Source organism: Mytilus trossulus, chromosome 8 (genome assembly GCF_036588685.1).
Source record: "Mytilus trossulus isolate FHL-02 chromosome 8, PNRI_Mtr1.1.1.hap1, whole genome shotgun sequence".
Classification (NCBI taxonomy): Eukaryota; Metazoa; Mollusca; class Bivalvia; order Mytilida; family Mytilidae; genus Mytilus; species Mytilus trossulus.
The window spans coordinates 65,787,437-66,039,413 of record NC_086380.1 but is presented as its reverse complement, the minus strand read 5'-3'; the positions used below and the strand labels follow the sequence as shown (position 1 = coordinate 66,039,413).

Below are 251,977 nucleotides of genomic sequence, written 5' to 3'. Positions count from 1 at the left end.
TTATGAATGACTTGCACTAACTTAACAAAGAGGAATCCAATGCTTATAAAAACTTCCTAATAGTGGACACTGACAGGCAAAGATGTCACATGTTTCCCCAAAATGGTAAGAGGTTAAAGGATGTTTTTTAAATCGATCTGTAAAATACTCTTTTCTGACTACATTATGATAGTACAAGTACGTTCATTTTAATGTTTGGTGTTACTTATTGATACTTTACTTTAGAAGATTATGATATATTCATAAGTTGTAATTGACTTTACACTAGCTTTCAATTAATTCGCGTACTCTTACACCGATGCTTTGTGTTTATTATTTTTCTAGGTTAGTTATTGTTTTGTGCGTGGTACCAATTTTTTAAATAAGCCAATTACAACTGATTTCCACTGTTTGTGCTTATGTTCTGTTCTTGACCAAAAGAGATCAGAAACATATCAAAACTGTCACATATATTTCTCAACTTTTAATGAAGACGAACAAATTGTGTTTATCTTTTGCGATTTAACTTGCCAGGCCAGGACGATTTTCCACATTTTAGTTATAATTTACAAAATGTAACCCTTTATCATTTTATTTTGAATGATAAAAAAAATCTTTCCGATAATCACCTCCTTTTCCATTTTGAATTGAGGTGTTTCAATAAAACGAAATTTTTTTTGCGGATTTTTACAAACGATCACTGATTCATTGTTCATAATCACACAACTTGAGATTTGAAAAATATTGCTGTGTTTGTTTAAAGTGCTTTAATGACCAAATAGAGACATCTCAAGTCCTGCTTTCAATCAAAGAGTGGGTATATAGTTCGGAGAAAAAAAAATATATACCCTTATTTTCCAGAGGCAGATCTCTTACCTGAAATTGTATTCCTATCGGCTGACTTTGCATAAATTCTCGTTGGTTGCTGTCTGTCATATTTAATGTTCGTTTATTGATTAATCAAATATCAACCTGTTTGTTTTTAACTAATTGTACAAAAAGATATACTTGGTTTTGCTTTTTATCAAAGGTCGCACTGTAGTTTATGATGCTAATGTCCTTGTCTTGTATTTTTTTTGCTAAAAAATTATAAGCAGCAAAATATATTACAAACACTATCATAATGAAAGTTACCTAGTATAAACACTCAACTAGATACCTTTAATCAGCTTTCTTTTGTTTTTTTTTGTAGACAAACAACGCCCACAATTACTTTTGAATAAAGTCTACAGACATATTTAATTCCAACAATTGCATCGTGCAATTTATCAACCTTACACCACTCAATAATAAAGAAAACAATTTAGTGCACGGTTCCATGTGAATGACACAAATGAGACAGCAATGAAAAAAAGCAAATGAAAAATGAAAGAGCAAAACAATATGTGTTTACCAGGGCCGGATATGCTCTGGAAACATATTGGAAATATCGTGCGTCGTTGACTGATGATATACACCAAACGCATGTTTTTATTTGGAGACATTGGTAATAATGGCAGATCTATGATAAAAAAAAATATAATTTATCCTTTCATGGACTCTGTACCATTTAATGCGTGACATAATGTATAGACTTGTATATAATGTTGACAGAATATTGCCTATTGATGCATTTTGTGTTTTTCGTAGATTGGTTGTGTAAATTCACATTGCGATAAGACGTGTCATGGTACTTGTCTATCCCAAATTCATGTATTTGGTTTTGATGTTATATTTGTTATTCTCGTGGGATTTTGTCTGATGCTTGGTCCGTTTCTGTGTGTGTTACATTTTAGTGTTGTGTCGTTGTTCTCCTCTTATATTTAATGCGTTTCCCTCGGTTTTAGTTTGTTGCCCCGACTTTGATTTTGTCCATGGATATATGAGTTTGAACAGCGGTATACAACTGTTGCCTTTATTAATGTCTTATCAAACACAAATTAATTAAAATAAATGGATTTTCTACCCCTAAAAAATAATTACAAAAATATAAAACAATAAACGATAAAAACGAAACAAAAATAAAAAAAAAAGATCAAAGAAAACAAAACTAGATAAATCAAGAACCAAAGACAATAATGTAACAAGAAAGAATCATAAAACAATTAATAACAATAATTACAAAAACGTTTATATGATAACTTTTTAGCTTTCAAACATTTCGGTCTAAAAATTTAAGTCTGTATATATTAACATTTTATGATAAACGTTTTAAAATAACATTCTATGTGGAATACTTTAAAAATGAATTATATTGTGCCGTGTATCTTAAGCCTCACATTCTTTATTGATATTCCGTTTGCCTGTGCTCCTCATTAGCAGAAGGAAGATACGTAAAGAAGAACAAAACCTGTGAAAATTAAAGAAAAAGGAAAAGCCGTATTTGAATTAAAGGCTTAAATGGAAGTTTAAAATTATTTTACAAATATAAAAACTGTTGCCGAAGAAAATGCCTGATGATAGATTCAGGATCTCATTACCATTCCGCAGCAGCTTACATAAACTTTAGTTTCTGGTGGGTTTCTTTGTTCGGTCTTCATAGGAATGAGACGAGGTGGTATAATTGGCAATACAACAACCCTTGCAATAGAGCAAATGATAAGGAAGTAAGCCCCTATCGATCGCCGATGTATGTTTTAATGATCCTTTGGTATTGTCCATCAATAATCTTTTAGATAAAGAATAGTACATATATAAAGGTAAAAGTAGTATACCGCTGTTCAATAGTCAAAAATCGATTTCATTATAACAAATCCGGTCACAAAACAAAACAGAGGGAAACACATCAACTATAAGAATAAAACAACGGAACAACAGAAACACTGAAACTATACAAAAACAAACGACAACATACATAGAAACGAACTATTTGATAACAACTGCCATATTCATGACTTGGTACAGGACATTTTTAGAAAAAATATGATGTGTTTAACTTGGCTTTATTTTAATACTGACGATAAAGTAAATATCTTGGTAATTAATCTAAAAAAAATAAGCATGTTTAATCAATATATAATACATTTGCCCTTCCTTCCAAGCGTTACTTGACCTGCCTTTGATCGTGACCTTTAACAACCTGTCGTCAGATATTATCAAGATGCTTGATTTCTTGATTGACAACATATTTGTTACGTTCGGAGGACGTGTTTTTCAACAGACTGTCGGCATCCCAATGGGAACAAACTGTGCCCCTCTACTTGCTGACTTGTTTCTTTATTATTATGAGGCTGACTTCATGCAGGAACTTCTTAGGAAGAAAGATAAGAAGTTAGCAATATCCTTTAACTCTACTTTCCGCTATATAGATGACGTTCTTTCACTAAACAATTCAAAATTTGGTGACTATGTGGATCGCATCTATCCCATCGAATTGGAGATAAAGGATACTACAGATACAGTTAAGTCGGCTTCATATCTTGACTTACATCTAGAAATTGACAATGAGGGTCGGTTGAAGACAAAATTTTACGACAAAAGAGATGATTTCAGCTTTCCAATTATGAACTTTCCATTTCTAAGTAGCAACATTCCAGCAGCACCTGCATACGGGGTATATATCTCCCAATTGATACGATATGCCCGTGCTTGCATTTCCTATCATGATTTTCTTGATAGAGGGTTACTGCTCACAAGGAAGCTATTAAACCAAGAGTTCCAAATGGTGAAGTTGAAATCATCCCTTCGTAAATTTTACGGACGCCATCACGAGTTGGTTGACCGTTATGGAATAACCGTTTCACAAATGATATCGGATATGTTCCTTACGTCGTAACTACAATCCCCTTCCCTTTCATGAATTTGACCTACCGAATAAGACTATTTACCGGATTTGTAATCACATAAGCAACACGACGGGTGCCGCATGTGGAGCAGGATCTGCTTACCCTTCCGGAGCACCTGAGATCACCCCTAGTTTTTGGTGGGGTTCGTGTTGTTTATTCTTTAGTTTTCTATGTTGTGTCATGTGTACTATTGTTTTTCTGTTTGTCTTTTTCATTTTTAGCCATGGCGTTGTCAGTTTGTTTTAGATTTACGAGTTTGACTGTCCCTTTGGTGTCTTTCGTCCCTCTTTTAATGGCCGATTCAACTCCTTTTCTTAAAACACACGGTAATTCATGTATTTGGTTGTGGATGTTATATTTGTTATTCTCATGGGATTTTGTCTGATGCTTGGTCCGTTTCAGTGTGTGTTACATTTTTAGTGTTGTAAAGTTGTCCTCCTCGTATTTTAATGCGTTTCCCTCGGTTTTAGTTTGTTACCCCGATTTTTTTTGTCCATGGATTTATGAGTTTTGAACAGCGGTATACTGCTGTTGCCTTTATTTAAGACAACGTCGATTCAAATACGCTCGTTATTAAACAAGACGAAAGGTTAAACCATTGTTTAAAATGAAAGTTGCTTATTTGTTTTGCCAACTCGGGTTTATATAATTCATTGAAATGCGTTAGAATTATACATAACAACATGTTTACTACGATTCCTTCTTTTAATAAAAACCCCAATGGTTAATGTGTTCAATGATTTCCACTTTGTAGTAAAGCTCATGCTGAAAATGAGTTAATGTTCGGAATGTACTCACTTCTCAGCAGTGTTCGGTTGGAATTGGAACGTACATTTAGTTACTTCGTACAGGGAGAGGCAAGTTCTTTCCAGACGCTCAAGGACCATTTTATTAACTCTCAGAGGGATTTTTCACCCTATCAAACCTCATTCGTTTACCACAGTCCAAAATTCCGAGCGCTCGTTTTGGTTGACTCTTTTTTTCAGAGTTTGTATATTAATCTAATTGTTTTCACCATAAAAAAAATGTTCTACTGCATCAAATCTTTGGTACTTTGTTATGTTAAGATAATGCAAATATTGTTTATGGCATCTACGTTTGATTGTACTTAAGCATTTATTAAAATGTATCTTCTAAAACGAAGTGGTTGCGTTATCTTTACAATAAAGATTGTCAATGTTGGACGAATGCGTAAATAATTGAAAAGTCAATTAAGAACTCGAACGAATTAATCTATATTTCTTAAAACATCATTTCATTTTTTTAATTGTGTCAAACGTAGACATTTTAGATAAGTTGTATCAAATGACTTTTCTTGTAAATATTGAATTATCCATAGATAACTTTTCATAATAGTTTTTATGAAATTGATATGTGTTTTTTTAATCATAATCTCATAGAATGTATGTTAGTCTACACATTGTGCTCAACGTGACATATCATGACTCCAAAAGGGGCAAAAACGGGAGCGTCGACAGGATCAAAAGAGATATGCTCGCCGAAGTTTTTTTTCAAATATCTAAAGTTCATAAGGAATGAATACCGCTGATGAAATTGTAAGCCTGGTATCATTGATTAGGTATCAAAGCTTATAAGAATTTGTTTTAAATTATATTTGCCCCTCCAACCTCACTTTAAGGAGAGTAAAAAATATACTGAAAATAAAATCTTACGACAAATTCATTTACTGTGGAATCATTTATTTTCGTGGATACTAATTTCCGTGGATTCCGGAAAACTTTCATGTTTGAGGATACTTAATATCATAGTTTTTACCGAAGTCTGCATATAAGCCTATAGAAAATCTCTTTTTCGTTGAACATTTAATTTCATTGGTCACCTGTACCCACGAAAGCAACGAAAATTGGTATCCAACGAATAATAATGAATCAAAAGTATGCCATAAAATTGTCAATTAGGGAAAGTTTTGTCTTGCTGTTTCACTAAAAAAAAGTTCAATTGTTCAACCTACTCAAGTTTTATTATTAGGGAGATTATGCAAATCACTATGAACATTTTTCAAATGCTGATCAAGTCATGTTTTTTCGTCAAATAAAAGAACTGGAGAATTAGTTAACATGAGAGGCGAAAAATAACAAGGCATGTACAACATTATTGTTCGAAAATAACAACCTACAACGTCAAAGCAAAAGCGTTTAAACGGTTTTGTAAAAAAAAAAAAATTTGTGTAAAATTGGCATCTAGGACATGACATCCTTCACTTAAAAGATGATATTTCTTCTGAATAAGAACGCTGAAATTGAAGTCTCATACCATAACATTGTTTGTATACTAGTCAACAAAAGAAACGATTCAATGATATCCATATATAAAGAAATTGGATTCACTGTTCCACGGTAAATAAATGCCAAATTGGTCTTATATTAACACAGTGTTATTTTAACCAAACAATTCTAAAATCGTTACTAGTACTCAAAACTCAAAACTTAAACATGGTCTGCTTCAAATGTTTGAATGCCTTTGCATATATTTGAATACTTAATTCTCATCCTTTAAATTAAGTGCCGACTTTTGTCATCATTTTCCGCAAAATTCATTTGACACATGTGTTCAATGACACAGTATTTTCTCACTTTCCAATTTAGTCAGATTCTTTAAAGTATATGCATTTGCTTTGCAAGTGAATATTTTTCATTGTGTAATTTAACAGGTTTTTTTTCTATTTATTATATTTAATGATAAATTGGAGTTCAAAATTGTGTATCGTTACTTTTGTTGACTAGTATACAGATACTCTGATTTCAACATTACAAAAAAAACCATTAACTAAGTACAAGATTTCTTCATGCATGCATACTTATCTACTGATGAAAATGTAAAAACAAATAAGAGATGAGAAAAAAGTGTGGGTTGGAGAAATAAAAACAGACTCGGACTTCTCTTGAATTAAATTTTAAATGTACGTATTGTTATGCGTTTACTTTTCTACATTGGCTAGAGGTATAGGGGAGGGTTGAGATCTCATAAACATTTCTAAACCCGCCGCATTTTGCACATGTCCCAATTCAAGAGCCTCTGGCCTTTGTTAGTCTTGTATTATTTTAATTTTAGTTTCTTCTGTACATTTTGGAAATTAGTATGGCGTTCATAATCACTGAACTAGTATATATTTGTTTATGGGCCAGCTGAAGGACGCCTCCTTGTGCGGGAATTTCTCACGACATTTAAGACCTGTTGGTGACCTTCTGCTGTTGTTTTTTCTATAGTCAGGTTGTTGTCGCCTTGACGCATTTCCCATTTCCATTCTCAATTTTATATTCTGCCTGGAATATTGACTGAAGGAAGGTGTGTTCATATCACCTGGAATATTGACTGAAGGAAGGTGTGTTCATGTCACCTCTATTATTACCATTAAATGTTTATACCGATGCAAACAAAAAGACAGATGCAAATGAATTATTTATTGATTGGAATATTGACGAAATCCTACGTTTGGTTTTTATTTTAATTTTTTTGGTTTATTGAAATCTTGTATAAAACACGAGGTTTATCAGACGTTTTGATTGGTTTTAACGAATCGTGATCAATTTTTTTGCAACTTCGGTTTTACGTAATAACTTCTAAACTCAGTATTCACTTGGCTATTGAGTTCTATCAAAACGCATACACTTTAATGCAATTTTGTTTATAAAAATTGAAATATTTGCAATGATCAATAGCGTGTTGAGAATCAGACGAAACATTCATACTATTCATGGTGCAATGATGATATGGAGTTGCTTTGGTCATTGTAGGGGAAACCGCACTGAAGATTCTAAGGATGTGAACATTATACATTTTCATGAACAGAAAGACAAGCAGTTTAGTTTCGTTGATGATCTTTTTGGAACGAATAATGTTTCGTCTAAAATAGAATGTGCACATTTATGTGCTTATTCTGATCCTTGCTGTGCTTCAAGTTTTGATCATATTTCAAGTATATGCTTATTAAATAGAGAATGTAATTCAAAAATAGAATCAACACTTGGAAGCAATGTCTTGACTAAAACACTAGGAGGTATGTTATTGATTTATTGTGTCACATTTAGAAGCAGGATCTGCTTACCCTTCTGGGGAAGATAGGATCGTATGGTTTGTGGTTTGGTATTTTGCTCCTTCTTAAGTTGTATGTCAATCTTGTTTTTCAGTTTTGATATGACATTGTCTTCTTAATCTTTTGACACATAAACATATTTTTGTTCCCTGTTCTGTAAACAAAGATTAGTTATGAACAGTTAGGATTAAAATGTGCGTTTTAAGAATACACAAATCGTGGCTTTTATTATTTATTGTATATATTTATTGATTTTGTCTTTGCTGTAATGACAAATTACTCGACCTACGTCAGTTGAATATGTCACTGAATGACCAGGGAAATCACCTAGTCAGTTTATATTTGCAATTATTTAGATCGTTTAACAACACATTGTTAAGGCCCCACCAATTTGATGTGTAATTCTTCGGTCAAAAGCTCCAAATATATATTTGGCAAGCGAGTTTGCTTGTATTTTTTTCTTGGAAATGAGTTTTTTTAGGTGAGCGCTCTACAAGTGAGGCGAGCAATATATAATTTTTCAATTTGATGTATCTAGAATTTGTGAACATGTTTAAACTTGGTTACTTCATAGAAAAGGAAAAGAAACATGCTCTTCTTCATATTATTTGATGTATGGTGTCTTTCCATACCTGACTTTCTTGTTTCGATGAAGTGAAGTTATTTTGTATTATTTTAGAAAACGTGAAGCTTTATCTAAATCCATACATCATAAACATGTCTATCTAGCAAGGAATAAAATTGAGAATGGAAATGGGAATATGTCAAAGAGACAACAACCCGACCAAAGAAAAAAACAACGACAGGAGGTCACCAACAGGTTTTCAATGTAGCGGGAAATTCCCGCACCCGGAGGCGTCCTTCAGCTTGCCCCTAAACAAATATATACTAGTTTAGTAATAATTAACGCCATACTAATTTCCCAATTGTACACAATAAAGCACACTAGATGCAGTTTAACAAGAGATATTATTTTAGTTGAGTAATCACGTGTGTTGAATACAATTAACATATGTGTATGCATCTAAAAAAAAAAGCTCCTGAAAGATTTAGTAAATATTTTTTGGATGTAGTTGTTTTCATTTTACGATTAGAATTTTTATTGGCCGCTTGAGGTAAGGATCGTGAAAAAGGTGGTGGGTTGAACCTGGTTTTGTGGCATGCTTAACCTTCCGCTTAAATGGCAATGTTAACTATAAAATTAAACTGACAACATTACATGACAGGACTACAATACAAATAAATGGGAGAAAATATGCTAAATGACATAAAATTGAGTTTAGTATTAATGAACATATGCCATAAAAACTGTTTCAATTTGTTTTCCAGTTTCGTCCCACATTTTACGAGATTGTAGCGATCTTCCTCCTGGACACTATGACGGTATCTATAACATACAACCTGAAAATGGACCAGAAATGAATGTTTATTGCGACATGACCACAGATGGTGGCGGTTGGACAGTATGCTACTTTTAAGGCTTAATTTACATTTGTTGTTTCGAATTTTTTTCCTACTTTTGACGCTGTGTTTTGTTTTCTTTGAAAAAAAATAACACACAATTAATAAAAAAAGTAGGCGATTATTTTTCTTTTATTATTATGAAATCATATTTTAAAATGTATCTGATTGTTATTTTGTTTGTGTTTATTTTACATTTGAATAGAAATTTAAATAGAAACTTCGAACTTTAACGTTTTCATTTGAGCTTCACTGATGCAGCTATAAGCCTATTATAATTGATGAATTTTCTTCGTGATAATGGCCTCGTTAACATTATTTTCAGGTGAACAAAACACCATTGATTTTCCCTATTAGTCTTTGTGAAATTTGCACATTTCAAATAAAGAAATACTTGGCAGGAGTAAAGTTTAACCATGTCCAGTACTATAGACAAAATTTCACATACCATATAATTGCATATAAGAAAATAACAATCACTGGAAGTTAACCAATTGAAAAGGAAGGAATAAAATTATAACTATCCCATTCTACAAGGATACCTAAAGTTTTATAGATATTTCAAGTTTTCGTAAGTAATCAAGGTTAAAATAAAAACAGAAACACAATCACTTACACATATTTAAGCCAAATGATACCATGGTTTTATATCAATTATAGACCTCAAAGCACACTGATCATGCTGATTTACAAATTTATAGATTTCAGTCAGTGAACTTTGCAGTATATTGGTTAAATAGATAATGATATCGTTTGTAGACTGTTCACCCCTTGCTTGTACTGCCAAAAAACTTATATACACCCAGTCTGTTAACTGTAGTACTTTCATAACATTCAGACATTTTTTAAATTTCTAAGATTGATCTTTACTTTTTCTGCTATCTTTATAAACTTAAGACCACTAGAATACAAGCTTTTTGTGTTTTATCATGCAGTGCATGCACAATTATCAAAAAACATTTTTTACTTGTATGTAAAATTATTTCATATTTTTTACACCTGATTTTCCCCCGACCTTTGGAAAGTATGTTTAGTAGATCATACTGTAGTTTTGTCCAATCACAGTGTTCAGATTCACTGACTTAAATCTGGTACACAAAACAATGCAAATAAACTCATCATAGATACCAGGTTTAAAATTTTATATTTGCGCCAAACGCGCATTTCGTCTGCAAAAGACTCATCAGTGACGCTCGAATGAAAACATGTTAACAAGTCCAAAAGAGCAACTTAATTCCGGAATATAAATACTACCGTGCCATATATATTATAAAACCTGTTTCGTATCAATTTGACCATAGTGATTATATATAAATGTTGATAATGAACTATTGTCATAAGGTAGTACAGAAAAGATTTAATGGAGAAATTGAATTTTTGTTGAATTGGAGAAATTATAAAGAGGGATTTGGACACGTCTACTCGGAGTATTGGCTAGGTATGTTTGAAAATTTGTTTTTCCTGACTTATTTTTATTACTTTGATAATAATAGCAATTTGTAAGAAGAAGTAAATCATAATGAAAACTAAAATAAATGAAGAAAATAAACAGATATTTTTTTTCTGAATTCAGAACTTTATCTACAGAAGGGAGCATCACAGATGCTTCTGTTTCTACATATGTCTTACTTCATCTTATAATTAATCAATTTTTTTTTCTTGCGTTGATTGATAATTTGTTGGAACTCGTGTCAACAAATGTGTGCATGGTGTGGTAGCTTATTTCCTCAAATTGACTGAATTGTGCCCTTCTAGATCGATATTGATAAAAATTATTATTTTATATAAAGTCAGGATGCATATCATGGCATAATATAGTATCTCGATTAGATAAATCACGAGAAGTATATACGAGGTATAATAAAGCTGTTTAGAATTTGGCACTATAATATCAGTTTCATTAATAGTAATAATTAGATAGAAATACAATGCTTAATTACTCTGACACAGATAATTATTGTCGTCGCTGAGATAAAGTTCAACCTACTCGTTCTACTGATATATATATATATATATATATATATTACTGAATTATGGAAATTATGTCTGCGTTAAGATTTATGACGTTGTTTTTACTTCAAAATAGATGTCATACAGCCACGTCATTTGCAATAATCATATTTGGTTTCAAAATCACAACAGCAAAAATTTATTTAAATCATCACATATTGGTAACATGTAAAACTGGGGCGAAAGATACTAGAGCGACAGACAAAATCATATATCGAAAATTAACGGACAATGCCATGGCTAAAAAACAAAAACAAAAAAAGAGACATAACTGTACACAAGACACAACATAGAATCTAAAGACTAAGCAACACAAACCAATCAAAAATTGGGGGTGATCTCATGTGCTCCGGAACGGTAAGCAGATCTTGCTTAACATGTGGCACCCGTCGTGTTGCTTATGTTCCGAAACAAAATTGCATGTATCTGTTCTCAGTATTTTTAGATACAAATATGGTCTCTTATCTGTAAAATTCTCGATTGTGTCCTATTTACGATTGTTTTATTTTGACTTAATTCGTTGAATGGTAGCTGTGTAGCAGTGGTCGCTTCCCATGTTGACGCATCTGGTTTTGTTTTTTCGTTAAATTCGTGTTATTCTTTCATTTTCTATTTGTTGCCTTGATTTGCCGCTACTCTCGATATATATAATGGGAATATCAGTTCATAGTAGTGTCTTAATTAAACATTCAAGTTGCGCTTCAAACTGTAAAAGCAATCATCGAAATTCATTAAAAAATGTAATGTATATATGTAGTATATATAAACACTGATTGTTTGTTACTACCTCAACCGCGTAAACACCACATACACTTATGTTCATTTTAAGCTACATAAAACAGAGAAGATGTTATGTACTTCATATTATACTATTTTGAGAAGTTAAATATTCTATGATGTTAATAGAATATGTATTTACATGTTGCCAAACACCTCGAAGTAATAAAATGTGATGGATTAATGATTTGAAATCAGTGCGAACATTCGTATTAAGGAGGTAGGCCTAGGTTAAGAGAAATAAATCTTAAATTCATCCGTACGTTTGTGTCAACCATTTTCATGAATATGTTCTAAGCTTCTTTGTTACATGGATTTTGTTCAATCTGTTTAGGATAAATGCTTAAAATACATTGATGAAACTTGACTTTGACCATCACAGAACTTATTTGAATACTTATTTCCCTGAACCAAGGTTTACCCCCTTAAGTTAGTATATCTTAAAGTATGATTGTCATATTTTGTTGTTTGTCTTTTTAACACATGGCTTTATATCTCAGAAAAAATATCTGCAGTCAGTTGTTTGGGATTAAAGTCATTTTCTGTATATTCTTTTCTGATTTATGATTCAATCATCTTATAAATTTGCTTATCAATCTAAAATGTATATATTTCCAGTTCTAAAAGTTAAATTCCAATTTTTTTAAAAAGGAAACGATAATATACATGCAATTGTAAGACAGTCCGGAAGATCATACAAAGTACGAATCGATTTGGAAGATTTTGAAGGCTTTTCAGCCTTCGCTGAGTACTCTGATTTCTATGTTGACAACGAGGAAACCAACTACACACTTTGTCTAGGTCAATATAGTGGAAATGCAGGTAATAAACAAAAACTATTTTAGCTCTCAAGTCAAAACGAGTAGACTAAATATTCGTTTAGCTCAAAGCAAAACAGATTAACTTAATATCCATTTAGCTCAAAGCAAATCGAATAAGACTAAGTATCCTTTTAGCTTAAAGCGAAACCGGATAAGAAGAAATATCATTTTAGCTCAGAGCAAACCGGATTAGACACAAGTAAATATCATGCAAGAAAAAGAAGAAAAAAAAACCAGGTGTGACGTCTTCTACATACTACATACTACATGTTCTACAGTATAAGTAATCCAACATTAACGATATTGTATTCACTGAATTATATATAACATCTGTATAACGACCTCAACTTAAATACAGAAAAAAGTCACAACAAAATTGATAAAGTGAGTTTTACCTTTGTATAATAGTTCACCACGAGAAACCTTGTTGATTTATGTAAAGATTTTCACAATTGTATGACAATGTTTCCGTTTGTGTCCTATGAAAATGTAACCTTTCGCCAAATCAAGTGTGTTTGATTCTGTTAATAGTTATACATTTATATGATAATTTGCCCGTTTGTGTCATCAGAAAATGGAACTTCCCCCCCCCCCCCCTAAATAAGAAGTTCTATATCCAGATTGCAAACTTCGGGAACAAAGCCGAAATCACCCAACATCGTAACTCTCCGTTTGTATAAAATAGAACAGACAGTACGTATGTCCACGAGGATATTATCAGCCCAGAAGTCAATGATTCAGTACTGACATGATTTATAACATTTTTGCTTATGTAAAATATCCTTTTCATGAATTAAAAAAGGATTAAGGTGGTACCAAACACCTCCACTTAAATTAATATGACTCGTTTAATTTTCATTTTGACAAAATATGTTTTTTGACTCTTTGAAACAATATATCAAAAATTTCAAAAACTTGAACCACAAACTGAATCGAAAAATATCAATGGATTCATTGCTTTTTGAAAAAAGCTTATGTTGATAATTGAGAAAATTAATAATTATTTTAAATATAGAACGTGATTAAAACGTTGAGCTGATTTTAACAAAGTTATCTATATGTAATTATATGTACCACCAACAGAAACTCAGTGTCCAACTTTTTCGGGCCTTCTCTGTTGACCTTTCAATTAATTTAGCTAGTCTGGTTTGGCCTTGAACAGTGATAGAGCTCTTAATGTTGCATTTTGGCTTAACATTGTTATATATGAGCTTTTAACTATCTTTGAAATCCGATCCACATCGACAGGTTGTTGTGAGCTAATATCTTACCCATGAACAATATAAAAGTATACTAGTAATATGCTTTTTAGAATTCCAAATGTCAAATTTACAGTAAGTGAAATTTGGGTGACTATTTTGATAAAAAAAAACAGACTGTTATTATCAAACCATTAGTTATGACTTTATTTTTTACGTTGTTTGGAATTACAACAAAAATATATTGATGGATGATTAGCTAACCTAAATTGATTGCAGCTACCGGTTGCAGGTAGCACACAAATAACAAAAAATGTACACGTGTCATTTCCTTTGTTACAAATATGCTACGATCTCAATTAAAATGAATATCTTGGTTCAACATACTATTTCATATTTATTTTGGGTGTTGAAGATGTGACAAGTTTTGTTGTTTTGCAAAATATTCACAAATTTGTGGGGAAAACATCTTTATGTGTTCACATTATAACGAAACATGATTTGTTATTCTTATCAAATAGCTGTGTCAGAATTTTAGGACTGCAGATCATGAACATTTGATTTTGAATCAAAATAATCGTCCTTTTTCACAACACGTTTGATTTCTCTTGTATTGTTTTTTTCGGTTATGTTTGAATTTTGATAATGGTATGTTATATTATACCCGTTGATGCCTTTTAAGAATTTGTTAAATATATTATAGGTGATGCAATGACGGATATCAATAGGAACAGTCTTAACGGTATGATGTTTAGTGCATTGGATCGTGATAATGACCAGAGCAAACATCACTGTTCCTTTGTGAAGTGTAGTTCCTGGTGGTTTAATGATTGTACACGTGCTAACATCAACGGACTATATACTGGACATGCTCAACTTAATGCAAGTCAGGATCGGAGTGTACATTGGAAAACATGGCAGCAAGATAATTCATTGAAAAAGACTGAAATGAAAATTAAACCAATCTAAATATGAAGGCATGTACAAAGTTCCACTATAACACTTTTAGATGTGGTTGATATCTTAGCCGTAAACATGGTCCAGGAATCTGATGTACAGTAGTTGTCGTTTGTTTATGAATTTTAATGTGTTTCCTGTTTCGCGTTTTTTTTTATATAGATTAGAACGTTCGTTTCCCATTTGAATGGTTTTACACTAATAATTGTGGGACCACTTATAGCTTGTTATTCGGTGTGAGCCAATGCTCCATGTTGAAGGCCGTATATTGACCTATAATGGTTTACTTTTTTAAATTGTGACTTGGATGGAGAGCTGTCTCATGTCTCATTGGCACTCATACCACTTCTTCCTATATCCAAATAACAGCTTCATCAACATTATCAATAGATATCTAACTTGCATTTGGTTTTAAATATATAATACTGATTCATACATGGTAATAGTTGTGTTGACAAGAATCTGACTACCACATTAACTGTTGTATTGTTTAAAATCACACACCATCTTCAATATAAATTATCATTAAAATATTTCTTTATATTTGGTTTGTTTGGGTTTGTTTTTTTGTCTTTGTTTTTATAACGTATATTAACATTTCTTGATATATGACACATCTTAACTTATATAAATATGAAAATGCAGGTAATGCAATTCTTATGTTGTACTGTTATACCACTGTCCCGGGTTAGCGGGGAGTTGGGATTCCGCTAACATGTTTAACCCCGCCTCATTATTTATGTATGTGCCTGTCCCAAGTCAGGAGCCTGTAATTAAGTGGTTGTGGTTTGTTTAAGTGTTACATATTTGTTTTTCGTTCATTTTTTTTACATAAAAAAGGCCGTTAGTTTTCTTGTTTTAATTGTTTTACATTCTCTTATCGAACATATGTCGAGGCCTTTTATAGCTGACTATGCGGTATGGGCTTTGCTCATTGTTGAAGGCCGTACGGTTACCTATAGTTGTTTTAAAATGTCTGTGTCATTTTGGTCTTTAGTGGATAGTTGTCTCATTGGCAATCATACCACATCTTCTTTTTTATATATAGTTTGGTTAAAAAAAAGAAGACTGACTTATCAAGAATGGTTGAATAAACACTACTTTTATAAAGATTTTAAATACATTCACAAAAAGAAATCTTACGTAATATAAAACCCGTAAAGTGAAGCGGATCAAAGAGAAATCGATTTTATTATTTTGAACTCATTGATGATTTTGATATTTATTTATAAACATATACACTTCGAACGATCAAGATGGCATATAAACCGGTTACATCAGGTTTCATTTCAGCTGTTCAAGAACTGGGTAAATTTGTTGATAAAAATGTAGGCAAATTTGGAAAAGTTGAAGACACTGCAGCTGAGAAATCAGACTAAAGTGTCAGTGAATTTCGTAAAGGTAGAAAAGGATCAAGAAGTAGCAGGTAAAGTATTATTACATGTATTAAGCACATCGTTGTTAATATAATAGAATGTGATGCAATTGTCATACATGTAAAAGGTTCAGCTAGCTATAAAAACGCGGTTTGGTCCATCATTCTCGACATAAGAACATGCTTGTACCATGTAAAGGAATATCACAGTTGTTATCCTTTCGTTTGATGTGTTTGAACTTTTGATTTTGTCATGCATTTGATAGGAATTTTCCATTTTTAAATCTTCAGCCGAATTCATTTTTTGTGATTTTACTTTTCACCTGTATTGTGTACAAACATTTTGATGAAAATGGGATCTTCGAAATTACAGTAAAAATTATAAATACAGTATATTTCTCAATAAACGTTTTTACACTGTTGGTATTTAGTTGTATTTTGCCTCCGAATGACCTTATATCACCTCCGAATAACCTTTTGACGTCAAGCAACAATCACGTTTTAGCTGTGACCTCATATGTTTTGAATTATGAAGTCAAAGTTTACGGGAACCTATGTGATGTTATGTAATGGCGGACAAATTTGCATACAAGTGTAAATACGTCTATTGTTCTCATACTTAGAAGAGGTTCTACAGTAAGATAGCTTTGTTTGTATTCAGTATTCCAGGTAAAGTAATATGTGTTTATTGTAAGTCATTTTTCACAATCAAATGATGTTATGATTTTAATAACATGTATTTTACCCGATCAGACAGAGTGTAGACTATCTGAAGAAAATAAACCTTTGAGAGCATTTTATTTTACTATTTAACAGTTTCTTTCTTATTTTCCCTGTCTATTCTGATTTAAAAATGAAAGTGTAATTGTTATACGTTTCATATCATGGAGAGTAAACTCAACGATCTGAAAGCCAATCAAATTATCAAGTTATAAATCAGAATCATCAACTTGAATAAAAGATTTAAAAGCCAAAGAAATTTTGTAAAGGAAAAGGGTTTAAAAGGAACAAATATGCAATAAACTACATCATTCAACGACACCCGACTCCTACGAATTATAAGTTGACCTCGTGTAGTTCAACCTTTTCAGTGTGTTGTTTTGTAGACTGTCTTACTACTTGGTGGTCAGGTTGTTGTATTTTAGGGTTTTATTATTTTTCACTTGCTATCCTCTATCTGTTGTTAAATCGGAAATGGTTATCATTATATGTACTGAATCCAAACTGAGTGTCAGGTTCAAATTTTAAGACACTGAAGAAAAAAAAGTTTTGGGGATTTTCGGATATCAGCAAAGAGATATTTTTTGTCGAAATGCACAATTTGGTATTCTTCATGTTACGGCTACAACTGATTCAATACATTGTTTGGCTGACTTACAATCCATCAGGTTATCACAAGCAAAGTAGCGAATTCTTTGTTACTCCCACAAAAGGACGACTATTGTGTTATCGAAACTTGCTGTTATAATATTTGTGTCACTTACTTAAATTAAGGAAAATATCTCAATTCTGAAATGCTCCTACTTCTTGGCCGTTTTTTTTTTTTTTTTTTACTAATAAGCTCTTAGCTTTGTAAACCTGGAGCTAATAAGTTTTGCAAGAGTTTTCAAATATGTGTAACTAGAACTGAAGAGTCATTTGTTGTTAAAATGTGCATTTGAAGCAGTAATATTTCCACCGTTAATTTGTAAAGGGATTTTGTAAGGTTGAAGACGCTTATCGTGTGTCTTGCGTATAAAACTATAAGCCTTGCACCTGTTACACATGTGTTAGAAGTCATTTCGTTCTTGAGGGTATCACCAGTCCAGTAGTTAGCATTACGGTTTGGACATGAATATCAATTATTTGGTCATTTTTTATAAATTAACTGGTTGCAAACGTGTAATTTTTTTGAAATACTAAGGTTTATCTTATCTCAGGCATAGATTACCGTAGTCGTACTTGGCATAGCTTTTTGAAATTTTGGGTCCTCAATGCTCGTCAACTTTGAACTTGTTTTGGCTTTAAAACTGTTTTGGCTTTAAAACTGTTTTGATCTGTGCGTCACTGTTGAGTCTTATGTATAGATTATAAAATTGTTAACCTGGTACCTTTGATAACTATTACCACCACTGTTTGAGAAAAGTATGAACCGATTGAATTTCGCATTTATACACATACAGATAACTGGTTCGAAAAGATTAAGAAAGAATCATCATGCATAATGAAGTCTAAAGATAACCGTACTTATTACCAGTCTCAAGATGGAACAAAATGGTACAGCAGGGATCGTGCCGGACATGGTGGATCAAAAGTAAAGGTATACAGAGATACGGGGAAAACCCTGGAGCTAGAAGGTTCGCTGGATGGAAAAGGTAGACGAATGGTGGGAAAACACGAATCTGGAAAACATCAGACAATTTATAAAAATGAACTGAACACAATAAAAAACGTAAAATGATTTGATATGTATGCATATACTAGCAATAGGCACAAATTTAAAAGAACGCTTAACTTAAAGTGCTTAACTATATTTGGTTTACCAGTATTATATTCGATTTTTCTGTTATCTTGTTATTATCTGTTTGACATCATTTTTAACATCCCATATCTGAAATATTTATATTACATTGAACATCAAAGCACTTATCTTTTAATGAATATCATTTTTACTAATTGGTCTGTCCATTTTAGGTGACTTTGTACTTCAGCGTGTTATTGTTATATAGTTAATTGATCCACTATTTTTGCCATTTTGTCATAATGATGTCTGTTTGTTTGGATCATACATCGTTGTCATTATATTTGATTTTGATGCGACTGTGAGTGGTTAAGCGAGCTATATGCAACCTGTTTTATTTTACCGTTTTTATATTAGAAAATACCTGTATCGAGTCGGGCATATTACAGTTGTTATCCATTCATTTGATGTGCTTGAGCTTTTCTATTTGATAATGGACTTAACGTTTTGAATTTCCACGAAGTTCATTTTGTTTTGATTTTTACTTTTTAAGACGCATGAAGTATATATATATTTTTATATATTTTTTTTCAAATGATCGACAACGTCAAATTTGAAAAGTTCTGAGCTTGTAACCTGTGACGTTAGCACGATCACGGGACCATTATGCCAAAAAAGAGCATTAATTATGACAAGCACTGACATCTTTGACCAACAAAATGCTGATTAATCTCAATTTTACCAGTAAAATCATACGATAAGTTCAGGCTTATATTCATTGATTTATTAAACAAGAGTGCCACGTCTCCTTAAACCTCATTCTTTTGTGTTTTTTTAATATAAATTAATTGCATAATTATATTTTTCATCATAGATATAGGAAGATGTGGTGTTAGTGCCAATGAGACAAATCTCCATCCAAATTACAATTTATAAAAGTAAACCATTATAGTTTGATGTACGGCCTTCAACACGGAGCCTTGGCTCACACCGAACAAACGCTATAAAGGGCTAGCGTAAAACCATTCAAACGGCCAAACCAACGGTTTAATCTATATAAAAACGAGAAACACATATAAATTACATAAACAATCGACAACTACTGTAAATCAGACTCCTGACTTAGGACAGATGCAAACATTTGCAGCGAGACTTCACTGAAATTATACTAAACCTTCTCCCTTTTTCTGAAACAATAGCATAACATCACAACATAGAAAAACACACGATAAAATATTAATTGGCAGGCTTAACTCAATCAAAAAACGTAAATTAACAGAATATGGACGAATAATTTGATCTGTGAAATCTGAATGCAAATTAACAGTAAATAAAATACTAGGGACAAACATTCAAGGTCGAAAAGCCAACAAACAAGTCCAAACAAAGCCATGACAAGACACCACCGCGAAATATTTAACTCTTTGGAAATAATAATGTATGCAGGTAAATGAAAAATAACTTTGTCGCTTTATGTATATTACTTATGTGTATAAAATTCTTCAAATATTTACGAATACCAAGAAAGTTCTGTCAAATAAATACATTATTTAACACTAGATACAAATTGGGGTGAAAATCAACAATGAAACTATACAATTAGAGCTAGCTAAAACTTCCCTGTACAGATTTAAGGAGAATAATCTTGAAGTTGATACAAATACAGTACGAAGAAGTGAAAATAAGTAGATATTCCAAATAATCAAAGCTGGTTTATAGACAAGATCCATATCAAAATATGTAATAATATTTTGGTTATCAAAAAAGTAAGATCACAAAAGAACTGAACTCCGAGAAAAATTCTTTGGTTGGATGAGTATTGTTCATTCTTGTGTTTCCTTTTAGTGTTAGCTATCTTAATCTTTTTAATGTTCTATATTTATCGTTTTAATAAACTTTTCTCTGTCATTTGTTGTTAATATTTGTTAACTTTATTGTTGTCTTTGGTAATTGGTCTTTGTGAATTGATCTTTGCAACAGATAGGTTGTAGTTTTGAAAACATCATTAAAATAAATGTGATGGAAAGATGGATTTTTTTAAACAAACGACAGAATCTGATGTTGAATAGCAAGTGCTAACTTTTCAATAGAAACGGAGATTGATACTGATATCAATTTTGCTGCTATTGTTGTAAGAATAGTACTTTTCTGCGAAATGTAATCTTTATTATAATGAAGTGATCTCGATGTTTGGTCCTTAAGATATGTTATTTTTTTACATTTTTTCTATGAAAGTTGTACCACAATAGGTATCTTCTTATGTTTAAATGTAAGCAGAAGCTTGCAAATGAATTCGAGCTGTAGAAAAGATATAGCATCAGCACCTCCACAATGACTCCGACTTGTTTTCGAATATTTTCTCTAACACATTCTTTTTGTTTTTGGGGAATATAACAATAAGATGATATATTATAGCTGACAGAAAGGCCTCCAACAATGAGAAAGACCGTAGTCAGCTAAAAAGACACCAAAAATAACAAATGTATACTCCAAACAAAAAAACTATATTTGCATTGAAGAATCGGCAAATATAAATTGAATATCGTTCTGGTGGAAAAAATACTATTTATTAAAATGATTTATACACATAAATTAAGCAACAAAAAAGTTATTAACTGACTGTTTTCATCGGTACCAAAGCTAACAGATATGATTATAAGAATACTAGATGGTGTATAAATATAGATTCTTACACTGCAACAAGTGTATAACGATATTTCTCCACTCGAGACAGTTAAATTTTATTATTTAAAGTGCTAGGCTTGCCGAGCCCTTTAAATGGTAAAATTTAACTGTCGAGAGTGGAGAAATATCGTAATACACGAGTTATAGTGTCGTTTCTCTAATGCTTTTTATCGCTCTTTTAAAAAAAAAGAAAAATAAATGTTGTGCTTTTTATATGCGACGTCATCAGGTAAGGTCGCCTTTTTTTATGACGTCACAATAGGAAAATTTAAAAGAAAACAAAACATTTTGACGTCCTAATCAAATTTCGACTAATCATTTGCCGAGAACAGATTTTTCACTAGTGAGAAGAAATATTTTTCTCACACCGGTCAGGAAATGTGAAAAAAGCACAAAATTAGAGAAATGGTAAAACAATATACTGTTGACAAGGATCCACATAAAAGTTCATACCAGCACTAAAAATCCGAACAATGCAGGTAAATTGTTTATTAGCAGTGTACAAAATAAAACAAAGTAAAAAAAGACTAAAATAAACTGTATGAAATAAAGCTTCGAATTACTTTAAACAAGTCCGCCGCTTCACTTAACCGATGCTTTCAAACTGCAACGTAACTCAAAGTACAATGGTGAATAATTTCTTTATGTGTGCAATCTTTCTGTTAAATTTCAGGATACAGGTTGAAAGCTATATGGTTAATAAAAAAATTGATATAAGATATCCCCCTCTTTTTGATACCACAATACGACGTCCAGGTCAAACATGAAAAATATAAAAAAATAATTCAGCTTTATATTTCATGTTTGGATTATTTTACATTAATTTGTTGACCATTTTCATTGTTGGAGGCCGTTTGGTTATCATCGTTGCTCAAGTCGTTGATTTCGTTGTCATTTGGCGTCTAGTGGAGTTAACTCATTGGTGATTATAACATATCTTCTTATTTTTTATTCCCCAGAATTGAAATAAATGACTTATGGGTCATTCAGCACTATGAAATTATAAAAAAAAAGAAGATGTGGTATGATTGACAATGAGACAACTATCCACAAAAGACCAAAATGACACAAACATAAACAATTATAGGTCACCGTACGGCCTTGAACAATGAGCAATGCCCATACCGCATATTGTCAGCTATAAAAGGCCCCGATTAAAAGACGTTACCTGTGTTATGGATGATTGGACTTCCTCTGGGTATAGGTCTATGCAATTGTATCCCACAATCAATTACTTATTTTACAATTCGCCGTTTCAGAATCTAATGCATTCTGGGTAATATTTTCAAAAGCGTTCACCAAAGCGTTTTGATTGGTTTAAAACGTTATAAACAATGGAAATTCAACCAATGACGTAACATTAGTTTCACTTTGGGGTACGAACAATGACATTACCCATGATGCTTTAGATTCTGAAACGGCCAATTTATGTTTAGGGTGTTTGTTGTAGACCTACCCTTTTTTACATGATTCATCAATCAAAGCCACGGTGTAAAGTTAGGAATTTTGATGCAGTAATATCAGTTCAGCAATTAAGTCAGAATAACTATTATTATGTTTTTCTGTCAAACTTTTAAAACAAAATAACCTTGGATAATAAAAGAGTTTTCAAATAAACCACTTCTTTGCGCTCAAATACATAATCGTTAGTACTTTTTTAACAAGGATGCAAATATATATTGTGCCAAACATAAAAACATAATTTTGTCAGTTTAATTAACTGTTTCCTTCTTTTATTAATCTTGTAATTTTGTTCTTTTGTTCAAATACATCATATATTCATTGAGATCGGATTTTGGTTCAAAAATCACAAATTTGAACCAGTATCATGAGTATGAATATAGGATCATTTAAAAATAATGCTATCGTATAAAATTATATATATATGCATTTGGATAGAGTACCTAAAAAGTACATACCTTATGTGCTTACACATGTTACATAATGCACTGCAAACCTCAAACATCAAGTGGGTTTACGAAAAACAACAAACATACTGTTAAATGATATATATTAGAAACAAGATAGGCTTTTGCATAATATGACAAATAATGAGAACGTCATATTTATTTTTCTTCTTTCTACGATTGTTTTTTTTCGGTCAACCAATAACATCTGGATCTGGAAGTAAAAAAAAAGATTATTTCTTGGTGGTTTAAATATTCGTAATGTTGTGGAGTTAGAGATCAGATATTTCAGTGAGATTTGAGTTGCTCAGTCTTTATTATACCCCAGCTTTAAAAAACTAGAGGTCTTAAGAGCCTGTGTCGCTCACCTTGGTCTATGTGCATATTAAACAAAAAACACAGACGGATAAATAACAAAATTGTGTTTTGGTGATGGTGATGTGTTTGTAGATCTTACTTTACTGAACATTCTTGCTACTAACAATTATCCTCATCTTTAATGAACTTGACCCATTAGTTACAAAAGAAAATATTTTGTTTGAAATTTACAAAAATTGACAAAATTGTAAAAAAAATACTGTAAGGGCTATAACTCCTTAAGGGGTCAACTGACAATTTTTGTCATGTTGATTTATTTGTAGATCTTAACATAATTGCTGTTTACTGTTTATCTCTATCTACAATAATATTCAAGATAATAACCAAAAACGGCAAAATTTCCTTTAAAAATACCAATTCAGGGGCAGCAACACAACACCTGGTTGTCCGATTCAACTGAACATTTCAGGTCAGACAAATCTTAACTTGATAAACAATTTATATCCTTGTCAGATTTGCTATAAAAGCTTCAGTTTCAGAGTTATAAGCCCAATCATTATACCCCTAGTTTCTATTTTAAGCCATGGCGGCAATATTGGTTGGTTGGACGGGTCACGCCATACATTTTTAAAAACTAGAAACATCAATAATGATTGTGGCAGAGTATGGTAAAATCTGGCCCAGTAGTTTCAGAGGAGAAGATTTTTGTAAAAGATAACAAAAATTTACGAAAAATTGGTAAAAAATGACTATAACGAGCAATAACTCCTTAAGGGGTCATCTGACCATTTTGGTCATGTGGACTTATTGTAGATCTTGCTTGACTGATTATAATTGCTGTTTACAGTTTATCCCTATCTATAATAATATATTCAAGGTATTAATCAAAAACTGCAAAATTTCCTTTAAATTGCCAATTTAGGGACAGCAACCCAACAACCGATTGTCCAATTTGTCTGAAAATTTCAGGGCAGCTACATCTTGACTTGATAAACAGTTTATATCTGGCAGATTTGCTCTAAATGCTTCGGTTTCAGAGTTATAAGCCAAAATCTACATTTTACCCCTATGCTCTTTTTAGCCATGGCGGCCATCTTGGTTGGTTGGCCGGGTCACGCAACACATTTTTAAACCAGATACCCCAAATAATGATTGTGGCCAAGTTTGGTTAAATTTTGGCCGAGTGTTTCAGAGGAGAAGATTTTTTAAAATGTTAACGACGACGGACGACGGACGACGGACAACTACGGACGACGACAACGGACGCAGATGACGGACGACGACAACGAAGGATGATGACGAAGACGGCCAGGTGAGCTTAAACAGTGGAGGTAGAATTGTTTTACCACTGTCTGGCTGTCCGTCTGTCCCATGAATATTTTTCGTGGCATCTTTCTTAGAAACTACACCATGATTTCTAAAATTGGTTTCAGGGTATATATAAGTCAGCTATGCAGCATTGTAAAGTGAGTTGTGATTTCAGATTTATCAATTATCAACTTCCTGTGCGGTTGGGGTATCATTAATGAGCAGTAGCTATTTCTATTGTTGTTGTTTATCAATTTTCCTTTGATATCTTTCGTCTGTCTTTTAAAAATCCATAAATGTAGGACAACATCTATATGATATGCCGTTCATCAACGCATTTTCACAAAATTTATATTATGGTTGTAGAAGGAACTTTTTAATCCGTTCTGGGTATCTATGATTTTTTGTGTATTGGTTTGTAGACTGTTGTTTTTCTTCTAATATTTATCTCTTTTTCCATATGGTGGTGGTTTTTACTGAACGTGTCATTTTTTAATTCTTCACAAGTATCTTATTCATTTCTGTGTAGTTCTATAACTTAAAATTCGTATTCCTACTAGCGATAATGATATTTCAACATTAGGAAAACATATTTTATGTGAACGTAAGAGAAGGAAATAGTCTAGTTTGTTGATCTATCATTTTTACTTCATTTTCGTATCTGTATGCAATACGAGTTATTCTCGTTCGATGATTTTCAAAGGTAAAACAGTTCTAAATTCGTTACCAACGAAAATTAAACAGTTGCGTTGACCTGTGGAACATGTTTAATTTGTACATGTAATACTTGATGTAGTCACACTTTATTGTCAAAGAACATTCAGTTGATAGCTGATCCCTTTCATTAACTTGTTGAAATCTTATCAATCTAATGTTTCTAGAGTAGCACAAAAAAATTTAAAAAAATTCTTAAGACTGGTAATTATTAGTTTTCATGAATAACATGTAAAATGAGAGCACATGTAGCTACAGATATAAATTATGCTTTTTAAAGAATAAAGAAGGATGTGTCCCAAGTACACGGATGCCAACTCCAACTAACGCACTATAATTTTCTATGTTCAATGGACAGGGTAATTGTGGTAAAAACTCTTAATTGGTATTGGAATTAGAAAGATCATATCATAGGTAACATGTGTACTAAGTGTCAAGTTGATTGGACTTCAACTTCATCAAACACTATGATCTCGGCCAAAAACTTTAACCTGAAGCGGGACGAACGGACGGACGAACGAACGAACGGACGAACCAACAGACCCACAGACCAGAAAAAATACTGCCCCTCTTCTATCATAGATGGGGCATAAACAATAAAATTCTTACCGTGTCTAACAATAACGTTTGCTGATTTATTATCTGTACCAAACTCGTTTGTCGCTGTACAGGACAAAATTCCTGAGGTCTGCATATTAACTAGTTTTATTACTGTGCCATTTTTAAACTGGACATTCTTTGGTAATACCGATGAATGGTCAACAAACTGAAACGTAACATAGTAACATTCTAAATCGAAAAATTCAAATAAATACTACTCAATTATCAACAAATGCCTCCTTTCGGGTTTGAACTATCAACATTAAAAAGTAAACAACTGCTAATTCAAATGGTGTCGATATAATAGAAATGTGGTAAAAACGACAATACGATAGCTCTCAAACCAATTTACAATGTGTAAAAAGTAAACCATTATAGGTCAAAGTACAGCATTCAACAACTTGGCTCATACTGAAACGCAAGAAATAAAGGGCCTCAAATTTATTTTGATTTCAGCACAACTTTTGTTTATATTTTATCAAACAACCTTTGTTTTAATGGTAATGTTTCACATATTGTCAACGTCACAATGACATAAGATAAGCGCTTAGCAGGTAAAACTAACAAAGGCAAATCAAATTTCATATGTCAAACAAAAATTAACTTGAGATCATGACTGAAATGGGGAAAAAAACATAAACGTATAACCGACACTTGTATATTTCGCATATTTCCATAACAGAAAATCGTTCCAATTTAAGTTTCGGTGATGTTGAACGATGTAATGGTCAACTTTATTTATATGTTTACATAGTGAAAGCGACAAATGTTCTTCAAAATATTTTGTCACGCATGACGGCATTCAAAAAGCAAACGTCTGCATACGTTCTTTTGAAAGGGTTAAGACTATGTATTATACAATTAGCCGTAAAATACCTGTCGGATAACATATCGACAAAAAATAATTATCGCATAAAATCGATTTCAAAATCCCAAACATGCTTGCCCGAATTTAAAATGTTCAAAGCCTTGTTTAATTATAAAGTTTAAAACCATTGAATATGTAATAGTTGTACGAACTTTGACTTGAATGTCCAGGCGTAAGAGAAGATCTTTAATATTTAAGTGATTCTCGGTTAGGTTTTTTTTATTTTGATTAACCTCTAAGAAATTTAGTTACATGAATAAGAAAAGAAAGATATTCTTAATTATTGTATTCCAATAATACAATGTACCATTTCTTGAAAGTTAACGCAGATTGTCACCAGATCAACGAAACGCAAATTGGTCACATGCCATAATATAATTTGCTGGTTTAGATTATTGTTTGCCATTGTAACCGTCTTCCAGTATCTTTCAAAGAAAAGTTAATTTCAATTTTCTCAGATATAGCAAATATGCATAAATATATTATATATCGTAAAGCGTTCATAATATTTTACCATGCATTTAGACTTCAAATGAATTGAGAACCTATTGTAGCCAAAATTGTATCTCAAAACCCAGAAGTCAGCCCATCCTTTTATTTCTAATAAATTGTATGCAAATTGATAGACATTGACTTCCAAAGACGTAAGGTATTAATTACATGTTAAGTTTCATTTAAACTTGCTACGTTGACTCAAATCAAACATCTGTATAGCTTTCTGTATATAATTGGCTATATGTATAACTTACGGAATTAAATGACCATGATATTTCTGGAGTGGGATGTGCAGTGGCTTTGCACGTGAAATTACGGGATTCACCAGCCTTGCAAACTGTCGTTAAGAGAGGAGACACTATCTTTGGTTTATCTAAGACATAAAAATACAATAAAATTATAATTTAATAATATGATCGATAAAAGGGGAGGTCATACTCTCCAAATTGATATTAATGTTCATATTGTATTTATACATTTGATTAGTTTCAAACAAACCATTTCTGTGGTTTCAAACAGCTATAGTTGTATTTCAGTATCAAAACGAATCATCAAATACCCACATAAAGGTTGAACGTGGACTACAAAGATCTTTGACGTTGAATGGTTCGAATACCAATCTTATGACATGTTTACCTTTTGACAGGTAAACAGGACGGTATGGACCTTCTCGTTATTATAATGTTATTATAATGTTTATGGGAAGATCGTACCTTGTTTCATTGAAAACCGAGATATCTGTCCTGTCTTTGATATTGTGACTTCTTTCGAGACAAACCTTAGATTCGATTCCATTTTCTGCAGAAAGCACTGAACAAATTGTTACATTTTGACCAGGCAAAAATTAAAGAATAAACATTTCTCTTTCCAAAAGTCATCATTCATTAAAGTTGAAAAATTGTTGGTTTGGTCACTCCACTACTAGTTAAATGGAGAAACACGCTATTTCACAAACTTACAAAGTAAACTTGACTTTATCAATGAATTTCTAGTCGTTATTTTGTTGTTAGTTGTTAATATTATATTTTGACCTACGTGTATTTCTTAATGCTAAATTTGAGCTCTACATCGCACTCAGGCTAAGAAATTTATAATATTTTGATAAAAAAATTACCGAACGTGACTTTGAGCTTGATATCAGCTTGACTAGTTCCAACATCATTTGTTGCAATACATGTATATATTCCTGCCGTTTCATTTGTCGCTCTTAGTAAAATCAGTGTTGAACTTGTTGACGGTAATGTTTTCTACAAATATTAAATAAAAGAATCGAGAATAACCGAAAAAAAATTAATACAACTAAAGAGCAAACCAAAATATAATAAAGGAATGACTTTCACTTCATCACTTGACACTCTTGCTTTGATTCCTTGTGAGCAGCGAGTCTTTATCAAGGAAATACAAGCCCGGGAATCTCTTATTAATTTGAAGATATTAACCTCGTATGCAGGCGCTGCTGGAATATTGCTTTATACATATAGAGAGTTTACAGGTGAGAAGCTGAAATCATCTCTTTTGTCGTAAGGTTTTGTTTTCAACCGACCCGCATTGTTAATTCCATGAAGTAAGTCAAGATATGAGTCAGACTTAACTGTATCTGTTATATCTTTTATCTTAAGTTTGATAAGTTAGATACAGTTCACATAGTCACCAAATGTAAGTGAAATATCATATTCTATATAGAGGGAAAGTAGAGTTAAAGGATACTGCTTACTTCGTTTTTTCTTCCTAAGACGTCAGCCTCTTGTGAATAAAGGAACAAGTCGGCAAAAAATGTGGAGCACAGTTTGTTAGCATTGTCATTTGTTTGTTTGTTGAAAACACGTCCTTTAAACGAAACCAATACGTAAACAATAAAGAAATCAAGCATCTTGAAAATTTCAGGTTTGGAAATTTGTTGGTAGAATCAGAGGGATATTTCACAAAGTAGTATTAGAGATGACCAGGATATTGACGAACGAACCTATCTCGACGAACGAACGTATAAGGAGCGGTAATTGTATGTTTACAAACGTTCCTAAAACCAAAAGGTGTTGTTATTTAAAGATTTATATGTTTGAATTGTATTCTGATGCAATCAAGATAATAGAGAGAAAGGCATTTTATATACCAATTTTAAATGGTTTCATGATTTATAAAAGACGTATAAAAGTGTTATGTAAGTTACGATATCATATACATGTAGTTTTTATAATTGTTGGACGCATGATGAAATAAAAATCACGCTCAGGAGTATTCGAGTGCGTCGACAACTTTTACTATACTAGTACGGATATGAATGCATAATTTAGATTCTCTCAAACAATATGTAAATGTGATGTTGTGTGTTGTGGGATCGTTTTTTAATCTGTCTTTTTAATTGGGAATTCAATTTTTATATGTAATCTCATCGATCAGTTTATATATAAAAAATATGTCGGTTTTTTTTACCCTTTATCATACCTGTCAACCTCTGACGGAGCAATCTTTTTTAGTGTTAAACTGGTCATCAGATTTCATACAAGGATTACTTGGTCCATCAAAAATGCAAATGACGACATTGGAACCTCACAACAAATTTATAAGATAAATGCAGATACTTATGTGTATAAAAGTACCAATAGCATTTGTGAGGTAGAACAACCCCACCACCCCACCCAAGCTTATGAAACAGAAATACATTATAGCCAAGGCTTCGTGTTGAAGGCCGTTCGTTGACCCATAATAAAAGGAGGGTAGTATACCTTAAATAATATTGACTTCATTGTCAAGTTAGCTAACAAGCAAGCTAACCAAAGATTCTACCTTTACCTACACACTCAATTCAATTGGCTGTAATTCTGTTTAATTATCACAAAATAACAATACAAAAAATAATCAAAATGGTCCCTTGCGATTGCAAGCCTTATTGTGAATTCCTGACATATTCTCCTTTCACCATTAGGCAAAATCCTGGACCGCTGTTTCAAAATAAAATCAGCCAAAAATATATCTAAATATATTCGTAATGGAAATGGGAAATACTTCTATAAGACAACAACCCGACCGAAGAGCAGATAACAGGCGAAGGCTACCAAAGGCCTTCAACTCCGCGAGAAATCCCGCATTCGGAGGTGGGCCTCAGCTGGCCCCTCAAAAAAATTATGCACTAGTTCAATGAAAATGGACGTCATACTAGACTCCAACACAAATAAACGAACTAAAATTAAAGAATACATACACAACTAACAAAGGCCAGAGACTTGGAATAGGCGCAAACATGCAATCGGACAAATGTCACACAAGAAAAATGTATCTGTCTCAAGAAAGTCTAAACCAACATTTCAAAATGATGTTTTAATTATATTGTCTGATTTTTTTATTTGTTTTATGCCATAATGTGATACTCAGCCAGTTAAATGTATTTTAGGTCCATCTGTGTGCGTGGGTAGGATGATCTGGTCTAATTTTTCTAGGGCTATATCTCTTAGTACTCAAAGATTGGACCCTCACCCGTATGCGTGTTAAATTGGATAATAGTATTCGTATAAATTTGCAATTATAATGAATAAGCTAATTAAATGAGCAGAAAATATAATAACCATAAGAGATTCAACTGCACTTTGATTAGCAAAAGTATCAATACATTAGTAATAAACTTCAATATCTATTTTTAAAGCATCCCCTTTTACGACGCGCAAAATATTTTAAAAAAAAATATTTTAGGAACTTATTTCTTTGATTTGATCAGGGTTCCTTGTAATCAGCCTTATCTGGCTTGTCTGGGGGCATAAGCCGACGAAGATAGATAAATTTCGGTAAAGAAAACAAGATTTAAAATTAAAAATAAATATATCAATATCAATAGTAAAATTTGATATCTATGCTTTCACCATTTTATACCCCCCAAAACACTTTTGGGACCTCAAATTTTAAAACAGAGTCTTGGATATCGAGTGCATTTTTTTCTATTGTGGCAAACATTAATCTATTTATGACTAGAGTAAGCTTATAAACATGCAGATAATATCTGTATACTACATGCAGAACCATGCAATTTCTTTCACTTGGACGAGTTTATGTTGGATTAATTCATTAAATTGTATAAACTACCGCTCCCGCTTCGTACGATTCGTCAAGTTACGCTTTCGTACGTTCGTTCGTCATTATCCTGGTCATCTCTATTAGTCCTTTACTTTACACAAGATACTATTACTTGTACCTACGTTGGCCTTTCTATTTATGAAGCAAAGCAGGACTAACTCAATCAATTTGTCCTAAAGTTTGGAATGGGGAATACCTGCGAAAAGTGTAGAAATGTTAAATGATTGCAGGACGTAAGAGACTCTAATTGTATGTAATCTTAAAGATCTTTTTTTTTATTTTTGAGTATCCCAACCTGATTCACGCCACCTTTAGAATAGGCAGTTCAGGATAAATTTGAAGCCCGGCTTTGATTGCTTATAAACTTGTTGTTATAACTATTAAAAAAGAGGTTTCTTGAAAAAGTTAATGAAAGAAATAAAAAGAAACTTTTTTTTGTAGTGTATGCAATGTGTTTTACCTTTGTTGTAAACATTAATGATAATATTTCCTTACGTTACTAAATTTCCATTTTATTCGAGGTGTAGGAACACCAGTAACATTGCATACCAATTTTGCGTCAGCATAATAGTTAACCTCAACCTCGGAGAGTGCTGTAATCTTAGGTGCAACCTGCAGATGATGTTTTGCTGCAATACATATAATGTTAAAGTGTTGTCTTTAACAAATAAAAACACAAAAAAACAAGAGGCTCGTAAGAGCCTAAATCGCTCGACTTGATATTTTGGCATTTCTCTTTCGTTTAAGTTAAAATGTCCAATTTGATCTTATTTTGGTTTGTTTTTTTGGTTTAATGTATATTAATAAGTGTTTGAAAATGCAGGATTTTGTCGTCATACTTTCTTCAAAATCAAAAGAAAAAGGTGTTGGGCTAAAGATTTTGAAGTTTGCTAGGTTTTTAAAAGATGATTAGCTGCAGTTGACTTGCAGATACTAACATCTACATTCATTTGATTAATTTGTTGCAAATAACTGTCTGCTAGAACGTTACCTTATGAACACTAAAACCCCGTGTCAGATTTGCTCTAACTGCTTTAATTATTGAGATATAAGCCAAAAACTGCATTTTACCCCTATGTTCTATTTTTAGTCATTCGGCCATGTTATTTTACAAAACAGCAAATGAAACACTCATATTATTCTAGATATCCTAAGGTTCACTCAGCTTAAGTTTGGCTGGAATTGGTTCAGTATTTCAGAGGAGAAGATGTTTGAAATAGTTTACACCAATCGGACGATGACGGACGGCATGTAATGGCTTAATTCGGAACTGAACTGAAAAATCGATCGTAGTTTCATGCTTTTGGATCTTTTTCGAAGTTTGAAATGTTTCATTTCTAGAAAACCTTAATTGATAAATTTCAAATAGAAAAAAAGATTAGAATAGCATCAAATATATAAAATAATCAACCGTATTTGATTTAATCTTTTATTTTATGTACTTTTGTCTGTGTTGGATGAATACAATCATGTTTTTTTAAAGGCAGCTGAAATGAAGTACATAAGATAACTATAGTCCACAAATGTTACAAAGTTTATATGTTACATTGTATATAAATATATATATGATGTTTAGACGAGTTGTATATATATATATATATATCAATCAGGACATTTAGAAGTAAATATAAACTACCTTTGTGTTAACATAATTCATATTAGTTGGTAGATAATGTTGACGTTTGTTTTGACCGATTCATATGTATATGCCTAAGAAGCATAAGTTCAAGAGAAGCAAAAAAATACTACAGACAATAAAAGGGACCTGACAAAAATGTATAAACTAAAAATACACTTTTCTTACCATTGACATTTATATGTATTATTTTAATATCGGTACCCGCTCTGTTTGTTGCTGTACACATATAATACCCTGAGTCGGCAATTGTAACATTTCGTATGACTAAATAATGGTCAACCTGTTTAACATTTGACTGTAGCTTTGCCTGAAATTAATTTCTCATATAAAAACACAACATTTTATTTGATAGTTTGTCTGACTTTTCATCTTGTTTTTTGTAAATATAAATGCACACATACGTAAATATTTATCATTGATTATTTGTATTGAGTATACGCACTTCTTTCTATAAGCATATTTCTGGTTCCATTACCAAATAAAATCTGGTATCACCAAAACGACATTGATTGTTTGATACCTATTGACTCATTCCATTGCTTTACATACTTTTCGATTTATAAAAATGTCGAACATTAACAAGTTCAACTTGTTTACATGGTTATATCAAACTGCAGGTAAAAAAGCTTTTGCTCACCCTTCCCAATTAGATTATAGAGAATATGTTTAGTTCTTATGATTTTCTCTCCCTTTTTTCCCAGCTATTGTTTTTTACTATAAGTCTATGTATGTTTCTGTTGAATACCTTCTTTTGTATTGGCTTTTGGTTTGGATTTTGGAATTCTTAACCTTCTATCACATCGTTTACAAATTTGATTCAGTACTAGTGTTTTCCGGTCAGATACTTAGCCGTTTAGTATAAATAAAGGCAGCAGAAGTTAACCAGTGTTCAAAATATTCACTATGCATTCTATATACTGTAGACGGTATAATTGTCCATAATCACCTAAATGTAGATCGAAAAGATTAAAACATATTTCGACTGTATTCATAATAATTACCATTACCATTTCGGTAAGACGACTTATGTACTAACTTCAATGGATTCCCATTTTACTTTTGGAAGGGGAATTCCCTCTGCAAAACAGGGTAAAACAAAACGACCTGTTCCTTCTTGAATACTTCTTTCTGGTGATAGGATAATACTTGGAGATAACACTATTTCATGTCCTTAAAATTAAAATATACATCGTCTTAAGGAGGTAGACCTAGGTTAAGGGAAGTAACTCTTAAAATCATCAGTACGTTTGTGTTAACCATTTTCATACCTATATTCTAAGCTTGTATGTAACATAGATTTTTTCCAATCTGTTTCAGGTAAATGCTTAAAATACATTGATTATACTTGACTTTTAAAAACGCATAACTGATTTAAAGAGTTATCTCCCTGAACCAAGGTCTATCCCCTTAAAATCATAAGAACCTCCAGCATCATTTTAAGGTTCTATTCCTCACTTATTTTACCTTGGAAATAATCCATTCTGCTAATGATTGCTTTCCCTCAGAATTTTCATTCTTCACCTCAAAATGTATTTTGTAAACATATGAAATTGTTCTTTCTTCCGATAATTCTTTTGCTATCTAAACCTTGTTAAATCTAATTTGAAGATGATTACTTATACAAAACACAGTTCACATAATTCTTGATAAAAAAAAATGAAATAAAATATCCTTAAAAAACACTGAAATTTAGGACATTATATTTCTGGTTTACTTATATATTTTTTGTTTTATATGAAACAAATTATATATCATGCAATGTCAACGAATGACGAGATAACTGTCATTCTTTATTTTATATACTGCTTGTTTCGTAAATATTTCTTTTGACTTTTTAGAATATGTTGTTTCGAGTGAGATTTCAGAAAGCTTTCTTACTAAAAAAGAAAAGAAAAGAAAGATTACACACATGACGCACAGATACACTTAGTATTACCGACGTTTTTCATTTGCAATGACCATTTATGTTCGTCCGAAGGTAAGATACTACAAATGAACTTTGAAGAAGTAATATGAATGTACACCAATATATCAAACGTTTGACCTATCCACACTATCATATTTTAAGGTTCGGTGAACTGCAAAATCTTGATCAAAACTCTACCGTTGTTTATATACATTTATATACATTTACCAAGAGTTCCAAATGGTGAAGTTGAAATCATCCCTTCGCAAATTTTACGGACGCCATCTCGAGTTGGTTGACCGTAATGAAATAACCATTTCACAAATGATATCGGATATGTTACTTACGTCGTAACTACAATCCCATTCCCTTTCATGAATGTGACCTACCGAATTAGACTATTTACCGGATTTGTATTCACATAAGCAACACGACGGGAGCCACATGTGGAGCAGGATCTGCTTACCCTTCCGGAGCACCTGAGATCACCCCTGGTTTTTGGTGGGGTTCGTAGTGTTTTTTCTTCAGTTTTCTATGTTGTGTCATGTGTACTATTGTTTTCATGTTTGTCTTTTTCATTTTTAGCCATGGCGTTGTCAGTTTGTTTTAGCTTTATGAGTTTGACTGTCCCTTTGATATCTTTCGTCCCTCTTTAATTTAATATAACCACAAACTAAATAAAACCAAAGTTTAAACCATACTAAGCACACTTTTTACATGTGACAGACAGATGATCGCACAGCTGGTTGTTTACAAAGCAACGAATATAAAATGTTCAAGCCTTAAGATTTACGCTGCAGAAATTTGTATCTGCGTCTTACTGCAATCCAGTCGACCGCGTTTTAACAACAACATCGAGTCAGGATATACGATTTACTTTTAATATAATTATTGTTATGATAATTTCTACACTTGTTTTGCAAAATTGCTACGGCCCAGAAACATTCGAAAAGTTGAACGATGTACACATCGAGCAAACCCTTTATTGAAACTAGTACACCAAAGTGCAGAAAAGACACAAAATAACTGGTCCTTTGTCTAATTACATGTACTTACTCATTTCGCAGTGAACTCCTGTGTCGCCATTTAGACAGAGACATCTGTATCCGTTCAACAAGTTTATACAAGTCCCTCTATTCTGACATGGGTCACTTGTACATTCATCAACGTCTACGTTAAAATTGCAAAAAGATCAACATTTACCTTATTTCAATAACTGAAAGCAGGTCTTAATTCATTTAGTATGTTGTATTTTGTCCAAAACTACTAACCATGTTATAAATGAATGAACACGTTATGAAATGTGCCACTGTTGCAATTAACATTTTGGCTTTTGGCTTGTCTAATAAGAGAATCAAAATATTAATTGAAAAATGTACAAGTTTCAGTTGCAGAAAAGGGAAAAAATTGTTTTCATTATTTGCTTCGTTTTGATGATTTGTGGTATTCAATAATGTGCACAGCGAAAAATACAAAGAGCAAATGAACAGGGCTTTAATTTTTGTTCTTCTCAAAGTCCCAACGAGGCGAGGCCTTCGTCTCAGAGCAAACAAACTATACAACTCGTATTCTGATATCAATAAGTCAGCAGCATCAACTTTCCTCATAATTTTATAGTTTTACATACATTTGCATGATTTCGCAACACTGTCCAAAAGGTGACCTCGATAAGTGTGTCCCTGCTTTGATTGAATATTTGATAACTAAATAAAGATGTTTTTTTCTCATTGTGAAGCTCTAATTCCTTGTCTAGATTTGCCTGTCTTATAATCTTTTCAATCTTTGTGATAGGTTTTCAATTTTCAAATAGTTTAGTATTGTGCACGATTCAAAACACATTCAGACATGCAATATGCATCTGATAGAGAAATCTAATAAAACCGTATACTCACCACCGTTGCAAATTTCTCCGACAAAACCAGGTGCACATGAACATGTGTAACTATTGAACTTATTATGACAAGTACCGCCATATTGACAAGGATTGTTTGCACACTCATTGACATCTATAAAAGTTATATTGATTAATAAAAATTTGTCTATAATAAAGTGCAGAAATTAATTAGCATAGGCTCTACTTTCTATAACTAAACACTGCCTGCTCAAAAATCATGGTGTTCACATTGTGCCAACGAAAATTAACCCGAGGATGTAAAAGATGTTTAAACATGTAGCTTTCTCGTAATGATGTAATGATACTTTTACATCGATTTGCTGACTGATTGTCTATCTCACTGACTTATATTCTACTTCACCTTTTTGTCGAAGTTTATTTGTTTCTTGTTTTACCAAGAAGAAGTAGATGATTAAAAATTAATGTTTGACTTGACATTATCGAAATTCTGTTTGGACGTTTTTCTTTCCCATGACACAAAAGTTATCCTTGCTATATATAGTCAGTATGTTTTTGCTTCATTATGTAATCGTTTGTCCAGTATATTTTAATATTGATTACATACCGCTTTCACATTGTATACCAGTTAATCCTGGTCCGCAGGAACACTTGTAACCTTCGACTACATCAATACAAGTACTATTATGTTGACAAGGGTTACTTGCACAGTCATCCATATCTACAAATACATATTGAAACAAAATGTGATTGGTTTGTTGCTACATTTTTATATTAAATGACGTATTATGTAATTATGTTTCTTCCCAAATACTGGCGGTAACATGGTGTGAAAATTGATTTGTAAAAGAGTTTCCATTTGTTTTGCTTGTCGATAAAAGAGCATAAGTAACATACGAAATTAAACAAGCATTAAATAACAGGTCTTGTACTTGCAATGGCAAAATCTACATGCTACAATATATAAAACGTGATCACGATAAAGGCTGATTTCTTTTCATAAAGACATATTCAATATAGACACAATATATTCACAATGTAAAAGCACATAATGACTGGAGATAGTAATGCATTAGCAAACTGAAATGTCATCTTGTTTCGAATTTTCAAAAATGGCGACATGAGCAGTTCCATTTGATATTTAGAGATATGTAACATGTGTAACAACAAATGTTTGATCAAATGGATGCTTAATGTAGTGAATTATAGTTATATTGACAATTCATGGTTGTGTAATAACTAAGTATTGAAGTCAGCAACTGTTTAAACGCGATTTGATTTCACTAGACGGCAAATACATATATATATATATATATATATAATATGAGTTTGTTCTATAAAGTTTAACTGTTGCTTCCGATGAATAAAAAGAGGGGTTCCCATTCCGTCACCTCTGTTTTGAACATATAAATTTACTCACTACTGCTACATAATGCTCCTGTGTATCCCGCTGCACATGCGCATTTGAATCCATGCACCTGTTTTAAGCAGGTAGAAGCCTGATGGCAAGGAGAACTTTCATAACTCCCTATTTAATTAGATATTGTCATTATTAATGCAACTAATATAATTAAAGCATATTACTTTCATAAACAATGTTTGCAAACATCATCGTTTTAAACATCCTATAGAACTGGAGTATCAACGTTGATCTAAAAGTACTACCAGAAATAGTCTAAGGTCACCTATGACTTGATGAGATGCAACTTATCTAAAATAGAGACATTAACAATTCAATGATCAACTGTTTGATAGTACTTTTTTTTAGCATAAGTAGTAATATTTAACTTGTGTCTGTTATCATTTATATATAGCTTGTGTAGTTGAAAAACACACGACTAAACAAAAAACACTATGAACACTAATAATGACTAACTCAACGATAAATTTTGTTTTGTATACATCTTTTAACAGCAACCAAATGACGGAAGAAAATAAATCAACATAAGGTCGTCAACAATTTAAAAATGGACATCACATATGTCAAACTCTTAATTACTGCGAGTCAAGAAGTCTTTGAACAGATCTAATAGCAAAAGTTAACTATCAGTTAAATTCACAAATTTTCTTAACAAAAATTGTTATTGAAAGCCATTAACATTGGACCGAAGAATAAATTCTAATCAACTTAGTTTTGAAATGCATCCACTTGTAAAATGCAAATGATTTGCAAGTTGCATCATTGCATTTATCTAGACGAGGTGAAATGGGCTAGAGATAGATGGCAACAATCATATTGAAAAGTAAAATCACCAAAAAAACTGAACTCAGAAGAGATTTAAAACGAAAGGTCCCTAATCAAATGTCAATTCCAAAAAATCAAACACATCAAACGATTGGACAAACACGTGTCATATTCCTGACGGAAAATGGTGAATCAAACACAGTTTTAAAGCTAGCTAAACCTTTTAGTTGTATGACAGTCGCATTTATTCCATTATATTGATAACAATGTGTGAAAAACACAAACGAACATAATAGGTAAAAATGTCAAATATTAGAGTTCAGAAGTCAATGTTGTGCCATTATCTTAATCACAATAAGAACAAACAGATATATAAATAAACATTTACCATGACAAAATAATACAATGACGGGATATAACTAATTTGGCAATTTTATAAATAGGTTTATTTTAATGGTATCATTTATCCTATATAACAGTTCGTTTAGGTCAAAGGTTGTGATTCCACATTTCATAGAGTATTGATTATAATTCATTGAAGATGAACCACCTAATACCACACATCAGAACATCACAATTTTCAAATCCACTGTTCAGAGTTCCTGTGTAACACAAAGGTTCTCCAAATCTATTAGGATTTCTACAGTATGTATGAATTTCATGATATGTACAAGCAGCGAATTCACTGTTAGCCAATTCAAACATGGATGATTTAAACGTGAAGTGTATACTGTTCCAACATAATACTACCCGTTGTCATTTGTATTGTAGCAATTAAGTTGATGAACATTTGCATTTAGGCTATTTTTTACCTGATTAAATCAAATATGTATAATACTTTTTGAGTTAAATGAGGTATAAATTTTGTATATTTGCTCAAAATTCGGATTTTTGGCGTATTTCCCCTTTCATAAGAAATACACAACTTTTTTTGTTTTAAAAGATAAACACAAATTGTTTTTTTGTTAAATAATTTGTAATCCCTGTATTTTATAAGTATTCTAGCAATTGATGCATTTTTTGTTCAGAAATAACTCATATTTATCAAATGGTCATGACTTGATTTAATATATTTATCAAAATTTTAAAAAATGCACTATTTACAGGTTTATACAATTTGGTCTATATAATCTCCCTGAAAAATGAAACAAAATGTCGTCTTAAAAAATGGGGGTCCATGCACTCGTTCAAACTAAATCAGTTGGAATAATAAAAATCACTCTAAAAATGCATCTTTTGTATGATATGTCATAGGTTGACGTCGCGAAAATAACATTTTACGTTAGCAACGTCATTACCTCCCCTGTAACTGTATGGTATGCACTTAAGCCGAAATACCTATTCAACACTGTAATAAGATAATTGAATATTGTTTGTATTGGTATAAATATTGATTTTGTTATCAGCAAATTAAAAGCTAACTAAATATTATAAGTATATAATATACATATACATTTTCATGGATCTACAATCTGTCGATACCTATAACTTGGCATTGCACAAGGTCATGTTTTTTTTCTGGCTGTTTATGACGTCTTTTCTCAAAAACATTGGATGTTGGATCTGTACGGATTGATAGTTTAGTCTTAGATGCATGTTTTATTGATTAGTTGTTAGTGGCTTTGAACTAGCTGCGAGTACTCTCAAATCTGTTCATTGTATAACTGTGCATTTGTATTCAGATATCGCAGATCAAATTTATTCGTTCATTGTGTAATCATTTACGTTTTTTTGATTGACTTAAGTCTGCCAATTGGTATATTATCGTGTGTATTTCTATGTTGTTATGTTATGCTATTGTTTCAGAAAAAGGTAGAAGGTTTGGATCCATTAAAACGTTTAATCCCGCTGCAAATGTTTGCACCTGTCCTAAGTCAGGAATCTGATGTACAGCAGTTGTCGTTTGTTTATGTAATATATACGTGTTTCTCGTTACTCGTCGTTTTATATAGATTAGACCGTTGGTTTTCTCGTTTGAATGGTTTTACACTAGTAATTTTGGGGCTCTTTATAGCTTGTTGTTCGGTGTGAGCCAGGCTCCGTGTTGAAGGCCGTACTTTGACGTATAATGGTTTACTTTTTAAAAACTGTTATTTGGATGGAGAGTTGTCTCATTGGCACTCACACCACATCTTCCTATATCTATTGTGTCTTTTTGTGTCGGGATGTATAAATACCAGGCTACGTCCACTTGTATGTTTGTCCATCCGATAAGTTGAACTGATTTTTATAGTTCGTTCTTATGTAGTAACGGTATACCACTGTCCCATTTTAGATGGAGGGTTTGGATCCAGCTAACATGTTAAACCCCGCCAAATTATTTATGTATGTGCCTGTCCCAAGTCAGGAGCCTGTAAATTCAGTGGTTGTCTATGCGGTATGGGCTTTGCTCATTGTTGAAGACCGAACGGTGACCTAAAGTTGTTAATGTCTGTGTCATTTTGGTCTTTTGTGGATAGTTGTCTCATTGGCAATCATACCACATCTGTTTTTTTTTGTATATACAAGCAAAACACATACAGTTGTTCTACACAAGTAGAGAAAAAAAATGTGGAGTAATCAAAGAAAATGCTACAAAAAGAGGGACGAAAGATACCAAAGGGACAGTCAAACTCTTAAATCTAAAACAAACTGACAACGCCATGGCTAAAAATGAAAAAGACAAACAGAAAACAATAGTACACATGACACAACATAGAAAACTAAAGAATAAACAACACGAACCCCACCAAAAACTAGGGATGATCTCAGGTGCTCCAAAAGGGTAAGCAGATCCTGCTCCACATGCGGCACCCGTCGTGTTGCTTATGTGATTACAGATCCGGTAAATAGTCTAAATCGCAGAGGTCGGTATCGAAATATCTAGTTTGTTCACTACTTTGCCATGGTATAGCTGTGCTATTTTTAAAAGTCGGTAACAAGTATGAATACATATATTGTATAAGTACCATACTAAATATGTTAGTTAAATAAGTCCTTTGTTTTAAATTAACTCTGCTTTTATTTTTTTTAATATATAACTAGTCAAACCTTTTTTTCCAAATAAAAATAAAGAAATTAAATGAAAAGAAAAGAAAACTAAAACAAAATTGTGTGTCACCAGTGATGAATGAAAAGGAACACTGTCATTATTATGTCAACAATATGCATTAATATGAAGGAATATTAATGATATAGTTCTACTCCCCACCAAATATCCTTCAAGTTTGTATCATAAGTGTGTTAATGACAAACAATAATAAAGAACGTTATAAATAGATTACTGCAATATTAGTTATATTTAAACACGGTATTTGAAAACTATTAATAATAGAATAATAATGAAATTACTAGACTGGAGTGAAAGGTTGTAAAGTAGAAATTTAGAAAGTTAATTGATTGTTTTAAATCTTTGTGTTATTCTGATATAAGATTGAACGGACTCAAAAATGTCTTTGTTTTGCTGAAAAGAATGGTCACCGTCACCAGCTAATAGAAGCTCATTGGATAAAGCATAACTTTCTAATTTTGAAAACCGTATTTCTCTTGCTTCGTTGTGAAGAGCGCACTCCAAAAACAATTAGTGTATACTATCCTCAACAGGGTGGCCACAGCTGCATGCGGGACTTGGTTTAATATCAACACGATGTAAATCTGAATTTAAAGAACTGCACATATTTGTCAAACGTTTATGAATGATATTAAGTTTTCTATCCCCACAACTAAAATAGGAAGGTGGCTGTTTCAATTTGAACTTCATCTTTCGTTTAAAAATATTTATGTTTTTGGACGTACGTATGTAGGGGGAAGGCTATTTCATTCAATAGTAGTAGATGCTCAGCCAAAAAAAAGCACACACAATTCTTCATCTAAAAGCTATCGTAAAAACTTCAAAATGGAGCTGTAAAGAAAATATATCACCTCACCACAAGTATAAGAAGCTCCCTTCAACCGGATTCAGTGGAATTCTTTGCAAAAATAATTTGCTTAGACCTTTTAGTCATGTTTGCATTTATATAATGACGAGGGTATTCAGTTAAAAATACAATATACCAATACACAATGCTGTGAAATTAATTGATATATCAATGTATCAGAACATCATTTGTATTACCTTTTAGTATGGTTTCGTAATATCATATATCGATACCTTACTTTATCACCTTGGATATTCCCTTTCTTGTAAAATATCTGGAAGTCTTGCTTTTATGCTCTGTTCAATGTTTTCAGGTAAAATCTAGCTGTCCTCAACTGATGTTTACAGATGTTCCTACTTCGTAAACAATAGAAAAAGTTACACTATCAATGTCAATAATATGTCAATGAAAAGATTCGATCAAGTAGATAGATATAAGAAGATGTGGTATAAGTGTCAATGAGACAACTCTCCAACCGAGTCATCATTACTATAGGTCAAATTACGGGTGTCAACACGTAGCCTTTGCTCACATCAAACAGCAAGCTACAATATTAGTAACATGCTGTGAGTAGAGACCTAATACGATATATATATGGTCATTACATTCCATATAGGGTATAAGAGCGCAGCTCGAATCCCCATATGAAATTTACTGACCCCATATAAATCGTATAAAATCACTAGCACACCGTGTAACAGATTTATCTTACAGAATATTTTCATGTGGTATTTAGATAAGCGGGCTATCAGAGTGATCATGTCTTCAATACTTAGTTTTAACATGTTTAAGAAAATACTTCCATTTGTCTATACAAAAAAAAATGCCAACAATAACAACGTGTTAGCTTTTAATTTGTTTTATGAATGCATATCAATCGTTCATTGTCAGTTTCTTCGTCTGTTTATACATTTTATATTTCATTTTTGTTTTGAAAGGGAACTAACTTCTTACTAAGCCCATATGATTGCTAACCCTATATGGTATCTAACCATATATATATATAATATATATTTAAGGACACTATATAAAATATATATAGTCACCAGGTGTAGTCCATTAACCAAACATATCCCCATAAATCTGTAGGAGGAAAGATAAAGAGTGTAAATATAACATTCTTCTAAATACTATATCTTTTGCAGCGTGGTCAAATTAATATTGGTCTAATTTAAACCAATAAACCTATCTGTCTCTTCGCAAAAACTTTAAAATTGATGAATATCTTATTGTAAATATATCAACATGTAAAATTGTATATTACTAGAACATGTGTATTCGGTAGAGTTAATTTAATGTTCACCTATTTTGCTGAAAATAATCAGAAAAAAAGTATGTTTTATGTGAAATTCGATTATAGATCTAGACAAATATCTATAAATAGATGGTTTGGATTCATTAACTTATGAAATAAAATTCAACTGATAAATATCAAGCTCATTTAACGATCATTGATTTTAATTTTGGTTCGGCCTTGTGATGGAGATGTATGATACCATCCCTTATATCTTTGATGAGTTTATATAACGTTTAAAATTACTTTTCGAAATGTTTTAAATAAATATCCATAATAATCATACAATTTTTACGAAAATTTACACCTTTTTTGGTAAAATGGTTGCAATCTTTATCTTCTTGTTACGGATATTCCTTAAAAAGAAAGTTTCGTTGTAATACATAATTCGTCTAATCGTTTCTAATTCAACCCATCACCGATGATTAAAATAAAAATACATCTTCTATTCATGAAGAATTCACAAAGAAATTAAAACACTCTGTCACGGTAATATCATATATCATATATCATATATCTTATCTACATGTTATCCATCCGGAACAGTTTTAAGAATAATGTAACTTTAGTTTAAGTTTAACCTTGAAGTAGTATAGACGGATGATCACGTACAAGTAGGCCACCATTTTGGAAATAAGTAAATGTGATGATGATTGCCATATATACAGCTACATTGTAAGTGGATATACTACATAAAAAGGTATATATATATATATATATATTAAAACTGACGTGGAAAGTTAACATATGGCCAGCGAAAGCTTCATTTTATGGTCCATTTTGTTACATCTTGTGATTAAATTTATTAGGCAATCGCCAATGGCAGTCAGCAGGGTTACAAAAAATCACTTGTTTGACCTGATAGTCAAATGCGTTTTGTTTAAATATACTTTTTCACTTTTTTGTTCATTTGGAAAATGTTGTTTGTGCTGTTTTTAGACCCTTCTGCAACGAAGTTTGTTTTACACGCACACGTATAAAAAATGCGGTTTTTATCCAACGCAATCATAGGTTTGTTTAAACGTAGTTTTCAATTAAGACGCGTATATAAATATGAAAATATTTTTCTCTAATTCTTGGTCAATTTATACCTTTCTGCACCCGTTTAATAAACAAATGTAATCAACGTATGGTTCGTTTGATCTCAGTACTTCATTGGTGAAAATCCGATTATGACGTCGAATTTTCTTGCTTTACTCTGAATTTCCTATTGGTACGGCATGAACAAATGCGACCATGCCGGATGACGTCACATAGAAAAAACAACCTTTTTGTAGATCATTCGAAAAGAAGGAATAAGTTTACCTGCATGATGTTAGAAAATCATTAGAGAAACAGATTCCACCACCAAATCTCTTGTAATACGATATTGATCCACTCTCGACAGTTAAATTTTAAGTATTTGAAACACTGGGGCTCGAGTTGATAAATATCGTATTACACTCGATGCAGTGGTAGAATCTATATATAACATGTATAACAAGTCAAAAAGGGAACAACATCGCTAAAAAATAACTATAAAATGAACAAATATTCGATATTTCGGATATCGTGCTATTACCGAAAAAGGATATCTGTTATCCGAAATATATGATATTTGTTCATTTTATAGTCATTGTTTTGCGATGTTGTACCCTTTTTAACTTGTTATATATTATTTTTTGTAGTGTACTATATCCATCGCCCTGTAAGATTAATCGTTGATTATTTATTCATTCATTTTATATAAATATATATACATATATACAACTCGTCTAAACATCAACCCAACCATGTTAGACCTGTAAATTTGCTTTCGCAAATTTTTTATTCTTCCCTCGCCGGGATTCGAACCCATGCTACTGCGATTTCGTGACACCAAATCGCCGGCACTGTAGCCGTGTCTCTAGACCACACGACCACCTGGGCTTCATATTATGAAGCTTTCGCTGGCCATGTGTTACCGTTCCACGTCAGTTTTAATCTAGCGGCGTACTACAGTACATGATATATGATGCATGGAGATATTATTTTTTACAGATCAGCTAAATTATCTATAGTAAAGGATCCTACAAATTAATGTAAGATCCAATCACAGAAAATTATTATATTTATAAGTACGTCTGAGCCAGTGACAACTCTACAACAGATTTATCCATCGGATCACCAGCAGTGATGGTGATACATGGCTGTGTACATTATGTATATACAACTCGTCTAAACATCAACCCAACAATGTTAGACCTGTAAATTTGCTTTCGCAATTTTTTGTTCTTCGCTCGCCGGGTTTCGAACCCATTCTACTGTGATATCGTGACACCAAATCGCCTGCACTGCAGCCGTCCCGGCAGACCACATGACCACTTGGTATCTACTAAAATAAAGCTTTCAGTGGCCGTGTGTTACCTTTCCTCGTCAGTTTTAACCTAGCGGCGTACTACAGTTCATGATATACAGGCATGGAGATGGAATTGTTACAGATCATCTCAATTATCTATAGTAAAGGATCTTACAAATAATTGTAAGATACAGTCACAGAAAATAATTATATTTATAAGTACATCTGAGACAGTGACAACTCTACAACAGATTTATCCATCGGATCGCCATCAATGATGGTGATAAATGGCTGTATACATGATGTATATACAACTCGTCTAAACATCAACCCAACAATGATAGATCTGTAAATTATACATATAAAGACAATAACTGTTTAGTGTCTTTAAATATCAGCTGTATTTGTACGATGCTAGGAAACAAGGTTTATGCGAGCTTTTAGTGAGCTATTACACCTGTTTCGAGTCGAGTACAAATACAGCTGATATTTAAAGACACTAAACAGTTATTGTTATTATTCTGCAATTAATTCTGTATATAAGTGATGTTCTTTAACCCTGCTGACTGCCATTGGCGATTGCCAAATGAAATTTATCATAAGATGTAACAGAATGGATCTTAATACAAGTTTAATACAAAACTATTTTTTTTTAACTTGAGGCCACGATGGTATGCCACAAACATACGGTGTCAATATTTTTTTAGTACACCAGATCCGGATTTCGACAATAAATGTCTCTTCAGTGATTTTAGGGATCGATACGGTATTTGGAAAGCCATGTAAAAAGTACCCTCATTTTTAGAAAAAGTATCCTCATTTTAAAATAAACTCTTGAATTTTAAGATTCCATATAGGATGAACGGATCATATAAACCGGAGGGAAAATATGATAAGAGCCCAAACGAAAAAATTTAAACGAGTCTAAATTGAAAACTACGTTCAAACCAGTCCTGTGATTGGAAAAAATATATACCACTCGTCTAAACATCAACCTAACAATGTTAGATCTGTAAGAAAAGCAATTTTTTTTTAATTAATATATATATATATATATTTTTCTGTATTTTATTGTATATTTTTATCTGTTATTGCGAACCCAATTGAACCTTTCCATAGATTCACCTGATGGTTACCTGTTCATTTAAAACTTTGGCAGTTGTATTGTTCCATCTAACAAATACAACAGGTATTGTTCTCTGTATAGTTTATCACCAGGACCTTTAAATTTCTTCCAAGAAAAATCTATCACTCATTGATTAATCTACCTGAGTAAAAAAATTATCTGCTAAATTGATAGAAATAACATGTTAACTATGTATATAAAAAAAAACGTAAATGAGTTTGAATGTATTATATTTACAATCTATTGAAAGAAAACACTGATTCAGACATTAATAAAAGTTGATTTCTGAAAAAAAAAAATCAACATAATTCCTATTTCAAAAAAAAATTGATAAAAAAAACATAAGAATGTTTTTGTTTATATATTAAGGCCTTATTAAAAGTATTCTATATCTAAAAAAAAACCTGAAAGATGCAAATTTGCATATGAACAATACTTTTTTTTTTAAAAACAAACTTTTTATGATTAAATTATTATTTATTTTAAACAGATAGAAAAAAAATTATAAATGTTTAATACTAGAAAACACGAAATCACAGGCATTTTTTTTATGTGAAACATGTAATTTCTATCAATTTAGCAGACACACATTTTACTCTGGTAGATTAATCAATGAGTGATAGACTTCTCTTAGAACAAATTTTAAGGTCCTGGTGAATAAACTAAATAGAGAACAATACCTGTTGTATTTGTTAGATGGGACAATAGAACTGCCAAAAATTTTAAATGGACAGGTAACTATCAGATGAATCTATGGAAAGGTTCATTTGGGTTCACTATAACTTAGTTAAAAAAGTTGAACATAAAATGTCATTCATCCAAAACCATAATTGTAATGTTTAACGAGCATATATCTAACAGTAAAGTTTCTAATGAAATTGGAACTTTCAACGTTATTCCAGATGAAATAAACTGTTAATAAATATATGTCAGTTAAAATAAAGTTACAAGGAGAACAGTACAGACAATCAAACTTGAATAACTCTTATTTTTCACAATTTGAGGCTCTTCAAAAGACTTATGTTGGTCAATGAACCATGACCCTGATATTAAAAAATGTAAAAAAAATTAAAGGTTCTATATTCATAACTTATGAATTATTTATTAACGAAAAAATATAAGAGATCTGTATAACTAATGTACTACAGGCTCCTGACTTTAAACAGTCACAAAAAGAATGCGGCGGGATTAAACATGTGAGCTCCCAACTCTCTCCTCACCCTTGGACACTGTACAGTTGCAATTGGCACAAATCAAAATGTCGGTACAAGGCACACAAACCATATTCATAATGTATCGACACAAGAGTAATTGTCATAAGTGTGCATTTATTGTAATAATGTTAAGTGATGTTTTTATCTTAAAGGTACAGCAAAACTTTCTAAATTGTAGCCAATTTTGTTTCTTCTGTGAAAGATTTTGGTAAAGGGTGACTGAGAAATATACTAGTAGATACGGTCACTTTGGTCTTTTTCCGACCGGCAGAAAAATCTGACCGAAGCTGGTCACCAGTTTAGCTGGTGGGATGTAAATGTACACAGTCAAGTCTATACAGAATAGGAATATATGGTCCAATTTCTCGTGTAGAGAGCACGATGCTAACTACACTGTACGAACCCTTGCAAAAACTTTATGAGGGTACATAAAGGCCTGTTGCAAGACAACATTTGTTTCCTTATTCAATATAACTCTTTCTATTCAGTGGCAGTCCAAACTTCCATCATGTTATAATGAAGTGCCTCCTTTCACACACACATACCTACATATATTTATATATCTGAATTACCCACATTAACATTTAAAGTAATAATTATTGTACAAACAAACTTCTGCACATACAGTCATACTTGTTCAGTGTCACATGATACATTTTACAAACAAATTTCTTTCCATAACTTTCACACATACTCATACCATAGGCATAGCACTTACAGTTAATTACTTGGATATTCTATTTATAGTAAAGGAAAAAAAACACATACAATCACACATAATCTAGATTTTTTTTTACTATACATGTAGGTTAGGTAGTTGGTTGATGCTTTGCTCAACCGAATATTTACCGATGACGCGAAGGGTAACTTTGGTATCTAAATATGGTCCCTTTGGTCTTCTTTCGACATAAGTCAACATTTGAATGAAATGTATATGGGTGGTTATAGACTATGCTTATAATAACCAAAATGACAAATCAGTTATATTTTGGCACCACAGTAGAAAGACTGTATTGTTCGAGGAAATTAAGCATACTCTTTAAACCTTTAAAATTAAATAAAAACATAATCAAAGAAAGCAAACCAATTAATATCAAGATGTATCTCTTCATCTTTATATCTCCACCCTAAAGAAACTATATTACTTATTAGCGATCGCTATAAGTTACATATTCATTGTATATACACATATGCTTTAGCCTTAATGTAATTCTATTGTAATCCATGACCCCGTGGACCCGCCTATGAGATTCAGGCCAAAAGCCTATAATCCAATGATTGTTTCGATTGCTGTCTATATCAAAAAGAAGATGTGGTATTATGTCAAATCTTAACAAGCGACCAAATTTAAACGACACAAAATTGAACAACTATAGGTCACCATACGGCCTTCAGCAATTATCATTGCTGTCGTCGTGCGTTTATTTTATGTTTGTGTATAAAAATGTCAAAAATTTGAAAAACCTTTAGTAAGTAATGCGTATTATGGCAAAGAATATATTTGAGCAAAATATCAGAAGAATAGATGTTGGATTTTCTTTAAAAGTATTGATTCTTCAGTGTCTGAACTCGGTGGTACACGGGGTGTTCGATTCGCCTGCATATGACCTAGACGTTTATGTCTTGTGTGTGCTTGATTGTTGTTTTATACCGGAAGTATTTACAACATTAATCAAAGTAGGAGGTTTATTTGCTGTAAAATCACGTAAAAGCCACAATTCTCTTAGGAAAGTGGTACGGAGAATTTTAAAAGTCATTCATCAAAGAAAAACTGACAAAGCTATGGCAAAAATCGAAAGTGAAGAATAAAAAATGATTTCAAAAACGTTTTACATAAATACCTGAATGGATGATTGCATATACTCCGTAAGTGTGAGCATATCCGTCTCCTTTGTGGCACCGGTAAAAAAAATTATGTTAAGGACAGTAATTCAGTGTTAAGTCTAATCAGATAATGCCACTATTGCTCAACGGAGGTTTGGGGTTATGACATTAGAAATATACCTGGGGTCAGCTGTAACACATGTGTTCTGTAACGATCAACAAACTCGACATGTGCGGACGGGATGACTTCAACTTTATTACTAAAACAACCAGTCTCAATTCTCAATTTTATTTAGGATTAATATACCCCTTCACTATCATCAATGCTTCCGAATCAATATATTGAACACGTACTGACATCCAAGTCCAACTTTTTCAAAAAAGAAACGTTGTAGAAAAAGATAGAATATAGGGTATCGATCTATTATAACACACAGTCAGCGCATGCACAGCAAAAAGAAAAGGAACAGCGCTTTAATTGCTGATCTTCATCTCAAAGTCACAGCGAAGTCTTTTTTAGGGAACCAACAAAAATCTCGCCTTACTGCATATTTTAGATGGCCAGAGCAGAATTGAATTTTCTGCAAAATAATTCAGATAGACTTTGTCAGAGGTAAAATTACTTTATCCGGCCCGGTCAAAAAGATGAATTGAAAGTAGGACATATCTAAAAAGGAATTTAAGGTAAAGGACTAATGATCCTTGTAGAACACATTTCGACTGATCATTTTTGTCGAGCCTGCGACTATTGTCGCATACAGCTCGACATAGGGATAGTGATCCAGCGGCGGCGTTAGCTAACTTCTTCAAAGTTTCATATTTTAGAAGGTGGAAGATCTGGCCTTGCGGTCATAAAATTTTCGAGCACGATTTTTGTACTCAGAATCAAGAATTAACCAATCAAAATACTGGATTTCATGTTTCGAGCATGATTTTTGTGCTCCGAGCACTGAGCAAAGTTTTATGACTTCAATCCCTGGATGCTTCATAATTGGTATATGGATGCCTCATGTTACGAAGTTTCCGTCAGTCACATGTCTTATGTCCTTGACCTCATTTTAGTGGTTCAGTGACTACTTGAAAAAAAGTTAACATTTTTGTAATGTTTAATTCTCTCTTATTATAAGTAATTAGATAACTATACTTGGTATTTAAGGACCTTGCAAGGTCCTCATGCCAGTCAAACAGTTTTCACTTAACCTCAATCTCATTTCAAGGATCAGTGAACAAGGTTTATTTTATGTGGTCAAGTCCATATCTCAGATACTTTAAACAATAGGTCTAGTATATTGGGTGTATGGAAGGACTGTAAGTTGTACATGTCCAACTGGCAGGTGTCATCTGACCGTGACCTCATTTTCATGGTTCAGTGGTTATAGTTAAGTTTTTGTGTTTTGGTCTGTTTTCTTATACTGTATGCAATATGTCTACTACATTTGGTATATGGAATGATTTTAAGGTGTACATGTCTAGCTGACAGGTGTCATCTGACCTTGACCTCATTTTCATGGTTCAGTGGTCAAAGTTAAGTTTTTGAGTTTGGGTCTTTTTTCTAATACTGTAATACTGTATGCAATAGGTTAACTATATTTGGTGTATGGAAATATTTGATGATCTATATTTCAGTCTCGCACGTTTGATTTTACCTTGACCTTCGTTTCAAGGTTCATTGCTCAGTGTTAAGTTTTTGTGTTTTGGTCTGTTTTTTTCTCAAAGTATAAGCAATAGGCTAGCTTTATTTGTTATATGGCAGAATAGTTAGCTGTCCTGGCATGCTTCATCTGACCTTGACCTCAATGTCATGGTTCATTGGTCAATGTTTAGTTTTCTTAATTAATGTTAAGTTAATGTGACAGTTGTAATAAAGTTTTCTATTTAGGACTATCAAGTTGAACATAATATCAATAACTAGTAAAGAAGGCGAAACATTCCAGCGTGTTCACTCTTGTTAGTTATACACAAAAGAATGAGTTGAGTTGAGTTGTTCTTCCTCACAACTATGTAAAAGCGTTGGTTTGTTTCTCTGTGAGGAGTACACTCCTGAAAAACGTTCATTCAGTCGTCGGCGTGTCACTCTGTTGTTAAAGTTTTTGAAATTGAAAACTGAAGCTTTTTTATGACCATAAATATAGTATCCAGAAATAAATCTTGCAAAAAAAATCCTGTTTATCCGTATTTTACTTTATATAAATGGACTTAGTATTTCTGCCATTTAACATTGCATTCTCTGTAGTTATTTTTGTTTTTGAATTTTGATAACTTTTTTAGACTATTCTGGATTAGTATCAAACTTGGACAGCAGCGTGTTTATGGTCAAAAGCTAGTATATAGAAGGATATTTTATGTTATAAAACATATATTTCTTGTTTTTTCCATATGTTAACTAATTATTTACGTACTTTTCCTCCAGTAGGTTAACAATTACATGAATAATGTAACATCCAACATAAAATGATCCGAAAATATGTAAAATGTTTCATGCACCTTGCCTTAAAAAATTAAAAATATAATCTTTATAAAATATATCTGGTCCCTGTAACATATATCAAAAATAGGCATACAAAAGCAAATGTAATTTGTTTTAACCATGAACAGACAAAATACTTTTTCCCGGTTTGTTTGTAACATGCCATCATTTTTTTGTCAGAGTTACATGTATTATAAAAATGTAACAGTATTTAATCATTTCATAAAATATTGTAAAACTTGTTTAACACTATCAGTATAACGTTATGATGATCCTACAGATATTACATACACAATACAGAGTTGACACCCATTAATTCCATAACTTAATTATTATCCTTATAAAAGTAAAATAAGAGATGACATATTGTTAAATAACATTGTGTTATTTTGCACCTACATGTACATGTACGTTGTTAATATGAGACTATTTCTTGTAAAATAAACTTATTACAGTCTTACTTACATCATGTATATGATGCTGATTTATATCATTCTTATCTAAAAAAATGAATAATGACAAATAACTTGCAGGTATTTTTTTTAAGTTGAAATAATTTTTTGTATTGAATTATCATTGAATATAATGTGTCAGGATACAATTTAGATCCTTTTTTATCATCTGTATAATATTTACGAAATTCCATGAGTGGTTACTTAATATATATTCAAGTGTTATTTATTTCTAAATTGTCCATGAATAATTAACTGAAAATTAACATTATGAAATCAACCATTATTAAGGTTAAGCCTAAACCAGACACCATCTGCCAATTTTAGTGAGTATTATAAGCTGATTGGTGCCCCTGGTGTACTAAGTTATAAGTCTGGTATCTTAAGGGAGTTTTTTGTATTTCGTGTTTTCAAATCCAGGCTTTGGAAAAATTGGGATGTTAGATTTGAAAAGCATAATATGACCCCCTCCCCCTCAAAGCTTCTGACATGTTAGCATTATTTTTATCTCTTCTCTGAATTTGTTCTAGAGTACACACATATCAGTGCATGATCGTCCTATGCTAGGTATAGATAAATACAACAAATATATAAAAAAGAAGATGTGGTATGATTGCTCATGAGACAACTATCCACAAAAGGCCAAAATGACACAAACATTAACAATTATAGGTCACCGTACGGCCTTCAACAACCAAGATTCTTTTCTGATGGAAGTTAACTCAATTTTGATACATTTTAAACGTGAAATGACAACAACTTTGAAATTTAACAGTCAATTTAAACGTAAATTTCGTGTATTGAATATTTGCTGCTGGAATTCCATTTTATTTATTGATATTTTCCATAACAATTAGTAACAAGTGTACATTTTGGAAGCCACAGGACGCATTACAAGTATATATGTTCCACAACAAGGGTCCCATGACCGAGATTTCATTTCATGGTGTCAGTCAGTGCTAACTTTAACCTATTATGATTATGTTTTCAGTAATCCTTGCATGTACTAAAAGGTGAACTATATTTTGTCTAAGGTCTATAGATTTAGTGTAAAATATGATCAAATATTGTCTAAACGAAAATTTTAAATTGACCAATCTATTAAATTATAAATGTGTGCTATTGCATTTAATTGTTTCATTATTGCGTTTTATTTTGCTCTGTGTATCAAAATAAAATCTTTAGGCTGTTATAAATACATCTTTTAACATAATCTTCATAATTTACAGTTTATCGTGGAATTACAAATACACAACAAAAATACAAAACAATATGTGAGAAAAATTTATAAAGCAAAGTAAGGAGTATGTTCTGAACATTATTTTAACTGGATTAGCAACAGAGCAGATGAGACAATAATGAGAAATAATTTCCATTGGAACTATCAGACAAGATGTATTTTACATGTAAGCCTGCAGAACTTCAATTTGATTCCAGACTTTATTCATTGATTCAGGGAATACTTAAATTTTAATACAACGAGAAAGATACTTCTCTGAGCAGGTAAACATTTGAACAATTGGACAACAGTTTTCGAAAAGATTGAGGACAATTCGTCGTTAATATCAGAAAGAAAACTAGGTAGCAAACGCATGCAAGAGTAGGAATCATTATATTCTAGACTTTGATTATACCAAAAGATATTTAACATCCGATATTTGCTGCCTTAACGAAGAAATCAGGAAGACAATCATAACAGCTTGTAGATCTATAAAATAGATCAACAAGATGTCAACTGCTAAAATACCACATGTTTCAGAAGAAGAAGAGAACTATTTAAGAATGCATTTATTGATGACTGGAATTTCTTCAAGAGCTGTACGAGTTTTATTTGACAAAGAGTTTTCTCCTATCTGCTTAGATGCTACAATTAAAAAGGAAACTGGGAAGCTGATTGACTTGAAAAATAAACATATTATCAACGGATCCCAATGGAAATTACTGTTTCCTCGTCTTGGTATGTATAACATGTATAAGATATTTTTGATTCAGGTGACTCAAGGTTCTAGTCTGCAACTTTTGTATTTATATTTCTGATAGGAGTTAATTCCTTTGAAATTTTTAAAACAACGAATTTACTATTAAAACTTCAAATGTTGCAGGTAGCATGACATAAATGTAATCTTTTTTTCTATCAATCAAAGCTCTTGTCTTCATAGACTGTCCTCAGATGTACTAAGGAAAAAATTGAAACAAAATGCACACATAAAAAAATATTACTTATTAGTACAATTACTTGATAGAATAAACATCAATGTACACATTATACCTATCACTTTAAACGTACAAGGACTTTCCCTTTTCATCATAGCAAATGCTTACTTTTGGTTCTAGGATTATATTGATATCATACTATGAACACTCAGTTTTCTTTGTTTGATTATAAATGGTACAAATATACATCAACATTTAACTGACTCTGATGTGGAAAAAAAGTGTGATAATCCTCGACTGTAAAACTACTTCCTTGACGGTAAAACCAGAATCAAATCGTCAACTTTATAGTCAAACTGAAATATAGATACCTCTAAGATTAAAAATAATATCTTGATAGAGAAAAACATTACACAAAAATCATTCCGGTTACTATTTTTAGTAGCAATAAACAAAAAAGCAACTATGTTAATTGGACATGCTTTGATACTATATATGCCCTTGAATTTTTACTAGATAACATTTTTGTTCGCTTTGGGGATTCCGTATATCGTCAGATTATCGGAATTCCAATGGGGACTAACTGTGCACCACTTATTGCAGACCTCTTTTTTTATTGTTCTGAGTTACAATTTATGACAAAAATAAGCAAAGACCCATCAAAACAACATCTGATAAACAAATTTAATAATACCTTTAGATATTTGGATGATATTTTGACTCTCAATAATGACGACTTCAGTATGTATATTAAAGAAATTTATCCTGCTGAACTTACGTTAAATAAAGCTAATACTAACAATGACCACTGCCCTTTCCTCGATCTTGATATCTATATCACTAACGGAAAGCTGAATACAAAAATTTATGATAAAAGGGATGATTTTTCATTTCCTATCGTTAATTATCCGTTTTTAGATGGCGACGTTCCCTTGTCACCATCTTACGGTGTTTATGTATCTCAACTTGTACGATTCGCTCGTGTAAGTAACAATGTTTTAGATTTTAACGAGAGAAATTTATGTATTAATGAAAAATTATTACACCAGGGTTTTCGATATCACAAACTAGTCAAAACATTTACTAAATTTTATCATCGGTATAAAGACATTATTCGTAAATATAGCTCAACATGCAGACTACTTATACGTTCAGGTATTTCACACCCATCTTTTTAGGGAAATATTCTTTATAAAGCTTAAAGGTGTCAGTATTCACCTCAGAAACTTACAAAACCTTTGAATAGACTTATTAAGAAGGGATATAATTACGATACTGTTGTCAAGTCATTAAAGATTGCATATTTTGGCGTTAATATTGAGTCACTGATACGGTCTTTGCGTCGGAACTAAACACATTTATTCTAAAAACAGTTGTCGGCATGACACGGGTTATGTTCTTCTCATATATGTTATAATGGTATGATACTAAACCCCTAACGGGAAGGATTGTGCCTGATGTTCATATGATGAAATCATAATCTTTCAGTCAGTTTAATTGAAGTCTGGAGCTGGTATGTCAGTTAACTGCTAGTAGTCTGTTGTTATTTATGTATTATTGTCATTTTGTTTATTTTCTTTGGTTACATCTTCTGACATCAGACTCGGACTTCTCTTGAACTGAATTTTAATGTGCGTATTGTTATGCGTTTACTTTTCTACATTAGTTAGAGGTATAGGGGGAGGGTTGAGATCTCCCAAACATGTTTGCGCCTGTCCCAAGTCAGGAGCCTCTGGCCTTTGTTAGTCTTGTATTATTTTAATTTTAGTTTCTTGTGTACAATTTGGAAATTAGTATGGCGTTCATTATTACTGAACTAGTATATATTTGTTTAGGGGCCAGCTGAAGGACGCCTCCGGGTGCAGGAATTTCTCGCTACATTGAAGACCTGTTGGTGACCTTCTGCTGTTGTTTTTTTATTTGGTCGGGTTGTTGTCTCTTTGACACATTCCCCATTTCCATTCTCAATTTTATTGAACTGACTAAAGTCGCTCGTTGATTATCGTTTACGAATCACTACTTCTTATCAATTCTCTACTAATTTGTTTTTTTTTAAATTAAGCAAAAATGTCAAAAATAGAGGAACAGCAGTAAACATTGTGTTATTAACTTAATCACTTCAAAAACAAACGAATATATTAACAAACATTAACCATTGCAAAATACCACAATGACGGGATGTTTAAGTACAGAGCCACCTTATATGTAAAACAGAAACGTAAACAGGCACACAAAGCACATCGACAAAAATAAAAAAAAACAAGAATACAAAAGTTATCATAGATTAATGACGGGATGTATAAGTACAGTATCATTGTAATCAAGAAACACCAAAAGGCATATAGACAAAGCATAATTTCAATATATGAAAGAAAAGAATACAAAATTACGGGATGTTTAAATCGAAAATTATAAAGGATTTAAAAAAGTACTGGGACCAAATTCCCCTGACAAGCATATGGTTAGGTTAACATTAACTCTGACGTAGAATCGCGCGTTTGACGTACATTAATTGATCTGCGTGTAAACGTCACACCGGTTGATATAAAATAATTTTGTCGTTCAAAGTAAGACATATTCGTTTGTCTTCAAAGGGATTAAGATTATAACAAAATGTTGACTAATGTATTTTAACATTTTTACCTATTATGTCTGTTTGTTTTGTTCACACTTAGTTGTAAAAAAGAATTCAATTGGATGCCAATGTCATGGAAATGGGTGGTTTAGCTGTCTTAAAAAGGTTTAATCCACTTTTTTCCACTTAGGATATGCCTGTACCAAGTCAGGAATATGACAGTTGCTATCCATTCGTTTGATGTTTCTGAACATTAATTTAGCTATTTGATTGGGTACTTTCCTTTTTGAATTTTCCTCGGAGTTCAGTTTTTTTGTGATTTTACTTTTTGAATATTGCATGTTCCTGAAGATACCTGTAATACAAACAACATATTTTTTTACCATGTTAGCATGTAAATAATGCGATTCACTCACTAATTTGTTCTAGTATGCTACATCCTAGCGTCCATGCTCCGTGTACAGAATATAACTGAACAGATCTCCAACTTGTTAATTTTTAAAACGGGAATGGCAATAATTTTCTTTCTCCGGGCAAAGAATGTCAGGAGTACAAATTTTTAATCTTGGTATTTCTAAAGAAGGTCATAGACACCGAGAGCGACTTTTTAAGGAACAGAGTGAGCTTGTTATCAATTTTTGAAATAAAACTGGCCCTTGAAGGCAACTTTTTTAGTCGATATTTCTACTTTTAAATTGACCGCAGCGATCCGGTGAGATCGAACATCTTCAATGTGAATGGGCATGTAGAGGATTTATTACTCTCTTGCATTTTCATTAAAGCGTATTTTGGTGATAATCATAAATGTTTATACTAAGATTCTTTTGATTTCAATTTTTGAGTCAAGGCAAAATGTTCACTTTTTTGTAATGTTAAACTATGCTTCTTATCACATTTGCTTTGAAAGTATCAATAGATAAATAGAACTTTTACTACACGTTTCTGTTTTTAAGATTAAATTTTTATTATTTAGTCTGAACATGCTGAATCAACTCTTTTTTTAATCAAAGATGTATTGATAACCTGAAAAGTATAATTCAAAGAAGAATTGAGAGAGTTCATTGAAACTGAAAAACAATAAAGCAGATATGGTTTGGCATAATGTTCGACCTCAATAAAAATGTGTGATCTCGAAAAAAAAGAAATAGAAATTACCTTAATCTAAGAATATTTTGGTGCTGCACCTACTCCAAGTAATTAAATCAGTGACAAGACATTATTGTAATAGCTAAAATCTCATACATCGACTACGAGACACAAATCAAGGTTACAAACTAAAATTGCAGGAATTGCATGAGGTTAAACAGTTGAGTGAACGGGTATGTCGACAGAATAAGCATCTCTTCTTACATTGTCTTATAATGAATTATTGCCATGCGAATCCACAATCAGTCAATATATCACATTCGGTAATAAGGAACACTCATTGAAATCACAGATATGTCAATTTAATTACCTTAAACTGCGGAAATGAGTGGCTAGTGAGTTGAAACGTGTCGTTTTGGTCAATTCTTAGTGGTGGACGTAAATCTTATATGAAATGTAGATTTCAGTCAATATCAAATACGAATTTGACGAACTGGAAAACAAACAAAGAAAGTCGGTATTTGTGAACAAGAAAAAATACGTTTTGAAAAAAATGAATTAAAAGGTGAAAAGACATTATTTTTTTCTCTGAACAGTACATTTTTGATCAGGTCTTTCCACGAGGGTATCATCAATTCGGTAATGCCATGAATATCAATTATATGGTCATTTTTGAAAATTTCCTGTCTTCCAGCATTTTTTTTTATAATTAAGGCCGTTAGTATTCTCGTTTGAATTCAATACAAACTGCTCAGAGTCTGAATTGACCAGTTTTTGTGCTCGACCAGTAAAATCGAGCACACATTTTACTCGACTAGTCTCGACATTGTCTCGACTGGACTTAACTGTACTTAAGAGTACTCGACTAGGTCTCGACTTTACTTAATTAGTCTGAAATGGTCTTGACCAAGGCTCGACCTGTCTTGACTAGTCTCGACTCAGTCTGAACCAGTCTCGACCTGTCTCGACTAGTCTCGACTCAGTCTGAACCAGTCTCGACCTGTCTCGACTAGTCTTGACCTTCAAATTTAGTTTTGACTGGTATAAAGAACCCCAGCTAACTAAATTAAATATTGATCTTACAAAATTCAAGCTTATTAGGTAGTTTGATTACTGGCTGTGAAATAAAAAAAAATTTTTTTACAATAGGTAAAAATAAAAATTATATAAATTCAGATAGGCATCTTTAAATTTTCTAATAATTTTTTCAAATCAACTTGGATTTTCATCAAACTATGCACCTATCTAAGATATATATCAATCTTACTGAATCCCATTTCATTTACTTTTTTGTTGTATAGCTATGAAATTTAAGAATTAAAGTCATCTCGGTAAAAAAGCTAGGATTTGCAATTTGGACAAAATAGAGATAGGCATCTTTAATTATTTTAATAACTTTTTCAAAACAACTTGGATTTTCATCAAACTATGCAGCTATCTTAGATATATATCAAGCTTACTAAATCCCATTTCATTTACTTTTTTGTGGTATTGCTGTAAAATTTAAGAATTAAAGTCATCTCGGTAAAAAAAGCTAGGATTTGCAATTCAGACAAAATAGAGATAGGCATCTTTAATTTTTTTAATAACTTTTTCAAAACAACTTGGATTTTCATCAAACTATGCAGCTATCTTAGATATATATCAAGCTTACTGAATCCCATTTCATTTACTTTTTTGTTGTATTGCTGTAAAATATAAGAATTAAAGTCATCTCGGTAAAAAAAGCTAGGATTTGCAATTTGGACAAAATAGAGATAGGCATCTTTAATTTTTTAAATATCTTTTTCAAATCAACTTGGATTGTCATCAAACTATGCAGCTATCTTAGATATATATCAAGCTTACTGAATCCTATTTCATTTACTTTTTTGTTGTACTGTTGTAAAATTTAAGATTAAAGTAATGTTGGTAAAAAAAGCTAGAATTTGCAATTCGGACAAAATAGAGATAGTACACTTTATTTTTTTCAATAACTTTTTCAAATCAACTTGGATTTTGATCAAATTAGGCAGCTATCTTAGATACATATCAAGCTTCTTGAATCCCAGGTTATTTAGATTTTAGTTGTATTGCTGTAAAATTTAAGAATCAACGTATTCTAGATAAAAAAGCTAGGATTTGCAGTTTTGACAAAATAGAGATAGTACACTTTAATTTTTTCATAACTTTTTGAAATCAACTTAGATTTTCATCAAACTCTATAACTATCTTTGCAATATTCTTGCTAAATATCTTACTAAACCATAAGTTGTTATTTAGTTTGGTGTATTTCTGTCAAATTTAAGAATTTAATTAATCTACATGTAGGTCAAAAAGCTTTGATATAAAAAAAAAAGGTGTCTTTTTAAGATTTCATATCTTTTTCAAATCAGCTTAAACAAAATAAACCCCTTTTTTTGTAGTAAAACAAAAAATTAATAGCATGAACTTTCATAACAATCCTTGAAAACCTTTTAAAAAAAGAAATGTGTTCCAAAGTTACAGTAAAAATTTATTTTAATTAAATCTTAAAATATTTTTTTGTCAAATTTAATTACATGGCACTATACATGGTTTAATAACATCAGTACACCTGAGTTTTACAGGTAAAAAGAAAGCCCTACTTTTCTTAAACTCATGTATTACTTATCAAGAGAATTAAAAAAGCCTTGCGATTTAGATTTAACAGGATGTTGCAACTTTGAATAAATGTTATTTAGAATTTAAAACTCTCTGGTAGATGTGATCTTTATAATAAGTTTGCCCCAAGCAGAAGGTATTGCCTTATAAATCACCACAAATCAGAAGAACTATTTGAATAATTTCTTTAATTTTTCTTTGCTTTTTGATATATTTATAGGATATATATATCAAAAGGAATAAAACATTAAAGGAATTATATAACTAATTTATATATACTTTTCCCAAAATTATGAGGAAAGATATTGATCTAATATTGTAGCTTTTTGACCTACATGTAGACTAATTAAATTCTTAAATTTGACAGAAATACACCAAACTAAATAACAACCTATGTTTCAGTAAGACTGATACATCACCAATGTAGCTATATAGTTTGAATAAAATCCAAGTTGATTTGAAAAAGTTATTAACAAGTATAAAGTGTACTATCTCTATTTTGTCAAAACTGCAAATCCTAGCTTTTTTTACCCAGATTAAATTAATTCTTAAATTTGACAGCAATACACCAAACTAAATAACAACCTATGTTTCAGTAAGACTGATACATCACCAATGTAGCTATATAGTGTGAATAAAATCCAAGTTGATTTGAAAAAGTTATTAACAAGTTTAAAGTGTACTATCTCTATTTTGTCAAAACTGCAAATCCTAGCTTTTTTTACCCAGATTAAATTAATTCTTAAATTTGACAGCAATACACCAAACTAAATAACAACATAATTTTTCAGTAAGACTGATACATCACCAATGTAGCTATATAGTGTGAATAAAATCCAAGGTGATTTGAAAAAGTTATTAACAAGTTTAAAGTGTACTATCTCTATTTTGTCAAAACTGCAAATCCTAGCTTTTTTTACCCAGATTAAATTAATTCTTAAATTTGACAGCAATACACCAAACTAAATAACAACCTGGGATTCAGTAAGATTAATACATCAACAAGGTAGCTATATAGTTTGTATAAATCCAAGATGACTTGAAAAAAATATTAAAAAAATTAAAGTGTACTACATTTGTATATATCTTTATTTTGTTTGAACTGCAAATTCTAGCTTTCTTGACCTAGATTAATTAAATTTTTAAATTTGACAACAATTCAACAAAAACAAAATAACCTGGGATTCAGTAAGCTTGATATATATCTAAAAGAGCTGCCTAGTTTGATGAAAATACAAGTTGATTTGAAAAAAGTTATTAGAAAATTTAAAGTGTACTATCTCTATTTTGTCCAAATTGCAAATCCTAGCTTTTTTTTACCAACATTTCTTTAATTCTTAAATTTTACAGCAATACAATAAAAAGTAAATGAAATTGGATTCAGTAAGCTTGATATATATCTAAGATAGCTGCATAGTTTGATGACAATCCAAGTTGATTTGAAAAAGTTATTAAAAAAATTAAAGATGCCTATCTCTATTTTGTCCGAAATTGCAAATCCTAGCTTTTTTTACCAACATTTCTTTAATTCTTAAATTTTACAGCAATACAATAAAAAAGTAAATGAAATGGGATTCAGTAAGCTTGATATATATCTAAGATAGCTGCATAGTTTGAAGACAATCCAAGTTGATTTGAAAAAGTTATTAAAAAAATTAAAGATGCCTATCTCTATTTTGTCCAAATTGCAAATCCTAGCTTTTTTTTACTGAGATGACTTTAATTCTTAAATTTTACAGCTATACAAAACAAAAGTAAATGAAATGGGATTCAGTAAGCTTGATATATATCTAAGATAGCTGCATAGTTTGATGACAATCCAAGTTGATTTGAAAAAGTTATTAAAAAAAAATTAAAGATGCCTATCTCTATTTTGTCTGAATTGCAAATCCTAGCTTTTTTTACCGAGATGACTTTAATTCTTAAATTTTACAGCAATACAACAAAAAAGTAAATGAAATGGGATTCTATAAGCTTGATATATATCTAAGATAGCTGCATAGTTTGATGACAATCCAAGTGATTTTGAAAAAGTTATTAGAAAATTTAAAGTGTACTATCTCTATTTTGTCTGAAATTGCAAATCCTAGCTTTTTTTACCAACATTTCTTTAATTCTTAAATTTTACAGCAATACAATAAAAAAGTAAATGAAATGGGATTCAGTAAGCTTGATATATATCTAAGATAGCTGCATAGTTTGAAGACAATCCAAGTTGATTTGAAAAAGTCATTAAAAAAATTAAAGATGCCTATCTCTATTTTGTCCAAATTGCAAATCCTAGCCTTTTTTACCAACATTGCTTTAATTCTTAAATTTTACAGCAATACAATAAAAAAGTAAATGAAATGGGATTCAGAAAGCTTGATATATATCTAAGATAGCTACATAGTTTGATGAAAATCCAAGCTGATTTGAAAAAGATATTAAAAAAATTAAAGATGCCTATCTCTATTTTGTCCAAATTGCAAATCCTAGCTTTTTTTACCGATATGACTTTAATTCTTAAATTTTACAGCAATACAACAAAAAAGTAAATGAAATGGGATTCAGAAAGCTTGATATATATCTAAGATAGCTACATAGTTTGATGAAAATCCAAGTTGATTTGAAAAAGATATTAAAAAAATTAAAGATGCCTATCTCTATTTTGTCCAAATTGCAAATCCTAGCTTTTTTTACCGAGATGACTTTAATTCTTAAATTTCATAGCTATACAACAAAAAAGTAAATGAAATGGGATTCAATAAGCTTGATATATATTTTAGATGGGTGCATAGTTTGATGAAAATCCAAGTTGAGTTGAAAAAGTTATTAGAAAATTTAAAGATGCCTATCTGAATTTATATAATAATTTTTATTTTTACCTATTGTAAAAAAAAATTTTTTTATTTCACGGCCAGTAATCAAACTACCTAATAAGCATGAATTTTGTAAGATCAATATTTAATTTAGTTAGATTGGCTTCTTTATACCAGTCAAAACTAAATTTGAAGGTCAAGACTAGTCGAGACAGGTCGAGACTGGTTCAGACTGAGTCGAGACTAGTCGAGACAGGTCGAGACTGGTTCAGACTGATTCGAGACTAGTCAAGACAGGTCAAGACAGGTCGAGCCTTGGTCAAGACCATTTCAGACTAATTAAGTAAAGTCAAGACCTAGTCGAGTACACTTAAGTACAGTTAAGTCCAGTCGAGACAATGTCGAGACTAGTTGAGTAAAATGTGTGCTCGATTTTACTGGTCGAGCACAAAAACTGGTCAATTCAGACTCTGAGCAGTTTGTAGTGATTATTTTACATTGTCTTATCGGGACCCTTTAATAGCTGACTATGCGGTTTAAGATTTGCTCATTGTTGAAGGACGTACGGTGACCTATAGTTGTTAATGTCTGTTTTGGTCTTTTGTGGACAATTGTCTCATTGGCAATCATACCACATCTTCTTTTCTATATAGATTACCTTACCCGGAATTTGGCACAACGTTGTAGATTTTTTTGTCCTAATGCTCTTAAACTTTGATTTTGTTTGGCTTTATAACTTTTTTTCTGAGCGTCACTGATGAGACTTGTGAAGACAAATGCGCGAATGTCGTATTTATTTATAAGCCCGTGATAACTTTTTTTCGTCCATTCAGTTTATTTTCGCCACCATTTGTTTTCTCCTCGCACGGTTTCGTCATTTTGCCTGATGAATCTAAGACATTTTTTGTGGATATTTAAATCGTTCGTTACATCATTAGGATGTTGCAAATTGTGTATTGAAATGCAAGTGTTAATCGTAAACCGCAAGTGACAGAGACTGTTGATCTGTTGAGTTCAGATATTGTTCACACTAAAGAGAGTACAGTCATGTTTTTCTTTTTAATTTTGCCTGTTATTGCATGTTTGGGACAAATCAAATTGGTTATAGTCAAATTTGGTAAATTTGTTTGAAACCAAACCTAGGATTTATCAAACAATAATTTCCCTTGAAAATTATGTTTAAATAAACATTAATTGATAAAGCTTTTAACTGGTGTTAGTAACGTTATGTTGTCAATACCGGAATGAGCCTACTATCAGCTTAATATTTTTTATCAATTTGTCATTACTGGTTTGATTATCCTTTTTTTAAATAATTTCCTTCATATTAATATTGACTCATAACAACGGAAGTTTTAGACAACTACTGGATTTTAGATTTTAGATCATGTGTGTACTTAAAGTAGGCTATGCAAAGGGCAAAGATCAACGTGTTCTTAATTTGGATTTTCTCTTGCTTAAGTTAATACTAAGAAACTGTAATATTTATCGCAAAGGTTTTTACCAAATTGTGTCAACATTGTTGAAATGTTACTTTTTTAGAAACGCTCTCTCCTGGATTGTTGAAATAACATAAAGTATTATTTTACTCATAACCAGACTCACGACGACTGTTTTGTTCTTTGATACAGGTTAAAGTTCATTCGACGTTCTTGGTTTTTTTCTTTGCTAAAAATTTGACCCTGTTAGAGGTCAATAAAAAGGAAACAAGTTCAAATATTAATCATTCTGGAAAAAATGGATGCATTGGTTAAAGCCAATGCGATGACCTTGTATTGACTGATTGGTAGTTCCTTTAAACCACCTTAGCACAAACGGGCTTTTTCACGGCATCACATCTGTACATTAAATATAGCCCTATTATGATCTCATTTATATTTGTTTGACAAAGTACAATAGTAAAAATGAAAGACAAGACCACAAAATCGAGAATTACACAATAACACAACGGCATCACATCTGTACATTAAATATAGCCCTATTATGATCTCATTTATATTTGTTTGACAAAGTACAATAGTAAAAATGAAAGACAAGACCACAAAATCGAGAATTACACAATAACACAACGGCGGGAAGTATAAATACCAATCCACGCCAAATGATTATCAAAAGGAACTAACAAGTAACGGTTAAATGTACAGGACAAGTAAAGAACACTATAACACGCAAATAAGACGATTAACAACGTTAGACCATCATGTATTATTTTTGAAGTTGATACGGAAGATTTTGGTATATTCCAATTAAGTTTTTTTTCTTTTGAAAAAATGGACGAAGACGTTCTTTAACATAACCATGGTTTATTAACTTTCTGCTGAGACACTAGATACATAGAATTTATAAAGTTTGAATAGCAGCTGAAAGCTTTTTGTATACCAAATATCTAGTATGCAGGTGAAATGGTATATGGTTGCTTCGCTGTTTTGAGGTTCAACATTAAAACAGTCTTGTTTGTCATAGGTTCTGGTACTCAGATGAACGGTTATGTCAAATTCGAGGTACAAATCTAAAATAAGGTAGAGGAAGCCGTGTCTGTTGTGTCTTCATATTCTAGTTCAGGAGGATCTATTCATGGAACTCAATCAGAGAAGTTTTGATTCTTAATGGAAAGAACATCATAAATATATGTATTTGACAAATTAAATGATCTGGCGTCTTTGATCTTCTTGTGTTTAAAAGTGACTGAATAAACTCCAACTGATATGAAAATAAAAAGAACTCTCCAGGAGAGGCGCGCAGATTGTTGTCATGGGAATACCGACAATTTATTTTCAAATCTGCCTCCAACAGTGTCAAAACTCAATAAAATATTGTAATGATATAGATATAATTTCGTTTTTTTTTAGTGATTTGACGTTGTTACTTCAGTCACTAGATTCTGATATTATCAATGTTTGTCTAAAAGCGTCTGAATTGTTGTGAACTCCTTCTAAAACATATGATTACTGTCTGATTTTGCAAAACAGATTCTTGACATTCTGATATCTGTCTGACATATTCTTAACATAATGACTTTGTTTAAAATTTGTCGAACACAATCTTTTAAATGTATGTTCCAAATTTTTAGCATTTGCAATAATGGGATGATACTATAATTAGTAAAATACAAATAAATGTTATCGAATTTTTACGATTAAGCTCTTTTTTTTTATGTAAAGACCATACTCATAGAGTTTCTCCAATGAGACTTCACATCTTGTACAACAATTCCTGTCAGTCACCTGGAAATGAAATCATACATTTCTTATTACAAAATCCATTCATACAGTTATGAATATACATATCTAGAATATTTTTGACAGAGTTGATACTTTTTAGAATATGTCCAGAGAACAGCAGATTGTGTTTAGACTGTTTAGAATAAATTGAATCAAATTCATGAAGTGCTAAGATTTGTAAGTTTGTGTTCAAACATACTTAGAGAGTTTCCAGACTTTGAAGAAAAATCAGAATAATTTAAATCAAAAGGGTGTTGAGAACATTTGGGGACATTATTATTTTCAGGAATATTCAGACATAATTCAAACAAATTTAGACAAACTTTGGTCATTTCAGTATCTTGTGACTTATATGCGTTTTATCAAGTGACTTATCAAAGAACAACACCAGCAGCAACTGGCATTTTGTTTTTGTTTCTGCTGTTTACAAGTGTTTTATTAGATGTGATGTTGCACCAGGCTAATAAATATTTATACAGATGAATAATTCGGGGACTAAAATGGAACATATTATATATAGAAAAGCCTCTCCTACAGTTTTCCATCCATATTCATTAAATGTTTTACAATGATCTATTTTATGCTGATTTTCATGACAACTTTTTGAAAAACTTCAACAGTTTTGAAAATTTATCTGTTTTCAAGATGATGACGAATCTGTTCTAATTTTCAGAACTATAGTTATGTGCTATGTAACATAGCTGATTTAGACTTATCAATATATTTGAACTTCTACGAGCAACACAATAGTTGCCACATTTGGCGCGTAATTTGAGGCTTTTCTTTGTGCTTTATGATGCTTTGTTTTTGAATTTTAAATTTCGATTTATAGACTGGAGTATAGCTCTTTGTCGTTTGTTACGACAGCGTTGTTAAATTGTCCTTGACTTATGATTTGAAATATCCCTTTGATATATTCAGCTTCAATTTTCTCTTTATTTGTAAGAGGTTTGTTTTCATTATTTACCTACAGAACTTCTAATGTTAATTAATTGAAAAAAATATATTAGTTTTGATTGATTCATTTAATTGACTTTAAATAAATTTGTGTTACAGGTGTGCCCGACTCTAAGACGTTCGATGTCACCTTAATGGTGGTATTACTCAGGAATTTGACAAAACTACCTCTGCCTACAGGTGGATATGACTACCTACCATTAAGTACAGATACCACACCCATGGCTGACCTGGCAAGAATCAAACACTATAGAAATAGCCTAGCTCATTTTGGAGACGGAAAGATCAAATCTACAGTCTTTGTTACTGCATGGGAAGATATCAGTGAAGTAAGAATACCTTTTCACGTTTTTCACTCCTTGATATTTTAAGCAGTTAGTAGGAAAAAACGAAAAACATTGTTTTGGTTTCAAAATGATTTACTACAAATCAGAATAAGACACAGTTATTAATTTATGGTACAGTGTTCAAATTTATATTTAGTTCTTTTTAATCTCGTTATGATTATAATGACATCTGCTTGTTTATAGACTGTTGGATTCCAATATATGATTGATACCTGTAATTTTTCAATTTTGTATAGGCTGTGAAGAGACTTGGTGGTCTAGATATGGATGAGGAATGTCAAGAGCTTAGATCAAAACATTTAGACCACTCAACAGTACCTTGGAATATAAGAGGTAAGATTTGAGCAAAAAGCTTTAGCATGTAGTGTTAGTGATAAAAACTATAATCATATACCTAAGGATGTACTTAGGTGAGATTTGTTAAATATCTTCTAATGTTCGGACATTTGCTTTTTACTACGATACAGGATAAAGTATTTCACCCCATAACACAATTATTATTTCAATGGAAGACTTCAAAGGCCCATTAAAGGTCATTCACCAAAAATTAAGTAGGATCTAGATTTATTTTCTTTTTATTTGAGACCCACAAATTACCAATGCAAAAATAAGGTTAAGTTCGATCCATTTGAAAAATATCGTAATGGATCTCTATAACCTATAAATATATATACTCTGCTAATTATGATCCTTAACTAAATAGTTTTCAAAGGTACCAGGGTTATATGTTAGTACGCTAGACTCGCGTTTCGTCAACATAAGACTCATCAGTGACGCTCTTATATAAAAAATATTTATAAAGCCAAACAAGTACGAAGTTGAAGAGCATTAAGGGTATACAATTCCTTAAAGTTATGCCAAATACGGCTAAGTTTATCTATTCGTGGGATAAGAAAATCCTTAGGTTTTCGGTATATTCAAAGTTTTGTAAAAAGGAAATTTATAAAAATGACCACATAATTGATATTCATGTCAACACCAAAGTGCTGACAACTGGGCTGGTGATACCCTCGGGGACGAAACGTCCACCAGCTGTGGCATCGACCTAGTGGTGTAAATAGTTATTAAAGGTATCAGGATTATAATTTAGTACGCCCGACTCGCGTTTCGTCTTCATAAGACTCACCAGTGAAGCTCATATCAAAATATTTATAAAGCCAAACAAGTACGAAGTTGAACAGCAATGAGGGTTTAAAATTCCTAAAAGTTATGCCAAATACGGCTAAGTTTATCTATTCCTGGGATAAGAAAATCCTTAGGTTTTCGGTTTATTCAAAGTTTTGTAAACAGGAAATTTAAAAAAATGACCACATAATTGATATTCATTTCAACACCGAAGTGCTGACCACTGGGCTGGTGATACACTCGGGGACGAAACGTCCACCAAGCAGTGGCATCCAGGGTTTCCGCTGGCGGTCGAAAACATAATAATTTTGGCGATTAAGATTCGTCATTGGCGTAAGAATTTGGCGAAAGAAATATATATAACAATTTATTTTCACCCATCTTGTTTATTTACTTTTTTCGGGTTTCTCTGACTTTACCGATCAAACAATACTCGGAATTCACCTTGAACTCGTTAAGATTTTGACAGAAAATTAATTATCAGCTGATTGCGTTCATAGCTATCGACATCAAAGGACTAATTAATAAAGGTTTTGAGATTGTATGATATGACAAAATGATAGGGTTAAATGGCTTCTGTCACATGTCACAATAAGGATTTTATTAACCACTTTGCAACGCACGTGTTTGAAGCAACATTTTTACGCTTCCTCTCCTTCTTTTAATGAAAGTCCAGATAAGAAAATTGTTGTTATGACGAAAAATGTTCAAAAGCAAGAAAGGTCTCTGATTTAAAACTTTATCATTTATCTTTCATTTAGATCTTTGATTTGAGTGGGTATTTCAAAGTCGTTTCAGTGACACACGTGTTTCAAGCATATATTTTTATTTATTTACGATGGTCTAGAAAAGAAATCTATTCAAAAGGTTGGCATGAGAGCAAGCCTTAAATGTAATGACTACACCTTACACGAGGGATCAATTCCAAGTGATAAGATGCTTCGTTTTGTTATAAAAAACACTTCTTATTTAGGAGGTGGGCTGGAAAAAAGCAAAATTTTAAAAGAAAAATATATTTGTGTTACTTGGCGAAAAAAATTATAAAGTGGCGAAAAATATATTGTTTTGGCGAAAGAGGTGGCGAAACAAATAATTGACCCAGGGGAAACCCTGGTTGCATCAGCCCAGTGGTGTAAATAGTTATCAAAGGTACCAGGATTATCATTTAGTACGCAAGACGCGCGTTTCGTCTACATAATTAAGAATCATCAGTGACGCTCATATCAAAATATTTATAAAGTACGAAGTTGAACAGCAATGAGGGTCCTAAATTCCCAAAAAGTTGTGCCAAATACGGCTAAGTTTTAAGAAAACAAAATTAAAAAAATAAATTCTTAATTATTTTTTTTTTATCTAATAACATCTTGAATGTAAATCCTAAAAAAAAACATAGGAATCTGAGAACCATGAACTTTGATAATATGTAATAATAACTAACCATAAAATGCAGTTAGTGTTTGGATTTTATTTTTGGATAAATTGCTTGCTTCCAAAGCTAAGTTGGAATTCGATTAAGACATTCATTTATCAACAACGTTTCTACCTACATTAGAACGATGATCAAACGGAAGTTGCATCCAAACTATTTCGGCAAACTCAACCGACTGCAATATTTGTTTGACATTGATACGTTAAGGATTCATAAACAAATGTAAAAAAAAGTCCAGAGGACATAGTCTATTTTAGAATAAGTTCATATTATCTTCTCTAAGCATGTGTTACATTTTTAGTCATCACAGTTTTCCTTCAACATTCGGTCTTGCTCTTTTTATTTTTCACTAATTACTTGGGTTCTTCTTTGTAGTCTTTATTTCTCATTCTTATATATTAATGACATTTGAACTTTTGTAAACTACTGTTGAATTAATGCCTTAAATAGTCAAATCACAAAAATACTGAACTTAGAGGAAACTCATTCGGAAAGTCCATAATATAGTATGACGGAATAGATTGGTACATTAATTTCCTTAACATTATACCTGCGTCAGATGACTTTATGACATATATTGTCAAACAAATTAAATACAACCCCATATAACATCCGGAAGATCATCTCGGTATTTAAAGTTTAGCAGGTTTCAATTAAATTTGGGTTGGATGCATTGCAATTCTGAAACCAATCGCTCGTCATTTAGAAATGATGATATGTCACAAATATTCAACATCGGGTTTAAATGTAATTGTCTTTTTATTTAAATACAATGTGAAAATATATGCATAATTTAGGGTTATGTTGTATGAGTAATGCACACGTGAATCACTTTGTAGGATTTACATTTTACTTGGAATTATGACAGATGGTTTTGAATGCATCCTTTCTAACAAATAGCTTGTTCCTCTCATTGTTTTAAATGTATCTCCAGTGCATGTAATCTCATTTTTTTATCTATCAAATCTCCTTTTGGTTTGTTCAATATGACTTAAAACATAATTTGTTTGAGAATATGAGAAAAATTTCAAATACTAAATTAGAAGTATTTTTTTATGTTCTCATCTTATTTACAACTAATAGTATTGATTTTTTAATATTTAAGTACAAAACATTCAAATATTGGATCAGTGGCAAAAGAATGATGAATACTTTGTCGAAACTGAAGCTGCAAAACATGTGCTAAAATGTATCCAAGAAAAAAGTTGTGTAACCATAACTGCTAGTTCTGGAGTTGGAAAGACAGCAACCCTACAGCATGTAGTTTTGAAAATGGCTGAAGAAGGTTATGATGTACTTTTTGTAACCAATCCACATAACATTATTGAGTTTTATAATCCAAATCAGAAAGCATTGTTTGTTATTGATAACTTTTGTGGAACATATGCTATTAACCAGTCTGATCTATACAATTGGGAATCAGTTATAAAGCGTATTGAAGGGCTAATTCATAAGTCACTCATAAAAATTATTGTGGCCTGTAGGACACAAGTATACAAAGATAACAAATTTGAAGCGCTGTCTATTTTCAAAACTAATGTATGTAACTTGTTATCAGATAATTTATGCTTGTCACAGGCTGAAAATACGTTAATAGCAGAAATGTACCTTGAAACAGAAGCTACAACGATTATCCAATATAGTGATTTATATGAATGTTTTCCGCTTCTCTGTAAACTTTATCGTGATAACACCGAACTCAATATTACAGAATTTTTCCAGAATCCATTTTCAGTGTATGAAGCAGAAATTGAACAGCTCAAGAAAAAAGAAATTTTCGGTAAATACTGTGCTTTAGCGTTGTGTGTCGTGTTCGATAACAGATTAAATCAGGAAGTGTTAACAGAGGACATCGATAAAGAAACCAAAAAGATCATAAAGAACACGTGTGAGGCTTGTAGATTAAATAGAAGTACATCAAGATTAAGTCTATTGGATGAACTTGATTCACTCCAACATACTTTTTTGAAAAAAGAAGATGGCGTTTACAGAACATTACATAATAAACTATTTGACTTTTTATCTTATTATTTTGGGAAAATGATTATTCAGTGTTTGATTAAGAATTCACAAAGTATGTTTATCAGCGAACGATTTTCATTCGAAAGAGAAGAAGATATGGACCAGTATATCACAGTTGTACCGCCACAATACCATCAAATGTACATACAAAGAATGGTTGATGACTGGTCTAATGGAAGAGTTGTACCAGTGTTCAATAATAAAAATATGGACAAACCGGATTTCAGATGCAAATTTCAAAATTTTGTGAAAAATTTGAATTTATCATACCAGAGGCAATTAGCCCAAACTATTGATATCAAACACAACAATAATGCACTCTTTCATAGTTGTTTAAGTTGTGACTTTTCTTTTATTCAGTGGTGTTGTTTTCATGGTGCAGAAGTTAACCAATGTAGATTTAATTGTATAAGTCCTGTATTCGTTTCATCACAAAGAGGTGACACTGAAGCAGTGAAGCTGTTACTTGAATACAAGGCAGATGTTTCTAAATGTGAAGCATCTCCCCTGATAGTAGCTTGTTCATGCAATCATGTTGAAATAGTAAAGATGTTACTTGAATACAAGGCAAATGTTAACATATGTGAAAATAATGAATTATCTCCCCTGTATATGGCTTGTCAGAAGGGTCATGTTGAAATAGTTAAGATGTTACTTGAATACAAAGCAGATATAAACCTATGTAATAATGATGAAGTATCTCCCTTGTTTATAGCTTGTCAGAATAATTATGTTGATGTAGTTAAGACATTACTTGAGTACAAGGCAGACGTTAATAAATGTAGAGCTGATAAAGTATCTCCCCTGTTTATTGCTTGCCAAGTCAATCATGTTGGTATTGTTAAGACATTACTCGAATACAAGGCAAACGTTAATAATTGTAGAGATGATGAAGTATCTCCCTTGTTAATTGCTTGTCAGAACAATCATGTTGATGTAGTTAAGATGCTACTTGAATGCAAGGCGGATGTTAATAAGTGTGATGAGAATGAAGTATCTGCCCTGTTTTTGGCTTGTCATCAGAATCATGTTGGAGTAGTTAAGATGTTACTCCAACACAAGGCAGACGTTAATAAAAAATGTATAATGTCTGAACATGTTGAAATATCTCCCTTGCAAATAGCTCTTCTATTCAATCATGTGGAAATAGTTAAGATGTTACTTGCATACAAGGCAGATGTTGATAAATGTTATTTTTTTTATTTATTTTTATTTTATTTTTTATTTTATTTTTGGTTGATTTATTTATGATAAATGTAATATAGATGAAGGATCCTCTGTTTAAGTCTTGTCGAAAGAAACATATTATAATAGTTAAATTGATATTTGAATACAAGGCAGACGTTAATAAATGTTATAATGATGAAGGATCTCTCCTGTTCATGGCTTGTCAGAAGAATCATGTTGAACGTAGTTAAGATTTACTTGAATACGAAGCAGATGTTGATTAATGTGATAAGGATGAAGTATCTCCCTAGCAAATAGCCTGTCATAAGAATCATCTTGCTCTAGTTAATGTATTACGTGAATACCAAGCAGACGTTAATAAATCAAAACGATGATGAAACATAGTAGAGATTACCTAGACAACTAGACAGACGTTAATAAGTGCAGAAACAATGGAGAATCCCCATTTTGTTTACGTGACTTACCATTTATTCAGTGGTGATGATGAAATAGATGGATCAAGAGTTATAATAGTTTTCTCATAGGCGGTAAGGGTAACGTTTTATTTTGTAGCTCAGTCAATATCGTTAGCTTGGAAATGTTTGATGGCTGATTTGGAAGCTGGGACATTTTCACATGTGTGGTTAAATTTTCCGGGTACGAAGTGAGATTCCCGTGTCCGTAAATATGAATACACCGAAAATCCTATTGTGATTCGGCTCCTAATTCACTCAATAAGTTCTTACAAGACTGATACATTAAATAAATACATTTATTCCAGTGGGATATTCAGTTAAATAAAATTCACTCGTCTTATAATAGAGTCGAGAAAGTCAAATATAAAACAATACCAGTGACAATACTGGTCAAAGAGTTTTACTAAATAATAATTGTACATTTTAAATAAATCTTTTCTTGAACTTTGTTAGAAATATACATGCCAATACACGATGTTTTATATGTAGTATATATCGAGATAATCGCTTAAGAAGCTTTCGAAATTAAAATTTTTAAAATACCAATCTTTGCGGCATATTGATAGAAAAATTGGAAAAAATTATGTACATACAAAATCGAAGGATCATTCAAATCACCAATTTTTCTGAGTGTTCCAAAAAGTCCTTAGAGTGTTACAAATTCTCAAAGTATGCTTATTTCATGCACATCTAAGATATCGAGCAAACCGGTCTGTTGATGCCGCATTTCTATTCAATAGAGATCTTTTTTTTTCGTGAATTCAAACATTAAAAAGTCTGTCTGTGAAGGTTAAAAAAAATAATTAAGAAATGGTCGTCTCGAGTTTTGTTCGCGTATTTATGGTCTTTACGATATATTCACAGTCAATGTTTTCATCGATATAAGGTATGCTTGATTTAGAAAGCTCCATCTTTTCTGCATATCTATCTTTTCCTATGGAATTTTTTCCCTGACTTTCTCTACTTAAGCTGATCATGTGCAAAAGAAGTATAAAAATAGTAAACATATAAATTGAAATTGATACTCCTTGAATTTGTTCGCATAGCAACATTTAGACCAATTTTACTCTGAGCATCTATAACCTCTTGTACTCGTTGTTAGCTATTTAAGATGGAAAATAATAACATTGACTGGAAGTTTGGTTTTTGTTTCAATTTATTTTTGTTTCCATCAGTTTTATTTGTAACCCGGATTTGTTTTTTTCTCTATCGATTTATGCATTTTGATCAGCAGTATACTACTGTTGCCTTTATTTACAATATTCAAATACGTTTTACCGTGAATCCATTGTAGATAGCGTCCTTGCTCAAATAGGACAAACATTAAGAAGATATAGTTCTCATTATTTACAGGGTAGATAATATTTTGTCACTAAATTTTCCACTGTATTCAATGGTCATCTACTTTCCAAAACAACACAAATGATTAAGCTCCATCGCTCTTTAAAAATTGAAACATGTCCAATATCTTTTAACAGAGATTTTTTGTTTACGCAATTCTTTTGAGGTCCTCAATTAGAGGCGCATTATGGATATTAATCATATTGAAATCCATAGTTCTATTTTTTTTTCAAATATTGTTGTGAGATTTTTATCGGGATGAATTTCTGTACAAACCTGTGTTTTGGTCAATTTCTGAAAGAAAATAAAGTTGTTTCAGCACTATAACTGAAGGCAATGACCATTTTATCGCTATACTTATTTATTCTGAATACAATAAAGGCAAGTATCATTGATGAAAGGAGACGGATTAACATTTGCACTTATTGCTTGTTTCTGAATTCTATTTTTGAATGTGTAAATAAAATGTAGTTGTATTATTCATAATAAAATATTGTTTACACTAAGTATGATTACTTTCTTCCAGTATTCTTTTTATATAGTCATACTATGGATAAAATTAAACATCTGATGATAACCTACAATTACAATACACAGACCCAGTTAAAGCATTTGAAACATTTTTCGCTGCTGCATGAATGCAAAAATGTAGATTTTATAAATACTTTTAAAATACTTAAGATGTTTCACCAGAGGATAACAACTATGGAAACCACTCTTTACTACAGTGAAAGTCATATGTATCATATATTTAAAGTGTTATGAAGTGCCATATTTCCAAACTTGAAATGTGGAGTCGAAAAGATCAGTAACTATGCATTTCTATACAATATCAAAACCATAGCAACAATATTTATATCAGCATCTTTTGAACATTATGGTTAATTTCAATTGCATAATTTCATAAATATCATAAATAAACAACATAATAAAAAAAACAATTGCTTACCGATTCTTCAGAACTGTTTAAAACCTCCAATTTGCCGTCTTGTGTCAAATTTTGAATGATATGTCTGAAACTGTTATAAAATAAAAGAAAATACCCAGGATGTGTTATCATTTTATTTAAATACATCGAGTATTATTGAAGGATAAAAATCAAATTCTAAAAGTTTTATTAATAAGTAATTTTACGGACGCCATCACGAGTGAGTTGGTTGACCGTTATGAAATCACCGTTTCACAAATGATATCGGATATGTTCCTTACGTCGTAACTACAATCCCCTTCCCTCTCATGAATGTGACCTACCGAAAATAGACTCTTTACCCGATTTTTTATCACATAATCAATACGACGGGTTCCACATGTGGAGCAGGATCTGCTTACCCTTCTGGAGCACCTGATATCACCCCTAGTTTTTGTTAGGGTTCGTGTTGTTTATTCTTAAGTTTTCTATGTTGTGTCATGTGTACTATTGTTTGTCTGTTTGTCTTTTTCATTTTTAGCCATGGCGTGGTCAGTTTGTTTTAGATTTATGAGTTTGACTGTCACCTTTGGTATCTTTCGTCACTCTTTTGTCACAAAAATAGAGATATAGGCTACTTCTCCATTGTGGCTTGTGAACCTTCATGTAAACCTCTTTTTATAAAGCATGACGAGAAATCAGAAGTAGCTTAAAAGCTACATAGGTGAAGCACTTTTCGTTTTAAGGGGTTTGACCTTCCCCATTTCCCCTGAACCTCCGAAAAAGACATTTTTTTGTGATTTGCTACTGTGCATTTAAATATAGAAATTTATACTTTTCTTAAATCATGTGATTCTGTTTATGTGCATATTTCAAGGACCAGCTAATAATTGGCAGTCACATTATGGTCTGATATTCATATGATGAAGACATACTTTTTCAATCAGTTTAATTGAGGTCTGGAGCATGTCAGTAACTTCTAGTAGTCTGTTGTTGTGTATGTATTACTGTCATTTTGTTTATTTTCTTTTGTTTAATATTCAGACATCGGACTCGGACTTCTCTTAAACTGAGTTTTACTGTACGTATTGCTGTGCGTTTGTTTTTCTGCATTAACTAGAGGTAAAGGGAGAGGGTTGAGATCTCAAAAAACATGTTTAACCCGGCCGCAATTTTGCGCCTGTCCCAGGTCAGGAACCTATTGCCTTTGTTAGTCTTGTATGATTTTTAATTTTAGTATCTTGTGTATAATTCAGAGTTTAGTATGACGTCCATTATCACTTTTAAGTGGTCCTCATCCTTTTAATAAGCTTTGTATTTTCAAATATTTTGGAATTGTGTACACTAAAGAGGCATAGAAATGCTCATCTGAAAAGGGACATTTAAACATGTCAAAAATAAACTGACAACCCCGTTATTAAAAAAGAAAGACAAACAGACAAACAGTAATACACGAAACACAACATAGAAAACTAAGAATTGAGTCACACGAACCCACCCATATCTAGGATGATTCTATGTGCTTCGGAAGGATGAACCGATCATGTTTCACACTTAGCATCCGTCGTGTTGCTCATCTTAGTGCAAACCCACTAATAAGTCGAATTTGGTAGATTACATTTGAGAAAAGGAGGATTGGATTGTTGTTACAAGATTATTCCATAACGGTCAACCAACTCGTGATGGCGTCCGTAAAACTAACGAATTATAAGGATTGATTTTAACGTCATCACTAAGAACTCGTGGTTTAACAGCATACTTATGAGCAGCAATCCTTTATCAATGAAATCATGATAGGAAATAGAAGTCCACAAAAGTCGTTTCAACTTGGGGATATATTCTCCGTATGGACCAATACGGATCAATAGAGAACCGTTTCAAGATCCGTAACACGGAACTTTTCTTGCCAAGTTTTGCAGAAAAGTGAACACAGAAATACAATATTTAACTTCAATAGATGACGTCACCATTAATTTTGCATCTAAACATGATCCATATTTAAAATTTAGATTCCATATGGATCCAAGGCAAAGCGTTCTAATTTACCCGGGGTGCTATAATACTTGCTTACTAGAAGCGAAGATTATTATAAACGATATTCGACCTTCAAGTGATGAGAATAGGCCTGAAAGCAGATATGTGGTATAGACGAGTATATAAGAGATAACTGTATTGTATCGCACCGCGGTCAAATTACCACGTTGTGATTGGTTTAACGCCGTCACCGTGATGAACCCCTATGAGACCGAAGGTGGGTAGAAAATTTCATAAGGGGGTTATTGCGCGTTAATGGTGACGTCATATATAAATGATGTTGTTTTTCATTGTTTATTTTTCAGCAAAACGCAACAGAAAAAGTCGAGTGTGCGACAAATTTGTTATACTGTTAACTACTGACCCCCTACGAACCATAGAGGGTCAGTAGCGAACCATATAACTAGGTGATGCTTTATAGACGTTTATCGGTAGTTTTATTGTTGCAAATTCAGTTTACCTAATTGATGGTAGTCTGCAAAGGTTTAAATACAATTCAGTTGTTTCTATTTAAATGCAAAAAAACTGCATACTTCACTATCAGTCATTATTTAGGTGTTAAATGTGTTTTCTAATGCAATTTTTTTGTATTATTTATCCTACCCCCTGTCTGTTACTTAAGGACGCCGTCATATTGAATTCCGGATTGTATTGACATGTATTGATTTTTTTCATTTTTTTTTTACATTTAAGGCGTCTATGCGGCCAGAAAACACCTGGTGTTAACGTTTGACACCGGATGCGACCTAGTTTTTAGAGCCTAAGAAGATGACATCATTTCGCGGAGTTTTTGTTAAATGAAAATTTTACACTGAAATAATCAATAGAATTGAAATGTATTTATTTGCATAAGAATTATTTTCTGACTGTCTTTAATAGGCATTTCCTAAAATGCAGAATATTTTAAGACTGTCCGTTTTGTATTTATTTCATACCACCAACCAACCCATTGTTGACTGTCGTCGTCATAGGTAAGAACATAAACTTATTATCATGTACCTTAACTTTTGCTTCCAATTCTAGAATGGGCATATAAGACATCTTCAACATCAATCAAAACCATAGTAAAAACCGAAACAAAGACCGAAACATTGTTGTTGACAGTTTTCCTCTTGGTTTGGGTCAAATTTGATTTCTTGTTCGTATATTTAAAAAAAAGAAGATGTGGTATAATGGCCAATTAGACAACTATCTACAATAGACCAAAATGACACAGAAAAACAATATGTCACCGTAGGGCCTTCAACAATGAGCAAAGCCCATACCGCATAGTCAGCTATAAACGGCCCCAAAATAACAATGTAAAACAATTCAAACAAGAAAACTAACGGCCTTATTTATATTTAAAAAATGAACGAAAAACAAATATGAAATACATAAACAAACGACAACCTCTGAATTACAGGCTCCTGACTTGGGAGAGGCACATACATATATAATGTGGCGGCGTTAAACATGTTAGCGGGATCCCAACCATTCCCCTAACCTGGGACAGTGGTATTACAGTACAACATAAGAACGAAATATAAAAATCAGTTGAAAAAGGCTGAACTCATCAGATGGACAAAAATACAAGTTGACATGGCCGGGTACTTGTAAATCCCAACAATTAGACACAAGGAACAGATCTGAGAGTACGCACTAGTTAATTGACACATAGTTCAAAGCCACAAACAACAAATAAAAAAAAACATGTATCTAAGACTAAATTATCAATCCGTACACATCCAACATCCAATGGATTTAGTGTAAAGACGTCATAAACACTCAGAGAAACACATGACCTTGTGCAATGTATCGACGGATTGTAGATCCATGACTGTGTATATGTATATAACATACTAGTAATATTTAGTTTGCCTTAAATGTGCTGATAACAAAATTAATAGTAATACCGATAAAAACAATATTCAAGGTTCTTATTAAAGTGTTGAATTGGTAATCTTTTAGAATAAGTTTATCTAAAGGAGCAATAAGTTTACCAGGATCATTTCTAAACTTCCGGGCACGGTTAACAACATTTCCGTAAAAATGAGGATGTGCTATCCCATTTGAAATAAGTTTTTTAAAGGTACATCCAAACTTTGAAATCAAATCTTTATATCTATGGGAAAATGTAGACAAAGTTTCAAGTAATTTATGGTAACGATATCCCTGGTTTAATAATTTACCAGTAAAACATAAATTACGTTCGTTAAATTTTAAAACGACACAACAGACATGGGCATATAGCGAACGAGATTATTTAACGAAAAAATATGATTATTTAACGAAAAAATATCATCAAAATAACGATAAGTGTTGTTGAATTTATCAATTAAATGTAATTTCGACGGGTCTTTTCTGAGTTTAGTCATTTTCTCAAGTGTAAATCAAATTATATGTATATGCTACTGATTTTTTTATCAACACAAAAAATAACTTTAAAATAGGAAATATATCAATAAACAAATATTGTCTACGTATAACATTCATAAGTAACAGTAAACTTGACAGTGCTCAACACATTGATATTGCTGTTTTTTTTTATTTCATGGAAGTAAGGAAATTTGAACAATATATTGTCTAACAGTAGTTATCAAAACTACAGTCATAGGGAAGTAACCTTTCTTTTCACTTCGTTACCAAGTGTGAAAGCAGGTCTATTTACAGCTGTACTCCGTCTGTTCTTACGTCTGAGAGACCTGAGTGGAAATGTTTCGTGGTATCTATGGAAGGGAATGATTTTATATTTTATCTACATCTTCCTAATTTTGAAGCGTGTAAGCAACTTTTAACATCTGATGTGCAGCCAATTCCTGTTAGTAGATTGTTTAAAATCCCCTTGTATCATAAAGAAAGGATCGTCAATCTTTCTTTGTCTACTATAGAAAGGAATGATTAAATAGTTTGTCTGAGGCTTTAAATGTTTGGTTTATAATGTCGTCGTCAGGGCAACCGTCGCTATATATCCATGCATCACCATCCGTATGAATTCACACTCTGTCAAAATGGCACAATCGGTAAAATCATTAGGTAAGGTATAATACCCTTCTTTCAGAATAGTCTAATCAGACAGATATATTGGGTATCTATCTTACAAGTATTCTCTTAAAGGAGGATATTATATTTTACCTTATAATGACTTCATGGTTAAGCTAGTATGCAACCTATTGTCAAAGGTATGACATTTACCCACACACTCAATGCATTTTGCTGTAATTTATTAGGAAAACTCATCAGCGTGGAGTATTATACACATTCAGCATGCAAATGCCTTTGCACAGAATAAAAAATATAATACCAGTGACAGGGAAAAATTGTCAACATATCAGCATTTATAATTAATGTTTACGAGTAATACTAATTAAAGTAAAAACAAAGGATATCGGGAAATATCATTTCACAGAAACATGCTTTAAGATGAATATCATATTAAAAATTTATTGTATATTACTAGGACATGTGTATTCAGTGGAGTTTGAATTAACGTTCACCTATTTTGCTGAAAATTATCAGAAAAAAGTATGCTTTATATGTGAAATTGGATTATATATCTAGGAAAATATCCATAAATAGTAGATGGCTTGGATTCATTTACTTGTGAAATTAACTTCAACTGATAAATATAAGCTCATTTAACGATCCTTGATTTAAATTTTGGTTCTGCCTTATGGTAAAGATATATGATATCATTCCTTGTATCTTTGATGAGTTTCTGTAACTTCTCCTTTAAAATGGTTGCAATTTTTCTTTTTTGAAACGGATATTCTTTAAGAAAAGTTAGTTCCGATGTCATAAATCACTCGTCTAAACTCGGTTGATTCCATAACTCCAACGATAGTACCGCGTTTTTTTCGAGCTTCGCCAAAAAAAACACCAATATAAGCCTAATGAGATCCAAGACAGAATCGGTAAACAAAAATGTTTATCAAAGTGTTATTGTGAGCAGTAGGTATACTGCTGTTCGCTGATTAATAGTCATAAATCGATACAGCGAATACAAATCCAGGTCATAAAACAAAATTCGAGAGAACACATCAACTATTAGACATGTTAGAGGAAAACAACGTATTATACTTTTTCCAGTATATATCTATATATTTATTTCCACCTTCCTATCTTCCTCTCCAAGTACATACAATTTCATTTATTCACCAGAAATTGACAAAACGGCATGAACAGTGCTAATTATAAATCACTTAGGTTGCTATATTTAACATTGTTCAATAAGATAAAAAAAAAAAGGTAAAATAAGAATTGTTGCTTTATTATATTGCGAAATGCTTTTTATTACATTTTTCTTGTTTCCTGTACATTATTTATGTTTTCTAAAAAATATATATATATATACCTTCATTTATGTACCACTTACATTTAAGGGGGCTCGCGGATCTATTCACTTTGTTTTATTTAATAAAGGATTTCGCTATGTTTTACTATAAATGAACTTTATCTTATACTTAATAGAAACAGAAAATTAAAAAATAGGGTCGTCGTTCATTTACGCCCACAATCAGCCTTCGAAAGAAACATACATTTTTAGCTCACCCGGGCAAAAAGACCAAGTCAGCTTTTCTCATCACTTGGCGTCCGGCGTCCGTCGTCCGTCGTCCGGCGACGTTAACTTTTACAAAAATCTTCTCCTCTGAAACTGCTAGGCCAAATTAAACCAAACTTGGCCACAATCTTCATTGATGTATCTAGTTTAAAAATTGTGTTTTTGACCCAGCAAACCAACCAACCAAGATGGCTAAAAATAGAACATAGGGGTAAAATGCAGTTTTGGGCTTATAACTCAAAAACCAAAGCATTTAGAGCAAAAATTACAGGGTTAAATTGTTTATCAGGTCAAGATCTATCTGCCCTCAAATTTTCAGATGAATCAGACAACCCATTGTTGGGTTGCTGCCCCTAAATTGGTAATTTAAAGGAAATTTTACTGTTTTTGGTTATTATCTTGAATATTATTATAGATGGAGATAAACTGTAAACAGCAATAATGTTCAGCAAAGTAAGATTTACAAATAAGTCAACATGACCAAAATGGTCAGTTGACCCCTTTAGAAGTTATTGCTCTTTATAGTCAATTTTTAACCATTTTTCGTAAATCTCCATGATCTTTTACAAAAATCTTCTCCTCTGAAACTACCATGCCAAATTTATCCAAACTTTGCCACAATCATCATTGATGTATCTAGTTTTAAACTTGTGTTTTTTTACCCGGCCAACCAACCAAGAAGGCCACCACGGCTACAAATAGAACATGGAGGTTAAATGCAGTTTTTTGTTATTACTCAAAAACCAAAGCATTTAGAGCAAATCTAACAATAGGTAAAATTGTTTATCTGGTCAAGATCTATCTGCCCTGTAATTTTAAGATGAATGGGACAACCCGTTGTTGGGTGGCTGCCCCTGAATTGGTAATTTTAAGGAAATTTTGCTGTTTTTGGATATTATCTTGAATATTGTTATGGATAGAGATAAACTGTAAACAGCGAAAACGTTCAGCAAGGTAAGATTTACAAATAAGTCAACAGGATCAAAATGGTCAGTTGATCCCTTTAGGAGTTATTGCCATTTATAGTCAATTTTTAACCATTTTTCGTAAATCTTAGTTAACTTTTACAAAAATCTTCTCCTCTGAAACTACTAGGCCAAATTTTACCAAACATAGCCAGAATCATTATTAGGCTATCTAGTTTAACTAAATTGTGTTTTGTGACCGGGCAAACCAACAAAGATGGCCGCTACGGCTAAACATAGAACAGAGGGGTAAAATGCAGTTTTTGGCTTATAACTCAAAAACCAAAGCATTTAGAGCAAATTTGACACGAGGTAAAATTGTTTATCTGGTCAAGATCTATCTGCCCTGAAATTTTTAGATGAATCGGACAACTCTTTGTTAGGTTGCTGCCCCTAAATTAGTAATTTTAAGGAAATTTTGCTGTTTTGGGTTATTATCTTGGAAATTATTATAGATAGAGATGAACTGTAAACAGCAATAATGTACAGCAATTTCAGAATCAAAAATAAGTCAAATGACCAAAATGTTCAATTGACCCCCTTAGAAGTTGTTGTCCTTTATAATCAATTTTTAACAATTTTCATAAAATTTGTAAATTTTACTAACATTTTCCACTGAAACTACACGGACAAGTTCACTATAGATAGAGATAATTGTAAGCAGCAAGAATGTTCAGTAAAGTAAGATGTACAAGCACATCACAATCACCTAAACACAATTTTGTCATGAACTGCCTGCTTCCTTTGTTTAATTCACATATACCAAGGTGAGCGACACAGGCTCTTCAGAGCCTCTAGTTGTTATTGTCCTTTTTTTCTGTTGAACTAATAGGAGAAATAGCGGAAATATCGAAATACAAAAGAAGTTAATTACAGAAATCGCTTAAATTGAACATTTATTTAGTTCATGTACAGCTTAATTGAAAACAGCAAAACAAAATATAGGTCACCGATGAGCTAAAAAAGATATTTCAATTTTAATGGCAAAATTGACATTATTGCACCAAAGGGAGATACTTTGGAGCGTTTTCAATGATATCTACATTTTAAAAGTCACCTGTGGCCACCACGTATTGACTTTTTGGAATGATTTTTGTACCATATGATAAAGTAACAACTACTTAAGGTAATTAATAAAATTTGTAATGAAAAATAAATGTTTATTTTTTTCTGAAAATCTTATACCGGCGAGCCTCCTTAAACTCAAATACTCTTAAACGTTACTTGCGAAATGGCAAAGATTGAATATACGGTTGCTGATCAAATAAAATACTTTATTAGTGTCCATAGAACACGAGTGCCCCACTCACACTTTCATTAACTATGTTCAGTGGACTGTGAAATTTGAGTCAAAACTTAAATTCGCATAAAAATTAGAAAGATCATATTGTATTGATAAGGAACATGTGTAGTAAGTTTCAAGTTGATTGAACTTCAACTTCATCAAAAACTAACTGGACAAAAAACTTTAACCTAAAGCGGGACAGACGGACGAACGTAAAGAGAGACGAACAAACGCACGGACGGACAAACGGACGCACAGACCAGAAAACATAATGCCCTTAAATGGGGCATCAATAAATAACTTCCAATTCGACACTATTGTGAGATGTCACCACATTTGGTAGCACTATGACCTTTAATATTCCAGCACTTGTTCGATCGAATCAGGTAGCATCTCAATGACATGTTGGAGTGCTTTATTGTTTTATGTGGAAAAAATTGTTCTATGTTTTCTCTTTGGAGCCATCATCACCTGCATTCGTCGTCTTAACATTCACAAAAGAAATTTTAGCTATTGTTTAATGCGTAGTATTGGATTCACCATCACATAAACATGCTTAAAATAAATATCTATAGACAAAATATTATAATCAGATGTCAATATAATATAACTGTATGCAACTGTCATACAAGTGAGAGGTTTAGCTAGCTATAAAACAAGGTTTAATCCACACTTTTCTCCATTAGAAAATGCCTATACCAAGTCAGGAATATGGCAATTGTTATTCATTCGCTTGATGTCGCAAATAATTAACCTTACCCCGTTAATTTTGGAGAAAAAATTAAAGTGAATCGTCAAAATCAGTCGTCTTATTTTTTGTCTAAAAAAAGTGTAAATTTCATCGGCATGCACTTAAATTTACTGTTATCGTCATTTTTTTACTGTTATTTGTCAGGAAGGTACATCAATTACAGCTATCCTGTAGAACAGAAATGTATATTTAAACGGATCTTGAACTTATATGATTACACAGAGGTTTTCATTTAAACAAATCATACAAAGTTCTTATTTCACGAATGATTTGTATTATTAATAATTAAAAAGAAAAAAGTACGCTGTTGGATAAATAGTTTTCACTGATACTTATAAACACACAAATGAATATAGTATAGCTCAAATTATCTTTCTTTGTTATTATACATCGCTGTCGTTAAATACTTGTAACACCCATGGCGTATTTCAAAGTATAGATTAAAGGGACAGCCGGTTCAGTCAACGGCTGTCAGGTCGATGGCAATGCATACATTTGAACAAATGCTCGAACTGAAATTTTACACTATTAAAATTGAGTATGTAAAAATTTTTCAGCCTTATCAAAAAAAGAAGACAACATGTTATAAATTCATGCATCCAGATTTGAATAATGACTTAGTACATTAAATTGACGCATAATATATAATACATTTATACTAAGTCTTAAATGCCTATTTTAGTCTTCCAAATGTTTTTCTTTTAATTTTTTGGGCTTTAATCGAGCTATCCATGAAACTTGAGAGACAGGTTGTTGATATAAAGCTGTCTTTAAAATCTGCAAAACTCTTAATTATAAAAAAGTTAAATGTCAGTTAGTTTTTTTACATTTGAAAACATTTTATGACTACAGATTAGAACTCTTTAATGGATTTACCTTCATCGGGAACGCTCGAAGGCGAATATTGAAAAGCCAATGATGTATAAGAACTGATAAAATTGAGAGTTTATATATTTGAATAATACCGGAGTAAAGAGACACAGCTTACTCTTGATGTTATGTATTTTTATCGTCAAGGAGTTATATACTGTCAATGTACTGTCCTGTTGAATAAATTTTGAAAATACAAATAATATTTGAAGCAATATTTTCGTAGCTGCCACATGTGTATCAGGCTATGCTTACCCTTCCGGAAAACCTGGGGTTCGTGTTGCTTAGTCTTTAGTTTTCTATGTTGTGTCGTTTGTGCTTTTATTTGTTTGTTTGTTTTTTCACTTTTTAGCAATTGTGTTGTCAGTTTATTTCGATCTATGAGTTTGATTTTCCCTTCGGTATCTTTTTTCCTCTCTTTTCAACATGTTCAATTACTAAAGGTACATAAAGGTTGTGAAATAAAAAAAGTAACATACACACTGTGTCTCTCTATCCTGTTTTTAACGGTTATTAAGGTATCATTATTGAAAGCAAACATTCAATACAGGTTGATTGATACCTTATTCAGAGTCAGGACGTTTCAGGGAGGGCCGTGCTTATTGCTAAAACATCATAACCATGTAAGTGTGGGTTTGAGTATCTGTGTCGTGGAGTTGATGTCAAAATGGTGTAAACACGTACACCAGCTGAATTATATAAAAACAACCACCGTGATAAGCAATATAGATAACATAGATAATCAACGTACAACAGTGTCAACAGAAATCGATGACGTACAACGAACAAGACCAGAAGTGTGATGTAATTTGCGGATCGCAACAAAAAGAGATAAATTGAATTGCTTACCGGTGAACTGGATCATTTTATGATTAAACTTTGTATATGTTTATTATAATCTCATTGCATGTTAAGCAGGATCTGCTTATCCTTCCGGGGCAACTGAGATCACCCGTATTTGGTGAAGTTCGTTTTGCTAAGTCCTTAGTTTTCTGTATAGTGCCTATTATTTGTCTGTTTGTCTTTTTGTTTTTTAGCCATGGAATTGCCATTTTATTTTCGATCTATAAGTTTGAATGTCCCTTTGGTACGTCTCTTTCGCCCCTCTTTTACCTTTAGTCGCAAATATTAAAAAAGTGTAACTAAAGGTATTTTTATTAATGGTTACGAGATTGTAATAATTACACGTCAAGCTCCTTGCGTATAGGTGAGTCATTATAGACGTCCATGTTTACTGAATCGTTGTAGACATTAATTCAATAATGTTTTGCCTGGTATCCGTGTAGTCCATTGAATTATATCAAACATTGTACGTTTAATCGAGAATTTGACCCTGTTTTGTCAACTACAATAAGACAACTGCAAAGTTAAAAATTACCTCTATAGACCCTTCTTTGCAGGAGTAATAATCATCTACAGACGACTTTGATTCTCTGAAGGAGAAAATGACAGACAAACTGTACACGTCACTAGATTGCCATACAGAGTTCAAGAGGTACTGAAAACAATAAACCTCAGGCAGTCTTTCATTACTAGATATACTCAAAGAGTTCCTGTATGCATCAGGACGTCTTCCATCCATGTGCACGATTGGATTGACATACTTATTACATAAAGGATGGCTATTTTCTATCATTTCTGCTACACATGTCATTAATTTGACACCCTTGGTAAGTATGAGTTCGTAATCAGCTTTGACTTTTTTGTTGTATTTTGAAATTGGTCCATTTCATTGGCAGACATTTTCGCATTGTAAAATTGTATATCAAAAGGACTATAGTCAATAACATTATTACAGATTGCACAGTACATATTTTTGAAAATATTTTTTTTATAGTCCACAACGGGAGGACCATATTCGACATGTCCAATTGTAACGCTAAACCCCGCCTCATTGGGCGATGCACATTTTGTAATTAACTCCACCAGTTTAAACGTGTTTGTTAGTGAAAGAGATATTTAAAAGGTAAAGGTCTATAATATGACATTTATAGAGTGTAACTGAACCGTAGGTCAGTTTATTAGTAATCAATCTGATTCTGTTAAACTTATTGTTTTATATACCTTGATTGTTAAAACGAATGGAATGTGACGACATTGATTTTCGTCGTCTCTTTATATACCTTAATATTAAGCTCATGACAACCCATGATTTGCAAATTTAAGAGGGGGCGCATGTCCTCCACTACACCGCCTGAATCCGCCTCTGGTAGTTATGCATTGCAAGAAGGATGATTTTATGGTCAGTCAACCAGTAGCACAACAGAGAGGCGACATATACCGAACGGAAATTCAAACTCATAAGTCATTTACAATTTAACTGACAATATCATTGTAAAAAAACAAAAATCAATCCAAAGACAAACAACATTACATAAAATATAACATAAGAAATTCAAGACTTAGCAACATGAACTCGACCAAAACGTGGGATACCACTCGTATTGTGAATACTATAGAAGCTGTCTCACGACTTTGGTCCTGATAATGCTTCCTGTCATCTTGCAGACTACGTCCGATACTCATCTACCAGTACCCCATCATCGTGGTAAGCGGGTTGACAAGCTAACCAATCTAGCCCTGAAAGCAGCCGTTGTGAAGTAAATGAATATCAAAATATGTAAAACCAAAACAACTCAACAATCCAAGATGGCAGGTTACACTAAAGACCTGAAAGTGGACCTGAAAAGACCTGAAAATATACGACTAAATCATTCAAATTGCAATAAATTTTATTATTGGATGGAATTTCATCAAGTTGGAATTTTATCAATTGTAAATATCCATAGTTCATTAAAAGTGTTTTTAATTAAAAAAGAATGTTTGAAGCCAAAAGTTGGACCTGAACGGAGAAATGAAAAGACCTGGAGGGACCTGAAAATCTATGGTCGGACTAATTCTGACTTCAATATCTTTTTTAATATTCAGTGGATATCTATCTTTCAACTTTTGATTTTTGAAACAAAAAGTTCAATATAATGATAATATAAAATTAAAAAAATATATGAAAAATATCGTTGGGGTGTCAAAACTCGCACCCTTAACGGAAAATTAAATAACATAAATTTGCTTGAAAAGACTGTGGTAAGATTTATTCAGAATATATACTGTTTTCAATCAATCTCCTTGAAATATGAATTCTGTTATACATGTTATAGGACAGGTAAAATATATGATTGAAATGAAAAAGAATTTTATCGAAAATATAATGGTTGAGTTACACAATTCGGACCTTGTCGGGGGAAATAAAAGACATGAATGGATCATGGGGGTAGATGCATTTAAACTAGCACAACTTTTTTTTCAATTTGTTTTTATTTTAGACTAAAGTCTATTAGAGAGAACGAATGACTTTATATTTATACAGGAACATATTTGAATATAAAATACCTTGTTGGTGTTGAATCCTGGACCTAAAGGAAAAAAATGCAAGTTAAAATTATTCAAACAAATCAACTTGCTTAAACTGCATTAATATATATCAAAGCAGGTCTTAAAGGTTCATGAAGTAACTGTATTTCCAGACTTAAGGGGGCTCTCGATTCTGAATCATTTTTTTTTAATATAAGATTTTGCTATGTTTTTCAATAAATGAACTTTATCTTATACTTTATAGAAAAATAAAATAAAAAAGAGGGGTCACCGATCATTTACGCTCACAATCTGCCTTCGAAAGGAGCATACAATTTTGTAAAGTTACTTTTTTTCTGTTGAACTAATAGGAGAAAAAGAGGTAATGTCGAAATTAAAAAAAGAACTTAATTACAGAAATCGCATAAATTTTACATTTATTTGTGTATAGCTTATTTGAAAACATTTATAAAAAAATATAGGTCACTGATGAGTAAAAAAAGATTTTTCCATTTTAATGCCTTAATAGCATTGTTACACCGAAGGGAGATCATTTGGAGCTTTTGCAAAGATATGAACATTTTAAAAGTCATCTGGGGCCAAACCGAATCGATGTTTTTTATTAATTTTTGTCTCATATCAAGTAATAACTAATAGTGCAATAAATAACATTTGTTGTGAAAAAACAAATGTTTAATTTTTTGCTGAAATTTTTGTACCCGCGAGCCTCCTTAACACCAATTATTGCTTTACCAGATATAATTTCGATAGTGAATCAGTTGCGTGATGTGAATACCACTGATAGGCGAGTGACTTATTTCAAAAAGACGCTTAGTTAACGACTTTTATGCACCCACCTAACACACGGCTGTATTATATATCATTCGAAAGCTGATAATCTGTACTTTCTGTTTTGCCCGGTCGTAAAAAAATCGTACGGTGCATTTTCTGTTAAATCAAAATCAAAGGTCATAAAAAAAAATCCATTTTTACGATTATTAAATAAAACGCTTCTTTTTTATTCATATGAACTCTATGGAACATGATACATAATTTCCAAATCAAACAAAAAAATAAGAAATTCGATGCGCAAAATTTCCCGAAAATTGAAATTTATCACAAATCCTAAAAAAATGTTTTTTTTTTCAAAAAGTAAAATATAGCTTGGGGAAATCGATATTTGTATGCTAAAAAATAGATAAATGTATATATTTTAGGTGAAGGAATATTTGTTTTGTAATTTTAAGATGTTATTATTTATTTTTGTTCATGGAACAGCCTTCTATTGAAGTGTTTGCAGTTGCCCAAAAATATACCATCTTCAAATAGCGATCATTTTGTTAATTTATGTTAAAATAGCACATCGCTAATTGTGAATATCAGGGAGGAGAATGAGATTTCATAATAAAAGAAGGGATATTTAAAGTTATAATATAATATATGCGAGGCAATTGAGGTTAAACTGTTTTTTACTGAGTCAAACTTTTTTACTTTTTGTAATTATGTTTAAATGCAAACATGACTTTGCTACTAAATCGTAGGAAACATTGAAATAAGTAACCTTGGTTAGAAACACGAGAGTGATGTAATGAACTAAAAAAATGCGGCTGTTTCTTATTTAGTTTAAAATCGTGTTATATTAAATCATATTAAATGTGTTTAGAAGTTTATTCGCTTTAATTATTTGAATAAAAGATGCTTTGAGAAATTTCTACATAAGCTTTTAAAATACATAAGCATGTCATTGTGGATGTAAAACACTATAAGCAGTGTATAATAACAAAATGACAAAGTTAAATACCCTTCTTTACCTTATAAGATCATTAGCTGTTTTAGGAGTGATCGTGTTCATGGTATGCTGTGTTTTGTGGACTGTTGTTCGTCTCTTGGACTTTAACTTTATTTTGTTCATGGTTTTAATTAACTTTATTTGATTCATGGTTTTAGATGTTGATTGTCCCTTTGGTATTTTTTTTTACTTTAAAGACATTAAGTTGCAGTAATGAAAATCGGCCAAAAGTCACCTCAAAGTAAAGTGAAGAAGATAAACGCAATAAGACAAATATCCGCGATAATACTAAGTAACTTAATTTGCTCACGGTGATATATATATAGAACCAAATTGTTATCATGACACATTTAGCTACACTGATCTATCATTTTAAAACTTTTTACTACTTGAATAAGGACGAAATATACTATAGGGACATCAAACTCAGACTAATTAAAAACGAACTGACAAAGCCGGGCAACAAACGAACAAGACAAGTATACAAAACACAACATATAGCTACATATTGAGTAACACAATCTCCCCAAAATATTTTGATTGAACTCAGGGCTCCCAAAGGGTAGGAAGATTATGTTGACAACCGTCTTAGTTGAATTAATCTCTTTCCACTTTGCGTGAGCAAGTGCTACCTTGTAGCGGCATTAGTCTGCTCTTTTTCGAAATCTACAAACGTGTGTTTAACGTGCAAGAGATACGGCTCTTTCTTTACACGGGTCAGCCATTATCGTCCCCTTCCGATGGACTTTCATTGTTTCCTTAAGACCATACTCACAAATGGTGTCTTGTAGAGCCGAAAATTCAGTCCCTGACATTTTCATCACGGAACGGAAATCGAACCAGGAACCTTTGTGTTAGTAGTTCGATGCACTAACCACTACACCACTGCTCTCTTTTATCCGTCTTGTGGCTCATGTATTTCATAACTCGGTGCCAAGCCTTATTCGTTTGGTGTCATTCACGGCAGATGACGGCAATTTGGTTACATCGATGGAACTTATCAGTCGTCATCTGGCGAAACAGATATCTCATAATTGTCAACCAACTCGTAGTGGCGTCCATATGACAGTTGGTATCGAATACTCTGTTTCTTTGTATGATGGCGTGTGTTTTTTGTAGCAGTTCAGTGTTTCTGTTATATCGTTGTGTTCCTCTTATAGTTGATGCGTTCCCCTAGTTTTGTGACACGGATTTATTTCAGTTACTAGTAAATCGATTGATCACTATTGAATAGCGGTATGATATAGTTGCCTTTATTTCAGAGGAGATGCGGCTCAATAAAATCGGTCTCCTCCTTTAGTAGTATAGATATGCAGGCGTTGCTATAATGTTGTCAGATGGAAATGAGAAGTTTATAATTTTGTAGTAAGGGGTGGTTTTATGGGTTGTTTTATGCACATTTCTCTTGTCGTAAAACTTTTTCTCAACCAACCCTCATCATCGACTTCAAGATACGTGATGGAGTAAACTACATCTGTTGAGTCTTTTATTTCCAATTTCAATGGAAAATACGAGTCAAACATTGTCGCAAATTTTGCGCTCTTAAGTGAGATGACATCATCTACATAGTGGAAAGTGAAGTTTCAAGATAATGAAAGCTTCTTTTCAGTCGTCATCAGAAACTCTTGCATGAAGTTATCCTCGTATAAAAAATGAACTAGTCATTCAAGCTATTCAGGAAGTCTAGTTGTAACTAGAATCTTTGAGTATAAATGGATATTTTTTCTTCAAAATTATTCTTATTTTATGAATTAATACATGTAAACAATGAACAACGCAATTCAAGCAATCAAGAAATCAAGTTTTATAATGTGTTTACTAGTTTTATGAAATTCTTTGAAATTTCAATTTTCATCAAATTATTTTTATTCATTTTGGTCGAAATTTTCAATTCACATAAAATAAACAAAATGGTCTTTTCACTACATCAATATTTATAATAAAGCTACAAATCAAACAATTAGAAAAGTCAAAATATGTATATTTCAGACTGGTGGTTACAATGCAGATTGCAATTCTCTTAGTTTCACCCCCTTTACTTCAAGCAATAAGATGATTCGCGCACATATTTTTTTACTCTAAATTTTGCAGATTCTTAAGAATTTGTTTATTTAATCTTATATTGACCACATACAATGTTTAAATAGGAAGAAATTCTTAAAAGCAGTGTTTTCGCAGATGGCGGTATTTTGGGCAACTGTATTAGTTGTTATGATTTGCTGTTTGATTAGAAGTAAGCATACTTTTAGGAAATTTTATGATGTCAAAAACTTCTTTGATAGTCATTACAGGGTATAACTTAGTTTAAAGTGATTAGCAGTTGCACCAGAAAGAAAAATTTGGGTTTTCCCATATTTTGTTAACTTTTACCCGAATTTCAGGAAACATGTACGCTATGTCAAAAACACGCTTTAAATATTAAAAAATGCATTTGAATAATGACTGTTAATCGCTCTGCTAAAAGTTTAAATTGTTTGCATATGTGAATTAAGTATCAAAAGTCATATAATGCAATTAGGCTGAAATCTTCAAAAATATGCACTTATTCGTCCTTGGCCTTTGATCTCGATTTGACGGAAATTGCACCGTACGATTTTTTTACGACCGGGCAAAACAGATAGTACAGATGTGTAGCTTTAAAATGATATATAATTTAGCCGTGTGTTAGGTAGGTGCATTAAAAATTTAATTTTATGGTTAAAGTCACTCGCCTATGATGATATAGTTATCAAAGGTACCAGGATTAAAATTTAGTACGCCAGAAGCGCGTTTCGTCTACATCAGACTCATCAGTGACGCTCATATCAAAATAGTTATAAACCAAAAAAATACAAAGTTTTTCCATTCGTGTTCTTTTACGATACAACTTTCAAGCTTTGTGACTTTTATGTGTCACCGCTAGTGTTTCGAAACATAATCTTTGAAGATGAACCAATCATGGCAGTTGCATTTTTGATACACGGGAGAAAGAAGGAAAAGTAGATATTCAGATATTGAACAAAAGCTCTACCGTTCGTAACTGACAGAGAGCCAGAAAAAATTTAGAAAGAAACGATAAAAAGTCCGGAAGAAAGAAGCCTAGAGCAAATTAATATGACATTGATGTGGTACCAGCTCCAGATTCGGAGGCCGTTGCAACAGAAATTTCAGCTCCTCCTTGCAGCCCTGTTAGTTTGTCACCAAGGACACCTAAACAGCCAAAAACACCTAAGGTAAAATCTCCATGTACAAGAAAGCGACTACGCTTTGCATTTAAACAAGCAGATATACGAGTCATTTCACCTCGAAGTACATGGCCACTACCAGTTAAAAAAAAAGGAAACTTTCGATGTAAAAATTTTCAGATAAAACACCATGGGTTAGTGGTCGTACTCTCGAGCACAGAAATAAAATAATTATTAATACATGGCTTTGCTCAGACATCATTAACACTTGTACCGATATTGTACAAATACAGTTTCCGGGAATTGCTGGCTTTCAGGAAACTAATTTGGCACAGAGGTTCAATGAAAATACGAAGAGTTGGACTCAAGACTTTGGAACTTTTCAGTAAAAAAGAAAACCCGTGAATGCAAATACATCACACCGGAAAATCACACTGGGTTACGACACTTCAGCAAACATGAGACACCACAGTTTACGATCTAGACAGTCTTAACTCTTTACACGCTATAACAGCGAGTCTAGAAATACAGTTGTCAACAATATATGGAGATAAAAAGAAAAGCTTCAACGTAAAAATACCAGAGGTTTAACAACAATCTAATGGAAATTACTGTGGATTATATGATCTTGCTAACTTAATGGAGTTTTGTGTCAATCAAAATTTTAGCCCTCGTTTAAAGATAGATTACGACGAACAATCAATGAGAACTCATATTGTAAGTTGTTTGGAACAAGGATATCTTATTTAATTTCCCAAGATGTTAGACCTGCCTACGGACATTCATGTGAAAATAAACTAGAGAAAGGTTGAATGTGTTTGCTTATGTGAGAAGCCTTATTTATACGAAAATATGATAGGGTGCGAAGCTAAAAGAGGAAGAGGTACATGTTTCAAACGGAGGAATCAAACATGTGCAGGGGTTAGCAGTGATTGGTTTGGTGATGAACATAGACAGTGTATTTAACTGCATGTATATACATATTTTACACACTTTTACAGTATGTTGAGTCACTTATTATTTTTTTAATAGACAAATAAAAATAATAAGTATTTTTAAGAGGAATATTAATCTTGATGAAATTAAAACGGATGTCAAGTTGGTTCAATATTCAACATTCAAAATTCAATTTGTTTTAAGTATTTTTTTCTTGCATTCATTTTCAACGTTCAACATTCGATTTCAACATTCAACATTCGTTTTCAACATTAAACTCTCGTTTTCAACATTCAACATTCGTTTCCAACATTCAACATTCGTTTTCAACATTTGATTTTCAATTTTCAACATTCGTTTTCAACATTCAAAATTCGTATTCAATATTCCATTTTCAACTTTCAATATTCGTTTTCAACATTCAACATTCGTTTTCAATATTCGATTTTCAATTTTCAACATTCGTTTTCAACATTCAACACTCGTTTACAACATTTGATTTTGAACTAGCAAAATTTGTTTTCAACATTCAACATTCGTTTTCAACATTCATTTTTAACTTTCAACATTCGTTTTCAACATTCGAGTTTCATCTTTCAACATTCGTTTTTAACATTTAAAATTCGTTTTCAATATTCATCATTCGTTTTTAACATTCAACATTCGTTTTCAATATTCGAATACATCATATCGCTACTATGATTTGGAAATATGTTCCGCTTGAACTTTCGATGTGATACAACAATCACTTTTCCATTGTGGTGTCATATCTTTTCTAAATTCTTTATGACATAAAAATCTTACGTGAACTTTTGTGATTTCTACTGTTCACTCTTTCATTTTTTTTTCTACTACAGCAGATTCGTAACTTTCTAAATTTCATTTCATCGTTATGTTCCCAATTTCTATTTCATGTATGAATTTACATGCATTGTCATTTGATCAGTGAGAAACCTCTCCTGATCGTCTACATTTAGCTGCTTCGGATGACAACTTGATTACCAATATTTATTGATGGTCAGGTTACTGGAAGTTAAACTCGGAGGCTGGATATAGATTTCGGGGGCTGATATTGATATTGGCCCCAAGGGCTGATAACCAACCTAGACTTCCGGCTATTATTAGCCATGTAAAAACGTACATATCAGTTAAAAAGATATATATATATATATTTTGTTTAAATTAACTTTTTCACTTTTTTGGTCTTTTGGAAAATGTTGTTTGTGCTGTTTTTAGACCCTTCTACAACGAAATTTGTTCTACATGCACACGTATAAAATTGCGGTTTTTGTCCAACGCAACCTTAGGTTTGAACGTAGTTTTCAATTTAGACTCGTTTATATTTTTTTGTTTGGGCTTGTATCATATTTTCCCTCCGGTTTATATGATCCGTTCATCCTATATTGACTCTTAAAATTCAAGAGTTTATCTAAAATTGATGGTACTTATTATATGGCCTTCCAAATACCGTTTCGATCCTTAACATCACTGAAGAGACATTTATTGTCGAAATCCGGATCTGGTGTAATAAACAAATATTGACACCGTATGTTTGTGGCATAACGTCGTGGCCACAAGTTAAAAATGTTTTCTGTTTAGAATTAAATTTATATTAAGATCCATTTTGTTACATCTTGTGATCAGTTTTATTTGACAATCGCCAATGGCAGTCAGCAGGGTTAAAGAACATCAGTTGTTCGACCTGTTAGTCAAATGTGTTTTGTTTAAATATACTTTTTCACTTTTTTGGTCTTTTGGTTAATGTTTTTTGTGCTGTTTTTATACCCTTCTACAACAAAATTTATTCTATATGCACACGTATCAAAATTGCGGTTTTTATCCAACGCAATCATATGTTTGAACGTAGTTTTCAATTTAGACTCGTTATATTTTTTTGTTTGGGCTTGTATCATATTTTCCTTCCGGTTTATATGATCCGTTCATCCTATAATTGACTCTTAAAATTCAAGAGTTTATCTAAAACTGAGGGTACTTTTTATATGGCCTTCCAAATACCGTTTCGATCCCTAACATCACTGAAGAGACATTTATTGTCGAAATCCGGATCTGGTGTACTAAACAAATATTGACAATCGCCAATGGCAGTCAGCAGGGTTAAAGAACATTAGTTGTTCGACCTGTTAGTCAAATGCGTTTTGTTTAAATATACTTTTTCACTTTTTTGGTCATTTAGAAAAGGTTGTTTATGCTGTTTTTAGACCCTTCTTCAACGATATATATATATCAACATTCAAACCCTAATGGTGACTTAATAAAACATTATCACTTTAGTTTAAACATATTTATTTATAGTGGATTGGGAAACAAGTTTTGCAACTTATATTAATCCCTTTCCACTTTGCTAGTGCGAGTGCTGTCTTGTAGCGGCATTAGCCTGCTCTTTTTCGAAATTTACAAGGGTGTCTATAACGTGCAAGAGATCGTCCGACAGTCTTGGAAGTCATTTTGGAAATTAGGCGTTATTTTGGCATTGCGGTATGTACAAGTAGGCAGCCACGTCTGGTCAAAATGAGGACGTTACATCCAATGCCGCTAGTAGGGAAATTACCATGCATTCTGAAACTTAAGTACCCTTGCAGCGACCTTTTGAATGGTCCGTAGGTAGCATATAGTAAGGCAATTTCTTTTCCTATCCAATATATATTCTTTTCTAAGTCAACATGTCCCTGACCTTAACCCCGGATAACCTGCTTAACAGGAAAAACCTATGATGTTTACTTTTAACTCGTTCCCACCCTTTACATGCATGTAAAACTTGCAATTGCCGCTTGTCGTTAAGAAACCAACAATCAATCAAACGATCCTGTGATTTAATATCTGACAAACAGGATTATTTGAACTCCCTATTTCTTAGCAATGACATACCGCTGTCTAAAATCGTATGGCGTTTGTATATCGTTATTAACACGTAAATCTCTTGTATATTCAAAGTAGTCGCGGACATAATTGATTAACAGATTATGAGGAATGACGACCTAAATCGATACTACATTACTGTCATCATTGCGAATTGGTAAAAATAACATATACGATGTGTCTGTGTATCAAATCACTAGCTAAATGTGTTTGTCTTATATCTTAAATACCAAAATAATCGTCCAATTAGTAAATTTATAAAATTAATCCTATTCCCGATTGTAAAATTTCATCGAGTATAGATTTAACGAGAGGCAAGTTCTTTCTATAATCTTAAGGACCATTTCAGTAACTCTCAGAGGGTTTGGTAGAGGGTCAATTTGAATGGATTTCTCGTCCTCTCAAACCTTCTTCGTTTACCACAGCCCTAGCGCTCATTTCGGTTCCCTCTTTTTGTCAGAGCTTGTATTTTAATCTAATTGTTTTCGCCATAAAAAAGATGTTCTACTGCATCAAGTCTTTGGGTCTTCGTTACGTTAAAAAATGATGCAAATATTGTTTATGGCATCTACGTTTAATTGTACTTAAGGTAGATTCATGGTATACCGCCATCTTGGATTGTACAATCACAGTACAAAATCGGTCCAGTTATTTGCCTAAATCTGCAAATTTGAAGACAGGTTTGCAACTCAATAGTTAGACTGTTTTTTTATTCAAAGAAAACTTGTTAACTAATCGTATTATACATAATATTTTAACAAGTATCATTTTTTTTTTTGGTTTTAAAATCATTTTTTTTCAAATGTGTCATTTAAGGGGAGATAACTCTTTTAGTACAACATTTATACTGGGCTAATACGGATTTTTTTTATTTTTACTTGTAGCAAGAAAATAAGTTCGGCGACACCATGTTTTCTTTTTGTCTCCCTAAAACATATTATGAAACCTTTCTTTTCACAATTTATTTCAAAGTTCTATCTCATAGAAAAAAAATTTGCACACTAATGTGTTTTTTCATGAACAAACTAACCAAATTTTGGCAATTTTCAACGACTCATAGCTTGAAAAATAGTACGGTGACCTATACTTTTTATAAAAGTTTTGAAAAGAGCAAAGTACAATCATCATTTTGGCAAATTATAAAAAAAAATCTGTCTCAAAAAATATATACTTGTGATCTACCTTAAGCATTTATTCAAATGTATCTTCTAAACTAAGCGGTTGCGCTATCTTTACATGTACTTTAAAGATTGTCAATAATGGACGAATGCGTAAATAATTGAAAAGTGAATTAAGAACTCGAACGAATTAATCTATATTTCTTAAAACATTATTTCATTTTTTAATTGTGGCAAACGTAGACATTTTAGATAAGTTGTATCAAATGACATTGCTTGTAAATATTGAATTATCCATAGATAACTTTTCGCAACAGTTTTTATGAAATTAATATGTTGTTTTTTTTAATCATAATCTCATAGAATTTATGTAAGTCTTCACATTGTGCTCTACGTGATATAACATGACTCTAAAAGTGGTGAAAATGTGGCCGTCGACAGGGTCAAAAGATATATGCTCTCCGAAGGTTTGTTTTTCTTCAAATATCTAAATTTCACCAGAAATTTATTAAGGAATGAATGCCACTGATGAAACGCATGCGGTGTGTACAAAATTGTTTGCCTGGTATCATTGATAATGTATCAAAGCTCATACCCAAGAAAGGAACGAAAATTGGTTTCCAACGAATAATAATGAATCCACAGAATGCCAATGTTTCTGTCTTGCTGTTTCACTAAAAAAAAGTTCAATTAATCAACCAATTCAAGTTTTATTATTAAGGAGATTATGCAAATCACTATGAACATTTTTCAACTGCTGTACAAGTCATGTTCTTTTCTTCAAATAAAAGTACTGGATGATTAGCAAACATGAGAGGCCAAAAATAACAAAACATATACAACCTTTTTTTTTTTTTTTTGTAAAAATTGGCATCTAGGACATGACATCCTTCACTTAAAGGATGATATTTCTTCTGAAAAAGAACATCAAACAACGCTGGAATTGAAGTAACATCTGTTAAAGAATTAACCATAACATGGTTTGTATACTAGTCAACAAAAGAAACGATACAATGCAATGATTTTCCATACATATAATGAAATTGGATACACTGTTCGAAGGTAAATTAAATACCCAATTGGTCTTATCTTTACACAGTGTTACTTTTACCAAACAATTCTAAAATCGTTATTAGTACACCAAAATAAAAATTAAAACATGGTCTGCTTTAAAGTTTGAATGCCTTTGCATATATTTGAATACTTTATTCTCATCTTCGAAATTAAGTGCCGACTTTTGTCATCATTTTCCGCAAAATACATTTGACCCCTGTGTTCAATAACACGGTATTCTCTCACTTTCCAATTTGGTCAAGTTCTTATAAGCATATGCATTTGCTTTGCAAGTGAATATTTTTCATTGTATAATTTAACAGTTTTTCTTTTTCATTATATTTAATGATAAATTGGAGTTCAAACTTGTGTATCGTTTCTTTTGTTGACTAGTATATAAATACTCTAATTTCAACATTACAAACAAATATTAATTAAGTACAAGACTTCTTCGTGTATGTATACTTATCTATTGATGAAAATGTAAAAACAAAAATTCAGATTTGAGAAGAAAGTTTGGGTAGGAGACGAGTATATTCATATGAATGAAAACAGGCATATTCTGCCTGGAATTTTGACTGAAGGAAGGTGTGTTCATGTCACCTGGACTATTGACCGAAGGAAGGTGTGTTCATGTCACTTGGAATATTGACTGAAGGAAGGTGTGTTCATGTCACCTGAAATATTGATTGAAAGAAGGTGTGTTTATGTCACCTGGAATACTGACTGAAGGAAGGTGTGTTCATGTCACCTGAGTACTGACTGAAGGAAGGTGTGTTCATGTCACCTGGAATATTGACTGAAAGAAGGTGTGTTAATGTCACCTCTATCATTACCATTAAATGTTTATACCGATGCAAATAGTTATCAAAAGTACCAGAATTATAATTTTATACGCCAGACGCGCGTTTCGTCTACATAAGACTCATCAGTGACGCTCAGATCAAAATAGTTAAAAAACCAAATAAATACAAAGTTGAAGAGCATTGAGGATCCAAAATTCCAAAAAGTTGTGCCAAATACGGCTAAGGTAATCTACTCATGGGGTAAGAAAATCCTTAGTTTTTCGAAAAATTCAATGTTTTGTAAACAGAAAATTTATAAAAATGACCATATGATTGATATTCATGTCAACACCGAAGTGCTGACTACTGGGCTGGTGATACCCTCGGGGACGAAACGTCCACCAGCAGTGGCATCGACCCAGTGGTGTAAATAGTTATCAAAAGTACCAGGATTATAATTTTATACGCCAGACGCGCGTTCCGTCTACATAAGACTCATCAGTGACGCTCAGATCAAAATAGTTAAAAAGCCAAATAAATACAAAGTTGAAGAGCATTGAGGATCCAAAATTCCAAAAAGTTGTGCCAAATACGGCTAAGGTAATCTACTCCTGGGGTAAGAAAATCCTTAGTTTTTCGAAAAATTCAATGTTTTGTAAACAGAAAATTTATAAAAATGACCATATGATTGATATTCATGTCAACACCGAAGTGCTGACTACTGGGCTGGTGATACCCTCGGGGACGAAACGTCCAGCAGCAGTGGCATCGACCCAGTGGTGTAAATAGTTATCAAAAGTACCAGGATTATAATTTTATACGCCAGACGCGCGTTTCGTCTACATAAGACTCATCAGTGACGCTCAGATCAAAATAGTTAAAAAGCCAAATAAATACAAAGTTGAAGAGCATTGAGGATCCAAAATTCCAAAAAGTTGTGCCAAATACGGCTAAGGTAATCTACTCAAAACGACAGATACAAATGAATTATTTATTGATTTGAATAGTGACGCAATCATGCGCTGGTTTTTATTTTATCTTATTTTATTTTTTGGTTTGTTGAAATCTTGTATAACACACGAGGTTTATCGAACGTTTTGTTAGGTTTTAACGATTCGTGATCAATTTGTTTTACAACTTCTGTGTTACGTTATAACTTCTGAACTCAGTAGTTCTATCAAAACGCATACACTTTAATGCATTTTTTTTTATAAAAATTCAAATATATTGCAATGATCAATAGCGTGTTTAGAAACAGACGAAACATTCATACTATTCATGGTGCTATGATGATATGGATTTTATTTGGTCATTGTAGGGGATACCACAGTGAAGTTTCTAAGAATGTGAACATTATACATTTTCATGAACAGAAAGACAAGCAGTATAGTTGATGATCTTATTGGAACGAATAAAGTTTCGTCTAAAATAGAATGTGCATATTTATGTGCTAATTTGCCCCTTGCTGTGCTTCAAGTTTTGATAATATTTCAAATGTATGCTTATTAAATTTAGAATGTATTTCTGAAACGGAATCAACACTTGGATGCAATGTGTTGACTAAAACAAGAGCAGGTGTGTAATTGATTTATTATGTCACATTTAGAGCAGGATCTGCTTACCCTTCTGGGGAAGATAGTATCTGCTTACCCTTCTGGGAAAGATACGATATGCTTCCCTTTCTAGGGAAGATATGATCTGCTTACCCTTCGGGGAAAGATAGGATCTGCTTACCTTTCTGGTGAAGATAGAAACTGCTTTCTCTTCTGGGGAAGATAGAATCTGCTTACCTTTCTGGGACAGATAGGATCTGCTTACCCGTCTGGGGAAGATAGGATCTGCTTACCCTTCGGGGAAAGATAGGATCTGCTTACCTTTCTGGGGAAGATAGAATCTGCTTTCCCTTCTGGGGAAGATATACAAATACGATCATTTTAAAAACTCAAGCGAGAGTGGGTTAAACTGTGAATGTGGCTGTTCTTTTTTACTCCCTGTTAGATAAAGTTCAAACATTCTAATAAATCCGTAGCCTGCATGGATTATTTCGTGAACAACCGCTAAAATAAAAATCTGTTTCATTTTCCAAACCAACAATTGTCATTTTGATTTACATGTTTTTCTCGTAAGCTACCGTCAAATCCAAAGTTGAGATTTCGTAACTAAGGAGCCGCCATGTTGACTTGCTGAAATCAGTAAATATGCGAATAATGCAATAGAATAGAAAATCAAACAAAATCTACCTTGATAATCAATTTTAATACAATAGTAAACAACATTTCAATGGTTCACGTAACAGAAAACTTTCAACTCTAGCGTTTTCATTTGTATGACTTCATGTTTTGAAATGATTGAAATTCGCCAAAAACATTAATAAACTTTCGCGGAATTTTATTTTATTTTTAATTTGTTGATTTCTCCGAGGTTTTGTGCATTACTTCTTTTTATTATGCATACGAATAAGAATAAAAGTATTTTTTTCTTTTTTTAATTGCAATTTTTAAAACAATAAAATTATGAAAGGGTTTCAAATAGGTTTCAATACATGTGGATTTAAGTGGGAAGTATATTGTAACAGCCATTATTATGTACACTAAGTATAGATATATCGTACAAAGCGAAAGAAGCACGTCATATTAGAATGTTGTTTTTTAGTTTTGAAATGAGTTTGTTCACTTAATTTTTCGACAAATAAACATATTTTTGTTCCCTGTTCTGTAAACGAAGAAATAGTTATTAACATTAAAGATTAAAATGTGCGTTTATAGAATACACAAATCGTGGGTTTTTTTTCGGTTTTTTTAATTTTCGTATATATATTTATTGATTTTTTCTTTGCTGTAATGACAAATTACTCGACCTACGTTAGTTCAATATGTCAACGAATGACCAGAGAAATCACCTAGTCAATTGCAATTCATATTTGCAATTTGTTAGATCGTTTAACAACACAGTGTTAAGGGCATCCGATACAGTTTCTCAATTAAATGTCATTTTAATAATTTTGTAATATGTTGTAGGCCTTGGCGAGTTATAAAATAAAACACAAAATAAAACATAGGTCACTGTGCTTGTTTTCGAGAAAATTGAGGCTGAAAATTGAGGATTTGTGCAATTTTGTAAAAAAATTGGCAATGTTATAATTTTTTTGGAGCATATATTTTTCGTCGTAAATTATTAAGATCGGGTTCAATCTGAAGCTGTGATAAATGACAAAAAAGGAAAAAATAAATCACTACACGAATTACTATGCAATTATTCAAGCCTTGCTTGACATTGCTGACCAGATGCTCAAAGTGGTATTTTTTTAAACCTAAAAAAATGGAAATAAACTGTTTCTGAAAATGTCATTTTTATCATTTTTCTGCATAAACTGCATTTTGTCATGCTTTCTCCAAATCTCAAATAAAAAATATAGGTCATCGTGCTTGATTCCATGATAAACGCGATTTATCCTAAAAATTGCGTCCCCCCTTTGTGACCTCAACGTTAGCGCCCAACCAATTGGATGTGTATTTCTTCGGCCAAAAGCTCCAAAAATATTAGGCAACCGAGTTTGCTTGTATGTTTTTTTCTTGAAAATGAGTTTTGTATTAGCTGAGCACTCTACAAGTGAAGCGAGCGGTATATATATTTTTCAAATTGATGTATCTAGAAATTATGTACATGCTTAAGCTTGGTTACTTCATAGAAAAGGAGAAAAACATGCTCTTCTTCATATTATTTGATGTATTGGTGGCTGTCCATACCTGACTTTCTTAATTCGATGTGGTGTAGTTAATTTGTCTTTTTTTTGTCTAGTACGTGAATCTTTATCTTTATCCATACATCATTCTCAATTTTATTGTCATGGACATGTGTATCTAGCAAAGAAGCACACTTGATGCAGTTTAACAAGAGATATTATTTTAGTTCAGTAATCACGTGTGTTGAATACAATTTAAATATGTGTATGCATCCCAAAAAATGCCCCTGAAAAATATTAAATATTTTTAGGATGTAGTTGTGTTCATTTTACGATTAGAATTGTTTATTTACCGCTTGAGATAAATTTGGAACTATTTATTCATAATATGGATCGTGACACAATGGTTTGAACCCGGTTTTGTGGCATGCCAAACCTTCCGTTTAAATGGCAAAGTTAATTATGACATTAAACTGACAACATTACATAACAGGACTACAATACAAATAAATGAGAGAAAATATGCTAAATGACATGAAATTGAGTTCAGTATTAATGAACATATGAACATAAAAACTTTTTTTATTTCTTTTCCAGTTTCGTCTCACATTTTAAGGGATTGTAGCGATCTTTCTCCTGGACACCATGACGGTATCTACAAAATACAACCTGAAAATAGAACGGAAATGAATGTTTATTGCGACATGACCACAGATGGTGGCGGTTGGACAGTATGTTACCTTTAACGTTTAATTTACATTTGTTGTTTCGATTTTTTTCCCTACTCGTGACGCTGTGGTTTTTTTCTTTAAACAAAATTATCACATAATTATTAAAGTAAGAGAGCGATTATATTTTTTTTTATTATTATGAACCATATTTTAAAATGTATCTGAGTGTTAAAACCACCTTTGATTTTCCCTATTAGTCTTTGTTAAATTCAATTTTTTTCAAATTAAGAAATACTTGGCATGATTATAGTTTAATCCTGTCCAGTACTATAGACAAATTAAGCATACCATATAATTGCATATAAGAAAATAACCATCACTGGAAGTTAACCAATCAAATTTTCCCTTTTTTTCTTTATCTGTGTAAAAGCTTTAGTAAACATGACACCTCAAGTTTACAATGTTTTTTATAGAAATACCAAATAAAAAATAATGATACTTTTAAACACCCCAGATATATGTTTATGATTCAGATGTTGTTTTTTTTACTGAAATAAGGTTTAACTTTAATTTCCAACAACTGTCAAATGTGCGTATGCAACCGGATGTTAAGTGATATGATTTTGTGGTATAACACCTGCATATATATGTTTTAGTCATATAATAGTCTTTATGATACTTATTTCAAATCAATTTGTTATTTTCAATCTTTCATAATGCACTGTTATATATTGAATAATTATAATATGTCGTGTTAACCGTTTATTTAAGTTTAAAAGGAAGGATAAACAAAATTATAACTAGCCCATTCTACAAGGATACCTAAAGTTTTATGGATACAAGGTACAAATAAAAACAGAAACACAATCACTTACACATATTTAAGCCAAATGATACCATAGTTCTATATCAATTATAGACATCAAAGTTCACTGATCATGCTGATTTACAAATTTAAAGATTTAAGTCAGTGAACTTTGATGTATATTGGTTAAATAGATAATGATATCGTTTTTAGACTGATCACCACTTTCTTGTACTGCCAAAGAACCTATATACATCCAGTCTGTTTACGGAAGTACTTTCATGATATTCAGACATTTTTTGAATATCTATGATGACTCTGTACTTTTTCTGCTATCTTTATAAGCCTTCGACCACTAGACTAAGAACTTTCTGGTGTTTTATCATGCAGTGAATACACAATTATCAAAAATTAATTTTTTACTTGTATGTAAAATTATTTCATATTTTTTACACCTGATTCATACCTTAGTTTAGGCAAGTATCTTTTAAGATACTGTAGTTTTGTCCAATCACAGTGTTCAGATACATCGACTTAAGAAGGGTACACAAAACAATGCAAATAAACTCATCATAGATACAAGGTTGAAGTTTTATATTTGCGCTAGACGCGCGTTTCGTCTCGAAAGACTTACCAGCGACACTCGAATTTAAAAATGTTAAAAGGCCAAAAAGAGCAACTTAATTCCGGAATATAAATACTACCGTGCCACATATAATATCAAACTTGTTTCGTATCAATATAACCATAGTGTTATTTTATACATGTTGATAATGAATTATTGTCATAAGGTAGTACAGAGAAGATTTAATGGAGAAATTGAATTTATGTTGGATTGGAGAAGTTATAAAGAGGGATTTGGACACGTCTATTCGTAGTTTTGGCTAGGTATGTTTGAACATTTGTTTTTCCTGACTTATTTTAATATTATAATAATAATAGCAATTTATAAGAAGAAGAAAAATAATAATGAAAACTAAAATAAATGAAGAAAATAAACAGATATTTTTCAGAATTCAGAATTTTAATCAGCGAAACCAAAATATCTGTAGAAGTAAGCATCACAGTTGCTTCTGTTTTTACATATTTCTTACTTCATGTTTTAATTAATCTATTTTTTTTCTTGCTTTGAATGATAATTTGTCGGAACTCGTGTAAACAAAATGTCTTCATGATGTGGTATCTTATTTCCTAAAAGTGACTGAATTGTGCTTTCTAGATTGATATTGATAGAAATTGATAATTTATATAAAGTCAGGAAGCATATCATGGCATAATTTTGTATCTCGATCAGAAAAACTCACAAGAAGTATATATGGGGTACATTAAAGTCTACTTTGAAGCTGTTTAGAAAAAGGTAAAATCACAAAAATACTGAACTCCTAGAAAAATTCAAAACGGAAGGTCATTAATCAAATGATAAAACACTTCAAACGAATAGAAAACAACTGTCATATTCCTGACTTAGTACAGACATTTTCAAATGTAGAAAATGGTGGATTGAGCTTGGTTTTATAGCGCTAAACCTCTCACTTGTATGACAGTCGCATCAAATTCCATTATATTTACAGCGATGTGTGAACAAAACATACATAATAGGTAAAATAGTCACAATATGGGTACAGCAGTCATCACTGTGTCACAATCTCAAAACAAACAAATATTTAACTAAAAAGCACAAAAAGCATCTATCAAATTTAAAAACCACATGCATTGCTTCGCATGTATGACGTCAGGAAATATAAACGTCACATAGGAAAAAATGTAAAATAATTTTGTCGTTCAAAGTATTTTCAAATAAAGTATAATTTCACATAGGTTAAAGGGTGGTATACAGGGTAAAAAATCAAAAGTAATGTAAGAAATAATTTCAGAATCAGACCGAGATTTAGAATTATCCAGAAGTTCTTTAGAATTTTTAAGAATCCACATATGTTTAATACCACTACACGAGTAAAACAATTTTGTCGCTCAAAATATTTTCAAATTTATAATAGAACAATAACATAAAGGAGGGAAGTACAGAGTCACGTCATATGAACCAAAGAAACACAAAAAGTCGCACATACAAAACACACCAGCAAAAATGAAAGATAATACAAACACATTGACGGGATGTATAAGTACCGAGCCACGTCAAATGGATATCAGAGAGAACAGATCAAACAGTAAAAGTCATATTAATAATAGAACAAAGACAAAAAAAGAACAATATGACACGTTGACAAAATGAAAAGCATCGTCAGTACGCAGAATATATACATCAAGACCATCATGTATTATTTGTGAAGTTGATACGGAATATGATAGAACTAGACACTTAAATATCCGTTTCATAAATGGTAATAATTAGATAGAAATACAATGCTTAATTACTCTGTAACGCATCTGGTCTCATTTTTTTCAAAAATTCGTGCTATTCTCTCATTTTCTATTTGTTGCCTTGATTTGCCGCTATTGTCGATATATATAATAGGAATATCGGTTCATACTAGTGTCTTGATTAAACATTTAAGTTGTGCTTCAAACTGTAAAAAGAATTAATGTATATATGTAGTATATATAAACACACTGAGTGTTTGTTACTACCTCAACCTCGTAAATACCACATACTTTTATGTTGATTTTAAGCTAAGCAAAACAGGTAAAATGTTATGTACTATATGTACAATTTTGAGAAGGTAAAATATTCAATTATGTCAATAGATTATTTATTTACATGTTGCAAAACAACTCGAAATAAAAAAAAAAATGGGATTGATTGATGATTTGAAATATGTGCGAATTCGTATTAAGTTAGAAAATCTGAAAGTATAAGTTTTACATTTTCGTTGAATTCTTTTTAACAGAAGGCTTTATATCTCAGAAATAAACTTCTGCAGTCAGTGGTTTGGGATGAAAGTCAATTTCTGTATATTCTTTCTGTTTTTATAATTTTGCTCATCAATCTTAAATGTAACACTGTTTCAAAGTTATATTCTTTCTTTTTTTTAAAGGAAACGACAATATACATGCAATTGTAAGACATTCCGGAAGATCATACAAAGTACGAATTGATTTGGAAGATTTTGAAGGCTTTCCAGCCTTCGCTGCGTACTCTGATTTCTATGTTGACAGCGAGGAAACCAACTACACACTTTGTCTAGGTCAATATAGTGGAAATGCAGGTAATAAACAAAGATCGTTTTAGCTCAAGTCAAAACGGAGTAGACTAAATAATCGTTTAGCTCAAAGCAAAACGATTAAACTAAGTATCATTTTAGCTCAAAGCAAAACGGATAAAACTAAATATCGTTTAGGCTCAAAGCAATCGGACTAGACTTTATATCGTTTTAGCTCAGAGCAAACCGGATTAGACATGTGATGTCTTCTACATACTACATGTTCTACAGTATTTGTAATCCAACATTAACGATTGTATTTATTGAATTGCATAAACAACATTGATATAACGACCTCAACTTAAATATAGAAAACAATAACAACAAAATTGATAAAGTGAGTTGTACCTTTGTATAATATTTCACCACGAGGAACCTTGTTGATTTCTGTAAAAAGTTTCACAATTGTGGACAATTTTCCCGTTTGTGTCATAAGAAAATGTAACCTTTCGCTAAATCAAGAGTGTTTGATCTCTGTTAATAGTTATACACTTGTATGATAATTTGCCCGTTTGTGTCATAAGAAAATGGAACTCCCCCCCCCCCCCCCCCCCCCCCCCCAATGAGAAGTGCTATATCCAGATTGCAAACTTCGGGATTAAAGCTGATATCAACCAACATGGTGACTCTTCGTTTGTATAAAATAGAACAGACAGCATGTAAGTCCCCGAGGATATTATCAGCCCAGAAGTCAGTGATTCGGTACTGACAAGATTTATAATATTTTTGCTTATATGAAATATCCTTTTCATGAATTAAAAATAAGGTGGTACATAACACCTTCACTTAAATTAATATGGGTCGTTTGATTTTCATTTTGACAAAATATGTATTTTGACTCTTTAAAACAAAATATCAAAAGTTTCAAAAAACTTGAACCACAAACTTCATCGAAAAATATCAATGGATTCATTGCTGTTTGAAAAACACTTATGTTGATAATTGAGAAGCTTACTATTTATTTTAAATATAGAACGTGCTTAAAACGTTCAGCTGATTTTAACAAATCTATCTATATGTAATGCTGTGCACCACCAAAAGAAACTCAGTGTCTAACTTTTTCGGACCTTCTCTGTTGACCTTAGATGAATTTAGCTACTCTGGTTTGGTCTTGAACAGTGAAAGAGCTCTTAATGTTACATTAGGCTTACAAATTGTTTTGTTTGAGCTTTTCTAATGAATGTAAATCCGATCCACATCGACAGGTTGGTGTGAGATAATATATTACCCATGAACAAGATAAAAGTATACTAGGTATATGCTATTTAGAATTCCAAATGAAGGTGACATTTGGGTGACTATTTTGATAAAAAATAAAAAAATAAACAGATCGTTATTATCAAACCATTAGTTTTTTTGTTGTTGTTGTTTGGAATTACAACAAAAAATATATTAATGCATTATTAGCTAACCTAAATTGATTGCAGCTATACAATTATAACAACAAATGAAAAGGTGTCTTTTCCTTTGTTACAAATCTAAAAACCATCTTCAAAAACGATCTCAATTAAAATGTATATCTTGGTTCAAAATGCTAGTCTTTATTTATTTTTGGTGTGGAAGATGAGTATAGTTTTGTTGTTGTCACAAATTTGTGGGGAAAAACATCTTTATGTGTTCACATTATAACGAATCCTGATTTGTAATTCTTATCAAATAGCTGTATCAGAATTATAGAACTGCTGATCATTAACAAATTTACCAACAGATTCATTGTGGTTTGTATTTAATAAACATTTATAAACCTTGTTTAAAGAAAAGACATTGGGATTTATTCCTGTTATCTAAGCTTAAGAACATTTATACTCCATGAATTTATTTGCATTGCGTGTATGAATATTACTTTTTAATGTGAATTTCACATATAAAATGTTAGCCCTTGTTGTTGATTCTCTTGAATTAAAAAAAAATCGTCCTTTTTTTCACAACACATTTGATTTCTCTTGCATTGTATTTTTCGGTTATGTTTGAATTTTGATAATGGTATGTAAAATTATGCCCGTTTATTGTTACTAGTGATGCCTTTTCAGAATTTGTTAAATATATTATAGGTGATGCAATGATGGATGTCGATATGGACAGTCTTAGTGGTATGATGTTTAGTACATGGGATCGTGATAATGACAATAGCAAATATCCCTGTTCCTATGTGAAGTATAGCGCCTGGTGGTTTAATGACTGTACACGTGCTAACATCAACGGACTATATACTGGACATGCTCAACTTTTTACAAATCAGGATCGGAGTGTACATTGGAAAAAATGGCAGCAAGATAATTCATTGAAAAGGACTGAAATGAAAATAAAACCAATATAAAAATGTAGGCATGTACAAAGTTCCACTATAACACTTTTAAATGTGGTTGATATCTTAGCCGTAAACATGATAAATGTTTGCACCTGTCCTAAGTCTGGGAATCTGATGTACAGTAGTTGTCGTTTGTTTATGTAATTTATACGTGTTTCTCGTTTTTTTATTTAGATTAGACCGTTCGTTTTCCCGTTTGAATGGTTTTACACTAGTAATGTTTGGGCCCTTTATAGCTTGTTGTTCGGTGTGAGCCGAGGCTCCGTGTTGAAGGCCGTACATTGACCTATAATGGTTGACTTTTTTCAATTGTTATTTGGATGGAGAGTTGTCTCATTGACACTCATACCACATCTTCCTATATCTAGATAACACCTTCATCAATGTAATCAATAGATTTCTAACTTCCATTTGGTTTTAAATATATGATACTGATTCATCGTTGTTTTGACAAGAATCTGACTACCACATTAACTGTTGTATTGTTTAAAATCACACACCATCGTTAATATACGTTGTGTTATTTTCATGTATACTTTTGTTGTTTTTATAGTTATTAAGATGATAACACAATGTTGACTGCTGTACCCCTATTTTTGACATTTTTACCTATTGTGTTTTGTTTACGCATCGTTGACAAAGTAATGGAATTTGATGCGACTGTCATACAAGTGAGAGGTTTAGCTAGCTATAAAACCAACTTCAATCAACCATTTTCTGCATAAGAAAATGCCTGTACCAAGTCAGGAATATGACAGTTGTTATCAATTCGTTTGATGTGTTTGCACTTTTGATATTGCCATTTGATTTGGGATTTCCTTTCTGAATTTTCCTCGGAGTTCAGTATTTTTGTGATTTTACTTGCATTGGTTTTGTTCGTTATTAAAATATTTCTATATTTTTGGTTTGTTTGGGTTGGGGTTTTTTTTGTTGTTGTTGTTTTTTTTTTTTTTTTTTTTTTTTTTGTCACGTATATAAACATTTCTTGATATATGACACATCTTAACTTATATAAATATGAAAATGCAGGTTATGAAACCATGTAGTTTTGTTACAAAAGAAGACTAACTTGACAAGACTGGTTGAATAAACACTACTCTAATAAAGATTTAAAATACTTTCACAAAAAGAAATCTTATTTCATATAAAACCCGTTAAGTGAAGCTGAACAAACAGAAATCGATTTTATTATTTTGAACTCATTGATGCTTTCGATATTTATTTATTAATTACACCTTGCGTAAGAATCCTGGATTTTGATTGGTCGATAGCCGGTGTATTTTTCAACAATTTTGCTGTTATCAAATGAATATCGTTCAATATTTAACGCCACCGGGGTATTTGCCAAAAGGATATGCCTTTTTTTACTCTCTCTGTCGTGGTATTTGCCAAACAATACTCTATCCGACTGGACGCTTGTAACGTTACGATCATCAATGCGTTTTTGAACATTAACATTCGGTGTAATTGAACAGATATATCATGTTCTTGAAAAATACCAGTCTTGAGAATGAATTTCCCTCGCTTTACGGCTCGCGAAATTTCACATTCTCTCGACTGGTATTTTTTGCAAATACCCCTCCTTAACATGATATATCTCTTTAAAACATATCCACTTCGTACAATCAAGATGCCATATAAACCTGTTATATCAGGTTTAAATTCAGCTGTTCCAGAACTGGGTAGATTCGAAAATAAAAATGTAGGCAAATTTTGAAAAGCTGAGAAATCTGAGTATTGTGTCAGTGGATTTAGTAAAGGTGGAAAAGGATCCGAAAGTAGCAGTGATGACAATGAATGAGGTAACGTATTTCCTATTATTAACCACATCGTTGTCAATATATTGGAATTTGATGCGACTGTCATACAAGTGAGAGGTTTAGCTAGCTATTAAAACAGGTTTGGTCTTTCTACATAATAAAATGCGTGTACCAAGTCAGTAATAAGACAGTTGTTATCCATTCGTTTGATGTGTTTAAGCTTTTGATTTTGCCATTTAATTATAGGAACTTTCCGTTTTGAATTTTCTGCGGGGTTCAGTACTTTTGTGATTTTACTTTTTATAAATTCAAACAATTTTTCATAGGTAAGTTGGAAAAATTGATTTTGTCAGGTACAGTGAAAATAACAACAAACGTAGATTTCTCATTTTTTCATACTTAGAAGATGTTCATCAGTTAGATAGCTTAGTTTGTATTCAATATTCCTGGTAAAGTAGTATTATGTACTGTAAAAGACGGGCGAAAGATACCAGAGGGACATTCAAACTCAAAGATCAAAAATAAACTGACAAAATCATGGCTAAAATAGGAAAAGAAACACAGACAAACAATAATACACAAGACAAAACATAGAAAACTAAAGACTAAACAACACGAACCCAACCAATATTTGGGGGGGGATAATCTCGAGTGCTCGGAATGGGTAAATATGACAAAGAAAATGTGGAATTTTGCCAATGGAACAACTCTCCACAAGAGACCAAATGACACAGAAATTAACAACTATAGGTCACTGTACGGCATACAATAATGGGCAAAGCCCACACACCATAGTCAGCTATAAAAGGCACAGAAATGACAATGTACAACAATTCAACTGATAAAAACTAACGGCCTAATTTATGTACAAAAACATGCACGAAAAACAAATATGTAACACATTAACAAACGACAACCACTGAATCACAGGCTCCTCACTTTGGACAGGCACATACATACAGAATGGGGATCACAACCCTCCCCTAACATAGGACAGTTGTATAACAGTACAACATAAGAAACGAACTATAATATCATTTGAAAAAGGCTTAACTCATCAGATGGATAAAAATACAAATACTACAAAAACAAGTGGTTGTGGCCGGGTACTTGTAAATCACAACAACAAAAAGATACAAAGTACAGATCGGACAGTACCCGCAGTTACTGACAGCTAGTTCAACGCCACTAACAAATAATAAATAAATTCATGCATCTTAAACTAAAGTACACACCCAACATCCAATGGATTTAGTGTAAAGACGTAATAAACAGTCAGAGAAAAACATGACCTTGTGCAATGACAAGATACAGGTATCGATAGATTGTAGATCCATGAATGTGTATATGTATGTGTAGTCAACAATAATATTTAGTTTGCTTTTAATTTATTGATAACAAATTTAATATAAATACCAATAAAAACAATATTCAATGATCTAATTATAATGTTAAATTGGTAACATTTTAGAAGAAGTTTATTTAAAGAATTTATAAGTTTATCAGGATCGTTTCTAAATTTCCGGGCATGGTAAACAACATTTCCGTAAAAATGAGGATATGGTATCCCGTTTGAAATAAATTTTCTACAGGAACAACCAAACTTCAAAACCAAATCTTTATGGAAGAATTAAGTAACGGTTTTAAGTAATTTGTGGTAACGAAATCCCTGGCTTATTAATTTACCAGTAATACATGTACATAGATTACGTTTGTTAAAATCAAAACCGTCACAACGGACACGGGCATAGCGAACGAGTTGTGACATATAAACACCACAAGATGGTGCAAAAGGAACATCATCATCCAAAAAGTAATTAACAATAGTGTATCATGACAATCTGACATGTCAGAAGAAAATAACCCTTTAAGAGTATTTTGCCTCCCCATTTTTAAACAGTGTGTTTCTTAGTTTCACCATAGATTCTGACTTAAAAGTGAAAGTGTAATTATTTTAAAATGTTTTATATCAGGGGTTGTAAACTCAACGATCTAACAGACAATGCATATCATGCTATGTTTTCTATTTCTTTACCAAGCAAAAGACTTATTAGTGATGCTGGAATCCAAAAAAGTTAAGAAGGCCAAATATAATACGAAGTTGAAGAGCATTGAGGACCAAAATTCCTAAAAGTTTTGCCAAATACAACTAAGGTAATCTATTCCTGAGGTAGAAAAGCCTTAGTATTTCAAAAATTCAAAAGTTTTGTAAACAGTTAATTTATAAATATGACCAATTCGACATTTATCTTTTCGGGTCCTTTTTTAGCTGACTATGTGGTATGGTCTTTTCTCATTGTTGAAGGCCATTCGGTGAGATATAATCGTTGATTTCTTTGTATTTTGGGGTCTTGTAGAGTTATCTTATTTGTATTTATAACTTATCTTCTTGTTTTCAGATTCCCCACAATTGAAATAAATGACTTATGAGTCATTCAGCACCATGACAGACGTAACCTTCGTATCTAGTAAACGGATCTGGTGTAGATGATTAGACTCTCTCTAGGTATGGGTCTGTGCAATTTTATCACAGAATCAACAAATATTTGTACAATTTATGTTTAGGGGTTTTTGCTGTAGACCTATACTTTTCACATGACTCATTAATCAAAGCACAGGTGTGAAGTAAGGAATTTTGAAGCAGTAATATTAGTTCAGCGATAAAGCCAGAATTACTATGATTATGTGTTTTGGGTGAACCTTTATTACAAAATAACCTTTTATAAAAAAAAATGACTTTTTATAACAGAATAACCTTTTATAACGAAATAACTTTCATAACAAAATAACCTTTTATAACATAATAGTTTTCAAATCAGCCACTTCTCCGCGCGTAAACACATATATGTGTTTAGATTATTCAACAAGGATCCAAATATATATTGTGCTAAACTAAAAAACATAATTTTGTCAGGTGTAATGAACATCCTTCTTCTTTTATTAATCTTGAAATTTGGTTCTTTTATTGATTCACATCATAAAATTGAGAATGGAAATGGGGAATGTGTCAAATAAATTCATCATAGATACCAGGACTAAATTTAGTATATACGCCAGACGCGCATTTCGTCTACAAAAGACTTATCAGTGACGCTCGAATCCAAAACAGTTAAAAAGGCCAAATGAGACAACAACCCGACCATAGAGCAGACAACAGCAGAATGTCACCAACAGGTCTTCAATACAGCGAGAAATTCCCGCACCCGGATGCGTCCTTCAGCTGGCACCTAAACAAATATATATACTAGTTCAGTGATAATGAACGCCATACTAAACTCAAAATTCATATATTCATTGAGATCGGTTTGAGGTTCAAAGAACAACAATCTGAACCAGTATCATGAATATGACTATAGGATCATTTGAAAATAATGCTATCGTATTAAATTATATATATATTCATTTGGATAGAGTACCTAAGTAAAAACATTATGTGCTTACATAATGCAGTATAAAACTTCACCATTAAGTGGGATTACAAATAACAAAAAACATGCTGTTAAAAGATATAAATTAGAAACAAGATAAGCTTTTGCATAATATGACAAATAATGAGAACGTCATATTTATTTTTCTTCTTTCTATGATCGTTTTTCGGTCAACCAATAACATCTGGATCTGAAATTAAAAAAAAAGATTATTTCTTGGTGGTTTGAATATTCGTAATGTCGTGGAGTTAGAGATCAGATATTTCAGTGAGATTTGTGTTGCACAGTCTTTATTATACAACAGCTTTAAAAAAAAAGTGGGGGTAGTATTGTTTTACCGCTATCTGTCTGTCCGTCTTTCCAATTAATATTTGTCGTGGCATCTTTCTCAGAAACTACACCATTATGATTTCTGAAATTGGTTTCAGGGTATATATAAGTCAGCTATGTAGCATTGTACAGTGAGCTGTGATTTCAGATTTATCACTTAGCAACTCCTTTTGCGGTCGGGGTATCATTGGTGAGCAGAAGCTTACAGTTGCACTTGTTTTTTGTTTTTTTTCATTTCCTTTGATATCTTTCGCCTCTCTTTTATAAATCCATAAATGCAGGACTATGTCTAATATGCAGCTCATCAATGTATTTTAACACCATTTATACGATGGCTGTGAAAGGAACTTTTTAACCAGGCATCTGTACACAGTTTTAGATTTCAGGTCTTTGGTAGGCTCTAAAATGTTTTGTGTGTATTGTTTTGATGACTGTCTTCTAGTATTTTTTTGCTTTTACCATATGGTGGTGGTTTCTACTGAACGCGTCATTTTTTAATTCTTCACAAGTACCTTCTTCATTTCTGTGTAATTCGATAACTTAAAATTCGTATTCCAACTGGCGTCAATGATATTTCAACATTTGGAAAACAAATTTTAAGTGAATGTAAAAGAAGAAAATAGTCTAGTTTGTTGATTCATCATTTTAACCACATTTTCATATCTTAATGCAATACGAGCTTTTCTTTGTTCCATGATTCAAAGGTAAAACTGTTCTAAATTCGTTAAGAGCGAAACAGTAACAGTTGCGTGCACATGCAGGAACATGTTTTACTATATTTGTACATATAACACTTGATATAATCAAACTTTTTTGCCCAAGAACATTCAGTTGATAGCTTATCACGCACACACGTGGGTGAATATAAAGCCTGTTTTATTTTTTTAATTTTCATATTTTGGTTTTTTTGTGGGGGGGATAGAAAAACTTACCGTGTCTAACAATAACGTTTGCTGATTTATAATCTGTACCAAACTCGTTTGTCGCTGTACAAGACAATACTCCTGAGGTCTGCATATTAACTAGTTTTATAACTGTGCCATTGTTAAACTTGACATTCCGTGGTAATACCGATGAATGATCAACAAACTGAAACGTAACAGAGTACCATTCTTAGTCTTAGAATTCAAATAAATAGAAATCAATCATAAACAAAGACCTCTTTTTATTTCGGGGTTTGCACTATTAAAATTAAGAAGTACACAACTGCTAGATCAAATGTTTTCAGTTGTGACATGTTTAATGGAAATGAGGAGATACATTACGAATACAAACAAGATAACTCTCAAACCAAGTTACAATGTGTAAAAAGAAACCATTATAGGTCAAATATGAATAAAATCAGTTATTTAAGCGCTAAAAAGTCAAAACTAACGAAGGGCAAATCAAATTTTATATGTCAAAAATTAACTTGACCATGATCGAAAAGGGAAAAAATCGTTAAAAACATCAATAACAAACACTTTAGTCCATCAGCTAGTTCTCAAAAGCGCGCTAGTTAAAGAGTTTGTGTTACACCCCAGGGTACCGCGATTTTTTTTGATAGAATTCAACTTCATTACCTTATTGATAAAATACAAGGTGTTAGACTAAAACAAAGTGTCCAAAGGAGGATTAAAAACGTCCTTTCCAATGATCCCCTCATTTAGCAATCACGACTTAGTAATTTTAAATTAAAATTTTTGATATAAAGCGATTAAAAAAGGTAAAGTTTAGGTTTAAACAACTAAAACAGATACAAAACTATCATATCAAATGTAACTCGGAAGATTTTCTGTTTAAAAAAAACTGTGTTTGTACATTACAAACAATCCGATTTATTTTTTTTTGGTTCAAATTAAGGCGTTTTTTCTCCTTTCATAAAGAAATTCGTTATACAATTACCCGTTTTAGTTAATTAAACCTGAGAATTAATCATTATTCAATGTTTAAATTATTTACAGTATTTATATATCGTCTAAAATATGAATTATTTAATAAAATATATGTACGTGCAAATACTCTTTGATTCAGTTTACAACATGCACAATGTATTCACACATAAGCAATATCAATTTGCAACTGAAAACCAACATTTAATTGTCGATTTATGATGTTTTTTGAGACATATTATTTTATAATAAAAGTGAATGTGTAACGAAATATTTATGAAAAAATTACAAATTAAGGTGATTTTTTGCGTTCAGAAAAGGTGTACTCTATCGAACTCAATAAAGGTGTGCTTGATAACATTTTGTGTTTTAGCTATGTAGTGATTGACTTAAGGGCATACGATACAGTTTTGATCCTGTATTTACAAGTTCATGAAAATATTTGCTAAAAATTCAGATTTGTGGCCGTAATTTTTTTTTCGAAAGAAAGACATAACTTTTTTGTTATAAAAGATAAAAACAAATTGTTTTTTGTTAAATAATCGGTAATTTCTGTTTTTTATAAATATCTTTAAAAAATATGCATTTTTTAATCAGAAATAACTCATATTTAGCAAATGTTTATGAATTGAGGAAAAAACGTAAATTTTTACTGCATGTTTATCACAATAAAAAAAAATCCTCTATTTACAGTTTTATAAAATTTGGGTCACATAATCTCCCTGCAAAATGAAACCAAATGCCGTTTTGAAAAATAAGGGTCCATGAACTCGTTTTCAAATTAAATCAGTTTGAATGATAAAAATCAGTCGAAAAATGCATCTTTTCCCGATATGTCATAGTTTGACGTCGCGAAAATAACAAATTACGTTAGCAATGTCATTACCTTCCCTGTAACTGTATCGTATGCCCTTAAGATTGTTTAGTCATTCAATCGACAAACATCGCTTTGAACGAACGTCAAATAGTCAGTTGTGGGATTTGACAATACTTTTCACTTTCTTAGGTTTTTAGAGATACAAACAAAAATGCTTTGTTGGTTTTAGTTTAAATAAAGTTTTTGATAAACGTTGGTTGCTAAATGCACATGAAAGAGCTTCTATATCCTTAAAATGTCGAAATTTGGTAGGAATGATTAACCCGGAAACATCCGCTCAAGAAGAACTCATAAAAATTCAAATGAAGCGAGATGAAACTGATGTTTTGAAATTATTTCAGACACGGCAAAGCTGGCCAATTCCATTATAACATATGAGTAGTTATATGGCTTGTTCCCGGGTTCTGTTGCTTCTTCGGAATGTGCGACCTTCTAATCGCGTATGAAAAGGAAAAAATTGCTTCAAAATTTTTCTTTACGGAACGGCTTCTTCAAAACACTCAAAAGAAAATCATTGCTTACATTTTTAAAAAAGGAAATAAAAGGCAAGCAGTTAATGGCTGATAAGAACAACAAAACATTGAGAGCAGATGAAAAAAAACGTCGCCTGCTTGTCATAGCCCAGACAAGATAGTTGGTTATGCGATAGGTTCTCCAGTTTGAATTATGTCCTCTTCCAATGTTTCTTGCAAACTTTGATGGTACACATGTAATGAAAAATTAAAATCTGCCTTAAGTGGTCTTTTCGAAAAGGCCTACTCCTTAGGAATTAAACCATGTAGATATTTGATCACATTGATCGCAGTTATTCAAACCATTACTAGGATACTAGGATACCTAGCACTTTTTTCGATTTGGCAATTATTATTTTAAAAACCATCCATTTGGTTTCTAATAGTGGTCCCGCATTGATTTTGTCACTGATTAGTATCCCACAATATTCATAAAGAAATTAGAACGGCAGGTCCAGTTGCTTTTGTTGAATATTTTGGTTTTGAAAAGAGTAAACAATCCTATAAATTTACACTTGAATGTATCGATTTATTTGTATTACATGGAAGTATTTGCCACAAACTATATGTTGAAAATGAAATAGCGTAGAATGGTTTTAGCTTATAATCAAACAGGTAGAAGCCGATAAAAAAATGTGTCTTATTGCAAAAACATGCACCTGACAAAGGTTACGACTCCATTTAAAAAAAACTCCTGACACTGATGTGGAAGTATTGGCTTACTATTTTCACAGTTGCATATCAATTCTAACATTGTTAGTCTGCCAGATACTGTGTGCGAAATTTCGTGAGAATATTTGTAGAAAACTGCCAGGATTTCACGCCAATAAAGGTTGTGATTCAGTAAGTGTTGTGTCTGGTAAAGAAAAAAAGCAAAGCCTTCGGCTTTTTGAAACTTTATGTGGAGTTTTCAGAAGGTCTATATAATCTTGGTGAAACCTTTGAAGAGGTTGGCGAATAGTTGTCAAAACACTACGAAATTAAAAATGTCGATGAATAAAGATCGGAACGTTTTGAAATGCAAAAGATGCAATGTTAAAGCACATTAAACAAGCCAACTTTCAGACGAAGGTTTGGAAATCTGCTCTTAAACACAACACTGGTCTGTTGCCAAACAACTCTGGTTGGATTGTTTAGAGCCCTTTGATCTGTATCAATTTGCTAGACCAACCACCAGTGTTAGATGCTTTGATAATTCTGATGTGCTGTTCATGTAAAGCTGGTTGTGCCAAAAAAAGATGTTCATATGTTCAACAATGTTTATCCTGAACAGATAGCTTTATGTTAATGCTCGAAAGCTTGTAGATATAAGCATTATCAAATCGTTGAAATTGCTAACGATGACGACGAAGATGATGGAAATGATGATAACGATAATTCGGAATATGCAGGTGACCAAACTGATGATGATTCTATGGATTGACCTTCTGCGTGACCTTAAAATGTGGTGATTCGGTTGTCAATTTTTTTTTTAATAGAAATCTAGAAACCCTGACAGTTTTGTTCGCTTTAAAATGTGAGTTGTTTCATGAATGTGATGTATAAATGTGTGACAGAATCGTGCATTTCTGGTTGCTTATGTTTGTGTTTGTCGTTGATTCTATGTTTTTGTTTCTTACCATTAAATTTATTTTCAACAGGCTTCATATACATTATGTTCTATGTTTCAATGTGAAATAATATACCATTTAATCAAGAAATTTAGTACGTATGCTTCTTTTCATTCAAAATCATGACTTTTGGAAATTAACCTCCTCCTTTTTTTGCTTGGTCCTCTACGATTTAAAAATTGATTTGAAATTAGACTGCGTTTTAATAATATATGATGTGTTCCATTTAATAAAAGTTATAGTACTGAATACTTGATTAGTTTTACATTTTTGATACACCCTTAAACAAGTCCCCTTTTAACCCCTTTTGGACACTTTTTCAAAAGTCTAACACCTCTTGAAATATTCTTCAGATATTACTCTTTTAAATTATACAAAAAAAATTCGGTACCCTGGGGTGGAACACAGAACTGAATTTTTGCCCTACCAGCTGATGGACTACTTGTATATTTTGCACATTTACATTTACGAAAACCATTTCCATTTAAGTTTCGATGATGTTCAGTTGCACGATTTAATTGCGTACTTATTGTATGTGTTTACATTGTAAGAGCAACACATGTTCTTAAAAGGTTTTGTCACATATGACGGTAATCAGATAGCACATTGATGTATACGAGCTTTGGAAAGGGTTTTAACTATGGTACTATACAATTTGCCACCAAAATATCTGTCCGATAAAATGTCGGGAAAAAAAACTGCATATCGTGATATAAATTGAAACAACCCATCATTTAATTAAAAACATTTGTTCGAAAAATTATTTGAATATGTGAACAGCTGTGCGAAAACTGATTTCAATATGTAAACAGTTGTGCGAAAAATTATTTGAATATGTAAAAAGTTGTGCGAAAACTGATTTGAATATTCATGTGCATCATGTGCAAAAGAAGATATTTACAATTAATGTGATACTCCTTTTTTGCTTTTATATTTAAAAAAAAACTGATGGAAGTTTTGTTACATTTATATGAAAAAATACCTCAATTAAATTTTCTAAATTTTTATATTTTAATATTACTATATACCATTTATTGAAAGTTAACGCAGGATGTTACCAGTTTAACGTAACACCATAATACAATTTGTTATTATCATTTATGTTATTAGCGTGTACAGATCAATATTTTACATTGTAACATTTCTTGTCGTCCTGTATTCGTCAAAAAAAATGTTAATTTTAATCTGCCCAGAGTAGGTATGCATGTATACATAAAGCGTTCATTTCTTATGATCCATTTAAAGTTTAAAAGAGTAAAAGAGTTAAAGTTCTACCTTGACTCAAATCCAGCATCAGTGGAGCCTAGCTGTATATGATTGGCTAAATTGGTTATTAACTTACGGAATTAAATGACCATGATATTTCTGGAGTTGGATGTCCAGTGGCTATGCACGTGAAATTGTGGGATTCACCAGCATTGCTTAGTGTCGTTAACGGAGAAGACACTATCTTTGGTGTATCTAAGACATGAAAAAAACAATTAGATTATATCTATATAACATAATGATCAATAGAGGCGGATGTCGTACTCTTCAAATTGATATTTTTTTATTTTTTCTATGCAAGAATTTTTGATTAGCTCTACATTTCTTTGTGTATCCAATCAAACAATTTCTGTGATATCAAATGGGTTTTGGAGATTAAAATATATAGTCATAATTAAACACAACTTTTATTGTAATTGTTGTAAAATCAATTTGAATTAAAATATGTTTTTCCCAAAAAAACACATTTAATTTTCTAAATGATATGTTCAGCTGTACACCGCTATGAGTCAAGAGAGGCGTTGAAACTAAATCAAAAATTGCCAAATTGAAGTTATTCCTAGCTATAATTTAATTGTTAATATATCTTCAGATCGATTATTTCACAGCAGACGCATGTCTTAATGGTAAGTTAAGCTATACGTCGCACTTTAGTCTAAAGAAATGGTGCAAATATTTTAAATAAAAAATTACCGAAAGTGACTTTGAGCTTTATATCTGCTTGACTAGTTCCAACATCATTTGTTGCAATACAAGTATATGTTCCAGCCGTTTCATTTGTCGCTCGTAATAAAGTCAGGGTTGGACTTGTTGACGGCAATGTTTTCTACAAATGATTAATTTTATTAAAAGAAACAAACGGCGGAAAAAAATGAACACAATGGACCATACCAACAACCGGTCAATACCTATTTTTTCCCTAGACAAACATCCTTACAAAATATAAGCAAACCTAACAACACACAGTTAAGTCTAAATTATTACAGGCACATAATGCAGTGAGAATATAAGATGAACACACCATGTCCAACCACTTTCCCTTTTTCAAAGTTTCTTGTAACGAAAAAGTAAGAAAAATCTTGCACGTTGAAACAACGAACAGTATCAATAGTTTAATCAATAATCTGTCCGAAGTACACGAATGACCCAAGCGCACTATCATTTTATATGTTCAGTGGACCGTGAAATTGGGGGTGCAAAACTCTCATTTATTTTCAAAATACAAAGATCAATTCATAGGGAACATGTGTACTAAGTTTTAAGTTGATTGAACTTCCACCTCATTAAAAACTGCTTTTTTCAAAAACTTTAATCTGTAGCGGGACAGAGGAACGAACGGCGAACAGACCGAAAAACAAATGCCAATAGGGGAGGCATAAAAATAGAAAAAAAGACAGTGCGTGATTTGGAAAGCAGGACCACAATGTACTTGCAATTATACCATGTATATATAGCTACAACTGTAACGTATGAATGAATATTTATGCATTTTTCTAGCCATAACATTAAGAAAATAAACAACATCACAGATTCCCTACATTTTCGGAAAATAAAACTCCTACTGAGGCATGTGAAGATTGGAGGTTTGTTATGGACAATCCGGTTTCCAAATTCGATGAATTAGCCCAATTATGATGAAAGGGGCATCAGTCAATAATCAATCATTCGATGAACCAATCGATCAATCAATAGAAAATACACAAACAATGAATCGATTCCACAATTTTCGTACTATTGTTTAAATGAAATCATTATAAACCCTATATAAAAGAGTGTTAATGTTAAATTGTTTTGAACATAGATTCAAAAGTTAACACAATCTTTACTTTTCCCAAAATTGGTGGTGTTCGTGTTGCTAAGTCTATGTTGTGTCTTGTGTACAATTATTTGTCTCTTTGTCTTTTTATTTTTTAGCCACAGCGTTGTCAATTTTATTTCAATCTATGAGTTTGACTTTCCATCTGGTATCTTTTCCCCCTCTTTTACAGAAAATAAAACTTAATCACGTCCACTGAAAATAAGTTTGGAAATCAATTATCCAACCACAAACTTCCTGTAAGATATACAATCACAAAATTATGATAATAAAGATATAAAGATTTGTTTATGTAGTGATTGCAATGTTTTTCCTTAGTTGTAAAAATATTGAATTATATTTCCTTACATTAGTGAATTTCCATTTTATTCGAGGTGTAGGAATACCAGTAACATTGCATACCAGTTTTGCGTCAGCATAATAATTCACCTCTACCTCGGAGAGTGCTGTAATCTTAGGTGCAACCTGCAGATGGTGTTTTGCTACAAAACATACATTGACAAATCAATGTGCACATATTTAAAGCATTTGTAGAAAGCATTTCATAATAACAAATTCTAACATTTAATGATAAGATTTGGTTTTTTTTAAGGGCTAGTAAAATAAAATGATCAAGGTTAAAAAGTGCCAAAGGAGAGATCACTTGCAACATGAAATTCTTCAAGTGACATGAACTAGCCACCATTAAAAAGAACGCGATGGGGACATTTAAGGAATGGGTAAAAAATTTATATGTTTCTATATTATTGTACAAGGAAATGGACGTAGACTGTGTATATCATAACATATTTGAAGCATTTCGTCTTTAATTCACACTGTTTCGCATGTAAGTTTCATCATAAATCGAATTCCCGATATCAGTTGCTGGCGAAATAGATATGAGTTATTTAGAAACAGGATACTAAGGATTTTGCATTTCAAGCATAGGGGAGTTGTTTGTTAGGAGTCTTATCGATACTTCGGTCTACATTTGAACGAACAATTGTGGTAGTTCCTTATTGTTCATTCGACAAAGGTATATAAGCAGACCTATCATTGCCTATCTTATCCTTTTCTTGTTTTAGTTAGGATCAATTACACTTAATACAATTACACTTAATACTTAATACTTGTTTTAGTTAGGATCAATTACACTTAATACTTAATACTTACAATTGAAATTGTAAGGGTGTGGGACTATTACTGGTGAACACGAAATTATTTAAATTGAACACATAATAAATTGTGTTAAATGAAAGTTGACGAATAGAAAAAAACTGTATTGGTAACTGTTGCAAAAAACGCGTATCATAGAATTTAACGTTTATGCTAAATTGATATATTCAGTTGAGTTGCATTAATTCTAGGAAACCTAAAATTGATTACATTCAAATTGTAATTGATCAATATAACATCAAACGTAAAACTCAATGAAAACTGTTTTTTAAACTAACTACCGTTTGTATTTTTGGAAAACATTATGTTTCTTCAAAGGATAGCTAATATTAATTTTTGAACATAACAAGATGATAAGAGTCGGCAAAGTTTATTTCATTTTAAAAGATATAACTTAAATGATTTTATTGTGAGAACATTTAAGCTGTCATAAGATTATTTTTTCAATATTTAAGTGGGGTATATAAAACAGTCGTTGGTATGGCTTAAGTCATACGTCGGAAAAGCAACACGAATTTAAGGCAGCGAAGTAGTGAGCACTACGGTGTTGACATGAATATCAATAATGTGATCATTGTTTATAAATTTCATGTTACAAAACTTAGGAATTTCTTATCCTAGATAACCTTTGCCCCATTTGGCACAACATTTTGAAATTTTGGGTCCTAAATGCTCTTAGACTTTGTACTTGTTTCGCTTTACAACTACTTTGATCTGAGCGTCACTGGATGGTCATATGAAGACGAGACGCGCGTCTGGCGGAATTAATACTAATCCTGTTAACTTCGATAACTATTTACTAATCTAATAAAAAGTAACTTACCATTGACAGTTATATGAATTATTTTTATATCGTCACCCCCTCTGTTTGTCGCAGTACACATATAGTACCCTGCGTCGGCAATCGTCACATTTTTTATGACTAAATAATGGTCAACCTGTTTAACATTTGACTGTAACTTTGCCTGAAATACATCGATCATTCAAAATAACCATGACTAATTTATTTGATATCTTGTCTTGACTTTTAAAATCGTCTTTTGTAAATAAAGGCAACAGTAGTATACTCTGTTCAAAAACCATAAATACGTAAATGCTACGTACATCTCAATTATGTACAAATAATTATATAAACGTTTAAAATTTATCTGTATTTGCGTAGACGCACTTCAAAATGCAAGATTTCAACAGATTTTGTTTGTATTCAAAGTTACCATTACCATTTTGTTTAGACGACTAATTTACTAACTTCAATGGATTCCCATTTTACTTTTGGGAGGGGAATTCCCTCTGCAAAACAAGGTAACACAAAACGACCTGTCCCTTCTTTGATACTTCTTTCTTCTGATAAAATAATACTTGGAGGAATAACTATTTCTAGTCCTAAAAATAAAATGAATATCGTCTATAAAATATAAGTTCAAACATTATGGTATGGTGTCCTTTGGTCACTATTTGTTACTTGTTTCACCTGGGAAATAATCCACGCTTCTAATGACCAATGCCCCTTAGAACCTTTTTATTTTAACTCAATATTGATATCATATTAAGAGATTATTATTTATACAGATATTTGTTTTAGTTTTTGGCAAACTAAATATTGTCAATATTTTTTCAATATATGATTCATCTGACAAAACATCAATCTTGATAAAACTTTTTTGAAAACACAACTTATTGTCTCAAAGTTGATTTAGGTACTAGTAATAGTTACAAAATGGTCGTGTGAAAAAAATATTCACAACAGAAATATGTATCATTATATTTTAGATTTACATCAATTCGATTATTTTATATTAATTGAATTATAAATCATTTGATTGACAACAAACCAAATGTTAACGACTCTCACTTATCTTTATACACTGCTTTTTTTCGAAAATATTCGTGCTGATATTTTGAGAAATTTGTTTAGTGTAAGCATTTTAAAAGTTTTCTTAATAAGAAAATTGTGTAATGCAACAAAAATGACGCGCAGATACACTAAGCATTACCGACAGCTCTTCGTTTCAAATGAAAAATGCATGTTTTTCTAAAGGTGTACAAGTACAAGATGGACTATTAAGAAGTAACAACAATGTGTGCAAATAGATCAAAATTTTACCCATCTCATTATCATATGTTCAATGAACCGTCAAATCTTGAACATACTCTAACATGGTATATTTACATTGTCAGGAAAATGTAACCACAATCTATATAAAACCAAAGCTTTAATCTTACATAACGCATTAATGCTACAGGCAGATACTAGGTTGGTTCGTTAGCTGGGTTTATGACGTTTTTGAATACTTTAAGCTGCAGAAAAAAACCAGCTTACATTCTCTCGAAATTCAAGTGAACGTATTTTATCTACAGCATCGATAAATAAAGGTAACAGTAGTATACCGCTGTTCAAAAGTTATAAATCGGTTGAGAGAAAACAAATCCAGGTTACAAACAAATTCGAAGGGAAACAAATCAACTGTACAAGGAAAACAACGAAAAAACAGAGCACAGAATGCAACAAAAGACAAACAACAATGCAACATTCATAGAAACGAAATTCCGCTGCAAATGTTTGCAACTTTTCTAAGTCAGAAATCTGATGAACAGAGGTTTCGTTTGTTTATGTGATTTATATGTGTTTCTCGTTTCTCGTTTTTTTATATAGATTATACCGTTGGTTTTTTCCCGTTTTTGGAACCCTTTATAGCTTGCGGTAAGATGTGGGCTAAGGCTCCGTGTTGAAGGACGTACATTGACCTATAATGGTTTACTTTCATTAATTGTTATCTGGATGGAGAGTTGTCTTCTTGGCACTCATACCACATCTTCCTATATCTATTAAATAACAACTGGTATATTCCTGACATGGTACATGACATTCAAAAACAAATAAGCCTTTGTCTAGTTACATAAACTTACACGTTTCGCAGTGTACTCCTGTGTCGCCATTCAGACAGAAACATCTGTATCCGTTCAATAAGTTTATACAAGTTCCTCTATTCTGACATGGGTCACTTATACATTCGTCAACGTCTAACAAAGAAGGATCAAAATATGCTTTAGTTTTACTTTATAATCGTCTAAAAATTTATAAATACATTCAGTGTGTCATCTTTTCAAAAGAATTAACCATGTGATGAATAAATTATACTTTGATCTGAGGAAAACGTGTTAAGAAAAGCTTCTTATATATTCAAACATTAATACATCTCTTACATTGAATATTTTGGTCTTCCATGTCTTTGGCGTGCCTGCTAAGTGAAATGCAAGTTTGTATTGTAGAAAAGTACTGGTTATGCGTTTTGTGTGTTATGAGGCGAAGATTTTCATCAGATCGAGTTAATAGCAATAGCTATATTTTACAAAAGTTATATAGTATGAATCAGACAAGGCAAATTAATGGAACAAATCTATATGATACAGTTTATAGTGAATACATAAAAAGACTGGAACGGATATGTGGTATCCACCACAGGCATCAGTATGTGCACACTCAACAAATAAAAATAATCAAAAGAACAGCGTCTTTATTACGGTTCCTCATCTCAAAGTCAAAGTAAGGATTTCCAAACGAAATAAATAAATGTTCGCCTCATTGCAAGTTTTTACTTCACAAACATTGACGCCTTTACCAATTAAGAAATAGAGAGTTGTTTTCCATTTGTTTGATGTGTTTTGAATTTTGCAATTGGGTAATGCACTTATCGATTTGATTTTTCCTTGGAGTTTGCTTGTTTTGTTATTAACTTTTTTCAGAAAAACAAATGTTTCCTTAAAATATTTCGTTGTGAAAATTTATTTCTTTGTACAATGTATATCAAATAGATATAGGAAGATGTGGTGTGAGTGCCAATGCGACAACTCTCCATCCAAATAACAATTTTGAAAAGTACACAATTTAAGTCAATGTACGGGCTTCAACACGGAGTCTTGGCTCACACCGAACAACAAGCTATGCAAGGATGTATATTTTAAAATATCACTGGAAAATATATCAAATTGATATAGAGTCCTAATGTGTATATGATTAATACTATGTTCTCATTTGTAATTGAATATTTAATCAGAGGCAAGAAAATAGTTTATGTTTTATGAGCCTTTTACATAAGTAATATATTTAAAACATTTATATAGTTTAGCCAGGACAGAACAGACTGACTGAAAAGACATTCATTACTGCAATACGCGTCTGGTGCAGTTAACTGATACACCAGGTTTAATCCACCATTTTCTACATTTGCAAATGCCTGTACCAAGTCAGGAATATGACAGTTTTTGTCTATTCGTTTTTGATGCGTTTTGTTATTTGATTTTGCCATGTGATTATGGACTTTCCGAATTGATTTTCCTCTGAGTTCAGTATTTTTGTGATTTTACTTTTTACAAATGTTACAAATCCGTATACTCACCACCGATGCAATTTTCTCCGGTGAATCCAGGAGCACATGAACATGTATAACCATTGAACTTATTATGACACGTACCGCCATATTGACAAGGATTGTTTGCACACTCATTGACATCTATAAAAGTTATATTGTTAACAATTTGTCTATAATAAAGTGGAGAAATATTATAAAAGTCATATTGGTTGTTAATGATTTGGATACGACCACAACAATCTTTGCCAAAATATACACAGTTAAAAATATGAACAATATTGTGTAAAAATCATTGTGTTAACAAGTTGTGTCAATTTTCCTGAAATTATTGTTCTGGGCCAAAACATATATTAATATATTTATAAACTGAATGCATGCGTTTGTTTTATTTTTATTTCCTAATGTATTTAGCAATACTAAAAGATTTCAAAGCTTTGTATTTTTTATTGGGTTGATATGTAAGTTTATGTTTCTATGATGTTAGTGACTTCCTAATCAAAGTAAAAGATTGTATTGCTTTAATGAAGTATATGTTAAAAACCGATTGGATAAAGGCTCAACCTAACAAGCTGGATAATATTATATTTAGTGTTCACCATTAACAAAACAAGCAAGTGTCATCTGCGGAATATTTTACCGTGTTTGAAACAACTTCTAATATATTATACTAGGTAAATGATAAAAATAAGAAAAGACATACATTAGGTGTTGGAGCAAATCCAACACTTCCGATGGAAAATGGCAATTTGTGCACACATCTTATAGCCCATTTAGTGCCGTCTTTCTTTCGCTAAACTGACTGGGGGTCGGTTAATATTTCATTATAATGTAAATTGTATGTAGATTATCAATCAAAATCTTTTCTTAGAATTTATTAAGCAATAAACTGTATTGCATGCCTGGATATGATTAATGATATAATCTTAATCTGTTTTGCACTTGCAAATGAAAGATTCATAAGCTGCTGCAATTCACTTCTCTTTTCCCTGCTTTCGTCTTTTATTAGACAACAGATTTTGAAATCATCGATTGGGCAAATTGAAACACGTGAAAATGTTAGCTGGCAATGTTTAATCCACCATTTCCTACATACAAAAATGCCTTTATCAAGCTATGAATATGACAGATGTTTTTCTTTTATTCGTTTGATGTGTTTCAGCTTTTGATTTTGATATTTGATTCGGTCTTTCCGTTTTAAATTTTACTTGGAGCAATTATCAATGACTTTATACATAACTTCAACTTCTTTTTTTTCTTTCTTTATTTCTGGATAAATTTCTTTTTGTTTTTTTTATTAGAAAGACACAAACATCCTAGCAGAAATAGATAATTTGAAAAAGTTTTTTTTAATTTGCCATAGACGAGATTCTGTTCCGAATTTCACATTTCTAATGAGAGAAAAAGTAACATTATAATGTAATGTACTAGATACGTATTGTGACCTATAAATGTCAATGTCTGTGTCATTTGGTCCCTTGTGAAGATTTGTCTTATAGGCAAACATACCACATCTTCTTTTTATAGATATCGGGTTCTATCTAGTTCATCATTATAAACCGTTCGTCCAGAGTTTTTGGTAAATTTTGTTTACATACCAGTTTCACAGTGTATACCAGTTAATCCTGGTCCGCAGGAACACTTGTAACCTTCGACTACATCAATACAAGTACTATTATGTTGACATGGGTTACTTGCACACTCATCTATATCTATAATGCATATTGAACCCTGGTGAGCCATTTACATATGTCTATAGGCCTACCTCTTGCAAAGTCGTCTTTGTTTTCGTCTAAGAGTGGTTTTTTTAAATATGGATAAAATATAAAGAGGCAATCACAAAGTCGAGTAAAACTATGAACCAAATCATGACAATAATCAAAAAGACAAATGGCTTAACAATAAAACACAAAAATCGCAAGAAAGCATGCAACACATGGAAGAAGACTTAAATTGACTACTGTTCCAAGTAAAAGTCCATATAAGATGATGGTTTGGTTTTCTTATATTGACAAAAATGAGGAGCATAAATAAATAACATAAATGGAAATGGTATTGTATAGCAGATAAGTGCAGGTGGTATTGCTTGTCGATAAAATCGCGTAAATAAAGGATGATTTTTTCTGAAATTGTTCAACATCTAACCCTTATTTCACTTTGTTGATTTTGTATTCACATTGTGTCATACATCAAATTTATTCGTTCAGTGTATTTTCACTTTGTGTTAATATGTCTTTTGATTAAGTGTATTCAATTCCATTTATATTATAGTGTGCCTTCAGTGATGTCAAACTGTTGTTTCAGATAAGGTTGAAAGTTGGTACCTATTTAAACGTTTATACCCGCTGCGTTTGTTTTTATATAAAGGGAATCCCTGCTTGTTATTTTGTGTAACCCTTTAAAATTTCTATAACAAATTAATATGAGATAATGGATGTATAGAAAATTATCAAATTAGCTAACACATTTATTGGCTTCAATATTACATCACAATGCATTTTTTCAATTAAATTATAATACACTACTATAATTTTTCTATCACCTCTGTTATACAGCATATGAACCTACTCACTACTGCTACACAGCGCTCCTGTATATCCCGCTGCACATGTACATTTGAATCCATGCACCTGTTTCACGCAGGTAGAGGCCTGGTGGCATGGAGAACTTTCACAACTCCCTATTTAAAAAAAACATTATATCTTTATAATTGTTACTATAATTTCACAAACAAAAATACACATTTGTGCTATGGACATTCTATTAATCTGGAGTGTCCATGAGAGAAACTGATCTAAAGGTACTAACTTAAATATATAGTCTAACAATTTAAATAATTAAAATGCAAATGATGCGAAAGTTGTATTATTGCATTCGTCTGCACAATACATGTAAAAACAAAGATAAAAAAAGGGTAAAGGGGACAAGAGATGGCTGCCAACAATTAAATTGACTCATTTATAATAATGTTGTGTTCAATATATCATGGAGCATTGATTTTATTTAAAGAAGATAAAAACCACATACCACACATCAAAATGTTGCAATTTTCAAATCCATTGTTTAGAGTTCCTATGTAGCACCAAGGTTCTCCAAATCCATTTGGATTTCTGCAATATGTATGATTTTCATGATATGATACAAGCTGCGAGTTCACTGTTTGCCAATTTAGACATTGATGATTTAAACTGGAAGTGTGTACTGTTCCATTATAGGAAGATCCGTTGTTATTTGTATCGTAGCAATCAACATCTGAAATAATATGATAATAGTTTAGGCCATTTAGGAGTTCGTTGTTGATTCAATATAACATATTTATTATATAAATAAGTATACATCGTTCGGTGATTGTTGATCAAAAGTAATGGATGATAATTCAATTATTTGTGCCGAAGTTAACGATCGCTACTACATTTATCAATCAACTAGCAAATATGGATTATATGAAAATTAAGAGATGATAGGGTAATACATGTATATACATTCTATTTTCTTTTGTATTTATTTTTAAAACAAAAAAAATTTCCGTTTGTCCTAAACGATAAGCTCTTTATTCTAAACACGACATCAAATGAATATAGAGGGACAGAGCGTACCCGCTAATCGTCAACAAATCATGACACGACCCCAAAATGGTCTTAGTCTGGTAAACCAACCTAACAAGAAACAGTAACAAAGGGCGTCCCCTCGTTCACTGGTGGAAGAAGACTATTTAAAGGTTATGTAGCTGCATGTCAATCGGGAATAAAAATTGAACAACAGTTACGATGGATTAATATTTTGTGTCTTATATGTGTGTGGGCTGAAGAAAATAAAATCATGTCTCGAGATTTCATACACATCTTGCTTGGGCATCGTATCTGGGGTTATTTTAAGATGTTAACTGACTTAGATATTCGAAACCTGCTGGAGGAAACTTTTTTAATCATGTCTAATTCTTGTGTTGATTTTGTTGCTTGTAAATAAAAAGGCCTTTATATAAAAACTAAATAGAAACATTTTCTTGCACAAATGTGCAACGCTAATAAAATACAAGAGGCTGTCACAACGACAGCAAACCGGATTTATTAAAATTTATTTGTGTCCTGGCAATATCACATGAACCATAACTGATGAATGATGAAAGTGAAAATCGTCAATATCAAATTTGACCTCTATTTTGTCATCAGTATCAACATATCAAAATTTGAAAAGCTTAGATTGAATGGTTCGTGAGTAAATGCAACAACGTGAATGGAAACGACATTTTACGATCTTTCAAGAACCATAACTCCTGAACGGTAAAAGTCAAAATGGTCAATATTGAACTTGACCTCCATTTTGTTATCAGTAACAACATATTAAAATTTGGGAAGCTTTGGTAGAACCGTTCATGCGTAAATGCACGTACACGACTGGAAACTCCATTTTTCAATCTTTCAAGAACCATAACTCCTGAACGGTAAAAGTTAAAATCGTCATTATTGAACTTGACCTTCATTTAGTTGTCAGTAACAACATAATAAAATTTTAAAAGCTTTTGTTGAACGGTTCATAAGTTAATGCACGGACAACATTTGAGTGACGCCCGCCCGAACGACCGCCCGCCCGAACGACCGCCCGGCCGTCCGCTGTACATCCCCAAATCAATAACCAACAATTTTGTCACAAAAATCAAGTTAAAAATCCACAGAATATGTGGAAAAGAACATCTTTACTAATTTTTGCGTTGAACATGTGCACAAAAAGATTTTTCTATTAAGTTTATATATTGGGCCTATATACTCATTACGTAAGAGCGATAGTGCCCATAGACGAATGAAACAATCCAAACGTTTTAAATAAAACAGTTATTTGGATATTATACAAGGATTATCTTCTTAATTATTTTCAAGTGTTTGCAAATATTTATGCTAACTATAATCGCATAATCACAATTATACCAAGTCATATTTTTCGTATTGATTTTTTACGATTTAATTTGAATATTTTGTCAAAGTGTTTATAGGTTACAACACCTTAATTTCGTTTCATTAATACCACTGATTTAGTAAGCTATGGTATATTGCTCATTGAGTTTGTTTATCAGAGTAGTCAACATACCACAAACTGGAATGTCACAGTAATCAAATTGAAAGCCAGCTCCTGTGTAACACCACGGCTTTTTGAATCCATTAGGATTCCTACAAAACATATTGTTCTCGTCATACGGTACATATGGTGATGCAACTGTTCTCCAGTTTAAGCAATTATGATTATTAGTTGTAACGTTTACTGTTCCAGTGTAGGTGATGCCATTGTTGTCTTTACTATAACAATCAAAATCTATAATATAATGATATTATGGAACTGTAAAATTAAAACTATTTACTAAAGCTACAACATTTCTTTTACTCTTTGTCTAATTCGTTGATCAACTGGAATAAGGAAATTATACATTTTGATCGTAAATTTTCAGGCATTATGTATTACCAATTTTATTTCAACTGATCGGGCGGAGCTTGGTTTTAATTTGCATAAGGACAATCTATTTGAAGATGTGTGTGATAAGGATGATTGTCGTTATAATTATTACTGATTTCTTATCACCTATCAGTGTCATCAAAAGAATTTACAAAATAATTACTGGACACTTCATTGGTGAGTTTATCCTAAAACACCTATCTATCGATGGACTGGTTTATTATGAGCGACCGGTTAAACTCCGCTCAGTCAAGTGAAATAAATCGAGTAATACCTGTAAAGAAACGTAGAGATTAAGAGTCAGAATAGAACCGTACTGGCTTTTCCGGGTCTCTTACATTTACAGAATAATTAAAAGACAAAATTATTATATTTTAACTTAAATACCTGTGTGCATTATTTTATTTAACTCCATATTTTCCCAGGTTATAGTTGTCGTTTTTACCATTGTTCTACATGTTTCACCTATTGTATTTATATTGTGTTATAGATCAAATGTATTTGTTTAATGTATAATAACTTGTTTTGGTTAATATTTCTTTTTGATCGAGTTAAGACATTTCAATTACTATTTTATAATGTGTCTTTCTATGTTGTAATATTATACTACTGTTTCTAGTTTTGGAGAAGGTTAACGCCTGTTAACGCGTTCAAACCGCCGCATGTGTTTGCATCTGTCCTAAGTCAGGAACCTGTTGTTCAGTGATTGTCGTTTATGTGACATGGTACCTTAAGTTTTTCTCGTTTTTGTTTTAAAGATTATACCGTTGTTTTACTTGTTTGAATCGTTATACATTCGTCATTTTGGATTTGTTTGTAGCTTGCTGTTCGGTGTGAGCCAAGATTCCGTGTTTATCTTTGACTTATAATGCTTTGCTGGTTTTTTTAACAGATTGTAGCTTGGATAGAGAGGTGTCTCATTTACCACATCTTCCTATATCAATATAAATATAAGATATACATATATGAAAACAGTATTATATGAAGGTCATATAATACATGTTTATATAAAAAGCTAACATTAAATGCTCATATTCAATACTAAAACTAAAAACAAAATTAATCTGGTCAGTTCCGATAACTAGAAAATCAGCTCAGGTGAGCTCAATGTCATGCTATCACATAACACAGTAAGACAGGAAATTGCGCAGTAAAATATAATCATGACGCGCAAATGTATATAGAGGCAATATATCTAAATATTAATTTTGCTATAATTACTTTTTGGAATCCTATAAGATATTTGTTTAGTTATAATGATCTTATCTATCCCCTGCAACTAACATTATTTTGATTTACCCTTACATCTTCTTAATGCATGGTGCGGTGCTTCTTTCTTTCGGGTAATTGATTACAACCTCTCATCACTGGGTGTTCAAGTCATAAAAAGAAACAAGATTTTATGGTTAATATTTGAATGATGCATTGATTTAACTTACCCAATCTACTCGCTTGAGAGTTTAATATATTTCCTTCCAATAGGATGAGACTCAGTAGCTTCACAATATACATTTCCTTGTTAAAATGATAATCTTCATATGAATGAAATATAGTTTATAAATTTAACAGTTATCTCTGATATATTGTTACAAAAATAAAACACTCGTTGATAATGGGTCCCTAATCTTATCTGAACAACGTATTCAATACTTTCATTTCGTCAAAATATATCATTTTGACTATATATAGGTTCGTATTGCATTGTGTCTTGAACTCCAACCAGGGTAAAAACTTCATCATCAATATTAATTTGATTGTTCGTGTCTTGTTTAGCCTTTAGCAATAAGGCTTAAAGATAACAATCAAGAACACAGTTAAAACTTAGGATTTGTATAATGAGAAGGATTCAAATCTCGCTTTACAAATCCTTGGTAAAATTGATATGTTTGATAAAATTGATATAAAAAAATATATAATAGCATTTCAAGACGTCATAATCCTTGTAATTATTTGGACTAAGTCAAAATGGCCTCTATTAGTCTTGTATTATTTTAATGTTAGTTTCTTGTGTACAATTTGGAAATTATAGTCGTCGTCTACTGAAATTCGTAGCGGTAATTGGTAAAAATAATCTAAACTATCAATCGCGTTCACTCGAGATATAGTTTTTCTCATTCCATTCATAGTTCGCGAAAAGAAAAACCACTACTCACCTATCTTATAAGTGATCGCACTGTAATAATCCTAACCTTCACATTTTCTAAAATGTTTTCCATTGTAATTCCGCCATCTTCGTTTCTATGAGGATTATTTGTTTACATGTGACGTTTGTCACTTATGCTGTTTCCTGAAATGTTCTTTTCATTGATGTGATACGCTTTATACAAATGTTATGAAATTGAACTCCACGGAAACACTTCCGGAAAAAAACAATGGCGGATTCCACCATTCAAAATCGTCTTTTATAGCTGACTATACGTTATGGGCTTTGCCCATTGTTGAAGACCGTACGGTGACCTATAGTTGTATATGTCTGTGTCATTTTGGTCTTTTGTGGATAGTTGTCTTATTGGCAATAATACCACATCTTCTTTTTTATATATACAATTCAAGCAAAAAACACACAGTTATCTGATGCGCGTGTCTAGGCTAGGTACATTTGAACATACATAAAAAGAATCTGCCGTTCTAGGTGATGCAATATTGGTTTTAGTGAGGTCACATGTTCATCCACTATCACGTAATATATCACCCAGAATGTTATAACAAGTCATTTTCTCCGTACAAATCAGGCCATTGAATAGCCATTAGCAAAAGGGGCTGTTCTGGCGTAACTTTTGATGTTTCTGTCGTATTAACCATATTTTACGCCTTATCCATTTAATACCTGTTCATAGCAACTGTATGGGCTTGTTTTAAAACAGTGGCATCATAGATGTTACACCTACTTGAACACTCTACAAAAAACTCGATTTTTAAAGTAATGAAATGAACTATGATTCATACCAGTGAGCCCTTGTTGTGCATAGAAATCGCTCTATATGTCTTTTAATGGTTTCGCATGCGCAAAATTGTTAAAGGGGGCACTAGCTACGAGATCTTAAGTTTGAGTTTTTCTGTTCAATCAATAATGAAAGTGAAATAGTGAAATAACAATTCGCTTTTTGCAGCCAAAAATGTCAAATTACGCTAAGAAACATTGATGATTGTTAATTCACTTGCAAGTGAATGAGTCGACCTCTTTAAATTCATATTCATGTGAACTTCAATTTAACCCCTAGCTAGAGATTGACAACGCATGCAATGTACGTATACTGGTTATTTAAAGAAAAAGAATGTCAACAATGAAAGTGAAACTACGGTAAATCGTTTGATTACTAATTCGATGCACACAAAATCATTCTTATACGGTTAAAAACAATGAAAAACATCTATTTTTAATCTATAAAATAAAATTAATCAGACCTTTATAAATCCAATTGCACGTGTTGGTCTAATCTATTCATATCTTTATTTATGTTTACATCGCTTATATGGTCATCTGAGGTCAAATTGATAGTTAAGTAGATGGCGTCTGGACTAAAATACACACAAAACGAATCTATATATTATATACCCCCTGCTCTATAAACTGTTTCTTTTAGACTTTTGATAGTTTGGATAAATTTTTACATTGCTATAAATAAAATATGAGAATTTGAGTGAAATCGGTGACTATGAATTTGACAGCTAGTGCCCCTTTAAATCAAGTGTATCATAACCTTGAAAAATGTTATCACACCAAATCATAATATAATTAAAAATTCCAAAACACTTATTTTATAGTGTTTTAATGACTTTGTTAAATTTTCGCGCATGTGCAAACCCTGGATATGTCAAATGTACATTTCTATTAAATACTTCACATGTAAGGAATGTAGCTACCAAACCTGATAACTGCTTGTCACTAAAAGAAGGTAAAAGAAAAGTTTTCCAATAAAAGATGTATTTTCAAACTGAAAAAAACTGCCATTTTAGAAAGAGGCCGTGGCCATCTTGATCACCAGCAGTAGTTTCTTAAAAAGTATATGATAATGATGTTTTGTGGTAATTTTCATGCTTGTATCATGATTTGCATAATTCCCTCGATTTTGCCTGCTAGTACCTTCCAATATAACTTTTAAGGACAGGCCCCTTCTAATTTGCCATACCCTTGGAAATCTTACATATCGTCTCAATACTTTACGCTTTTCCATAAAAAAGCTGACAAAATGTTTAAAAAATTCTGCTTTAAATTTCATCTATTCTTCTTCTTATTCAAAACTATTAAAAGTTTAACCCCAAGAGCATAGCTGTCAGTGTCCAAGTTTTATCACAAGTCACTTGCCATCTCCAGCTGATAGCGAAAGTAGGGTAAAGCAGTATCTGTCTTATTAAAGGTTATTGTTGTCATTTAGGTACAGCTACAAATGTTGAGGTATAATATTACCAAAACACTTGCGTGTAAAGTTTCAATAAAGATAATTATATAGAGTACCTGTATAGAATGTAATTCCATTCTTTGGACAAATTATTGATATTTTGAAGTTTACTGGCTATACATCATTCTGTAAATTAAAGATTTTAAATGTTTTCACAGCAAATGTTTGAAAGTTTTTTTCATGTTGACATTATTCAAATTTCATGGCAAAATAAGAAGAATCTTTCCTGCACAACTTTGTACTTAAACAGTTTTTATTTTGATCTTCCATATTGTTTAGTTAATTGTTGATTAAATAATTATTCTGGTCTTGAGCATCATCACATCTAAGTTAGTTCATGTAGTTATGCATCCAAATTTGGAGTAGGGGCAAAAAGGTCCTTATTTGGTCCAATAATAACAACAAATTTAAAAGTTATCATATAATTTTTATATTCTTTGATTTAAGGTATTCAGAAAAATAAAACAAATTTGGCATCCAACAAGTTACCATGGCAACAAAACAAGACTTAATTTGCATAGTTTGTAAAACTTCGTGATTTTCCTTGTTTTTCATCATATTTTGAGTAGATTTTAGATTAAAAAAGTATGTGCGCACCCAAGAAACATCTTTATATTTGGTGAGATTATATCAATGGTTATAAAAAAAGCTTCAGTTAAATTATTTTGCTGTTTCTTGGCTGCGCACGATGTTTCCGCAATGGAAATATAGATAGAAAACTGCATAAATTCTGTATTTTTCATCGTTTTTGTGAAAACAGTACATTATATGACGTAATTGTGACGTCATCAGATAAAAGCTTTATATTTGTCTTTAATATTTCTTGACCCAATGCATTTCTAAACATTATGTGCCAATTTGAAAGTTATCAAACATTTAATTTTCTAGGGCCAAAACAAGGCCTTAATGCCCCTACTCTACATTTCAAAGTTACACTATTGTATGAAAGAAATCATCTTATTTGAGTTTTTGCAATTCTAAATTTTGCGATCAGTATTATGTTTGTGAATAAAGAAAAAAGATGATAATAATGCAAACACAATAATTTAATCATACAAATAAATTTTACATAAAGATATATCACAGTTTACTCATCATTATCTGAATCTTCACATTCATTACCAATTGTATCATTTTGGTCTATTTGAACATTTTCAACGTCATCGGGCTCAATTTGGTCATTGTGGTCATGATTTAACAGACTTACATAGTTATTCCATAGTTTATATGTAAAAGTATATTGTTTTGGTGTCAAAACCCGATATACAGATTGCTGACGTGCATGGTCATGTTGCACACGTTGTTGTACAGATGAAGCAGGTCTGTTCATTCCAATCAAGTATTGATAGTCCCAACTTATTTACAAACATTAATTTATGATAATGTAACCTTTTATCCACATGTATAAGAATTGTATTATGATAACTCTCAATATAATGAGTGTCGCGACAATATGTGTACTTTTCTGGATGCTTATAAATATAAAGGTTTTTTATACTGTTCCTTAGCAACAACTCGGCTGTTGGATCCTGAATAATGTCTCGTGACGGCCGCACATAGTCATTATTTTTGCGTCTAGATGTTTGATGACGAGTTCTGTAGTCTTGTTTGTAGTTGTCCACAATGGAGTCAAGTAGGAGCATAAGTTGAGCCGCATTACCATAACAATTCTTCATTGCCCAGTAAACATGGATTTTAACATCGGCAGATTTGTCTCTAAGTTCTGGATGCCATGTCTTTCTGATGTTTTTCCTTGTCCCCTTTGTAATTTTTGCCATATTCCTGCGCACCTCCTTTGCACCATGCCAAGTGTCATAGGAATCAATTACATCTGGTTGGTTTTGGATCAGATATTTACTGACAGATACTTTTCTATCGTGCGAATGAACTTTTACTTTAATCCTTTTTCTTCCGAAGTCTTCGTAATGCTTTTCTGTACCAAAGGTTTCATGTTTCTGGGAATTCCTTTCCTGGTTCTTTGTAACGTGACTATAACCTACTACTTTATGAGTCAAGTTCTCAAGAGCTGTTACGTCAGTATGTTAACTGTTCTTTCTGTATGCATGTCTTGTTTCTGTCATAATAGCAAGTTTATTCTCACAATAAAAGTTTTTTTTTATCTTTTTCCTCTTTTAAAATTTAAAGCATCATCAATGCTCTTGTCCCGAAGCGATATTACCACCTGTTTGAATGTTGGAAACATTTTTTCCCGAAATCTTTTCTGTTGAAGTCCAATGTTAGCAAAACTACTAAATCGTTCGTGTTGAGCAGGAAACATCCCAGCACAGAGATAAAAATGTATCAACTTGTAATTCACTGTAAAGTCCTGCCTCAGTGCGGATGAGGAATGCCCGAAATCGGAAAAGATGTGGTTTTAACTGGTTTAACAACTAGTCTTGCAACGTGTCCAATTTTTGTCTTTCGGTCGGTTCAAGAGTACCATACCACTGTGACAGACGTACAAGTTCAAACAGTTTCTGTTTAGAGCAAACAAAAAGGTCTTGGTCATCCTGTCCATTATTATCATTTGGATTTAGTATTTCTTAAAGCTATGGAGTTGAACAGTTCTGATTGTAAAAGTCCATCAAAATGTTCAAAATGTCCACATTAGATTTTACTTTCGATTTCCTCTTTAGGCCTTTATATTTTTCATTAAATGCCAACTTTTGGAAGTCATTGTCAAAATTGTAGTCAATGGATTTTCGAGGTTTTCTGACATATTTGTATGATTTCACTTCTCCATTTGAAAGTGTCTTTCTATCAAAATGCTCCACATTTGTAATATTACTTAGTATATTCATATTGTTAACTATCTTGAAACTTATTGTATACAGGAACAAAATACTGTGTTTGATTTGAAATTGAAAGAATATCAGTAAGCGCAAGAATGAACAAACCAATCAAATTTGAAGTTGATCAATCACATGACTTTGATAAATGATCTGGTCCAATCAGATTTTTTTTCAAATTGAAAAATTAGGCGCAAAGTTAATTAGACCAATCAAATTCAAACATATAATTGCATGACTTAGATCTGGTCAAATGTAATAGAAGAAAGTACAAAAGCAAAGATGAAAAAAAAAATGTGAAATGGTTTTGAAAGTAAATGGAGAGGAAAGGGATAAATTGATGATATTTTTGAAATGACATCATGTATTGTTGGTAGGTATTTTTTTTTATTTTTTACTTTTAATATAGATACTTCAATAAAACATTATTCTGTAAATGTGAATATTAATTTATCTTTTAAATCTAATTATGATATAACATTATAATAATATTATGACAAAAATAAATGTAAAGAATGCATATCATAATATTTATATATATTTTATTATTAATGACTTCAATTTTAATTTAGAAAAGAAATGTATAAAGAGAAAAGGTTCTAAAAAGGATGAAAAAGGAAGTTCTTCTTCAAGCCAAAGAAATATTCAGGATGAAAGTGGTGACAGAGATGACAATGGTGACAATAGACATCCAGATCCAGGTCATGAGGACATTGAATTACGAGAAGGACAATGTCCTTATTGTTTCATCCGCCCATGTGTTGCTACATCAAATAATACGCTTCAATGGGTAGGAAATGGCGAACTACCCTCAAATGCAAACCCTCATATACGAAAAGGGATATACAGAAGATTTTGGAAATGTATAACCAATATATATAAATGGTTACTTCCACAATTTTTGGATAAACAGAGAAGACTATGTGGTGGCGAATGGGTTGTTATGCATCAGCGGGAAATTATGCCGGAGTATGTTTTGGAACTTGTTAGATAACTTTATCCTAATCCTGTTGGAATCCAATTTATGGGGCATATGTGGGAATAACAGTACACTGTGTATAAATTGTGTAATTGTAAACCGTCTAAAAGTACAAAATATTGTGTTTTTATCAATGAAGTGAAATATGATGCTAATACATCTGTGTGAGAAGTGTAAGCTACAGGTTGCACGGTAGTATTTGCTTTCCAGAATTTAGGTTGTTCTTGTGTGTACCCTACTTAGGTAAATGTATCTAAACAGTGTGATTGGACAAAAAATACAGTATCAACTGAACATATTTTTTCCAAACTGAGTGATGAATCAGGTGCAGAATTTTTTTTTTTAAATTTGTATTCACTGCACCATAAAAGACCTAAAAGTACTAGTGGCCTTAAGTTTTTGGAAATAGCAAAAAAAGTAAACGGTCATGATACATATTTAAATTCATTTCTGAATAGTAAAATGAAAGTACTTCCGTTCACTGTGAATGTAGATTTTTTTGCAGTGTTAGAAAGTGGTGAAAATTCTAAAAAGGCTATCATTATCTCTTATGGGCCAGGAAATACTACCGTGCCACCTACAAGGTATTTGGTTTTTGAAGGCTCAAGTGCATCTGGAAACCGCATTATCACTGGTGATAAGTTCAAAGATTTTTCATTCCTCTTGTTAGGAGTTCTTCATGTTCTTTGGGTTTAAGCTTTTTAATGTCCAACGACAAATAATAAATTGTTATCAGGATTCATCAGTATACGATGCGGGAATATTGCAAAAAAGTTTTCGTTAGATAGTATCGATAATGTTTATGTTAATACCTCAATTTTTAATTTGCTATTAAACATTTACATATGGAATGGTTTGATATTTCGTCTTTGTTTTACTTGTCGTGGTTTGTCTATATTTACACGGGATTTTGTCAAGGAGTCTGTTAAACTGTTTATATTTAACAGTCCAAATCATTTAGTTAGTCCTTATATCCTATACATTTTTTATCAACAAACTAAAATAGAGAAAAAATGTAGAGAAATTAAAGAAAATGCTACAGCTGCAGAGGTCGTTATCAAAATATCTAGATTGTTCACTACTTTGCCCTAGGGAAAGTATAGCTGTGCTTCTTTCAAAAGTCTGTCCATAACAAGTATGAATACATATATTGTATAAGTACCATACTATGTTAGTTAAATGAGTCCTATGTTTTAAATTATTTCTACCTTTATATGTTTTAATATAGAACTAGTCAAACCTTTTTTTTCAAATAAAAATAAAAGAAATGAAATGAAAAGAAAACTAAAACAAAATTGTGTGTCAATAGTGATGAATGAAAAGGAAAACTGTCATTATTTCGTCAACAATATGCATTAATTTATGAATTTACTGTTTACAAATTTTTGAATTTAATAAAAAAAAACTAAGGCTTCTCTACCTCAGGCATAGATTACCTTAGCTGTATTTGGCAAAACTTTTAGGAATGTTGGTCCTCAGTGCTCTTCAACTTCGTACTTTATTTGGCCTTTTTAACTTTTTTGGATTCGAGCGTCACTGATTAGTCTTTAGTTGACGAAACGCGCGTCTGGCGTATATACTTAATTTAGTCCTGGTATCTATGAAGAATTTATTTAATATGAAGGAATATTAATGATATAGTTCTACTCCCCACCAAATATCCATCAAGTTTGTATAATAAGTGTGTTAATGACAAACAACAATACAGAACGTTATAAATAGATTACTGCAATATTAGTTATATTTAGAAACGGTAGTTTGACAACTATTAATAATATATTGATTGTTAAATAATACAAAACTATGACGTCTACATTTAAACTTTAAAAAGGTGTATTAAATACGAGGGTAAATGTTGGTAAGTCATTCATATTTCGGTCGTCATCCAGGTAAGTATCCGTTACAAATTACTTAATTAAAAGTGAACGTAGATCAACGGAAATAATCGAGTCATATTTTATTTGATATCGTAATTGTTGAAAAAGACTGCAGGGTTTATTTCAAAATATAGTAATTCTATACTTTGCCTTACTTTTTGTGATATTTTAATCTTAAACTGATAACCCTATTAAATTGACCAAAAGTTAGATTCTAGGTAAAGTGTTACAATTATTATAAATGAAATATGTTAAAAATATGCTATATATATAATAATGTGTTTATTTGGAGATCAAAACAACAAAAAACGGACAGAATACTTCAAACATCAATCGCTAAATGTAAACATAACATGCATTAATCATGTTGAAAATATTTTCAGAAAATCGAATCATTCAAATTTAAGGTGTAATACGTGGTATACGGGTATTTCTGGATATCTATTTAAAGGGAACTTCAAATTGTATAAACAAAAGTCAGTTATTGTTTAATCGTTTTTAATCTAATAATAAAATTTAAGTTTATTTCAAATTATTCGATCTTAATATATGCCTCAACATAGATTTGTTTATGGAATTTTACGGTTAAAAAGCAAAAATAGAAGAATAAAAAGACTCACCTTGAATTTAAATGCGGAAGTCATTCTATAAATAGATGTGTTCTATTCGTCGTCCTTTGTTTGTTTTTGTTTTTTGCTATGCCGTTGTTAGTTTCTCTTGATTTTTTACTTGAATTTCCCCTCATATTTTAACTAGGATCTTTGAATTCATCTGCCCGCTTATGACATTGGAACATTGTTGTTTGCCTGTCGTCCTGAAAAAAAATATCGCATAGACAAACAATAATTTCTACGGTACAAGTGAGTAACTTATTAACAGTAGTTAGACAACCAACAACAACAACAACAACAACAATTTGTACTTGTCAATCAAGACGCCCCGAGGAGCAGTACAATTACAGTTTAAATTAAAGTGTACAAATAATTGTGTTGATTTTTTTCATTGAAATTACAATACATGACAATGAAACTAAAACAATATTATATAAGAGAAGGGAGACAACAAATACAGTATATATTCTCAAAGATAATGAGTGAGTGAACGAAAGTCGGATATTTATGTTGAAATTTGCCGACAATTTTGTGGTGTCAACATCAGAGTGTTTGTTGACCTGTACAAAAATGAAATTACTAAAATGGTTAGTAAAAAAATTCAAACAAATGTTATTATCATGTTTGATGAGGGAAAATGAAATACATATGAACAAAATAATTCAACTGATATATATGATATTGTAATATGTCTGTAGAGTTGCATGCACAACTGAACAAAGGAAGCCAAGATAGAAAAAAATAATCATGGGAGGTAAATCCAGCAAATCCAGAGGTACGTTCATGTATCATATTATCTTATTTTTAACACTAGTGGGAAAATTATATGAAATCAACATTTTCGCAGTAAGAGTTAAACAATACCAAATCAACCGTGAGAATTGAAAACACAAGTGCATATTTTTTGTAAAAATCACTTAAAAGAAACAAACGAATCAGCAATTAAAACCAAAAGCTGGATCGAAAAACATATGCTTCAAAAGACAACGCAACGTATTATTCACTGATAGCGACCGTTTTTGGTGCTCGTGAACAATAAACAGACGGTGCTTTTTTTGCATTTTTTAATGCTGAATATTCCTTTAAAATCTTATGAGATGGAGATAAACTTGACTAGCACATAATGATCAGCTATACAAGATCTACAAATAAATCCATGACGCCGAATCTGCAGTCGACTTCCTATACTAATAATCGCCTAACTTCTTCCAGGACACTTTTCACCTATTTTGTGTGCTCTTTTTGAATTTTTTTTTTTTAGAGCAGATGAATTTACAAACTATCAGCAAAGTCATCTTTAAAATAAGGCCAATATGCCCGGAAATCATAAGTCAGCTGTATCGGAACGCAAGTAAAAAAAATTATGTTTCAATTTCAAATTTTTTAACTTGGATTCAAACTATGAAAAATTCAGGAAATAAGAAATATTGCGTTAATGATCTAAAAAAAATTTTAAAAATATGTTTTTAATAACTATGCGTCTTTGTATTAAATGTTTTCGTATTGATATCTTCAGGATCCAAGCGATTTGATTTCACTGTAGAGGACTACATAGAAGGAAATGATAATATCATCATTGATCATACAGTTCGACGGGATCCAACTCCACAACAATCTTGTTCTTCAGAAACGAAAGGTACCTATTATCTTTTTTTGAAATATATTCATATATATCAAACATATTTTACGTCTTTTTGAAAAGAATCGACCATTTGGTTTTTTACATGAACGTTCTTATTTTCATGGACAACATATTTGTTTGTAGGAGGATTGTCTTTAATGTATTGGCTTTTACAAACTTTGAATTATAATATCAATTTCAGAAATACACCAAATCCTTTTATGATAAAAAACAAAAGTTTAAATCGAACGAATAACAAGATAAGAGGTATCTCGAAAACACGATAGATATTTTGTTCTCTCCCTCTACACACTATAATAATTCACTAGCTATTTCGTAGACGTAATTTTCAGCTCTTATTTTAACCATGTTTCAATTTGAGTATAATGAAATGATGTTCAAAAATGTATTCAGTCGTATCTTCCGAGATAAATGTTTAATCACTTAAGGTGATACCCAACACCTTCACTAAAATTAATTTGGCTCGTTTAATTTTCATAAGTATTTACTTTGACCCTTGTACATTTGAACCAACCATTTTAACAGAAAAAATACACTGGTTATATAGCCGTTTGACAAACACTAGTTTTGATCGTTGAGAAGCTTAGTATTCCCTTAACAACACAACGTAATTTATACATTTAGCTGATTTTACTGAGTTATCTCCCTGTAGTGTTACATGTAGGTACCACTTTAAGTCTTAGTTTTTGCATTTCCTCACCAGGAAAACTGTTTAATTATGTATTTTTTTTAAATAGGAAGTGCAATATCTATTTCTGCCCGAAGCGTGATCAAAGGGAAAGGAAACCGAATTGAAAAAGGATCATCTTTTAGCACTCAAAACAATTCATCAGTCAATTCAAAACCAAGATGCAATCGTAAGTGAATTATTATAAGTCAAAACTAAATTCGGTTTTCAAGGCTACAACATTCAGGTATATCACATAACAACGATTCACTCTATCAGAATAAAAAAATAAAATGTGTTTGCTGCCATAGGGTAATTATCCATACCTGTATGTAACTTCTATAATATAGTTTGCACGACAAATGACTAGTGCATAGCAGGAGATGATTATTCTGTTAATCATATTAATAACATGATTTTTCTTTGTTGGAGTTAAGAAAATCAATTTATTTTCATTTCTAAAGTCAGTTATCTTTACAACGGCAATCATCCGCATTGAAAGTAGTCTCTAAAAAGTAAAGTGTGAGGCCTCTTTCACAGTAATCCCATTATGGATAAGTCTTGATATTTTCTCGCTCAGTCCAGAAAAAAACGTGTGATACTTTATCGATCAGGCCATATTCCCAAGAGTGCAATTTTGACTGAGCGTTTACTTTCATCACATGTGTTGCCTACATACATGACAGGAAGTGTTTACCCCCCTGTTGATACAACCGGGCTCGCTCTTGAGGTTCATGTGATTTCCTAAGGTTTTAGTTTCATTCTTTTTTTTTTTTATTGATTTATGAGATTTAAACATCGGTAAACTACTATTGCCAAACTTTTTCGACCAAGATTGACATCTCTCAGTAATTGAATGAAAACAATTTCATTTGTCCGAAGCGCTTTTTTATATAAACCTTCATATATAACGCACAAACACAAAACTTGAAAGCCAAGGATTTAAAAGAAGCTGAAAACGAGACAATTAAAATTACATAAAGGAAACTTTTTCATATCCATCCATGGTCAAATGAGGCAGTTAGAACCCTAGTTTCGAAATAGTTTCGAAATTCATCAACGGTGAATTTTAAGAAAATAAAAGAATATATTTTAAATTAACAATGTTTATCATTACAGCCACTTCTAAAGCAACGGCAGAATTTACAAAAATTAATGACGAAAAAGATTTAATCAGGAACAGAAGAATAATAGTAGAAGCTTCATTTTCTGTCGGTATAATAAGGGGGCCAGGTGGAGGTGGAACCGGATTTAGAGTTGGAGATAATTATGTCATGACCGCTCGACACGTTGTTATTGATAACATCAGTAAGTTAAAGATCATAATGAAATATTTAGTTTATAAAAGTTAACATCAATCTTATATGTTCATATACAGCAGTTTCATAGATTAAATTTATTTGTTTAGTGTATAAAATACAATTAAGAATGGAAATGGGGAATATGACAAGGACACAACAACCCGACCAAAAGAGCAAAGTACATAACGAATACTACCAATGGGTCTTCAACTCAGCGGTAAAACCCCGCACCCGAAGGTGGCCCTCAGCCGGCCTTCAATGGAAATGATACTTTTTCAGTGAAAATGGACGCCATATTTAACTCCAATACATATAAGTGAACTAAAAAATTAAAAAAAGGCTCATGACTTGGAACAGCTGCACAAATGCTTAACTTGTTTTTGTTTATAAGTCTTATTGATTGATATTTTATAGTGCGTTACACAACTATTTCAGGATAGAGTATACGTTTAAATCCGCTGCATTTATTTTTTGCACCTGCAAGATAAATTAGGTCCAATCTTAATTCCAATAATCTGCTCATATACATATTTTTTAAATGATTTATCAAAATGTGTTTAATTCTAACAAATATCTCTTTATATATCTGAAGAGTTACGTTTTCTTTCATTGCCTTTTTAGAAGTGGGTAATGAAATCAAATACTTGCGGTTAAAGAACAAAGATTTCTTCATTGAATTTGAGTACTTAAAGCACCGTCAAAAACAGAACGATGACTACATATTCTACTTCAAAGATATGGTGTATCAAAATGAAGAACAAGATACAGCAATACTAGAACTTGAATCTGACAGTAATAGACCTTTTCCACCATCCATTAACATTTTCGAAACTATTGATGTTGATAGGCCAATATATTTGATAGGACACCCGAATGGAGATCCCCTTACGGACGATCCAAAGATAGAATTATATGAGTACTGTAAAGAAACGGTTGATAAATCCATTCAATGGGCGTGTAGAATTTCCCAAGACTATGAAAGTCATTATGATGGTATCGATGATAAAAGAAAATGTCTGTTTCACTGTTCATCACAACACGGAGCATCAGGGGCATTAGGGGTCATGGTTACTCCCCATTTTGATGAACCAGTTGGGGTTTTAATGTTATCACGCGGATTTCCGGGTTTTTATTATTCAAAAAAACTATCATTTACAGACGAAGAGAAAAAGATTTTTTTAGTTGTGGAGCAAGGGATACTTTTAAAGTCCATTGAAAACGACATGATATTGAATGGAAGGCCTAATTTAAAAAAGAAAATATTTAGTAATGTAATATGACTTCGTATGTACTAAGTATATAGTAAAATTTTATACATTAAATTATTGTTTTTTAATATTATGTGTTATATGTTGTTTTGAATTCTCGTTCCTTCATGAACGGTTGAACTCAAGAAAAAAGTTGACTATATTAACCAAAAATGTTTACAAAGACAATACTAAATTAAGTCAGCAAATAAAACTGGCTTTGAACTAGGTGTCGGTAACTGTGAGTACTCACAGATCTGTACTTTTTTGTTTTTAGGGATGAAGGGTTGGTATTTTCCTTGTTTTTGTTTGATGTTTTACTTGTATTGATCTGATAAGTTTAAGCCTCTTTTAAATCATTTTTGTAGTCTGTTCTTATATTGATCTGTTACTGTTACACCAATTCCACAAGTTAGGGTATGCCTTTTATAGCTGACTATACAAAATGGTTTCTATAGTTGATTACATCCTCTTCATCTGCACGTCGGTGGATAGTTGTTTTATAAGGCAGACATACCAAACTCCATACTCTATTATTTATAACTATGAGGAAACTATAGTTAGGAATACATTAAAATAAAAAAAACATTGCAACATATTGTTAATCCTTTTACTTGAAATTACAATACAAGAAAAAGGCAACAGAAGTATATAGCTCATCAGACCTAAAAATAAACGATTTTCTCATTTTCTATATTATTTTGATTTACAATATTTTCACCCTTGATCTTATTTCAACTACACAAACGTTCAAATATAATGAAGACAGTCAAATAGATATATAAAGCGTGCCAAAAAAAGCTGCGACAGTGAGGACATGCATTTTTAATTTATTCCGATAAAAAGGTTAATATTCCGGTCAGTTGACTTTAGTTGTACCTGCATGTTGCATTTATACAAGTAACTTTTGCGGTTTAAAATATATATATATATATATATATTAAAAGGAAAATACATTATTTTCGGTGAATTTTCGGTGAACAGTTGTTATCCATTCGTTTGATGTGTTTGGACTTTTGATTTTGCCTTTTGATTTTGGATTTTCCTTTTGAATTTTCCTCGGAGTTCGGTATTTTTGTGTTTTTACTTTTTATTTGAGCAACATTTAACTTCATCAATCTATAAAACATCAGTCCAAGATTTTCTCAACATATTAAGTAGACTTTTATATTTTAGAAGAACAAATATGGTCAGTGGTTCAGGAATCATTAATTGGTAAAATATTTATGCTATGTGGTGCTGCTATATACCCCAAACAGATCTTAAACAGTGAAAAGGTTTATTTTTTTATGGATATCTATCTTTTGCAATTGTTAAGGAGTGTATTCTAATGTGTCATGTTGATGTTTCGCTGTATTGCAGTAGGTCTCTCATAGACGTACTTAACGGTATACCTTGTGAGATGAGACATGAAAGAAGGATGGCAAGCATGTACCCCAACAATATTTATGTATTTATTCATCATCGTTTTGAGGTTGTTATGTGTATTCTACATCTGCAAATTTTACCGGAAATACCATATTTAATCTCAATTTCGACATCTTGAATAGAAAAAGTTAATTATTGTTCTAGCCTTCCCAATGAAATTGTCTCCGATTGTTTTAGTGTACATGTATCAAATAAGCAACCTAATTTGCGATAGTGCCACCTCATTGCATGCTGTTCTTGTAACGGTACTTAGATAACAAAACAAAACAAAAGATCTGTGAAAATGTTATTTGATGAAGGTAAAACAGACATATCTTCGCACCAAATTTATAGTGTTTTTTCTTTAACTGAGAGGAATGCCAACGTATTTAACATTAAAGTCATAAGATACGAGTGACCGGTGAAAAATAATGTTCTTCCAATTCTTGCGCCAATGCATACTTACATCAAAAACTTAGTCTTCTGTGCACGAATTTATCATTTTTTCGTGTAAATTTCGTAAAATCGTCATTTTTTTTTCAATCGGTCAGTGTTGTTGTGAAAATATGGCAGGTAATTAAAGTTCGTGTTTTAAAGCAGAAGTTTCACGATTGTCACCTGTTTGTCAACAATCGACAAAAAATCAACAAAAAGCATGGAAATTGAGCACGTGTTTAACATGTAAATTAGGATAATAGTTTATTTTAAAGATATCCATGCGTATTGTGATCACCGGATTTTTACGAGATGGGTCACACTGAGGTCACTTTGCATACAGAAATTATGTCGGGGGAGTTGCTTCCTGGATCCTGGAAGGAAGCAATTATAATAAAATAAACTTCTTTTAAATATAAATAAATTAAAGAATGTTCTTCAAAAAAAAGTAGATGTACTTAAGTTTTATAATGAAAACTATCCATTGAGTTATCAAAAAACATATTCATTATTTTTTTAATTTGAGGTTTCTTATGACTTTAAATACCATCCTGCATTCTAATATCAATTACTTTTTTTTAAATTCGATTTCATGAAAGAGGGGGGATAGGAGGGGTCCTGATCCCGAAATCCCGGGCTTAAAAACACGAAATCCCGAGATCCCGAATTTAAATTCAGTTAATCCCGACGTCCCGAAATTCGAAAACAAGAATTCCCGGATCCCAAAAGGATCAATCCCGAAATCCCGAGCTTTAAAACACCCGATCCCGGAGTCCAGATAAAGGTCCTATCCCCCCTCATGAAACAATTGTAAGAACCGTAGAAAATAATTAAAAATAAACCCTGTACAATGTTTCGGAAATACATTTAAAGAATGTCAATGCTAAACAAACAGCGAAACATCGTACTTCAAATTTTAAATCATCGAATTCATATTAATTTCAACGTATAATAGTTGAAAATACCAGACAACTACTGCATACTCATAAAGATTAAAATCTTGACCAATTAAACATTGTTAAAGTATAGTTTTGACAAGTTTACTGTACAAGATCAGTCTCAATTTTGTATAGTGAGTCTATTATATAAGTAACTAGCGGTGTCAATGATGCCGCAGTGTACAGCTCAAATCTATGCATTTTTTTAAACTATAAATATGCTATGACACATGGCATTGTATAAAATATGTATACACAATTTAACATGTATTTTAGTCATTGGTTAACTTATAGTTATATGAAATGATTATGACATACTAGTTTCGCATGAAGGAATAATTTTAGGATGTTAGATTTTCTCATATTTCCCGAGGAAATACCGTTTATAAAAATAGAAACTTATTCTATTTATAGATTTTAAAAAGACGTGTCCGTAAAATTGACTAAGAGAAAACATTGACCTGTTGAAATGAGAATAAAAGCAAAAAACTAGAGATAAGTTGAACAGAAATAGTTGTCGGTTAATTCAATTTATAAATTTCATGTTCGGGTTCATGATGTGTAAGTTTTAGTTTTCTCTGTACTGATCGTTAGTAATAAAGCAAGTTGAAGTCCAAATAGCTTTTAACAAACATTTTCAATGAATATAAAACACATGAATTAACAGTAATGGTCTGTTTCTTTTTTTTTTTTGTGGGTGATTGCTCACTAAGAATTTTATTCATAAACATAAGAAAGATCTTATGGTTGAATCATTGTCTATTGTTTATCGATATTTGATGCAATTACATATACCTATTTTACTCGCATGAATGAAAAATAATTCATAAGTTCAACAGTTATCTCTGATATGTGGTTACAAAAATAAAACACTCATTGACAAGAGGTCTCTAATCTTATCTGAACAACGTATTTAATATTTTCATCTTGTAAAAATAAAAACAAATTTGTATTTGTATGATGAGAAGGATTAGAATATCGCCATACAAATCCTTTGTAAAACCGTATTTTTTATAAAATTGAAAATTGTTATGGGGAATGTCTCAAAGAGACAGCAACCACACCAAAGAGGCAGACAACAGCCGAAGGCCACCAATGGATCTTCAATACAGCGAAATCCCTGTTTTTATATTGAGATTTTTGTCACTGAATCTGTAATAGAATGGTATCCAATAGTTCAAGTAATTTTGTTTACGCATATATGTTTGACCAAACCAGCGATCAATATTTAAATTAGATTGTTTTATAACTTGTTTGTCATAACGTTAAATGTGTATACCAGTCTCTAACTTTTTAGAGTCTATCACCAAGATTTATGACTATATAAATCATCTTAGTTACATTATTTTGGAGGAAGACTTTGTATATGAAAATTAGTTTGCTACGAAAATAAAACATAACGGTAACGTATCTGACTAGTGTGAAGCGATCAAGAAATTAACATCCAGGATCTGCAATACTGTTTATAAAAAGTTATCATGCATTATTTGTCATCCTGTAATTGCGTTTGGAAAACTACTTGAGCAACAATTTTTTTTTTTTTAAATGATAGGGTTTTTTTACTTTTTCGTACGAAATTTTAAGGTTGTATATCCATATAACTAAGTTCCAACCTTAGTTTTGAGTTTTTCTCTCATATTTACGGGTTTTAAATTAACATTAATAATTTTAAAAAAATCATGATGACGATTTAAACAAACTTTAAGCATTAGATGAATTTTGTATAAAAAAAAATTGGCCCAAATTAGCATTTTCTTGGTTTTCGCAATATGACTGTAGTTTAAGTTAATAGAAATCTATGAAGTATTGACACAAGGTTTATGACGACAAAAGAAAGGTTGGGATTGATTTTGGGAGTTTTGGTTTCAACATTTTAGGAATAAGGGGCCAAAAAAGGGCCCAAATAAGCATTATTCTTGGTTTTCGCACAATAACTTTAGTTTAAGTAAATAGAAATCAATGAAATTTATACACAATGTTTATGACCACAAAAGGAAGGTTGGTATTGATTTTGGGAGTTTAGGTCCCAACAGTTTAGGAATTAGGGGCCAAAAAGGGACCCAAAAAAGCATTTTTCTTGGTTTTCGCACCATAACTTTAGTTTAAGTAAATAGAAATCTATGAAATTCAAACACAAGGTTTATGACCATAAAAGGAAGGTTGGTATTGATTTTGGGAGTTTTGGTCCCAACAGTTTAGGAATAAGGGGCCCAAAGGGTCTAAAATTAAATTTGTTTGATTTCATCAAAATTGAATAATTGGGGTTCTTTGATATGCCGAATCTAACTGTGTATTTAGATTCTTAACTTTTGAAAGAACTTTATTCTTTGACTGTAAAATATTATTATTATACATTCCAAAATAAGAAAATCTTTATTGTCATATAAACAAATAAAAAACATGTTTGTGACAAAAAAAAATTTTTTTTTTATATATATATATATAAAAAATATAAAAAAAACTTGTATACATTTAAAACATTTTACTACCAAACAGCATTCATTGTAACATACACATAACTTTATATTTATATATATATATATTTATAATTTTAATCCCATAGGATTAAATTAAAATAATCTTTACCATTCAGTGATAACAAGCAGTTTTTTTACATCTTAATATTTTATGATGTATTTAAATGAGTAGTTATTATTGCAAACTCCATTAGAAATTTTAATTGAGATTAGTTTTGGAATAAGGGAAAGGGGGATGTGATTAAAAAAATTGGGTTAAATTTTCTCATTTGAAATTTCATAAATAAAAAGAAAATGTCTTCAAACATTTTTTTGAGAGGATTAATATTCAACAGCATAGTGAATTGCTGTAAGAGAAAACCAAAATTTTAAGTTCATTAGAACACATTCATTCTGTGTCAGAAACCTTTGCTGTGTCAACTATTTAATCACAATCCAAATTTAGAGCTAAATCCAGCTTCAATGTTGTGTCCATACTTGTCCCAACCATTCAGGGTTCAACCTCTGCGGTCGTATAAAGCTACGCCTTGCGGATCATCTGGTTCAGGTTTCGAACGACATTTTGGGCATTCAAAAATGCTTACTCTGAAAATTCTTAACTGTGACCCCCACCCCCGCTGTAGTACTATCCTACTATGATAGCTAATTATAAGAGCAGAGTCTATAACTCCTAGTCGTAAATCAAGTGATGGGTTGGAAGCATAGAGGTTATTTGTGTATTTGATCAATTTCGACTTTTTTTTTTTGTGTTACGGACAAAATATTTGGCCTTTGAGAATGCTAACACCAGAAATTGTTTGCCCTCCCACTGTAGTGCTATCCAATATATTTGTATAAGAGCAAAATCTATAATCCCTAGCCATATTGAAGTTAAAAACTGCCGAGACAATGGATTGGTCCGGAAATAGACCACTTTCGAGTTCATCCGTCACCGGCAAAAACTCGTCAATTATACACGCCTTTATGACGTCATTTACCAGATAGAGGGGCTCGCCTGTATCCCTGCACTATTTACGTTCATCAAGCGTCTTAGTGATCGTCTTTGTGCAGGATAAACTAGAAATAATGGTTGCTCTGTAGGTACTAACTGATATTTCCCTAATGACAGCAGTGTTGATTGTCAATTTTGAGAATTCAATTTGCCGAATAATTCGTACAATATAGAATTATATTTTTCCAACCACTCGCTCAACATTGGAAGGAAGTGACGACGCCCCTAAACGCACAAATGACGATGATAAAGGCGCGTATAATTGACGAGTTTTTTCCGGTGACGGATGAACTCGAAAGTGGTCTATTGGGTCACCAATGTAGAATGTCACGGTATATTTTAAAATGAATTACTTTTTTTTACCGTGTTACAAGGGCAATTTTGGGCCATTATTAATGCTAACCCAGGAAATCGTTACCCTCAAGTTGAAGTACTTTCAAATTGCTGTTCGTAAGCGCGGCGTCTTTAAACCCTTTTCATGAAGAACTACCACGGCAAGACAAATGATGAGTCGGAAAATTGGTGTGGTGTCCCCAATGTCCCCAATGTCCCCAATGCGTATGATTTAATCGAAGTTGTTTTGTGTGTTACGGAAGAAATGTTCGGCCTCTTATATTAAGAATGCTAACTCCAGAAATTCTCTACCCTTCAACTTTAAAGAACTATTAATTAAGTTACTTAACTTTACTTTCTATTTTGACATTTATTAAAGAATTGGAAACTTTCGATAATTTCTACTATTCTAAACGAACATTTAAATCTTGGTTTCCCTCCCCTTTACTTGTTTTTCCCTGCGGCATGAAAACATTGAATGTCTTGAGCATGTTGACTATCAGTTCGCTTCTCAGATGAAAATACAATGATGACATCTCGCCCAATACATGAAGAAGTGTTGCACGATGTTTCAAGCATATCAAAATCGTCAAGTTCTTGTAACACCACCAGCGGCAGTGAAACACATTCAAGTTGTTACAGAGATCATGGAGAACATTTGTCCTCGCTACCAACTAAAACATCCTGTTGGAACATTAATTGTCTCGAATCCCTTGGAATCTTTTATAATACATCATACCACCCATCCCCTTTAGATATCTTAAACATTGTTAATGAAGAATTAGAAATTTTTGGACCCTTGACTGATGATCAAAGAATTTTGGTGGACAAATTACAGAAATCTTTAATATTAAACACTAGCATGTTCGATGAGGATATACATTTTAAGACTAAACTTGTTCAGAAAAAGAAAAGAAATGCAGCTATGTTCTTGCCTGATCTTGAAGAGAATATGAAAAACTTAAGCAAGTAAGTATTAAAATTCAAGCAACTGCATAGTCCAAATTAATAATCCAAATAATTATGACGTCTTGAAAGGCTATTATATTTTTTTGCTTTGACGCCTAACTGTAGTAACAGCCACGCTGTCGGGTATCAAAGCAAAAAATATAATAGCATTTCAAGACGTCATAATTCATGTAATTATTAGGACTATTAGTCCAAATATGACATCTTGAAAGGCTATTTTATTTTTGTTGCTTTGACATATATATATATCTTTAGGCCTAAATTAAAATATTGTTTGTTTGCCCTTTTCCGACCCTATGTTTTGAAACAGGGTAGGAAGGTAGGTAAAACGTTGTTTTTTTCATTTTTCATTTTATACATTAAATTATTGTTTTTTAATATTATGTGTTATATGTTGTTTTGAATTCTCGTTCCTTCATGAACGGTTGAACTCAAGAAAAAAGTTGACTATATTAACCAAAAATGTTTACAAAGACAATACTAAATTAAGTCAGCAAATAAAACTGGCTTTGAACTAGGTGTCGGTAACTGTGAGTACTCACAGATCTGTACTTTTTTGTTTTTAGGGATGAAGGGTTGGTATTTTCCTTGTTTTTGTTTGATGTTTTACTTGTATTGATCTGATAAGTTTAAGCCTCTTTTAAATCATTTTTGTAGTCTGTTCTTATATTGATCTGTTACTGTTACACCAATTCCACAAGTTAGGGTATGCCTTTTATAGCTGACTATACAAAATGGTTTCTATAGTTGATTACATCCTCTTCATCTGCACGTCGGTGGATAGTTGTTTTATATGGCAGACATACCAAATCTCCATACTCTATTATTTATAACTATGAGGAAACTATAGTTAGGAATACATTAAAATAAAAAAAAACATTGCAACATATTGTTAATCCTTTTACTTGAAATTACAATACAAGAAAAAGGCAACAGAAGTATATAGCTCATCAGACCTAAAAATAAACGATTTTCTCATTTTCTATATTATTTTGATTTACAATATTTTCACCCTTGATCTTATTTCAACTACACAAACGTTCAAATATAATGAAGACAGTCAAATAGATATATAAAGCGTGCCAAAAAAAGCTGCGACAGTGAGGACATGCATTTTTAATTTATTCCGATAAAAAGGTTAATATTCCGGTCAGTTGACTTTAGTTGTACCTGCATGTTGCATTTATACAAGTAACTTTTGCGGTTTAAAATATATATATATATATATATATATATTAAAAGGAAAATACATTATTTTCGGTGAATTTTCGGTGAACAGTTGTTATCCATTCGTTTGATGTGTTTGGACTTTTGATTTTGCCTTTTGATTTTGGATTTTCCTTTTGAATTTTCCTCGGAGTTCGGTATTTTTGTGTTTTTACTTTTTATTTGAGCAACATTTAACTTCATCAATCTATAAAACATCAGTCCAAGATTTTCTCAACATATTAAGTAGACTTTTATATTTTAGAAGAACAAATATGGTCAGTGGTTCAGGAATCATTAATTGGTAAAATATTTATGCTATGTGGTGCTGCTATATACCCCAAACAGATCTTAAACAGTGAAAAGGTTTATTTTTTTATGGATATCTATCTTTTGCAATTGTTAAGGAGTGTATTCTAATGTGTCATGTTGATGTTTCGCTGTATTGCAGTACGTCTCTCATAGACGTACTTAACGGTATACCTTGTGAGATGAGACATGAAAGAAGGATGGCAAGCATGTACCCCAACAATATTTATGTATTTATTCATCATCGTTTTGAGGTTGTTATGTGTATTCTACATCTGCAAATTTTACCGGAAATACCATATTTAATCTCAATTTCGACATCTTGAATAGAAAAAGTTAATTATTGTTCTAGCCTTCCCAATGAAATTGTCTCCGATTGTTTTAGTGTACATGTATCAAATAAGCAACCTAATTTGCAATAGTGCCACCTCATTGCATGCTGTTCTTGTAACGGTACTTAGATAACAAAACAAAACAAAAGATCTGTGAAAATGTTATTTGATGAAGGTAAAACAGACATATCTTCGCACCAAATTTATAGTGTTTTTTCTTTAACTGAGAGAAATGCCAACGTATTTAACATTAAAGTCATAAGATACGAGTGACCGGTGAAAAATAATGTTCTTCCAATTCTTGCGCCAATGCATACTTACATCAAAAACTTAGTCTTCTGTGCACGAATTTATCATTTTTTCGTGTAAATTTCGTAAAATCGTCATTTTTTTTTCAATCGGTCAGTGTTGTTGTGAAAATATGGCAGGTAATTAAAGTTCGTGTTTTAAAGCAGAAGTTTCACGATTGTCACCTGTTTGTCAACAATCGACAAAAAATCAACAAAAAGCATGGAAATTGAGCACGTGTTTAACATGTAAATTAGGATAATAGTTTATTTTAAAGATATCCATGCGTATTGTGATCACCGGATTTTTACGAGATGGGTCACACTGAGGTCACTTTGCATACAGAAATTATGTCGGGGGAGTTGCTTCCTGGATCCTGGAAGGAAGCAATTATAATAAAATAAACTTCTTTTAAATATAAATAAATTAAAGAATGTTCTTCAAAAAAAAGTAGATGTACTTAAGTTTTATAATGAAAACTATCCATTGAGTTATCAAAAAACATATTCATTATTTTTTTAATTTGAGGTTTCTTATGACTTTAAATACCATCCTGCATTCTAATATCAATTACTTTTTTTTAAATTCGATTTCATGAAAGAGAGGGGATAGGAGGGGTCCTGATCCCGAAATCCCGGGCTTAAAAACACGAAATCCCGAGATCCCGAATTTAAATTCAGTTAATCCCGACGTCCCGAAATTCGAAAACAAGAATTCCCGGATCCCAAAAGGATCAATCCCGAAATCCCGAGCTTTAAAACACCCGATCCCGGAGTCCCGATAAAGGTCCTATCCCCCCTCATGAAACAATTGTAAGAACCGTAGAAAATAATTAAAAATAAACCCTGTACAATGTTTCGGAAATACATTTAAAGAATGTCAATGCTAAACAAACAGCGAAACATCGTACTTCAAATTTTAAATCATCGAATTCATATTAATTTCAACGTATAATAGTTGAAAATACCAGACAACTACTGCATACTCATAAAGATTAAAATCTTGACCAATTAAACATTGTTAAAGTATAGTTTTGACAAGTTTACTGTACAAGATCAGTCTCAATTTTGTATAGTGAGTCTATTATATAAGTAACTAGCGGTGTCAATGATGCCGCAGTGTACAGCTCAAATCTATGCATTTTTTTAAACTATAAATATGCTATGACACATGGCATTGTATAAAATATGTATACACAATTTAACATGTATTTTAGTCATTGGTTAACTTATAGTTATATGAAATGATTATGACATACTAGTTTCGCATGAAGGAATAATTTTAGGATGTTAGATTTTCTCATATTTCCCGAGGAAATACCGTTTATAAAAATAGAAACTTATTCTATTTATAGATTTTAAAAAGACGTGTCCGTAAAATTGACTAAGAGAAAACATTGACCTGTTGAAATGAGAATAAAAGCAAAAAACTAGAGATAAGTTGAACAGAAATAGTTGTCGGTTAATTCAATTTATAAATTTCATGTTCGGGTTCATGATGTGTAAGTTTTAGTTTTCTCTGTACTGATCGTTAGTAATAAAGCAAGCTGAAGTCCAAATAGCTTTTAACAAACATTTTCAATGAATATAAAACACATGAATTAACAGTAATGGTCTGTTTCTTTTTTTTTTTTGTGGGTGATTGCTCACTAAGAATTTTATTCATAAACATAAGAAAGATCTTATGGTTGAATCATTGTCTATTGTTTATCGATATTTGATGCAATTACATATACCTATTTTACTCGCATGAATGAAAAATAATTCATAAGTTCAACAGTTATCTCTGATATGTGGTTACAAAAATAAAACACTCATTGACAAGAGGTCTCTAATCTTATCTGAACAACGTATTTAATATTTTCATCTTGTAAAAATAAAAACAAATTTGTATTTGTATGATGAGAAGGATTAGAATATCGCCATACAAATCCTTTGTAAAACCGTATTTTTTATAAAATTGAAAATTGTTATGGGGAATGTCTCAAAGAGACAGCAACCACACCAAAGAGGCAGACAACAGCCGAAGGCCACCAATGGATCTTCAATACAGCGAAATCCCTGTTTTTATATTGAGATTTTTGTCACTGAATCTGTAATAGAATGGTATCCAATAGTTCAAGTAATTTTGTTTACGCATATATGTTTGACCAAACCAGCGATCAATATTTAAATTAGATTGTTTTATAACTTGTTTGTCATAACGTTAAATGTGTATACCAGTCTCTAACTTTTTAGAGTCTATCACCAAGATTTATGACTATATAAATCATCTTAGTTACATTATTTTGGAGGAAGACTTTGTATATGAAAATTAGTTTGCTACGAAAATAAAACATAACGGTAACGTATCTGACTAGTGTGAAGCGATCAAGAAATTAACATCCAGGATCTGCAATTCTATTTATAAAAAGTTATCATGCATTATTTGTCATCCTGTAATTGCGTTTGGAAAACTACTTGAGCAACAATTTTTTTTTTTTTAAATGATAGGGTTTTTTTACTTTTTCGTACGAAATTTTAAGGTTGTATATCCTTATAACTAAGTTCCAACCTTAGTTTTGAGTTTTTCTCTCATATTTACGGGTTTTAAATTAACATTAATAATTTTAAAAAAATCATGATGACGATTTAAACAAACTTTAAGCATTAGATGAATTTTGTATAAAAAAAAATTGGCCCAAATTAGCATTTTCTTGGTTTTCGCAATATGACTGTAGTTTAAGTTAATAGAAATCTATGAAGTATTGACACAAGGTTTATGACGACAAAAGAAAGGTTGGGATTGATTTTGGGAGTTTTGGTTTCAACATTTTAGGAATAAGGGGCCAAAAAAGGGCCCAAATAAGCATTATTCTTGGTTTTCGCACAATAACTTTAGTTTAAGTAAATAGAAATCAATGAAATTTATACACAATGTTTATGACCACAAAAGGAAGGTTGGTATTGATTTTGGGAGTTTAGGTCCCAACAGTTTAGGAATAAGGGGCCAAAAAGGGACCCAAAAAAGCATTTTTCTTGGTTTTCGCACCATAACTTTAGTTTAAGTAAATAGAAATCTATGAAATTCAAACACAAGGTTTATGACCATAAAAGGAAGGTTGGTATTGATTTTGGGAGTTTTGGTCCCAACAGTTTAGGAATAAGGGGCCCAAAGGGTCTAAAATTAAATTTGTTTGATTTCATCAAAATTGAATAATTGGGGTTCTTTGATATGCCGAATCTAACTGTGTATTTAGATTCTTAACTTTTGAAAGAACTTTATTCTTTGACTGTAAAATATTATTATTATACATTCCAAAATAAGAATAATCTTTATTGTCATATAAACAAATAAAAAACATGTTTGTGACAAAAAAATTTTTTTTTTTATATATATATATATAAAAAATATAAAAAAAACTTGTATACATTTAAAACATTTTACTACCAAACAGCATTCATTGTAACATACACATAACTTTATATTTATATATATATATATTTATAATTTTAATCCCATAGGATTAAATTAAAATAATCTTTACCATTCAGTGATAACAAGCAGTTTTTTTACATCTTAATATTTTATGATGTATTTAAATGAGTAGTTATTATTGCAAACTCCATTAGAAATTTTAATTGAGATCAGTTTTGGAATAAGGGAAAGGGGGATGTGATTAAAAAAATTGGGTTAAATTTTCTCATTTGAAATTTCATAAATAAAAAGAAAATGTCTTCAAACATTTTTTTGAGAGGATTAATATTCAACAGCATAGTGAATTGCTGTAAGAGAAAACCAAAATTTTAAGTTCATTAGAACACATTCATTCTGTGTCAGAAACCTTTGCTGTGTCAACTATTTAATCACAATCCAAATTTAGAGCTAAATCCAGCTTCAATGTTGTGTCCATACTTGTCCCAACCATTCAGGGTTCAACCTCTGCGGTCGTATAAAGCTACGCCTTGCGGATCATCTGGTTCAGGTTTCGAACGACATTTTGGGCATTCAAAAATGCTTACTCTGAAAATTCTTAACTGTGACCCCCACCCCCGCTGTAGTACTATCCTACTATGATAGCTAATTATAAGAGCAGAGTCTATAACTCCTAGTCGTAAATCAAGTGATGGGTTGGAAGCATAGAGGTTATTTGTGTATTTGATCAATTTCGACTTTTTTTTTTTGTGTTACGGACAAAATATTTGGCCTTTGAGAATGCTAACACCAGAAATTGTTTGCCCTCCCACTGTAGTGCTATCCAATATATTTGTATAAGAGCAAAATCTATAATCCCTAGCCATATTGAAGTTAAAAACTGCCGAGACAATGGATTGGGTCACCAATGTAGAATGTCACGGTATATTTTAAAATGAATTACTTTTTTTTACCGTGTTACAAGGGCAATTTTGGGCCATTATTAATGCTAACCCAGGAAATCGTTACCCTCAAGTTGAAGTACTTTCAAATTGCTGTTCGTAAGCGCGGCGTCTTTAAACCCTTTTCATGAAGAACTACCACGGCAAGACAAATGATGAGTCGGAAAATTGGTGTGGTGTCCCCAATGTCCCCAATGTCCCCAATGCGTATGATTTAATCGAAGTTGTTTTGTGTGTTACGGAAGAAATGTTCGGCCTCTTATATTAAGAATGCTAACTCCAGAAATTCTCTACCCTTCAACTTTAAAGAACTATTAATTAAGTTACTTAACTTTACTTTCTATTTTGACATTTATTAAAGAATTGGAAACTTTCGATAATTTCTACTATTCTAAACGAACATTTAAATCTTGGTTTCCCTCCCCTTTACTTGTTTTTCCCTGCGGCATGAAAACATTGAATGTCTTGAGCATGTTGACTATCAGTTCGCTTCTCAGATGAAAATACAATGATGACATCTCGCCCAATACATGAAGAAGTGTTGCACGATGTTTCAAGCATATCAAAATCGTCAAGTTCTTGTAACACCACCAGCGGCAGTGAAACAGATTCAAGTTGTTACAGAGATCATGGAGAACATTTGTCCTCGCTACCAACTAAAACATCCTGTTGGAACATTAATTGTCTCGAATCCCTTGGAATCTTTTATAATACAACCTACCATCCATCCCCTTTAGATATATTAAGCATTGTTAATGAAGAACTCGAAATTTTTGGACCCTTGACTGATGATCAAAGAATTTTGGTGGAAAAATTACAGAAATCTTTAATATTAAACACTAGCATGTTTGATGAGGATATACATTTTAAGACTAAACTTGTTCAGAAAAATAAAAGAAATGCAGCTATGTTCTTACCTGATCTTGAAGACAATATGAAAAACTTGAGCAAGTAAGTATTAACATTCAAGAAACTGCATCATGTGCATAGTCTAAATTATATAATAGCCTTTAAGACGTCATAATTATTTGGACTATTAACATGACTGAGTCCAAATATGACATCTTGAAAGGCTATTTTATTTTTGTTGCTTTGACATAATAAAATATCTTACTACATCCGAGAAGGCGTCAAAGCCAAAAATGTAATAGATATATAGGAAGATGTGGTGTGACCAGTGCAAATGAGAAATAGCCTATCAAGACGTCATAACTATATCTGGAGTAGCGACTGCATAGACAGAAATCCAAACCTTTCACTATTGATGGGGTCATAGATCATGTAGATATACATGTACAATGTAAGAAGATGTGGCATGATTGCCAATGAGACAACTCTCAATTAGTCCAGTCAAACTAGGATAAATTTTACCCTAACCTGAAAGTAATTGCAACAGAAGATTTTTAAGTTTTAATCTTTAGCATTATACCCCAAATATACAAAGAAAAAAGTCCCATAAAATCTAACTTGAGGAAGACTAAAAAAATCACCATTTAAAATTCCTATGGAGATTTGTATTGAAAAGGGAGATAACTCTTGCAAAAATGCAAAAAAAACAATAAAAATTGATATTAAATTATAACTTTACCGATTCTATTCATCAGAATTTATTGATTCTTGATTTTTTAGCGGTCTTTACAGTATAACAATCAACTCTAAAGGTATTTTTATATATTTTATCAAGCTATAATCTAGATTTCGTAATTCATTAATTGACCATTTATTGAATTTTTCAACATGTCAACATGGTCAAGGTAATGAATCTCAAATTTAATAAAATGATTAAGCATGTATTCCTCTTTTTGTGGTTTAAAGTTTCTTTAGATAAGTAAGTTGCTGAAATAATATTATACATGTTATATGCAGATATAAACATTACCAAATTTTCACATTATTTTTTCAAAATGGTTACAAAGCTTCAAATTTGCAATTTCTTTAATGAAAAATGCATGAAAAAAATAAAACTACCAATAATACTTCGGTTTTGTACATTTCATGAGCAGAAGATTATATATTTCAGTTAAATACAAACTGATAACCCCATCAAAGTATCATACTGTACATAAATTTCAAGAAAAACAACCAAAAACTGACCAAAAACTGACCAAAAAAGACTAATTTTTGTAAGATTTATTTTCCCTTCCAATGTTAATTTCCATAGGAAATTAAAAATGCTAATTTTGAGTTTTCCTGAAGTGAGATTTTATGGGACTTTTTTTCTGTGTATATATAAAGGGCATAATGCTATAGATTAGAACTTAAACATTTTCTGTTGCAATTAGTTTGAGGTTAAATCTTAGTTTCCCAGTATCAATTTGTAGAATTAAACCTTTGTGGGTCAAATTACGGTCTTCATCACAGAACCTTGGCTCACACCAAACAGCAAGCTATACAAGATATAAAAGGACCCAAAAAATTACTAGTGTAAAACCATTCAAACCTTAAAACCAACTGTCTAATCTACATGATCTATATAGAAAATGAAAACCTGAAACATTCCTGAATTAGGACAGGGCTTACGCTAGCAGGCAACTAGGGTACAAAGTCGCTTTCTCCTCCTTCACTTTGCTTTGCTTGACCGTCAAAAGCAAAATCAAGTCGCCCTGTTGTTCACCAAACTCACTTTTGTCATCGGACATTTTCAATTTTTTCTAAGTTAAGGAAACATCATTTTTTTATTGATAATTAAAGAAATTCAAACATAAATGATTCATTTACTTAAGAAAAGATGTTTAAGCATTGAATTTACAGCAGAGGCAGATTTAGGGAGCAGGGGGCCCGGGCCCCCCCTTTTTGAGAAAAAAATTGGTTGCTTATATAGGGAATCACTGAAGCATGCAGGGCCGTAACTAGCCTGTTTTAATTGTGAGGCAAAATATATTCGACGAGCGTAGCGATGCGAAAACTTTTTGGAGATGGGTCTGCGAAGCTCTGAGAAAAATAAAGCAAAATCGTGCATTCTGAGCGTTTCCCGGACTCTTTCTTATATTGAAACGCAATTAATTTTTAGATTTTGTTTTCGACAATTTTCTTGTCTCAAAGCAAAAACATCGATTGGAGCATGCATTGTAATTTAAGACTTTTAGGTTTTACGGGGACAACATTAAAAGTAGACCGATGTGTAGGACAAAGGAAAAAATAGTAATTCTCATAATCAATAAAACGGCCAGATCTGTATGTCTGTTCTTGTCTTGTAATGTGCCACAGGCACTTGTTTCTATCCATTGGAAGAACCACTATCAACGTATATTTACGAGTAAATATACGTTGATAGTGGTTCTTCCAATGGATAGAAACAAGTGCCTGTGTATTGTGCTTAGACTTTGGTGATTTTTTATGACTAGATTTTAAAAATATAGTGACAGTGCAGTATTATTCTTTAAGTACTAGTACTACTTAAGTCGACATTAAGGATCATCTTGATCTTGTTATACGGTATAAATAATTTCTGTATTGTTGACCCTCCAGCAGCTATCAAGACGAAGAAGAGGAATAAAAACTTTAACCATGCATTGGTCATTTATATTTTTTCTATATGCATTGACTTTGTGTGAAATTAGGTACCATGCACGTTTATTCCATATTCCTTTATTGTCTGTTGAGGGTCTCAACACGACTTGATGCAAATGTAATGCTTCAATGCAAAAGGTCATATGGCAAACCATTGATGTTTTAATAGATGATTTGATACTGGAAAATTTGTGGTCTAACTTTTTAATTTAAACCATGTCAGATATCTAGTTTTATCTACAATAAAAAGAACCAGTTTTGCATTCTTTGATATCGTGTTCAATTCTCCATGCAGAAACGACAATTTTTTTTCTATGTCCAGTAGCATCGTATATTTTTTTATATTTTCTCGCACAATGTCTGGACATCGGTGGACATGCAACATTGCAAAATCACATGTTTACAAATGAAAATCAACACTCAGACTAGAGTAATAAAGTATGACAATAAATGAATAAAAGACAAACCCGGGGACACAGAAGTGCAAACAATAGACCATCAACTCTGAAAACTAAAAGTAAAATGAACATGGATCACTAAAAACATGCAGGGGCGACATCAGAGAGTGAGGAGAACTTGCTTCTTTCAAGACACTTTCCGTGAAAACAATTTGATATGGAGACACTCTTTTGTTTCATTTTTTTTTTGAAATTTCAAACATGAGGCATTTGCCTCATTTGCCTCAATGTAGTTACGGCCCTGGCATGACTGGAGCGGGCCCCCTCTTAGGCCAATCAGTGGGCCCCCACTTATGAAAATTTCTAGATCCGCCACTGTACAGTGTGAATAATAGTGTAGCAGGTTATTTAATAAAAGACAACTTTTATCACTTCATGCATATGCACTTCCGGTACTTGTTACTCGAGGACTTACATCAATATATTTTTCAGCGCGCAATAAGTTTGTTGCTTCATTTTAACATGATAAAAGTTGCCTCCATAAACATGATAAATGTTAACCTGGTTAAATCCATTTATTGCATTTGAAATGGCATATATTTATTCCTTTCCAAATAGCTTATCAAACATCATTTATTTTTTGTAAATTTTCTTTGTCTGCCATTGACCGTTTACTAACTACAGATCAGAACCGGACAAGCTATGACTGAAATCGGTATTTTAACAATAATAACTATGGACACATGAATGGAACAGCTGATAGAAGAATATTGAAAATTTACATATTCCACAGGGATTAATAGACTTTTGGTTACATCTACTTGATTAATGTATATAATTCCACTTACAAGTACATGCATGTATATGGATTGTTTCAAAATATTGGTTAAAAGTTGTTCAATTTTGGTGCACACCATAAAAGTACAATTGACAAATGGCCTTTGAGACCAACAAAAAGAGGATGCAAGGGGTAAATTTGTCAAAATGTCCTGTGAATAGCGATCTCTCCCCAAACTTGGTATACAAACTTATCGTCCTTCCCTACGCCTATATCACTCTGCCCTGTCGCTCAGTAATTCTCGTATCAAGACTTCAAAACGAGACCAGGCATAATCAGCGACGTCACAATGTTAGAGGAGAAGTTATCAGCGACGTCATAATGCGAGAGGAGACGTTATCAAGCTTGCTTTCCTCAAGCGTAAAACTGTCTTAGGGAGATGAAACAAGACCATTGATAAAACGATAAATAGATAATCGGGTTTTCTACGTATAGATATCGTAAAATATCAATGTGTAGAAAACCCGATAATCTATACATATCATGTGATGTATGTGTGTCATACACCGCACAAGGTTGTTTATGTACACCTTGTCTGAATCATTTCAAAGCATGTATGATAGTTTAATATGTATATTACTTGGTTTATATCAGGTTAATTAGTGTAAATGTGTATTCATGTGTTTTTTGTTTAAATGTACTTTAATCATTCTAATCATTTTCTGTGCTTTATTTTGTAATTCATTCATTTAATTGTATAGCTCAAATTTTGGGCACCATGATTGGTTAATAAAAATATCTATCTATATATCTATTACAGTGATCCATGCCTTGGGACTGTGAAAAATTTCCTACTGAAAGTGCAGCTAATGATTTCCTGCGAGGGTTCATATTTGTATGGTATAAGACAGACAGGTGCTCCAGAAGAAATGGTTATTGACATTTTGAAAGAGTTTTGTTTAATGTGTGATATTGTTCCTATGTAAGTTTGTGCAATTAGAATATATATATGTGTAACACTCCAAAATGTGTCCTTCCAAATTCCAGGTATGCTTGATAATATGACCTATCTTAAGTTTTTACTGATGTCGTTCAAATAATGCATGAAATATTTGGCACTGAACGTTACATGTATGTCTCTTGTTCGTGTGGTTTTAGTGATGCGTGAAATCTAAAATTTAGGATAAAGTACTATTTGGGATTTTCATTTAAAAAATTGAAGAGGGAGTAAAAAGACCAATTTTTTAATGACTTCAGTATGAAACTATTCTAATCTTTGTATATAATAGAGGCTGTTTTAAATGAAAGTGGTGGAAATTTGAAACTAGCCAAAGGGATGCTACCACTTTACCAAAGGTTATTTTGCCAGATTAAAAAATATATTTCTATTTTTTAATGAAATAGTAAAATGAGTGTACGTTAATAAAAAAACAATACCTAAATAACCAACGTATTTATAATATTGACAAGAATGATAATTCCAGTAAAAGAAAAAAAATAAGCTAGATATAGACATGTTTGGGGAATTGGACAAGTTTAGGCGTTTGTACAAATGACACGCTTTGGCGCCCTATTACAACTAGACATGTTTTGCAGTTCAGTGACATTGATGTGGACATGTTTGGGGGGAAGGACACGTTTCTGAGTGTTACATATATACTACTTTTAATTCAGAAATTAAAAAAAATAACTAAACAGGGGGGGGGGGCCTCAATTCGCTGCTTCAATCAGAGTTCAGACATACATATATGCCAGGTGGTTTCATGGTTTTGCCAAAGTTTGCACATATCTTAATAGTTAATTTGAAATTTGTTGAACATTTAAATTCAAGGCTCCCCTTTACCCATGAAAACCACAAACATTGGTATCCAACTAATAATAATGAATCCACAGTATAAAGTTTTGAATATAAGATAGAAAAATTTGTAAGGGTTCCACGGAACCCAGTGTCTCGCCTACTTTTGCTGTAACTCCCAGGCTCAACAAAAATGAGGAAAACAATCAATAAAAATATTCCTCTTGATACTTTCTTTTGATTGTAAGAAGCTTCTGTCCAAGTTTGGTAAAAATTTCAGGATAGTTTATGAATCGAATAAATGTTTTAAAAACTTTTACTGCAGACTGTATGTAATGTTAACTGGAAGAAAAACTAAGTCCATTTATAAGTAAAATACAGATACACAGGTACCAAATATTAACAAAATTTCCTTTCTAGATACTAGCTTTTGATCTTAAACAAGCTTTTGTCTAAGTTTGGTACAAATTTAGAATAGTATAAGAAAGTTATCAATTTTTTTAAAAATTTAACCACAGAGTGAATGTGTTGTTTCCTGGTAGAAAACCTAAGTCCATTTAAAAGTATAATATGGAAAATATGGATAAAATTTTTACAAAATTTACTTCTGGATACTATCTTATGATCATAAACAAGCTTCTGTCCAAGTTTGGTACAAAACTAGGATAGTTGAAGAAAGTTATTAAAATTTTAAAAACTTGAACCACAGAGTGAATGTAATGTTTCCCTGTAGAAAAGCTAAGTACATTTATAAGTAAAAAACAGAAAAAATGGAATTTTATTTTTGCAAACTTTTCTTCTGGATACTATCTTATGATCATAAACAAACTTCTGTCCAAGTTTGGTAGAAATCCAGTATAGTTTAAGAAAGATATTCAATTTTTAATAACTTTAACCACAGAGTGAATATTTGTGGACGCCGCCGCTGACGACGCCGCCGACGGAATGTAGGATCGCTTAGTCTCGCTTTTTCGATAAAGTCGAAGGCTCGACAAAAATCATTGAAACTTACTTAAAGAATATATATCACTGATATTTAGGGTGATATAATAAGATTCTTGCAACAATAATCCTGGCTTATTTAAAATTAAAATCACAAAAATACTGATCTCAGAGGAAAATTAAAAGCGGAAAAACCATAATCAAATCAAACGCTTTAAACATATCAAATGAATGGAAAACAACTGTCATATTCCTGACTTGGTACATGCATTTTCTCATGTAGAAAAAAGTGGATTGAACTTGGTATTATAGCTAGCTTAACCTCTCACTTATATGACAGTCACATCAAATTCCATCATATTGACAACGATCATTTACAATGTGGGAACAAAACAAACAGACATTATATGTTAAAAATAGAGGTATATCTCAAAATTTAAGGAATGACTGTAATATTTTTTCTGTCAATGATGAAATAACAAAAAATGTGGTGCACAGTGAATAATGTGCGTAGCAGGTTATTTAACAGTGTGCACCACATTTGTTATGTTATTTCGAATAGACAGAAAAAATATTACAGTTATTTCATATAATTTAATTCTAAATTCCATTTTAAACCAGCGTAAATCATGAAAAAATGTTGATGACATCATGGTCACATGACAAAATTGTCTATGATATGATAAACAAAACAACGTCAGCCAATCAGAAGATGTGTTGCATCCAAACTTAAATTATTGTATTATAATCTTAATCTTGACTTGAAGTATTCTAATATTTCAGTCCAGGTTCAGCCAAAAAATGTAGCATGAAGATTGATAATGTGAATGTGAAATCTTCCTCAGATGTTGTCCTTGTTCCGATGAAGTATCGTCTAAATGCTTTTGATAAAGAGACAGCAAGTATAGTGACGTTTGCTGAGGTATGTTTTAAAACTGTGTATTTTATGTGTTTTATTGCAGTTGTCACGATGAACATTTAAATCCACAAGCCGGACACTAAATTTAAGAAGATTTTAGTTGGATTTTTAGAGAAGAACTTAAAATGCCCAGAAGCAATTTTACAATCAAGGGCTGACCGTCTTTTGATTAAGCATGTGGGTCAAAAAATCATTAGTCTTGATATGAAAATTTGTGGTTTGCTGTTTCAAATATATTTATTTTTTTATTTAGTAGATAATTAAGTAGTTGAATCATACATAAACATATAAAGGTTGTTAATGAGTGTCTTTCATGGCCTGGGTTGTCTTAATTTCTGTATTCTCTAATTTTTAAGGACATCTTCAAATAATGCTTATTCTGGGCAATTATTTTTTAGTGTGTAAACCACATCCCGATCCTGACTAATTATGTGTATTAATTAGATAAAAGATGTGGTATGAGTGCCAATGAGACAACTCTCCATCCAAGTCGTAATTTGTAAAAGTAAACAATTATTGGTCAAAGTACGACCTTCAACACGGAGCCTAACCTTGACTCACACTGAACATTTTCTGAACAGCAAGCTATAAAGTGCCAAAAAAATTACAATTTAAAAAATACAAGAAACAAGAAACACTTATGAACCACATCAACAAACAACAACTATACCACTGAACATCAGGTTCCTGACTTAGGACAGGTGCAAATAAATGCAGCGGGTTTAAACGTTTTAATAGTGCACATTAATTATCACTTGTACAATGTGTGTACTTTAAAACAATCTTTGATGTAACTACTGTATTTTGGTATAGGTTTTTGAATTATATTTATGCACAAAAGTAACTGGTCAGGTGCTCAGGAGCCTCTTGTTTATAGTTTGGTTTATTGTTCATTTACATGAAGAGCAATATATATATAGGTCATTCTATTTGTGTATGCATGGAATAAAGTTATATGTTAAACATGCTTAAATATTTTGGCAGTGTCATTTGACCTTGACCTAATTTTATGATTCATTTGTTACATCTGTAACTCAGAAACTTTAATTAGTGAGTCAACTTTATGTAGTGTATATACATGCATGACATGTATGATTATTTTAAGATCAAGTTATTGCAATATATGCATCAAAAAGGGCAGGTCTCAGATTTTCCTAAAATTTTGCATTCAGCTGTGTTTTATTAAACTTGAACTGACAATTTAAAATAGATAATGCATTTATATCTTATATAATCTGAAATATTATTGAATATATTCTCTTAGAAAACGACCTTTTAAATTTAAAATCATACAAGACTAACAAAGGCTAGAGGCTCCTGACTTTGAACAGGCTAAAAAATGCAGTGGGTTAAACATGTTTTTTGAGATGTCAACCTTCCCCTATACCTCTACTTTCGCCCATGTAGAAAAAATAAGTTTGATATTGACAATTTTCATGGATAAATTCGATTGGCAAATCAAACACTAATACATGTATTAAAAATCTGATTGGCTGTCATTCTGACAAATCTTCATCTTTTCTATTCTTGTATTATTGTAGTAATAAACCATAATTTAAGAAGTTTCGGCCATTGGTCTTCTTCAGTTTCTTTATTTTCCTTAACTACGTGATAAACATTTTACTTGCACAATCATTAAGATGTTATAGATATAATGTTACAATGTATGATTTATAATATCTTTTTATGAAAACATGTAAGTCATTTTTATTATATGAAATTAGATGAATTAAAGTTATTCTTTTTTTTATGTTGATCCCACATGGCCTAGTTGAATTATATTCCTGTATTCACAAGGTGTTTAAATAAAACTTGCAGGTAGAAATGGTACAAGGATTGCAGAACAAAAGAGAAACTAGGTCAACTCCAGCTGGAGGCGAAAGTGATGTTAAACCTGAACCATCAATATATCAAGATGTTCCTCCTAGATTCCTTGGACAACATGGAGGTGACCTTCTGATTCATAAAGATATTTATGGTGGTAATCTGAGCAAGGGTAGAATGTTCCGATACCTTCCAGGAATGATTTGCATAGGAACAAGGGTAAGGATGACTATGGGAGCGACTATTTAACTTCAGGGGGGGGATTATTTTATTTCCTAAAAGAAAATTCTGAATTTGATGAAAAAAGTTATTCTATTCAAGCAGATGACAAAAAAAATATTCTGAATGCAGATTTACCACATACCTTATAAAACTGAGAATGGAAATGTGGAATGTGTCGAAGAGAAGGTCACCAACAGGTCTTCAATGTAGCGAGAAATTCCAGCACCCTGAGTCCTCCTTCAGCTGGCCCCTAAACAAATATAAACTAGTTCAGTCATAATGAACGCCATACTAATTTCCAAATTGTACACAAGAAACCAAAATTAAAATAATACAAGACTAACAAAAGCTGTTCAATCAATTATGGCATGTATAGTGGTAAATTTTGAAAAAAATTATTTGATTGATACATGTAGCGTCAAAAAACTAAAAAAAATTGTGACTCAGAAAAAAAAAATACCCCCCTTTTGAAGTTAAATGGCTGCTCCTTTATGTTAAACTTCTGTTTCTGTCTTCTCTAACATTACCTCTTGAATTTCATACAAAAAACAAATCCAAAGCATAAATACATTTAACAAATAACTGAAAAAAGGAAATGTGTCAAAGAAACATGTACAACAACCTGACCAAAGTGTAGAAAACAAAGGCATTAACCAGTCAGTCTTTGATGAAGCAGGAAATTCCACACCTTGAGCCAGGCTTCAGCTAGCCCCTAAACAATAATGTATACTAGTGATAACTAGTTCAGCGAAATGGAATCCACACTGAACTCTGAATTATTCAACTGAATCAAATTTAAAAAAAAAATCAAACAAGTCAAATAAAGGCTAGAGGAACATGACTTTGGAAAGCTCCCAAAATGCAGCTGGGTTAAACATATTTTGTGAGATCACAACCCACCCCTGTACCTCATGTCAATGTGAAACAAACAAGCACATAGTATAAGAGGGCCCGTAGAGGGACATTCAAACTTATAGATCAAAACAACAGACAAATTAGAGTACACAAGACACAATATAGAAAACTAAAGACTAAGTAGTCACAACGAGTTTGTATTTTGAATGATTTTGACTATATCTTGGTGTTTTATCTGTTTTAGGTTATCTTTACTCTCCTGAAAATAGCAGGGACACATTTAAGAGAAATAATGACAATGTCTAAATGTGACACAATCAAGACGAGTAGTAAAGCTACAATCTATTATTCAGAGCCAAAAGATTTGCTGAAGAAAGAAGATAGAGACATCTTAGTAGAGTCATTTGTAAGACTTAACAATATTGATGTATAGGTGTCATCAAATTATTTTTGTCTCTGGGCTATTCCATTAAAATGTATGTGGTAGGATAGGAAGGGTCTTTCAAAATATCCCTACAACCAAGAACCATTTTTTAGATAGTTTTGCATAATGGTAATAGACACATGTATACTGAAAAAAGACCCTTGGCCCACATTCATTAGTTAAACTTCCGTTCCTACACTCCCACATACATTAAAATGGATAAGCCCTCATGAAAAATGCAACATGAATATATATTACATGTTTAAAAAGCATGATTTTCAATTGTTCCACGTCTTAAAAGCAAATCTTATAACATTGTTTTCTATACATTTCTTGGTAATTATAGCTGTTCAATCAATTTTTTTGCTGATCCATAATTATATTAGTTGATCTATTTAGTTCTCTACCAAGCTCTAGCAGTAAATATGGTAATACTATCCATCATTTGTACAGAAAATGATATTTTTTAAATTAAATATTTATTTTGTATATATTATCAGAAGTTCTGATTATAAATTGTAAATTCAGCTTTCATTCATAGAAAAAAAACTTAATGTCTAATTCTGTTTTTTTATTTTGTAAAATTTTACGTTTTCGGATATGATATTATATTGCTAAAGTGACATATAGGTCCAATGGGCCGGGTGTAAATTTCAAATTGCTATGTTTATAATTGTATGAATGTATGTTGTGATACACATGTCACTATAATAAATGATTACTTACTTACTTACTAAATAGATATTTTATTGAATGAGCTGAATTTAAATTTAAATGTACAATATATATAGTGCTGTCTTCCATGTGTTACACTAATACATCATTGCACTTTATAGGAAATTCAATATTGCATTACATCCCAGACTCTTCAGTATAATTTATGATGAAGCATACATTTGACTCTAAACCAAATGGAATGACATCCTGTTTATTCAGATTTTTGTCAATATTTTTATTATCATAAAAATTGAAAGCATTATACACATACATGTATGTATGTATAAATTTGAATGCAGCAGTTCTGCCAATGTATTTTTATTTATATATATATTTTTCCATTTTATTTCATGTTGCACTAATTTTTTCAAGAACGATGCATATGTGGTCCTTTGAAAGTTATTATGCATAAACATGTAATTCTTTGTGTATCATATTTAGGTATGATGTAAATAAATTTTTATTTTCTCTAGGCTTTACAAATTGTATGGGCACTTGTTTATCATTGAAAACAGTCTGTTGACAACAAATGCATTATTGTTTAATTGTGAACCATTGGTGTGTTCTAATTATTCATTCACATCTAAAATATATCCTTAGGTTTCCTGTTTGAATTGTTTTACACTAGTCATTATGGGGCCCCTTATAGCTTGCTTTTTGATCCAAGCCAAGGCTCAGTGTTGAGGGCGGTACTTTGACATATAATACTATACTTTTTACTAATTGTGACTTGAATAGAGAGTTTACTCATTGGCACTCATACCATTTATTCTTATATCGCTTTGATAGAAGGCTTAAAAATGAAGTCCACTTTTACTTCAGATTTACAACATGTTTCAAAGATATATAACGTGAAGGAACCCAAATTGCACCTTTTTAACAGTTTTTTCACCTAAATTTTTTTTATGATCCTGACAAAATTTTTCGCTCTATGTTTATTTGTAGATGTGTCCTTGTTTACTATATAGTACTGTAACACCAATTTAATTTTAAATCCACATTGAATAATAGAAAAATGGGTTTGAACTGACCTCCATACGATCCAGGATTCCGTAATGAGGAGTACCCAAATTGCATCCATGCTTAAAAAGTAAAATCACAAAAATACTGAACTTAGAGGAAAATCAATTCGGAAAGTCCATAATCACATGGCAAAATCAAATAACAAAACGCATCAAAAACGAATAGACAAGAACTGTCATATTCCTGACTTGGTACAGGCATTTTCAAATGTAGAAAATGGTGGATTAAACCTGGTTCTATAGCGCTAACCCTCTCACTTTAATTAAGCTAACCCTCTCACTTTAATAACAGTCTCATCAAATTCCGTTATATTCACATGATGCGTTAAATAAATTCACATCATTTAAAATTGAATAACAGAATTTGATGTTTTGTTCTATTTCTTCAAATTTTTAGAACTAATTTGACATTAGTGCATGCTTACTATCCATTTTATAAGAAATGGATGCTTGTAACATATTTAATTTGCTCATTTTTAAAATACTTTTTGAGAACGTCGCATGACAGTGTTTCCATAGATTTACTTTTTCCAGTAAATGCTTCAACTGTTGATATTGACTGTGAAGGTTATGTGTATATTTAAATATAATCGGCTATGTTGAAAGACGTGAATTATATCAAATCATAAAAGTACCAAGTCAGCATGTGTTTAGTCTCACAGAAAACTTTTAAGCAGTCCATAGCTTTTTTTGTCAAATAGGTGCAATTTGGGTACTCAATGTAATTTGGGTACTGTGACGTCATCCACCTGTTATTAAAACATCTTACTTTAAGGCTACTATTTTAAGTAGATTTAGCTAAATGACATTTAAGGGAAAAGTTTTGTTGTAGATATCCCCAATGCTTTCATGTAGATATCCCCCTATGCTTTCATGTAGATATCCCCCTATGCTTTCATGTAGATATCCTCCATGCTTTGATATAGATATCCTCCATGCTTTGATGTAGATATCCTCTATGCTTTGATATAGATATCCCCCATGCTTTGATTTAGATATCTCCCATGCTTTGATATAGATATCCCCCATGCTTTGATATAGATATCCCCCATGCTTTGATATAGATATCCCCCATGCTTTGATATAGATATTCCCCATGCTTTGATGTAGATATCCCCCATACTTTGATGTAGATATCCCCCATGCTTTGATGTAGATATCCTCCATGCTTTGATGTAGATATCCCCCATGATTTGATGTAGATATCCCCCTATGCTTTGATGTAGATATCATCCATGCTTTGATGTAGATATCCCCCATGCTTTGATGTAGATATCCCCCTATGCTTTGATGTAGATATCCTCCATGCTTTGATATATATATATCCTCCATGATTTGATATAGATATCCCCCTATGCTTTGTTGTAGATATCCTCAATACTTTGAAATATATATCCCCCATGCTTTGTTGTAGATATTCCCATATGCTTTCATGTAGATATCCCCCTATGCTTTGATGTAGATATCCCCCTATGCTTTGATATATATATATCCCCATGAATTGATATAGATATCCCCAATGCTTTGCTGTAGATATCCCCCTATGCTTTGATGTAGATATCCTCCATGCTGTGATATATATATATATCCTCCATGATTTGTTGTAGATATTCCCATATGCTTTCATGTAGATATCCCCCTATGCTTTGATGTAGATATCCCCTATGCTTTGATGTAGATATCCCCCTATGCTTTGATATAGATATCCTCCATGATTTAATATAGATATCCGCAATGCTTTGATGTAGATATCCCCTATGCTTTCATGTAGATATCCCCCCCATGCGTTCATGTAGATATCTCCCTATGCTTTGATGTAGATATCCCCCTATGCTTTGATGTAGATATCCTCCATGCTTTGAAATATATATCCCCCATGCTTTGTTGTAAATATTCCCATATGCTTTCATGTAGATATCCCCCTATGCTTTGATGTAGATATCCTCCATGCTTTGATATAGATATCCTCCATGCTTTGATATACATATCCTCCATGATTTGATATAGATATCCCCAGGGTTTCCGCTGGCGGTCGCCAATTTGCGAAAAAATAATAATTGTGGCAATAAAAATTTGTCATTTGCGAAAGAATTTTGCGAAAGAAATATATAGAACGATTTATTTTCCTCCATCTTGTTTATTTACTTTTTTCGAGTTTCTCGGACTTTACCCGATCAGACAATACTCGGAATTCACCTTGACCTCATTAAGGTTTGGACAGAAAATCAATAATCAGCTGATTGCATTTTATAGCTATTGACAACAAAGGACTATATTAATAAAGGTGTTGATTGAATTGTTTGACAAAAATTTAAATGATATGGTTAAATGGCTTCTGCTAAATGTCACTTACAGAATTTATTTACCACTTTGCGACGCACGTGTTTGAAGCAAACTTTTGACGTCTCCTCCGCTTTTAACTTAGATAGTTTAGAAAAGAAAGCTGTTGTTGTGACGAAAAACTTATTTATCCTTTGACTTAAATATCGGTAATTGATTAGAAAGACGTTTTTAAATCCGTTTGGGTGACACACGTGTTTCAGGCCTAGTTTTACGTCTCAACTTTTTCATTTACGATGGTCAAGAAAAGAATACTGTCGTTATGAAGAAATATATCCAAATGGTTGGCTCGAATGAGAGTAGCCCTTCAATGTAATGACTACACATGAAACGAGGGATCAAATTCATGTGATAAAAGCTTTTGTTTTGTTGTAAAAAAAAATTCTTAGTACAAAAGGGAACATCAGTATTTTTTACGTTTACAAAAACTTTCCCTATGCACTATAATGGTATTAGATAATCAAAACATGTCCATTAATTTTGTTATATTCCAGGACGTATATCTTATTTATTATTAAAAGTATAGTGGTCCAATCAATTAGAAAAGTTGTTTAAAATACAATGAATAGTTTTCCCTTTAAAATAAAAAAAAAAATTGTTGTTTTGAAGTAAATTTTTAGTGTTTATTTATTAACATGTAAACTCTAAAATAAGTTTGAGAGCATAATCATAGACACAATGGGCAAAATCATCTTATTTAAGAGAAAGGGGGAAGGGGGGGGGGGGGGGGGGGGGGTATAAAAAAATGTAAATTTTAAACGAAAAATATAGTTATGTTATTTGGCGAAAAAAATAATAAAGTGGCGAAAAATATATTGTTTTGGCGAAAGAGGTGGCGAAAAATATAATTGACCCAGGGGAAACCCTGGATATCCCCCTATGCTTTGTTGTAGATATCCTCCCTGCTTTGATATATATATATATCCTCCATGATTTGATATAGATATCCCCCAATGCTTTGTTGTAGATATCCTCCATGCTTTGAAATAGATATCCCCCATGCTTTGTTGTAGAAATTCCCATATGCTTTCATGTAGATATCCCCCTATGCTTTGATGTAGATATCCTCCATGCTTTGATATAGATATCCTCCATGATTTGATATAGATATCATCCATGATTTGATGTAGATATCCCCTATGCTTTCATGTAGATATCCCCCATGCTTTGATGTAGATATCCCCCATGCTTTGATGTAAATATTCCTCCATGCTTTGATGTAGATATCCTCCATGCTTTGAAATATATATCCCCCATGCTTTGTTGTAGATATTCCCATATGCTTTCATGTAGATATCCCCCTATGCTTTGATGTAGATATCCTCCATGCTTTGATATAGATATCCTCCATGCTTTGATATATATATCCTCCATGATTTGATATAGATATCCCCCTATGCTTTGTTGTAGATATCCTCAATGCTTTGATATATATATATCCTCCATGATTTGATATAGATATCCCCCAATGCTTTGTTGTAGATATCCTCCATGCTTTGAAATAGATATCCCCCATGCTTTGTTGTAGATATTCCCATATGCTTTCATGTAGATATCCCCCTATGCTTTGATGTAGATATCCTCCATGCTTTGATATAGATATCCTCCATGATTTGATATAGATATTCTCAATGATTTGATGTAGATATCCCCTATGCTTTCATGTAGATATCCCCCCTATGCTTTGATGTAGATATCCTCCATGCTTTGATAAAGATATCCTCCATGATTTGATGTAGATATCCACCATGCTTTGATGTAGATATTCCCCATGCTTTGATGAAGATATCCCCCATGCTTTAATGTAGATATCCCCCATGCTTTGATGAAGATATCCTGCATGCTTTGATGTAGATATTCCCCATGCTTTGATGTAGATATCCTCCATGCTTTAATGTTGATATCCCTGATGCTTTGATTTAGATATCCCTGATGCTTTGATGTAGATATCCCCCATGCTTTGATGTAGATATTCTCCATGCTTTGATGTAGATATTCCCCATGCTTTGATGTAGATATCCCCCATGCTTTGATGTAGATATCCTTCATGCTTTGATGTAGATATCCCCAATGCTTTGATGTAAATATTCCCCCATGCTTTGATGTAGATATCCCCCCATGCTTTGATGTAAATATTCCCCCATGCTTTGATTTTGATGTAAATATTCCCCCATGCTTTGATGTAAATATTCCCCCATGCTTTGATGTAGATATCCTCCATGCTTTGATGTAGATATTCCCCATGCTTTGATGTAGATATCCTCCATGCTTTAATGTAGATATTCCTCCATGCTTTGATGTAGATATCCTCCATGCTTTGAAATATATATCCCCCATGCTTTGTTGTAGATATTCCCCTATGCTTTGATGTAGATATCCTCCATGCTTTGATATAGATATCCTCCATGATTTGATATAGATATTCTCCATGATTTGATGTAGATATCCCCTATGCTTTCATGTAGATATCCCCCTATGCTTTGAATTATATATCCTCCATGCTTTGATAAAGATATCCTCCATGATTTGATGTAGATATCCACCATGCTTTGATGTAGATATTCCCCATGCTTTGATGAAGATATCCCCCATGCTTTAATGTAGATATCCCCCATGCTTTGATGAAGATATCCTGCATGCTTTGATGTAGATATTCCCCATGCTTTGATGTAGATATCCTCCATGCTTTGATGTAGATATCCTCCATGCTTTAATGTTGATATCCCTGATGCTTTGATGTAGATATCCCTGATGCTTTGATGTAGATATCCCCCATGCTTTGATGTAGATATTCTCCATGCTTTGATGTAGATATTCCCCATGCTTTGATGTAGATATCCCCCATGCTTTGATGTAGATATCCTTCATGCTTTGATGTAGATATCCCCAATGCTTTGATGTAAATATTCCCCCATGCTTTGATGTAGATATCCCCCCATGCTTTGATGTAAATATTCCCCCATGCTTTGATGTAAATATTCCCCCATGCTTTGATGTAAATATTCCCCCATGCTTTGATGTAGATATCCTCCATGCTTTGATGTAGATATTCCCCATGCTTTGATGTAGATATCCTCCATGCTTTAATGTAGATATCCCCCATGCTTTGATGTAGATATCCCCCATGCTTTGATGTAAATATTCCTCCATGCTTTAATGTAGATATCCCCATGCTTTGATGTAGATATCCCCTATGCTTTGATGTAAATATTCCTACATGCTTTGATGTAGATATCCCCCATGCTTTGATGTAGATATCCCCCATGCTTTGATGTAGATATCCCCCATGCTTTGATGTAAATATTCCCCCATGCTTTGATGTAGATATCCCCATGCTTTGATGTAGATATCCCCCATGCTTTGATGTAAATATTCCTACATGCTTTGATGTAGATATCCCCCATGCTTTGATGTAGATATCCCCCATGCTTTGATGTTAATATTCCCCCATGCTTTGATGTAGATATCCCCAATGCTTTGATGTAGATATCCTCAATGCTTTGATGTAGTTATTCCCCATGCTTTGATGTAGATATCCCCCATGCTTTGATGTAGATATCCTCAATGCTTTGATGTAGTTATTCCCCATGCTTTGATGTAGATATCCCCCATGCTTTGATGTAGATATTCCCCATGCTTTGATATAGATATCCTGCATGCTTTGATGTAGATATTCCCCATGTTTTGATGTAAATATTCCCCCATGCTTTGATGTAGATATCCCCCATGCTTTGATGTAAATATTCCTCCATGCTGTGATGTAGATGTCCTCCATGCTTTAATGTAGATATCCCCCATGCTTTGATGTAGATATCCCCCCATGCTTTGATGTAGATATCCTCCATGCTTTGATGTAGATATTCCCCATGCTTTGATGTAGATATCCTCCATGCTTTAATGTAGATATCCCCCATGCTTTGATGTAGATATCCCCCATGCTTTGATATAGATATCCCCCATGCTTTGATGTAGATATCCTCCATGCTTTGATGTAGATATTCTTCATGCTTTGATGTAGATATCCTCCATGCTTTAATGTTGATATCCTCCATGCTTAAATGTAGATATCCCCCATGCTTTGATATAGATATCCTCCATGCTTTAATGTAGATATTCCCCATGCTTTGATGTAGATATCCCCCATGCTTTGATGTAGATATCCCCCATGCTTTGATGTAAACATTCCTACATGCTTTGATGTAGATATCCCCCATGCTTTGATGTAGATATCCCCCATGCTTTGATGTAGATATCCCCCCATGCTTTGATATAAATATTCCCCCATGCTTTGATGTAGATATTCCCCCATGCTTTGATGTAGATATCCGCCATGCTTTGATGTAGATATTCCCCATGCTTTGATGTAGATATCTTCCATGCTTTAATGTAGATATCCCCCATGCTTTGATATAGATATCCCCCATGCTTGGATGTAGATATCCCCCATGCTTTGATGAAGATATCCTGCATGCTTTGATGTAGATATCCCCCATGCTTTAATAGACAATTACTAAGAAATACTGTCTCAGTTTAAACAGAAAGTTAATTGAATGTTACGTAATATCTTTATCAGAGATGACAACTGATCTGTTCTCATTACTGCAAACATAATCACATACTCTTTACCCCGAATGTAACCTGTACCAAAAACATGAGGTGCTTACTTACATTAACAACAGGAAGGATGCACTTGTTAAGCAGGATATGCTTCCCTTACCAGAGCACCTGAGACCACAGCCGGGGTTTTGTTGGGTTTCATGTGTCTCATACAGTCCTTGGTTTTCCATGTTCAACTTGTCTTTTGTATACTGTTGTTTGTCTTTTGATCGTTTTAACATTTTTTTCAATGGCATTGTCAGTTTGTTTTCGACTAATGAGTTTATTGAATGTCCCTTTGATATTTCTGGCCTCTCTTATACAACTTCATCTTATTCATGCTTACGTGCATGTCTAAAATCAACAGCTTTGTAGATCGTTTCCTGATGTTTAAATCTCGAAACACCTATAAGAAGATTCAAATAACTGTAAAAACAAAACAATTGAGGGAACTGAACAAACTCAAAAAAGTAGCAAGACAAGCTGTGTGGTGTATGTGTCTCCAGCTATTTTTTTTTATGGTGACTGTAATACTTAAGTAGGGTTGATTTCATTCGTTTTTGCTCATGTCTCTCTTGGAGCAAAGGAGCACGTACACACCTTGTAATGAAAGCCGTATTTATTCAGATGTGTGTGAGTCTGTTGCTATACAGTCGATTCATCATCCACAAAGGCAATATACACTCAGTTAACATGCAACAAATGATTAATATATTGACTAGATATAAAAAATACTTTTTTGAAAACAGTTGATACTGATTGCAGATGTTTTCCAGCTTTTGTTAAATTTATTTATTTCTGTTTCAACGTGGGGCGATTTAAGGTCTTAACTGTATAGATGTTCCGGACCATATGAGTATTTGGACCATACGCGTATGGTCATGACCATATGCGTATACTCATATGGTCCGACCATACGCGTATGGTCGGACCATATGAATATTATACTCGTTTGGATGTTAACGGGCCGGACCATATGAGTATTTGGACCATATAGGTATTTTTTCAAACATACAATAGAAATAATACGTATTAATTTTACATTTCAAAAGCTACATAAACATTAAATATTGATGCCACGGCCAGTTGATCTTAGTTTTTATCGCTAATTGTATTCGTGTATGCTTTTGTATATTTAGAATGACATTCAAACGGTACCATACATGTAGCTTTTCTGTGATTGCTTGTTTTGGCTGCGTGCACTGATATCGACTCGGACAATTCCGATGTGTCTACGGTGTTTTTAAGAAACTTTAGATCTCCAATATCGTAAAATGAATATCACAGATCAAATTAAATAAAGGCAGTAGCTATTGCATGGCACTTACATGATATTTTACCGGTCTTATAATTAAGATTAAAATAGAAGTATAGAAATAAAGAATAGAAGTCTATCACTTAATATCGTATGCTGATCTCCAGGTTAATCGTTTTTCATTGTGTTCCTTGGTGTCTTTTTTAGTTTCGCATACTATATATGCTCGGAATGTGTGTTTTTTTTTTAAATTCTCATTTATATGTTTCGGAGTTTAGTGTGACGTCCATTTTCTTTGAACCAGAACACGTTTATATTGTTTAGGGGCCAGATGAAGCCCTTCTCAGGGTGCGGCATTTTACTTGCTGTATTGAAGAACCATTGGCAGCTTTGGATTGTTTTCTGCTCTTTGACACATTCCCCGTTTCCATTCTCAATTTTATGATATTTTTCATATCCGTTGTAAATGTTAATAAGGTACCAAAGGGACTAAATATAATTAGTAGAAGAAAGACAAACAACATGATTATTAAAATAAACAAGTAAATAGCTGGTTTTCTATGTTAATTTGCGGCTAACAAGGATGCACTGAGTATACTGTGGGAGGAAGCATGGGTATATGGGGAAAAAAACAAAAATATTAAGAACTTGTAACAATATATACTATTGCCTTTTTGGGGTATATTCAGTGTAATAATAAAAAAACTTCCATAAAAGGCAAAAATTTCCTCTATCTATTCACATTCAGCAATAATGAATCTTTCATTGAAACTGGAACTTAAAAATTGGATAAATTAATTGATAAATACAAAATCAATAGGAAATGAGGAAGAAAGGTCCCTTATAGGGGCTAATTCAGTAAATGAATATACGTTATTAGGGACCATCCATTTGGGGGAGAGCTTTTTGTAAAACATTGAAGTCCTGTGTTCCTCTGATTTGTAGAAAATGTTTGATAATGATGAATCAAAACTAGAGTTTAAAAAAATAAGAATTAAGGGGGCTCCTGGGTATAAATGATTTTTTTTCCCTAATATAGGATTTCGCTATATTTTTTCATAAATGAACTTTATCATATACTTAAAAGAAAAATGAAATAAAAAAATGGGGTCACCGTTTATTTAAGCTAAAATCTGCCTCTGGAAAAAGCATACATTTTTGTTAATGTCCTTTTTTTCTGTTGAACTAATAGTAGAAAAAGAGGAAATATCGAAATAAAAAAATAACCTAATATAAGAAATCGCTTAAATTTTACAATAATTTAGTTTATGTACAGCTTATTTGAAAACAATAATAAAAAATATAGGTCACCGATGAGTTAACAAAGATATTTCATATTTAAGGCCAAAAAATGGCATTTTCGCACCAAAGGGAGATAATTTGGAGCTTTTTCAAGTTTTAAAGTCATCTGGGGCCAAACCAAATCATTTTTGTGGGTTGTTTTTTGTACCATATCATAAAGTAACAACTAATTATGTAATGAATGAAATTTGTAATGAAAAAATAAAGGTTTAATTTTTTGCTAAAATTTTTGTACCCAGGAGCCTCCTTAAGTGCGAATCTACAGTGTTTGTAAAATGCCCAAAAATGCCGCATGACCCTATGCTTTAATGATGCAAAAGATTTATACTTTAATGAATGATATATGGAAGCTTCTGATTTCTAAAGGTATCTCATGTATAAATTTAATTCTAGACACATATTTGCATTTAAGACAAAGAGGGATTTTTACTGAATTCACCCCTGTATATAGTTATCAAAGGTACCAGGATTATAATTTAGTACGCCAGACGCGCGTTTCGTCTACATAAGACTCATCAGTGACGCTCATATCAAAATATTCATGAAGCCAAACAATTACAAAGTTGAAGAGCATTGAGGATCCAAAATTCCAAAATGTTGTGCCAAATACGGCTAAGGTTATCTATGCCTGCGATAAGAAAATCCTTATCTTTTCGAAAATTCAAAGTTGTGTAGCAGGAAATCTATTAAAATGACCACATTATTGATATTCATGTATAAACCTTCATAGATCTGCTTCATTACTGAAACCCTGAATACAAACACTGAAAGCAGTGTAATGAGACAGAACGACGAAATCGACACTATATACACAAGTTTTACGGTTACCATCACGAACTGTTTGACCGATAAAATGTGTCTGGGTCTCAACTCTAAAGAATCATATTTTCGCGGTCTTGATCTGAAAACGTACCGATATATAACTCTATTAAATATCGTAAATGTTTGATGAAGTATATATATGCGCATGCATTGCGTGGAATTCTTGCATCGCATGGTACAATACACAGTCTCACTCTTCTTAAAATCATTCAATTCCCTCTGGTATATTTTTCTTTCATCACGTTCGTATATTCAAACTAGTTTTCGAGTAAAACAATGATGAAAAGTAAAATCACAAAAATACTGAACTAAGAGGAAAATCTATTCGGAAAGTCCATAATCACATGGCAAAATCAAATAACAAAACGCATCAAACACGAATGGACAAGAACTGTCATTTTCCTGACTTCGTACAGGCATTTTCAAATGTAGAAAATGGTGGATTTAACCTGGTTTAAACTACGTTCGCTTTTTGCCTTTTATAATTTAATTGACGGAGACATTTGATACATGAGCAATGCCATGATTCCAGGATACCAATAATTACGAGTTCTTATGTTTGAGTTCAAACATCCGTCTCAGCCTATGTTATTGGGCCCATGATGATAACGTCTTTCAGATGATACGATCATAAATCAGGAAACGTTTTCTTTATGAAAGTTTCACTGAGAGAAGTCTTAAATCAAATTAAATTAACTCCATACTGGTTATGAAGGATAACTGAAATCAATATTTTTTGTCTTTTTTTCTATCCCTTTCATCATAGATTGTTGAACCGTTACAGTATCTTGATGTCTCATATTCATGGGTGGGGGAGGGAAGGTGGTAGAGGGGAACAGTTTTTGCTCCAATCATATGATCAAAAATAGGTTTGATAAAGCCCCTAGTATGTGTTTTCGTAATTCGAAATGCTACAAACTGTAAACAACATTTCAATGTGTGTAAAGTATTATTTTTGGCAAATCTTTTTATCTATTTTTTTCAAAACTAGGCGTAAAATAAGATAATTTTAACATTTTTATGATGTTCATTTAACAATAAAAAGAACATTATTCTTGATTTACAACTGAAGTCTTGAATAATTATATTTTTACAATTTCAGTGTCCAAATAACAGCACTTTTGTGTCATATATATTTATCAATTATAGCTGTTTACAAAATTAAAATTGATCGAAATAATAAGGATGTTCTACCCCATGAATAGATTACATTTGCTGTATTTGGCAAAACCTTTCGGAATTTTCGCTCTTCAATTTTGTACAATATTTGGCCTTTTAAATTTGTTAAATCAAGTGTCACTGACGAGCCTTTTGTAGACAAATCGCTTGCCTGGCGTACAAAATTATAACCCTCGTATAAATCTGATACATGAAATGAGTATTCTATTACTTAAATACATGTTATAGGACATATAAAAGAGGGACGAAAGATACCAAAGGGACAGTCAAACTCGTAAATCTAAAACAAACTGACAACGCCATGGCTAAAAATGAAAAAGACAAACAGAAAAACAATAGTACACATGACACAACATAGAAAACTAAAGAATAAACAACACGAACCCCACCAAAAACTAGGGGTGATCTCAGGTGCTCCGGAAGGGTAAGCAGATCCTGCTCCACATGCGGCACCCGTCGTGTTGCTTATGTGATTACAAATCCGGTAAATAGTCTACAAAATCTACAAAATAATTTGTTGCAATATTTTTATTTTAAAGCCCCAATTGTTGATAGCTGAAATTCTTCATTTTTTATGTAAAAATTTAACACCTAAAGTTGAATATGAAAATGATCATTTTGTCTATAAGTTACATTTCATTGGCATGAAACTTGGTCAACAATCTTATTATTTATTAAGCTTTGGTCGTACCTAGTTTTATTCAGATTGGTTAAGTCTTTCTATCCTAAGAGATGAAATCAGTAAACATGAAATCTGCACTTTTGGCATCATATGGTCAAAATGAGCATTTCAAACCATTTTCCATATTTATGCATAAGTGGCATTCTTACGTCTATCTGGAAGGTTTTCATGTGTCAATATTTGGTTTTTTATGCTTTTATCAAATTGTATTATCCATTTGTTAACTCTGGATCTTGAGAAAAGTTGATTAAACACAGATAAAATGTGCAAAATGTGTTGTATAAATGGTCCTGGTCTTACGGCCTGTTTGGAGCAATCAAAATGTGAGGAGCTTTGTACATGAAAGTTGAAGTCCATCATAAAGATCTCACTAAATTTGAATAAAAAGCACTTTGCAATGTCGTTTGTACCTGTTTCATTTCACATACCGTCTTTCTTTTCTTGTGTAGAATAGCAAGTGGTTCAAATATATGCCTGCTGAGACTAAAATTACATGCAAGTTTTTCACTGAAAAGTGAAAAGACTTTGTATCAGACAATACTTCCTGCAAAAAGTTGAATGCAAGATTTTTTGTACTCAGTTCAACATGATAATAAAAATAAATTTCCGATAAAAAACGTTGAATGTAAATGATATGAACCTGCAGCGTCTTTTAAATAGGACTACCACTCAAGGTGTTAATAGTGGAAAGTCTTGCATTCTTGCAATTTCCTGGAACATAACATGACCTTACAAAAAATATTTTTTCAGCAGTAAAAAACAACTTTTGAAACTAAATATATGATGAATAGATTTGAAGAAAATAATAATTAGAGAAAAACAAACTTCTAATGTGTATTGGGTTGAGATATGTTGGAACAGTGTCTTTGCAACTTACATGATATGTTTTTAATGAGAAAATACATAAATAAATACAATTACATTTCTCTATGATTATAATTGTATTTCTCAAGTCTTCTCAGTGTACTAAAAGATCATTTTGCCATTGCTTTGGCAACACAATCACATTACGCTGGTTCCGTAAATGAAAAGAGTATACTAGTTTTCGGAATGTAGTATATATAGCTACAAAGTGACTATTATCATTTTTGTATTTTACTTTTAAAAAGTTAATTTATCTTTTTACTTCACTTCTATTCTTAATAGAGTCACCCTATTTTTATTAAAATTTTCTATGTGTACGCATTATAGTTTTTTCTTTTAATTGTTTTAAATAAGAAGTTTAAATGTTTATATAAGCAACAGTAACAAAACTTTTTAAACAGAAATTTTTTATATTTGATTAGTATTCTTAAATTTTAATTCCAGTGGTATATCATGGATATAATTTAATCAGAGCCGGCTAAATAGCAAATTTGTTATTTTGCGGCCGACGGTCAAATAACAAAGTTGCTAGTTTGCCAGTTCCTGTCAAATAGCCACGGCCTATAAAGAAGCAGTAATATACCGCTGTTCAATAGTCATAAATCAATTGAGAGAGAAAAAATCCTGGTTACAAACTAAAACCGAGGGAAACACATCAACTATAAGAGGAAAACAACGGAACAACAGAAACACTGAACTGCAACAAACACAAACGCCAACATACATAGAAACGAGACTTGACGATTTGCTTTATTTAACTTCCAGTACCACATCTCCTGTGAAAGCAGTGAAATGAGGCAGAACGATATAAATCAACATTATACAAGTAGTACAGTCACCATCACGAACTGGTTGACCGATACGATGTGTCTATGTCTCAACTCATACTCAAAACATAGTTTACCGGTCTTAGATCTTTACACTCCATGACAGTCGTATGATCTGAAAACATACGGATATAAATCTATTCGTTTGCTGTAGTAGATTTGCATTGCGTGGATTTCTTGCATAGGATGATACAATACAGTCTTACTATTCCTTCTTGAAATCATGTAATGCCTTCTGGTTTATTTTTCTTTCACTCAGTTGGTATATTTCAACTGGATTTCGAGTTAAAATTTGATAAACTACTGTCGCCTCTTGCTTAGATTTGTTTCTAGAATTTGTCAGATTGAAGACCTAAACCTTTAATCTATTACAAATGCGATGATTCCAGGTAACCATAGTTATATAACGTCTTATGTTGGAGTGGTAGCATACCGTACTTCATGTTTCAGACAATGCTGTTGGACCGATAAGATGATTACGATCAAATCAGAAAATGTGTTCTCTTTATACGAGATTAGAGTAGTTTTAATTTAAACCATGCTAAGAATTTGGTATGCCAGATGTTCATGTTGTCTAACCCATACCTGCCAGCTGTCACTATTTGTGGGGGACTTCCCCCATGGAGGCTCCTGAATAGAAATTTTGAAAGAACAATTTTGTTTATAATTTTAAACAAAACAATCCATTTTACAATGGCTATAGGCTTGTAAAAGTATGAAGCAGCCACAAACAACATTAAAATATACTTGAAGGACTATATGAGCCATCTTGCACGTAAACCCCCATGAGCATTATGAAAAGTTGACAGGTATGTTAATCAAGATACATAATGACACTGGAATCAAATAAATCAAATCAAAATCGAAGGAACTCAAAGCCAAAAATTACAAAAAAATACGCCAGATCTTACTAATGACATATATGACCCAGGGTCCAGATCTTACTAATGCCATATATGACCGAGCGTCCAGGTCAAACTAAAGCCATATATGACCGAGGGTCCAGATCTTACTAATGCCATATATGACCGAGCGTCCAGGTCAAACTAAAGCCATATATGACCGAGGGTCCAGGCATATCTTACTAATGCCATATATGACCGAGGGTCCAGATCTTACTAATGTTATATATGACTGAGGGTAGAAAACATTTTATAATAATTCATCATTTCATTTACGGATGTCAAGTTGGTTCAATATTCAACATTCAACATTCAACATTCAATTTTTTTTTTTTTTTTTTTTTTTTTTTTTCTCGTATCCATTTTCAACATTCAACATTCGATTTCAACATTCAACATTCGATTTCAACATTCAACATTCGATTTCAATATTCAACATTCAACATTCAAATTTTTTTTTTTTTTTTTTTTTTTTCTCATATCCATTTTCAACATTCAACATTTGATTTCAACATTCAACATTCGATTTCAATATTCAACATTCAACATTCAACATTCAACATTCATCATTCAAGTTTTTTTTTTTTTTTTTTTTTTTTTTTCTCATATCCATTTTCAACATTCAACATTCGACTTCAACATTCAACATTCGTTTTCAACATTCGATTTTCAACTTTCAACATTCGATTTCAACATTCAACATTCGTTTTCAACGTTCAACATTCGTTTTCAACATTCGATTTTCAACTTTCAACATTCGATTTCAACATTCAACATTCGTTTTCAACATTCGATTTCAACATTCAACATTCGATTTCAACATTCAACATTCATTCAACATTCGTTTTCAACATTCAATTTTCAACTTTCAACATTCGATTTCAATATTCAACATTCAATGTCAATATTCAACATTCAACTTTCATTTTTTTTTTTTTTTTTTTTTTTTTTTTTTTTTTTTTTTCTCATATCCATTTTCAACATTCAACATTCGATTTCAACATTCAACATTCGTTTTCAACATTCGATTTTCAACTTTCAACATTCGATTTCAACATTCAACATTCGTTTTCGATTTCAACATTCAACATTCGTTTTCAACATTCAACATTCGTTTTCAACATTCGACATTCGTTTTCAACATTCAACATTCCTTTTCAACATTCGATTTTCAACTTTCAACATTCGATTTCAACATTCAACATTCGATTTCAACATTCGTTTTCAACATTCAACATTCAACATTCAACATTCGATTTCAACATTCAACATTCGTTTTCAACATTCGATATTCAACATTCAACATTCGATTTCAACTTTCAACATTCGTTTTCCACTTCCAACATTCGTTTTCAACATTCAACATTCTATTTCAACATTCAACATTCAACATTCGTTTTCAACATTCAACATTCGTTTTCAACATTCAATTTTCAAGTTTCAACATTCGATTTTCAACATTCAACATTCGGTTTCAATATTCAACATTCAACATTCAAATTTTTTTTTTTTTTTTTTTTTTTTTTTTTTTTTTTTTTAATTTTTTTTTCTCATATCCATTTTCAACATTCAACATTCGTTTTCAACATTCGATTTTCAACATTCAACATTCGATTTCAACATTCAACATTCGTTTTCAACATTCAACATTCGTTTTCAACATTCGATTTTCAACTTTCAACATTAGTTTTCAACATTCAACATTCGTTTTCAACATTCAACATTCGATTTCAACATTCGTTTTCAACATTCGATTTATAACATTTAACATTCGTTTTCAACATTCGATTTTCAACATTCAACATTCGTTTTCAATATTCAACATTCGTTTTCAACATTCGATTTTCAACTTTCAACATTCGATTTTCAACTTTCAACATTCTATTTCAACATTCAACATTCGATTTCAACATTCAACATTCGTTTTCAACATTCAACATTCGTTTTTAACATTCGATTTTCAACTTTCAAAATTCGATATCAACATTCAACATTCGTTTTCAACATTCAACATTCGTTTTCAACATTCGATTTTCAACTTTCAACATTCGATTTCAACATTCAACAGTCGATTTCAATATTCAACATTTAATCTTTTTTTCTCGTATTGATTTACAACATTCAACATTCAACATACGATTTCAACATTCAATTTTCAACTTTCAACATTCGTTTTCAACATACATTCAACATTACTTTTCAGGATTTGAGCATTTGATTAGAATGTTCAACATTCCATCATTCGTGATTTGTTTTCATTATTAAAAAAATCAATATTGTATTTTCGACTTTACTCTACTTAATACGTTGTTCAACGATCAATTTTAAGATTCATCATTTGTTTTGAACTACGGTGATAAAGTAATTAAAGACTTTCAAATTACATTGTTTATATCTTTGATAAAGATTAAATTGTTACATTTAGATATGAAACAGATCACAAATTTAAATTGTACAATATAATTATGCATGAAGATGGTACAAAAAAATAGATTATTACAACATGACACTAACAAGGGAGGTAATTTCATTTTTTAAACCGACAAGAAATATAGCCCGTTAAACTTAAAGTATAAATTCACAGGTCAGAGATTGATTAATGGATCAAATTTTTTTATTTAATCGGAGATTATGTCGACGGATCATATACAACAGTCTTTTTCAATCTAAACAATAAGGGTGCGTGATCTTCAGTTTTAAGTTTGGAGATGATCTAAGATGATTAGAAATAACAGTGACTATCCTCTATCATTATTAAAGCATACCTACATTTTTGACGAGGGTTACCCGGTAGAGATAGAATTGGAAAATGGCGCAAAATCTTTCATTCGGAAAGTTTCTTTCGGACCCTCTCTAAATCTAAAGCGCAAGTTTTGTTTAATTTATTTTTATAAATTCTGGTCTCGGAGTAAAATATATAGATACACTGTAAGACTTTTTATCACAAGACATTTGTAGGATAAAGAAAAAAAACCTTGTTATCCACATAGTCAAGTGTATGGCTATGGTTAGTTTAAACATATTAATATGTAGTGGATTTAAAATGTTCTTGTGGAATTGGAATCGAACTAGGAACCTTTTGAGTTCGTGTTCCGGTGCACTAACCTTTGTGCCTATTTTTTTTTTAAGAATAAGAATACTTTATTAATCCAATTGTGGACCCTTGTGGGTTTTTTCATACAATGATTACAATGATTTGTTATAACAATGAAATTATAAAATGAAATACTTATAGATTATGTCATGGCATTTTTCATATGGCCCTGGTATCAGCCCTAGACTCCCATATATCAAGCCAGAGGGCTGATACCAGGGACCATATGAAAAATGACATGTTATAACCTATTTATCACATATTTTTTAGCAAGAGAAAACAAATAGCTTACACCAAATTATGTTTGATATTTCATCAAAAATCAAAAAGATATTTAACGAAAATAAAATAAAAAATGTATCACTGCGAGTTAAAAAAAAGTTCGTATCATAGTAGGTAAACAACGTTTTGTGAAAAGTTTCAGAAATAATTAACAATTAATATATACTAATTCTTAGAATTGCAAATATTAAACAACTTTAAAGTGTTACATTACAAATGTAAAAAAAAATGCTTGAGAAGAATCCTATATCGCTATACTCATTCCAGATGAGTGTGGCATCATATATTTTATAAGTTCTTAATGACGTCAAAATTTTACAGGAACTTTTGTGATTTTCACTGTTGATTTCTACTTTTTCTTCTACAGCAGATTCGTAACTTCCTAAATTTCTTTTCATTGTGTTCAACTTGTTTACAAATAGTCTTTGATTGACAGTGTACCGGAAGTTAAACTCGGGGGCTTGATATGGATTTCGAGGGCTGAAATCGATATCGGCCCCGAGGGCTGATAACCAACCTTGACTTCCGGCTATTATTGGCCATGAAAAAACGTAGATATCAGTACAAAATATGTGATAAATGTCAATAGAACACTGAACAGTTATTGCATGCACATGGAATAGAAAGTAATATGGGAGACAATCAATTTCTGTAAGGATTATTCCCCTTAAAACAGATATGGTGTTTTGAGCTGCACGAAAATGAAGTACAGCCCCAACTGATTAGATATATAGACTTTATAAGTTTGATTAACTTGTGTCTCATCCCTTTTGCACATTTACGCAAATAAAATATGTTTAAACTTTTAGATATAAGGGTATTTTTCTCCCGTGTACACAGAGCAACCAATTACCAAGATATTTATGTATACAATTATATTTCTTACACAATTGCAAGAATATGATAAGCACCTTAGAGATTTGACTGCAGTTTATTAATGCATATATAAGCATTTACATATTAATAGATGAAATATGCATACACATAGATAGAGAAATGTGCACTTATATTTAATTTTTGAATTTGAAATATATATATGGATAAACTAAAAGAGATTTAGCCAGAATTTGTGGATCTCAATTCAAAACTCTGGATCCATAAGAAAAATACTTAACTTTTTATAATGGGTATAAATGGTCCGGTTCTGCGTATTTGTTTTCCCGAAAAAAAAATTACAGGGCTACCGGTCCTTGCCGATATTGTCGCAAAACGTTCTTTGAAATATTCTTCCGCATGTTTTAACATACCTAAATCATCCCAATATCTGAAAGCGTTTAGAAAAAAGGCCGTATAATGGTTTATTGCGGAATGACGGGATGACAGAATCACGGACAAGGGTAAAACTATAAAGCACCGACAACTTCGTTGCGGGGCCTTAATTATTTCTGCAAGTTCACATTTGAAACCCCGAGTACGTAGCTTTCAATTGTTTTTTTTCAATCGGAGCCTATTAAATATGAATCTTGCTCATTTGTGAAGGCTATATGGTGACTTAAACTAGAAGGTGTGGATGGCGTTTAAGGAATAGAGAATAGCGGGGTTGAATATTAGAGACAATGGAACAAAAATAAATAAAATAGAACAATGAGGTATTCAAATATAAAGAGAATAAATTAACTGGCAAAAAGTATAAAGAATAGAGAAAAATGGCTCACAATATTAAAGAGTATATAGAAAAAAATGCTTAAGGGTTTCGCGGAACCCAGTGTCTAACCTACTTATGCTGTAAATCGCAGGCTCAACGAAAGAGGAATAAAATCAATAAAAATATTCCTCTTGATACTATCTCATGATTCTAAGAAGCTTCTGTTCTACGGCCGACACTCGGCTAACCGAGAGATAGGTCGGTTAATCTATATTGAGTATGCGGCTATATCGGCGGTGGGTCTGTTAATCGGGATGGCTATACGTCTGTTAAGAGTAAAACTCACAATTTAATGTTAAACTCTGTTAAATATACAGATTTTTTGGCACATTATGAGAATCACATCAACAAAAGAAAAGTGTCTGACAAAATGATATCTATCATAGAACATTTTCCAATATTAAAAAAAGTACATAGCCTGCGCAATTTTAAGTAAAACGAAAAGGCGTCGAGCAAGTATGTGGTTTTTATGCTTGTACGCATAGCAATATTTAAGATAAAAGTCCAAAAAACATTTTTTAGATATGATTTAAAGGACACAAAGTAGTACTTTGGTTCTAAAAAATCAATTGTCATTGATAAATATTTCATAATTGTTATATAAGTTGAGTTATACCACATTTTAATGAATATTAGAGGCATACAGTCTGTTAATGGGTTGGACAATTTAAATCGTGTCAGTTAAGAGTTATTTAGCCACGACAATAGCCTTACTACCTTGAGTTTATAATTATTTTCACATTGAAAAAAATGAGATGTACTTATGACGAAAAAATTACAATACGGTGCAACAGTATCCTTATAGAAAGAACACTTTTATTTTAAATATTTTTTTCTCTGCATTTCATTAAAAGGGTGTGTCACTTCAAATTAGCGTTATATTGACTGATTGGCCGCTCGAATTTGCATGAATTTATTATTTACGCCAAGTTATCAATCAGCCTTATTTTTTTTGTCTTTTCAAAGTCTGTAACATCTATGAATCTGTCATGTGTTGCAATTCAGCTGGTTCAATTCCATGCGTTTTCTTTGGAATACTAAGGCTTTTCTACCTTTGGAATAGATTACCGTATGCCGGCGTCACACATTGGCGGATATACCAGCGTGCATCAAACGTACAGAGAAAACTGACAAAGTCGGTATACGTTAGTTGCACGCCATAGGAATGCTTAGCAATCGTTCAAAGTGCGTTACATAAGTTTAAAGTACGTCGAAATACAAAGGTAAAATTGAGAAAGGACATGGGGAATGTGCCAAAGCGACAACAACCCGACCATAGAATAGGCAACAGTCAAAGTCCACCAATGGGGCTTCAATGTAGAGAGAAACTCCCGCACCCGTAGGCGTCTTTGAGCTGGCCCCTTAAAAATATGCATACTAGTACAGTGATAATGGACGTCATAATAAACTCCGAATTATACACAAGAAACTAAAATTAAAAATCATATAAGACTAACAAAGGCCAGAGGCTCCTGACTTGGGACAGGCGCAAAATTGCAGTGGGGATAAACATGATTATGAGATATCAACCCTCCCCCTATACCTCTAGCCACTGAAGGAAAGTAAACACGCTTGATGAACGCTACAATCCGAGGAAACTTGTATGCAGCATAAAAAACATACAACATACGCCAACATATGTTTCTTGAACGCCGGATAAACGCTTAGCCTTAGGTACGCCCTTAGTACGCCCAATACACGCTTAAAGCATATTGTCAGCGTAAATGATTTGTAACACGCTGGAGCTATACGCTGATGTGTGACACCGGTATTAGTTGTATTTCCTCAATGCTTTTCAACTTTGTTTTGGCCTTTTAAACATCTTTTTCAAGCGTCACTGATGAGTTTTTCGTAGACGAAACGCGTGTCTGGCGTAAATATAAGGCGCAAATATCAAATTTCAATCCTTGTATCTATGAGGAGTTTATTTCCGGTATGTATTTTCCTTTGTACCGAGTCATCATTCTCATTTTCTAATGCATAATATCAATTTTGTTTTTCGAGTAATGATGTATTCCTATGATATCGTAAGTCATTTAGCCGACTCGCAGTCCGCAAACGTGCTTGTTTTTCTATCGAGTGACATTCAAGGTGATGTAGAGAAAGGTTGGTGTTGAAAGGTTTGTCTATACTTGTTTGCATTAATTATAAACATATTTCAGTTAATTTGATAAAAAAAATCAAAACATTACGAAATTTATCTCTGCTGGTGGACTATTAGTCCCCGAGGTAATTATCAGTCCAGTAGCTAGTACTTCGGTAATGACATGAAAATACGGATATTTTTGTGTTATCAAAATTTGCTGTTACAAAATATAAGAAATTATTATAAATTAAGGAATGTATCTCCCTCGTGCAAAGCTCTGATTCCTTTCACGGATTTGGCTATACTTTTGGTACCGTTAATTTTACTATCTCTGATGTATGTACTTGTTAACTATGTAAATGAAAAATTGGTTCCATTTATATATTTATATAAATTAAACAGAATCCACATGATACATGCGACCATTCTTTGATGCAATTAATAAAACCTTGATTTTACACTTTTTAAAATCATTTCTATCAATTTTCAGATTCCATTGTCTTAACTTATGTTTCATTGTTCATATGTTGTTTCCATTTATCTAGCCACTTATCTTTGGCCTATCTCTTTATTCAGATAACACCCCATATAGCAATTAAATTATACTTGTAATGTCATTCATAACTCTTAACAGACCAATTAACAGACCGAGTTTTATACATCCGACCCATTAACAGACCATATTTTTATCAAAAATTGAGTTATGTCACCAAAATACAGTTTTTCGTGTAGATTTTTCACATATTGATGTTAATATGGTAAACAAACATAATGCCAGTCTTTGTTTGATGTTCAAAAGATTGCATGCAAGTAAACTCAACCAACCTGTCATTTTTGTGTACATTTTGTGTGTGTAAAATTTGTATAAATTTACTGATGAGTAATTCGCCTTTTCATTTTATAGATCGTTTATTGAAGCTAGAAAAAAAATAATTACACCACTGGATTCAGTACTCCAAATCATTTTGTCAGACATGAATAGTTTTTATGATATAAATATAATTAAAAAATTATACAATGAAACATGCTGACCTTGCACTGATTTCCACGATAACAAGGATTAACAGACTTTAGCCAACCCGATTAACAGCCGCATACTCAATATAGATTAACCGACCTATCTCTCGGTTAGCCGAGTGTCGGCCGTGTGTTCACGTTTGCTAAAAATACAGAATATTCTAAAAACCTTAACTGCAGACTGTCCGTAATATAATAAGGAAGAAAAACTAAGTTCATTTATAAGTAAAATACATATACACAGGTACAAAATTTTAACAAAATATTCTTTTAGATACAATACATTTTGTTCTAGCTTTTGATCATAAACAAGCTTCTGTCCAAGCTTGGTACAGGTCCAAAATAGTTTAAGAAAGTAAATAAAATTTCAAAACTTTAACGACAGAGTGAATGTAATGGTTCCTGGCAGAAAAACTAAGTCCTTTTTAAAAGTAAAATATGAAAAAAATGGAATTTTATTTTCCCAAAATTTACTTCTGGATACTATCTTATGATCATAAACAAACTTCTGTCCAAGTTTGGTACAGTATAGTTTAAGAAATTTATTAAAATTTCAAAAACTTTAACCACAGAGTGAATGTAATGTTTCCTGGCAGAAAAACTAAGTCCATTTAAAAGTAAAATATGAAAAAAATGGAATTTTATTTTTCCAAAATTTACTTCTGGATACTATTTTATGATCCAAAACAAACTTATGTCCAAGTTTGGTACAGTATAGTTTTAGAATTTTTTTAAATTTCAAAAACTTTAACCACAGAGTGAATGTAATATTTCCTGGCAGAAAAACTAAGTCCATTTATAAGTAAAATACGGAAAAAATGGAATTTTATTTTTACAAAATTTACTTCTGCATACTATCTTATGAATATAAAAAAGCGTCTGTCCAAGTTTGGTAGAAATCCAGTTTAGTTTAAGAAAGTAATTAAAATTTCAAAAACTTTAACCACAGAGTGAATATTTGTGGACGCCGACGACACCGACGCAGACGCCGACGGAATGTAATATCGTTATGTCTCGCTTTTTTGACTAAAGTCGAAGGCTCGACAAAAATGGCCTGAAGTAAAACTATGGTTTAAGTATTACGGAATACAGAAACCAAAACCCCCACTTTGAGACCATTATACTAATAGCTTAAAGCAACGCTATTTTGTCCCAAAAATATCATAATAAAACACATAATCATAGCCAATATTTTATTCTTAACCCAGACCAGAAAACATGCCTTTAAACATGCCCACTCACAAACAAAATATATTAAAAGCAATTTTTTTTTACACTTTTTTATTTTTATGTTGTTTTAGAATATAAATTTGACTTGAATTTATATGAGTTTATTAAATATACATGTACATGTATATACCAATCTAAGTTAGTTTATATCTAGTTTCTCGTCTTACTTTACAAAAGGCCAGTAGAACTATATAAAGTCTATATAAAGTAATGAGACAATGCATGGAATAAAGACATCACCAAGTAACCGTATGCAATATTTAAAAAAAAACATCCTGAGCTTACCATATAGTCATCAACTAACAATCAACACGGTGTGAGCTCTGGTTTCCACGAATTTATAGATTATAGATCGGTTACAAGTCCAACACGCAAGTTACGTAAAGGAAAGCTCTCTCGCAACAATACACCGGAATGACTTCACGGTCATCCGCTGTAAAAGGGACAAAAAAGTACAGACCCGAGAGTAATCGCAATTATTGACAGCTAGTTCAAGGCCAATAAAAACAAATACAAAAATCATAAATTAAATCTAAGACAAAAATGTCAATCAGTGCAAATCAAAATCCAGTGGATTTAGTATAAAGACGTTATTAACAATAAATGAAAAACACGACCTTATGCAATGCCAAAGTATATAGGTAACAACACATTGTAGTATTTTGATGTGTAAAACAATAATATTTAATATGGTTTTAAGTTACAGATAACAAAATTACTATTTATACCAATGAGAAAATATTTTTACAGTGTTTGATTGGTATTGAAAGGACTGCTACGTTTGCTGCCCCATTTTTTTTTAATTGGCATGCATACACTTTCTTTTACACATTTATTGATTAAAACTATATTGCAGAAGTAGTGGCAATATATCTTTAAGTGAAAAATGTTGTTTGTGACCTTTATTTTGATATGCCGATTATGGTCTTATTGAGATTTACCAGACCTTCATTCAATTTCAGCACATTTTTTACGTTCTATTTATGGACTTTTAAATTATGCTGTTCGTTCTGTGCGTCCGTTCGTTCTACCGTTCATCCGTCTGTTTCGCTTCAGGTTAAAGTTTTTTGATAAAGGTAGCTTTTGATGAAGTTACGTATACAGTCTGATCAATTGAAACACAGCACACATATTCCATATTGCAAATTGTGACTTGGATGAAGAGTTGTCTCATTGGCACTCATAACACACCTTCTTATATCTATATAATCTTTTGATCGGTTTATTTGGGGTCTTCAGCTGGCATGTCAGTTACTGCTAGTAGTTTAATTTATGAATCAGTTTCATTTTGCGTAGTTTTTTTGTTGGTACCTATTCCGACATCGGACTAGGATTTCTTTTAAACTGAGTGTTTCTGTGCAATTGCTGTGTGTTTGTTTATTCTACATTGGCTAGCTATAGTTGTATAGTTGTATAGTTGTATAGTAGGAGGATTTAGATCTCACAAAGTATGTTTAACCCCGCCTCAATTTTTGCGTCTGTCTCAAGTCAGGAGACTCTGACCTTTGTTAGTTATTTTATGGTGTTTTCATTCTCAATTGTATTAATTGAATAATTGATTGATTGATTGATTGATTGATTGATTGATTGATTGATTTGCTCATTGTACTACAAACAAAAGTCCTGATCATTTGACCAATAAAACTCTACATTTACTTTTGCCTTAGAATTAAATTTTAAAAAAACAGAAAAACTCAACCTTTTTTAATGTATGTAACTTCTTTGACATTTGAATTCGACATTGTTTTTACAAACTACCATTATAGATTTCCAGGAAATGTTCTACATAAAACCCTTTGGGAAAGCCTATTGACCTAATTTTCCAAACATTTATTGTAGCCCAATAATTTTGCAAGGTGTTGTAACATGTAGTGTAAAGACTTTACAGCCGATTCAGTGAGTGTGTAGGCAAATGTGGTATTCTTGGTTAAATTGCTTGCTAGCTGTATGGTGAAGTCAATATTAGGTTAGGTAAACTACCCTCCATTAAGAGTAGACTGGTTCGACATATAACCAATCAAACTGTCTGTAGGACTAGGCTAATTCCACACAAGGGTAGTATACCTTACCTAAAAATGACTTCACGGTTTAACAAGAAAGGTAACAAATGATATTACCTTTGTCATCACATTCAATGCAATCGGCTGTAATGAAAATGCGGAGTTTGTAAGATTAGGCTCAAGCAGCCCGTCGGCAGCATCCAGCTTTCAAATATATATAAGCATAAATTTTGCATAAGACTCAAACGTACTTCAAAAAAAGACACCATTTAATGATTTTTTTTTAAATTTCATTTATGGTTCATTAGTTATATACAGGCAATAGAAACCGCTTTCAATATACTAGTATTATACAACGTGCAGCACGCTTTACATTTTAAAGAGTCAACCATTGTGTGTGTTTATAGAATCGTAAATAGTTATGATTATTTTTAAATGATGACAAATTGCTCTATTCTGTGAAATACAAAGCTTTTGGAAATTCCATATTCTCGGCATCCTGTAAAATAGTTCATGAACAGTAATAATTGTTCTGCATTAGAAGAAAAGAAAGTTGCAATCTTGCTTTTAACTTTTTTAGGCCACACAAAACTGATTTTACAAAACATTCTACCCCGGAACTAGTGGATTCGCTTAATTATGACTAGACCAAAGGTTTATATTTTGTATTCAAAGTATGGTGGACAAGGAAATTATTTATTGGATTAAAAAAAATAATCCTAGCTACATTGTATACCCAAATTTTTAATTCTGATCAAGTAGGCCCTATATCTCTAGCTTACGTTTTCGCCTAGTGCAGATAAAAGTATTGCCGCAGAATTGCTTTTATTAACTATCCGGTAAGGGTTAGGTATTCGACCTCAAGTTGAGACATACTTTAGAAGAAAAAAACTAAGCAGAACAACACCCTGGATTTGTTCTACTGTAAACCTCTGTTGTCAAGCATAGTGCGGACAATTTTTGCAACCTTGATGTTTTTTCATTCGATTTTCATTCGAATTACACATTGTGCGGACAAAAGTATGGCCGTTGAAATGTGTTTGATCATATTTTCGGTAATGGTAGGGTAGGGTGGTTAGCTTAGTTGAAAAAAAAGTGGCCTCCAATGTGGTTTTATGAAAAACAATTACCCGCAAATTTATGGTAGTTTGCAAAAAAAAAAATTTGTTTGTTTCTTATAATGTGATATGTAATATGTTGGCAAATAATGAAAGCTCGTTTCTTAATTAATAGACATCGAAATAAAGAGAAATGGTATGATAACCAATACAAATCTCCCAGAGACAAACTTACATTGATTAAGGCAACTAGTATGATGGTCTGGATTAAGGGTTCTTAATTTCTGTATTCTTTGATATTTTAGGCCATTTTTCTATATTCTCTATACTTTTTGACAATTGTTCTCTTCTCTTTTTATTTTAACACCATTATTCTAGCTTTTTTAAATTTATTTCTTGGTCCATTGTCTCTTTTATTTATATTTTTTGTCAACTATTCTCAATTACATAATTCCCCATCAACGCCCTCTAGTTCAGGTCACCATATATATAGCCTTCACAAACAAGCAAAACAAAAACCCTATAGGCTCCGAATTCCAAAATAATTGAATGCTTGTCCAGGTTTGAAATTTGTGTTTTAATCAATCTATCAAGCAAAACACATTATCGTCCTCGATGTTCACGGTACTGGAAATACTGGCAGATAGACGTTGGTCATCAATTCTAATAATCTTAGATCGACCTTTCTAAACTTAAAAGTAAAGTTCACGCTCCCGATTCCAGATTGTTAAAGACACTTGATCTGACAACCGCTGTGCATGTATACTTTAACGACCAGGCTAGTTTTCTTGTCAGTTTTAAAAAATAATTACCTCCCTTATAAGTGTCATGTTGTAACAAATCTATTTATTTGTACCATCTTTATGTATCGTAATATTATATTGTACAATTTAAATTTGTGATTCGTTTAATATTCAAAAAATGATAATTTATTATTTATCAAAGGTATAAACAAGGTAATTTGAAAGTCTTTGATTACTTTATCACCGTATTTGAATTCAGAAGTCAGGCGGTTTATTACGTCTACATTATGTGACAGAAACTGCAGTGTTTACATTGCCCTACATTGGGAGAACATCATGCTCTTCTAAATTAAGTTTCATATTCAATTGGTTTTAGTGAAGTGAAAAACCAAAATTGAAAACACTTTCGTTATCCTTTTAGGTTTAAAAAAAGAAAAAAAAGAACAACGAAAACACTGGTTTTTCATTTTTGTTTTCGAGAAACCAAATCGAACAATGAAAACGTTTTTTGTTTTATGATTTTGATAATCGAATGTTGAAAACAAATGTTGAATGTTTGAATGTTGAATGTTGAATGTTGAATGTTTGTTGAATGTTGAAAGGTGAAAATCGAATGTTGAATATGAATGTTGAAAACGAATATTGAATGTTTAAAATCGAATGTTGAAAGCTGAAAATTTAATGTTGAGAACGAATGTTGAATGTTGAAAACGAATGTTGAATGTTGAACTCGAGTGTTGAAAGTTGAGAATCGAATGTTGAACACAAATATTGAATGTTGAAAACGAATGTTGAATGTTGAAAACGAATGTTGAATGTTGATATCGAATGTTGAAGGTTGAAATCGAATGTTGAAAGTTGAAAATCGAATGTTGAAAAGGAATGTTGAATGTTGAAAACGAATGTCGAATGTTGAAAACGAATGTTGAATGTTGAAAATCGAATGTTGAATGTTGAAAATCGAATGTTGAAAACGAATGTTGAATGTTGAAAACGAATGTTGAATGTTGAAATCGAATGTTGAAAGTTGAAAATCGAATGTTGAAAACGAATGTTGAATGTTGAAATCGAATGTTGAATGTTGAAATCGAATGTTGAATGTTGAAATCGAATGTTGAAAGTTGAAAATCGAATGTTGAAAACGAATGTTGAATGTTGAAAACGAATGTTGAATGTTGAAAATCGAATGTTGAAAGTTGAAAATCGAATGTTGAAAACAAATGTCGAATGTTGAAAACGAATGTTGAATGTTGAAAACGAATGTTGAAAGTTGAAAATCGTATGTTGAAAACGAATGTTGAATGTTGAAATCGAATGTTGAATGTTGAAATCGAATGTTGAAAGTTGAAAATCCAATGTTGAAAACGAATGTTGAATGTTGAAAACGAATGTTGAAAGTTGAAAATCGTATGTTGAAAACGAATGTTGAGTGTTGAAATCGAATGTTGAATGTTGAAATCGAATGTTGAAAGTTGAGAATCGTATGTTGAAAACGAATGTTGAGTGTTGAAATCGAATGTTGAATGTTGAAATCGAATGTTGAAAGTTGAGAATCGAATGTTGAAAACGAATGTTGAATGTTGAAAACGAATGTTGAATGCTGTAAACGAATGTTGAAAGTTGAAAATTGAATGTTGAAAACGAATGTTGAATGTTGAATACAAATGTTGAATGTTGAAATCGAATGTTGAAAGTTGAAAATCGAATATTGAAAACGAATGTTGAATGTTGAAATCGAATGTTGAAGGTTGAAATCGAATGTTGAAAGTTGAAAATCGAATGTTGAAAACGAATGTTGAATGTTGAAAACGAATGTTGAATGTTGAAATCGAATGTTGAAAGTTGAAAATCGAATGTTGAAAACGAATGTTGAATGTTGAAAACGAATGTTGAATGTTGAAAATGGAAACGAGGAAAAAAAAAAAATTGCATGTTGAATGTTGAATGTTGAATTTTGAAATTAATTGTTAAATGTTGAATGTTGAAATCGGATGTTGAATGTTGAAAATGGATACGAGAAAAAAAAAATTGAATGTTGAATGTTGAATATTGAAATCGAATGTTGAATGTTGAAATCGAATGTTGAATGTTGAAAATGGATATGAGAAAAAAAAAAATTAGAAAAAAAAAATTAAAAAAAAAAAATTTGAATGTTGAATGTTGAATACTGAAATCGAATGTTGAATGTTGAAATCGAATGTTGAATGTTGAAAATGGATAAGAAAAAAAAAAAAAAAATTTGAATGTTGAATGTTGAATGTTGAATATTGAAATCGAATGTTGAATGTTGAAATCGAATGTTGAATGTTGAAAATGGATACAAGAAAAAAAAAAGAAAAAAAAATTTGAATGTTGAATGTTGAATATTGAAATCGAATGTTGAATATTGAAATCGAATGTTGAATGTTGAAAATGGATACGAGAAAAAAGAATAAAAAAAAAAATTTGAATGTTGAATGTTGAATATTGAAATCGAATGTTGAATGTTGAAATCGAATGTTGAATGTTGAAAATGGATATGAGAAAAAAAAAAGAAAAAAAAGAAAAAAAATTTGAATGTTGAATGTTGAATATTGAAATCGAATGTTGAATGTTGAAATCGAATGTTGAATGTTGAAAATGGATAAGAAAAAAAAAAAAAAAAAAAAAAAAAAAAAAATTTGAATGTTGAATGGTTGAATGTTGAAAATGGATACAAGAAAAAAAAAAAGAAAAAAAAGTTTGAATGTTGAATGTTGAATATTGAAATCGAATATTGAATGTTGAAATCGAATGTTGAATGTTGAATATTGAAATCGAATATTGAATGTTGAAATCGAATGTTGAATGTTGAAAATGGATATGAGAAAAAAAAAAAAAAAAAAAAAAAAAATTTGAATGTTGAATGTTGAATATTGAAATCGAATGTTGAATATTGAAATCGAATGTTGAATGTTGAAAATGGATACGAGAAAAAAAAAAAAAAAAAAAAAAATTGAATGTTGAATGTTGAATATTGAAATCGAATGTTGAATGTTGAAATCGAATGTTGAATGTTGAAAATGGATATGAGAAAAAAAAAAAAAAAAAAAAAAAAAAATTTGAATGTTGAATGTTGAATATTGAAATCGAATGTTGATTATTGAAATCGAATGTTGAATGTTGAAAATGGATACGAGAAAAAAAAAAAAAAAAAAATTTGAATGTTGAATGTTGAATATTGAAATCGAATGTTGAATGTTGAAATCGAATGTTGAATGTTGAAAATGGATATGAGAAAAAAAAAAAAAAAAAAAAAAAAAAAAAATTGAATGTTGAATGTTGAATATTGAAATCGAATGTTGAATGTTGAAATCGAATGTTGAATGTTGAAAATGGATAAGAAAAAAAAAAAAAAAAAAAAAAAAAAAAATTTGAATGTTGAATGTTGAATATTGAAATCGAATGTTGAATGTTGAAATCGAATGTTGAATGTTGAAAATGGATATGAGAGAAAAAAAAAAAAAAAAAAAAAAAAAAAAATGAATGTTGAATGTTGAATATTGAAATCGAATGTTGAATGTTGAAATCGAATGTTGAATGTTGAAAATGGATACGAGAAAAAAAAAAAAAAAAAAAAAAATTGAATGTTGAATGTTGAATGTTGAATATTGAACCAACTTGACATCCGTATTTCATTTAGGTTAAATTTTCAAATAAATGATTGAACCTGTCATATTGAAGTTCAATCCTAGATCAGTGTCATCCAACCAGGGAATGTAAAAACATTCTATGATACCAGGTTTATAAATTTGCTATGCCAGTCTTGCATTTCGTCTGACATTGTGTCCTACATTTATCACAAACAAGACAAACAAAGTGGCATATAACAATGTGTTGTAAAAAGATATCAATTACCTGGTTTACAAGTTTGTTTTGTTAGTTTTGCATTTTCTCTGCTTACAACTCATCAGTGTATAATATGTATCACAAACAAAACAAACGAAGAGAAAAATAAGATATAATGTTTATTGTTATTGTAGTAAAGTAACAAATGAGGCTATACATCTAAATATACAATGAAATGAAATACAGTAGATCAGATGAAAATATATCATGCAGGCATAATAAAGAAAGAACAATCCATGTTTACCAATAACAAAAAATAAATCAAATATAAATGACAGTCAGCAAAGTAAGAAAATACAGGCATAAATCTTTCAAGAGAAAATCTAGATTTAATCATTTGAAGTTACACATAGATAAAGTTAGTTCATTCATGTTAAAATCACATTTCTGATTGATGCAAAACTGAATTTCCCTACAGCTACCCTTGAAGAAGATTTTAAACATTTACTTAAGTTGTTCTTGTACAACCATGATTAAGATCATTTATCAATAAAATTTAAATAGTATATGATTGAAAGTAACTTTTATGTTTATAAATCTTAGGAACTTCCTTAAGTTTTGTTGTTTATCTAATGCACTAGTTTGCCTCTTGTTTCTAATTTAAAATATCAAAGGTATCTTTTTTTAATAATTAATGTGATATCCATTGCATTATATAATTTATTCATCATAACAAGAATGCAAAGCTAAAATGTTTTGCCTGCTTAACTAATGATGATTAATTTAACTTATTTCATGTTTAAGTCATTTAGATCAATTTCTTAAAGATATCACATAAACTGAAAGTTATCAATGATCCTTGATATTGAAGTTGAAAACGAGGGTACAGTCATATACACCTTATTAGGGCTGTTTCAAAATTAAATGCATTTTAGAGGCTACAACCACTCATATATAAAATTTTCTTTTACATTTAATTCTATAATATCTGTAAGGAAAATGCAACAACCCACAATAAATACAATAAATTTGAGAACCTTCAATACCCTCACCATGATCGATGTTGGAACAGCCATTAAAAATAGTATAGTTTTTAGTGACCATTGAATCATGACACATATCAAACAAAAACTTTACACCAAAAGTATATCTACACCAAATATGAATTATCCAGCTGTTTCTGAAACATGCAGCCTCTAAACAATAAGCTAGAGCTTACACTGTTGCAGCTGCCATATATAAGAATATTAAAGTCTGGTATTCTGCAACATTCATCACACAGAAAAGACAAAAACTTTATCAAGTGTACTTTAAGAATAAATTTTGTACTTTTAAATATTTAACATGTTACCATGGTAGTTCCAGAACTGCCCTAAATTGAATCAAGAGACCAGCTATTAAAAAGCCAGAAAAAGGTAACCTTGGGAACCCTTCATCTGCCTTGTGTGACTTTTAGAAAAGGATAATTAAATGTTTGTTTGAAAAGATATACATGTTATATAGCCAATCTATTGTTTAAGTTCTTATTTTGTGTAGCTGTAGGGTATAACTTCTAGTTTTAATACTTTCAAAAAAAAAATCCTTTTAAATGATTTATTTATTTCCTATCATCAAATGGAACAATTCTATTGGTTATCAATGTTCAAATAATAATCACACAATTCAATAGGTATCACAGGTTCAAATGGACAACCAAGGATCAACTGGTAATACATAGGTATCCCATGATCAAAATGGTAATACAGGATCAAGGTGGTATAACATGACCAAATGGATAATGCAGGATCAAAAGGGTAATATATGAACAAATGTGTATCACATGATCAAATGGATAACCTAATGACCACAAGAGTAGCATATGATCAAATGGGTTATTATACATGATGAAACATAATTTATTGTCAAGCTACTTAACATAAAATTAATACAATTTAATATTTTACATTATGTTGACAATGAGATTTGATATCATGTCCTCTAAGATCTCATCTTACTCAGTGTATAACCATACCCGTAGCCAGGGGGGGTTCGGGGGGTTCGGACGAACCCCCCCATGAAAACAAATAAGCACTGTTAAAGTCAACTTTCTGGTCGAATTGTGACTGTTAAAGTCGAGTTTGTGAGTCCAACGAACCCCCCTTTGGAAATTCCTGGCTACGGGCCTGATAACTAACATAAAAAACAAAAATATTTCATTTTGATGTAATCACATTTCACAAATACATTGCATGAATATGAACAATCAAATCATATATCCTTTTCTGTTACCCCTTGTACTGATAATTCCTGTAGTACGTTATCAAAGTACTTCTCGTCTGGGAAACCATGACCAGAAATATTTGATCCAAATTCTGTTTTGTGATGTATTTCATTCCATGTGACTGTATCGGTCTCTCCTGTGGTTGTAGAATGTCCGATTGTAAATGTTAATCTCCTCTTCCATGCAACTATCAGTAACTTTAATATCTAAAATGAAGAAAAAAATTGGAGTCTGCGTCATCTTTTTTTAATGAGATCTCAGAGATTGGCATAAACTCATGAAACTTGTATCTGATGTTCAAATATGAAACTTTTTTAATTTCATGCTTCTTAATCACTTTTATGGATATACCTTTGTAGTCAGCACTTTTTGTGCAGACATGAAGTATCATTGATATGGTTATATTTATAAATTATCTGTTTACAAAATTTTGAATTTTTGAAATACTAAGGCTTTTCTACCTCAGAAATAGATTACCTATTTCACATGGCCCAAATATTTTAAAACTGGCAAAAATAAAAACGTTCTGACAATTTTTGACAACTTTTCCAGAAAACACCCTTAGTCCCGAAAAGTAAATCTGAAATACAGATTCGCAAAATGGAAATAACACAAGTTTTTTAAATGTTTAACCATCAGAATTTGCAATGTTTCAGATAATGGCTTTGAAAAGCTATGATCTGGTATTTCATTAAAGATTATAGTCATTTGAATTTTAATTCAGCCATCACTTGAAAATAAAGTAATCCTTTAATTGTTTGGTTTGGGACAGATTTGTAGATCAGCTTTCACCTGACATAATCTTTTAGTCCTTTTTAAACTACAAGAGAATGACTAGTGAATTTCACAGAAAAAATAATTAATGAATGGCTGTTATTTATTTTGAATTTATTGAACCATAAAATTAATTTTTGACTCTTCACATTGAATAATCTGTGAAGCAAAATAAATTATTGCCATTCATTAGAAATAGATTTCTTTAAAAAATAAGACTCAAAGATATATATTAATTCGAATAACAACGTGCACAGATGTTTGCGTATGAATACACAACGTTAGTGTGGGCGTGTCACCATAAAATTTGATAACATAGAAAATAAAGCTAATTTTTTTTAACCAATCAGAAGACAGTAAATACACCAAATTTATTTAAACAATGATATATGCAATAATCTTTAAGTTCTTTTTCAATGATAAGAGGGCTAAAGAATTTCACAGAAAAAATATGACTTCCTAGCTGTAAGTAAAAGAATGCAAGCTTAAACAAGACATTCCAGATAATCCCTATACAGAATGTCTGAGTTTTCAAACTTTCCAGATGACAAGAGAGAGAACTTTCCTATGTATTGGCTTATGGTGGTACCCAACACTTGCATTAAAATTAATTTGGCTCGTTTAATTTTCATAAAATTTTGTCAAAGTACTTACCATTGACTATTTAACAAAAATAGAAAAAAAAAAAAAAATTTGACCCAACCATTTTGTCAGGAAAATTACACTGGTTATATAGCAGTTTGACAAAAACCAATTTTGATCATTGAGAAGCTTAATATTCCATTTACAACAGAACGTAATCAAAACGTTTAGCTGACTTTACAGAGTTATCTCCTTGTAGTATTAGGTACCACCTTAATTTGTGAAATCTTAGAGTGCACTCTTTCTACATGTTGGATATATTATTTTACGACTAGTACTGTCCATAACTCAAACAAGATATTTGACATACAGACTAGGTGCAATGTTTAAAATAAGACCAAGCTTTATACAGAACTAATTAAGAGGAATTAATTCTGATCTGTGGCTGTCAAGATGACAAGGGAGAGAACTTCACTATCTGATTCTAATTTTAACTCTACCTTTCTTCCTTCATCATTATCAGGTAAGAAACACACTCTGGGGAATCCCCTACAAGTAAATCTTTTGCCAGGATGTGGGTGTTCCTGTGTCTGTACCCCAGGGGATATATGATACAATATTCTGATCGTCTGACTGTCTGGGAACCCCTGTAATGCCTGGGACATTATACAGTACTCCATCACACCCTTTGGACAATTTCCATGTTTTTCTCCATATATTGTCTTACATGCTGGGCACTGCATACTACCATTCTACAAAATAAAAAAAGGGTAAAGTTATTCCTTCTAAATCATCACATGTTATTTATTAAATGATAGCAATATCAAATTTTTTAATAACTTCAGAAAGAAATAAAGGGCTGCGCTTTAGCGCATGATACGCCTGTTGCTCTTTTAACTTGTCTTTTAAGCTTTAAATGAATTTATATGATCAACTAGAAATAGTGTGAGCCCTGTCAAATACCCCCCCCCCCCACAAATAATAAATAAAAATGCACACAAAAATTGGCACTATTTAGGTCAATAGATATAAACAATTTATCAAAGTTGCATAAAATTTTGTGAAAGGAAAATCCCCCCTTTTTTAAGCAAAAAAATTCATAACAAGGAAATGTAAAATCTGAAATTTATAAAAATTGAAAGGGAGCTTAAATCAATAGATATAAACAATTCATCAAAGTTTCATGGATATTGGTGAAAGCCTTTTTTCTATGTATTATGAATATACTGCTTTCTCTGTAAAACTGCTGGAATCTTAAGCATGACTTACCACTTCTTTTTTAAAAAGTAGAACTAGTAAGACTTTTTTAGACAGAAACTAATTGTTGAAGACTACGTTGCATTTGTATGACTGTTCGTTTTGGTTGTTTTTTTAACACGAAAGTGGCAGGTTTTCAGTAGATAACAAAAAATGCATATAAAGATTGAAATCTTATAAAAATTAAAATATTTAGTTTCAATACTTCTGAAACTTGTAAGTTTTTATCAACTATTTTATGGTGTTTTTTGGGGTTTTTTGGGGGGTATTTTTGTCTCCATTATGCTTCGAAGCAGATATAACAAAAAATGTAATATGTTACCTTAGACCCACTGTCATACATGGCTATTAAACACAACTTATGGAACATGTGACTACATTTATTAAGTTGATAAACAACATGATTTTCCATCTGACCCTCTCCGTATCCTGAGGCATGACTCAATTTTTCACAACATATACAACAGTCCTGAAACAGAAAATGTATCATAGTTATGATAATATTTATCCTTAAAAAATGCTTTGCTTAAGATCACATCAACAAGCTTCAATATAATCACAATGCTAATAGCTTTAAAATAAAGTCTTAGAAAGCACAATAAGGCCAAAATTAAAAATAAGTTTGTTTCCCCTCCCCCCACCCGGGTCAAAAATAAGCCCCCGTGTCAAAAAATTATTTTCCACCAAAAAATCAAAATTATTTTTTCCTGAAAATAATTTGTTTTTCATTTTCGGAGAGTGCTTGAAAGCAGAAGGATTGATAATCTAAATAAATACACTAAAATTGAGCGCAAACAACTGATAAGTAGTCTGGACTGGACAAGTCAAACCATTCATGTGACCATGCTATGACAATCACATCCAGTTAAAAAAAAGAACCTGCCTTCCTGGTCTGTTTACAAAGGGTAGACCCGGGGGAGGGGAAACATACATTCTTTTAAATGTGGCCTAAATGATTCAAATATAAACTATCTAACTTGTTCTTTTGGTTTCACAATGCTAAGGGAGATAACTCTGAAAATACAAATGCAAAATGTTCTAATCAAGTCTTATTGTAAAGGCATATAAAGCTTCTCAATAAATGATCAAAATAAGGGTTTGTCAAACTGCTTTATATCCAACTATATTTTTCCGATAGAGTATGTGGTTAAAGATTTTTGAATTCTTATATTTTTGTCAGGGTCAATTCAAAGTTAATTATATTTATTAAAAAATTTGAAAATTATATGAACCAAATATATTAAGTCAAGATGTTTTGTACCACCTTAAACTTTTATAGCCAAAGGAACACAAACACAATTCATTGTTTTTCTTTGCCTCTGTTTAATAAAAAAATTAAGTAGTCTTCCAATATAAACCCTTGGTTAACAAAAACAATGAAAAGGCCCTTTATTATATTATGAATGAAAGCCCTGGATTAAGCGGACTTGAGGAAATACACTATAAACAATAGTTTTGACACAAATTCTGGGATGTGATGTACCATGCAAGAGTCAAAATTCTGTGACAAACATGAGATTAGGAAAAAAGGTTACCATATCTATATGTTAATACATGATGATGCATGGTTTAAAAAAATCTCTGTTAACCTACAGTCAATAACAGACAAAAAATGACAAAAATCCAATTTCATTTTAAAATTATGCATAGCCGTCTTTCATAGAACTCGTGACTGAGAATTTTTGTTCTTGTTTTACTGCCTTTGTGGATTCATTTATTTTCCTACATGATAATTATTCGTGAAATGAGGAAATCTTGCATACTAAATTGAATATAAGTTTTTGTGGTTTTGCCAAAATCACCATACAACTCAAATTCATTACTTTTGTCCATGAAATTCTCAAATGATTAAGAATCCACAGTTTTTGAAAGTAACAATTATTGCTGAATCAGAGACACAGTTGTTATCATGCAATCATTAGAATCAAACTGGACCTCTGTTCTGTTCATTTATCGCTACACTAACAACAGGTAAGGCCTTAATTCTGCAGTGAGTTTTCTGGGGTACCTGATTTCATAATTTAGACAAGACTAGTGCATCAAGTAATGTTTTATAATGTTTTATCATGTTATCATATTATTTAGACATCAAAAGTGAAATCAACACATTTATATCGCTACTGAGTTTTACATGAAATGAAAATTGCAGACTCAGTTTGTCAAGAATATGACAGGTGAGCTAAAAATTTGTAAGGGTTCCATGGAACCCAGTGTCTCGCCTACTTTTGCTGTAAATCGCGGGCTCAACAAAAATGACGAAAAAAATCAATAAAAATGTTCCTCTTGATATCATCTTATGATTGTAAGAAGCTTCTGTCTAAGTTTGGTAAAAATCTAGGATAGTTTATAAATCTAATGAATGTTTTGAAAACTTTAACTGCAAACTGTATGTAATGTTAACTTAAAGAAAATCTAAGTCCATTTAAAAATAAAATACAGATAAAATGAAGTTATCTTTTTACAAAATTTACTTCTGGATACTATTTTATGATCATAAATAAGCTTCTGTCCAAGTTTGGTACACACCCAAGATAGTTTAAGAAAGTTATTAAAATTTTAAAAACTTTAACCACAGAGTATCTGTATTGTATGGTCGTATGTGTTTTGTAGTTAAGTCGTGAGAGTTGTGTCCCTTTGTATGATGATGATGCGTATTTGTCATGTGATGTTATCTGTCTCTTTGAAATAAACGTGCTATGGAAATGGATGTGTTTTTATTGCTCTTAAGCAAATATAACTTTAGCGGCATGGGGAGGCAAGTATATGTCCCCCCATGTACGTAATAGAATGTAATGTTTTCCCGCAGAAAAACTAAATCCATTTAAAAGTAAAATACGGAAAAAATGGATTTATATTTTTACAAAATTTACTTCTGGATACTATCTTATGATCATAAACAAGCTTCTGTCCAAGTTTGGTACAAACCCAGGATACTTTAAGAAAGTTATTAAAATTCTAAAAACTTTAACCACAGAGTGAATGTTATGTTTCCCCGCAGAAAAAATAAAGTCTATTTATAAGTAAAATACGGAAAAAATGGAATTTTATTTTTACAAAAATTACTTCTGGATACTATCATATGATCATAAACAAGCCTCTGTCCAAGTTTGGTAGAAATCCAGTATAGTTTAAGAAAGTTATTAAAATTTCAAAAACTTTAACCACAGAGTGAATATTTGTTGACGCCGCCGCCAACGACGGAATGTAGGATCGCTTAGTCTCGCTTTTTCGACTAAAGTCGAAGGCTCGACAAAAATGATGATGATATATTTTAAAAATTACCACCATATACAATGAGAAGACCAATAAATACATTATGTCTATATACCTCGTCAGCAGGAGGATGTTGAATAACTTCTGTAAACTGTTCAAATATCTCTGTATCTGATGTTTTACCTAAAATTGTATAATACATTAAAACCACTGAAACTGAACTACTTTCTGAAGGAAATTAGTGTAATTTAGATTATCATGATTTTAAGAAAAACAGTTTAGATAGGTGAATTAAGAAAATTAAGAAAAAGAAATGCCAGTTAATGTTTAGTGGACCATAAAATTGGGATCAAAACTCTAATTTGGCATTAAAATAAGAAAGATCATATCATAGGAAACATGTGTACTAAGTTTCAAGTTGATTAGACTTCAACTTCATCAAAAACTACCTTGACCAAAAACTTTAACCAACATTTTAACCTGAACTATGCACTATCTTTTTCTTTGTTCAGTGGACCGTGGAATTTGGGTCAAACTTCAATTTAATTAAAATTAGAAGGAGATGCATTGCTTAATCAAAAACTACCTTGACCAAAAACTTTAACCTGAAGCAGGACGAACAGACGGACAAACAGAGGCACAGACCAGAAATTATAATGCCTCTCTACTATTGTAGTTGGAGCATAAAAACAGTTTGTGGTAGATATAGTGTCTCACTCTGCATTGGCAGAAATAATGTTTGTTTTGTATTTTATCATTTACTGGTTTTAAAGACAATTTGCATAAGTTACCTTGTTTTTTACTTTGCCTGGAATTAATGTTTGGTATTTTAGCTTCTTCTGGTATGTCTAAATGTTGAGTACCAGATCTTACTGCAGTACTGGAACCTGTAAAACAAAACATATATAATAAGTCCAACTTTTTTTCAGATCACCTTGATTAAGTGAAAACCTGTCATGTCAAATACTTCTGTTCCCAGTGAAGTAAATTCTGTGCATTTTGATCCCAATTCAAAAATAAATAACAAAATTACTGAGAGCCAAGGAAAATTCAAAGGGGAAAGTCCAAAACTAAATAAATCAAAAGGAAAACAGCTGTCATATTCCTGACTTTGTACAGACATTTCCTAATGTAGAAAATGGTGGATTAAACCTTTGTTTTAAAGCAAGCTTAACATCTCACTTGTATGACAGTCATATTTAATTCCATGTCACCTATTTCATAAAGTCTGTAATTTTTACTCCCAAGATCTCCTTTATAAACAGGTTTGAATCTTCTTTCATGGTTTTAAGAGATAATTAACTTCCCAGTATATAGCAAATTAAAATTTCTTGTCTTTCTTAAAGTGAAGTATTCTCCCCTTACCTGATGGATAAGTCATTCCACTAGATGCTGCAGGATGGCCACTATAAAGAGAATAAAGAGATATGGCAGATTCCATATAAGAAAGTGAAACAACTCCCATAAGCATGTGAGACAAAAATCATAAGCAATGAACGTCTGTTTTTGAATACATGCTTTACTATTAAAAATAAAGACAATTTGACCAAAAAAAATAAATTATGAGCATCATCCTTTTTAAATAAACGAAGCCTTAAATGTTATGTTTCTGACATAAGATTTGACAGACTTCATTATTTCTGACATAAGATTTGACAGACTTTACTATTTCTGACATAAAATTTGACAGACTTTATTTTTTCTGACATAAGATTTGACAGACTTTATTATTAATTTCTGACATAAGATTTGACAGACTTTATTTTTTCATACATAAGATTTGACAGACTTTATTTTTTCATACATAAGATTTGACAGACTTTATTTTGTCTGACATAAGATTTGACAGACAAATTGAGTTTCTGACATAAGATTTTGACAGACATGATTCTGACATAAGATTTTACATACATAAGATTTTTTGACAGACAATATATATTTGTTTTTTTTGACATTGGAAATCAAATCCTAGTTGAAAGTAATTTTTAAATCTCCTTGAAAATACTGCAGCCTAACATCCAACAAGATTTCACCTCAGATCAAAGAACTTTAACTGTTAGCACATTCAAATTTTTCAGACATAAGAAAACAAATTTTACAGATCTTATGTAGGAAACATATAAGTTTAAACTAATGCTAGATTAAACATGTTAAAGTTAAATGAAAGAATCCACATGTGTTTTTTTCTTATGCACAGCATGATTTACAGTTTTAACAAATGTTTAAGTGGCATATATTGGAACCAACAATGATTTTGAAAGTTTTTACAGCGATGTTCCTCACATAAGATTTATTGACAGACACTGAGCTATAAAGCAAGATATTTGAAAGTGAAAAAAAATATATATCACAGATGTTTTGACTAAAAAATGTAACGGATTTGGGAACAGGGATGTTTGAACAACCAGACTACACTAGTAAATACCAGTATACAGGTGTCAACATAAAGCATTGCAACACATAAACATTGTGTAAAAAAATGGGAGTTAATTCTGTCAATTTTTTTGCATTTTTTCAACTTGTTTTAATCATTTCTACTTTAAACAGAAACCCAAAAATTATTTTTATAATTACTTTAAAATAACAGCAATTATTATTTTCATTTATTTATTCATTTTGACAGACATTTTCATTTCTTACATGGAATCTGCCATATACCACATGTTAAAATAATGTTAACTTAATATTCTAGTACTTTTCATTGTTAATAATTATATTCAAATTCTAAGTGTCACCTTGCTGAAGGATGTGTAATTTTGATCTTCAGTGGAAGATTTCCTGTTTTTGATAGTTTGAGGTTTTAAAAAATCAAGTGCACTAGATTCACAAATACATGTAGTGATTATTGATAGGGTCTATCAAGTCGTAGGATTGGTAGGGAAAAAAGAACACACAATATACCAACATTCATATACTAACCTACGAGCCATATTTACAATGCTTCCACCAGGTAACCCATGATGCACTGGGAACATTCCATACTGTGCTGACATAGCTTGTCCTCCATAAAATGCCTGACCCACAGCATTTGATGGTCCCATTGGAAAATTTGATGGTTGCATGTTACCAATGTTATTGTTCATATTTCCAGCCATGCCCATTTGTGGCATATTTTGATACTGACTTGATGGGTTCATTGTCATATTGGGTGTAAAGTTTGGAAATGTATTGTTATTTTGTCCTATGTTGCTATTTCCTTGACCCATATGACTAACATTTTGATTGGTCATGTTTTGAGGCATTTGATTGGCCATGCTTTGAGGCATTGAATTAGCATTGACAAAACTCCTTGTAAGTCGCCTTCCATATGCTAAGTTCACTTGATTAGAATTCTGACTAGATGAAGTGTTTCCAAAATTAGGAGTCACATGATTGAAATTTTGACTAGCTGTGGTATATACTGCACTAGGATTAAAGTAAGATAAGTTGTTAGACGTGGCGGCACCAATAGGATTTGGTGCTGTGGCAGTCTGAGAGTTTGTGTGTCCAGATTTAAATTTTTTGGTAGGACTTGGGCTTGTCCCTGAACTTTTCGTTGGACTTTTAGAAGAGGAATTTGAAGCACCATTACTGCTTGTACTCGCAGTGGAAACCATGGAAACTGAGGAATGTTGAGGTGGTGAGTTCGTTCCATTTCCTGACGGGTAAGCTAGCTTTGTGGTTGCTCTGCGAACTTTTCTAACACGTCCAGTTTCAATTCTAATTTGAATCATTTTGCTAAAATCTATGTGATACGGAAGTTTTAAAGCTGATTTTGACAGATCAAATATATTAGTTCTGGGAGTCTGTGAATAGTAATCTTCTATCAAGCACCCAACCTCCATGTCATATATGTGCCACTGACCCCTAACATCCCCCTCCCACTGCCAAACAATGCCTTTTCCTGGTAGGCTTGATGGAGGGTATGTGCTCCTTCTAATGGGTCTTGCTGTTCCTGAAAAAATAAGACAAGCATAAGTATATATTTATATACAATATGTGTAAGATACATTTTTAGATAACAAGAACTAATAGATAGTACAAGTCAACACACAACACAAACTACCTAATCCTCCAAAAAAATACACATACATGTACAAACAACAACCCTCATATATAAAAAAATTGTCTATTTGTTTTTGACATGCTAATATTATATACTGCATTGTACTGTTAAGGTTTTCATCTTGTTTTACCTTTCAATAATCAAATGTAAATAAAACCATTGGCGAAATATAGAAATTTCCAGTATAATTCTAAAAACTGCATTGCTCTTGGCAGTTCCAATTTTTAATTGTTTTAAACGATTATCAGGTTATGATACATTGTGCATGGTGTAAGTTGAAGTACATGCACTCAAGTTTGTCTTTTACATAATCTGTGTTTTGCAATACATGTAGTAATTATCTCATTTCTGTCAAGTTAAAGGGGTCCAATGGACCATTATACTGATAGATGTATGTACAATGTGTTCCAAGAGCAGTTTTCTAAAATGTCAATACAGCAACTTTTAAAAGAATAATTTGTAGATTTTATCATTTACCAATGTTTCTTCAAATAATCATGATATAGACCTTCAGAAAAAGGAAAATGCAAACATTGTACAAGTAAATGAACAGTTTTTAAATCATGTTACATTTGTAAGGGCCAGCTGGAGCCTGCCTCATGGTGCAGTTTTTTTTCTCTCTTTTGAAGATCTATTAATGGCCTTAAGCTTGGGCTGTTTTTATGCTCTAAGGGGGAAAAAGACGTTTTGGCCAGTGGGGTTGTCCTTGGTTGATTCAGCCTTGGAGTTTTGTCTGGGTACTGCTTCGGCCACATAATAAAAGGGGTTTCAGCCATACATGTATGTTTCATTTTGTATTTATAGACACTTTGGTATACAATGTGTATACTTTCATTTATACAAATGACATGTTATATATCTTTTGTTTCATTTTCAGGCCTCTTGATCTACAATAACTTTTTTTTAACTTGTCCAACATGTACCAACCAGATGCTTCGCAGGGCGTAGCTTTATACGACCGCAGAGGTTGAACCCTGAAAGGTTGGGGCAAGTATGGACACAACATTCAAGCTGGATTCCGCTCTAAATTTGGATTGTGATTAAAAAGTTGACACAGCATAGGTTTCTGACACAGAATGAATGTATTCAAATGAACTTAAAATTTTTGTTTTCTCTTAGAGCAATTCACTATGCTGTTGAATATTAATCCTCTCAAAAAAATGTTTGAAGAAATTTTCTTTTTATTTATGAAATTTCAAATGAGAAAAATTGAACCCAATTTTTTAATCACATCCCCCTTTCCCTTATTCCAAAACTAATTTCAATTAAAATATTCTAATGGAGTTTGCAACAATTACTACTCATTTAAATACATCATAAAATATTAAGATGTAAAAAAACTGCTTGTTATCACTGAATGGTAAAGATTATTTAAATTTATCAGTTGGTAGTAAAAAGTGAATATACATTGTATATTGTATATAACAAAGATTTAAGTTGATTCTGGACAAAGAAAGATAACTCCAATTAAAAAAAATTATTGCAGATATTTCTTGCTTACTATCCTGGACAAAGAAAGATAACTCTTAATTAAAAAAAAATTTGCTATTTCACAATATTGTGAAATTAGATATTTCTTGCCATTGCACAATACTGTGCAATTGAAAAGACTTGCTATTGCACAATACTTAATATAATAATTTTAGATCCTGATTTGGACCAACTTGAAAACTGGGCCCATAATCAAAAATCTAAGTACATGTTTAGATTCAGCATATCAAAGAGGCCCAAGAATTTAATTTTTGTTAAAATCAAACTTAGTTTAATTTTGGACTCTTTGCACTTTAATTTAGACCAATTTTAAATCTGGACCAAAAATTAAGAATCTACATACACAGTTAGATTTGGCATATCAAAGAACCCCAATTATTCAATTTTTGATGAAATCAAACAATGTTTAATTTTGGACCTCGATTTGGGCCAACTTGAAAACTGGGCCAATAATCAAAAATCTAAGTACATTTTTAGATTCAGCATATCAAAGAACCCAAAGGTTTCAATTTTTGTTAAAATCAAACTAAGTTTAATTTTGGACCCTTTGGACCTTAATGTAGACCAATTTGAAAACAGGACCAAAAATTAAGAATCTACATACACAGTTAGATTCGGCATATTAAAGAACCCCAATTATTCAATTTTGATGAAATCAAACAAAATTTAATTTTGGACCCTTTGGGCCCCTTTTTCCTTAACTGTTGGGACCAAAACTCCCAAAATCAATACCAACCTTCCTTTAATAGTCATAAACCTTGTGTTTAAATTTCATAGATTTCTATTTACTTATACTAACGCTATGGTGCGAAAACCAAGAAAAATGCTTATTTGGGTCCCTTTTTGGCCCCTAATTCCTAAACTGTTGGGACCGAAACCCCCAAAATCAATACCAACCTTCCTTTTGTGGTCATAAACATTGTGTTTAAATTTCATTGATTTCTATTTACTTTAACTAAAGTTATTGTGCGAAAACCAAGAATAATGCTTATTTGGGCCCTTTTTTGGCCCCTAATTCCTAAACTGTTGAAACCAAAACTCCCAAAATCAATCCCAACCTTTCTTTTGTGGTCATAAACCTTGTGTCAAAATTTCATAGATTTCTATTAACTTAAACTAAAGTTATAGTGCGAAAACCAAGAAAATGCTTATTTGGGCCCTTTTTGGCCCTTAATTCCTAAAATGTTGGGACCAAAACTCCCAAAATCAATACCAGCCTTCCTTTTATGGTCATAAACCTTGTGTTAAAATTTCATAGATTTCTATTCACTTTTACTAAAGTTAGAGTGCGAAAACTAAAAGTATTCGGACGACGACGACGACGACGCCAACGTGATAGCAATATACGACGAAAATTTTTTCAAAATTTGCGGTCGTATAAAAACTTACTTGTCAGAATGGAATTATACAATGCAACTTGTCCCAAATTTTTTCTTAGATATTAACCTTTTTTCATGTTTTTGCAGGATACATGTACCTATCATACAGTCAGGGGTACTACTTATACAAGTGAATTTTATTTACTTGAATAAGTAAAAAAGATGTACACATATAAGTAAATTTGTAGGATACTTATACAAGTGAATTTTATTTACTTGTATAGCTAGGTTAAAAAAAATGGCTAAAAATATGTCCCTTAGACATTCAGATTTTTTTACTTGCATAAGTAAATAACTCATCCTTTCTTATTTTCTTAAATTCTTGAGATTTCATTGCTCTAATAGAATTTTAAATTGTGCTGCCTTTGTAGATGTCTTTACTAATCATTTAAGTGTAATTTCATGGTCAATGAAAATCCCATTTGTCTGTTATCTTCATAACACTGCTTATTTACAAGCACCAAAGGAGCAATTTTTGAAGGCCTTGCGCAAATATACAAGATCTTTGCTCAATCAGTTTCTTTGCTGAATTAATGAGATGAAACATTGAACATTTTAAAAAAAAATTGAGCAAACCTGGGAAAAATCATTAAAGGCATGATTTTATTTCACATAACTTAAGGATTTTTGTGGAATTGTATGAAAAATTAACTTATACAAGTAAATTTTTGAGAAAATTAAGGGGAGATTATTCAAACATTATTTATTTACTTATATGTGTACATTTTTTTTTACTTATTCAAGTAAATGAAATTAACTTGTACTGTATAAGTAGTACCCCTGACTGTCATATGTTAATGAAAACATTGAAAAGTATATGCATAGACGTATTAGGAATAAAAGCATAATGGACCTAAATGACCAAGGTAAACATTGCGGAAGTGGTGTATGGCTGAAACGACATGTAGCCCGAACATTGAAACGTCTCAAAAGCCTCAGGTCAGGCTTTTCAGTTTGGTTTCTTAAACATAAAATTTTCCTGTTTCATTTTTTATTCTATCTAGATACCAGGACAAGAATAGTGTCAAAGTCTAAGCATGCATGTATTCATGTTAAAAATCTGGCAGGTCCAGATTTGAACTCATGCTATTGTGTATCTGAAAAAAAATAAACGGTTATACACCTGTCCCAAGTCGTATCTGGCAAGTGGTGACAAAATCGATGGCGTATGAAGATAAGGAGCTGTCGGCTGCACTCAGGTTTACTTGGTTGGAATTATTTTGATAAGCATTTTCTATGTATTGTGTAACGTTAGGTTCATACGGTCTCCACCGTCCAAATTCATTCATCCACTCCCAAACAATCACGTTGGTTGAGCTCTGTGACATCTTCATGATTGTTCGATATACCTCTGGACTTTTCAAAAGCATAAATTATCCCGAAAGTCGTTTTGTTTACATCTCGTTACTATGAGAACTATGTTTATCTTATTTTTCTTCTTCTATATAGGTTTTTATTGAATTTTAAATTAATATGCTTGCATTCAGCTGAAGATTATCTCAACTGTATATTTAGTTAAACTAATTAATTACATCCGGTGTCATTTTACCCACAATTCAGCGGCATTCTTGTAGCGAAGGAAAACCATCTGGACTGAAAATGTTGCTGCGACAGTAATCAACCAACTAAAGCTTACTCACAGCATACAAGCATTGGTGAAGATGCTATCGACGTGAATGTAAAGTAATTGATCGTAAAATCTCCCTCCTCTTAAATAACACATGGCATAACCGATTTTTATAACGAATGTGAAATTATGTTCTCAGACGGACCTTGTTCATTTTAATCGTTCTAAAATTTGCTCTTTGTCATAATATGTCGCCGTTTATAGCGTTGTGATGAAAAGCTTCATATCTGAATGGCATTGTTTTATGTTACAATTCAAAGGCGGTCCTGAACATATGTATCTATTGACTTGAATTATGCCCCAGATCAGTGATTGGCATTGCCATTTGTAACGAAAAGTAATGCCCCCTTTGTCGTATGAAATATTTTATGCCTAATGTTTTATATAAACCTTATTATTATTTGGAAATCTGCAACGCTTGACATGAGAATCTGTGATCCCAGGTTTTTTGGGATACGATTGCTGTCAAGCAATCTGTAGACTTTTACCATTGACCCTATGACACACTCCCTCACGTCATTCGTTTTATTCTAAACATTCGGCAACATCTCAGATTCTTATGATTGTCTTGCTTTAAAAGGTAAAAACAAGCAAAACAATTGAACATAAACAACTTTCCTGTAATGTTTTACTCATAATCTTCATGTGTGATATTTTCCTTGACTTATATGCGTGTTTTTAACAATACGGAAAATCAGAATTAAACAGTATTTATATTTAGTGTTTTTATAAATTTAGAAACACGTCAGAGGGAATTCCCAAATTTTGATAACTTGCGAGAGTTCTCTGAAACCGATCGATAATTCTATTTCTGTCACAAGAACTGAAGTGGAGTATTTCTATATTTTACTGTTATGAAACTGATATTTGATACTGTACTCTCATAAATAAATGGAGAACCATTCATCATATCATTTAATAAACGTTCTTGTTCCAAATCGCAAGTCGCGGTTTGTTTATGTATTAATGTCCATGCGTGGTCTCACTAATTAGAGACAAAAAGAATTGTAGAGACAAAAAGCGTCAAGAAGCGACAAGAAGAATAATATTAGCAACAAGAAACTATTTAGCGACAAGAAAACATTTTTTTATTTATATTACTTATTCGAAATAAATATTAAAAAAATATGCAAAAGAAAACAATTTCAACGACATGAAAGTTAATTTTGATTAGGGGGGGGGGGGAATTGAAACTTGTAAATCTAATTCAGTTGCTACATTTATTTACATGATATTTTATAAGGTATCACAGGAAGTATATTTTGTCTTTTTATTTGTTTTTAAAACCATTTTTGTACAATATATAATTAACTAATTAACTTGCAAAATGCATTATTTGTGCATAATTGTCCAGAAAATACATACACAAATTGTGAAATACAAATTAAGAACTGAAATCAAACAAGAGGGAAACATAATTAAAATGTGAATATTTTTTATCATTTTATTTAGTGTATTGTCTCATTTAACGATATTTATCATGTTTATGCATATAGATTGAAGATTAAAGGAAACTGATGACAATCTTGAGTTTTCAACAGGTGTTCACTATTCGGTACAATAATTTTATATTCTGGTGCGTGTAATTGATGAAGGTGTTAATGGATGTTATTCTTGCAATAAAACAAAGGACACACACCTAGTTAATCTCATTTGTTGCTCTTAATTGTGTATTATCTTAGAGTGAAGCCACAGCTAATGTTGGTCCTATCAGGAAAAAATAATTGTACAGTTAGGAAGGAAATAATATTTCATGTTTTTGTTTTATTAAATCCTTCAAAAGGAAGGTGACAAATCTTTGTTTTTACTTTCATTTTATAGAGTTTACATTTCCTTTGCTCTTACACATGTTTAATTTCTACATCTATCAATATGATAATAAAAAGTACACAATCTCTTCATCGATTTTTTTTTATTTCTTCATCTTTCAATATAATCCTAAAAAATATTTTAATGTATGTGATAACAAAATGTATTCTTGTCGCTAAATAGCTTCTTGTTGCTTTTTGTCACTTATTATTTTTCTTCTTGTCGCTTCTTGACGCTTTTTGTCGCTAATTAGTGAGACCCCACATGCGTGTAGTTTTCCTGATTTCAAGGGGTATCGGATTGAGTGATTCCCCGCTTCATTGATTAATTTGAAACTCATGGGATTCTTTCTATGTCTGTCTGCATATGGAGAGCTATTGTTGTTGCATAATTTTAAATCACATGCATAATTTAAATTAAAATAAATGTTTCATCGTAAAAATTACCTATAACACCCCTTCAGCAGAAATGGAATCTTCCATGTTATCGTTTCGAGTTGTCTCCCTTTTTCGAAGTATTCGTCAAGAAGAATTAACTCGTTAATGCCGGTAAACGTCGTATTATATTAAGAACGATCTCAATGTAAACAGAGGAGCGTGTACGGAAAGGAGTCATGCCCTCTGACCCAAAGGAACTTCAATAATTAAAGAGTAAGAAATGGGGTTCCTCCTAAACTGGTCCGCCGTTCTATATATAGCTTCGCACCGAAGGTCAGTGTAGCGATAAGTGAACACAATAGGGGTCCAGTTTAGGATTCCTCCTAGAATTACGGTGATAAGATACGGAAGCAAGTTAACTCGTACCACGGCATTGGAACCAAAACAGTTAACTTGTACTACTGGGAAGTCGTAACATTCAGAAAAATATATAAAAAATATGATGTTTTATGGGTTTCTGTTTGTAAACTTAATAGAAATAAAGTTGAATTACTTGAATTTTACACAGGAGTTAAATGAAAACTAAGACAAAAATAAAGAATGTTTTAAAGCATTAATGTTTTAACTGATCTTTCAAACTAGAACATAGGCGGATCCAGCCCCCCCTTTTTTTGTGGAAAAAATTTGGTTGATAATAAAGGGAATCATTGAAGCATGACTGGAGTGGGCCCCCTCTTAGGTCAGTCAGCGGGCTCCCCCTTAGGAAAAGTTCTGGATCCGCCACTGTAGAACTTAATCCAGAGGAAAGTTAAAACATTGCTTTAACTGTACCTTATTAAAATTGAACATGTTGAATATGTATATATCCAATTTAAGTTAATTAAAGCTGTAATCCATGATCACAAATTGAATGCTATGTTTACAATTGTTGAAAGCCATGTGCTTTTTTGGCCGGGAAAATGCGGACCCCCTTAACAGGAATCAGTTAAATTTCATTGTTACGTTTATTTATAGACAGTAAAAACAATTTTGGCAATCATTTTGACTAACTGCTATTAGATTTAATTATTCATCAAAAATGTTCTTCGGGTGAAACTGTATATACCTTAATTATCTACATCTGCCACAGTATTTTCTATCCAATATACAAGGAACATAAGCTACAAATTGGTCATTGTACTTTCAAATTATATACATTTTACAGACTTAAGAGGTATTGGGTGAAAGTAACGTATATCATGTATATTCATCATTTAACACCATTTGAATGCATTTAAATAAGTTGGTACGAGTAAGCAATGGTACGAGTTTGCATTGGTACAAGTTTTTTTTTAATGGTACGAGTTTACAATGGTACAGGATAACTATAATTCGATAAAACACAATTAGTACATGGCTCATACACTTGTAACGGGGATTGGCTATTCTTTAAGTTGAGTGACTATTCAGATTGTTACATTTTGCATGTGCAGTTGAATTAGTTTAGAGAATAATACTATCCAGCTGTACCAGGGTTACCGGCCAAAAATGCTTGAGACTTGCGCATGTTCATGCTTTTTTTGCAATAGTATTCTTGGATCTATTTCTTTCCTCTTTGATCTTTTGAATTTTGGCCAAATCTCATGCATTTGTTCAATGAAAATTTGGCAGAACTGCTATACATGTGTCAATGAAAACTATGGCAATCGTATCCCTCAGAGCATTCTGCTCTTTGATTAGGTCATACAACCTGATTGTGTGACATGGTCATGATGGTCAGATTTCACTATCCTATATATTGTAAAGCTATTGACTGCTGTGAGATACTGTCAATTACATGACAATTTTTTCTAATCATGCTATTTAAATAGATGAATTTGCCCCCGCATTGTCTAGGTCGCATTATATCATGTAGATTACTTGTGTTATTACACATCACAATAAGATACAATTGTTCAATGACAGCATACTATTAATTATAAATACTCAATTTAAAGACCAATTAGGTTGATTGACCTTGTATCATTTGGTGTAACTCATTCATAAAACCATCTTGAAGTTAATAGAAAAAAAAGTACGAAAGGATATGGATTATTGATCCATGACACAAAATCACACAAAAAAGCAAAGGAACAGCCCTTTCATAATTATGTTCTTTGGTGTTGATCATGTCAAAGTCAGTTAGTCAAAATAAAAATAAAAAAACTTAAAGCATAAAAGATTGCTTTAAAGTCGGGTGTACATATAATACTATAACATAAGCTCTGTAGATTTATCCGACATAGATATATATGATGAGCACAAGACATAAAATAGTAAGCACATCATGCAAAACATAAAGATTGGTGTCAAGTTATAGAAACTAAGAAGAAAGAATAAGACAGCTATTTTCTTTTTGAGCAAAATTGATATGAATCGACTTTTTATCCTTCTTTGTCTAGCTGCTAGGAAAAATAAATTGAAATACATTATATATAAATTTATAATTTATATTATATGTATGTCATGTGTGTTCAAAAATCTTAAACCAGTAAATGATGAAAAATGAAACTTAAAGATATAGATATTTTGTATGTATATAATTTGATCAATTATTGTCATTTCAGTTTGAACAGTTTACCTGCTTGCATTAACACCAATCACCATGACGTCTGAAGCTGCAATACACAAAAGAAATTTAGATAGTGCCATCCTGTTTATGCAACAAGAACATGCAGAAACATTAAAAGGCTTACACAAGGAAATTGAAAATCTTCAGAAAAAATGTTCAGGTAAAAGAAAGGAAGAAAAAATTTGATGTTTGGAATAAATAGAAGAAAGAACCTAAGTATAGTCTGTCTTGCTTGATAAATACAAATAAACTGAAGACATATTTTTTGTTTACAATCTAATATGAAATAAAAAAAAATCTGAAACAAGTAAACACTTTACCTTAATCAAGTTTTTTTGTATATGACTTATAGTGGAACATTATCAGATTATGGTAAAATGCAGTTTGAGTTTCTCTCAAAAACTAAGTAGTAAAAGCAAATCTGACTGGTAAAAGTAAGAAGAATCAGACACATTATAAAAATAAGATGATTTGGTATGATTGCCAATGAGACAATAGAACGACATAGAACTTAGAAGTTAACATGTTTAACAGTGAGCCAAAACCATACCCCCATAGTCAGCTATAACATGCCCAAAGGCTAAATACAAAAAAAAATAAAACAACACTTTGACTTATATATGAACAAAACAATTTAAAAAAATATGATACACAGCAACAAAATGATAACCACTGCTGCTTTTTTTAGTTATTGCCCTTTAAATGTAGATTTTTAGGCAATTTGTTATTTATTATCTTGAAAACTATTTACAATTATAGAAAAAAACAAAATGATGGAGACAAACTCTTAATACTGAAAATGATCAGAACCATGAGATATTCAAATATAGAATTGAGTATGGAAATTGAGAATATGTCAACAATGGTCAAAGAGACAACAAATTGACCAAAGAGCAGATAACAGCTCTTCATGTTAACATGTCAGAAATTGTTGTTTCTCCCTGTTAACTGGAAGAAATATTGCCTTTGCAAGGCATCTATTACTGAATTATTTCATTTTTGCAGAAAACTAAATTAATTTAATATAAACTTTAAATTGTAAATAGTAAAAATGTTTAACAAAATAAGAGCTACAAATATAAAGTCAACATATACCTACCTATACTGGAAGCAATCAGATAAGCCAATCAGTCCTTGTTATTTGATTGAATATAAAAACTCTTCAAGCAGGCACCAGATAAAGGATGTACATGAAGTCAATAGATATAGGAGGATGTGGTATGGGTGCCAATGAGACATCTCTCAATCAAAATCAGAAATTATAGGTCAAGGTACGGTCTTCAACATAGAGCCTAGGCTCACACCAAACAACAAGCTATAAAAGGTCCCAAAATTACAAGTGTAAAACCATTCAAACGGGGAAAACAAATGATCTAATCTATATAAAAAACTAGAAACACTTATGAACTACATAAACAGACGACAACTGCTAAGCATCTACATGTATATAAAAAACAAGAATCGAGAAACACTTATGAACCACATGTATTTCAATCCTATTTATACAAGTACAATGTTATACGTTATTTCTTTATTTCAGAGTTAACGTTTCAGTTGAATATGCAAGGAATAGGAGCAGATTTTCTAGATCCAGGTAAATATTTAACATATGAATATCAAACACTGTTGTTGAAGTATCTATTGTGTATTGAGATTTTGTCTGTTTTGGAAATCAAGTTCAAGATGAAATCCTATAGTATTTTATGATCAAAGTTCAGGGAAAAAGTCTTGAGAAACTTGAAAAAAATTAACAAGATGTATGAAATTAAACCGTTATATTTACAATAATGGACAGATATCAAGCTTTTAATGATCTCATGTTTTTAGGAATCAAACCGAAAAAAAATAATAGTGGGCCTTCAACATGAAATTTTTCAAATGCCTTATTTTATGTATTTAGAAAATGCTTAGAAATCAGAGGAGAAAATAATTATGAAAATGCGTAACCGATACTTTTTTGCAACAACATGAGAAGTAGAATTTTATTTTAAGGTTAAAAATATTGAAGAGGAATCATTTATCTTGATAATTCCTGTACAAGATCTTTTAATGTTTATACAAGAGATATTTACAAAGCTGATTATACAATACATGTATCATGAATGAAGACTTTTCTTTTTAGAAATATTTTAATTTTTTTTTTTTTTGATTTTAGGTTCAAATTCTAAATTAACTCAAGTAGAAGACAATCTCAAGATACAAACCCAAAAGTCAAAACAACTTGAGTCAGAAATTGAGAAGAAAGATAAGCATATCAAAGACTATGAGATCTCATATAAAAAACAAAAAATGAAGTTTTTAGACGAAAATCGTAAAACTTCTCAGGAAATGGATAGACTTAAAGCAGAAAATGAATCAAAAGCAAATCAAGTAGCCTATTTAACTAGTGAGCTTCATAAACTTAAAAAATTACAGTTAGAACACAGTACCGAGAGAAAAGCATTTGTTGCCGAAGCTCATAAATCTGGGACCAAGGCTTATGTATCAGAAGCTAGAATATTACCAATTCCGCCAAAAGAACCAGTAACATTAAAGATTAGAAGAGGTAATATTAGGCATGTTAAACCACAAACAAATAAGGAAGATCTAGACAGGCATCCATTAAGAGTAAGCTCTGGAAGTTCAAGTACAAGGTCAGAATCACCAACCATAGAAAAGGCAAAACAGTTTTTACGTCCAGAACGGGAGCCTTCAATAGAGGTCAAAGAACGACATCCTCTTCCACCGATCAGATCCGCGCCGGGAGAAGAAAGAAGTAATTCAAAACATGTTTATTTTCAAAAGATGACGCCAGAGGCACATCAAACACGAGCAAAGACACACAAAGTCAAAAGGAAAGAACAAGAAGTTAAACTTCTCGCGGTTGAAAAGGTTTCAGATCAATGGGCATCACGAGCTCAAGAGTCACACAGTTCAGAGTACAATTGATCTATAGTCCGTCCAATTTAATGTTTTAAAGTTTACAGCTTGTCTCATATTATTCCAAACAAAATGGATGTATTCTGATTTTGATATGAATGTTAAAAAGTTGTTAAGAATCACTTGTTTTATTTGTCTATGTTTTATTTTCACAGAATGGTGCATTTTAATTGTGTTTATGTTTTAAACATATTAAGCTTTGTAGAGAAACAAAAAAACATCTTCTCAATCGGTTATTTTTGAATCTGAAGTATTCATGGTTTAATATATTTTCAGATAAGATCAAAAAGTGTTCACATCTTCTGATAAGCATATCCTTACTATCATACAAATTCAATAAAATCTAAATCAATCAAAATTAAATATAAGGATAAGTTTTGTGTTGACCTTCAAAATATTAGTATTTATGTATGAATGAAAATTTTGTACAGAACTTGTATTTAAATTGAATGTGTTTGGCATATTCTTATAAGCACAAAACTCAGAAGAATATAAAACCAGAAATTGAATTCAAAGATCAGTGTTTTGGGATTATTTTTAATGGAAACCATTTTTTATATCAATTTGTGCATTCTACTTAGTTAAGGAGGTTACATACAAGTTGTGAGTGAGAAAGTTAAATTTACATAATGATCAATTTGTTTTCCAAAAACAATCCTATGGTAATTTATTCTAAACAAAAATTGTTAAACACAATTATAACAGAAAATTATGTATGACAATAATTTAAAGTTGTTCCAAGTAAAATTGAGAATTGAGTTGATGATGTAATTTGACCTTATGTGTGGCCTTGAAATCTATAAATAGTATGAAGATTGAAATTGCCAAATGGTTAATGTGTGTTCTAGTTGTCGTAAATAATGTGTTCGTAATCATTACAGTGTAGAAAGCCATATTGTAGCTTAGCTGGTCCTTAGAGGCTAATCACTTAAGCCCATCCATAACGGCTTATCACTTTAGCCCATCTATAAGGGCTAATCACTTTAGCTGGTCCATAAGGGCTTATCAAGTTTTTTTGTAAGTTAAGTGCCAGTTTTTCGTTATAATTGATAATTGTATAAATATAATTTGTTAATTGTACACTAATTAATAAGAATTCAAAAGGTCTGATTTCTGTATGAATAGCTATGCATAAAAAAAGGAAATCAGATTTGAAATCAGACATGGGTGATTTTAAATTTTTAAAGCTATGAGTATGAAGACAATTTCATGGAATAAACATGATAAATGGTTTTGGAGAGAATTTATTATTACAATTCTTAAACTTGATCAAATACCAAAGATATCTTTTGGTAGATGTATACACATTGATATCTTAAGTCCAAAATAATGCATCTAGATATTCCAGTATCAAATTCCGTCCTTTATTCTATTTTAATTTGTTTTGTGTCATTCTGTGATAAACTTTATTTTACAGGTTTTAGTATACATGTATTTACTTTCTCAATTTTTTCTCAATTTCTTCTCTGTGATGAAGGAAAATTAGCTTGTGTTTATACTTGTGTTTTGCTTCTAAGGGCTGTTCCAAAAATAATTGATTGGAGGGAGTTAAAGGCTGTTTTTAAATTAACCACCTGCCCTGCATTAATTACTGTGCATTCATTTATTTTCGTGGTTTGAAGAAAAGCTGCAGTTTTGTGGATATTCAATTTCCTTTTTCTGATGAAGACTGCATACATTCCTTTAGAAAATTTGCAATTCGTTGAACATTTGAATTCGTGGTTCCTTTGAACCCAAGAAATCCACAAAAATCAGTATCCAATGAATAGTGAATTCACAGTATTTACTGATTTTTCTTTTCAATTTTGTCCAGGCTTTGTTTCTAGGTCACTAAAATTATCACCAAACATCAAGTTTTAAATACAGTGCCTTCTGATCCCCTGCATAAAATATATTTTGTAACAGCCCTTACATTGTACTGTAACTGAGCATGTTCGATATATATGTTGAGTTCAAAGTTCACCTTTAACTTATAATAAAATTAAAAGTACTTTTAAAGAAATGTTTTTGTTCAGTAAGCATGGTAAGTCCAAACAAACATTTTTGTCAATTTATAATTTCTTTTATTAACACATTGTGCTTCTTTTTTAATGTGATGTTAGTTGAAGACCAACTTCAACAATCATTTTATAAAATTTTCCATTTGAAGCATAATTGTATATAAAGTGACATATTAAAAGATTTTACAAAGATACTACTTATGTAAACATCAGTTTAGGATAAAACTAGAACATTTTACAATAGGAAATAATTCTGGAAATATTTTGAGTTTTATAAAAAAAAACACAGAATAAATTGAAAATTTTTATTTATTTGTTAAGTCTTGTTATATTTAATGAGTTGTGTAATTTGTGATACTTTTGTAATTTATGTGTTTTTTTTTATTAATACTATGGCACTTTACGAACAAAATCTAATAAAATATTATTTAAAAAAATTGTTTGTCATTATCTGCATGTGTTGACAAAACTGTATTCAACCTGCTCTTAAAAATTAGAGCTGATTTCATCTAAAGAATGTAGTGGTATTTGTGATTTAATGATGGACACTTGATCTTCTGATGTTAAACAACAATCAGTTTTGTTTTGTGACATCAGACAATCCATGCATGGATTTCAGTATCTAAAGTTTGACATCATTGGCCTGCTTTCAGTATAAATATATATCAATCATAAAAATGTCATCTGCTTCAGAATGTGATTGAATGGGGTTGAATTAATATTTTGTTCTGCATATTGTAAAAGATATACAAATATTTGTTGCCATGAGGGAAGAGAAATCTGTTCTGACTTTTAAAAGTCATTGTTGGTGTTATGAATAGCCAAAGAAAATGTTGTGATATAATGCATAGTAGAATTAACCAATCAATGCATTTATGGTATCACTCATTCACATAACTCTAGTACTGTTCAGTGTGATAGAGGAAATATATGTGGTTAGCAGGATACATTGAAGGTCATAAGTGTCAGAGAATGATAAGTAACTGATTAGATATGTTATGTTTTTTTATACCCACCTACGATAGTAGAGGTCTGTGCGTCCGTTCGTCTGTCCGTTCGTTTGTCCTTTTGTCCTACTTCAGGTTAAAGTTTTTGGTCAAGGTAGTTTTTGATGAAGTTGAAGTCCAATCAACTTGAAACTTAGTACACATGTTCCTCATGATATGATCTTTCTAATTTAATGCCAAATAAAGGTTTGATCCTAATTTCATGGTCCACTGAAGAAAGAAATAGATAGTGCGAAGCTCAGGTTAAAGTTTTTGGTCAAGGTAGTTTTTGATGAAGTTGAAGTCTAATCGACTTGAAACTTAGTACACATGTTCCCTATTATATGATCTATCTAATTTTGATGCCAAATTAAAGTATTGATCCCAATTTCACGGTCCACTGAACATATATAATGATAGTGTGAGTGGGCCATTAGTGTACTATGGACAGATTCTTGTTTTTACATATTTTTGACATATTTTTTCCCTAATGAGACAGATCCTGTTGTACAGGAAATAGAAATGCAGGTCCATCCAGTCTTGTAGTAGTTCTCACATCTACAATTCTTGCCAGAATTTATGAAATTCATAACAAAAGGTTCAAATCAGCAGTATCTTTGACCAGGTTCAATACCATTAAAAAAAGGTTGATATTGTTTTGGGGCTTATATATGGTACCAACAGTTTAAGAATTAGGGGAAAAAAAGGGGCATAAAACAAGCACTTTTTGTAGCTTCACGATATTTACTTGTGTGTAAGGTTATGGATCTCAAGAGGAAGGCTTGGATTGACCTTGCGGGTAATTGGCCCAAACATGCATAACATAGGGGCCAAAATCAAGCTTTTTTTTCTAGTTTTCAGGCAACAACTTGTGTTTAATTGTATGGATCTCTCTGAAATTGTACTACAAGGTTTTATATTACAACAAAGAGGCTGGGATTGAGTTTGGGGGGTAATTGTTCCAAACGAGGAAGAGGATGATTCTTAAATTTGTGGTGAGGTTCCATTTTTTTAAGGGATAAATATTTGTTTTTATTTTTTCTTAGAAAGTTTCAAGGTGAAATTTTCACTGCACAGTATTAAACTCTGTGATCACATTTATTTTGTGTCGGAAACTTATATAACGACAAAAACTTATTAAAATTCTGACAGTATCAAGCTTAAAAATGTCCAAATTCGCCCCAATTGTTCAGGGTTTGATATCTGCTGTCGTATCAGACTGCACTCCGCCAAGCACTTTATTTTAAAAGAGTTCTGCTGCTTTAGAAATATTGTAGACATAGCAAATCGCATTGTAAATAAACTCATGATAGATACCAGAATTAAATTTTGTATTTACGCCAGACGCGCGTTTTATCTACGAAAGACTTATTATTAACGCTGAAATCAAAAACAGTTGAAAGGGCCAAATAAAGTTCGAAGTTGAGGAGCATTGAGGTTTTCTTAAAATTCTTAAAAGTTACAGCTAAGGTTATCTATTCCTAATGTAGAAAAGCCTTAGTAAACGATCTTACTTTAAAGTCAGAGCTTATCAAATATTTGTTCAGGATTTATATTTCTAAGAAATAGAAGTTCTATAGAATATTGCATAGTAAGTACTCTCAGGTGTACATATCTATGAAATTGATATCAAAGGTGTATATCGTAATTCTCTTAGTTTGGAAATCAGTGTGAATAAACCAATACAAAGAAAGATGAACAATACAACTTTTTCTTTAATTCTGCCCTTGTTCGAATAAGTGTAATGTCGTGTACTCTGTTCTTTATTGTCTTAGTTATAGCATTATAGCATGAGGTTTTCAAAAAAATTATAGTTTCAGTTTTTGTCTTGGCTTGGGTGCATAGGGATTACAATAGACAGCGAAGGTGTTAAATATTTGTAAAACGAGTTATAATTCAGAAACTGGATGCTAATACTTCGTTGGCAGATATCTTGTATACAAAGTTTCGTCTGTCATATGTACTTAACCTAATGTGCATGGTTCAATGACTGCTTGATAGAAACTACCGCACATTAACCTATAATGGTTTACTTTTATAAATTGTTATTTGGATGGAGAGTTGTCTCATTGGCACTCACACCACATCTTCCTGTATCTATATATGGGTTCCATGCAAGTCTATATGTTTGTCAGGTATGGTTCAACTGACACCCTCCTTCATTCACGGAACTGTGAGCAATGTTACAGTTATGTGGTAAAGTCTATCTCAGAAACTATAAACAGTAGGTCAACTTAATTTGGTGTCTGGAATGATTTAAGGTGCACATTTCCGATATTTATGGCATGTTTCATTTGAACCTGACCTCATTTTCATGGTACATCGGGCAATGTTTATTTTTTTTATGTCTGGTCTATTTCCAAGATACCAGAAGCAATAGGTCAAGTTTATCTATTGTATTGAATAACAGTAAGTTTTGCATGCCTGTCTTATCACAAACTTATCAAAGGAGGTTAGCATGGTTGACAAATCAAGAAATAACTATTTACGCAAAAAGGAAGGCTAGTTGAGAATGTTCCCTCAACTTAGTTTAGAATTTTCCATCTTAAAAAACGTTCAATACACTAAGACACGTGTTTAGGAGACGAGCTTGAAATTGGCTCTTGTGATACCCAGTCCATGCGCTAATGGATGACGAAGGGACAAAGAGGGTCACTTTTAAAAACTCTTCCTGAGGTCTCATCATTTTGTTAGAAGCTTGCACATTGTGGATGTGAGAAAGGTTGCCGCGGTTGTTGTTAATGTAGAAAATCAAGTCTCCCGTGCCCTGCGTCGTGTGCATGTGATGGTGACTGGGAATTAACATGTTTTTTGCCAAATAGTGGTAATTTTAAAATGTTTTAGCACTTAAGTGACTTTATTTTGTTTTAATCAATCTATCCAAAACATCGATAAATCGAAGATATGGATTGCGGACTCATCTTTGACATTTACGCCGTATAAGTTTTTTTTAACGGAATTGTTAATTTTGTATTTAAAAAACAACTACAGAATATGATTAGTGGTAAAGAGGATAACTTAAAGCCAAAATTTAATGACCACCACAAAAAAAAGGAACACACTTTCTTCACATTTTGAAAAAAAGTTGAAAATCAAAATAAAAAAATGATATTTCTATGTCTGCCATTTTGAATATTATCGGAAGTAAGGGTTTTTAAGACATATGTCTTATACATTGTGTCCCTAAGAAGCATCAAAGAAAGGTTCCTGCACACAATGTAATGATAGTAGCAATACGTTAAAACACTTTTCAATCATCCTCCCTAAAAAATAAGCTTATTTTAGTACAATGTCCGCCATGTCGGATTTTACCAGAAGTAGTGTTTTTAAAGACATCTTATCGCTATAATATATCCGAAAGTAGTACATAACAAAGGTTTTTACCAAATATTATAGCAGCATGATAATAATACCTTTTCACATACTAGCCTTCGATATTGGACTGATTTAAGTATGATGTCCGCCATTTGGGGATTTTACCGGAAGTGAGACATTTTTTTCAAACGCCTCATTATCTCAAATAAAAGTGTAATAGTTGAGGAAGAGCTATGCCAAAGGATTAAGTTTGTTTGGCCCCAAAATATAGCAGTTTTACAAAATTGTGAAAATGTAATCTTTCAGCTATTTACTAAAAAGTAGAATGCTCTGCTTCATGAATATGGGCTGTTTTTGACAGTACAATGCGCACATATCGGTTACTAGCAACATAAAGTCATGTTAAATTACTGAAACCTTCACAATTTTATTTTTTTAGTTAAATTTTACACGGTTTGCGTCATAAATGAAAGTGGCCGCATTCGTGTTCATTCATAATATTGAAATGTAAGTTGTATTTGATGATAATACATAACATAGATAAAAGTTGAGGATGAACACGGATGCGGCCACTTTCATTTTTTGACAAAAACCATCTGAAAAGTGACGTTTTTTGGCATATTTGATAGATTTTTCATATTTAAGCTTGAATCGGAGCGTTTTTACTGACTAAATCAGTTAAAATATTTCACATAAACTAATTGAATCAATTGAAATAGACACGTAAGTGTTTAAAACGTGATACAATCCTTCGTTAGATGAACCTGAAATTTGAGGCCAAAATTGGCCCTTACCGGACCTACTCCTTTCCATGCTTGTAGCAGGATGTGCACAATTCGTCTGAAATATGCTTTTGACCGCTGGACTACTATGGGAAATACATACAAATGTCTTCTTTATAGAACCACTGCATGGAATGAAACCAAATATAGCATGAATGTTTCTTATGAGGTGCTGAACATGTGTTGGTACTTTGTAGCCAATCCACCATCCAAGATGTCTACACGCTGGAGACTGTGGTTAACATAGAATCCAATGGGCAAAAAATAAAAATTTCTTCTTTCAGAGAACCATTGAATGGAATGAAACCAAACATAGCATGCATGTTCCTTATTAGGTGCTGACCAAGTGTTGATACTTTGTAGTCGATCCATCATACAAGATTGCCACCAGCGGGGTACTTAGTTTAACATATGACCCTATATGAAATACACACAAATGTCTTCTTTTAGAGAACCACTGAATGGAATGAAAGCAAACATAGCAATATTAAACCAAATTTGACCTCAAACATTATTATAAGTATCTGTTATGAGTTTTATCTTTTTTTATATGATACCAATTCAGTGGGTATATTTATTGTTTATTATATTCGTTTTCGTTTATTGTGATGTACACTAATCAGCCCGTTGAAGGCCATATGGTATCCTGCAGATTTTAAATATTGAAAACAATTTACACATAATCAAGGTTAAAAAAATCGAATTTTAAACAATACAGAAAAGAAGTATAATGAAAATCATACCATAGAACGAAATATAATTTGTATTGCATATTTGTCATGTATCTGAACTAAATATAACACAGTATTTAATTATTTCTCATTTTTTGCAATATCTAGTGGTGCCTGTTCTCTCTTATTAATCGTAAAAGTCATATCCACAAATCAGTATGTCACTTTTCACAAGCACTATAATCTTGCTTTATCAAGACATTTTAATAATGCCTGCCTTCTTTTTTAGTAACATGTCGACTATTTTAGTATGTCCTTTATGGCAAGCAACGGACAGAGGAGACGAACCAATATCTGTGCGCTTATCAATGTCTGCATTATTGTTTATTAATATCTCAACTATTTCAGTACGACCTTGTAAACAAGCAACGAACAGGGGTGATAGTTCTTGATCTTTACACTTATAAATGTCAGCATTATTGTTTATTAACATTTGAACTATTTCGGTATGTCCTTCCTGACAAGCAGTGAACAAAGGTGATACTTCATTATCGATACACATGTTAACATCTGCCGAATTTTGTATAAGCATATCAACTGCTACAGTATGTCCTTCCCAACATGCAATGAACAGAGGTGTTCCGACTTTACTATTGTATGCATTTACGTCAGTCTTATTGTTTATTAATAATTGAACTATTTCAGTATGTCCTTTCCGACAAGCAATGCACAAGGGTGACGATCCTTTAGCTGTGCGTTTTTCAATGTCTGCATTATTGTTAAGTAACAACTCAACTATTTCAGTACGATCTTTTAAACAAGCAATGAACAGGGGTGAAAATTCTTGGTCTTTACACTTATTAATGTCTGCCTTATTGTTTATCAACATTTGAATTATTTCGGTATGTCCTTCCTGACAAGCAGTGAACAGAGGGGATGCTTTTTGATCAGTACACTTATTAATGTCAGCATTATTGTTTATCAACATTTGAACTATTTCGGTATGTCCTTTCTGACAAGCAATGAACAGAGGGGATGCTTTTTGATCAGTACACTTATTAATGTCAGCATTATTGTTTATCAACATTTGAACTATTTCGGTATGTCCTTTCTGACAAGCAATGAACAGAGGGGATGCTTTTTGATCAGTACACTTATTAATGTCAGCATTATTGTTTATCAACATTTGAATTATTTCGGTATGTCCTTTCTGACAAGCAATGAACAGAGGTGATACTTTGTTATCAGTACACTTATTAATGTCTGCCTTATTGTTTATTAACATTTGAACTATTTCGGTATGTCCTTCCTGACAAGCAATGTACATAGGTGATGATCCAGTTCCTCCACACTTATTAATTTCTGCATTATTGTTTATTAACATTTGAACTATTCCGGTATGTCCTTCCTGACAAGCCATGAACAGCGGTGATACTTCTTTATTAGTTCTTGCATTTACATCAGTATTATTGTTTATTAATAATTGAACTATTTCAGTATGTCCTTTATTACAAGCAATGGACATGGGTGACGATCCTTTAGCTGTGCTCGTTTCAATGTCTGCATTATTGTTAAGTAACAACTCAACTATTTCAGTACGACCTTTTGAACAAGCAATGAACAGGGGTGAAACCTCTTGGTCTTTACACTTATTAATGTCTGCCTTATTGTTTATTAATATTTGAACTATTTCGGTATGTCCTTCCTGACAAGCACTGAACAGAGGGGATACTTCTTGATCAATACACTTATTAATGTCAGCATTATTGTTTATCAACATTTGAACTATTTCGGTATGTCCTTCCTGACAAGCAATGAACAGAGGGGATGCTTTTTGATCAGTACACTTATTAATGTCAGCATTATTGTTTATCAACATTTGAACTATTTCGGTATGTCCTTTCTGACAAGCAATGAACAGAGGGGATGCTTTTTGATCAGTACACTTATTAATGTCAGCATTATTGTTTATCAACATTTGAACTATTTCGGTATGTCCTTTCTGACAAGCAATGAACAGAGGGGATGCTTTTTGATCAGTACACTTATTAATGTCAGCATTATTGTTTATCAACATTTGAATTATTTCGGTATGTCCTTTCTGACAAGCAATGAACAGAGGTGATACTTTGTTATCAGTACACTTATTAATGTCTGCCTTATTGTTTATTAACATTTGAACTATTTCGGTATGTCCTTCCTGACAAGCAATGTACATAGGTGATGATCCAGTTCCTCCACACTTATTAATTTCTGCATTATTGTTTATTAACATTTGAACTATTCCGGTATGTCCTTCCTGACAAGCCATGAACAGCGGTGATACTTCTTTATTAGTTCTTGCATTTACATCAGTATTATTGTTTATTAATAATTGAACTATTTCAGTATGTCCTTTATTACAAGCAATGGACATGGGTGACGATCCTTTAGCTGTGCTCGTTTCAATGTCTGCATTATTGTTAAGTAACAACTCAACTATTTCAGTACGACCTTTTGAACAAGCAATGAACAGGGGTGAAACCTCTTGGTCTTTACACTTATTAATGTCTGCCTTATTGTTTATTAATATTTGAACTATTTCGGTATGTCCTTCCTGACAAGCACTGAACAGAGGGGATACTTCTTGATCAATACACTTATTAATGTCAGCATTATTGTTTATCAACATTTGAACTATTTCGGTATGTCCTTCCTGACAAGCAATGAACAGAGGGGATGCTTTTTGATCAGTACACTTATTAATGTCAGCATTATTGTTTATCAACATTTGAACTATTTCGGTATGTCCTTCCTGACAAGCAATGAACAGAGGGGATGCTTTGTTATCAGTACACTTATTAATGTCAGCATTATTGTTTATCAACATTTGAACTATTTCGGTATGTCCTTCCTGACAAGCAGTGAACAGAGGGGATACTTCTTGATCAATACACTTATTAATATGTGCCCCATTGATTATTAACATATCAATAACTTCAATATGTCCTCTGCAGCAAGCAATGTACAAGGGTGATTTGTCTTTACTATCACTTGCATTAATGTCTGCCTTATTGTCTACTAACATCCGAACAACTTCAATATAACCTTCACGACAAGCAATGTACAGAGGCGACTCTCCAACATATGATCGTTTATCAAGGTCTGCATTATTGTTTATTAATATATCAACTATTTTCGTATGACCGTTCAAACAGGCAATGAATAGAGGGGATTGTTCTTGATCCATATACTTATTAATGTCAGCCTTATTGTTTATTAACATTTGAACTATTACGGTATGTCCTTCCTGACAAGCAATGAACAGCGGTGATACTTCTTTGTTAGTACTTGCATTAAGGTCAGCTTTATTGTTTATCAACAACTGAACTATTTCAATATAACCCTTTTCACAAGCAATGAACAGAGGAGACGAACCAATGTATGTGCGTTTATCAATGTCTGCATTATTGTTTATTAATATCTCAACTATTTCAATACGACCTTTCAAACAGGCAACGATCAGGGGTGATAGTTCTTGATATTTACACTTATTAATGTCAGCATTATTGTTTATTAACATTTCAACTATTTTGGCATGTCCTCTCTGACAAGCAATGAACAAAGGTGATACTTCTTCATCAATACACTTGTTAACATCTGCCGAATTTTTTATAAGCATATCAACTGCTACAGCATGTCCTTCCCAACATGCATTGCACAGAGGTGTTCCTACTTTACTATTGTATGCATTAACGTCAGCCTTATGGGTAATTAATAATTGAACTATTTCATTATGTCCTTTATTACAAGCAATGGACATGGGTGACGATCCTGTAGCTGTGCGCTTTTCAATGTTTGCATTATTGTTAAGTAACATCTCAACTATTTCAGTACGACCTTTTAAACAAGCAATGAACAGGGGTGAAAGTTCTTGGTCTTTACACTTATTAATGTCTGCCTTATTGTTTATTAACATTTGAACTATTTCGGTATGTCCTTCCTGACAAGCACTGAACAGAGGTGATACTTCTCCAGTACTACACTTGTTGATATCTGCCTCATTGTTTATTAACATACCAACTACCTCAGTGTTTCCTTCCCAACATGCAATGAGAAGAGGTGATTCTTTATAACTAGTACATGCATTAATGTCTGCCTTATAGTTTATTAATATGTGAACTATATCAGCATGTCCTTTCCGACATGCAATGAACAGAGGTGATTCGTCTTTATTGGTACTTGCATTCACGTCAGCTTTATTGTTTAGTAAAATCTGAACTATTTTAATATAACCCTCTTCACAAGCAACGAACAGAGGAGACGAACCAATATATGTGCGCTTATCAATGTCTGCATTATTGTTTATTAATATCTCAACTATTGGATCATGTCCCTTGGAACAAGCTACGAATAGAGGTGATAATCCAGTATCTGTACACTTATTAATGTCAGCCTTACTGTTTATCAACATTTGAACTATTTTAAATCTTCCTTCCTGACAAGCAATACATAAAGGAGATACTCCAGCTTCTTTGCACTGATTTATTTTTGCATCTTTGTTTATTAACATCTTAACTATGTCAGTATGTCCTTTTTGACAGGCAAAAAACAGAGGTGTTATACTATCACCATTGCGATAATGGTTTACATTACTGATACAATGACATAAACACCATGTAACCAGATGAACATCTCCAATATAGCTGCACTGTATCAATGGAATGCTATTGGTAGTTTTGTCTTTTACACAAGATAATTTTTTCTGTTTGGATATTTTCAAACCTTTTACATGTACTAAAATCCTGCTTCTGAAGATTTGATTGTCCATATTGATGTTACAGAAAACATCCACTACATTTCCTCTTGACCAATCATCTATTATTCTATTTATATACATTTGCTGATATTGTTTTGGTACAATAGTTATAAATCCATCACTATTACTTTTTTTTTCAAATAAAAACCTTACACTCACAAAACGACTTGTAGCATTTTTAATTATGCAATGGATGATAGCACTGCCGAAATAAAAAGTAAGAAAGTCGAACAGCTTGTTATGAATAGTGCTGTAAACTTCACCATCCTTTCTGATTAATGAACCAGTTAGTGAATCAAGCTCATCACGAATTACCAATCGCGATGTTCCTCTAACCACCTTACAAGCTTCATATGTATTCTCTATAATATTTTTGATACATTTGTCCGTGTCTTCTGTAAACCATTCTTCTTTCACACGATTGTTAAACATCACACATAGAGCAAGTGCACAGTATTTGTTATGTGCCCCTTCTGTTTGTAGTTTATCTATCTCTTCTTTGTATACTGAATATGGATTTTTAAAGAAATCTACAATTCTCAGTTTTGTGTTATTGCTGCATAATTGACATAAAAGTGGAAAACAGTCGAACTTGTCATCCCATTCACTTATTTTAGAAGCGTTTGTTCTCAGATAAAGTTCAGCAATAGATTTCTTTTCTGTTTTTGACAAACATATATCTTCAGACAAAAGATTACGTTCAGAGGATCGAAAAAAAGACAAAGATTTCATTTGTTTATCGTTATAAACCTGTAGTCTACAAGACATAACTAACTTGACTTGGTTTTTTTCTATTATTCTCTTAATTTTTTCCATCAGACTTTTCCAGTTTTCAAACTGCAGCGGATTCATAGCATAGGTTCCGCAAAAATCATCCACTACAAATAGGAGCTTCTTACTTGGATTGTGCCACGTGACAATATATTCAGGATTTGATACTGGTAATATATCATAGCCTTCTGTTTGCATCTTTAGAGCTACATGACGTACCAAGGAGGATTTTCCTGTACCTAAACTTCCAGTCACAACAACACATCCATTTTCTTTGATACACTTAAATACACTTTTTGATCCATTTATTTCTATATACATTTTGTCAGCTTCCTTCCAAACTTCTAAATCCTCTTTAATCAGTCCTAAAAAGAAAATAAAGTTTGGGTTATTTTTTAGACTGACTAAAGTCATAAATCATATGATCTGTAGATACCAATACAATACACATATATCAGGTACTAGCATCACTAAGTCATGCTAAATTACTAAAATCTCCACAATTTCAGCTTTTTAGTTAAATTCTAGACGGTTTCCGTTTTAAATTTGTGTTCATCCTTAATATTTAAATGTAAGTTGTATTTGTTGATAACACATAACAAATATAAAGGTTGAGAGTGAACACTGATGCGGCCACTTTCATTTTTGGCAAAAACCATCTGAAAAGTGACATATTATGGCATATTTGATAGATTTTTCATATTTAAGCTTGAATTTGAGCGTCTGAAATGCCTTGATCAGTTCAAATCTTTCACATAAACTTTAAGAATGAAGTAGACACTTAAGTGTTTAAAAAGTGTCTAAAATCTTTCCTCAGATATTTCGTTTAAACATACAAAAAATGATTATTCAATAAAAGAAGATTC

The 251,977-nt window shown here is 31.8% G+C and overlaps 7 protein-coding genes across 9 annotated transcripts; 3 read left to right on the top strand and 4 right to left on the bottom strand.

The window, feature by feature from the left end:
* Window positions 1–23,397: 23,397 nt before the first annotated feature.
* Window positions 23,398–135,036, bottom strand: LOC134681278 (hemicentin-1-like). The gene is made up of 10 exons (XM_063540830.1): window positions 134,932–135,036; window positions 133,364–133,477; window positions 36,396–36,509; window positions 34,470–34,603; window positions 33,599–33,740; window positions 32,290–32,423; window positions 28,847–28,979; window positions 27,987–28,105; window positions 26,379–26,535; window positions 23,398–23,643 (listed from the first exon to the last, which is right to left on the bottom strand). Exons 3-10 carry the CDS (start codon window positions 36,397–36,399, stop codon window positions 23,624–23,626), a joined length of 843 nt encoding a protein of 280 aa, XP_063396900.1. The 5' UTR covers window positions 36,400–36,509; window positions 133,364–133,477; window positions 134,932–135,036; the 3' UTR covers window positions 23,398–23,623.
* Window positions 135,037–135,897: 861 nt separating this feature from the next.
* On the bottom strand, window positions 135,898–144,953 carry LOC134727874 (plasminogen-like). Its single transcript, XM_063592269.1, has 4 exons — window positions 144,674–144,953; window positions 138,416–138,637; window positions 136,361–136,585; window positions 135,898–136,013 (listed from the first exon to the last, which is right to left on the bottom strand). Exons 1-4 carry the CDS (start codon window positions 144,951–144,953, stop codon window positions 135,898–135,900), a joined length of 843 nt encoding a protein of 280 aa, XP_063448339.1.
* Window positions 144,954–150,178: 5,225 nt separating this feature from the next.
* On the top strand, window positions 150,179–154,355 carry LOC134727873 (uncharacterized). The gene is made up of 5 exons (XM_063592268.1): window positions 150,179–150,206; window positions 150,948–151,067; window positions 151,811–151,930; window positions 152,860–153,048; window positions 153,663–154,355. Exons 1-5 carry the CDS (start codon window positions 150,179–150,181, stop codon window positions 154,319–154,321), a joined length of 1,116 nt encoding a protein of 371 aa, XP_063448338.1. The 3' UTR covers window positions 154,322–154,355.
* Window positions 154,356–161,322: 6,967 nt separating this feature from the next.
* Window positions 161,323–180,979, top strand: LOC134681275 (uncharacterized). Of its 2 annotated transcripts, none has more exons than XM_063540825.1 (5): window positions 161,323–161,838; window positions 173,835–173,996; window positions 176,535–176,673; window positions 178,489–178,713; window positions 179,816–180,979. In XM_063540825.1, the coding sequence occupies exons 1-5, from the start codon at window positions 161,396–161,398 to the stop codon at window positions 180,002–180,004; spliced, it is 1,158 nt and encodes a 385-aa protein (XP_063396895.1). In that variant the 5' UTR covers window positions 161,323–161,395; the 3' UTR covers window positions 180,005–180,979. The 2 variants fall into 2 exon arrangements, with proteins under 2 accessions (XP_063396895.1, XP_063396896.1); XM_063540826.1 differs by lacking the exon at window positions 161,323–161,838 and adding an exon at window positions 168,754–169,279.
* A 5,805-nt stretch (window positions 180,980–186,784) lies between these two features.
* Window positions 186,785–187,501, bottom strand: LOC134727872 (uncharacterized). The gene has a single exon (XM_063592267.1). It carries the CDS (start codon window positions 187,499–187,501, stop codon window positions 186,785–186,787), a length of 717 nt encoding a protein of 238 aa, XP_063448337.1.
* Window positions 187,502–213,705: 26,204 nt separating this feature from the next.
* Window positions 213,706–229,838, bottom strand: LOC134681273 (E3 ubiquitin-protein ligase DTX4-like). The gene is made up of 8 exons (XM_063540822.1): window positions 229,590–229,838; window positions 224,471–225,485; window positions 222,917–222,957; window positions 222,343–222,438; window positions 221,667–221,734; window positions 218,661–218,807; window positions 217,582–217,833; window positions 213,706–215,931 (listed from the first exon to the last, which is right to left on the bottom strand). The coding sequence occupies exons 1-8, from the start codon at window positions 229,834–229,836 to the stop codon at window positions 215,713–215,715; spliced, it is 2,085 nt and encodes a 694-aa protein (XP_063396892.1). The 5' UTR covers window positions 229,837–229,838; the 3' UTR covers window positions 213,706–215,712.
* A 169-nt stretch (window positions 229,839–230,007) lies between these two features.
* Window positions 230,008–240,023, top strand: LOC134681274 (coiled-coil domain-containing protein 92-like). Of its 2 annotated transcripts, none has more exons than XM_063540824.1 (4): window positions 230,008–230,144; window positions 234,865–235,029; window positions 236,410–236,463; window positions 237,025–240,023. In XM_063540824.1, exons 2-4 carry the CDS (start codon window positions 234,903–234,905, stop codon window positions 237,795–237,797), a joined length of 954 nt encoding a protein of 317 aa, XP_063396894.1. In that variant the 5' UTR covers window positions 230,008–230,144; window positions 234,865–234,902; the 3' UTR covers window positions 237,798–240,023. The 2 variants fall into 2 exon arrangements, with proteins under 2 accessions (XP_063396894.1, XP_063396893.1); XM_063540823.1 differs by having other exon boundaries at window positions 230,008–230,149.
* Window positions 240,024–251,977: the final 11,954 nt, after the last annotated feature.

Excerpts from the sequence above, each read along its gene's own strand:
- LOC134681278 (XM_063540830.1), bottom strand. Across the intron at positions 28,980-32,289 it reads TAAAATGGAAATTTAGTAAC|AAAACATTACCGTCAACAAG; the intron begins GTAAGGAAATAT and ends TAATATTTGTAG. Across the intron at positions 26,536-27,986 it reads TATCATGGTCATTTAATTCC|TTTGTTGACCATTCATCGGT; the intron begins GTAAGTTATACA and ends GTTACGTTTCAG.
- LOC134727874 (XM_063592269.1), bottom strand. The coding sequence starts at position 144,953 with ATGGCAAAAATTACAAAGGGGACAAGGAAAAACATCAGAAAGACATGG. Across the intron at positions 136,586-138,415 it reads CTGTGACATTCCAGTTTGTG|ATGTTGATTGCTACGATACA; the intron begins GTATGTTGACTA and ends ATATTATTTCAG. Across the intron at positions 136,014-136,360 it reads TTGCAACATTTTGATGTGTG|GGAGTTGTGAAAGTTCTCCA; the intron begins GTATGTGGTTTT and ends TTTTTTAAATAG.
- LOC134727873 (XM_063592268.1), top strand. The coding sequence starts at position 150,179 with ATGGGAGGTAAATCCAGCAAATCCAGAG. Across the intron at positions 151,931-152,859 it reads TTCAAAACCAAGATGCAATC|CCACTTCTAAAGCAACGGCA; the intron begins GTAAGTGAATTA and ends TTATCATTACAG. Across the intron at positions 153,049-153,662 it reads CGTTGTTATTGATAACATCA|AAGTGGGTAATGAAATCAAA; the intron begins GTAAGTTAAAGA and ends TTGCCTTTTTAG.
- LOC134681275 (XM_063540825.1), top strand. The coding sequence starts at position 161,396 with ATGATGACATCTCGCCCAATACATGAAGAAGTGTTGCACGATGTTTCA. Across the intron at positions 173,997-176,534 it reads ATGTGTGATATTGTTCCTAT|TCCAGGTTCAGCCAAAAAAT; the intron begins GTAAGTTTGTGC and ends CTAATATTTCAG. Across the intron at positions 178,714-179,815 it reads TGATTTGCATAGGAACAAGG|GTTATCTTTACTCTCCTGAA; the intron begins GTAAGGATGACT and ends TATCTGTTTTAG.
- LOC134727872 (XM_063592267.1), bottom strand. The coding sequence starts at position 187,501 with ATGGGGGATATCTACATCAAAGCATGGGGGATATCTACATCAAAGCAT.
- LOC134681273 (XM_063540822.1), bottom strand. The coding sequence starts at position 229,836 with ATGCTTTTGAAAAGTCCAGAGGTATATCGAACAATCATGAAGATGTCA. Across the intron at positions 222,439-222,916 it reads TGGAATGACTTATCCATCAG|GTTCCAGTACTGCAGTAAGA; the intron begins GTAAGGGGAGAA and ends TTTGTTTTACAG. Across the intron at positions 218,808-221,666 it reads AACATCCTCCTGCTGACGAG|GACTGTTGTATATGTTGTGA; the intron begins GTATATAGACAT and ends TTTCTGTTTCAG.
- LOC134681274 (XM_063540824.1), top strand. The coding sequence starts at position 234,903 with ATGACGTCTGAAGCTGCAATACACAAAAGAAATTTAGATAGTGCCATC. Across the intron at positions 235,030-236,409 it reads TCTTCAGAAAAAATGTTCAG|AGTTAACGTTTCAGTTGAAT; the intron begins GTAAAAGAAAGG and ends TCTTTATTTCAG. Across the intron at positions 236,464-237,024 it reads AGCAGATTTTCTAGATCCAG|GTTCAAATTCTAAATTAACT; the intron begins GTAAATATTTAA and ends TTTTGATTTTAG.